This window comes from Mus caroli, unplaced genomic scaffold, assembly GCF_978045245.1.
Source record: "Mus caroli unplaced genomic scaffold, Mus_caroli_1 scaffold_10, whole genome shotgun sequence".
Taxonomy (NCBI): Eukaryota; Metazoa; Chordata; class Mammalia; order Rodentia; family Muridae; genus Mus; species Mus caroli.
In genome coordinates this window covers 51,307,939-51,596,296 of record NW_028227265.1, presented here as the reverse complement: position 1 = coordinate 51,596,296, position 288,358 = coordinate 51,307,939, and the positions used below count along the sequence as shown (strand labels likewise).

General features: G+C 42.0%; 3 protein-coding genes across 6 annotated transcripts; 2 read left to right on the top strand and 1 right to left on the bottom strand.

Annotated features, from left to right (window-relative positions):
• Positions 1–79,285: 79,285 nt before the first annotated feature.
• Positions 79,286–82,411, bottom strand: LOC110300859 (uncharacterized). Its single transcript, XM_085843477.1, has 2 exons — positions 82,135–82,411; positions 79,286–79,656 (listed from the first exon to the last, which is right to left on the bottom strand). The coding sequence occupies exons 1-2, from the start codon at positions 82,409–82,411 to the stop codon at positions 79,286–79,288; spliced, it is 648 nt and encodes a 215-aa protein (XP_085699603.1).
• On the top strand, positions 82,204–83,497 carry LOC110300503 (serine/threonine/tyrosine-interacting protein). Its single transcript, XM_021170702.3, has one exon. It carries the CDS (start codon positions 82,410–82,412, stop codon positions 83,079–83,081), a length of 672 nt encoding a protein of 223 aa, XP_021026361.1. The 5' UTR covers positions 82,204–82,409; the 3' UTR covers positions 83,082–83,497.
• Positions 83,498–97,219: 13,722 nt separating this feature from the next.
• Ttc29 (tetratricopeptide repeat domain 29) lies at positions 97,220–287,753 on the top strand. Of its 4 annotated transcripts, none has more exons than XM_021170292.3 (14): positions 97,220–97,339; positions 97,908–97,971; positions 101,796–102,119; positions 102,669–102,767; positions 104,641–104,724; positions 131,665–131,888; positions 137,459–137,644; positions 168,948–169,160; positions 174,390–174,475; positions 208,723–208,814; positions 218,478–218,601; positions 226,677–226,905; positions 286,100–286,166; positions 286,664–287,753. In XM_021170292.3, exons 3-14 carry the CDS (start codon positions 102,109–102,111, stop codon positions 286,680–286,682), a joined length of 1,434 nt encoding a protein of 477 aa, XP_021025951.1. In that variant the 5' UTR covers positions 97,220–97,339; positions 97,908–97,971; positions 101,796–102,108; the 3' UTR covers positions 286,683–287,753. The 4 variants fall into 4 exon arrangements, with proteins under 4 accessions (XP_021025951.1, XP_021025952.1, XP_021025953.1 ...); XM_021170293.3 differs by having other exon boundaries at positions 97,220–97,442; XM_021170294.3 differs by lacking the exon at positions 101,796–102,119.
• Positions 287,754–288,358: the final 605 nt, after the last annotated feature.

Sequence of the window (288,358 nt, the reverse complement as noted above, 5' to 3'; positions counted from 1 at the left end):
AACATTCTATGCTTACTAGAAGGGGAGATGTGGCTATTTGTATTTTTATGCTCATTTGTGTCTCCAAAAACTGTTTGTACAAGAACATCTATATGCAAGTAGCTTCTGGGAACTTGCCCTCAGTTGGTTCTGATTGGTAAATAAAGATGTCAACAGCCAGTGTCTAGCTAGACAGGGCAGACAGAGGCAGGACTTTTAGGATTCCTGGGCCAAGGAGAGAATGGAAAGGAGAGGAGATCTGCCATGCTGGGAGAGGTAGAGAAGAAGAGATGCCATGCCTGAGGAGGTAGCTGCCATGTAGTAGCCAAGAGAGAACAGCCCAAGCGTGCTGCCCAGCTAGGTCCAGGGCAGCCAAGATAGAATATAGGATTTAGTAAGCAATAACTCGGGATGTGGATCAGCCACATGGAGGTTAGGAAGTGACCCAGATATTGAGCTGATTAAGGCATATAAAATATAAAGACTGTGTGTGGGTCTTTCATTCAGGAATCCAGAACATTGGAGCAGGTAGCTAAGATGACAAGAGGGCTTCTCAGTACTGATGCTCCTGGAAATGACCCATAGCCACACCCATCTCTCTGTCCCACTAGGATTCCATGAGGCAATTTGGAATACTCTAGATGAAGAGGAATAAAAACTCAAACTATCCTAAAAAGCAGTGATATGTTGTCAGAAGTAAATATCCACTGTCTAGTTTAAAACATTGCTACTTCACTCTTTTCAGTGGGACATAAAACAGGCTCTCTAATATAAGTATTATTACAATAATTAAAAAGAGTGCTTGTATTGGTTCCTGCCTTCTCTTTGCCATAGGAAGCATCATAGTCGGAGTTGGGAGTGGTGAACCAGGCTGTGCTCTCTGAGATGTCATGTTTGCAAATTTACAGTGTCATTTGCACTCACTAGAACTGTCCACAGTCTCTGGGTCCATCATCACTTAGGAAAAAGACCAAAAAGTTCAGTGTGGAAAACGTAGTTGCTCTCAGGTTGCCATCGCCTGTGAAAGCCACAGAGGTGCGCTGCTCTACAGACAGCAAGGGTGCTTCAATCTGACAAAGAGCAAGGGCCCTAGGTATTGTAATCAATTTTTTGGTATAGGAAATCAGTGGGTAATTTGTGAGTTTTGTTTCATGAGTAGACATTCTATCTGCCAGTTAAGTTATAAACTTTGCTGGCAGGTAGGGAAAGAGAAGATTCTAATTTAAATGCTTAACATTTTAAGAGTGGGGACCTGGGAAGATGACTCAGCAGTTTAGAACACTGGAGATGACTCAGCAGTTTAGAGTAATGGCTGCTCTTTCAGAGGCCCATAGTTCACTTCCCAGCACTCACATGGTCTCACCAGTATTTATATTTCCTGTTCCAGGGAATTCAGTGCCCTTTTCTGGCCTCCTTGGGCAACACACACACACACACACACACACTTGCAGGCAAAACACTCAAACTCTTAAAATAAAAAAAAAAAAATCTTTTTTTAAAAATGAAAATGTTTGATGAGAAAAATCTCTAATCACAAGTGTCTTGTGAAGATGAGGGTTGGATACAACCAACCTCGCTGCAGACTAAGGTGGAAGCAACACTATAAAGGGTAACAGTACCAAAACTCAAGGAGACAGTCCTTCTAAATACTAGAAGAACAACCATTTTCTGGGAGGTGGTGCCAACTGAACTAGGTCTTGAAAGGCAGGAAAGAAATTGAGAATTAGAGTGGGCGTGTGAAGGTTGGAGCTAGTGTTACAATGCTGGATGATGCTGGAAGGCCAGACTCTCAGAGGCAGAGGATTGAGGAAGAGATATGATTGGGGACTGAGCTCTGAGAAAGGTCATGTCAAGCAAAGAGAGAACTGTTGTGTTTGGGGGAGATGTGGGTGGATATGAGAGAGGTCTGATGGACACGATGACCAGGGAATGAGGCCTTTTCAGGGCTTCAGCTCCAGGTAAGCACAGGAAGGATGACGAGGAGGGCACAGTAGCTGCACAGTGGGTTCTGGGGATTGCTGGACCTCCAACTGATATTTGACAACAGATTGGATAGAAAGCATTTAAAAGTCCAGGAGTCCATGGCAAGGACTCCAGAGAGAAATGGAAGCCTAATTCTGGGGTTGGGCACTGGATCAAGACCTTGGAAGCACATACCTGAGCATGTACTGAGGGTTTGAGTGTGTGGCCAGGACAATGAGGAGAGAGGAGCACGCACAACTCCCTTCCATCCCATCATTCGAGGAACGGTGAAATTCCTAGAAACAGGATACTCACCAAAAGATTAAAAGTAGAATTCTCTAAGACTTTCAAGATTTCTACTTCTTATTTAAAATAAATAAATAAATAAATAAATAAATAAATAAACATAGGTAAGGATTCTGGAGTAATCAAACATAAAACCCAGTTTTAAACCCCAGTCTTAATTCTAAAGCCTATCACTTTAAAACATGCATTATCTTCTTTTAAATTAATTAATTTTTAATGTGTGAGTGCCTCTCTCTGTATGTACACCTGCACACCAGAAGAGGGCATCAAATCCCTTTATAGATGTTTGTGAGCAACCATGTGGTTGCTGGGAATTGAACTCAGGACCTCTGGAAGAGCAACCAGTCTTTTAAATGCAGTCATCTCTCCAGTCCCACCCACATTATCGTTTTTTTTCTATATTATTTTTTAATGAAAGATTCTTACTTAAAATCCAGAAAATGATGCCCTAAACATATATAACATCCTATGGTGGTTTGAGACCATTCTTTTCTTTAATGTAATCATTTTGAATGCTTTATTTTAACTCGATGTTCTTGTTGATTCAGATGGTTCAAATCTAGATCTCTCTGCATCAGGAATATTCTTTTTGATGGTGGGGATAGATTCAGCGTTACGGCTAAATGCCTTGGAACTAAAAATGACTTAAAACAATGTTTCAAATCATGTGTCCCTACCAAGACTTTGACCTGATTCTTAACAAATAGCAAAAAATACCAGACTGATTAACCGTTTGCCCTATATTTTGCCAAAATGATGAGCCAAGCGACCCTAAAGACAGAGAAAGGTCCATTCCACTAGATGGTCGTAAAGTCACCTATAAGAGTAATCAGTGGCTAAACACTAGCTTAAGTAGCCTCCTAGTGACATGTCACACCCAGGTGCTGCAAAGCTCTAAGAAACTGTGTATAAATAGGACGTTTTCCAAATTTTAAAACAAAAGTTTTCACAGCTCAGTGTGAGCACAAGTCAGTAATATTTTACTTGGTTGTTGCTGGCTTACTCTATAGAACTTCTTTTTTGAAAGATGTATTTTTAAGTGTCTTTCAAAGAAGTTTGGATGTGGGCTCCTTGTGGTGCCCAGGAAGTGAAATGAACCATAAATGAGACACATCAAAAGTAACTTACAAAGAACTTTTTTAATATTAAAGTGATGAATCAGAGTTCAAATTAACAAGTCAAGGAGTCCGCCTGTAATGAAAATCTTTTTCCAACATAACACTTCATTATAAAGGGAGTTTTTCTATAATAGAAGCAAGTGTAATTACATTTTTATATATAATTAGGACATTATTATCATTTCACCATATCAAAGTTCATTATAAGACATCTCCAATACATTTTTCATAGAGCAAAAATAAAAAGAGAACAGGAGTCCTTCAATTAGACTTCTATAAGGACATCCACAGAGACCGAGAAAAGCTGATCAAACAACTCAGCTCAGAAGGGAACAGGTAGAGCCCACGTTCCTTTTATGACACAGAAATGGCATTTTCTTTTGGATCCTGCATAATTTCTAATTATAATTTTCACCACTTCTAGTCATCCATGAGAAACTAACACAGAGCATTTCCAAGAGCAGTGCAACTTTTCTGCACCTCACATCTGTCCATTAACTGGCTTGAAGTCACTGGTCCTCACCATACCCGACTGACATCATACCTGAACATCAGGGATTTTACAAACACAGCTAAGCTTCTCTTCTCTCAACCCACTGTGACAAGGGACACTTAATTCCCAAGAATCCTAGCACTTTAGTACTTTTTTCAGAAGAGAACATAGCTTCAAAAATGAAGTTGCATGTCTTAAGTGAGGCTAGAGAACAAAACATCTCTGTGGAACAGGAAGCAGTCACACACCGGGGATTCTGGCTGCAGGGATCCACATTCGAATGTGTTCCGAGTGAATGGAAACAATGTGTATTTTCATGACTGTGTGGCTTTACAGCTGAGTGTGGCTCACAGAGCAGGGGAGAGTGAGTGTTGCTCCCAGAGCCGAGGAGGAGGGAGAGCGAACAGTCCTCACTGTCAGCTCAGAGTACAGTGAGCAGAATTCCTTTCAGTTTATGGACCTTGTCAGGTATGCACAACATGGGCTTCATATGCTCAGCCGTGGCTCCACCTGAAACATATGCCTGTATGTACCCAAGAAAGATTCTTTATGACCAAAATAGAGAGGCACCTGGGGGCCGTGGAAGACCTCTCTCTGCCTTTAGAGCGGGAGAAATAGACTGAGAACTTGTCTGCTGGCCTAGACATTGGGCTCTTTAGCACTGCTGGAAATACTTGTCCATTTCCCCTAAACCAAACTTAGCGATTGCTAGCTATTTACTACCCTCGTGCTCCTGCTGATAACTGATGCTGCTTATGATGATGGTGCTACAGAGAAAGCCTTTTATCATAGCAAAAACAGTAGCCTGGTGGATCTGTCTTCATCTTAAATATTTGCGAGATTTAGTTACAAGTAGCAGAATTTTCCATGAGGAAATAACTTCTTATAACTGGACTTTTTTTTCTCTATATCATACTAAAATACTCAATATTAGAATAATAGTACAATTAAGAGATAGCATTGAATTTTTATTTTCTTAAAGAAAAGTCTATTAAAATGTTTCCTCCTTTCTTGTCTCCTGTTTTCACAATTCTGAAGTTAGCATGATGACGCGCTACGTTATGTGTCCAGTTAACCTGAAAGGAAAAGAATCCTTCAAGTACACTATTTAAACACAAAGTCAAAACTGTTCAACCCATCTCCTTTTCTTTTAGACGAAATAAAACATTCAGCAGAGGGTGATTTGATGTTTTAATTAAATCTTTCTGACATGCCAAAGTCTGCAATTACTATCTTGTCTTTTACTAGAGAAATGGGTGGCAGGAAGAGAGCTGACCTCTGGGGTGGCCAGCACTGTGGTCAGCTGCGTGCGTGCTTGTGCCTGGCAGGTGAAATCCTGAGATGATTTTAAGTGGAGCCACCTTGGCTGTGGGCTCAGCATGGGCTCCTATATCTGGTTGTAACTGGTTTTACATGTTCTGATTTTTCAGGATTCACACGCTATTTTTATACTCAAATACATTTGTGCTAAGTGTTTCTTTTTGCTCCAGGCTCTTTGAGAGAAGTAAGCCTGCTCATTTCCTGCAGGGCTACTAGGTAAGGGGTTCTGCCTATCTATAGTGTCAGCTACCATTCTGTGGGCTGCTTCTAGCCGTTGGTCACTATTACACGGTGAGTTTCTGGCTGTTCATTTATGTTCTGTGGTAGAGTGCGCTCTCTCTCTCTCTCTCTCTCTCTCTCTCTCTCTCTCTCTCTCTCTCTCTCTCTCTCTCTCTCTCTGTCAAACTTCCAGCTGGCTTAGGATCAGGCAGGGTTCTAGTTAATTCCTGGAAGTCATCAAAGGACCTTCTTCATTTGCATAAGAGTTCTCTTCTCCCCGCTGGAGGTAGGCTTTGTAAGTTTCCTCTCCCTACTGTCTGGCATTTCATCTAAGGTCCCTCCCTTTGAGACCTGGGAATCTCTCACCTCCCAGGTGTCTGGTGCATTCTGGAGGGTCCCTCCAACCTCCTATTTCTTGAGGTTGCCTGTTTACATTCTTTCTGCTGGCCCTCAAGGCTTTAGTCCTTTTTGGTCACCCAATACCAGATCAGGTTCCCTTCTCCGCCCCCCTACTGTCCCCCCACCCCATTCACTTTCTCTCCCAGGTCCCTCCCTCCCTCCCTCCCTCCCCACCTGTGATTGCTTTGTTCTCTCTCCCAAGTGGGACTGAGGCATCCTCACTTGGGCACTTCAGCTTGTTGAACTTTTTGAGTTCTGTGGACTGTATCTTGGGTATTCTATATGTTTTGGGTTTTTTTTGTTTGTTTGTTTGTTTTGTTTTTTTTGGTTTTTTTTTTTTTTTTGGCTAATATCCACTTATTAGTGAGTACATACCATGCATCTCCTTTTGGGTCTGAGTTACCTCACTCAGGATGATATTTTCTAGTTCCAACCATTTGCCTGCAAAACTCAGGATGTCCTCATTCTTAGAGCCCACCTCCAGTAGGAAGACAGGACATTAAGTGAGGAATGGGGTTGCCATTCCTCAGTCACATCTCTGACCCATAAAATTGTTCCTGTCTGAAAGAATTACAGGGATGGAAATGGAGAGGAGCCTGAGGAAAAGAAGGTCCAGTGACAGGCTCAAAGTGGGATCCAGCTCAAGGGGAGGTCCCAAGGCCTGACACTATTACTGAGGCTATGGAGTGCTCCCAAAAGAGGGATGTATCATGACTACCCTCCGGAAGACCCAACAAGCAGCTGAAAGAGTCAGGTGCAGATATTTGCACCCAACCAATGGACAGAAGCAGCTGACCCCTCTTGTTGAATTAGGGAAGGCTGAAAGAAGATGAGGAGAAGGTGGATTCTGTAGGAGGACCATCAGTCTCAATTTGGACCCCTGAGACCTCTTAAACACTAGACCACCAAACAGACAGCATACACCAACTGATATGAGTCCCCCAACACACATACAGTTGAGGACTTTCAGGTCTGTGTTCATTCAGACATGATACACCTAATCCTCAAGAGCCTGGAGGCCCCAGGGAGTTTAGAGGTCAGGTAGGGTGTGGGATGAGGACATCCATGTGGAAACAGGGTGGGGTGGGAAGGAGGTGTGGGATGTGGAACAGACAGAGGGTGGATGGTGGGGGGGAATGGAAAATGGAGTGTTAAAAAAGAGTTGTTTCTCCCAGAGGGGAGAAAGCCGATCACCGTTTCCACCGTGCATTAGAATAGAGAGGCTCTTAACTCTGGTGTCCCCAGGGTGTCCCTTAGCCCTGTCCTTCTTGTCTTTCTTCTGTTTATAAGTGAAGTCAATCTGTCAAAAGCACAGTTCAAAGTCAAGTGGGACAAGAGGCCGCGACTTTGGAATTGACCACGTTTGTTCTCACACTGCTGCATTGCAGGTCCGGTACATGGAGCTCCGCTCCTAGTTTTCAGCTCCTAGAGGTTCATGTTAGTCAGTGCTCTTACTTCACCGCGGTGTAGTCATTTGTATCTCATTCCTGGTGTGGCTGTTATTGGAGTAGCTTTAGAGTGAAATTAAAAGGCACACAGTACTGAACGGGTGGCTGATTCTCAATGTAATGTACGATTTTCTTGCTCAAGAAGATAGACCTTTTATGAATGGTACATTTAAGTATCTAAACCTATTCCCTTTACTAATACTTCTAGTCCTGGTGTAAAAAGAATTTAGGAAAGCCTGGGGTGCATTTTTGGTGGAAGATTGCATTTGTGGTTTTGGGCTTCGTTTTGTTGTTGTTGATGATGATGATGATATTTAAATCTATTCCACGTGATCTTCTAGCTTTTCATTTTTCTCCTTTAGAAGTTACACAGACGATGTTCAACTGTCATCCACAGGAGACATTTTTATTTAACTATGTAAGGACAGAAAACCCTTCATATTCTTTTCTTTATGTGGTGCTGTTCTTAGAAAGCTCCTTGGTGCTCTGCACTGGCTGGGTGCACTTTGTGCCCATTCTTGCTGGGACACTTCCACTCAGGCAGATGCTTAGCAAACAATCCCAGCTTCTGGGGACTCCCAGCCTTCATTAAAGCTCATAAGCAAAGGGTTAATGCTGTCATCAATGCTGTCATCATTTCAAAAGGAGTTTGCTCATTCTCTTCAAGGAAGTGGCTTTGCCCAGGGGACTTTCTCTGGGGTTGAGAAGACACTGTAAAGCCACAGGGAGTCTAGTGGTCAGAATTCTATGTGGGATTTCAAAAACTGCCTTCAAAGCTATGAGGTCCCATCTCCAGGGCAGCTCAGACAGCTGTCAGGGCCAGCTCATCCCTGTCTGTCCCCCCTGACCTCTTCTGCCCTCATCTCATCCATTAGGGATGTCTGGAGTTTCAAGCCTGGACAACATCCCTGCTCTGATAATGTAATTATTAGGGTCCAGCAGAGGGCCAGTTGGCCAGATGACTGTGGCAAGCACTCTCTCCTGGACACCCTCAGTGCTTGACAGATGGTCATGTCAACTGTGTTTAAAGACACAGTGTGAGGCATCCTTTGAGCCCCTTTTAAATGAAACCAGCCAAGTGGAGTGTACAAGAAAGAGTAGGTCCAAGCAGCAGAAATGCTTAGTAGTCTCCAGACTAGAGCATACTGGGCAGGCAGTGATAGACTAAGGGTGAGTAGGTTTGTGTCAGTCTCCAGGAAACTGGTCCCTGTCATACTCTTTCAGTCTGGCCCCTTTACCCTAAAGGCCTCCATTCTCCTTCCCAGCACTCATGAGATAAAGAAATGCCTCTGTCAGATCTCCTTCTACAGGACATAGCCTGCTCAAATGACTGGTCCTTGCAGTCAGGAATGGCTTTTCAGCTCTTCCTGCATCAAGAGTTTGCCACCTCCAAAACACACCAGGCCTGTGCAGTCCCTCTTTGAAGCCAGTCTGTCTGATACCACAGAGTCATGCTCTGTGTGTGGTTTCGGAGACACTTGTCACCATTACAGATCACTACCTCAGTAGTATACTTACTCTTATCTCTACACAGTGATGGCCACTGATCTTCAAACACAAGAGGGTAAATTTGCTACTGTTTGCAATAGTCACCTTAGCTCTTTTAAGTCAAGGAAATCTTAACCTGCTAACCACTATATTAAATGACAATTTTTTCCCTCACTGTCTGGTTTTGTCCAGTTATTTAGTCATACATTATGAAGACTCTATTCTCACCAGTGCTTTGTGTAAGGGATGACAGAGGGAAGCAGTGCAGAGGACTTAGGGGTGACTGTCCTCATGAAGGACACCAGGCGCAGGAAGGAAGAATGATAGAACCTCAGGAACTGGGCTACCTGCCCTCAGAAAGAAGCCTCAGGCTCTCAACGGGTTTCCTCAGATCTGACCTCAAGAGTTGAGGTCAAGGAAAGTGGTGGCTGAGGATCCAGCTGAAGTGCTTCCTTTAATAGAAGTCTCTCTGTGTCCCTTATCTTTAGCTGACTGTCACCCGGGTCCAGAGAGTCACAGATGTCCTGAGCAATCTCCCAGTATCTATAGTCAACATTCTTTCCACACAGCTAACATAGAGACCAAAGAGAACATGGAATGGCCGCTCTTCACCTTTCATAGGCTTCTGGTTGGCTTTGGTTGCCTGTAGGAGCATTCCAAAAGCTCAGCTTGGCATCTGAGGCTTTGTAGCAACTGCTCGCAAGCCATTCCTTAACCTCCCACCCCCTCATCATGCTTACATAGTACTTGAGGCCTGCCATTCATCCAGCTGGCGAGCTTCTCCTCAGCCATTCAAGACCAACTCCACAAGTAACGTTACTGCATGCGACCCGGTACCCTTCTTTCTCAGAGAGACACAGAACTTGCCTTCCTCCTCTAGCCGTGATATCGCTGACTCTCTGCTTACAGATGCCCCACCCCACTGGACAGTAGTTCCTAGAGAGCAGGGTTGGACTTCATTCTCCTCCCATCAGGGACTGAGAAAAATCCCCGGCATACTATGGGCTCTTGGATAAACAGACATAAAAGGCAGATTGGCTGCCACAGGGTCCAGTATCAATAGTTCCCACTTTATTCAATGATTAAATGAGTTTAATAATGATGTCATCCTGTGGATGATTCCAGAGTATGCCGACTCCTCTGCCTCATACCACATGCTCTATTCAGAAGAGTCTGTGGGCGACTCGACCATAGCTCCAAAGAACAAAGTGCAGTGTATATGCCCGTCACTTCTTAAGCCGAGCCTTCAATCCACTGCCTCAGAGCCCTTGTTATTAGCAGTGCCTCAGACCTCTGCACAAGGTACCAGGAGCCCTTATGTGTTCCATTGTTGTTTTCCTGGGCTCAGAAGAAGGACAGCCATGCTGGAAGATTGTTTCCTGTGATGCCAAGATGTTTTAGAACAATGTTGAGATGCCGGTCTCACCTACTACCACTGAGATAAGCCCAGAAGTTAAATTATGAAGCAAACGTGCAGCTTTGAAGAAATCCTTATTTAATCTGTATTCCCCTGTTTCATCTGCACACCCATCCCGCACAATCTGCATCGTTATTAGCCGCATCAACTCGCCTAAAAAAAAAAAAAAGGAAAGGGAAAAAGTAAGACATCTGTGTTATAGCATTAATATATTCAAAGGTTTTTACTTTCATCTTGAAGGCATTAGCAGTGTGTAAATGTGGTGTAAGCCCAACTTCCAACAGAAGTGAGTTAGGGGTAGAAAATGTACTAGGGAACATAAAGGAGAGCGTGCCAAAGAAACAGAAAGAAAGGGAGAAGCAAGGACAGAGGGAAGGTATGGTCAGGCGGAAGGGGCAGCCCCGGTCGGGACTTATGCAAAACGCAGAGACTCTCTGTAAGTAGAGTGGTTTGCTTATGGCTCCTCTTTAGCTTGCTTCTAATTGCCAGCACCGTTTCTAAGGCACCAAGGCAGCCGCTAGCAGTGTGCGGAAGGTGTGTTTGTGCTGCTTTGCCCTCTGGCTTGGCTGCCAGCCTATTCCCTCAGATCAGAGCCAGAAGGCAGACTCTTTTCGAATACCGATCACCTCACCCAGACCTGATGCTTTGAGTTCCTTTTGGCATCCATTCCTTCTGCCAGTTTCCTCCTCTGTTCCTCTCTTTTCTTCTGAAGTTGACAACAAAGACATCCTCAGGGCCCTCCTTGATGTAAGACCACTCTTGATGTTATTACAGTGTGTTTTTTTTTTTGTACCCTAAAGTTGTGCTACTTTTATATTCAGCTAGCACAATATTTGCACACCAGAAGATAAAGAAAATGTGAATGTGTTAGACAGAGCAGCGGCTTCTTTTTAATTTGTGCCCGTCCATGTTTTGTGATGTGACCCTTCCCTTCCTGTCACTCATCTCCATACCTGATCAAGAACAGGGAGGTGTCCCTTTATACACAATGTTCCTTCTATACCTTAAATTAGCCTGACCTGCCACTTCTAATTTTAAGAAATATGGTTGTATGGGGTAGAGATGAATATGGAATTTCTATGAGGCACAAAACTTTTGAACAGTTCCTGTCCTCTGTGATAGTGAGTTTTAAAAGGGAAATCTCCAAAGAGCTAATTAGTAGACAAGTGGAGCTCAGCTGAACAAAGCTGAAAAGAGACTGGGTAAGGAAAAGGACCTGGCCATGGCTGACAAAATCAAAGCCCTGACAGAGAGCTGGCAGGAACCTTGGTCTGCTGACTGACAGGGACAATATAGAAGGAAGGAAGGAAGAAGGAGAAAAAGGGAAAGAAAGAAAGAAAGAAAGAAAGAAAGAAAGAAAGAAAGAAAGAAAGAAAGAAAGAAAGAAAGAAAGAAAGAACCCTGTGAACCAGGCAGAGAGGGCCAACTATACTGTAGCTTCTCCAAAGAACACAGAGCTTCACCCCAAGGAAGTGGTAATCTTCCAGCAGACAAAACCCAAAGGCTTTGATTGCCTACCACAACTCCAAAGACACAAGCCAGCTTCAAGCAATATTCATAGAAGAGGCCCAGGAGCTTTAAAAGTAACTCAGAAAGTTCTAGGCTGTGTGGAGAATGTCTTTCTGGGATAGTGGGTAGAGGACTCATTCCCAGAAAGAGCCTGGCTGCTTCTGGGGCCCCAGGTGGATGGGCGGTGAGAGATGGCTGTTTGCTTGCCTACTAGGATGGACAGCAGGAGCCCAGCAGTCAGCAAAGGGTAGTTGGGAGGAAAAGGAGTGGCCTGGAAAGAAACCTGGGTATGCATATTAAAGAGGAAGCTGAGACAAGAGGCAGTGACAGCCAGGGGCAAGCATTTGAGAAGAATCTGCTCTGTCCCTGAGAGGTAGCTGGCCAGTTAAGAGGGACTCCGCACTTGGGGAGACCCAGGTTCAGTTTCAGCTCCGAGCCTCCATGTCAGTTGGTCCACAACTGTTTTTTTACTCCAGTTCCAGGGGATCTGACACTGTCTGATGGTCTCCATGGGAACCTGGACACGCACACACACTTAAAAAGTAAAGGAAATAGAATTTTCAAGATGTCCGTTATCTATGTGAACAAAAAGCTTCATTCTAAAGCTAGAAGGTAGGAGTAGAAACACAAAGATAAAAGAGTTAGGAGAAAGCCTCTTTAATACACTAAGAAAAGAGGAGAAGCCAAAGTAGGTTTGTTTATATTAGAGTTAGACACAAATATGTCTCACTCTAAAACCCCAAGGACACAATATTTAGAAAAAAAAACCTTCTGTTCACTGGCTGATCATAAAACCTTCCTTGTCTTTATGACATCCTGCCACATATATTTTTGACCTGGGACAAACTGCTCTTTAGAAAGAAGCCAGGCCTAAACAATGTGCTACAGTCAGAGTGAGGGACAAACTCGAAATCCAGCTCTTAAAAAATGTCCTGCTTTGAAACTCCAGTCCTTGCAACATCCATTGGGTGGTTTTCATTAACCCCAAGTAAGGTCTTAGCTCCAGCCATGTTCTTCTCCTGGTTCCATGAAAAGCTGAAATCCGAATCGTATGGACACATCACTACTTGCAGATAGAACTGCAGACTCGAGGGATACCACCTCAGAGAGACATGAGCCACCAGAGCTGGTGAAAGCTTCGAGCTACAGACCAAAAGGGTTTTGTTTGTTCGTTTAGATAAGAGTACATCAATATTCTTACATCCAAGGAAGATGGATTTCTATCTTCTCGCTCAGATGCCAGCTCCCATAAACAAGCAGCGCCCAACAGAGGAGCCAGAAAGGGAAGCGGATGTTTTATGTTCACCATAGCAGTGTATTCAAATCCTCCCTGCACAGTAACTTTACTCCCACACAAGAACACGGGCAAGTTCAAAATCTATCCTGTACCAAACCTGGGGCAAGGGGAGGAATAACTTTCTCTATTAATTTATGCTTGCAATTCAATATCTACTTTTGGAAAAATGAATGTGTACCAGGAGACAGTTTTTGAATATATGCATTCATATTTAGAGAAGAATATTGTTCAAAGCTATTTCTAAAGCATGCTGCTTATATGCTATTACAAAGCACAGCCTAGCAGATATTTTATTTTGAATTCTCCTTAATCTACAGCTACAGGAAAAAGAAAATAAGAGCTTTCTGTTGTTCACTTGGAAATGAAGCTGCTAATCTGCCCACAGGAGAGCAAATTTTACATTTATTTTCTTTAGAAATGGAAAAAAAAAGATTTTTTTTTTTGGAAGAGCTCTTTTCAGGTTAAACGGGGTGTGTGTTCTCTGTGACTCATGCATGACTGTGGTCTTGATCATAGCAATAACAGAGACCTGGAGAGCTAGCCTCTAATACCCAGATCGCAGAGACGACAAAGAGCAAGGCTAGCCCAGAGGCTGAGCTGGAAGAGAGCCCAGGCTGCCTCGTCATTAGATGAGAAGAGATGAGGCTGGTGAAGTGCTGCTGCATAGACTGTCTGAGTTCAGGTGAGCCCACTGCCACACTGCCACACTGCCACACTGCTCCATTGTTGCACAGGGTAGGTAGGGTCTTACAGGAAGGCTGCCTGTGTGCTAAATGAGTGCTTTCCATTGAGCTGCGTCCCAGCTCCATCACTGTTTTGACCTCAAGTGAAAACTGGCTCTTCATTGCTACCCAAGTGGCATAAGTAGTGTGTGTGTGTGTGTGTGTGTGTGTGTGTGTGTGTGTGTGAGAGAGAGAGAGAGAGAGAGAGAGAGAGAGAGAGAGAATAATAGAATAATTAAGGACTGAACAATGGCAATACTGTCTGACATGCCAGCATGGATGGGGGAAACCTCACATGGCCTCATCTCTAGATGAAGATCTACAGGCAGTTCATAATTGCTCAGACAACAGATAATCAGCCTTCCTGGGATAAAGCCCCTAACTGGTTATCCAATAGCAAGTGGTCAGTCCTATAACTATATACATTTGAGCAACATTAAACAGACCCAATACATTGTAATTATATATTTATAAATAGTATGCCTGTGAAAAGAAAATTAGAGAAAGAAGAAAAAATTCTCACTGAGAAGAATTCTCTTCTGCATCTTCTGTAGTTCTTGTCTTCAACTGACTTCACGAGACACATGAGTTTTCAAACGTGAATCAAAATTGATTAGTGGATCACCTCTAGCACCAACAGAGCATTCTTTGTTCTTAACAAAAGGTTCAACAGGAATACCAGAGTTCATGAAGAAGACCCAATAAGCTTTCTGTATCCTGTTTTGTTTTTTGTTGGCTGTTGTTCCTATTTGATCAACCATTTATAATGTGTCAATGAAAACCTTTGTAAATTTTGATTGACAAATACAGTTTTAAAGTGTCCCTCTCTAAGTATGTCCGTGTGTTTGCCATAATCATCATTATCATCATCATCATTATTTATTACTATTGGTGTGTGGTGTGTGGATATATGAATGCATGTACATAGGAGCAGACATACATAAGAACGTAGGCATATGTTCTATTGCTACAGTGTGGAGGTCAGAGTTCAATCTTAGGGTAGCAGCCCTCTGCTTCCCTTTTCCTTTAAGACAGTCTCTGCCTATCGGCTATCTAAGCCCTCTAGCTTCAATGGATTCTCTTCTCTCCTTCTGTTTCCCAGTAGGGGGCGCTGTGATTACAGCTGCCTGTTGTGTCAGGATTTTAATTGGGTTCTGAGAATCTGAACTCAGCCCACAGCAGCCTTTTTTGCTCACCGAGCCATCACTCGAACCCTGGCTCTTTCTTAGCATTAATGTAGCCGGGTGCACATAGCTAACAAAACAGAATACAGAGTTTTCTAGACTGCACAAAGCAACTCCACACTGACTTCCTTTAATTTTCACTTTAGACTAGTGAATACGATTTTCTAAAGGACAACGTGGCTTTTAGTTTACAAGGAAAAGAGAAAGAAAGTCAGGACAGGGCATAGTTCAGTAGAAGATCTTGTGTGTGGTGCTGGACTTGATCTTCCACAATCATCATCTTCACTATCATTATCATCATCATCTACCACCACAATAAAACAATGATGATGGTGATGGTGGTGGTGGTGATGGTGATGGTGATGATAAATCACCAGCAGTAAAATCCATTACCTATCCTGTGATAATTTTAATATCCTTGGGGAAATTCACTAGAAGTTCTATGATGCTCTTCTGGTGCCCTGAAGTGCCAGTGTGCCTGGGCTTTGTCTTAGGGTACCTCAGTCCATCCTTTCCACTGGAGAAGCTGGGATAATCACCTCTCCATCCATTCTTCTATTCCATCAATACAATTTGGCAGCAGAGGAAAATGATGTTGCTGCTGTGATTGCTGGCAGCTTGCTTTGGAGGTCTGTAAGGTGACTGTAGCCTCAGTGGAGTTCAGTGAAGACTCTGTTTGCCTGGTTATCAAAACACATTTACAGAACCACGGGAAACTAAAAAAGAAAAAATACAAATCCATGAAGTCAGTGCAAGAAATGACAAGAAATTTTCCCCACATAGTTTTAGATTTAGGGCTCCTACATTTTCACAGTGGAGCAAGTCAGAAAAAGCAAACTGTAAAGAGAATGCTTCTAGCACAGCTAGTGCCGTCATTACAGCCTAAGCTAAGCCAGCCACACGTAAAAGGATTTGTTTTCTTTAGTGGTAAGTGGTATTTGTTTCCCTGTACATATAAAACAGGTGAGTATGATTCTATAGCGTTATTTTTTTAGTTTTACAGAACTAAAGAAAACAAAGGTCTTGATCATAAACCTGTTCAAAGTAACTTGAAGAGCCAGATTGAATGAAATCTAGTAGTTTTCTGAATTCAGCCACATGTATGTAGCTGTTCTCCCTGCAAAAATGGTGGTCAAATTAGTGTTTTTGTTCTAGTTATAGCAACATCACAGAAACAGTGAAGGCCAGGTGTATAAAAATGACAGAAACACTTCTCTAACCAGGTAATAAAAGATTAAAATTTAGTTTATTTAACTTAAAATCTTATCTCTAAAATGCTTGTGGAAACTATTGCTTTGGAATAAGTTTTGTCTAAATACATTAAATAGTCTGTCACTTTTGGATCTATAGTACCCTCTGTGTGTGTGTGTGTGTGTGTGTGTGTGTGTGTGTGTGTGAGAGAGAGAGAGAGAGAGAGAGAGAGAGAGAGAGAGTGCGAGGGTATTTGTGAGTGTGTGTATGTGTGTGTGTGAGTGTGTGTGTTAAATAGGTAGGTAGGTAGGTAGATAGATAGATAGATAGATAGATAGATAGATAGATAGACAGATAGACTCATAGGTAGATAGATAGATACATAGATAGATAGATAGATAGATAGATAGATAGATAGATAGATAGATAGACTCATAGGTAGATAGATAGATACATAGATAGATAGATAGATAGATAGATAGATAGATAGATAGATAGATAGATATCATCCATTTAGCCTGAAAATGATTAAAAATGTTCCTACTGTGGTGATTTGAATAGGAAAGATCCCCATAGACTCATGTGTTTGAACCTGGTCACCAGGGAGCATCACCATTAGGAGGTGTGGTCTTATTGGAGGAAGTATGTCACTGAGGTTGGGCTTTGAGGTTTCAAATATTCAAGCCTAGGGCTGGAGAGATGTCTCAGTGGTTAAGAGCACTGGCTGCTTTTCCAGAGGTCTTGAGTTTGATTCCCAGCAAACACATGATGGCTCACAACCATCTGTGATGGGATCTGATGCTCTCTTCTGCAGTTTCTGAAGAGAGCAACACTGTGTTCAAATGTTCAAGCCTGGCCTACCCTTCCTTCCTTCCTTCCTTCCTTCCTTCCTTCCTTCCTTCCTTCCTTCCTTCCTTCCTTCCTTCCTGATGATTTGGATGTACAACTCTAAGCTTCTTCTCTAGCACCATGTCTGCCTGCATGCCACCATGCTTTCTGTCATGATGACGATGGACTAAACTTCTGAACTGTAAGCCAGCCCCAGTTAAATATTATATATCATATATATATATGATATATATCATGTCATATATATCATATATATATATATGATATATATATATAATGGGATGAATAACTTCTGGTTCATCTTCTTAAGCCAAGATTTGTATGTCCCCAATCACTGTTAAATTATACGACATAACCTCTGTTCTCATCCAGTGCTAAATTATACAGCCATAACCAGTGTTGACTTGCTTCACTATATGTCTCTGACCTAAATACAACATTTTCCCTCTTTTGTCAGTTTTATCTTTCAGTAATATGATATTAAGTTTTCATACAGAATATTGCCATCATTTCTTGGCATTGTTTTCCACTGCTGACTAATAGTGATGGCCAGTGTCCTAGGGCACCAGGGAGAAGCGTAGAGCCGCTGCTGCATCTGTGCAAGGACATTAAAGCAATCACAGAATAGGTGATCACTTCTACTGCTGGTGGTGCTTTATGCATTTATATATGTTCAACATATTTTATAGATATACACATAGTTTGATAATCAAAAATTTTAGCAGCTAATTTGATGTAAACATCAACCAATCAGGGAACATGGCTGTTGGATATATCAATAAGGATACCAACTAAATATTTGGTTTAACTACTCTGCCTAAATACCAATTGAATGAATATTAACTCTATTCATACAGATTTCCCAAAGTGAACTAACTCATTGTGGAAAATATGTGTATCAACAACAACAAAGAAACTTCTGTTGAACTTAGTGTTTGTGTGTTTAGGAAGGCATATCTTTTTTTTTTCTCTCTGTTGCTACGATAAAGTACTCCAACAAAAAAAGCAATTTAGAGTAGAGAGGGTTTATTTTGCCTTATAGTTCCAGAGTCTACTGTGGCACTGAATATATGACAACAGGCAGGAAAGACTTGGTAGAAGGAACAGCAAGCTTGCTAGCTATTAGAGTGCACCCCCAAACAAGGCAGGGGGAGGAGAGAAGGAGGGAGGGCAGGCTCAATGCTCACCCTAACCCCTGTGATGGACTGCAACAGGACTCCGCCTTCTTAAGTTCCCATAACCTTCACAACAGCGCCACCAGCTGGGGACCAAGTGTTCAAGCACCTGATCCTGTGGGGACACCGAACATCTGACTCACAGGGGTACCTGCACATGTGTCTGTGTGCATGCACATGGGGACGTAGGCAATCTCTAACTTTTAAGACATTTCTTCAACATACATCACTCCAAAAGCCATGACTGGGATAGCACAAGGTGTTAGAATAGTCCTTGAAAGGTATTTAAGATATTACTGGCAGCTAAAATTTAAATATAGTCTTAGCCAAAATTTACTTTTATAATTAAAAAGGGATAATGGTGCTCCTCACCTGCTATCATTTTAGGGCTTTGTAGTCTGAAATACGGCATATTAAATTCCTACATGTCTGTGGTCTGGACTGGCTTAGGAGTAAAAGAATCTGCAGCAACAGTTTTGCATCCACCTCTCTATGGCTGAGTATGTCTCTCTTTCCTGACTTGCACTCTGTAACGTGGTAATTTCCAACTCCAGTGTCTCTCCAAAAGAGTAAAGGGAAAACATAGGCTCTTACAGAACAGAGCATGGCATTACAGTGTCTGTAACAATTATGTTAAATCCCCTCGCATTTTCCCAACTTCTCACAACCCCAAACCATCACTAATTCAACCCACTACGTGATCAGCAATCTTGAAACAAATACAAACCATATGCTGTTTAAAATTTAGAAATGAACTCCGAGGATTCTCTTGCATGTTTTGGGTCATGATCTCTGTCTTAAAGAGGTTTACAGTGCATGCTTGCTCGTTGTCTTCCCATTTTCCAGATGGAAAGATAACAGAGTGTGTTAGTAAAGTTTTAATGTCACCATTGAGCCCAAGATTTCCTGACTCCTGGTTGGTCTGTGAGGCTCATCCTAGAATCAAATGTATCTTCAAACCTTTAGCCTCCTCAGTGAGCAACACAGTCTCTTCCATTTTTTAGAACCCATCATAAAATGATTATTACGGTAAAATAAGTAAGTATATCTTTATTTTTTTTAAATGACAATAATGTCCCAGGATAATGCAATAACTTGGTATTCAACTTCCATGGGTGAAGCTGAACCTATCATGCTTTCTCTAAGTAATGCCTTTCAATATTTGATCATCACATTAACTGACGCATTCATCACAGATTTGATTAAGCTTGCTCACAGCAAACAGCGACAATGGATGCCCTCAGCCCTGGGTTGAAAGCATTGTAAAAACCAGCAGCTGTTCTGTGGAAGGGGCTAATTATGCATAATGAGTGTCTAATTTGAGAACAACACAGAGCACATTTCATCTAATCAGCAAAGAAATTGATGTGACATACACAGCTTATCTCCTTTGAATTTGTTGTTTGACCTCACAAGCTTAAGCGTGATGGTGAGGAAGCATGGTCCGGTCTCCACTCTCAGCTCAGGGGCGGTGATTTGGTGGGCAGGGACTCACAACCTGCTAGTTCTTGTGGGGATTCTGTGTGCCTTGCTATTTAAACCAGGAATTCCTGGTTCCTGAAAGCAATTGAGTATTGTCACTGAAGGCTGGTTTTGGCCTTACTTAACAAACCTGGGGGACATGGAAGGATAAACCATATCAGTAACTGCAACTTTCCCCTTGAACAACATGTCCCCACTTACGAAAGTCATGCTTGAAGTAAAGCCTGACTATTCATACTTGTGTTAAAACTTTCCTTAAATTTCAGAAATAATTTCCAAGAAGCAGCACCTGTTTGTACTAGGTAGCCAAAGTCTAAGCCGGCAAGAGTGCTGTACACCTTTTGGGAATCCACGCAGCCTCCGTGAGCGATGCTCCCTTCCATAGACTCAGCCCCAAGAGAATGGACTGCAGTTCCGCCCGGTTTATCACTCCATCTAGGGTTTCTAAGGTGTCTATCTCAGTACCTGGCACTTCTGGTTCAAGTATGCTCTGTGGTGTGTGAGCAGGATATTGGGTAGATATCGTCTGTGTGCTTAGCCTTTTTGCCTTAAGGTAGTGTTTCTTACTGAAACAGAACTCACAGTGTTTTCACATTGCTGCTGCTGCTGCTGCCGCCGCCGCCCAATACTGGGATTGCTGGTACATACAGCCTTGCCTGGTTTGTTGTTGTTTTCTGTTGTTGGTGGTTTTTTGTCGTTGCTTGTTTTTGCTTTTGTTTGTTTTGTTCTTGTGTTTGTGTGTGTTTGTTTTGTTTTTTGTTTTACATGACTAGCAGGGAATTCAACCTCAGGTTGTCATGATCCTAGTCAGAATGTTCTCATCTTCTAGCTTCTCTCTCCAGCCCTGGCTTCTGTGTTTTGCCTTCTGTAGGAGATAAAACACAATCCATCCCTCATGGTGAGTTGAGGCCTTAGAAGTTGAATCATACCCACTGAAGCGATATCACCAGGTAAATGTTCTGACCAATTGGAGAAAAGATCACATACATTTGAATTGTACCATGTAGTCTGTTGTAATCCAAGATACGAGTCCTATGAGCCCTACCTTGGGATGGGTGATGTGGCTCAGCAGTAGAGCTTTGCATAGGATTATGAGAATCTGGGTTCAGTAGCCCAGCCCTGGAAAGTGAAATGAAACTCACCCGAAATATCTGTGCTACAGGACATACACTGCCACGGTACAGCCAGTTACAGAAGAGGTCTAGGGTGCACAGTACACTTCTTTTTATCTTTCTTTTCCTTGAGGGTTCTATGTAGACAACTTCTAGTCACAGATTGAGAATTTGACGGGAAGAATTCTTAGTAATGCATTAAAATATGAACATGTCCTTTGAACATCACTGTGACCTGTGAATTACTCTTCCTTCTGCCGATGTCACTTACAGCTTTAGAAGGCCTACCTTCTTGCACATTTGATAGCCTCTTTACAGAACACACACTGGTGCTTGCCCTCAGATGGGCTCCTCACACAGTAGACTTAGGCACACCGATGTGAATAAATAGCAAAACCATTGTTATTTAAGGAAGTCATCATTAGACTCAACTGGCCATATTAAAGCCACATCAAAGCCGCCTGAGCTGCCCTCGTCTTGACAGGATAATTGTAAGGGCAAGCAGTGGGGCTGAAGGGTACAGGGCCCGCACAGATGGTGGGAGGGGAAGACAGGTGTTTGAATAGATGCAGCTTCCTAGTAGGTCTGTTCAAACTCATGATTCTCTGTGCATTTGTCCTGATCCACGAACACTGTTATTCCTATTGGCTTTGCAGATGGCCACCGAGGAAACATCAAATGATGCTAAAATGTGTTTAAATATTAAACGTGACATGGACATGGACTGATCTAGCCAGTGCAGGCAGAATTGTGTCCATGATGTCCCATTGTGATAAGAGGCCCCAAGAGCTAAACATCATCACTGGATATGAATTCTGAAAGCTCCAGGCAGCTATGGCTGCCAAACGAGAATCACAAAATCCCAAGAACTCTATCTCATCCCTCAGTCTGGACCTGACTGCCCAGCATCTTCCCTTGTCACCATTACCACTGGAAAGGAGAGCGTGTGTGTAATAGCTTAGCTTCTAAAACAATATATAGAAATACGGGAAAGTGACAATAAAACTGGCCCTGCCAGGGACCACACCTTTCTGTCAACATTTCATCAACTGTCCTCAGAGCAGTAACACTGGAATGCCGAGGACAGCCATCATTAAATAAATACATGAATTCAATCCCCAGCAGTGCGCAAGCTGCATGTAGTGGGACATGGCTATGATCCTAGCACTGAGGAGATGAAGGAAGGAGAATCAGAAGTTCAGTGTTATAGCCACAGTGGCATAAAGGCCAGCCTGGGCTACGTGAGTACACACATTGGACACCTTTGTTCAGAACAAAAACAGAGACGGTGACTACCATGAAAATGGCCGCCGTACCCTGAGAGACTTGCTGTAAGGGGGCATTATCAATGAGTAGAGACCTAGCGGTCCTAATCTGCTTTACACCGTGCACAGTTCTGGGTTACTTCTCTTTGCTCCCAGCTGTATGCTTCATTTTACCTAGATTCCTCCCTAATGGAAACTGACTGTAAGTCTGCAGCTTTCAATAGGCAAAGGAGAAGGCTTGAACGCTGAGTCCCACCCGCACGGCAGGGGACACCGGGTGATAGTTACCTGTCAAAGATTCAGACCTACTACCACCACCCGGTCCATTAGCACTTCATCTAGCCAGTGTGGAAAGTGATATTGAAGCAACACTGAGACCAGGGGAGGGGGCTCCAGTCTGACGACAGAACAAAATCACCTGCCTAAAGTGGGAAGGATCTCAGCTTCTCTGAGAGGAAAATGAAGATCAGTTTATTTGAACATAAAGATTATATGCCTAGGAGCAAGATCATAGCTGTCCTTATCAGGACTTAAATCACTCCTTATTTTATAGTGGAAATTAGCTTATGACTGAGTCCTCATATTGCCAAAGGCAGTGCACAGCATAACGAGGCAGCACTGGGGAGATCCCAGCATTGTCTCCTTAGTCCTGTGTTCTAGAAGACAGCAGACTAACCGACCTACTGCATCCACATCCTTACTAAGGTATGTCTCTACTAGACACATATAGAATAGTTGGTTTTGTGTAATAGTACTTTTTCTATAGTATGGTTAATTTTAAAATATCATAAGTAATTTTAACTAGAAGAACATCAATTATATTTTATTTGGATCACCCATTCTTTCTCACAGGAGTAATTTATGGTGCCTCCTTCGCGTCTTCCCAAATCTGTTTTCTCATTAGCTCGGGTTCCCTTTCCTGCTCGGTTATCACAGGTTGGCTGGTAGAGTCTTTGACCCTTCACTGCTTCTGATCAGCCTCTCTGGTTTTCCATTTTCCTCTCTGCTTTGGTAGCTCTCCGGCTTTTCCTTTCCATCTCACTGATATTTCTCTCCCCTCACCCCAATTTCTAGCACTTTCCATCTCTACTTTGCTTGCTTTTCCTTACTGTAGTCACTGGTGTTTTCTTTAAGGAAGGCTGACACTTTTCATAGGTGATAGGAGGGGTAAACCCTCCACTTACCCCACTGTCGATGAAGCTCCTGCTTCTACAGCACCGAGCCGGTTGGATGGGGCAGAGAGCACCAGATTGTTGGGAGAGCATAAAGATTCTCCAAGGCTTTCCCAATACCAACTCTTTTTCTAAGGAGATGGGATTTGGTTCCTATGTTCTACCACAGAAGATACAAAGATTTAGGGTTTTATCAACAGAAGCGTGGATATTTGTACTTTTTAATACTTGAACACCATCATATGCATAGAAAGTTGTAAAATAAATGTAGTCACTTAGATGAGGGGGTCATAGAATTTTAGAGATGGATTTTTGAACATTTTAAATAGCACGTTAGTGTGAATGTGTAATCAGGTATTGCCTACCCAGAGGTAGCCAGTGGCTATGAGATGAAGGACAGGCTCAAGGTGTGAAGAAGACAGGGATTAAAGAACAGCCAAAGGCAATGAATGCAGAATGACTGGGTCACTTGTGATGCCTGTGGGACGATGTCAGAGAAGAAAGCCACCAGCATGAAGGTGGGCATGTGGGAGTGTTGGACCAGGTATACCAGAGATTATGTTCTCACACTCACAACTTCAAGTCCCCAATTCCTGGAAGAGGGGACTGTAAAGGAAGATATGGATCAGCAACCATTGTAAGTTCCCTGTGTGGGGAAGGATGCATGGTCCAATATAACTCAACAGTCATTCTTGTCATTTATATTTATCATTCATTCATCAGTGAATTGTTAAGCCCTTACTCTGTATGGGACATTATTCTTACAAGAGAATAAAAGAGTTATAAAGTGGTCTCTGTCTTTGAGAATCTTTCATTTTAGTGTATGAGGTAGATAATAAACCCTCAAACACATATAATCCTACTATTACTATTTTAACCAGTAGGAATAATGACTAATACCCATATGACAGTCTTAATTGGCTGTACATTATTCTTACTTTTTACACATACTAATCTGTTGATTCTATATAACTGCCATTTTACAGTCCAGCACAATAGGTAATATATCCTATTCAAGGTTCCATGGTCCTAGGTAGCAGGCTATCTGATAAGAAGTAAAGGCCAGCAGATGCTGTGTAAATAATAAAGGCCATTGGATGCTGTGGAAACATTTTGCCAGTGATGATGCTGTATAATTCCAGAGTTGCAATACAGTTTTTGGAAGCTGAACCCTTAGATGTAAGTAATTTACACTATATTGGAACCCAGATATTCTCTCTTTCAAACAGGGATAATAAAGTTAGTTACATAGGTTTGTATAAGCATAAAGTCAGATCACATTCCATAATGTGTGATATCTCACATAGTCCTGGCTTATAGTAAATGTCAAAACCAAACACTAAGATGTGAAGCTCAGTGATAGCAAAAAAGAAAATTTGCTTGTGGCTGGATGTTTCTAGGAGAAGAAAGAACTTTCTTCAAGGATCTAGTGATCCAGATCGAGGAGGAGTATACGGGAGACAGAGCCTTCCAAGGGAAGCTACTGCTAAGAAATCAGCATTTCCAATAGAAGAGGCAGAGGCAGTCCATTCAGTCTCGCCCCAGGGGAGCTCAGGAGGTCAGACCATTCAGTCCCACTAGTTCTGGAGCTCAGGGCTGGAAGGTAGAGAGGAGATCAGACCAGATCCTGCTGGTTGATTCTTGGTTCACCTGGCAGTGGACAGCAGGCTCTTTATACAGAGGTAAAGAGGAGAACTTGGCCTTCCTTTGTGTTTGTAAAACCTCATAATCTTCTCTTGTGCTCTCTGCAGACTCACTCCATCCAGCAGGAATCAAGATGAGATGTCCTATTACTGTAAAATGAAAAAAAAAAAAGTGTTCACAATGTGGGTTTTATTTTCTTTTTCCTACAATCATGTTCTAGGTTTATCAACAGTTCAACTTCATGATGAGCAATCCAAAATGGGCCAAGTTGATGTGAAGGCTAGTTCTAAGGGCATGGTTTTGTTGATTATTTGGTGTAGGAGAAAAACATGGGTTTCATAATGGCAGGATAATAAGAATTACCACCACCATCGTCATCATCGTCATCATCATCATCATCATCATTATTGTCAAAAAAGGGACCTTCAGAACCTTTACTTTCTCAAAGAGAAAGTAAAAATTTGTTAATGCAGAACCAGGGCGTATGTGGGAAGGACAGGTAGTGGTCATGGCTGGAAAGTAAAGACAAATGGAGTTTGTGCTAGATTTAGCAAATACTGTCTTCTATCATTTTTAGAAATTCATTTAGCCTGTTAGGTACCTCCTGAAAATGGTAACTGGGGATAATTGGGGTGATAATACCAGTAGATTAGACTGTGATACCTTCGTCAGTGCTGACCTCTAACTTATACAGGTCATTTAATCAAGAGAAGATGATTTAATGGTGTAACTTTATGGAGGTGGGCGGCAGACCTCAATGTAAAATTTATATTATAATGTATATGCAAATTTAACACATTTGATACTCCTAATAAAAAAATGTTTAGAGAGAACTACTCTTTCAGTGTATTCTTGTTATAGTTTAGTACATGTGAGAAACATACAGGAAAGTCCTGGGGAAATGCAGGGCCCATGTATCGTTATAATTAAGCCATTTATCATGATAAGTATCTGCATGTTTCATGTGAAATCTTCCATTAAATACCAAAAAGATGATTAACCGTGGGAACCATTACTGTGGCAACTTGGATTCTGTCCTTATTCTGCAAGATACCCAGTGACTACTATGGATCTTTCTAAATGACATGAAACTAGAACTCCCAGTTGTCATCTTGGGTTTTGTATTTTCACTAGGCTTAGTTAAAATGCTTGATCTATTTTAGTTAATCAGACTTTCAGAGATAACATTGTATGGTACCTGTCATGGCTGATGCTTACAAGTTGCATTGCATAGCCTTAAATATAACAAGTACTTAATATAACTGAGTAGGTAGATGCTCAGTAAATATGTGTGTCTGTCAATAGACCACCTCAGTGTAGTCAGCACTCTCCTGTTTTATTAGAAGTCCCTGTGCTTTGACCTATAATCAATGGAGAATCAGTGACCTATAATTGATGGAGAATCAACATTTGATAGTGCTCTGAAGCATGGGCCTGTCAGCAGGGTTACAAGAGGCTCTGAATGGAAAACACACAGAGAAGATGGCTACATTTAAAGAAAAAAAGGGGGGCTTCAGAGCCACTTATCAGTGCACTTTGAAATTGGGATATAGAGGAGATTGCTTCCCAGACACACTTCAGAATCTCTCAGCAGATGTCTTAGTCAGGGTTACTATTACTGCGACAAAGTACCAGGACCAAAAAGCAAGTTGGGGAGGAAAGGATTTATTCAGCTCACACTTCCAGATCATAGTCCATCACTGGAGGAAGTCAGGACAGGAACTTAAGCAGGGCAGGATACTGATGCAGGAGCTGACACAGAGGCCATGGAGGGATGCTGCTTACTGGCTTGCTTCCCATGCCTTGCTCAGTCTGCTTCCTTATAGAACCCAGGACCACCAGCCCAGGGATGGCACCACCATGGCCGAGGACCTCCCCCATTGATCACTAATTGAGAAAATACCTTATAGATGGATCTCATGAAGGCATTTCCTCAACTGAGGCTCCTTCCTCTCTAATGACTCTAACTTGTGTCAAGTTGACACAGAAAGCCAGCCAGTACAGTAGGACAGAGGGACATGCATGCAGCATTTGAGAAGAGATTATCACCTCTTCAACATTGAATAGTTTAACAACGGTTTTTCAATGTTTTTGATATGGCTGAAGTAAATCAAAGCATCTTTCCCTATTTTGAAAGTGTCAAAACATTTGAATAACTGTGTCCTTCTAAAACAGCATAATGTGAGTCTGGGTATTCAACAACAACAACAACAAAAATCTCTTATCTGAAAGAGTTCTATCATAAATTGAAAAAACACCATTTTGGCTTGGTAGAGTCACCTCAGCCTATAGTTACTCAGTACCTGGTACAGTTGACTTTGAGCCATTTTATGGTTGTTGTTAAATACATGAAGAAATTTAGTGAGCTATAAAAAGCAGGAGAGTCTTCTTTCCTTTGGGTTTGGGGGAGAATAAAAACACACACAATCTCTTTCATTTCTTTTATGTATTAATACCCGCCTTCTCTGACATCAATATCACTTTAGCTGACTCTGTTGCTGCAAATCATGATCTCTCCACCTTCGTCAAGGTCATACCAGGCACGATGACCCTGTACACAGAGTAGAATGCCTCCCTAGGTTCTTCTTCCTATCCCACTATGATGGAAAGTGTGTCCTGAAAGTTCATATACCGAAGTCTTAGTTCTCATCTCATAGTTCTTTTGTGAGATGACTGGATCCAGAGGGTGCTAACTTTAGTCACAGGTTAGACCCTGGCCAGTCACCTTTAGCTGGATGGCTATTAGAAGGTACCATCCAGTTGCAGGAAGGAGGTCAATGGGTGTCTGCCTTTGAAGGGTGTACTTTGTTCCTCTTGGTCTTCCTGCTTCCTGGCTGCTGTGAGAGAAGCAGCTTTCCTGCCCCCCCCCCCCCCCCCGCAGCACAATGTATCACCTTTCTTCCTTACTATAGACTTCAACTCAAAGGAGCCAGCCAGTGTATAATGAAGGCCATGAGACCATTATCCAAGGTAATCTTTCTTCCTTCAAGGTGTCTTCTCAAGCATTTCGTCATGGCAACAGCATCTTACTCATGCATCCTTGTGCTGAATGATGGCTCTGTGATACACTAGCAGAATTCCTAGCTTCACTTCCATGCCCAGGCCTTGATCAACACCCTACCCACCACTGTTTGACTTTCTGTTCTTAGTGCTGTGATGGAGCAGCTGACAAAATAACTTAAGAAGCATCTTGCTTGCTTGGGTTTATGCTTTAAGAAGTGATACAGGGAGCTGGAGAGATATCTCCGTGCTACTCTTTCAGAGGACCCGAGTTCAGTTTCCAGCATCCACATCATGTGGCTCACAACTCCCTATAGCTTCACCTCCAGGTATCCAACACCTCTGGCCTTTGCAGGCACCAGCACTGAGGAGTGCATGCCCAAACACAGACGCACTGCTAAAAATAACGTAAGTAAAGACTTTTTGAAAAATAAATGGTATAGTCAGTCTATCATAGCAGAGAAGGCATACGGGCAAGAGTATGAGCTGGCTGGTCATATTTTATACATAGTTAGGAATCAGAGAAAAAGCGGAATACCTCCTTTTTTAAAAATTCAGTTTAGAACCATAGTGTATGGTTTACACTCAGGATAGATCTTTTCTCCTCAGTCAAACCTCTCTGCAAACACTCTTGGAGGCATATCCAGAGTCCCACTTCCTGGTGATTTACAAGTCCAGCCATGTAAACCATGAAGATTTGCCATTATACCCACATACTATAGTTGATCTCTTCCTTTCAGTTTCACTGTGAGTTTCAGCTCCTTGCGTTGGTTGTACAAGTTCTCATAGGTTGAGTTGGTCACTCTCGTTCAATGTTTTCAATCTAAGCCTTCAGACCCAGTGTTCTAGGTCTCAAACCAAATGCAAAAGTTGTGTGAACTAAAGTCCCAGACTAGTTCCTGCCACTCAGCTGATGACCCAGTGGCCGAGAGACCCAGCACCCCTTAGGTGCAGGTTTAACGGACTGAGATGTTCCTTCTGGAAGCTTCTCCATGCCTCCTTAGAAAGACACAGGGCTTGAGATTTCAGACTTCTGATCCCTGATTAGTGAGCTGAAAAGACAAGGAAAGCCCCAGCTTCAGCAAAGATTCCCTGGATGTCATAGCATTCATTGCTGCTCCACAGTAAATAGCTGAACACAAACCATAGACCGGGATCTGAGCTTTCAACCAGAGGACCATAAGTCTCCATACTGGCATTCAGAAACACACTGGCAAACAGAGCCACCCTGGCCTTTCCTTATTGATAGGAATGTCAATAGTTTTCAGGTCTGAGGGAGGGTTTAGCCTCCGTTGTTCACACTGGGAGGAAATGGAGCCAGCCCTAGCCAGTGACATGTGTAGAGAGAGGTCTAGACTGGAATCTAGAGCCCAGAAGGCCTGCTGTGGCCTTTTGCAGTCCTTGTTTACAGTGTTTTCCTGATCACTGTTTCAGTGCTCACTGTAGCTCTGAGGCTCTCTGGGGACTGGGGGAAGGATGAATCACAAGGCACTCCATGGACAACAGTGGGGAGCTGGGCCCCAGTGCCGTACTTCCGGGAGTTCCAAGAGTTGGAGAAATTTGCTTAAGCTATCTTCATTTCCTCCTTGTAAATTTGGATAACGGCACTCCAAAACCATTCTCTGGAAAGGGAGTTATTGTGTGGCTGGGAACATGGCCTTAAATAGACTAGACAGAGTTCCCATTCCCATCTAGTAAGTTCTAGGTGGGGAATAGACAACTCATAATAGATTCATGTCACAACCCATGATGAAAAATGAAGTACAGCAAGAGAATAAAGAGCTCCACAGAACAGCTCGATAGAGCAGAACAATCATCGCTTCAGCAGATATCACTAGATCAGACACCAAGAGAAACGCTGAGGAGGCTGCACATGTTAACTGGAAGTGTTGCTAGAGGAGAAACAGAAAGTGCAGAGGTCCTGAGGCTGGAGGATGCCTGGAAAGACCACAGCACCTTCTTAATAAACAGAATTCTCTCAATGTCAGTTAACTTGTGCATTTTAACACTGTAAGTGCAGCCTGATGGAGAATGACTGAGTAACGTCAGTTATTAGTATGATAAAATTGCTTCATCTATGCTGGCCCAACACCAACATCTTCTTAAAGACCTGGAACACTGCCATCTGCTGAATGCAGGTTGGGACGTAGGTAACATGTTAGCGTCTCTTTGTATTGTCTCCCTGTACCTCCTTAGGTTAAACCCACCTTCTGTGAGATTCCCAGCACCAGCATTATTTATGTGGCCTCCCAAGCCCAGCTGACTGTCTACCACAGTGCTAGAGATCTGGAGCAATAGTGTGTCTTAAAGGCACATGTCCTCAAATGAAAGGCAGCTCCAAGGGTGCACTTCACTGGGGACTATGCTTTTGTCTAATGGGTGTCTCCTCTCTGAGCCTGCAGTCTTATAGAAAAATCACAGTGTAACTGGGAGGGAGCGGTCGGTCATCAGACCACCTGTCAGCCCAGTTTTGTGGAACCAACAAAGACAACAAAAGCAAACAGAAGCAGCTGCTGTCTGAGGACATTCACCCCTGGAGACTGGTGCCTCCTCCTGCCTACTGGGGAGCCACAGGAACCACTCCAGCTGAACGCATTTGCTATTTTCCACCTAAAATAATTGTATTTGCATATGTCTATAATCTTAGCCATGTCTACAAAAGTAACAAGCAGAAAATGACCTCCTGGTTATACCGTGGTCTAGCTGGGTACCCAATATTACTGGGTATATGCAGGAACCTTTTTTAGTGAGCATTTCTCATATGACTCTGTGGCTTAATATTTTTACATAATTTGCCAAAACTACCTAGCAACCAATTTTGTATTACTTGCATTTACAGCCAATTTGTTGTAAAAACGAAATGCCCAAGGCTTTATAAAGAGAAAAGATTTGCTCAGTCCCCACTTTTAGAGGCTCAAAGTACAAACCATTGGTTCCGCTTCTGATGAGTGTAGCAGATGGTATAAGTCACAGCAGGGAAACACTAGGACCAAATAGTCATACCTCATAGTCACACCTCAAACCAGAGGAAGACAGAGAAGCTCACGTTCTCCAGTCAGTGCTCTTAGAGGGCCCACCTCCAGTGAACTAAATGTCTCCCCCATATTGGGGTTGGGTCAGTCCTTTAAGACATGGACCTTCAAAGGCTGCTCACACCCAAACCACAGCACATGACATTCCATTGTCAGCAACAAAAACACAACTTCAGTGGATATTTACAGGAAAACAGATATGTGAGGCAACTGCCTTTTGCTTCTCCGTCATTTCAACATTGTAATGGTTCAACGCAGCCTAGCTGCTCCACACACCAGTGGGTGCAAGGTCACACCTACTTGTGACACCCCAGTCACACTATTCTCACTCTCCCTCCTTTAGAGAGCCAGCGTCTTTTCCAGTTCCCTGTCTGTGAAACTCTCCCTGCCCTCACCATCTCCTCCATGTTACTGCAGGTTCAGCCACTGCCAGTTGTCTTGTTTCTGTGGTCCTCCTTTTCCTGTCCTTAAACTGAGTAATCTCAGGCAGTGACTGCTGCTCTCCCAGGACCAACTTTTTCCCAAGTATAAGGTCAAGTGCACCCCATATCCCTCCCCAGCCTTCAGTGACAGGGAGAGTTGAGCTTGATGCTTCAGTGAACCTCAGATGCTGACTTGGGATGAAAATGGAAAAACACCGAGGATTTACAGCTACAAGTATTAGAGTCCCCGATTCAAGCCCCTTATAAGATCCCTGATGCAACACAAGCTCTGACAGCTCCATGATCTCTTAGGTCCTTTCTTCTGGCAAGTTGCAGGACGAGTCAGCTTAAAGCATCAGCAGTGGAAAGTCCTTGTAAATACCTCCGACTGCCTTTTAGCTTTAAAGAGAACTGTTTGTATGTGCAAACCATAAAATTTTGCAGAACAACAACAACAACAAAAAAAACCCTCCAAAAAGTTGACAAACACATAGCACTGTAACTTTCCAGTATTTGTTCATGTGTCCTATTACCCACAGACCACACTGTTCTCACCCCCTCTTATTTCTCCATATGCTATAATCCTCTTCCTCATTAAACTGGAACTTCAAAAGTATGGCTTCCTAAAATTATTTTCTCAAAATGTGCCAAGTGCACACAAAAGATGTACTGGAGATCGACCTTTTGACAACTGATAGAAAAGAATTGAGAGGCTGGTACAAATGATTCAAAGATGTCCTATAAGATAGGCATCTTAAATGGCTTTTCATATGACCAGTTACTGTCCAAGCAGCACATGGTCAGAGCTAACAATTCTATACTGAAACCTACTTCCCTTTCAAAACAACAGATGAGGAGACAAACCTGAAATGCACAGGTGAGTATCAGAGAAAGAGAACAGATCCATAGGCGTTTCAGAGCTTGAAATAGGGGGGAGTGAAAACAGCCCCTGGGGCTTCTGGGTATTAATTCTGTACACATTATCACGTGGTGCCGGCAGTAGGCACTGCCTCTATACATCATCATTTTAGGATTTTTAATCTAAATAAATGGAAAGCATAAGCCTCACAGTTTAAAAAGAACACAGCTTTTGGCTTGATTTTGGAGTATAAATTTTAATAGTAAAAAAAAAATCAAGTTAGTGCCTCTTTTTGAAGGCTTTTAGCTTGATGATGTTCTTTTGGCATATGCTAAATAAATCTCTGAGCGCAAGGCTGGGCGTTTCCCATACACTTGTGAGCAAACCTTCTGGAAAACCCATGCTACTTTCTGATTATAAATAACCTGTGTTCCATCTTGTTCCTTCATGCCTTTTTAAATTAAAAAATATAGTGTGAGGCAAAGTTGAACCTATTTCAGAGACACTACCATTAGAAGGCAAAGATCTTCTTGCCACAAGCTATCCCTCTGCCCTTCAGTGACACAAGCTTGATCAGCATGAGATCTGGAAATGGGTGGGGAACTGGGCTGAAAAGTTGCTTTTCTTTCCTACTTTCCTAAAATCCTCTAGAAACTTGTTTATTTCAGCAAAGGGCCCCCACCCCCTAAAACGCACCAGCCTGTCGAGGAGCTGTATTTAAATGCCTCTGCCAAATGAAAGGTTTCTTTCACGCCATTGCAAGCCCTGAAGTACCAAAAGGGAAAATAACTTGAAGTATCATTTTTGACTGACTTGGCTTTGAACCAGGCACAGCCTGTGTAAACAGCTGCTCACCCCAAGCTGCTTACCTGCCTCTCAACTCCTCCCTTTCCAACCTGCTAATGTTGGTATTCATGATAAACACCTTAATTCGCTGGATTAATGAGTTAGAGTCCACAGAAAAGGACAAAACCCATAACTTTTCCACAAACTTAGTTAAATGTCAAGGTTTTTAAAGGCCTAGTTAGCAAGTATATTAGATGAGATATGTCAGTTTCCCAATTTACCACTCTGACTTGTCTCTTGTGATTCCTCATAGCCTCCAGCCATTCTCCCCTTACCTGAGGCATTCTCCGGCAAAAACCTGATGCTTCCAGTCATTCTGCATTCCCGTGTTTCTTCAAAAATAATTGGACAGGCACCTTTCCATAAACAATCGTCATTAGTTATATACGGTACACAGATAAGCATACCACACAAACATGTTTCAATGGAATGTCTTGAGCCAAATAATACTAATTTGGCTCAGGCGCCACAGATGTGATTGACAGAGCGATAATGCGCTAAGCACTCTTCCAGAATGATGAGAACGGGCTCCTTGATGCTCAGAAAGTCCTGCTCCCAGGAAAGTGACACAGACACTGACCACTGAGCTTGTTGCAATTCAATAGCCGGTTCGGTTTCCAGAATCTATGATTAAAGTCATTATAGGCGCTGTCAGCAGACAGGGAGAGATGCACACTGTCACACGAAGCAGCTATCTGCAGTGCTAAAGATTTCCATAACGTTTAACACTTTGAAAACAGGGATCTTAGCCAATCAACCTCATTTGTGACATTGGAAACTTCAAGTAGTGTGTGTGTGTGTGTGTGTGTGTGTGTGTGTGTGTGATTAGCCCTGTGTTCCTTTGAAGTTTTATTTATTTGCTTCTGTTTTTGTTTGGCTGCTTGTTTGTACTTATGGCCATGAACAAAGTTTATTCTTAAAAAAACAAAGAATATATTTTGAGCATCCTTTTTAAAAAGCAAGAGTGTCAAATAGGCAGACAGATGAGATGAAAAATTAAATGAGATAAAAGGAAAGTATATCATTTTCAAGGTTTCAGCAATGATTTTTATATTAAAATCATTGCTATTATGTTCAAATGAATGTGGTATTTTCAATCCAACAATAAACCGGGGCACGTGGGTAAGCTCCTGTGAGATGTGTGTTTCCTAAAGGTAAGATAAAAATTCTTGCCTCAGAAATGAGAGTTTGCCGCTCTTATGCAATCTACAGTTGGGCAAACATTCCACTGAAACGATTGATGAAGCAGCAGCTTCGGAAACTCACTAAATGAAAACATTTGGCCTCTGAGAACCTTTAGCAAGTGTTCAGGAGCACACTTCTGAGTCCATTTAGCAAGTGTTTATCAGCACAATTAGATTGCCGGTGAGCAAATGGGAAGGTTACGGACGTCCATGCACCAAAGGAGACAGGATGGCTGCTCGAGATACAATATCCTGCATGATCTAGGGACAGAAGAAAGGCATCAGGAGAGACTTGGTGAGATCCTCAGAAAGCACAGCCTTCAGTCAGCCTGCTTGTGCCTACACTGTGGCAAACACCCTCACCACCTAGGGTTATTGTGGGTCCTTTGTATACTGAGAGCTGTTTTGTTGCCCACTGAAATGCAAGTTTAACTGGGTCACTTGCATTTTGTCAGCTAACTTTGCTCATTCTGGCAGTAATGCCGCATATTAGCAATGGAGGGAACTACACTAGTGTGCAGGAAGGCACTCAGAGAGCTGGGCCACTTTCCTGTAAATCTAGAGTTAGTCTAATGTGCATTTACGCTTAAGAATTATGTAGGAAATATGTAGCCCAAGAAATACATCTTTGCTTTAATTTCAGTTGGAACCTTTTATGTACCTAAGAAAGATTACAGTCTGATGCCAGCCTAAGCTTTGTGTTTTCCCATTATGTAAACAAGTGTGTCCTTTAAAAACAAAACAAGAAGTATGCGTTAACCCACTTTCTGATGAGAGGTGAACCTGATACAGTAATACCAACAGTGATATTCTATTTATTTTTCTCTCCTCACCTGCTATGCCTGGGTTCTGACATTAAGAATATTGTGTTTGATATTTTCTGCATTAACAGCCTCTTCAGACTTTGGTTCCGTTTTACTTCCAGTCAGAAAGATCAGAAAAAGCTCAAGTCACACAGTGAGAAACTTTATCCACCAAAAGAGACATTACCCATTCCACTAGACTGCAAATCAAAGAGCGTCTCTTAGGCTGCTTAAAAATTCATTTTAAAATCTGATCCTGATTGTACTTTTATGGTAATTCCTCACCATCAATCATCCTTTTACCTTTCGTCTCTGGGTCCACTGTTCTCCCAACAGATCTCATCGCTCCAGCTCATTAGCATTCTTTAGGTGAGAAAACAGGGTAAGAAACCTTAACGGAAAATGAGAGAAAGATGTAAATTTCTTGAGAAAAGTCAGGTTCACTAGGAAGCAGAGCTAATGATATGTTCTGATCTTTTTTCTTTTTTACTTTTTTTTTTTGATAATTAAAATATGGGAGGAAACACACCTCTGCTCAAAAAAAAAAAAAAAGCAAAATCATCTCTCCTATGTGAATAAAATAGGTGTAATCTCCATTCAGCCTCAAGTTTTTTACCTCATCATTTTTTTAGGGTCATGACTTGATTTTGCTATTGGAGACAAACAGAAGTATTTTTGAAGGTCTCCAGAACTTTCCTTCATGGTGTGCTGTTTGCCTGTCCCTCCACAGAGCTGTTTCTTTCTTTTGCTTTCAGTGAATGGAACTCAGAAGACCGGAAGGGCCAGAGCACAGCTTGCTATAGCTAGCCAGAGCAGGCCCTTCTCAAGGTATGAAAAGCCACAGTTATGGAAAATCAATACTACAACTTTGGTTATTACTCTCCATTTGGCAATGTATATTGGCCTGCTCCTGCTTACAATTAATCACGGGAAGGGACTAGCATGAGCCTGTGTCAGCCAGAAAGTGCTTGTGGCAAGCGATTGGATTTCTATCATCCAGTTTAAGTAAGGCATCCATTCCGCCTTTTCAGCTTGATTCCATTTTACTAACAATAAATGTTATATTTTCGCTCCATTGATTTGAATGCTGACTCTGGTGTAGAACATATTTCTTAACGCAACAAGAAATGCAGTAGATAATGAGCCCAGCCACTCACACGGCTCAGCCTGAGTACATTTAGGAAAGAATGACAAAGCAAGGCCATTAACCACAAGGGAAAGAATAATTTCTCTAAAACCTCAAGTCCAGCTACATTATCACTTCCCATGTCTCTAACAAAATGTTGCCATAAACCACAGCATGCCAATAATAGCAATAATCCTTCCAAAATGGGTTCTTACCAGCAGTTGGTGACCAGTTTCTTAGTGAATGGCCTGAGGGGGAAAGACTTGAAGAAAGCTGTATTCACTATTTCCTCTCAGGCAATTTAACTGGATGCATTAAATTGTATTTTCCTTGGGATTGCAGAATGTTTGTGCTCTGACAAGGCACTCATCTTAAGGCCTTTTGATTAAATCTCCAGCTCCACGCACAGTCTTGGGAAGTCCAACAAAGCAGACCCTTTATCATGGGAGAGAGATAAATGAAAGGTTCTTAATTAACAGTCTCAATAGCAATCTGAAGTGCATGAAAGCATGTATGTCTATACAACCGTCCGGGGCTTCTGTGTCAGTCACTGATATTCTACAAGCCAACCCTCTGTCCATTCACGGCTACATAGGGATGATGACCCCTCTGCTGACCTCCCAGGTCAGTGTGAGGATCAAAGACCATTGTTTATGTATGAGTGTTCTGCTCTGCTTGGCACCAGCGGTTCCTGCCAGGCGTGCCCTCCTTCAACAGTGGTAACCAGGTGTGCTTTGACAGAGCTAACTGGTTAATCCTCTCATTACGCCCAGAGGCTTAAATTTAACCCTGCCTTGAGAAAGGGCTTGAGGGTAGGAACGGGGAGGTGACAGTAAATGAATTTTCTGCACAAGTTAGAACCCATTCAAAATTATGTTGAGAAATTGAAGCTCTAAGGCATTTAACTTTTGAAGCTTATAAAACACAAACCTTGTTTCTTTTGAAAAGGTAAAAAATAATTATCAGATGTTCTGAGACATCTGATTATTACAGTATAGCTCCTACTAGAAATCAATTATACTTAGAAATATATTATTCTTAAGATGCTAATGAACACAGTCCCCAAAGACTAGGGGGTTTTGAAAAGATTATAAGATGTTTGAAAATTCCACCTGTGAATAATAAGGATGTATGCTAAATATAACTGCCCAATCCTGTCCTTTGGAGTCATGTACACACTTACAGAAGTTATTAATAAATGTAAGAATTGCTGACAAAGATATTTCAGGTGATAAGAGGGGTACAGCCTCATTGGAACAGTCATAACTATGTCATAGTAGTCAGAGATTTGACAGTTGCCTCTGAGGAACTTCAAAACAATATTTCTATGTCATTTTTTGGTACATTGTCTTTCTTGATCATGCCTAAAATAATTTCTTCTCCTGATTCATATTTTATATAAATTAACATATTAAAATGAGACATGACTACCAAAATACTTTTCTTATTTCAAGATATTAATTGTAGGTAGCATGCCTAAATTGTAACTGAAATATTCTGATGCTATTTATATATCAATCATAAATCATTCAAACACCCGAACAGTTTATATACCATTATTTAGTCCATCTATTTCCATAGCCTATTGGTATTAAATGAAACATTCCAACTGGTTACTAATTGCAAATAGTAACATAACTATAAATAAAGGTAAAAATTATTGCCAATGCAAAGAACGTGGCATATACCAGTGTGGTCTGTTCCCTCATTAAATCCAGTGCTAGCCCAGATATAGTTGAATGTGTGTACTAAGGGGGAAAAAAGTAAAAAGCAGAGTTCCCCCATCTTACATATATGCGTGGTTTTATATCTATCTATATTTATACTGTATTAAACTAGATTACTTATTATATATTATGCTTTGCTGTGTGAAAAAAAAATAGAGTGTAATTAAAACCCTATTTAGTAAGAGTATCCAATTGAAATTACACTTAAAGGTAAATCAATATATGCCTGAAATTGGGATAGCCCCCAAATACTGATATCCAAAGCTCGGTCCAGGTCTAGCATCGAGCTTTCACAAGGGTGCTGGGAAAGCCATATGTGGCAAGATGCCCATGGTGAGCATATTAGACAGTGGCAGTGTGGTCCGGCTTAGGAGAGCTGTGATGGCAATGCAGCTGGCACCAGATGCTGAAGAAGCATTTTACAGGGTGAAAGGGCAGGGCGAATCGGGCCTTGAGGTGAAGTTCTCACGGCAGGAACAGGAGTAAGCTTTAGTGGAAGAGTAAGGCGCTGGATCAAGCTCCCCCAACCTTCCTAGTCCTACGAGGTGCAACCATACAGCCTTTTCTCCTGTGTGGCAGCTCAGAAGAAGGAACGGGAGGTTTGGCTGGAAGGCAGAACACAACAAGGGCCGTGGTGGGAAGGAGATTATCCGTGAGTGTGGACATGGATGTAGAGATGGGAAGCTTGGGATTCAGGAAAACAACTTTGTAGCTCTTCGCCGGTTTTTGTGGAGGACCAGCCTTTTGGCCTGTCAATTCATGTCTTGGGAAGTGATGCAGACTGGAAATCCATCTTGAATGCTGAATTCCTTGGAAGGCAGATAACAAGTGTTTCATGATGAAACATCTTGAAAGAATACAAAAGTGAAGGAAGGCACCACCGAGTTCACTGCGAATCTAACATAGTACCAATCAGAATTGACTAACTCAGTTGTCTGTATTTGATGTGGCACTAGTGGTACTAATGTCCTTCTTTAGAGAGAAAGTTTAATGATAGGACACAGGTTCTGAGCAGGTGAGGTGGGCCACCTCTAAGGTCTGTGCTACTGTCCTTGAAGGATGACGAGCAGGGAGAAAAACCAGCTTTGATTGGAGCGCTGGGCATGTCTGCGGTTTCTCTTTAGTCTGTGAGTGTGACTTTTATCTCCAGCTATGCTGGCTTCCATTCCACAGTGTGCATGCCACAGAAGACATAGGCAACATGCCTAAGACAGTAACCTATCCAGCTCGTACTATGGCTTGAACATTTGTCCCCCAAAGGCTCCTGTGCTGGGCTCTGGGTTCTCAGTGTAGCAATGTTGAGAGGTTCCTCCTCTAAGAGGTAGGGCCTGGAGAGAGGTTCTTTTGTCATGAGGGAATTCACTTCTGGGAACTTTTCTCAGACTCTCTATGTTAGATGTGATCTCTAAAAATTTAGTATTTCGAAATTTAAGTAATTCGAAATTTAAGTATTTCGTCATACAGTATAGAAATTACTGGTGGACAAGCAAAGGAGCTGTCACCACGGAAACACTGAGGGTCTTAATTTTATGACGTCAGGCATGGGAGACCATCTGCTAAGAAACACATTGGTACTTTACTTGATTTTAATGGACCTGTTCCTACGTTTATATTTTAGGTCAAGGTTAAAGTGTGTATGTCCTCAACGTGAATATTAGGCAAATGCATTGGCTCCCTGACCTAGTTTCCTATCTTCTCAGCTCAAAGACTTTTGAAAAAACGTGTTTCTATCTCCATTTATTGCTTGCTTTGCAACAATGGAAAAAATTTTAAAGGCTGTTTCTGAAATGCTTTCTTAGGAACTGAGAATTTAAAATTCTCCCATTCTTATCTTTCTGTTTCTTGCTTTCCTTTCAGCATTGCTAGAATTCCTGGTGATGCGTTTACCCAAGTGTCTGACGCCAAGTCACTCTGGCTGCTTATCTTTTTAAAAAGTGTGGGCTGGAGAGATGGATCAGTAACTAAGAACACTTGTGGCTCTCGAAGAGGACTGGGCTTCCATTACACACACACACACACACACACACACACACACACACACACACACACACGGCAGCTCACACCTGTCTGAAATGCTAGTCCCAGGGAGATCCGATGCCCACTCCTGGCCCCACAGTCACCGTATGTGTATGGAAACATACAGGCAAAACAATCGTGCATGTGAAATGATAAATAAACCCCAAAAAGAAAGAGAGAAAAAAAAGATGAAGACAGGCACAAGGTACTTGCACCGTGGCCTCATAAGACTGACACAGCTTTTAATACAGAAGGTGCTCGATCAAACACAACCACACATGTGATCTCACAGAATTAGGCTTTATTGGGAAAGCAAACTTGTAAGCAAACTTCTGCTGTGAACTGCTGGTCCCATGCTGCAGATGTGCTTACAGCTCAGTGGGATAGAGATCGGCAGTCTTGGCTTATTTCTTTGCTCAAATGAGGCGCTCCTAGCCGAGGTCATTTTATTACAGGCTGTTGTCAGGACTGTGTCTGCGTAATAGGCCATGACTGTCTTAATTATAGCAGTCTGTCCGAAATGTAGTGACAAAATTTAAAGCTGTCAATGAAATGCTCTCTACTAAAACTTTCCTGCCCCTCTATTTTATATTTCATAAGTTTCCTCTGCATAAGACTTTAATTAAAAACCATCAAATTAAGGACCAGGTTATTTTTAACTTTATATTTTAATCACTTTACTTCCTGGCTTTTAATAACTCTGCCAGTTGAATAGGTTTGAGAGTCACGGTAATACAAGTTTGCTTTCCCAATAAAGCCTAATTCTGCGACAGAACCAGCTCACTGTGGTATTTAATCAACTGTCAATAACACAGAGTTTCATCATGCAGAAGTGTATTTCCTAGTCACACGTCACACAGTGGTAAACCCTAACAATGCTGACATGTTTCCAGTCAGATAGATGAACAAAAGAGGAGCCGACGATTTCCAGAGACACCTCTGCCAGAGAAATATCAAGAAACAATGTTGGACTCACACCCTGGTCTGGCCAGGAGTCAGGTGTCTGCATCAGGCAAGGGAAGGCACCCTGGCCACGTGGCAGTCTGGTTCCTTTCTTCAGTGATGGCTGTAAATAACATGGACATACGTTTCAGAATTTTGTGACCAAATGAACTGTGGTCTTGTGGGTAAAGAATGAGCCATATTATAAATTATGAAAGCAGAAAATAACAGGAAGGGTTTTATTGTAAAAATCCATAGGAAGACAGAAATGTCTACAGGAAAGATTAACTTCCCTGTAAAATGGGAAGAAAATGGCCATTGCCTACTCTGTGAAGAATTTATACAGGAATTTGAAATCAAAATTTCTTCATATCTAGGAAGCTCTTTACATTGTATCTAGCTTTGTATTGTTCTCTCTCTCTCTCTCTCTCTCTCTCTCTCTCTCTCTCTCAGGTGTGTGTGTTTGGTTAGTTTTTAGATTTATGTATTTATTTTATGTAGCTGAGTACTTTGCCTGCATACATGTATATGCACCTTATGTGTGCCTGTTGCCCCTGGAAGTGTTGGATCTCCTAGAATTGGAGTTTCAGAGGGTTGTAATCCATCATGTGGGTCCTGAAACCAAACCCAGATCCTCTGCAAGAAGAACAAGTCTTCTAAACTTCTGAGCATCTTCTCCAGGACCCTGTGTGTTAGGGTTTTTGTTGGTTGGTTGGTTGACTGGTTGGTCTGTTAGTGTTTCTTTGTCTATCTTTGCAGTCCCAGGAGTTGAACCCATGACCTTAAGGTTGCCAGCCAAGCACTCTCCAACTGAGCAACATAGCCCTGGGATTTAGAACAGTTCCCTAAGTCTTGTCTGCTTCACTTTGAGGAACACTATGATTTTTATTTTGAGATCCTAAGTTCAATTTAGGACTGTAAGAATAGGAGCTCAGTTTGTGAAAACACAGGTTGGATGATTAAAGGAGCTAACGAAGGGGCAGAGCTGGTGAGGCGGTGCCACCAGAGGCTAAGAGTAGAGCCCTCAGCAGAAGATACCGATAGATAGAAGATTCTGTCTCCGGAGCATAGATCACTGAATGCACTACCAGTAAACTGGAGCAGGGCTCATCACAGCAGGCACACGGGGAGAAGCTTCTATTTGGTCCTCAATCAGCTAAAGATGGCTGGAAGGCCATTGATAAGAAGTAATTGAAGGGAGGTTGGTGGATGGGGTGTGTTATAAGCAGAACGTTAGAACTCACAAAGAGAGTTTTCTTGGCCTTAACCTTTAAACTTTTGGTTTGGTGCCTCTACTGTGCAATATTTTAGCAGTTCCCCCAGATGTGGTTTCTTGGGGTACAAAGTTTTCATATTGAAGATGCAGTGGATTGCTCGGTTGGGGACTGGGCTGACATTTATTTTTTAGTGTGAGACTTTTAGCTTGCCCTGAATCTGGCACATGGTGTCTAGTAACTCTTACTAGATGACATAAGAAAGGAATGCGTGCAGTGCATGTGGGAATAACTAGGATGAAGGATAGCAAGATAGAATTCCAGCACTGCTCACACACATACACACACATGCACACACACACACACTCATGACATGGGAACACAACAGGACTATCTGGGAAACGAAAGGAGAATAGCAGAGGGGGAGAAGAGAGGAATGGGCAGTGAACAAACCAAGTTCTGTGATATAGTGGGAAATACTGTCACTAGAGAACCCACCACTTTCTACAGTGAATGTGCAATAATAAAACTGTGTCTCAGTCCTTTCCACTTCCTTCTGTGTTCACGGATGCTCCCATAGGCCAGCTCCCAGCTCTGATGTGCGCTGCAGCGTCACTCTCACCCTGCCTGCTTCCACGATTGCCCCTTAAAGTCTGTCCTCCATCGACAAGCCAAAGCAAACAGTTCAAGCTCTCACTCAGGACCTTTGCACCACCTGTCCTCTCCGGTGGTTAAGCCCAGAACACATTCCTTCTTAAGAGATTCTCACACGTCTCTAGCAAGAAGTCTTGTCTCAGTGCTCTCAGGCCGTCCCTCTGCTGCTTCACCCTTCAGCTCTCACAGGATCTGCTTGTGCCTTCTTACCTTTCTACCTGTGCCGAGGATCGAACCCAGGACTTCGTTAGACTAAACGCAAGGATACCCCATGCCCTCTAATTGATTTCACTAAAAGGCAAGTATAACAACAGCTTATTTACATGTCTCCAGGGACTAGTGCAGGCTAGTATTTACTAATGGATCAGCAGAGGATGACTCAGAACCCCAATGAGCAAATGAGATTATCCTGAAGAGAGCACAGCAGGGAATCCTGGCAAAGAAGGAAAAGCTGTTCTGGGGGCTTCCGTTTGTTTGCGCATGCCTCGATGAAAAAAATAAAGTATTGACTCAAGGGGAAAAAAGGTTTAGAAGGATTTTTTAACTGATGACTTCATTAATGTTATTCCTCTGATTGGCGGTGTTTTTCTGAGTATTTGAAATATTTCCAAATACATACAAGAGGCTATTTTCTCCTAACTTCTGACTTGTTGCTTGAAGTCTGTGGGGTTTCAGAATGTTTATTCCCATCTGTTTGGGGTGTCTTTCTGGGTATCAAGTTCAAAAACTGTTGACAGCTAGCTCCCACAGGCTGGGCCTGAAGTTAGCAGATCTTTGAGTACAGTAGGTTGGGAGTTTGCAGCAGGCTGCAGGAAGGAGTCAGGATGCTGAAGTGGGGATTTGTCCACCCTGTTGCTTGAGAAACTTACTCAAAAAACTTCAGCAAACAACAACAGAGCCGAATAGGGTTGTTACAGGGAGTCTGTGCGCTGGTGGCCATGTGCCAGACCTAATTGGGACCTTCTGAAAACGTAGGGAAATAGGAGCGTAGCAGGAAGATGCTAATCTACCACAAACACCATTTTCACAGGAAAAGTTCCTTTTAGCCCCTACACTACCTCCTCCTTAGCTATTCAAGGAAAGCTGTTCGTGCATGCAAAACTTATAAAAATTTAAACTGTCTGGGTACTTTTGGAAATGAGTTATAGAGCTGCACTAAACAAACAAATTCGCTCATGGAAATGAGACACTTACTAGATACTGCCGATGCCCCTCCACACAAGGGCAGGTCCAGCCCTCAAGCATGGCATTTGTCGGTGATTCAAATTCAGAGTAAGTCTACCTAGCTTAGAACGCTAGGGATCCACGGCTTGGCCATCAACCACAGTCTCCGGTCTCAAGTGAGTGTCTCTTAAGCTATTTCTGACACAATTCACGGATGGAAAGTTAGTAAGCTTCGGGAAGTGTCTGGTTCCCTGATGTAGGGAAAAGAGAGTGAGAGGGCAGGTTGTCCTCGTTGACAGCCCCAATCCTGGGGTCATTAAGACCCATTGGGGCCACCCTGCTGGCCACCTCTGTTTCCCACACTTGGGTTTGCCCTTCCCTGGGTTACAAAGTGACTCCAGACTTTGAACTTGCTCTCACTTTATTCACTGTGTATTGTATTTACACAGGGAGGAAAGAAGGAGCAATGTATTTACATAGGAGCAAAGGGTGATTTCCACCCTCATTTTTGATAATGCACTGTGGCCCACCAAAAGAAATAAAACAATTTTTCACCAATAAGCTATCTTCTAGGATCTCTTTGTGTCTATAGACACAAAGCAAGAAGCACGGATGGGGATGCTCCAGTGTGCCACCCCTCTCATGTGGAAAACAGCTAAATAAACACAGACTCTATTGGGCATCTGGACATACTGGGTTTGAGTTCTGTATGATGGTCTGGTTTTCTGAGATATTTGTTAATCATTTGCTAGTTGGACTCAGAGATACAAACGGATCCATTTAAGACCCAAGGATGAGGCCTGAGAGACAGCCCAGTGGGTAAATGTGCTTGCTTTATAAGCATGGAGACCTGAATATGGATCCCCAGCCCCCCCAGGTAAAAAGCTGGGTGTGTCTTGCAGGAGCCTGTAACCCTAACACTGAAGAGAGTAGACAGGACCGATATGTCTACTGGCCAGCCTAGCTGCAGTTCCAGTGAGAGACCCAGTGTCAAAGGAACAAGACAGAGAGTGGTAGAGAAGGACACACAACTCTTTACATGTCCTCTGCAAGCATGTACCTGGCTATACACACACACACACACACATACACACACATGCATACATTGCACACATGCCCATGTTCATGGACTCACCAAAAAAAAAAATTAAAAGTATATTAAGTCATGTGACTTTAACATACAGTAGTCCAATGAATAGTAAAATGCCTTTTATTTACTACTTTCAGAAAAAGACTTAAAGAAAACTCAAGCCAATGTAATATGGTGTGAGACTTAACCATTTCACATGCGATGGTGTTTTAACAAAGTGCACTGAGATGAACAAGGAGGAAGAGAGAAGCAGTCCAGACTCATAGAAGGCTTTAGACAGGAGTGGGAACACTATGCTCGGCCACCTTAGCGACAAAAACAAAATAGGGCTCTGGCAAATAGCATCTTCAGGACCTCCCTACCCCATGCGTATTTGTTGTTCACACGTGCATTTGCTTTGATTTGTGTAAGCATCCAATCTCAGGGGGCAGGAGGAGCTGTGTGGTACAACTCCCTGTTTCTGTCCCTGACAGTTTCTTCATGTGGATGATCCTTAGGACAGGGTAGAGTGATGTGTCCTGCCAGGTTTCCCAGAAGCAATTCTTTGTTATCCAGATCTCTTCCAGATCATCCCCAAAGATCTATCTGCTTGTGCTTTAGCTCATCCATGTTTTATTTACAGCGTCTCACTGAGACCAGGCAGTACAGAAAGGAACTTTGTGGTTTGTGACAAGTTCTTCTTTCAAGCCTTCGTGCTCAAAGAGAATAGACTACAAGGTGTCAGGTGACCTTTGCTGAGGCTTAACAAGCAAGTAGGACAATATGATCAGAAAGTAGCTTTGTTGGACGTCACCTTCCCACAACAGAAAGGTCTTAATTTTTTCCCCCGCATATTCAAAGTTAGAATAATATTTAGGAAGCAATAATTCTTAAAAGAATCACCAGGAAAGTTTGATTTTTTTGCCTCTTGTAATATTTTCCTTCCTGGATAAAACTTATACAGGAGTACAGAAGGGAATCTTTCATTTCTACTATATTCCTCTCTGTAGGAGATAATGTCAGCCAGAGACATTAACTTCCTCCTTGTTGTGCATGTTAAAGTGTCCTCATTATCTGCCATGCCAGCTCTAAACTTATTCGAGGAGGAAAAAAAATAAGATCTCAGCATGAATCTCATTCTGACTATAGGGAGCCACATGAACTGTGTTTAAAAATTCAACAGAAAATGTCCTCATTCCATACATGACGCCTGAGGCCTTAAATTTCAGGAGCCACTTTCATGATTGCTTTTCAGGGAACCCACGGAAGTGAGAGAAGATGCTACCACAGGTGGCATTGTGTGCAAATATGGTCCCCTGATTAAGAGTACCATGGAGCCACTGGAGGTCCTAGCTGGATTTTATGCAATTAACATGTACTTTCAACATTGTCTTGTAATACTTCAAAAACCAGTGAACATGTATGTTTGTCCAATTTCTCTTACCATAACAAAATACTTAAGGTAATCAAACTTCATTTAGGAAAGGCTCTTTAGGGACCAGCATTTCAAAGGCTTCAGCCAATAGTTGAGTGGCTATTTTGTCTGTGAGCATGTGGCAACACACTGTATCATGGCAGACAGTGTATGGTGGGGATCAATGCTAACTTCAAGGAAGCTGGAAATGAGACAGAGACAGGAAAGGGACAAGGTTCTGTTAACCCCTGTGTGGCCGTGGCCCAATGACCTAACTTCCTTCCCCTTTGCTGGCTTACTAAAGGTTCCACCATTGTCTGATGGCTGCGTGGGCTGTGAATTAATCATTTAGCACATGGTTTTGGGAAGACTTTCAAATGATAACAATGGATCCGTAGTATAATAAGAAACATTATAAAATAGTTATAGACACTAAAGGGACAATTTAGTGACAGCAAATGTGTTACTCATCCCATGTGTTAGGTTTCAGACCCTTAACTGTTCTTCCTGCTGTCTCAGGAATCAGTCCATAGCCCAACAGTCTTTCTCCTTAAAGAGTTGGTAGGGAAAACTGCTGTGATCTCATAGGCTTGTGAAGATTTCAATCTTCTCTCTCCTACTTGCAGTTGTGAGCAACCCAAGCCTCTAATCCCTAGGCCAACCACAACTTTGCACTATAATTTCACTTTTATCTAGTGTTGTCCTGCCTTGTGACTCCTGCATGCAGTCAGGTATGTGACATACGGTATGGAGTAGTGTTTCCTCTAATGATTTATGAACCGAAACCTGGAATTATTAGGCTCTTTCCCTTCAGAACACCTACTATGCTACACATAGCTGCTATCTTTCCCAGTGTAGTTCCTTTTCAGGGAAGGAAGGAAGGAAGGCTCCCCCTTCAATACCCTATCATTCTGTCTCTGGTATTATGCTGTTGCACTCCTAATACTTGCCTGCCTCAAGGTTTAAGCATGGCTAACCATGACTGTGATGTTCTATCTCCCAGTGAGCTCATATGAAGAGCAATTTTGTGTCAGCATTTTTCCATGATCCTGCAGTAAGCTGTAACATTTGCCCAGCAGAGGGTTGGGTTGCCACAGCGAAGACTCTGCCACTCTATGTTAGCATCTGGATGCTCAGACAGCAGCATCTGGTTGCTCGGATGCCCCATTGTCAGTAGTAAATGTGGAAACACCTGCCTTCTAGATATGTTCTCCCAGTTCATTGCAGTTTTCTCTGCTCATGTCCATGTGTTTTAAGCATTGTAATATAAATTACTTTGGTCCTGTGGGTTTGTAGAAAGATGACTCTGAGAACAAGAGATGGTCCCTTTGTCTTCTCTTTCCTCCTTAACCCTCCCATATATCTCCTTGATATCTTTCAAATGCATAGTCTCCTTTTTCTTAATTGTTGTTATATAGGATATATATCCTATATAACAACATATATGTTCATTCTTAAATATATAAATACAACCTGCTCAATCTGTATAATGCTACTTGAATGTGTATAATTTCAGGGCTGACCACTTGGTATTGGATAAACAACTGGGGTATTGGTTCTTTCTTGAGAAAGACTATTTTTCTATTCTTAGCATTCCTTATTTACCTATAGTTCTTTGTCTAAGGTTGAGGCTTCAAGAGCATTTTCCATTTCCTTCTTACCATTTCTGTCCGTATTGACATTGTTCAGGCCTGGTTTAGGCAGCCATGTTGATGAGACTTCATGGTTGTGGTTTCTTTGACATTTCTAGGAGACATAATCTCACTACAAACTTACTCCTCTGTCTCCCACAAAGTTTCTGCTCCTTCTTCCTTAATGATCTCTGAGCTGTAGGTGTGCAGGAATTGTGTTATAGGTGTCTCAGTGGATGCTGGGCATCACAAGACCTCTTGTTTTCTGCATTTCGATTGGTTGTGGTTTTCTGCAGTGTTCTCTGTTACAAAAAGAAGTTTCTTTGATGAGAAGTGAGAATGAGTCCTATCTGCGGGTATAAAGATAAGTATTCCGAATGTACTTAGGGAGTGTGTTGATTTAGTAAAGTAGAAGTTTTAGGCTCTCCTCTGAGATCCAGGACTTGTCTAGGCTGAGGTAGTTGGCTAGGTTTCCAGTACCAGTTGTGAACCCCCCATTGCTCAGCAGGCTTTAAGTCTAATTAGAGAGTTGTTTGCTGCAGCCAAAGTGCATGGGCCATTACTGAACCACACCTTATGGTCATTGCACTATGCTGGTCATTGTAACCGTTCACAGACATGCTGGGAAGAGCTGTTGTTTGCATCCCTCTCTTGGAAGTCTGAAGAGTGCTTTTGGACACCATGAAACCTGGTCCTCTGCAGGGAGGCTTTCAGGTAAGATCCAACTTGGATCCTCTGATTTCTGTACCTTTAGCACCTGGGACTTCCTTTCCCTTCAGTCACTTGGACACAAGCAAGGCCAACAGCAACAGCCTATAAGGTTTTAGGAATTTCTTGGACAATCATGGCCAATGACTCAAAACTGGTCTTCTTACACCTGCTGTTGGCTTTTTATTAGATAGTCTATGGTTCTTGGGGATTATTGGCAGTCCAGATAGTGAATTTTAATTTAATATCATTTATCATTATATATTTATTATATATAATATTAGTTTAGTGTATGTATGTGCAGATGTATATTATTAGATATATTTTTGGTTGATAATATTATGATTCCTTATGACTTTATCAGACATACTATCCTTTTACTCTCCTTCTGTATGCATCTCCATCTGACACCTTAATTAAAGTCTGTCCCCCCATTTTTTCCATTTTCTTCTTCAAATCGCTTGTACCCTGCCATTACATAGGGAGTTTTTTAACATCCTCATTTCAACATAATAAGAATCATAAGGAATTGGTTGTTTGAACAAGAATCTTTCAATTCCTTAGGTAATTCAGCAAGGTAAAGACCAACATGCCCTTATCATTGAAAACAAAGTGAGTAGCTTTTTGACTGAAGAACTCATGCAGAATTTCTCAGTTACCAGACTCATTCTAGGATGAATCTCAGATAATGTACATAAACATGAGAATTTAAGAACTAGGACTGGAGAGACAGCTCTATCAGTAAAATGGTTGCTATGTAAGCATCAGGTCAGAGGTTAATGCCAGGCCTCCATTTAAAAGGCAAGATGCAGAGATGCTCATTTGCAACCACAGTGCTGGACACTGGCTGGCCAGAGCAGTGGGATCCTAGCCAGATCCTATCCAGAGTCCCTGGCTCAGAAAACACAGTAAACAAGTGAATGGCACCCAAGGAATGACATCCAAGGCTGTTCTCTTGCCTCCACGTGTGTACCCAGGCATGTGCATGTGAATGCACAAAGATACGCAACACACAGAGGCATATGCGCACATATATACATGAGGGCACGCACACACTCACACACCTCATGCACTTAGATACTATGGGTGCATATATAATAAGCATCCCCATGCTTCTTAGAGACACTCAGATATGAGATCCTCTGACCTAGATCTATTGGTATTGTCCACAAGGACCCGGTAAGTGTCATGATCACCAGCACTAGGCTACTTTCTCTGTACTAATTCAAATGATCCGTTTAACGTTCTAGAAGTTGATTTTCAAGTGCTTTTCACCTTCATGATTTCCTCTCCCTCCAGAGAATCATTCAAATCACTAATGAAGCAACATCGAATGACAGCATCAAACACTGCAGGGGCGCTGAGATAAGCTGGCAGTTCCACAGGAGACTCAATTTATAGGGCACTAACTTGTCTTGGGATTCTTGGTGAGCAATTTGACTCATTGTCTTAGGGTTTCTATTTCTGTGATAAAACTCATGACCAAAAGTACCTTGAAGAGGAAGGGATTAATTTCAGCTTCCATATCCCAATCACAGATGGTCATGAAGGTAAAGTCAGGGCCGTAACTCAAGGCATGAACCCAGAGGTAGGAGCCATGAGCAACATTGCCTACTGGCTTGCTCCTTATGGATCCTTCAGCCTGTTTTCTTATAGTACGAAGGACCACAGGGAGGCCATTGCCCACAGTGAACTGAGTCCTCCCATACCAATCATCAGTCAAGAGAGGGCACCACAGGTTTGTCCATAGGCCAAGCTACTGGGGCATTTTCTTAATTGAGGTTCCCTCTTTTCAAATGACTCTAGCTTGTGTCAACTTGACAGAGAAGTAGCCAGCACACCTGTGTATCATTTACACTACTCTACCTATAAAAAAAACTGACTATTTTTATATCTAGGTGCCTGAACCAAGAGAAGAGGGTTAGAATTTGGCAGCTATATACTATGTATATCCCAGTTCTAATCTTGGTATCATGCCAAGACATGTAGGTGTAGGCATAGTAAGAAATATTTTAGGGATAAAAGAGTGTGCAGATCAAATATGGAATCAGTATTTTAAATTAAAAAAAAAAAACTATGCTGGCCATTTCCACTTATTCGTGGTTATTTGCTCTCATTCACCATCACTACTAAGTCCTGTTATAATTCACACATTTCTGGTTTTCTTTCCATAAGTTTCTTCTATATGACTAAGAAGAACTCTGTTTACCTGATAGGAATGTGTTTATCCTTGCCAAAGATTTGTCTACTTTTAGAATAAAACATTTAAAAGTATTAGAAGCACTGATGTGAGCTCAGTGGAGGAAGCACGAGGCTCTTCTGCTGAGATCTGGTATGCACTGGATGGCTCTTCGTGGCACTCCATAAGCGCTAATAGATTTTTTTTAAAAATAAAGTTTGTTGCTCAAAGGTAGCATGATCCATTAGTGGGCATTTTCCCTTCACAGAGTTTTCACACTCTCCTCTTCAAATGCTACAAGATGCTGAGTGGAAATTTGGTGACTTACTACCATCACCTCCAACACTCTGTGTGTGTGTGTGTATGTGTGTGTGTGTGTGTGTGACAGAGAGAAAGAGAGACAGAGGAAGGCACTAAAGAGATGGCTCAGTCATAGAATTTAGATATCAAACACCCACATAAAAGGCATATGTAATGAAATGTGCCTGGGATTCCAGAACTGGAAGCAGTGAAGATAAAGACAGAGGCTCCTCAAAGCTCATTAGTTAGCCAGGCTAGACAAATCTATGAACCTTGGGTTTAGTAAGAGGCCCCATCTCAAAAAATAAAAGTGGAGAACTGTAGAGAAAAAATACATTGTATGGGTTTCCTGTTTCCACACATGCATCTGTATGTACACATAACTCACATCGTAAAACATACAAATATTTTAATACTGGAAGTAAAATTTAAGTTATTCTACAACATCAGCAGTCATAAGATTGAGGAGTTTTGAGTGTTTCCTCAGAGGAAAACCAGTACTCAAGTATCCATATTAACTCCGTCACACAGAAGGAGAATCTAGTGGTTTATGCCTATAATCCCAGCATTAGTGGGAGGGTGAGCCCAAGACCACTGTGCTCTGTATAATGGACTCCAGGCTTAGCCAAAGCAATAGTGTGAGACCCTGTCATCCAGTTCTGATGAGTAGTCTTAGGTTTTCTCCATCTTTTTCTGCTCTATTAAGTTAGGATCCGTTCATTTTCTCTGTGTGAGAGATATATTGGATGTGCTTTAAGAGGTTTGGTGGTATCATTGACTTCCCCTTATTGGCTGCCAGAAGCATTCTAAATCAAGACAGTCTAAAATGTCTCCATCCACTGCTGGAACCTGGCTTGGGACAGGTCAGTAGAGAAATTACAGGAAAAGACTCCTGGAGAAGGAAGTGAATACCGGTATTTGGGAGACTTTTATGTTGGGATGTGGACTTGAACCTAGCTGGACAGGCATGGAGCATTCTGGGTAAAGGAATTAGAAAGGAAGTATTATGATTTATGGAGAATTAGGACAGGTTTGTAGAATTATTTACATTTTATCAGATAGGAGCATTTATAGTCACATATCAAATATCTAAATTTTTTAACTCTTTAATTGTTTCATTTCACTTAAAACTTTTCTTTGCATCTATGCGTGTGAGCCTGCAATGAGTTTATGTGACCCACATGTGTGCAGTAGCTCACAGAGGCCACAAGAGGGCGTCAGATTTCCTGGAACTAAAGTTATAGGCGGTTGTGAGCTGCCATGTGGGTTCTGAGAACCAATCCCAGGTCCTCTGCAAGAATAGCAAGTGCTCCTAACAGCTGAGCCCTCTCTCTAGGCCTGATTTAACATTCTGTAACTCATTTCTTTTTCTTTCTTTCTTTTTCTCCAAATGTAGAATGGGGACAATCAGCATTGTGTAGAAGAATAAAAGAAGTAATTCATACAAGACACTTGGAAAAATGTGTGGGATGTTTTAACTAAAAAAAAAACACAATCTTTGCTTTTATTGTTAGCTTTGCTTATTTAAAAAAAAAACACTATTTTGGTCTGAGCCACTTTTTCAATTTGAATCAGTATTGAATCCTTTGGTCCAAACTCTGTCATCATAACTGAAAGGACTGTAACTATCTAGCTTCTTAAAACTTTGGGTAAATGCCAATGAGGTCACACTTAGGAGAAATTTTACAGAAGGGAAATAAAGCTGATTTTAAACCATCTTCTTGCATCTGCATTGGATTGCCCAGAAACCCTGTAGAGAGAGGCTGAGGCGAGGCTGCAAGAGAAACGGCTCTGGGGGGCAGCTTTGATGGGGTCTGCTTTCACTGTGTAATTGCTAACAAGCCACAGGTGCCAAGCACCACGAGTGGATAATAGCCTGGTTTTGAGAAGAGAAATGACAATTCTTTACCCATCATTCATCCCAAGGTGTGCCTGTCATCTCTCATCGAACAGAGCGAGTTACCTTTTTATTAGTGGCTTTGGAAATACTTTCACAGAGAAGTAGCTGCAGTGAGCCTATCTTCAGAACTGCCTGTGGGACCACAGCGCTGGAAGGTCGGTGTTGCACCTGCCAGGAGGATGAAAGCTGCCTGTTGATGCTATTCCTGCTGGAGAATTAGGGACCACTTTCCTTCCCACCTGCCGGCTTCCTCCTGACCAGAATGGCCTCTTTCCTTTTCACTTTGTCGTCTGCCTCCATCTTCCGGACCATTCCCACCTCACCACTCTAAAACAAAAGACTCTTGAGGCTTAAGTATGAGATTGACTAATTTTGTTGGTTTGCTTGCTAAGACAATCTTAATTTTAAAGGAAGACTTCCAAATAGTTCATCTTGGCTGAGCCTTCCAGAAACACTTAAGGCAAAAAGCACAAGTACTTCCTACTATGCTTTAGGAAGGGAGACTGAGTCAGGGCGGCTGCGTGACAAGTTCGTGGAAGTGACAGGATTTGACAGCACAAGGCAGACAGTCTGCCTTTCCTTCCTGCACACGCTGAGTGTCAAAACTGTGCTCTCCCAGTCAGATTGCTCCTGCTCTGCTCTTAAAGCCTTGAATCATCACACTGAGCAAATCACCTATACCCAAGACCACACTGGCTCAGAGGCTGTCTCTGTGGTCATCTTTCCCTGGTGTCCTCTACTCCTCTGGCTTTTAGAATCTTTTTGCCTCCTCTTTCACAGGTTTCCTTGAGTTCCGAGGAGAGAGATTCGATGGAGGCATCCCATTTAGGGCTGAGTGTTCTCAGGTCTCTGTATTTGTACCCATCTGGTTCAGGGGGAAGCTTCTCTGATGATGGCTGAGCAAGGCGCAGATCTATGAGTGTAGAAGAATGTCATTAGGAGTCGTTTTATTGCTGTGTTTCTTTTCTAGAGTGGTAGTATTTGGTTTTCTCCAGGTCCCTGGGCTATGTAGCATGAGATTCTTGGTCATCAAGCAGTATCAGGTGTGAATTCCATCTCATGGATTGGGCCTGAAATCAAATCAGATGCTGGTTGATCACTCCCACAAGCCCTCTGCCACTCCTGCACTAACATATCTTACAGGCAGAACCCCATTGTAGTGCAAAGGGTCTGTAGCTGAGTTGGTAAACAGCCACCTTTCTTCTTTGGTAGCTTGCAGGGCACCTTCCATCACTAAGAACACTAGCTATAGGGGTGAAGGCTCTAAGTAGGCACCAGCTTGACTTCTCTGTGTTCAATAAGTTGTGCAGGTATTGTTCTCAGCAATAAGGCCTTGCCATCAGCTTATAGAGACCAAGCTATAACCTTGGAAATAGCCTGTGTTGTTTGGGGTTCCCGTGGTACCTCTGCCTAACATCTCAATTAGATGCAAGCCAGTGCTGGTATAGGAAGCTTCACTTGGTGAGAAGCGATGTCCAATTGGGGCTCTGTCTCGCCCTGTTATTTGGCAATTTCACTTAAATCACACACACACACACACACACACACACACACACACACACACACACACACACAGAGAGAGAGAGAGAGAGAGAGAGAGAGAGAGAGAGAGAGAGAGAGAGAGAATGTGTATATAAATACATGTGTGTATGTAAACTTCTAGTGTATTCATTTTCCATATCATCACTCAAATGACCCTTAATTGTGGCTGTCTCTCTCCATATTCCCTCTTCGTCTGTCTTCTTATTGGGGAATTGAGACCATTGATTGCAAGAGTTATAAATTAACAGTGTTTGTTAATTTCAATTATTTCTCTGTCATGGTGCCCCAAGCCCTTTTTGATGTACTGGTTTGGGATTATTTATTTCTTGTGTTTTCTTGGGTGTGGTCAACCGCTTAAGGTTAAAGTTTTCCTTCTAGCTCCTTCTATAGTATGGATTTATATATAGATACTTCTTAAAGTTGGTTTTATTGTGGAAATGGAATGACTCTCTTCATCTATTGTGATTGAAGGTTTTGCTGCATATAGCAGTCTGGCCTAGCAACTGTGGTCTCTTAGAGTTTTTTGAACATCTGTTTAGGCCCTTCTGGCTTTTAGAATCTCTATTGATAAGTCAGATATTGTTCTAATAGGTCTGCCTTTATGTCTTTTTCCCTTGCAGCTTTAATTTCTTTTTTATCTGTACCTTTAGTGTCTTAATTATTATGTGCTAAGGGGAATTTCTCTTCTGGTCCAGTCTATTTTGTTTTCTGTGTGTTTCTTGCTCCTTGATAGGTACCCTGAAATTAACTTAGGGACATTTTCTTTTAAGATTTCTTTTGAAAATACATTTATTTTTATTTTTATTTTTGGTTTTTTGAGACAGGGTTTCTCTGTATAGCCCTGGCTGTCCTGGAACTCACTTTGTAGATCAGGCTGGCCTCGAACTTAGAAATCTGCCTGCCTCTGCCTTCCAAGTGCTGGGAATAAAGGTGTGCGCCACCACTCCCGGCTGAAAATACATTCTTTTTACCTGGATTTCTTTTCCTTCCTCTATTTATCTATTTATATTATCCATACTCTTGGTCTGTTCATATTATCTGAAATTTTCTAACTAATTTGTACCTTGGGTTGCTTTGGCTTACCATTTTCTTTGACCAAGGTATCCATTTCTTCTATCTTATCTTTAATGCCTGAGAGTCTCTCTTGCAGTCTGTTGGTGAGGGGTGGCTCTGAAGTTCTTGTTCAAGTTTCCAGATTTTTTTAATTCCAGATTTCCTTCAGCTAATAAAGGGACTTCTTTATTGATTCTTCTACTATGGTTCTGAACTGTTTTATTCATCTCTTTTCAGTGTGTGCCTGTGGTGTTTGTGTTTTAATAGATTCCGTTAGTAGATTTCTTACTTTCCTCTTTAAGTCTCTCTATCATATTTGTAAAGCTATTTAAGGTCATTGTCTTGTGCTTAGGCTATGTTGAACTTTGCAGGGCCTACTGTAGAGTTGCTGGGCTCTAGTGGAGACTTGTTGTCCTGCCTGTTACTGATTTTTGTATCTGCCATCTAGTCATCTGGGTTTGGGATGATTGTAATTCTAGATGTCGACATCTGATCTTGACTTTGTGGGGTGGGTGATTTTTTCCCTTGGTTTTTGTTGCCCTCTGTGGTTCTTAGGAGTGTGGTGGTTATGTGTTGTCTGATAGGTCATGCTTCTCGTATCCTGCCAGGTAGAGTTACTGAGGTGTCCTGGTACATTCTGTTTCTGGGTATTGGAAACTCACACTTAGGAATTGGGAGTGGAGTAGAAAGGACGCTAAGGGGGTTCATAGGAGGCAGGAAAGTGGAGTGTCTCACCAGGGTCTGCTTGGTCCCCTTGGGAATGCGGGCAGAGAAGTAGCCATCGCAAGTAGTGTGCTACAGAACGGGGAGGAGAATGGAAGTTTTGAAGGTCAGAGGGAGAGTGTCTGAGATGGGGTTTCCATTGCTGAAAAGACACCATGACCGCAGCAACTCTTATAAAGAAAAACATTGAATTGGGGCTGACTTACAGCTTCAGAGGTTTAGTCTTTTATTGTCATGAAGCTTGGCAGTCTGCAGGCAGACATGGTGCTAGAGAGGAGCTGAGAGTTCTACATCTTGATCCTCAGGCAGCAGAAGGAGAGTGTGTGCCACAATGGACATAGCTTGAGCATAGAAGATGTCAGAGCTCACCGCCAAGGTGACACACTTCCTCTAAGGCCACCCCTACTCCAACAAGGCCACATCTCCTAATAGTGCCACTCCCTATGGGCAAAGCATTCAAACCCATGAGTCTACAGTGGCCATGCCTATCCAACAGTGCAGGAAGGAAAGATCTGAAGTCGGCCTACCTGCTGCTTTGCTGACTTCCTTGCTTCTCTGTCAGGCATGGCAGGCTGATTCCCAGGGAATGAATTTACAGTCCTAACTCATTTAATCATGACAGAAACTCTCTGAGAATAGTGCTCGTATTTCCCAACACTGCACTGATGGAACACATGGAGTACAAACAGGCACCCTTGCTCCAGAAGATTCCAGAAGAGCCTGTCTACTGTACCTTCTACCCACATGGGGTTCCCTCTAGGAAATTCCTCTCAGAAGGAAAGCTGCTGTGCACCTCGTGAGCCTGACTTGGAAGTGCCTGTGTGTTCCTGCATGGTTTCCCAACCACAGCCTGTGCTGAAAGGGGAGGGTGCCTTGTGATTAACATTCCAGAATCATTTCCATTTAAATCCATCATAAAAGTCTCTGAGTTTTTTTTTTCCAGCTGAACCTTATAGAATCACAGTTATAGTTACCATCAAAACTCTTCAGGCAGTTTCAAGTTTCTAACACGGAGGGAATTCCCACATCCTATGAATATGTGTATCTCTCTCTTTTTTTAAAGACTGGTTTGTTTTCAAAGTTTGCTGCACATGGGTACCACCCAGGAAGCCTTTCAAAAATCTAGTGGCCATGTTGTACCTCTTACTAACTTCATTTTCTCTTGAGGGGATGGGGGTGCCCAGATATTATGGTCTTGTAAGTGTCTCCGGGAGTGTAGTGTGCACATGCACAGCAGATGGAGAAGTCACCTTTTGACATAATTACCAGCACCTCTCATGCTATCCTGAACAGCTAAGGGTGAGGCAGAATGGAATTTTCCCTAGAATATTGTTTCTCACTTAAAACAACTCATTTCACCAAGATACAAGTAGGGACAAGTTAGTAAAAAAAATTTAAAACCTTTTGAAAACCCTAAAACCTTATGCTTATTCTAACATTCAAATGATCTCTAACTTGAGACAATTACAGGTTCTAAAGTTTGCCCAACTGAAATGAGGCTCATCTTAAGCAAGCTGTGTTCTGGTCAGTGCTTAGAAACAGCTTGGAGTTACCTTCTAGATTTGTTCCAACTGTCTGGAAACTGTTTTCTTAACAGAGGTACCTACATGGCTACACAAGGAGAAGGTCCCCATGGCAGTAAACTGTTAATTTATGTAAACATGAAGTCATATTGATTGCATGAGCTGCCGGTACTCCATTAAAGCAAAGTGATAATAACTCTAGGTTCTCATGTCCCCCAAAGATCCGTGTGCTAAAGAGTTGGCCCCCAAGCTGGCTCTACTGGAAAATGATGGAACTTTTAAGAGGTGAGGCTGTGAGAAAGGAAGTTAGATCATGGGAGGGGGCAGGGGTGAGGGATGAGGAGTGCCTACAGAGTAGATTATGAGATCTGGGTGTCCCTATTTTTCTTCCCTTTGATTCCTGAGCCTGCTGTGTGCTCCCACCACGATTTGTTGCTTTGTTACAGGCACAAAGTGGTAGGGTCAACAGGCCACGGACTGGAACACTCTAAGCTGTGAGCCAGAACAGAGCCCTCTTTCCTATGTAGCTCATCACCCGCATCTGCTGACTACCACATTGACCAAAGCATTAACCCAGGAGGAAGACCAAGCCCTGCAGCAGTGTAATCTCTGTCTTAGGCATCGGATTGGTGGAAATTGGCCAAGGACCAACAGAGGAGGACAGGAACTCAGGGTCAGGACAAAGATTCAAAACCTTATAACTGGGTTATATGTACTTGTAAGTCTATGATAATCACAAGTAAAAGCTAGTGCATTTGTCTCAAGAAAATTTTAAATATACTAATAGGAATATTTTCCATAATATAAAACCAAATATTAATATAAAGATACATGAAGTTAAACATTTGTATTTGTTAACTGAAATATCAACTTGGCTTTGTGGATGTAAACCTGCAAATAGTAAAATAAACATGTATAAAAATTCTTCGGTAACTTGTGACAATTGCATACACCTGTGCAGTCACACCTTTAATATTAGTTACAAGTTTTCCATTTTGTCAGAAATCCCTCTTGTGTTTATAAGCACTTAATTTCTGTTCCCCCAAAGGAAGCTACTTCATTATTAACCCCACACCACAGATTGGTCTTGCCCGTTTGAAAGCCTCATAGGTGCAGAGTCTCACAGCTAAGCCCTCTTTTACTCTGGCATCTCTCGTTTGGTATGCCTTTGAAATTCATAGATGCTACTGAATGTGTGCAGTAGTTCATTTGTTTTTATTGCCAATTTATATATCATATGAATAGCCTGTTACTTATCTATCCTTAAATTGATGGATATTTGAATTGTTTCCAATTTGAAATGCATATAGACATTACCACAAAGAGTGTGCACATATTCTCATGGACACATCTCCGTTTGTCTGGCATAAATGCTGTCAATTAGAGTTGCTGAGTTGTAAGACGGGTCGTTAGTTTTATCTGAAATAGCAAAAAGGGTTTTTTCCAGCTTGGTTGAATGGTTTTCCTTTCTAGCTCGCAATGGATAAGCATCCCAGTGGCTTGACATCTTCGTGAATATTTGTGTTATTTGCTTTGTAAAACTTCTTACTGATTTTAGTGAGTTGGAAGCCATACTTCTTTACAGCTGAAATTTACATTTTCCTGACCACCAGCAACATTAAACAGTTTTTCATGTTTTTAATTGGGCGTTTCTATGCTTTCATTTGGGAAGTGTGTTGAAAACTTTGGTCCAATTTTTAGATTGAGCTATTTATTTTTAACAAATGATTTATAGGAATTGTTTTCATTTCTAAATATGTCTCTTTTCTTTCTGTTTGTTTGAGACAGAGTCTTACTGTGTAGCTCTGGCTGACCTGAAACTCACAATCTCAACCAGGTTGACCTTGAATACTCAGAGATGTATTTGCCTCTGCCTCTTAGGTGCTAGCATTAAATGCATTCACAAGCAGCCAGACATCCATCATAAGCCTACAATGCACAAGTATGTTCTTAGTTCTCATGGCTTGCTTCTGCATTTCTAGATGTGGTTTTTTTTGTTGGGGGTGGGTGTGTTTCACATGAATCTGTGGGTGCATGTGGAGATCAGAATACAGGCCCTGCGTCATTTCTTAAGAGCTATCTACCCTGAATTTTGAGGCAGGGTTTCTCTGCAGGCTGGCACACATGAACTTGAGGTTAGCTGTGCAGTGACCCCAGGGATCAGCCTGTCACTGGTTCACCAGCTTTGGAATTATGTCTGCAGAATCAAAGTCAGGTCCTCATGCTTGCAGTGCTTTAGGTAGCCTTAAGTCAGTTCAGTTCAGTCTATCCAGCCTTGAATTCTCTCGTATCACTTCAATTTAAACTTCTTACACACACTTCCACTGGCCTAGATCCACCACTAGTAGTATTGTTACTACAAACCTTATTACATATAATTACTTATTTAACAGTTAAATGCTTTTGAAGAAATTAAGATGCAAACAAAAAATCCTAATTTACCTCTGTGCTCCCAATTTCCAGGACTTTCCAGAGCCTCTTTCATGGAGATCCACGTTTCTGTGTGATTTCATGTGTCTGGAACGACTTTACCATATATTCAAGTCTCATGTAGACCAAAGCTCTCAAATTTTGATTATTTGAAGTTGTTATAACTTTGCCTTCATTTTAAAAGATGTTTTTCCTTTTAAAGGTTCCATACTCACGAGTAGTGGTAAGCTGGGGGGAGGGGGGAGGGGGGGTCAAGCCTTTAAAGCATCAGCCTTTGGGAGACACTGGGTCTGCAGTATTAACGGGATGACGCTGAGAGGTTAATCCTATTGTATCAGTATTCTAAAAGATCGTTTAATCAGACACAAAAGTCAAGAACTTAAAGAAGGGCGGCGGGAGGGGGGTATTAGTCTCATCTTTCAATTATTAATATCCCTGAATATGACTACAGAAAGCAAAACAAACTGCATTGTCCATCTAAATTACTCTACTTTGTTCTAATTGCCAATCTCCTCTGATTGTAAGCAAGAGCCTGGAAGAGTGTTTGAATTGCGATAAATTAGTGACCTTTCCCCTCTTCAGACTGTTTTTAACTACTAATGAGCAGCAAATACAAGTCCATAATTGCTTAATAGTTGTCTTTTAAATAATTTCATTTTAAGAAATAGAAAGCAGAGTGAGATTCATTTGCGGAGTTCAGTGTTTAAAATGCAATTTAGGTGTCATTGACTACGGTGGCCTGCGAGGGCAGAGTCCTGCTGGTCCTCAGGAAGTGAACTGAACAGGTCAAATGATATTTATCTTCTGCTGGTGGTAAATGGTGTTTAACTGGACCACTTTGATGGACATGTCATGTTTGAAGTTTAAGTGGGGTACTATAGCCCAGCTGTGGCCCCTACCAGTTAAACCCTAAATAAAGTTAGTTACTTCAGAAGTACATTTAACCAGCAGCTGCCCCTGCCCAGACCAGCTTGTAAATAAGAGCCCAGATGCAGCTCAAAAGCTGACGGGTTGCTTTATTCTCCAAAAAGATGTGAGAAAACACATGGCAACTATAAGCCACACAGTCATTGCTAGCACTCTGTGACTGCTATGCCCATATCCAGCCCCTCTTTGCTTCCAACGTCCACTTCACCCATCTCATACTTGCTACTGAGTTTCATGTATTTCAAAGCATTTCTATATGGTGAGGATAATAGCTGGCTACATTTTCAGAATTCTGTTTTGTTTTCAGGCCACACCCCTGTTCCAGTCACTCTTAGCAGTTCTGGGAAGATAAAGAAACAAGGGAAGCTCTCTCCACTTTGCAAACATGGAAACAGAGCTGGAGAGCTTATGTAACTTTCCCAGGGTCACGTGGGGTTGGGATGAGCACCCCTGTTTCCTGACAGAGATGCTCTCTCGTCAGCTTAGCTCATACAGAGAGGAATCTCATGTATTCTATGTTCTTAGAAATATCTATCAATATTAGTAATTAATCTCAGTGGACATACAGCTGTACAGCACGTGAACTTAAACATAGATTATCATAATTATCTTTCCAAGATGTGGTGAGCTGAATTCAAGTTTTCAGATGGGACACAAAGAGGAAGTAGCCTTTCTTACTGATTTGGTTGTTGGGGCCTATGACATGAGGAGCCAGTGTGTGACTGGCCAAGTGGTGGGAAGAGAGGTTAACAGAATACATGTGACATGAAGGCAGATATCGGAGCTAGCTGGAAAAAAAAAAAAAAAAGAAAAGAAAAGAAAACCAGTGGGGAGAGGTAAGAGCTGGATAATGTTACATATGTATGAAATTCATGACAAATCCAATGGCTTTGCATACTAATGTTTAAATGTAGTAATTTAGGTTTATTCACAGCCAATGTATTGAACGCAATTTGCAGTGGATGATTTTAATTCCTCCAAGTGACGAAAATTAATGTTTCTCACTTCCTTCTACATGGGACAGTAGGGTGAGCTTAACTGATCGGTGCAACTCGCTCAGCTTTAACCCAAATCATGATTCTTTCCCATCCAAACTGAGCTGGAAGTGCTCAGGCTTGCCCCACGCCAGCAGTCTTCTCCTGTGCTCTCAAGCTCTTTCTTCAGTCTTCCTGTCTCTTCACTAAGTCTTCTAGCCTGTTCCAGTTCAAAGAACACTTCCTTCTGGGTATCACGTGATTGTCAGCCAGGCTAAGCAGCAGACAGAGGAGCATGGAAGACAAAGGAGAATAGCCAACCGTTGGGGCAGCTACGTCACGAGCGTCACATTCTCTTTTCAGTTATATTATGGTGTTGCTTGTTTATAAGCAGAAGCTTCATGGGTGTGTAAACGTAACCACGGAGCCAGATTTCATTAGCACTCAATTGATATAAGGTAATTAAATATTGCAAAGTATGCCCACAGTGTATGGGCATCTCATTTGCATAAACTGCTTTATTATACCAAGGCCACTTGTCAATCGGACATCCAAAAGAGTTCTGTTGCTATTGCCGATGATCAGAAATCTCATGTTTTTTCTTATAAAATCATAGTGTTCAGCAATCATTGCCTTTTCATATGCTGCTGTGGACTGTACCTAAAACAAGAAAAAAAATGACAATCTTTTACATGCCATATTTGCTACTGTAGCATACTAAGAATATAAACATAAATAAATGCCTAAGCCCTCAATTAAAGAGCCAACTTTTTCCTCTACTCAGAAGAGATCGGTCAGAAACACTGGCTGACAGGGGAGGTGGCTAGCTAGGGCTCTGGGGAAAGCTGGATCTGCCTTTTGCTCAGCTCATATAATCAGAGACCAGAATGTTCTTAACCTTTTATGGGTGGATGAGCAACAGATTAGGACTTTCTAATTGCCTTCTCTCCAAGGGTACTCTCCCAACCAAGTACCAAAGGTATTAGCAGAAAAGTGTGGCTTATCTAGGGTGATGTTAACTTGTTGTGAAATTAAGAGAGCTTTAGCTTAGAAGCACTTCAATAGCTAGAGGCATAGAATATAAGAGATGTACCTCAGGCTGTAATAATTGCTGGCTGCCCTGGGACACAGCTTCAAGGCCAGAGCAGTCACAGTCCCAGGCAAGCACATCTCTAATTATTGAGAAACCTGTGTAGAGTCTCCATGTTAATCAGTCTCTCAGAGACCTCGGCTTTACGTGGTTAGTACAGATTTATAGCATTTTTCTTTTCCTGTTATTAAAACTGATATTTCACAAGGAAGAAACTATCTCCAGACAACAGTTAAAATGCAAAGATTCCATCATAAAAGAAAACTACAAATGTTTCTGAGACTATTCCACAGAGAGTGACAAACAAGGAGAAGAAACAACACATCAAAGGCCGAGGGAAGATTCAAAAATAAAAAGGCAAGACTCTTAAAATAGTAAGGAAAAGACTCAACAGTTGGCCCATAGAATCAAGAGGTTATAGTGTAATTAATTTAAGTGCTTGTTACAATTATGGGAATAAACATTTCATGCATAAATGCAAACTGAATTATACATAATTATGAAAGTACCAAACTAATTGGAACATTTGAATGAACATAACAAGCCAAATTGCCCCTCAAACCAATGGTGGGGTGGGGTGCTGTGTATGTACTGTGTGCACACATGGCTAATACTAACCAATAATGGAAAGAGGAGAATGCAGACACATATCTCCCTCATGTTAGACTTGGTTTGATGCTGTTGTTTGATACCGCTTGCACAATGCATATGAGCATTATAAATGAAATGTCATGAAGTCAGACAGAAGAAATGGGAGGGTGAGTCCAAATTGGCCAGTTGATGGCAGTTGAGTGGGCAGTCACTCAGGTTCCAGACTCAGCTTGCCCTTCCAGTCCACCGCCTGCAATGTTCTCAGTGATTCAGGCTCTGAGGGATAGTTGTTCCAAAGGCACACTCAGCCAGAGGGGAGAGGATGGAGCACGTGGTCTCTCACAGCTCACAGCGGCTTGGGCTCCTCCAGGCTGCTCTCTGCATTGGAGAACTTTGCTAACTTACATCTCACTTTCTGTCATTTTGTGGCACAAAGGTTGTGCAAATATTTACAATTTCTTGGTACATGTTGGCCAACCTCCCCTTTGAAAGGAAGAAAAGGACATGGCAGCAACCAAAATCTTTTTATTTTCTGTCTTTTGCTCAGAATGGACATTCTATAGAGGGACTGAGCCTGGCCATTGTTTGGCTTCAGAAACACAGTCTGCTGAAAACCGCATAACCTTATTGCTACAGGCTGATAATATCTTGTTAGTTCTCCAAGTTGTAAAGTCTTATTAACCCAGATTAACCCATTATTACACGTAAGCAGTCTGTGAGTCATATCCATGAGATAAGGATTTGTTCACACTAGCAGGCCTTACACACAGGTGTGTTGGACTCTTCACGTGTGTACATCACTTCACCGCTATGTTAGTTGTTGCTGCATCATTTCTAGTCTGTCTTCTACATACTTTGGTGTATAGTGTACTCCCATGGTCCTTCTGTCACGCTGTAATGACTTACATGCACACAGGCGTGCATATGCATGCCTGGGGCTGGATATTGCTAGGGCTTAAGTGCCTTTGAAACATGAACTCTACACCTAAGCCTTCAGCTTCTTCCCGTTCCATGCTGTCTACACCCTCCAATTCTGATTGGGTGTTGTTGTGTCCTTTGTGACAATGTTGGCATGCAACAAACAAATAAATACTGTGTGCTAATATTCCCAGACATTCTTAGGGACACTCTGGGTATGGCCGCTGGGGTGCTTTAAAGGGACTCGAACCCACATATATTTTATTCCATTATGAGAGCATTTCCACTTGCCACTCTGCGTTACACACTGATATTAATATAAATCTATTTACCTGTATCTTGCAGAGTGTTGTTAACATAGTTCTTCTCAGGTTAAAAATATGGCTTCCTAATGGTCTATGCCTAGTGTGAGACCCTGGATTTGATCCCCAGGATGAAGAAGAAGGAGGGCAGAGCTGGGGTTGCCTGGGTAATGGTCTAGACAGCACTTACTTTGGGAAGGAACTCTCTTGGCAGCCAGAGTTACAGTCAAATAGAAAAGAGGTTTAGTTTCTTCTGTCCCTATTGTAAATGCATCTCTTTTATTTTATGGACGATACAGTTTCTATCCTACTTAACAGTAAATTCATGGACTATTAACAATCTATTCTATAAATGTTAGATTTTAAACTCTTCTCTCGTTCTGAAAAATTTCCCTTTCATTCCAAGGTTTCTTTAAAAGACCCAATACTGTCCACCTAAGGGAAATGGGGTCATTCTCTAACGTCAGCATCTGACTTATTTTTGTAATGAGATTTAATTAACTTGAATAAAATATTTCCTTTTATTAATCTATATTATTCTTAGACCTAAGCTCCACCCTTGACTTAACAATGACCATGCAGACAGTACTTAATCCAAATCACTTTATTGAATCCTTCTTCCATTGTTACATACCAACTCCTAACAACCTCAAAATGTAAGAAAACAGACTGAGATTTAGAAAATTTAATCGTGGTGCCCAAGAGCAGATGAATTAGAAGAGGAAGGCTAGAAGGCTAATTGGAGTTGGAAAAGCTTTAGCTAGAAACCTGTGACCATCTTTCTCTCCCCTTTCTTAAAATATCTCTCCATTTTATTGACAGAATTTTGAAGATTGTCAACACCTAGCATTGCAATATAATAGCTATAAATGAGCTGTAGATTATGGTTTTGATGGTTAGTTTTGGCTGCCAACTTGACTGGATTGTAGACTGCCTAGAACTGTGGAAACACACACGGTGGCTACTGTAATGGTATTTCTAGAGAAAACAGGTGAGTGTTAAAGCAAACTGGGTAAGGAAGATGTATTCCAAATATAACCTGTGCTTTCCAATGAACTGAGGACTTGGAGTACCAAGAAAGCAGTGATCAGGAGCTCCTGTGTCTATTGCTTGTTGAGTGGGTATGGTTTTTGGGGGTTTTTTGCTTTTTTTTTTCTGGTGCCTAAGTATATCAGACTCCAGATTCTTTAACCTTTAACGTGGACTGAGTCCAAAAGTCTGCAGGAGTGTTCAGGCCTTCAGTCTTGGATAGATGTTACGTCATTGCATTTTCCCTTCATCTAAGATTTGCAGCTTCTTCTTTTGAGAACCCACTGACTCACCTGGCTCTGCAGCATTCAGGAGGCACTGTGACAGTCTTGTGTGATTTCAGATACCCTAAAAATGTCTTCATGTACTTTGTTGGTTTGCTTCTGATAACTAGGCAAGTCCTGATAACTAATACAGTTGTGTTTGTTTCTCTAATCCAGATCATCCATGTCCATGAACATGGTCTTCCAGATCATTCATGTCCATGAACATGGTCTTCCTATCCATGGCCATCAGCATGGTCTTCCAGATCATCCATGGCCATGAGCGTGGTCTTCTGGACTCAACCATTCTCTTTGTCAGTTGCTTATGCACATTTTCATCCCTGATCACCTTCTCCATTTCGTCCCATCCCCCTCTTCCTTTCCACTACAGGTTGAGTTCTCAATATGGGTGTTTCATTGTGTTATGTTACATGATTTTAGACAAATGCATTTATTAACAAAGAAGCAGCCTGGTGCTTTCTTGGCCTTGGGAATAATATTTAGACACCAGTATATTTATTTTGGGAAATCTCAGTTGGATTAGGGCAATAGGTCTAAGAGCCATCACTATGTGGGATTTCACAGCTGTTGGCAAACAATCTATTACTTTATGACATTGTGTGCTTCCTGGACCTAGGCATCTGCTTACATTCTTAATGTTACATAGGATTTCTGACAGAAGCATGCTCTAATGGTTTCAGTGGAGAACCAATGCATAGTATTTTAATTTAGTAGTTCATTGATTTAAATTTTAAAAAGATTTCCCATAGGATTTTAGAAAATTGAAAGGAGCAAAAATGTAAACATTTACATTAAAAATAGTTCATTTTCCATAAAAATACTATATTACAATAATATTAAGATAAATACATTCACAAATAATCATGTTATACTAACCATATTAAATGTCATAGCTCCAAATGAATACAGTAGGTATTTAAAGATACTTTCGTTTTTGAGCAGATAGTCAAAGTGTTAACAAATATCTGTACTCAAACCTACAAATTCTGGCTCAGCAGTTCTGAAATAGGGCTTGATTTTCCACATGAATAATAAAACAACTCATAGGTAAAACTAAGCTGATTACACAAACACACACATTCACACTGTGTTCTGGGTTCAGAAGTCCTGAAATCCTAGGGACCAATTCCCAAGAGATACATTTTGTCTTTAAAAATGTTTTAAGCAAAAGTGGCCTTTCACTGAAGATAGTGAAGTAAAAGTCCTCACCAGGAGAAAAGAGATGACTTATGTATGTCTCAGGCTCTTTCTACTAAAGTCATTCCCTGTCTGCTTTCCCCTTTCCTCTCTTGTCTTGCCCAAAGTGGGAGCTAGGGATGAATCCACAGCTACTTATACACTGAGCGTAGCTGCTGAAGGTCTGGCCACTCACCACTTGAGCAGTGATGCAGCTTCATACAAGAAAGGACACATCATCATCTCTTGATCAGGAGACCAAGAGAATACCGCAGTCACTAGGTCTAACATAACCTATAAGTGCTATGTTTGGGGCTAGGTAAACTTCCACATTTCCTTGGGTTTTTCTAGTTGCTAGAGCTATGCATAATCTTTTCTTCCAGGTCCGGGGTTTTGGTTTGTCACTGGAAGAGTGGAACAGAAGAGTTTTTATCTTCTTTGAATTGGAGATGTTTTCACTGCGTGTGCCCTGAGAGGTAGGGGAGGATTAAAACTTGCTTTGATTTACTTTGTTACAAGTTCCATGTATATTGCACAAAAGCTCATTCTTTGTTGTTGATTTTGGGTTTTTTTGTTTGTTTGTTTGTTTTTTGGGGGGAGGGTGTTGTTTGTGTTTTGTTTTGCTTTGTTTTGTTTTCTTTTTGAGACAGGGTTTCTCTGGGTAGCTCTAGCTGTCCTGGAACTCAGTCAAACCAGGCTGACCTCGAACTCAGAGATCCACTTGCATCTGCTTCCCCAGTGCTGGGATTAGAGGTGTACCACCATTGCCTGGCTGAACAGCGCATTCTTACTTTCATTTTGGAAAATGAAAAATTAGGATCTAAGATGAATACCCTGCCAGAACACACACTCTCTCTCTCCTCACCTGGATTTGTTGCCATTAAAATCTTTTGCAAATGCAGATGTCAATATGAAGACTTTATTTTTGGGAAGTCAAAACTGTTTTTTCAGGTCTCTTAGCCTGGGAACAGAGTAGGAAAATGTATGAGTCCTCAGAGTAACTTTGAATACCAGTCAGGCAAACTAGAAGGAATATGTTTGCCAGGGAAAGGGGAGTTCAGAGAGATATTTAAGCATCTTGGTTCTAATCTAGGCACTGCTCTCTGTTTGCTTAAGGGTCCTGCAGAGGTAGAGAGGTGACGAGTCATTGCACTGATTCTTCTGTTCTTGTTTCTGATGTAAATTCACAGGCATGGACACTAAACAGGTATGGGCCCTGGGCAGGCATGGTCACGACACAGACATGGGCACTGAGGAACATGGATGCTAGACAGGCGTGGGTACAGAGTGAGCATGGGTACCAGATGGGCACAGACACAGATGGACCTGGGCACTTGGTGTTCATGGACACTAGCAAAATAAACCAAGGGGAAAAAAGAAGACCTTATGAAACTGGTAGAAAGAAATTGTTGAGTGTGAGCATAGTATCTCTTAAGTCATGGTATTCCCATGTTAAAAAGGCTGTCAAGGTTGAAAGTCACCATCTCTTCCTATACAGATGGGAAGGTTGGACACCAGTGAGGTTGAATTGAATATAAAAATTTTTAAAAGATTTATTTGTTTGTTTGTTTGTTTGTTTAATGTATGTGAGTACACTGTCACTGTCTTTAAACAACCAGAAGAGGGCTTCAGATCCTATTAGAGATGGTTGTGAGCCAACATGTGGTTGCTGGGAATTGAACTCAGGACCTCTGGAAGAACAGTCACTGCCCTTAACCACTGAGCCATCTCTCCAGCCCCCTGAATATAAAGTTTATTAATGATACTAGAACCAAGGTAACCTAATTTTCTCAACTTGGTCTCCTTCATTTGATTCCCAGATGAAAAGGATAGTTCTAAACAGTTATAATACAGAAAAATAAATGTTCTCCTGTATAGTAGAAGCACATAGAATATAGCATGTGTATTCTCAAAGTAAATTAAGAAAATTATAATATTTATGCATATGTATGTCCCATGGGCTAAACATGGACTTTATAATATATAGTGTACTGCCATTTTGGCTATAACTTATTCAAAGACAATGATTTGAGGGTTTAATTTAATTTTGCTTGATTCTGTTTAGTTCCTACATAGAGTCATATGCTATACCATTATATCTGAGTGAACAACAGTCCATGAAAATTCCTGTGGACCCATAAGATCATATGACCCAGGGATGCTGCAGCTGTCTTCGTTTGTATGAGCACACCGTCCAGTATTTGCACAATAAGAAATCAGTAGACAACACACTCCAGAGAATGCATCCCTGTTATTAAACAAGGTGTGACTCTGCATGACCAAGCTTCCAGAGGATGATTACAGCGGCATTCTGTTAGAGTAAGAGTTTCATTAACTGGTGACATGTTCCTGGAGCGTTTGATAGTCTAAGCACTTTCTGTCTCTCCAGCCCTCATGTCTCCTCCATGCATTTGTCTTTGTGTTTGCATTGTCTGATAATTTGGATATTTTTATTTGAGATTACTTGGCCTGTGTCAGGCATTCCTCTCCACAGTCCCCAGGGTCTTGTATCTTGTTTTTAACTTCTCCTTTTTCCCTACTCTCTTTTTATCAGATGTCAGCTATTGTGCCTCGGTATTTTACCCTTGGGTGCTTCAATTATGCATGAATGAGATCTGCCTTGCAGTCACACGTTTCCATTTTCAGTCTAAATAAGTGCACTCAGAATAAAAGTCTCTGCATTTAACTTGAGGGAGTCCTGCTGGTCGGAGGCTCATTTGGGCTCCCCTGACACTCCTTCCTGGAAGCTGGTTGGGGTTACCCAGGAAGCAGCTCCACTCTGCATTTACCTTGTTATGGAAATGATCACGTTTTTACTTTTGGGTCTTTTCAGTCTTCACCTCCAAATATTCTAGATGAAGTGTTATTTCACACTTGTGCATTTGTTCCCAACGTGGTAGTTGTGAGCTTCCAGTCCAACAAGAACCATTTAACTCAGCAGCTCAGTGTCCCAAGTCGCAGATCAAAGAGAAATGTCACAGCAAAGCTCTTAAAGGGTCACGCCTCTGTCAAGCCCACAGTTGGAACCAGTGGACACTTCTTGGGATTTCTAACTTATCACATTTCTGAGAAGACAGGAAGAGAACGTTGGAAACGTTATCTCTGCTAGTGTTACAGGTATGCTGGTAGGTGACAAGGTTGGTCTCCTTCTTGGAAATGTCTGTTTGCTCTGGCCAAGACTGTATGTAAGGACTCAGCTCTCAGTTCCCCACAGACTGGAACTTTCTATGTCTGCCCCATAAAAGACATTTGGAGTAAATAAACAGATGTGTAATGACAGAGACAATAAAACGAATTGTGATTGGTGGAAGGTGTGACTCATGCCAAAGGTTGAGGAATGGGATCATGAGTTGAGGATAATCTCTTTATCTAGTCAGCATAAAGAGGAATCATTATTCTGTGCCTTCTAACTATGCTGTGCAGACTGGTGAGGTAAATCTAAGGTACACAATAGAATAACTGACATGAACATTGGGGCATTGAATAAGCACAAATTTAGGGACCTTTATCGCAAGCATTATTCGTACAAAAATCATTTCAGTTGTGTACTCAAAATGTTTTCAATATGTTGATGCCACCTTTATATTAGAAGGCATCAGAGCTATTTATACAATTAAAATAACATGCATAATTAAAGACCTACAATATTAAAGATAGTTGTGCTTTGCTTAAAGATAGGCTCACAGTCTGAAGGTTCAGCTTGGCAATTCTATTATTGTGCAAATATAATAGTGTGCTTCCATAAACTCAGACAGCTATAGCCATCTTAGTTTAAAGTGCTTGCATGACCTAAGACATCACTCACTTTATCATTAAGGGACCAATGTGGCATATGTAGTTTATTGTGGCCCAGCACATGAGTATATGTCATGTGAATTCTGGTTAGATTAAATGAGTTGGAATATGCCAAACTCTGAGCCTTGCTGAGGTTTGGTTTCCAACCCAATTAATGGTTTAATGCTTCTAATTCTGTAGAATGCCAGCACTGGCCCAAGCTGCATGAACAATCCTGATAGCCGACCTATAGGCCATCATCTAGTTTATCCCATCAGTTTGTTTAGAGGAGACATGAGCCTTCCAGCAGAGTACCATATGCAGTGTCCATGCTACCTGGGCTCTGTGGCCAAAGATCATCCTTGTGCCAAGCACTCCAGAAATGCCATCTGGCCACAGAGATGGACAGCCACTTATGAAGATGATAATCCACAAATCTCCATTGCATAGATATACATTTGAGCAGCAGCAGAGGAAGAGTGGCCAGAATTTGGAAAGAGCAGCATCAAATGCAGGAAGGAAACCTACATGTAGGCCAGCACGTCCCAGGCATTAGGAATTTCTAAGACAGAATACTTGAAGAAGGACAAAAAGAGTCAATATACGGCTGTGGAGCTCTAATAAAAAGGATAAGTCTATGAATGTGCCCCATCCCCCTTTGGCATCGTGAAAAGCATAGATTAGGGTAAAAACCAAGAAGTGGTAGAAAGGGTGACATTTCATCAAGGCCAAACGTGAATAGTCGTTGCTTCTCTTCTTTAACCCCGGAGGCTAGTTGTTCTGTCCTGGGCTTTCCCCATGGAAGCCTCCTGACTCATCCTCGTTAGTAACAATATCTTGAGGCATCAGTTGGAGTTCTCGAACCCAGTCAGCTCTGTTTGTGCTTGAGCACAATGGAAGTGTTTGGTTTTTTGCTGCATCTTTGTTATGAGTTGACCATGCACTTGCCTACTCCAGACTCCCGGTTAAGGGTTTGCTTTATGGCTTATGTTATAACTTGGTCAAGTCCCAGGAGCTTTAGAAGTTGTGCCTCACTACAGGAAAGAAGTCTGAGGATTGGTGCTTTGGGATTGTATCTGACCCGAGTCCCTACACTTTGCTGTCTGTCCGTTTTGAAGTGCAGCATCTTGTCATCTGCTCTTGCTGCCGCGCTACTCTGCCTCACCGGAAGCATAAAATCAGTGGTTCTAGTAACTACAGACTGAAACCTCAGAAAATGTGAATTAAAATGAATCATCTCTAAAATACATTTCCCCACAAGTTAGAGCAGTGAAAAGTCTGACACAATCCTTAATAAACCAAATAAAAATCCATGTGCATACTTGGGGTGAGCACTGGAAACCCTTTCAGCAAACATCACAATGCTGTCTCACCTGAAGTAAATCCTCAGCCAGAAGCATCGAACATGACATTAGAAAGCAGAGACGTTTAGCAAATTGTATCTTATATCTTGGGTATCCTAAGTTTCTGGGCTAATATCCACTTATCAGTGAGTACATATTGTGCGAGTTCCTTTGTGATTGGGTTACCTCACTCAGGATGATGCCCTCCAGGTCCATCCATTTGCCTAGGAATTTCATAAATTCATTCCTTTTAATAGCTGAATAGTACTCCATTGTGTAAATGTACCACATTTTCTGTATCCATTCCTCTGTTGAGGGGCATCTGGGTTCTTTCCAGCTTCTGGCTATTATAAAAAAGGCTGCTATGAACATAGTGGAGCATGTGTCCTTCTTACCGGTTGGGACATCTTCTGGATATATGCCCAGGAGAGGTATTGCGGGATCCTCCAGTAGTACTATGTCCAATTTTCTGAGGAACAGCCAGACTGATTCCCAGAGTGGTTGTACAAGCTTGCAATCCCACCAACAATGGAGGAGTGTTCCTCTTTCTCCACATCCTCTCCAGCATCTGCTGTCACCTGAATTTTTGATCTTAGCCATTCTGACTGGAGTGAAGTAGAATCTCAGGGTTGTTTTAATTTGCATTTCCCTGATGATTAAGGATGTTGAACATTTTTTCAGGTGCTTCTCAGCCATTCGGTATTCCTCAGGTGAGAATTCTTTGACCAAAGTGTGGACACTTTGCCCCTTCCTAGAAATGGGAACAAAACACCCATGGAAGGAGTTACAGAGACAAAATTTGGAGCTGTGAGGAAAGGATGGACCGTCTAGTGATTTCCATATCCAGGGATCCATCCCATAATCAGCTTCCAAACGCTGACACCATTGCATACACTAGCAAGATTTTGCTGAAAGGACCCAGATATAGCTGTCTCTTGTGAGACTATGCCGGGGCCTTGCAAACACAGAAGTGGATGATCACAGTCAGCTATTGGATGGATCACACGGCCCCCAATAGAGGAGCTAGAGAAATTACCCAAGGAGCTAAAGGGAACTGCAACCCTATAGGTGGAACAACAATATGAACTAACCAGTACCCCGGAGCTCTTGTCTCTAGCTGCATATGTAACAAAAGATGGCCTAGTCGGCCATCACTGCAAAGAGAGGCCCATTGGACTTGCAAACTTTATATGCCCCAGTACAGGGGAACCCCAGGGCCAAAAAGGGGGAGTGGGTGGATAGGGGATTGGGGGGGTGGGTATGGGGGACTTTTGGGATAGCATTGAAAATGTAAACGAGGAAAATACCTAATAAAAAAATAAATTAGCCGGGCGTGGTGGCGCACGCCTTTAATCCCAGCACTCGGGAGGCAGAGGCAGGCGGATTTCTGAGTTCGAGGCCAGCCTGGTCTACAAAGTGAGTGCCAGGACAGCCAGGGCTACACAGAGAAACCCTGTCTCGAAAAACATTAAAAAAAAAAATAAAATAAATAAATAAATAAATTTAAAAAAAAAAGAAAAAAAAGAAAAAACCAAAACCAATACCAAAAACAAAAAAAAAAAAAAAAGAAAGAAAAAAAAAGAAAACAGAGACGTATGAAAACTAACCCGAGCCTGAGCACGGTTCATCTTCCAGACAAATCTTTTTAGAAGCGTCACTGTTATTCAAACAGGTCAGTCACTACTCCTGAGGATATTCATTTAAAGATAATGAACAAAATCTCTGTCTGGGATGGTGTGATTAGCAGTGGCTCTAATGGGACATGGATGAGTTACAAAGTAACAAGTCAACAAACACTCCGCTTTAGTGGAGGTAAGGATGGTAGAGGTCTAGGGGGCATCCCTCTAGGGAAACATGCTTGAAAAAAAATCAACTTATGCTAACAAAGCCTAGGTATGGGAAATGAGATTATTAGTTAAAGCATTTTAATGAAACGTACAGACCTGTGTGCTCTTAGATAGATAATTCATGTGCAATTTCATTATCTCTCAAGGTTTAATTAAATATTTGCCTTTTGGCTAATCAGCGGTAATTAATAAGAGATTCTTATATTCATACAACGTATTAGGAATGTTAGCATGGCTTCCATTGGTTGTTTATATGAAAAAAAAGGCAAGCAATATCATGGAAGAGGGAAGGCCCAGGCACAACTGAGAAGTGTGCTTGACTTAGGCTTCTCCAGAGGAACAGAATCCATGGGCTGTTGGAGGGTGTACAGGAACGTGGTACGCTCTGTGAAACAAATCTGTATTTTTGTTCTCATCTCTGATTTGGTTTCTACTCATCCTGGTTCCTGGTGCAGAGCTCCTTAGACTCTTGTAATTTGGGGGTGAAAGGGAAGAAGGGAAAATATTTGTTAGTCATATTTCATATGTTTAACTTTCTTTTTTTTTTTTTTTTTCGAGACAGGGTTTCTCTTTATAGCTCTGGCTGTCCTGGAGCTCACTTTGTAGACCAGGCTGGCCTCGAACTCAGAAATCCGCCTGCCTCTGCCTCCTGAGTGCTGGGATTAAAGGCGTGCGCCACCACGCCCAGCTTATGTCTAACTTTCATAGTCATCATTCATGACGCAGAGCTTCTAACTCCTCACAATTATGGGTGGCAGAAGCATCTTTGCTGCAATGAAGGCAGTCTCGGGCCACCAGAAAGAGCCACTGTCGATCGGAAGCTTGGGATTTTCAGGTCCTGTGCCTCAGGAAGAGGAAAGCCTAAGACTGAATAATGCTTGTCTGTGCCTGCTCTGATGATGCCTGCATAGAAACTCCACAGCCATTGGCTTGCAGAGCTTCCTTTCAGGTCTTTAAGAGCATGGTGGTACACAGCCCTTCCTGCTTAACTTAACCTCTGTGTCACTCCCGTTGGCCTGTTCTCCAGCTCCTGTTGTTATTCCCTCTCCCTCTCTTCATTTGTGTGAGTGGTGTGTGTGTGTGTGTGTGTGTGTGTGTGTGAGAGAGAGAGAGAGAGAGAGAGAGAGAGAGCACGTATTGCCTTTTTGCTGTTGCTTGTTTCTTCGCTCTTAGCACTGTTGAATATTTCATCCACTAAGCAAGTACTCTTCCATTGAGTCACATATCCAGTTCATTTCATATATTTAATTTGAGGCATGGTCTTGCTAAGTTTTCCAGGTTGGCTTTGAACTCACTCCATAGCCCAGGTGGGTTCTGAACTTGCAATTCTCTTGTCTCAGACTAACAAACAGAGATTGTACTTGTGCACCACTATGCCTGTCTGTCATTCCTTTGTCATAATCTAGTGAATTTAAAGAACTATTTCTCTGAGCTTTTTTTTAGCCATGGTAGCAAAGGACTGAACCTGAATGAGTGTGGTAGGGGCCTCCAGCTGATACCTGATTGGTCAGATATTTTTGACTTATAATTGGCATTTGACACGGGGAAAGAACTGAGCCCTTAGTCTGGAGGTTTAACTATAGCTATAGGTAGATAGTATGGAAATTGAATTTAATTATAGGGTGCCCAAGTGATTTCTGCCAAGAATTGCTTGTTGGCAAAACCACCCACCATGGAAATTTTGTTGGCCATAAATGTGCTGAGAGTATACATACCCACAGAAAAAATCTTGGGCTGTCTCCTGTAACACATATCAGATACTCTTCCCTCAGAGTATCGGTTTAAATGTTGATCTCAACTACATTTAGCATGCCTTCATGGCAACTTCTAGACTGATATTTGGCCAATTATCTGGGTACTATGACTTACCCAATTTAATACATAAGTCAAAGATAAATAATGTGTACCTTTGAAAAGAAAAGAAATGAGTATTTTAATAAAACAACCAAAACCAAAACAAAACAAGAGTGGGGCTGATTAGATGACTATTCTAGAAGTTAAAATAATAAACATTTAGTAGATAAAGTCTCTCCCATTGGTGTGGCACTTTCTGCATAGAATTCAGGGGACAAATTTGACTGTATACAAAGGTAAACTTAGTAATGACCCTGAATGTAGCCTTCTGCACTGCAGCCTTGGTTTTAGATGTGGACATGTACTTCTGACAGCTAGAACATCCACACTTGTCACTGAGGAAACCTAACACTGAAGCTAAGAGAAAGAGCACTTTTTAAAGACACACAAAATCATGAGTGTCATTTTCCAATAACGTATTAAAAAAATAGCTGGGCAGTGGTGGCACATGCCTTTAATCCCAACACTTGGGAGACAGAGGCAGGTGGATTTCTGAGTTCGAGGCCAGCCTGATCTACAGAGTGAGTTCCAGGACAGCCAGGGCAACACAGAGAAACCCTGTCCATCTCAAAAAAACAAACAAACAAACAAACAAAAACAACCAAACAACCAACCAACCAACCAACAACAACAACAAAAAGATGAGGACTTTGAGTCCTCAGCCTGGCACCCACATTTCATGTCAGACTGATTTGGGGGGCTCTCCTCTCCAGGGAGGAAGAGAAACATGACTTATGCCCTGTGCACTTGGAGAACAGAAAACTATTTGGCAACACAAGAAGAACGTTGGAGTAAACCTCTCAGATTTATAGTTGTATTTTTACTTGGATGAATTAGCAAACTCACTAAGCTCTTTGGGGGTGCAGTTTGCCTCCTCATGACCACACTTTCTACCTCCCTCTAGGAGCCTTCTGAGCTTTAAGTCTGGTTACAGGTCTAGAGGTAGTAACTATTGGTGGACTCTGAGGGTCAGTACTGTCTGCCTGGCCTTTCCTTCAGTGAAAGTCATTGCTGGTTTGGGAGACAATGAAGGATGGATTTCCTAAGTCAACGGTGAAAGGGAGAGTATTTCAGGGGCTGAAATACCCACAATTGGCGAATCAAGATGAGCAAATTCATTTGTCTCCTTAAGTGTGTAAAATAGTTTGCATCATGGGCTTTCAGTACTGAGCTCCAGAAGAGACTTCAGTAACTGTGGGTGTTGATAAATTGGAAAACCGATTCCAGATACTTACAAGATTAATCCTTATACTTCTGTTGCTATAGAACTATTTCTGGTACCAAAATCTGTATTAGTAAGGGTTCTCTAGAGTAACAAAACATAAACAAAACATATAGACTAAATCCCTATACATAGAAAGGGGATTTATTAGAGTGACATACAGTCCAGCTAATCCAACAATGGCTACCTAAGGAAAGGTCCAAGAATCTAGTAGTTGTTCAGTTCATGAGGCTAGGTGCCTCAGTTGGTTTTCAGTATACACAGAAATCCCAAAATGTAGGTTCTAATGTCAGTGAAGGAACGAACTTGCTATCGAGATGGGAGCGAGCAGGCAAAGAACAAAATTCCCCTCCTCCTTCCTCCATGCCCTTGTATACACTTCCGTAAAAGGCATGGCCCATATTAGAGATGTGTCATCCCACCGCAAAATATCTGGATTAAAGATTTGTCTTCACATTTCGAAGGTCTTGATTAAAAGTGATTCACTTCACATTAAGCAGAGCTCCCTCACAGGTGTGTGTGGGAAGCCCAGCCCGGGCTGCACCCTGCTCTTCTATTGTGTGAGTTTGTTTTGTTCCATACACAGTTGAGAAGAAAACCTAGGGCAGCCATCACACTTATGGAGGAAATAAGTAATCTAAAGATTCTTGGATAGGAGGAAATGATTCTTGAGATCTCAGGACTGGGACAGAATAGAGTTAGGAAAGTTGGGATAGGAGCAAAGAGAGCATCCAAGGAAGACGAGCCCAGTGGTGGTCATAGACACGTCTTAGCATGTCAGGATTGACAGTGTGACCACGGGCCTGAAAAGTGCAGGACTGTGGGTTGACAAGCTAAGAATCTTTCTTGTTGTTTATTTCTTTGAGGTAAGGTTAATGTAGCCAAGGCTGCAATCAAGCTTGCTATGTGGCTGACCCTGGCCTTGAAGTCCTTAAGCTTCTGCCCTTTCCTCCCAAGTTCTGAAATCACAGGCATGCTCCAATCACGCCTGACAGAAAATCACCTTTAACTGCCTCTGTCCTTGGAATTTGGCTATATTCAGTGTGAACTGAATAACAGCACTCCAGATTGCTTCTGGAGACAGAAAGGGGAGGGGTTGCAGATGTACAGAGGGCATTAAGAAGCTGGGGTGGGGTGGGGAGGACATCTCACCCTCTGTTCCCTTCTCCTCCATGTATAGACACTTGTCTAGAGGACAAAAGAGAAAGACATGGAATCATGAGAAGAGAAACCTCAGCTGTCGGACCACTTTTATTTATTTTATTTTTCATTCAATAAAGTTTTATGTTCCATGTATCACAGGGCTCCCAATGGAGAAGCTAGAGAAAGTACCCAAGGAGCTAAAGGGATCTGCAACCCTATTGTTGGAACAACATGATGCACTAACCAGAACCCCGGAGCTCTTGTCTCTAGCTGCATATGTATCGAAAGATGGCCTAGTCGGCCATCAATGGAAAGAGAGGCCCATTGGACTTGCAAACTTTATATGCCCCAATATAGGGGAATGCCAGGGCCAAAAGAATGGGAATGGGTGGGTAGGGAAGTGGGGGGCGCTATGGGGGACTTTTGGGATAGCATTGGAAATGTAATTGAGGAAAATATGTAATAAAAATATTAAAAATTAAAAAAAAAGAAAAAAAAAGAATAATTATTTTGAATCCTTGATTCATGATTTAAAATGCTTTTCTTTAAAAAAAAAAAAAAAGTTTTATGTTCCAAAATCTACAGCTGATTGAACCTGTTCATGCCTCTTCAGCAGCAGCTGGGGCATCTCCACCCTTCGCGATTCTGGCGTAAATTACTTGGGTTCTGTGCTTTGAAACCAGCTTCTGAAGGACTGCCCTGGCCAAGGAATGGCGACTCTTCAGGTTCTCAGACACCACAGCTATGTATGTATGTATGTATGTATGTATGTATGTATGTATTTGTATGTATGTATGTATGTATGTAGCTTTGTCAAACAGGACCAGATTGTTCAGCTTGTCACAAACCTTGCCTTTGGACCACTTCTTTTTGGCTTTGCCACCAGATTTATTTACTGGGTCTTTGTCTTTTTTGGTATCTTTCTTCTTCTTATCATCCGGAGGGTCAGGGGGTCGGGGGGGTGGCAAAGCTCAGAGAGTAGTGTCGAGGACCACTGCAGCCTCACTAAGTCATGGCGGTGGGGAGGGAGCCCCACTTTTATTTTCCTTTCCAACTATACCTTTTGTGATGAGGACAACAGTTTCAGATAATAAAATTTCAGCCCACTCTGGAAGAATATTCTAGAATATTGCACATAAATTGTTTACCAGGGCCTTCTCCACTTGTGGTCTTTGAGTTTAGAACATGGAGGAAGCCATTGATCTTCAGATGGATGCCCCAGCGCCGCAGCCCGGTTACATCGGGCTGATTAGTCATTCTGGCTCCTCAGCCTCCTTTGCTTTCTCTCTTTCTGATTTTTTCGCTATTTCATTCCTTATTAGCAACATCACAAGAAATAAAAGAGGAGATACAGGAAGATAAAACTCACATCAATTATGCCAGATTACTTCTCTCTGATTTTGCTAGGGGGAAAGTTGGACATTTTGACTATAAAGGCAGATTGGAGCTTATTTGTGAATTTCAATGATCTAGCTTGTCTGTCAAGGAGAGAGCATGCTGCCCGTCCAGTGTGTTGGAGGAGACTTGCCTTTGTAAGTGTTGACTGTCATGGTTTCTTCTTTCTTTCCTCAGCTGGGTAATCATTTCTCTCTTTGGGTCTCTATTTCTTCAGTTATAATTTGACTAACTGTTCTACAGTTGCCTAGGAGAAAAATGCCTTGTGATTTGGCCACTGCCGGTTCAGCTGTAAGTCCTCACACCTGTCTAGTCTCCTTGTGACCATGAATCTGTATTTTGTAAGGATAATAGCTGGAAGGTAGAGGAAGTTGTGGGGTATAAAACAGAGCCAGAAATCTGCCTTGTTTCTCGTTTGTTCCTTGTTCCTCCCGTTCTCTCTTTCCATACAAACCTCCAGCCAGTCACTGTTCCCACGCCTCACACTGTGTGATCTTACATGGCCTTCTTTCCTGTCCTTGATGCTGATGGATAGATGGCTTTTATTGTGAATATATATCCACATTGTTCAGACATTGGCTAACAAGTCTCTATCTTAGCATCTCTAGACTTCAAAGTATGCCAGTATTAACTGTAATTCTAATATCATTCAAACATGTATTCTCACATAACTTTAGTTCTTATCCTTTTATAAGGTAAGCACACATTTCTACCTTTCTCAATACCTTATTGTTTTGAAAAGATTTATTGCTATAGAAAATCTTTATCCAGAAATGCAACTTTGTTCTGTTGTCATTTTATGGACATGAGCTGAGCAGTTGCCTCTGTATTAGAGGATTTCCTTTTTACTTTGTCCTAAGATCATTCGTGATACGAGATATGTTTCTTCATATATAAGCAGAGTTCATAATCCACCACCAGAATGAATTGGAGGAAAAAAATGATTTAAGAGTAAATCACTATGTACTTAAGTTCATACTCTTAAATATCAAATGATCATTTGGTATTTAATGTGAATTAAAAAATGATCTTGCCTGAAATTAAGTCACATGCAAGGTAGTTTAATTTCTTCCATAAAAGTTATTTGTAATGAATAACTATCTTTATTCAGTCCCAAACTTTACCATCTTACAAGGTCTTCCTGTTTCGCTCTCAAGCATATTTTCACTTATGTTTAAGACAACTATTATGAAGTTAGACATGTCTGTATCTCTCGCTGGTACCTTCAGTGGCGTCATCCGGTTCCTCGTTATGCACTGAGCATGGTCTCTCTCTTTTCCTATTCTCTTTCACTGTTTCTCCCGTAGACTCTTTGTTTTCATTCTCCCTCTGAAGAGATGGATTGAAGTTTCCAAAGCTCTCCAGACACTACCTCATCCATGTGCCTTGAGAGGTAGTTAGATGCTATGAAGAGAGCTTGATATCTTTATAATGATAATTTAATGGCTGCTCCACTTGATGTTAGGAAATTCCTCAAAGTAGTCAGGAAAAGATTACAATGTGTGCAGTCATTAAGAATATCTGATAGACATGGTATGAATCATAGATTAAAATGTGGTCCAACTTAAATTTTAAGCATTAGCTTAAACAATTCTCAACAGAATAAATAGTATCTTGACCTAGATTTTGGTTATTACCTTTCTCTCAATCCCAAGCAGACCTTCAAGCTTACTTGCCTGAGGCAATCCTAAGCTCCAGCGTTTTCACAGTCTTGAAAGAAAGATAAGAATCACGCTTGAGAAGAAATCCTCCAGTAAGGAAAAAGAATATCAGTGTGGGGCTCTCTCTTTGTATCTATTACCACAATCAATCACACTTCTGTAAAATCTTAATTTACCATTACTAATTCATTTGCCTCTTTAACCATAATCCATGTTAAACTGATGGCCAAGAGTGGGTGTCAGTAGAGCTGATGCATGAGACAGTGCTGTGGCTAAATGTTTGGGTACCTCTGGAATCCTTGTTGAAGCCTAAACATCCCCCCCCCTCCACCGAGGGACTATGGTAGGCCTTTGTGGGAGAGCTGACATGAATAGAATTAGTGTCTCTCTACAAGAGGCTGGAGGGGGCTCTCTGAGGGGCGCGGAGAGGCTCTCTGAGGGGCGCGGAGACCTGCGGGAGGGACACGGCCACAGCATGGCGGCCGGCAGCGCACTGCCCTGCCCTCCGCCTTCCTGTCGCAGCCGCTTGGATCCTGTGGTCCGCGAGTGCTTGCTGTGACCCCGCAGCGCGTCACCCCCCTGCCCGCCCGCCCTCCTTCCCTTGTCGCCTCTGCCAGCCCGGAGGGCGGCCGGGCGCACCGCGCCCACCCACCGGGGCCCTGGGACCATGGAGGACGTGAAACTGGAGTTCCCCTCGCTCCCGCAGTGCAAAGACGACGCCGAGGAGTGGACTTACCCTATGAGACGAGAGATGCAGGAAGTTTTGCCTGGATTGTTCTTAGGCCCATACTCTTCTGCTATGAAAAGCAAGCTACCTATACTTCAGAAACATGGCATAACTCATATAATTTGCATACGGCAAAATATTGAAGCAAACTTTATTAAACCAAACTTTCAACAATTATTTAGATATTTAGTTTTGGATATTGCTGATAATCCAGTTGAAAACATAATACGTTTTTTTCCTATGACTAAAGAGTTTATTGATGGAAGCTTACAAAATGGAGGAAAAGTTCTTGTCCATGGGAATGCAGGTATCTCTAGAAGTGCTGCCTTTGTCATTGCATACATCATGGAGACGTTTGGGATGAAATACAGAGATGCGTTTGCTTATGTCCAAGAAAGGAGATTTTGTATTAATCCTAATGCTGGATTTGTCCACCAACTTCAGGAATATGAAGCCATCTACTTAGCAAAATTAACAATACAGATGATGTCACCACTCCAAATAGAAAGGTCCTTAGCTGTTCATTCTGGTACCACAGGTAGTGTGAAGAGAACACATGAGGAAGATGATGACTTTGGAAACATGCAAGTGGCAACCGCACAGAATGGCTGACCTGTGAGAACTGTTAATTGCACAGGTTGGCTGACCTATGAGGACTGTTACATGGGTGTGAGCTTCCATCTGGAAAGGAGAGGATCCTAGTGATGATAATGTGAAATGGTAAACACTCAAATACTTTCTTTTCAATTATACATTGCTTCCAGACATGTTTCTCTGCAACACTTTAAGATGTTGGACTTATGCAGTAGATGGCACTGATAGGTGATGGGTTTACTTAAAAAAAGAAAGAAACAAAAAACCTTTATGGTTTTATTATAAACCAAGAATTTTGGACTTGCAAAGAGGTATTATTGCAATAATGCACTTTTCATACTTGAAATTTATTTGTATGATATAAAGTTATTACTTTAAACAAAATACAAGTTAGGGGGATTTGTTTATAGATTTTGGATAATTTATAACAAAAAAATTCCTAATGTTTCCTAAAAACTCATTTTGTGTTATATATATTACATTTAAAGTAATTTTACAGTTCAATTTTATGATGAAGCCTCTTACAGAAACTAACAAAATGTAGAACTTGTCCACATTTTTTTAGTATAATTCAGTAACTTGATTACCATTTTTTAAAACTTCTTGGTCCCGTATCTTTAAATCATGACTTTAGCCAACTAGCCTACTTTACAATTTAATACAGTTAATACTTCCTTTCTAGTTGCCTCCCTTATTCTAAATGAGAAAAGTTGAAATGATCAAAGAAAGAGGTCTTACTTTCTAAAACCAGATACTCAAAAAAATAAGGATAGTGTTATATTTTCCACATGACTTTTTTCTCTTTGCTGTTTAAGCCAAATGTAGACTTGGTCTTTTCAGAGTTGCCGAGCTCTTCTAACTTTTGTCCAAAATGGTTCAAAGTAGACCAAACCAATGTAGCACTGTTTCTTCAATATGAATCCCCCAAAAGAAAAGTGCCTTGCATCAACAAACAAGCAAATCCTCATGACTTCTAAATTAGTATATAAAGCAGTCAACAGCTATTAACGTTTTTCTGTAATTTCTTGTTTTAAAACCATAAATTAAATCTGATGCTTGAAGAAAGTAAAAAAAAAAAAAAAAAAAGAGGCTGGAGGGCATGTTACATCCCCTCCACTCTGTGACGATCTGGAAAATGTCACCTGTGAACCAGGAAAGAGGGCCCTCAGGAGACACCAAGTCTGTTGCTGCTTTTATCTTGGACTTCTTAGTTAAAGTAGGTTGAGATTCAATAATCCCAAATATAACACGATACAACAAAAACTATCTTATCAAAGCCCTAACTCTCCTTTCAATAAAGAAAAGCAGTTATACATCACAAAGTCTGCATGGTGGGCAAGGAAGTAAGAGTCAGACGCCCTGGAAAGACAGAGTATGAAGTTAGACATGTCCTTGGTGACAAGTGGCCATATGAAGCTAGACTTGCCTTTGGATTTGGCCCTGGCTTCTCTGCAAGCTGCTAGTAGGTACTTGCCAAAGACTGGCTCACCCTCCACCCTCTGCTCCCCCAGTCCCAGCTATGACATCATCTCTTCTAGATAATTTATACTTATTCAATCTGATTATAAACTTACTTCCTCCAGCAAACAACCAGGTCTTTATAATTATAAGCCCCCAGAGGCAATTTACAAGACAATTTACACTTTGTTATTTTCACAGTCTTTCTTATAATATTTGCTCTTCCCATCCCCTTTTTTTTTTCAATTTTTATGCTTTTCAGTTTCACTCAAAAACCTTTTTCTTCTCCTTGTTTTCCTCTGCATAACCTCTTAGACACATATATTCTCTATGCACTCACTGTGTGGGTTGCTTTTTGCTCTATTAAATAATCATCTACTTCCTAGCTTAGGTGGCACTAATAGGGTAAAAAATACTTTCATTATAAAAATTCATCAATATTTAGAAGAATAAGCTATTGGAAAACACCATTCTCACTCATAATTTCAACTTTTCTCTTTGGAGCAGAAGTGATAGAGAGGATGATAGAAAGTCAGAAATAAATACACTGCACGTCTGTCAAGTTTCCTGAAAATATCTTATTCCCCTTGCAGTGTGTTGTTGGAGCAGTGAGGCATGACACAGACGAGCATTCCTGGAATATCTCCTCTTAACGACTTGCAGAATGAACTGCATCTGTTGATAATGCCAACAATGGTCGCTGATTTCGTCCTCAGCAGCGTGGCTCTCCCAGGCCCATCTCTCATTCTGAACTGTTTTCCAAAGGGTGTTATGATTTGATGATCTTTAACATTTATAAGTTTTTCAATTGAAATCATTATTTTTTCTAATAGGAAATCAGAAGGCAGAATCAAAGGAGCAAAACTCTGCTAATGTTAAAATATGCTTCTCTATGAATTCTGTGCAGAATTAAGTACAGAAAGGGGACATCTATTTATAAGCTCTTACTCAGGCTAAACTCTCCCAGTAAGATATCTTATATATTTCAAGAATCTCTTTTTTCCCACAAACATACTTTTACATTGCCTCTAAAACTGTTTCTAAATAAGCTGTAAGACTTGTTAGTTCAGTTGCCAGGATTGGCCAGAGTGGCACTGAGCAAGAAGAGGCACCCCAGGAACTTTGGAAGGAGAAAAAAGAAGAATCCAAGTGGTGGAAGTCATATTGAACAGGTGGCTGAGCGCTTGTTGTTTGTTTGTTTGCTTGCTTGCTTGCTTGTTTTGTTTTCTGGAGAGAGAAAATGTGTTAGTAAAGATACACTGCTATCCCTCAGGGGAGGTGATATGAACATCACATTAACTGTGTGAGAAGTGTGGGCTAGTTTGGGTGGATGCTAAAATTTTCAACCATAAACATAGTTTGCCAATCATATCCGTTGATATTATCACTAGGTGTTGTCCTACTTATTTATGTGGTTTCTCAGCCAGCTCCCAATCAGTTCCCAATTCCCTCTGCTTCAGACTAAGTGGGGCTTTAAGGCCTGCCATCAATTCAGCACCCTGATCAACCCTTCATCCCTAGGGACTAATCTCAGATGAATCAGTCATTCAAATCCCCCACGTTTTCTGCTTCCCACCCCTTGTATAGCCTGTTAGCCCAGAGCTGGGCACAGAACAGATCATTTCTCACATAAATAAATAGGACAGGTAATATCAGAGGAGGCTGCTTCCCTTCTTGGGACATTTCTTCCCATGTGATATGATTAACTGAGTCAGTGGTATAGACCCTACCATCCTATGCATGCTCTCTGGTTGGCAGTGCAGTGTCTATGAACTCCTGTGGGCCCAGGTTAGTGACTATGGTCATAGAATTTGGAGAATGATGCCTAATAAAAATGCCTGAACAAATCCCAGCTCTATGAGTTTCCAACTGGGAGAACTGAAGCAATATCTGAGTTGTGTATACATTACACATAGGTTGCTTCACGCAGCTACTGTGAGGCACTGTCCCTAGGAAAACATGAAGAAAAATGTACTTACCCCAGGCAGTCGATCAATGACAGATCAAGTAATGATACCACCAAAGTCCAACTTAGTGAAGCAAAGAGTTTATGGGGTTATCGACAGAAGAAAGGTAAGGGAACAGAAACCACTCATACAAAGCTGTACCATTGAAGCCTACCCCAGCATTGTTGGTGGCTCACAAAAGCTAGAAACTTGGAGTTTACTACATAATGTGCCGTTCTGTTGCTCTCTGCCTCTTCCAGGCAGAGTGTGTTTCTCAACAGTTCACTTCCCTTCGGAACATCCTCAGTCCTTTCTTCTTGCTTGCTTTTGTTGATTAAGATACTTATTTACATTGCAGCAATGATCTGTTCTGTGCCCAGCTCTGGGCTAACAGGCTATACAAGGGGTGGGAAGCAGAAAACGTGGGGGATTTGAATGACTGATTCATCTGAGATTAGTCCCTAGGGATGAAGGGTTGATCAGGGTGCTGAATTGATGGCAGGCCTTAAAGCCCCACTTAGTCTGAAGCAGAGGGAATTGGGAACTGATTGGGAGCTGGCTGAGAAACAGGTAATGCCTATAATTTAGAGCGTTAGGAAAGAAAGACCCTCCTCCCCGATGCGGATGAAGATGAGTGACAGAACTAAATGAGCAAACTGAACAGAAAAAAAAAAAAAAAAAAGAATCGGTGCTTTTCCATCCTCACTCCTAGACAAGAGTTCCTGAAAGACATAACCTAACCTGGCATTCCCACTTGCCATTTGAACTCGAAGTGTTCCCCAGAGGCTCAGGGTATGAGTGGTGGTCTTTGGGAGGTTGTGGAGTCTTCAGCGGGTGCAGCCGGGCTGGAGGACACACATCACTGGCTGCAGGCTTAGAGAGCTGATAACCTCTCCTGGCTTCAGTTCACTCTCTCTGCTTCCTATGTGCAGCAAGATGAGATGGCTCAGCTTCCTGCTGCCATGCCTGCCACCTGCTGCCCTGCCCCTGCCATGATGAACTCTTATCCCTCTGGAATCAGAAACTCAAAATGAACACTTTCATCTAGAAGTTGCTTTTGGTCAAGTTTTATTTTATTTTTTTTACTGCAACAGAAAAAGTAACCGATACACTATCCTACCCAAAACCTTACCTGTTGAAGCCACCATAAGAGGCTGGAATTCAACGCTGAGCACCACCATTCCATTTTTGCCTTTATATGTCTATTGTAGCTTACACTGGTACCTAAATCCCTAACAAATTGTTTTCTTGTGTGGCATATTGGAAGTTACAGCAGAATTTTACCAAATATGGTTTGTCACTTCTTATAACAGTCCTTGAGAAATACCATTATAGTCTACATCTTCTTTCTGAATTTAGAGTTCCCCTTGCTCATGCACAGTAACATTTTTCCCCCTTGGAAAAATGAGAAGCTGCAGTTCTGCATTGAATAAGGAAAATGCTAACAAGTTTCCTAATATCTCTGAATGACATTCCTGGTATGGAAGTCGTTGGATAGAATTCTACACATGTCATTGTTTATTATTATACCTTGATAGGGTGGCTCTTGAGTGTCCTCCAAAGGCCCAAATGCTGAAAGCTTGTTTTCCCGCCTGTGATACTATTGGGAGATTGTAGAACCTTTAGTCTAAGGGGCCTAATGGAAGGGAGTTTGGTCATTGGGGACCTGCCTTTCCAGAGCATACCTGAGGCTTGCCTTCCTATCTCTCTCTCTTTGCTTCTCCAATACCACGAATTGAGAAGACTTTCTCTACAGCACCCTCTACCGTGATGTTCTTGTCACTACAAGGCCAAAGCAATGGGGCTAAGTGTCCATGAATTAAAACACACAAACCAAAGCAAGTCTTCCCCTTTATACGTTTATTTATCTCGGGTACTGATCATAACAAAAGTTGACTACTCTGCATGTTCACACATAATTAAGGTTTAAAGAGATTTGTATATGTATTCAAACATATCTCCATATGGAAAAAAGTTTCTACCATAATTGCATCCGTTGTAGAAAGGCAGAAAACTATATAAAAGTTCAAGAAAACATACTCGAGTATTTTAGCTCAAATGGTATTATTTTCAAAAAGTGGCTGGTTTCGACTTTAAACCAAGGAATACAGATTAGATACCACACAAGCCAAAGTCCTGAAGACTTTCTAGCGCACCTTAAGTTGTGAGAGTTTTAAGAAAATCATGTCTGAAATGCTCAACATTTGAATGTACCCCTCCTAAGACTGGTGTATCAACACTGTGCACTGTCGCAAGGCTGTTGGCTTGCGAGCAACAGGAAGCTTGCGAGCGCCTGCACTGATTGCATTTAATCAGCTCATAAATTCTCTTTTTTATAAGTTCTTTTAGCTGCACAGCACTCATGACAAGTACTGCACACAGCAGTAAAACCTATAAAGGTCTTTACACTCTAAGTTTAATGCAAAAATTACTTTCAAACATCAATAAGCAAATGCCTTGTTTTACCATCAAATAACTATTTCATTGTACAGTTTATGGTAGATCAATAAGTATCGACTAGACGTCTCCATCTGATTTAGCATACAAATCCAAAATGTTTGAACCTCAAAAATATTTCACGATATCTTCAGTCAGATCAATAACATCCCAAGATTTGGCACAATATAAATAAAATACTTCAGCTTCAACTATTTAAAACTAGCTGCTATTAAATCCCTGCCATTTCTCAATAAAATTGTGTGGTTTCAACTTTTACTTTAGGAGAAATATAATACTCTAACATGTTTATTGTGAGCAAAAATATTACATGTAATTAATGCCTAGAAGTTTGTTCTCTTAAATTAAATTTTCTATTACATTTGTATTATTTAATAGCTACTTAATTATTATTAAGTTATTGTTATTACCTAGTTTTCTTTTGTTCTGATAAAAATACACTGACAAAGGCAATTTAGGGGAGAAAGGGTTTCTTTTTCTGCTCACAGTCCCAGGTTAAAGTCCAACTACAGAGAAGTTGAAGCAGCAGGAATTTGAGCATCTAGTCACCGAGAGGATGAATGTGTGCATGCTTGCCAGTGCTCAGGGACCTCTCTCCTTTATACTTTGTCTAGGGCCAGCTCATGAAATGGAGCCAGCCACATCTAGGTGGGCCATCCTACATCAATGAACACAATTAAGAAAATCCCTCACAGGCACATCACAGGCCAACTTTATCTAGACAGTTCCTCATTGAGACTCTCTTCCTACGTGATTTACCTGAATGAATGATATCGTGGCGTTGCTTGCTAAATCACGGTGCAGCCACAGGCAGCTGGCAAGGCAGAGTCACAACAAGAACCATAATTTTCTCATGACAGAGTACAGCTACAAAAATGGTCGGAGGCCACTGTTCATATCAGGCCACCGAAGGGACAAAAAGGGAAGCAGGGGCGGGCGAGGTAACTCTGCAGGTTAAGGAGCTGGCTGCCAAGCCTGATGACCTAGTCCAGTCCTAGGATCTACATGGTAGTAAAAGAGAACTGAGCCCCATATACACGATACAAAATGTAAACTTTTTAAAAGAATACGCAAAAAACAAATCCAACAACAACCAAAAATACGTAATTAAGCATTTTGGTTGGGAAACAACATTGTGACAAATTGACCGCTACGCTGTAATGTCCAGTCCTTTAAGCATCACCACTTGACAAGCATCAATGAGACAAAAGGTATGACAATATGCATGGAAGACACCTGCTATTTCTTACTCTTCAGCCTTTTAAAATACCTATCAGTGTGGTACTCCACCATGATTATGGAGGAGGGACAGGGAGAGAGACAGACATAGACCAGAGACAGAGACAGAGAATTAAGTCTCTTATTACCATTTGGAACATCTTCTGGGTATATGTTCATAGCAACCTTATTTATAATAGCCAGAAGCTGGAAAGAACCCAGATGTCCCTCAACAGAGGAATGGATACAGAAAATGTGGTACATTTACACAATAAAGTACTACTCAGCTATTAAAAACAATGAATTTATGAAATTCTTGGACAAATGGATGGTCCTGGAGGGTATCATCCTTAGTGAGGTAACCCAATCACAAAAGAAGTCACTAGATATGCACTCACTGATAAGTGGATATTAGCCCAGTAACCTAGAATACCCAAGATACAATTTGCAAAACACAAGAAAATCAAGAAGAAGGAAGACTAAAATGTGGATACTTCATTCCTCCTTAGAATAGAGAACAAAATACCCATGAAAGGAATTACAGAGACAAAGTTTGGAGCTAAGATGAAAGAATGGACTATCCAGAGTCTACCCCACCAGGGGATCCATCCCATAATCAGCCACCAAACCCAGACACTATTGCATATGCCAGCAAGATTTTGCTGAAGGGACCCTGTTATAGCTGTCTCGTATGAGGCTATTCCAGTGCCTGGCAAATACAGAAGTGGATGCTCACAGTCATCTATAGGATGGAACATAGGGCCCCCAATGGAGGAGTTAGAGAAAGTACCCAAGGAGCTAAAGGGGTCTGCAACCCTACAGGAGGAACAACAATATGAACTAACCAGTACCCCTAGAGCTCATGTCTCTAGCTGCATATGTAGCAGAAGATGGCCTAGTCGGCCATCATTTGGGAAGAGAGGCCCCTAGGTCTTGCAAACTTTATATGCCTCAGTACAGGGGAACACCAGGGTCAACAAGTGGGAGTGGGTGAGTAGGGGAGCAGGGCGGGGGGAGGGTATAGGGAACTTTCGGGATAGCATTTGAAATGTAAATAAAGAAAATATCTAATAAAATAAAAAATAAATAAATAAAAATAAAAGTCTCTTATAGTCTAATTTGCAGAGCCAAAAGGCCAGAGCTCACAGGTTACTACTACATTGGAAAATAAAAATACAGTTAACCCTGCCTATGCAAAAACAGTTTTCATCTTACCTATTAACATACAGGTGGAAACAGTGTATGCTACATATGACTTTGCTCCATCAGAAAGGTCCTATCAGAAACAGTAACACAACTAGAGTCACCTCGAAGTTATCACCTGTAGGTTGTAACTGCCAGGCTATTGCCACCCATCAGGCTCACTGTTTGTCCCACTCACCGTCAGTCACTGTCAGTTTAAGTGGTTTCTCTCCATCAAACCTGGAGATTATATGTGAACATTCAAGGAATTGTTAGTCACTACTATGTCTGAATTTCCCCAGCAAAACTTTGTTTTGCATTTAATTTTTTGAGAACTGCCAACATCATTACTATACTCATAGCATTTCCAATTCTTTTCTCCCCTCCAACACATCCCAGGACCCTACTTCCTCTCACAACCATGACCTTTTCCTTCATTGTTACTGTACCTCTCTAACACACACAAACACACACATAACACACACATACACACAGAGAGAGGGAGTGAGGGAGAGAGGGAGAGGAGAGGAGAGGAGAGGAGAGGAGAGGAGAGGAGAGGAGAGGAGAGGAGAGGAGAGGAGAGGAGAGGAGAGGAGAGGAGAGGAGAGGAGAGGAGAGGAGAGGAGAGGAGAGGAGAGGAGAGGAGGGAGGGAGAGAGGAGACCAGTAAATTACACTTACTCTTAAATATACATAGGATCCACAAAGCAATATGTGGACTGAATACGTGGTTCTCTGAACAATTCCAAATGGTTGAGTCTGCCTAAGGGAAAGAGTTAAGAACCTGAAAAGTTGGGCCAGGGAACTGCAGGGACTAAGGTAGACTCTTCAGAATAAGACAGCCAGAGTCACCACAATAACTTTTGGGCAGGAATTACCTCCTAAAGAGACCTCTGCTGATGCAGTTTTGTTTTGCAGTATACATGATAAAAATTACTAGGTTTGTTGTTGTTGTTGTTTTGCTTTGCTATTCAAACTTCAAATTCCATGGTCAATACCTAAAACTCACCAGACCTCTGTCATGATCTTGTTTCTCCACAAGACAGTAAGGTGTGAATGCTGGAGAAGGAGGTAGGTATGTGGCAGATAAATTATATGCAACAGCTTCATCTGACTTGTTTTTAGTAATGTAAATCAGTCGATTTAGTCATTTGTTGTGGAAAAGTTTCCTCTGAGTTCAAAACATTCCATCCTGCAGGAAACTTCCTCCATCCAGAAGGTAAATAACTCAAAAAAGCTTCAGGAAGTCCTTGAAACTGGCCAGATCCATGAAACCCTTTCTTCTGTAGAGTAAACAAGACAAGTTCCGAGCATCCCTCTCAGATGATCCAAGCTGCAAAGACTCTGAGACCAGACCAGCTAGCTGTCTGGAAGAAGCAAAGCCCAGCTGAGCTGCCTGCAGAAGGTTTATATCAACTGAGCCACTTGGAAAGGACACCGTCCAGCCTGCTGAGCTGGCTGCAGGCTGTGCAGTGCTGTCACCCATGCCGGGGTGGGCTTTGGTGATGCATTTGTCTGTGAGTCATTTTCTGCCCTTATAGGTAACCCCTCACCCACATTCCTGTAGGTATCCTCAATAAAATTCATTGACTCACTGTGTTGGACTTTGGTGGTATTCATGCCTCAGTCTGTCATGGGCTCCTTATCTGGGCTGAGTAGACATTCATGTTGCATGTCTTGTCACACGGCACTGTTGTAACATTACGATGGTTTATGACTTAGTGACTATGAATCACTGATCAATTCCTTTCTGTCATTTCCACTACGTTTTTCCATTTTTTGTTCCATATTTTAACTTCCTTTTATCTGCTCCATAATTCTCCTGTTTTATCTTATAATTGCTTTCTTAGGAAGATCCAGAAAAGCTTATGACAAATGAAGATGCCTATTTCCCTTCCATCTCCATATTCAGCGGCAAATTTATGAATATCATAAATAAGTCAATATAATAAAACATACAATGAGCAGAAGATGCCAATGACTCTGAGAGTTTAAAAGCCCCTCTGGGCAGAAGCAGAAGGGAGTGGGTAAAGCAGGCCACAGCATTGCTGCTATGATGGACAGCTTTCCATCACAACCCTGACGTCATTGCTCAGCAGCTGCAGGTGAAGAAGAAGGTGGAAGAGGACTGAACCCAGGGGAAATAAAGATCTGAGCACAATACAGTCCAGCTAGTCTGCATTCTTTTGGCCTGCCTCTCCTTTCGACACATACCTGTTTCATACAACACCAAGTGAACTGTCAGTAAAGCACATGCACTCCCAGATGCACCTGTGGACACATCTGGATAGATCCTTTGTTTACTCTAGTGCTGTGGGTGAAAGGGATCAGGGACCCCCAAAAGACCAAGTTCTCAGCACAAAGGAGACTACCTCTGGATAGAGTGGAAACAGTGGTGACCCATAGCCAACTGACCGTTTCTAAAAGTTAAAGGGGGAACCCTGTGTTACGGTGAGGCACTTACTTTTAATTTGGCATGTTAATTAGATGAACCAAAGGGAGTTTTTGGTGGGTTGACATCAATACTTTGATAGCTGGACCTTGACAGTCTAAGGAGGAGGAAGTGGCCAAATAACAGGAATGGGCCTTGGTGGCTACCTTTAGGAATGCATGTAACCTAATGGCTTTTAGCAAGGCAGAAGGGGTGGGAGAGAAGGACAAGGCCTTCCAGAGCCATTTTGTCAGGCTTGGGCTGACCAGAGTCCCTTCAGTGGGCACATCTTGAGAGGTAATGCTCTAAAAGAAGTGTCCAGTGCAACCAGGGAAAACTTTGGGCAAACTGATTCCATTCAGAAAATGGGTGAGTTGTACAGCACTAGTTTCTAGGATAGCCAGCATCAGGAGCTTGGATAGCCAGAGTCCCCCATCATCTACTCTTTCTCCTTTGCCATAGCTATTGATCCCTAATTTTTAGGCTCGGCATATGGATATTGAAAATATAGCTGACATTTCCCAACCTGTCCTTGAGGCTTGAAGTGGCTGAAGCCCTTGCTGATGGGATAAAGCAGTAATGTATGGTTCATCTTGGCATGACGTTCTTCCCCTGTGTGTGAGTTCCAGATAAAATGCAGATGCTGTGGCTGGGTTGTGGAAGACTTTCTCAACAGACAGTTAAGTTGTAAAGCAGACGCTGGTAACAGCAGACTGATGATCCACTTCTCTTATTGTTGATTTCTGTTACTGGCAGCTGAACCTACTGATAAGCACTATAGCAGTCAAGTATAATTGGCTTTATAAAAATGTCAACATTAAACAAAGAAAAACTTCCCTGTAGGCTAATACAGTTTATAGAAAACAATTATAGCCTTAAAAATATGATATGTTCAGTGATAATTGAGAAGTTCTGTTCATGAAAAAGAATGTATTAACAACAGTGGTAACAGAGCTCAGTGGTAGAGTGTGTACTTAGCATGTACAGAGCCCTGTAGGGCTAGCGCCTCCAACTAGAAGCTGATCCTGGGCCAGCAAGATGGTCAGCAGGGAAAGGCACTTATCTCAAAGCCCAGAGAACTTTGGGGCCCACAGAACAGAAGAAGAAAAATCAAACTCACCCTCAAACTCCTACCTCTACATGCACACACACAGACAGACACACACTACACACACACACACACACACACACACACACACACTGAAAATAAATCTAATGAAGCAACATAAGAGAGGCTTTAGAGATACAAAACATATGATTCTTTCCATATACAAAGCATTAATAAGGAGCTGACAAGTAATATTTTCAAAAACTTTACAAATAATATGTAACAAAGTGGTAAAAGAATGAAAATGAAAAATGTATTTGTTAGGGGTTAAAATTTCAAGTCAGGGGACTCAATACTAGTAGTCAGAATGGTAGAAGAAGAAAACATTTTAAAACGAAACTATTTGTAAAGTAATAGCTTACAGTTATGTAAATGTGAGGAAGGATATACAAGATGTTGACTGAAGGGTTCTTCCACAAAACCCCTGTACTCAGAGGATCAGGTATTTCAGGAAAGCCTCAGCTACATAAGGTGGCACTGGAAAGAGTCACTGTGACTAGTTCCCCTGTCATTTATGGGTGTTTGGTTTCTCTTTCAAACACGGGGTAATGAGACAGTTTCCTTGTTTCTTATAGTTGAGTGGGATCATGTGAGTTGTGGCCAATGAAACGGGAGAGAAAGCTGTTGCTTTTATTCTAGATGAAGCCTTTGAAGCCAATGACCAATTTTCCTGCATCATCATCTCTCTCCACAGGCTAGGCATGCCCCGGCGGCAGCCCCTTCAGCCCAGGTCTGCTCTGACAGTAGCACAGAGCAGAACCCAAGGCTGACTTGTGACAGCACACAGCATAATTCAGAAATGGCTTTGATGTTTTAGGCAACTAAGGCTTGTGACTGTCATTGGCAACATAGATCTTCTTAGGAGATCACCTACACAGGAGGGACAAGGAAATGGGTTCCCAGGGTCTCATCACTAACTGCTGGGAATGGCAAATGTAAAAGGACACTTTCTAAGTACCAAGGGTGTACATTTTATCAATGTTTGTAGGGAAAAGTCAGACAATGTCATCCCCAAAAGAACTCAGGTTGCCTCCAATATTCTTTCTTCAGTGTTGCAAGGGGACACATTCAATAAAACACCGGAGTCAAAACAGGAGGCCTCAGGGAAACTTTCTTATCGGGATTGAGAGTGGGGTGTCAAACTGTATTGAGATCTATTATGGGAAGTGGTTGGGATGTGGTGGCATCCACTGGAGGATTAGAATTTGCATTTGAAGGAAGTTTTAACTTATCCTAAATATCTATCTTCAGAGCACAGATCAGGAGACACTCCATGTCGTAGGTAAGTAACAGCTTTAAGTGGTCATCTGTATCTTCTCCCATTCCACTTTGAATTCTAGACAGGGAAGAGAGAATCAATTGGAGGAATTTCTGTATGCCCTGTCAATCATTCATTTAATTCAAAAACCTGTGTGAATACATACCACACCCCTGTCTCCATGCTATTACAGGGCATTAGACAAGAGAAAGGAAACACAAAAACACACATTTAGCTGACACTTTCAGGGAAGATGGGCTCATAGTAAAGACATCTATAAGTGAAAAGAATAAAGTGAGATTAATTTTATGTGGGTAAAGATCGGCATGTCCTTAAGTCCTCAGTGCTTCTAGAAGGGTCCAAGTTCCTTGAGAAAAAAAAAAAATAGCTGAAGCCGGCAACATTCACTTGGAGGAAACTGTTTCCCCTTTATTTTTGTTTGAGTTTTCTTTCATTTGCAAAGATCTATCTCTAAAGAAACTCATGTTCAGCACAAGATCAGTCATAGACTTTCCAGAGAGTTAGGAACAGCAAGCGGGGAGAATAAATCCAAACAAGTGGGAGAGAGTTTTCTAGACCTCTAACTCAGAGATCTTTACCTGTGAGACGACAGCAAATAGCACTCACAAACACCCGTGCAGAAAATCAGCAGAGAAAAGCATCTGGGAGAGAATTCACAGGGGTCAAGTGGAGTTACTTTAAAGCTACAAAATGAATTCCTGAGAACAGATGAGGCTCTCCTCGTGTAGACCAGAGATGGTGCTGGCTACAGGTAGTCACAATGATCAATTGCATATTCACAAGAAATAATTGAATGCATGGAAATACTGAAAAATACTTGAGAAAAAGCGGCACCCTAAAGGAAACAACTCAGGGGCATTCAGAAGGCCCTTGGATTGTGGGAATTTCTCTGGCCGGTTCACTGGAGGAACCAGATCCTCTTGCAGGCCACGCCCACTCATTAACAGGCCCACTCTCCAAGCACCGCCCCCACACTTGAAGAGTCTTGGAGCTGACCAATCCCAAAGCCCATTTTAGCCTAACTACGCCTCCATCTGGTCCGCCAAGCCCACTCTGTTTCCATGGAGATGCTTTCAGCGTCCCGTCTGCAACAAGCCAGGCCAACAACCTGGGATGAGAGTACCCCGCCCAGCACCCACCGCCTGCAGGAGCTTAGTCAGGGGACACAGAACCACAGTCCCAGAGCTAGTTTTCTAAGGTTTGTAGGGCAAGGCTGGGGACAGGACCTGGTCAGCTCCCAGAAGAGGGGCGGCTCTTCCTTCCCAAGAACCCCTTCTTCCATTACTTGGGCCTCAGCTTGGGTAAGTGGAGAGAAAAGGCCCTCTCCACTCATCCCCCCCAAATCAATCCCCTCGCCAGAGGAGCAGAAGGCGCTCTCCTTGCCCCTTGGACCTTGGTCGGCCAAGAAAAACCAAACCTATCTAGGCACAGCAGACCTGTTCCGAGATGGGTGGAAACAGAAGGATCAGCCGTCATTAAAAACAGCTCGGGCTCACAAATGTCAGATCAAGAACTGACCATTCTGAACCATATTGGAGTTTCAGGTGTTTGGGGTGGGGGTGGGGCATTTTGTTGAATTAGTGATTAGTTTCCTAGTGTCTAACTGGGATGTTTTACTTTTTAGTTCACTTAAATATATGATGTATGCTGGGTGCACAGTACTTATTTATCCACTGTGTGAGTGAGCCTTGTTTCTTGACATGAGGAGCACAGAGGAATTATTTTGCTAAGTATTTTTAACATTTTTTCTCTTTTCTTTGCTGTAGCATTTTGCTTACAGATTTTTCAGACAGGCGTCTAAGAGCCCAGAGCAATCGATTATCTGCAAACGTAAGTTGGATAAAATGTACCTTACCGTCGAAGGCTTTCCCTACCTGATGTTTTGATTGCATTACTACTAAATGTTAGGTGGTGGGAAATGTGTGGTTACTATGTATTTCGCAACCCATCCGGCTGTCTCCCACAACATGCTAGGAGTATCCAAAATTTCAAACTTATTTATGTGAGCTTGTTTTTCAATCATGTAAGAATAGTCTACTAAATGTATCCTGTGGTTCCCTTCATGTTTTGGAGCTAAAGAATTCTTATATAAAAAGTTCTGAATCATAAGAATGAATTTGTATCATAGGTGGGGAGATCATATTTATTTTGAATTTCTCAGTGATGCATAATCATTTCTTTGCTGGGTCTGTTGGCTCCATTTCCCTCATCTCAGCTTTCACCGTCACAGCGGCTGGACCTGGAGATGCAGTCATTAAGACTCGGTCCCTCTCTGAACTGCCACTGCAGAGCACACAGTCATCTGCTCTGCTTTTGTGGCTCTTGTTGGGGACATGCCAAAGGGGACTGGGCAGCAGGGTTACACTTTGAAGAGTTTCACTTGGGGGCCAGAAATGTAAACTCCCACCACGGGACACATACAGCCTGACCCAGAGCTCTCAAACCTTTCTCCCCTGCTTCTCCATTCTCATTTGTCTTTGTACATGGGGGCCAAACTCAGAGGCTGTAACTGCAGCTGATGTGAGTGCCAACCAGCAGATCAAAGGATGTGCCAAATCTTTTCTGAATACCAACTGTAGAATGGCTCCAGGCAGCCTTTTGATCTCTGCCTCAGCCACGTGTAGCACTGCCCGTTCACTGGCATTGGAGGGGAGGGGGAAATAGCCCCTGGGTCCTCCCTAAGTGCACTGCTTCAGCCTGGGTTCCAGGGCCTGAGTACATTGTGGTACCAGCCTGAGAGATACCCTCCCTCTCTCTCACTGAGTGATTGCCTGCCTGCAGCTTTCTTCTGTAGGGATGAGTTGGGGTGGACCCTGATGGCCAAGGGTTGAGGGTGGCTTCCATTTTTGCTGCTGACCTAGGTCAGGTAGTGCACAGCAGGAATGGACTAAGTTCCTTATTGCTGAGCTGAGGTTAGAACAGTGAGGGCTGGGAATCATGGGAAAAGGACTCAAGTCTCGTTAACAGTGAACAGGGGCTTTTGTTACTCTAAAACAGAACAAGCCGGAAATGAGAGCTTCCTACACACACTGGCATTCCCTTCCTCTCCTTCTGTCCTCCTGTGCTGCTGTTACTTGTGGGAATGTAGCTACTTCCTGCCTTAATAAAAAGAAACATAAGATCAAACTTATAAGGCATCAAAGAGAGGAAAATAATTTGGTGCAGGAACACACTGAATATTGAGTGTATTTCAAATGCCACATGAAGCCTGTAATTCAAACTACACACTTTTATTGTATAAATAAAGTGGCAACCACCCACTGATTACAGAAAATAAAATACCTTTGCTTAGCAATCATAGGCAAGGTAGGATGTGGGTTGAGAACAAGGAGAGAGAGCCTGCCAGACATCCACCCCAAGGCTTAGCTTCCATTCTCCAGCACAGATGGGTCGAGTGATGTTTCTCCAGCATGCAGTTAATAACTTTTCCCCCCACGTTATAATTCAGCTCTGACCACCCCTCATTCAGAGTTTGTGCCTTGAGGCTTGCCAGCAGGGCTTGCAATACTTACATTAAACTAAATTTAAGAGTAAAGGTGTTCCCGCTGCTCCTGCTCTCAGATCAGAGGAGAGCAAAATGAAGGAGCTGGCAGCTGAAACTTTAATGCTGGAAACGTTGACTTACAATTTGAAAAAAAAAAATCGCAGTTGATATGTGTGACAACGAAGCCACACATTCGTTCCCGAGTATATCATTTGCATTTGATTTCATTATATGCTTATATTTTCTGGAAGAATTCAGCTAGCCTGCTTGTTTTTGTATAACATACAGGAAGGCCCAGTTTGAGGGGTGGCAAGGTGGAGTATATGGGCCATATCAGAACTCCTGACACTGCCCCATCGCTCGTACATAACTGAGTGAGTCTGTCTGGTATGTGAGAAACTCCTTGGTGAATCTTTTAAAGGCCTCTACACCTACGCGGACTCCTTGGCTCCATAGACCATCCTATAATGCCCTGGAAAGCAGAATGGGGCCTCAGGATGCATTCCCTCTGAAACACGGAGTATGCTGAATGGAGGGTGTGGTAGCTCTTGGTGTCTTTATTCCCCTTAGAAACCCATTACTTGGGGACTCACAACTGAATTTACTCCACTGTACTTTATAATGCTGAATACTCTGCAATAAAGGTTTCGTGGATTCTGGGGTAAGCTTCTGTAAAGGCTAGGGGAGCCTTTGGTGGTCCTTTAAGTACATCCACGAGAATTAACTTTCTCTCACATGTTATGTTTAAGACTTTGATTTAATAAATTCTGGGCATCCAGATAAACCAACTTGATATAACATTTGATCAGAAAAAAAAAGATCTTTTTGAGTTACAAAGTTAGTATATTATGAAGTTATCCCTTGTAATTACCATTCACTTCGTTGCTTATTCTGCAGAAAAAACTACTTTCTGTTCAGACTGTGTGCTTTAACTGTGTAGCTATGCATTTGCATAGCTATATGCACATGCTATAAAAACATAGAATATGTTTCTTTATGATTCATGCAGTTAATCATGTCATAAACAGGGTAATAAGAGTCTAATGTATCAGAAATAAAATACTAATCTGCATTTAAATTATCTCTTTAATTATGCAGAAATACTTTAGTCTGATGTGATAATCGTTCTTAGGAATATGAGATCAAACCTATCGAACCGACTTTCACAAGCCTTCCTGTGTAGTCTTGGTGTCCCCCTACCCTATCCCAGGCCCATGGGTATCTTAGCAGCCCACTGTCTGTAGACGGCTCTGTCTCAGGTCTGACTACATCTCCTCCCACATACCTCTCCTGCCAGATTTCATAGATGCCTCAACAGTAGTCCTTCTGCATCCTGGCATTCCTTAATCTCAGAAGAATCAGAGTAAACCTTTCAAAGTGAAGCTGAAATTGTGTCACCCCAAAGGAACCAGGGTGGATCCTGGTATCTGGAAGACCTACAGTAGAAAGAGTATCGTGTCAATAAGGAAAACACGAGAGTTTCTACAGTAGCTTCAAGACTCCCTAAGTTTAACTGTGTCTTCTAGTCTCATGTGTCCTCCACTGTTGTTAGCACTTGTGTTGTATTTCGTCTATGAAGTTTTTTTTTTTAATCACCATAGGATGCTCTGTCTATTTTGTTCATGTAACTGCTGTCTACTTTTTTGAGTGTCCACTCCCATGATGGAAATGTCATGAGGTCAGAGATTTTTGTCTTTTTTTTTTTTCTGGATGATGTCTTCAGCACCTAGGACAGTGTCTGTCACAAAGTAGTGGTTCCATAAATAATCTGTTGACTATTGGGACCTGAGTTGATGGTTTTGCTTCAGATCACACATATATAAAATGCGGGTGACAAGTGATTTGAAACTTAGAAGCAGCCTTTCAGGTAGCTGATGAAGGGAGGGAGTCAAAGCTGGTACGCATGGCAGTGATGGTGTCAGGAACATTTGGCCTTTTTAATGTCTCCCTACTTAGGTAGAAGGTGGACTCTTGCACCAAGAGCCTAGTCACCATAGATACCCTTTTTCTGTAGGTCCTTCAGGTACCAAGATCCACCTTGCTTTCTTTGGGGACATAGTTTTAATGACTTTCTCAATGTCAACATCTGTGATATTTCCAAAAAAAAAAAAAAAAAAAAAGGTTGCCATCTTCTCTCTTACCCAGAATTCTCTTCTTAAATCTCCCTCAGGTGGATGGCTCTGTATTCAGATACATTGCATAAGGACAGACTTTTTACAACAGGACTGTGTGGCCTGGAGGCCCTGACCTAAGAGGGGCTCAACTTCTGGACATTTCATTAAGATACTTGCCTTTGAAGCCCTGTGTTGGCCCTGAGAAATCCTGAGGTTGCTATACAATGAGAAAGCCCAAGATATATGACCACAATACATGTATGTGTTCTAGAAAATAACTCTGTTTGGATCCCAGATGATAGCCCTTACCACCTGATAGATGAGTGGAGCTAAGCTCTGTCCCTAGTGGGGATACTTGAGCCTCTAAGCATGCAGAAGAGGTAAGTCATTAAGAGTCAAAGAAAAGCTACCACTTTTACATCCTATCTAAATTCTTGACGCATTCAAGGTGTGAGAAGGAGAGCTGTTTCAAACAACTTTTAAAACCAACACATTTTTGGAATAATTTGCTATATTACACATTTTAGCTATATGCCTCCCCAGGGAATCGGCCTCCTTACTAAGAATCATTCTTAGCCATCTATCATTATAAGAGAATCCTTTATTTCTGAGTGTTGTAACAGGAAAGCAAAGCATGAATCTGGAAACCCACAGCTATCCAAAGAGGCTTCATTCTTGCATTGCAACCATGGCCATTAACAGAACCCTTAACAAAGTAAAACCATCATGTATTCGCTCCTAACCCTCTCTGGTGTAGAGATACCGACAGTTGTCCAAAAGACAGACAGTAGCAGAGATAGCAGACACAACCTGAAGAATGTGGAGACACCCTCACCTCACACAATACACAGGACAATGCTAATGCTAATTTCAAGGAGTCTTTGAAGATTTATCCTTTTATAACCATCATTTCTGCTTATATTTTGCAGCCCCCCAATGGCCACCTTTCCCCCACTTCCCATGACTCGTACAAGGCTTGCGGTCTTAGCCAGGCAGAAGCTACCATGCTCTTCAAAAAAAATGCCAAGGTATGGAGCCCTGCTTCCAACAGAGTACAGTTCCTGCAGCCATCAGCATCAATAGCATTCTCAAAAACTGCAGTTGTGTAAAGAAAAGAAATAATAACACTGTTATAGTCAAATATTCAAATTCACTGTTTTAAAAGGCTTCGTGAGACTCGCTCAAGTATAACCAGTATATTTATTTACCAAGACAGTGGTTGTTTAATTTTTTTTATTTCCTAGGAGATTATTTTATGTTTTTTATAGAGTTTCAAGATTTTAAAAAATACGTGCAGAGAGAATAAAGAAGATTTTAAGATGGAAACATGTGTGGCTTTTGGCTCACAAAGTCACAAACACTGACTGACTTGTGTTTTGGAGAGCTATGTTCTTCGTAGGATGCAATGCTTCCTACTGGAATAGATTGGCAGGCAGGATTCTGCTGGTGAAATGACGATGGGGACTGGAAATTCTTCTCCATGCTGCTGCTGCTGCTGCTGCTGAGGCTACCAAGATACTAGAGTTGTCACAAAATCCAGAACAAGAAATTGATGTGCTTATATTTATGAATATTTACAGATTCTGAGATAGTTTGAAGTTTCCATTAGCCAGTGTATTGACTTTCAGGAATACACATATTGCTTATGACTAGAAATAATTTGCATATGTACTTTTGGCTATTTTCGTTGTGTGCATTTATGTCAATTCCTGGAAAGTGTAACAATCAGATGATTACAAGACTTCTTTGTTCTTGTCTTGCGTTTTTAGTCTTTCTTGAAAAGACTGAAGCCCCTGGAACAAAGTAAATGCATAACCAAACCAACGCAAACACAAATCTATTCTTAGATGAGAATAAGTGCTTATTCTCTTTTAATAAGTGCATAATTTGTGTGCATGCACACATGCATATGTATGTTCTTTAATTTTTGGAATATTTACAAAATTCAAAAAGCTTGATTGTTTGTCTTTTTGTCCTGATTAAGTTACATATTCTTTTTAAAATGAGCAGTAAACACAACTGATTGTTACTTCCCTAAGAGCAGATGGATTTTTTTTTAAAAGAGCATTATTAAAGAAGCTATCTTTATTGTTACTATCTAGGATCAAGTTTTTTACAATCACTCTTTCATAAGTATTCTATTAAGTAAAAGTGTGACTATTTAGGGATGTTTAGTGCCATGCACACAGGGCTCTAGGAATTTAATCTACATTTACTTTTACAAATATAGAGGATGTTAACATGAACACATTTTTCAATAAAATCTGTTTTAAAAATTTTGCATCTTATATCTCAATAATTTGAGATTCATGCACGGTTTGAGAAAGAAACACAAACAAGTTTTTAGTAGGACATGGTGGGACACACCTGTGATTGATCAGTGCTCAGGAGGCAGAGGCAGCCAGTAACAAGGCCTGCCTGAACTACAGAGCAAGACTTGTCTGAAAAACAAAAACAAAACAATTGAACAATTGGGGAAAAATAAACCTTTTCAACACCATTCCAGGGAAAACTTTAATAATGTTTGGAATAAAAACGTTTGATACATTTGAATCGAGCAGTTGTTCTTGACTCAAGGTCTTCTACCAAAGGAAAATAGCAAGCGTAATACTATGACACCCATGAGTGAGCTGGAAGACAACAGGACTCCAGCCTGTGACCTGTGGCAATACATACAATCGTACAATACACCCTTTATTCATGACGTCTACTCTTCCCTGTCTTCTGCCTTTCAAGTTATTTAGAAATGATCCAAAAAATGTAAGGTTACAGCTAGGGCACCTAGCTCACCCCGGACGCCTCGTCTACCGGATGTGTCTTCTCTTCTGGTAGCACTCATGTGTTCAGAAGCTTTTCAACTTGGTCAGACAGTACTAAATTATTTCTTTCTACTCCATTTAGGGCCCAGTTGATCAAAGAGAAAGAGGACATAGATTATTACCTGGAACAGAATTTCAAAGGGCTGTCGAAAGAAGAGGTGGCTGCGTAAGTGTGGCCTCTTAAAGGCACTTTAATATAAAGTTTGTTTCTTTTGTCTGGATTCTTTCTTGGAATTTCAATTTTCCTGGGCAGTAAACTTTTTCACTGGAACATGGCATTTAAAAATTAAAACTGATATTAAATAGTGATAAGTCATGTCTATTGATCTTACACACATCAAAGTCTTTAATTTTTTTTGGCTTTCAAAATTCTTATATTTATCAAGATATTACACTAGCACATTTGCAATTATTGAGTTAAGTCTGAGCTATTAGTAGCTTATTAATCTCCATTTTAGGAAATGTTGCCTCTGTGAGGAAGAACAGAGTTTTACAGAAGGATATGTATATTTTTTCTTGATAGTTAAAACAATGAAAAATAACTGTTAGTGGTATATTTTGTTCTCTCTGTCCAAGAACGCTTAAAAGTATCAGTGAATTCCAGTTCATTGTTAAATGTAAAATTACTTCTCTGCTATTTCATCACTAAGTAGAATCTAATCTGTGGGATGAATGACAGTTTGAAAACCTTCCATGTATGTTAGAAGAATAGATAGAAATCATATCTATTATTCATATGATAACTAGTCTCTATATCTAGAATAGCTATTTCTAAAGAACAGCTGTAGAGGCCTAAGGTTTTTTGTGTCCAGGTTTAGTCTTCAGGTACAAGGGCTGAAAATGGACAGCTCTGGAGGGTACGTACATCACACAGAATTCACAAATACCCACTGTCATCTTTGATGTAAATATTTTTTTTAAGAATCCAATAACACAGTTAAAAACCAACAATATACCTGCGTGTAGAGAAAACAAACGCACTGTGAGTTACCCTGAACATGGAAGAGGTGTCTAAACTAACTGGACTCGGCAAATATATAAAGCAAGAGAAAAAATCCAATAGCCTATTGCTTAATGCTAATTTGGTCAAGAAATATACCTAATGATGTTTTTTTTATCACAGGTTGCATAATACTGTATAAAAATTTAAGTCTCAATACACTTCATTGTGTCTGATTTGATCTTTTTCAATGCGTATATTGTATAGGCAAACAAAATAGTTCATCATTTCACTAGCTTCAGAATAGAACGATAACATTTATAACAAGTGGACTGGGGGTATAGTGCCTGTTAACCCCAGCACCCGGAAAGCAAAGGCAGGAGGGTTAAGAATTTAGAGTTCATTCTTTGCTACATAAATAATTGGAGGAATGCCTGGGCTACCTTGAGACCCTAAACCTTAAAAAAAAATATAATTATGTTACTTATTTCCACAAAGCAGTTGGGATGTATGATCAAATGTTATTTGGATTGATAACTCATTAACTTGCCATGGTAACCTGTTGTATATAACTAATGATCATTATTGTATAATAGCATGGTTATTAATTATAAGAAATATATGTAAGTGGTATTTGCTTTATGATTTAAATATGCAAATAGCTTAGTTGCCCGTAAGTGTTAAGAATTAAATGTACACTTTGTAAAGGTCAATAAACTAGAAACTCTGGGCACCAAAGTGCTCGGTGCAGACTATTCAATCCAAGAGTGTACAAGATAGACTATGCTAATTATAGTAGCAATATGATTTTTTTTCTACCAAATTGATTTCAAGTTCATCTCTGTGTTACAGAAAACAGTAACTGCACTGAGTACTTTCTTTCATATTGCATTCTTAAAGCAGATCATGGGTGTGGTTCAAGAGTCTAATACTTCTCTGGACAGGAGCCCTTTCTGTGAGACCCAGATGCAAACCATTAGCATAGAGAGAGCTCACACACAACTTGCTGTTATGCTTTTGATTGATGCTTATTCTAGATTGCACCCTAGACAAACTAATTGAATAACACATAAAGGAGAAAATTGATGAACGACTTCAGCATCTCCCAGAAGTGCCCAGCAGGTGCCAAGAGGAATTGTGCATATTCTATTAGCGGAGGAATTGCTACATAAAGCGTTTTATTAGCCATTCAACTCTAAAAAGATAAATTGGTCAACAAGTAGGTACCAAGTACTTACCTTGTATCTGATATGAGATTTTTCCACACTGAGAGAGACAATGATATTTTACTATAAGGTACTTGATCCTATCCTAAAGCCTTAACATGTATTTGAAATATTAAGACCTATATACAACAGACAGGTATGGAATGGATGAATGCTGAGCTCTGTGAAGTGCAGGCCAGAGACCAGGGCTAAAGCAGAAAAGACAGAGATGGCTGGGTGGAAAACTCAAGGAATATACACGCATGCATGTATGCACGCATGCACGTGTGCATACACACACACACACACACACACACACACACACGGTTAGCATAGTAAAGGGATCTGACCAGTAAGTCACCAATAACAGGCATACAGGGGTTTACTGTGCAGTGGCTCAAAAATCTAATTTTCAAGTGGGTAGATTAAAATATACCTCAAATCCTCCTCTCTGCCGCTGTATTCTTCATTAGGATGCTAAAATATTTGTCCGTACTCACTAAGATGCTTAATATACACTACATTTAGCATCTCTCAGTAGGCTCATGTTCTTTCCTCTTACCACAGGTCTCCAAATAGCCTGTGATATTTGGTCCTGCTTCCAATAGCAGCCAACTTGCACATAAATGAATACACTGGTTTTCCAGATCATGGTGGGTGGGGAGGGAGGTCTCACTTCCAGTCTAAGTACTTTTCTCTTGCTCCCTCCTTCCACCTCCCTCCCTCTCAGCTCCCTCCTTCAGGTGTGCATCATCAAGTTCCCCTCTCCACTGAATCAACATGTGGCACTAGGGTTTAAACCTCCTTAGTATTTCTGGTCTTCTTATGCCCTGCGTGTGCTGGCTCACATTCTCCCAGTGCATTTGTAGTCGCTGTGTTTCCGGACATCTCTCCTCCTCCAGCAAGCTTCCTCTGTGGCATATCTGCCAGTTCTCCTTCTGCTCTCACCTTGAGTACCACTTCCGTTGCATTTGGCAGAGTGGGGCACTCTTGTTTCAGTCTTGTGGCTTCTGGTGGGTCTTGGAGGGTTGCCTTCCAGGCCACGTCACAACAGCGATGATGGTGATGATGATGATGATGATGATGAGGGTGCAGTCCTAGGCGGCCCTCTCCAGCTGTGGTCTCAACTGGATCCACTCTCAGCTGTAAAGTCTAGCAGTGATCTCATGGCTGGCACGATGATAAATCCAGTACCAAGCTCACCAGACTCCAAGTCTTTTACATTGAACTGCTTCCTCGATGTGTCTACTTAAAATACAAAACATATATCACAAGGCTGCAGCAACGTGAAACAGGGTCTTACTTCTGTGATTCTCCTCTCCCACATCCCACTCCAGGAGTCTCCCTATAGTCTTTCCCCGAGGCAGCCTTTCCCTTGACCCTGGCCCACATAACTCCATCAGTATGTCCCATCAGATGCAAGGTGAAAATAGATCCTGAGCCCCAGCACTGCTCTCGGTGGCCTCGCCCAGCCAGCATCGTGTTGCTCCTCCACTATGGGGCACTCCTGGGTATTCTGTCTCTGCCAAATTTAGCTGCAGAGTGAAACTCAAAAATAGTAATGAGAATGATAAAAGGATCAAGACATTCTTCTCTGTACAGCTTTCTGAAGAGGACCCATTGCTTCTGTGGTGCATGTAAATGCATTGCTTCTGTGGTGCATGTAAATGCATTGCTTCTGTGGTGCATGTGAATGCATTGCTTCTTTGATGCATGTGAATGCATTGCTTCTTTGATGCATGTGAATGCATTGCTTCTGTGGTGCATGTGAATGCATTGCTTCTGTGGTGCATGTGAATGCATTGCTTCTGTGGTGCATGTGAATGCATTGCTTCTGTGGTGCATGTGAATGCATTGCTTCTGTGATGCATGTGAATGCATTGCTTCTGTGGTGCATGTGAATGCATTGCTTCTGTGGTGCATGTGAATGCATTGCTTCTGTGATGCATGTAAATGCATTGCTTCTGTGGTGCATGTAAATGCATTGCTTCTGTGGTGCATGTGAATGCATTGCTTCTGTGATGCATGTAAATGCATTGCTTCTGTGGTGCATGTAAATGCATTGCTTCTGTGGTGCATGTGAATGCATTGCTTCTGTGGTGCATGTGAATGCATTGCTTCTGTGGTGCATGTGAATGCATTGCTTCTGTGGTGCATGTAAATGCATTGCTTCTGTGATGCATGTAAATGCATTGCTTCTGTGGTGCATGTGAATGCATTGCTTCTGTGATGCATGTGAATGCATTGCTTCTGTGGTGCATGTGAATGCATTGCTTCTGTGGTGCATGTGAATGCATTGCTTCTGTGGTGCATGTGAATGCATTGCTTCTGTGGTGCATGTGAATGCATTGCTTCTGTGGTGCATGTGAATGCATTGCTTCTGTGGTGCATGTGAATGCATTGCTTCTGTGGTGCATGTGAATGCATTGCTTCTGTGGTGCATGTGAATGCATTGCTTCTGTGGTGCATGTGAATGCATTGCTTCTGTGGTGCATGTGAATGCATTGCTTCTGTGGTGCATGTGAATGCATTGCTTCTGTGGTGCATGTGAATGCATTGCTTCTGTGATGCATGTAAATGCATTGCTTCTGTGGTGCATGTGAATGCATTGCTTCTGTGGTGCATGTGAATGCATTGCTTCTATGGTGCATGTGAATGCATTGCTTCTGTGGTGCATGTGAATGCATTGCTTCTTTGATGCATGTGAATGCATTGCTTCTATGGTGCATGTGAATGCATTGCTTCTGTGATGCATGTGAACGCATTGCTTCTTTGATGCATGTGAATGCATTGCTTCTATGGTGCATGTGAATGCATTGCTTCTATGGTGCATGTGAATGCATTGCTTCTGTGGTGCATGTGAACGCAGCAGGCCTGGAGCTGGCTGTGGCTGTAGCTCTGCTGGCTTCTCCAACCACAGGGCCTGTGTCAGTCCCTCTGTACCTGCAGTGTGCCCTCATTGCTCACACTCCTTCTTGTCTTTCAGTTTGTCACTTTGAGTGTGGCGCTCCTTGGGAGCCCTTTCTCATTTCCCAGCACAACTTAAATAATACTCAAGCAGGAGAAGTGAATGAGTTGCTACTGTGGAAATCCAGTAGTGGTTACATGCTACCTGTTTTGCTTTGGGATGGGTAAGACAGCTCAAAGGCAAAGACCCAGTCTTTATCTAACTCCATATGCAGAAAGAATTGGAGTATCTATCTGTTTAGCCTTTACTGAGTTTGTTCTCTGACAATATCATACATACATGTATGCATGTGCACATGTGCATTCTAATTATCATTATCCCTCACTACTCACACGTTCTTCTCATCCTCTCTATCCTTCTCACATCCACAGCCTTTTTGTTGTCTGTGCTGCTGCTGCCCCTGCCCCTGCCGCTGCCACTGTTTTGTTTTTTTTGTTTAATTTTTAATATTTTTATTACATATTTTCCTCAGTTACATTTCCAATGCTATCCCAAAAGTCCCCCATAGCGCCCCCCACTTCCCTACCCACCCATTCCCATTCTTTTGGCCCTGGCATTCCCCTATATTGGGGCATATAAAGTTTGCAAGTCCAATGGGCCTCTCTTTCCAGTGATGGCCGACTAGGCCATCTTTCGATACATATGCAGCTAGAGACAAGAGCTCCGGGGTTCTGGTTAGTACATCATGTTGTTCCAACTATAGGGTTGCAGATCCCTTTAGCTCCTTGGGTACTTTCTCTAGCTTCTCCATTGGGAGCCCTGTGATACATCCAATAGCTGACTGTGAGCATCCACTCCTGTGTTTGCTAGGCCCCAGCATCGTCTCACAAGAGACAGCTATATTTGGGTCCTTTCAGCAAAATCTTGCTAGTGTATGCAATGGTGTCAGCGTTTAGAAGCTGCTTATGGGATGGATCCCTGGATACGGCAGTCTCTAAATGGTCCATCCTTTCATCACAGCTACGAACTTTGTCTCTGTAACTCCTTCCCTGGGTGTTTTGTTCCCAATTCTAAGAAGGGGCACAGTGTCCACACTTTGGTCTTCATTCTTCTTGAGTTTCATGCGTTTAGCAAATTGTATCTTATATCTTGGGTATCCTAAGTTTTGGGCTAATATCCACTTATCAGTGAATACATATTGTGTGAGTTCTTTTGTGATTGTGTTACTTCACTCAAGATGATGCCCTCCAGGTCCATCCATTTGGCTAGGAATTTCATAAATTCATTCTTTTTAATAGCTGAGTAGTACTCCATTGTGTAAATGTACCATAATTTCTGTATCCATTCCTCTGTTGAGGGACATCTGGGTTCTTTCCAGCTTCTGGCTATTATAAATAGGGCTGCTATGAACATAGTGGTGCATGTGTCCTTTTTACCGGTTGGGACATCTTCTGGATATATGCCCAGGAGAGGTATTGCTGGATCCTCCGGTAGTACTATGTCCAATTTTCTGAGGAACCGCCAGACTGATTTCCAGAGTGGTTGTACAAGCTTGTTGCTGAGTTTAATCAGGATCATCTGTGTGACCGTGGATTTGGAACTATCACTGGAGCCTGGTGGCTTCTCAGTGGGTTACAACTGAAGTCAATGACTGTCCCTCCCCCAGAATTCACCAATAGCTGATAGTTCATTGGGAAAGGGTAGCACTTTAAACTCTCTCATGATTGTTGCTAGGCTTGTGTTGACCTATTGCAAGCAGCCATAGCTGCTGTGAGATGATGGGTGACTGCATCTACAGCTCTCCTCCTCCTCCTCCTCCTCCTCCTCTTCCTCCTCTTTCTTCTCTAACTCTTATATTCTTTCCACCCCATCTTCTGCCATGTTAGCATCGTGCATTAACTAGAGAACTTATAAATGTCTTCTTTAGGGTTAAATATTCAGCTATTACTTATCCACAGCACCTTGAACAGCTATTTGCCTCTGCATCCACTAATACTCCCTGCAATAATCAGAGCTTTTCTGATTAAAGTAGCACTTGTCTATAGGGATAAACATAACTATTTAGAAGGTAGCTTGGGACCGTGACAATTTAGCTCATCAACAGTATTGTGTTTACCCTTAGGCCTAAGACAACCTCAGCCATGGGTTTTTAGCTAAGTTTGCAGTACTAGGAATACATTCCTGCTTGTAGGGCAGACCATACTACCTCCCCATCAGAGACCGGCTGTTACCATCACACTCATTTTGCCTGATAGGTTGATGCTGTAAACCACAGGGTTGCCAGCTGGGTAAGGCCATCGATGGCCTTCTCCCCAGCAGCCTGTGTGGTACCACCTCACAGTTTGAAGGCAGGGAGGAAGCCTCCAGATCAGTTCCTTTTGGGTTTCTTTATACCTTGAAAGTAAGATGTGTGGTGTCTTCAGAGATAGGATCTTAACACCTAGTTCTTGAGACAGAGCCGTTTACAGTCCAGGCTGGCCTTGAACTCACCTCTGAAGATGAGGGTGACTTGGAACTCTTGACTGACTTGCCTCTGTTTCTCAAGGCACACACCACCACACCCAGCTTTTTTATAACGTATGTAGCTCTGTGTATGATTGTGGATGAGCACGCATTTGCAGTTAGCTGTGGAGATCAAAAGAGGGCATTGCAACTTTGAATTCCCTGAACCTGGAGTTACAGGTGGTTGTGAGCCCATTGCGAGTGCTGAGAGAACGTGGGTTCTCTGCATTTGACAGTGATTCAACTTTATTGCATAGGTCTACGTGATAGGCTTACCGATGTTGTTTTAACTAACATTTAACTGCAGAAAATTGTTGAATCACAGCTCTTGGTACACTTTGGGTTTTTAATTCCGCATATTATCGAAAGGTAATATTGTTTTTCTAAAAGCACTTAAAATATCACTCATTATCATATCTTAATTGCTCTAAGAAGCTAAGTAATAAAAATATCATTTATAGAATTAAATAAAATTTTCTGGCTGAAGTTTTTGTAACAATGTACGTGGCGATACAAATGAGCAAAATCATTTGGGGACAGACAATGTTAATCTGCCCCATAATAGTTTCCGTTTCAAATCCCAACCCCAGTATGTGAACCAAGAAGGTGGGTTTGGCCCTATGTACCTCTCTGAGACACTGCTCTCCCTGTGCATGTCTTTCTTTGAGCCTCAGCAAGAAGGGTGAGTTGGGTGGCAAGTGTTGTCACTTTGGGCTGTAACAAAACCAAGAACCAGGGCGGTGAGCATGGCTCACTTGGTAAAGTGCTTTGGTGCATAAGTAGGAGGAGAGGAGTGCCAAACCCAGCACCCAGGTAAAGGCCGGATGTGTCACCAAGCAGCTGCAATCCAGCGGGGGCAGAAACAAGAGAGTGCCCAGAGCTCACTGGCCAAAGAGTCCGGATAGCTGATAAAGTTCCGGTTCGCCGAGGAAACTGCATAAAATAGAAATGATTTTACAGCCCCTTTCTTCTTCATTCTGCGTTGTGTAACTCCTACTGGATTAAAATAAATTACCATTGCACTGAGGAGTAGGTTTTCTTCTGTAATCTCAGAACCTTCTACGAGATGTGCCTTTCACGTTTGCCAGTTGCCCACCAATCAGGTAACCAATCTGGTGCTTGGATTTGCACAGTGGCCATGCACTCTAGACAGGTGTAGAGAGCAGATGCTGACTCTGGATCTAACCGTTCAGAGCATGCTGTGGGAATTCAGGTTCCTCCAGGTGTGTCCATCCTCTGCTCTGCTCCTTGTTGTCTGCCAGTGTGAGATCATCTTGTTTCTCTTTAAAACGCTATTCGCCGCTGTAAAATAATAAACTCTCTAAGGGAGCTGGCAAATTAAAACTTCGGAAGTAGTCAGTTACCCAGTGAATGGTTATATGATGGTGTTATCATGTTAAAGTAAGGTTAGTCTTTGATATTGTATTCTGACGGCATTAGAACAGGGAAGACTTGAAACTATTCAGAACCTTTTAGATTTCCATTATGGTTAAAAACCAGTCCCTAAAATATTGATATTGTAGCACTACCATTCTCCTGGCCCACACATTCACTGCGTTTTATATCGGAAGGTGGGCGTGGTATCATATTAACCGTGGAACTTCTCAGTGCTTCAAGCAACCTAAACTGTAGGCTCACGAGGATGCCCTGTCATACACAAAGTCTCCACAGAAATGTCTAGATCAAGGTCTTTCCTGGTCAGTGCAATGGGGGAATTCTCCACCTGTAGATTAAAAAGTACAACATAATTCTCTCTCTCTCTCTCTTTTTTTTGAAGCAAGAATATTTTATGTCTAACCATGAGAAATGATAAAGAAAGAAAATTTAAGGCAACATTTTTGTGCAGTTTTTAATTGCATTATTTAGAAACACTCCAATTTCTTATGGTCTTGAGGTTAGTTATCAAGATGCACACTCAGGTATTTACATGTTTGTGAATGTGTGTACATGGTATGTTGATACGTGTGTAAATATGTATCCTCAGACTTGTGCTTTAACAAATAATATCAATTTTCTATATACTACTAGGCAAAAGTCATACATTTTGACCATCTTCTTCAGATTAGCAAATATCTTAAACACACTCAGAAAACTCAAAAGTAGCCAATCACATCCTTTTCTTCATCAGGATCCACACACTCAGGCAAAACTCGACAGTCCACTAACTCAGGTGTCAGCGTTGGGCTAAGCAACATCCACATATAGGTTACATGCCTTTCAAAATGCTCGAGAAACAGCATATGCATGTTACTGACAGGAAGATGGAAGAACGCAGATCCATTGCGGAACCAAACAGCCAAGGTAGAAATTATACGAAATTAGAAAGGTTTAAATTGAATAAGCTTGATTAGGTCATTTTCCACAGAAACCTGTTTTTCCTATTTAGATTATCAAAACCAATAAGAAGCTAGATAATGAAGTATCAGTTCTCAGAGCCTACCCCAGAGGGAGAAGCCACCACTGCAAGGTCAAGGCATCTAGGATTCACTGGCAGGGTGAGAAATGACTGGGCACTGAAGCCGCCGTTTCCAATGTGCTTGCATTACATCATCAAGGAGTAAAGACTTAGTGACAGGGCTCTGCTCTGCGCACCTCCTGGTCCTGAGACAGAAGAGTCGCACAGTCCTGGGAAACCTGCAATAATGATTTTCACTTATCAGGATTTGCTTCCCTTTAGCTTTTGGTATAGAAGACTTTTATTGTTCGAAAATTCACCAATGTTGACGCCTTCGGCCCTTAAATTAATTAAACCTAATAAAATGTCCTTGAATTAATTAAAATGAATTAATTATATATGTATTTAGTCATTAATTAATTAACTAATTAATCACTGTAGTATCTTCCAAAATTCTTAGGTGATCAATGAGAAAGAATCTTTCCCAGTTTCTTTTGTGTGGGTTTTTTTTTCTCATTCCATGTGTACAGCTTTTGAGGGAGCAGATATGACCTGGTCAGCATAATTCCTGAGGAGCCTAACCCTTATTCTAAAAATGTTAGAAACATTTTTGGAGTATTTCTGTACAAGGAAATGACAATGAGGTGGCTTCGTTTTAATTTGAGCTCACGGCTGCTCTGCACTGTGTGTCCCCCACTCTGGAGCAGTACCAAGTAAGAGCTGAGAGTGACCTGATAGTGTGGGTAATTATACAGCACATTATAAAAAAAAAGTGCTTGGATTTAGGACATTAAATTCTAAATTTAAATGATTAAATTTAAGGGGATGGGATGATTGAAGATGGTGACAGAATGGATGTGGGGTTGGATAAAGGACGAATTAGATGATGACTCTTCCGACCAACCTAAGCAGCTGGGGCAAAGCCTTGTTCCCAGCTGAGTGAGTCCCCAGTTCCTTCAACAATACGAAGCAGATAGTAGGTGCTCAATAAGTATTCCCTTATCTTAGGGCGGGCGGGTTTACCTAAGCATATGCCTACCCTTTCCAGTAAAATCCCCTCATTTCCACTCTGAATCTTTTCTAAAATAAGGACTATAATGGCCACTTAAAATGTCCCAGATACTTTCACGTGTGTCATCTCTATTAATTCTTTTACTCCTAAAACAAAACAAAAAAACAAACAAAAAAACCTGTCAGTTTCATTTATAACCATGAATGAAAGTACAGATGTATTAAGTTATTTGACCAAGGTTTCCCAGGTAGGGGACACGTACTGACCTTCGATCTTTATATTCCAGCTGTGCCACCCACCTTTGTTCCCAATGTCATCTTGACTCCGGAGTTCCTGGGGTCTTTACTAAGTCTTTCTCATCCCCCATCCCAAGGGCACTGCGGCTCTTGCCTAGACTGTATCCTGGTCTCTCTTGGTTCTTAAGTGGTTCAGTTCTATCAGGTAAACTTTTCACTGTTGTGTAACCCCTCCCATAGTGGACTGCAGCTACCACCACAGCTACTGTCCCGCTCCCTGCATCCGGCTCCCTGCGCCCTGCTCTGGCGGGCTGAAGAATGACGTCTTGTTTATATCTTTGGTATTGATCTTGTTTGCATCTTTGGTATTGATGAGGACCACAGCTCACAGGTGTGGGTGAATCAGTGTGTGACTGCCCATCAACTTCCTAGCCTGGCACCTGGCATACCTTCCATCCCCTCTCATGCCTGGGGTACCAGATAAGCCTTTTTTCCTTCTCTGGCCTTGGTTTACCCATTTCTCAATGTGTGAGACCTTTGACCCACTCTCACCAATACAGTAGAATTGCAAGCCCCCGTTGCTGCTTTCGGAGTAACTGTGGACCATCATAAACATAAGCTTTATTTCCCCAAGCATTAATATTTAATAAACTATAGATTGTGACCCATTAGAGAGTAGTGATTATGACCCATTAGTTTGGGGATCACAGCCAGCATTTTAAAAATAAAAAGAGGGCGATCATAAAATAGAATAGAAACAAGAGCATTGCACTCAGTAAGGCTCAGCAGCGGAGGTTACGAGTCTTAGTGGAAGAGCACAGATTTCAAGCAAGACCCTCTGTGCTTGATTCCCAGCTCTGTATTCACAGACAGCTGGCTGGCTGTGGAGCACTCCCTTTTAACCGTCCATGACTCAGCCTCTTCATCTGGACAAGCAGATGCAGTGGTGGGAAGGCTGGGCCCAGAGTGCTCAAAGGATTATGTTAATAGTTAACAAAAGGCAGTGGGACGTTGTGTAGCAGGGTTGCTAAACTTTTGTCTTACGTATTTATATGCACTGTATGTACATGTACAGGGAGACACTTAGCAATGAGACCAAGAAATTGTGATAAAAAAGAAGTGCTGCAGTAGGAAAAATGGTTCAGAAGAAAGGGGGCTAAGCTGGAGAGAATGTGATGGCTTGCACTAGAGGCCAGGCTCCAGACTCCTCCAGAATTCCCAAGATGGTACTAGATTCTTCACCCACCACCTACCTACCTGTCTACTCCCCTCCCCTCACCTCCCTCCCTCTCTCCCTCCCTAGGCCACTCTTCCCGTAGATATTTATTCTTCTGACATACGAGCATCGCAGCTCTGTGAGTGTCCCTTTAAACACCCCTCAGCTGTGTCACATACACTTTGAAATGCCTGATTTTGCCTCTCTTTTGTTTGTGGCAAGTGTTTTCTGATTTGCCTCTTGATTTTTGTTCTGCTCTGTGACAAACCGATGCTCTGAGTTTCCTTTTTATAAAACTAAAAAAATAACAAAATTAAATTCCAAATTAGCACAGAGAAAGAAATACTACAATTACAAGAAATATTACAATAAGTGAAGAAGAACAAGAATCTGCAAGATGGAACAGTCAAATAGACCATCAACGGAAAGTCATTTACAGCTGAAGCAAAAGCTGACAAACCTACACACACACACACACACACACATACACACACACACACATACACACACACATACACTCACCACTCATATGCACACACACTTACATGCCCACACACTAACACATACGCACTCACATACACATGCCCACATACACACATGTCCCTACACACACAAATACATAAGCATACTTATATACACTCACACATACACATGTACATACACACAATACATGCACACATACTTGCACATACACACATACACATGTGCACACATGCATGCATGCACACCCAAACACATACATATATGCACACATACACATATGAATAAACACCTATGCACACATGTGCACACATGCAGCCTCTCTGGACCCTCCTTATGCTTCCCTCATAAATGACCACACAAGTGGAATAGGAGGATACAGAATTTAAGAAAAAAGTGACTATTCAAGCCAATAAACAATTACTAATGCAGAAGTCCAAAATATGTGTCTACAAAGTCACTATACCAAGAGATAGGCTTAAGCACTGGAAGATTTTAGTGGTGACATTACCATAAACCTACCAAGACAGGAAAGTGATTAGAAACCGATTTAAGTATTTGAAGTACATTTTTAAGTGCAGAGGGGTACTATAGTGTATGCAATGTATCTTTCATGTGTGTGCAAGACACCAATGTTAAGAAATAATCATTAAAATCTGTGAATAAATCCACTGTTCCCACGTCTTTCCCCAAACTGCGGTACCTCTTACATTAAATGTTATATTCTTGGGTGTGCTTTCTGGTGCCCCCCCCCCCACACACACACACAAGCATGGTGTTCTGGGTGACTGACTTTTTTGCCTGTCCTGGAGTTGGTGCCACAGCCCTCTTCTCGAATACAGTTGCATGTGGTGCCCCTCTTTGTTCCAAATACTTTTCTTGCATATTGCTGTTTAGTATGGATTTTAAGCTTATCACTGGGTCTTTAGTGAGGATTGCACCAAATTCCAATGTTATTCTCCAGTGTACTGCAAACATGAAGGGGGTTCCCCATGTGTCTTTAATAGGTGCATATTGCCAACAAAATGTTTCCTCACTTTCTACGTTCCTTAGACATTATGGGTTTTAACATTTTTAAATAATTTTCTAATTTTTTCTGAGGTGATCATAAATTTTGCTGAGATGATAATAAAATTACTAAATTTTCTAATACTGGACTATATCCTTCAATTCTGGGGTAAAACCTACTTACATGGTGTAGCTTTGATTTGTTCTCTCTCTCTCTCTCTCTCTCTCTCTCTCTCTCTCTCTCTCTGTGTGTGTGTGTGTGTGTGTGTGTGTGTTTGTGTGTGTACATTTTCATCTAAATCATAGGGTTAACCTGTAATCTTTCTTTTCCTGCCCTACAATTTTATAGAAAACATTGGGAGGTTTAAATCAGATAATTATATGCCAAGCGTTGCGATCAGCATCTGTACATGAAAGACTATGGCTGTGGCTGTAATTAGGGCTGTGCGGCTGCTGTGCACAGCTGCATCTGCTTTTGTGCTCCTGCCTCATTCTTGATAAGGTTCGAAGCGACTTCTCTGTCTTTTATATAAGTAGCTGTTTGTTTTGTGAGATGCCCCCCACCTCCTTCTATTTTATTATCTTTCAGTTTACCCTTGATGTGTTCTCTTCTGCTCTGTCTTTGGGCTAATTTCATTGTGTCTTTTTCGTTATTTTTTTCTGTCACTCTGAGTTGGAAGCTCCTTCCTCGCTGGGAACGGCTGCTCCCTGTTTTCACAACACTCCTGTGGGAAGCTTCCTTCTGACCTGAGGATGCTTGCTTCTCAGGGATGTGATGTTTGGGCATCTTTAAAACCCCAAATATGTCAAGTGTCCATAAAAGGCTTCACTTTGAAGCAATGAATAAATTAGAGATTTGTTTATGCATTTCCAGAAGAATGGTTTTTGTGTGTGCTTGCTCTCTGCTGCTTTCATTCAGTGGAATTGAGGGTTTGAGGAGGGAACCTTGACTCAGATGATACACCGTGCATGATATAAGCTCATGAAATTTCCGGTGTAGCTAGTACAGTCAACTTTTATAAAAAAACAGTCTTGTACGTTTTAGAAATTAATCCATGTTGTACATTACTTTGCTGAACAGTTGGCAGACACAGCTATTGGGATCCAGTCACCAGCTTGCTTGAGTCTGTTATTCCCTTCAGCCGGGTATGTGTTAGCCATGCAGTTTTTCCTTTCCTGTATCTGTAAGTTTCTGAGAGAAAACTCATTTCAATCACTTTGTCTTCATTGTCCTGGTGATTCTCTACATTTTGAAGGCATTGCATCTGGTGCATTTTTTTTCTGCCTGCTGTATTTCTCAGTGATCCATCCATTTATAGACCTCTGAGCCTTCTGCTCTTCTGATTGTTTTTCTGCTTGAATTCTGTTCTGTGTGCTGTTGATCATGCTGCGAAGGCTGCCTGCTCGCCTCCTGTTAGCATTTTCAGTGTTGTGCAGGAACTAGAAAGAGACAACGCGCTTTCTGCCTGCTCTCTATTTTATGTACATTTTTTTAAACTTTGAATTCAACATTGTTTTGTATTCTCAAAAAATACCTCCTCCTTGTTTTACAACACTCTTGTTAATTACAAAACTTGATTTTAAATATTGTTAGTCCTGACTAGTAATTTTCTAGATATTCATGATAGCTGCCGTAAGGTCAACATGCTATTTATGGCAAGTTATCTCTCTGAGACTCTGTCTTGGCAGAGCCTCAGAATGATCAGTGTCTGTGGTTTTCATTATTGCGCTTCTCACTGCTTTCTGGAAGTTTGATCCCTCATGCACGGGGCCTGCGAGAAGCATTCATATCTCTCTCTCTCTCTCTCTCTCTCTCTCTCTCTCTCTCTCTCTCTCTCTCTCTCTCTCTGATACTCATCTCTTTGTATTGATAGTCAAAGAAGGTTTACTCCAAATGCCTTATAACTCTGTCCTTAAGTCTGACAAGGGAAAGCACACCCTGAACTTACCTTTCATGTGGAAGAAAGTTAAAGGATGCTAATGAAAGCTGTGTCATTGGTGAGGCAGTCACCTTAGAACCACAAAAATCAGTTCTGGAGTTGCCCTTGAGCATTCAGATGTAACTTGTCTTTTTACTCAATTTACCATAGGTTTTGTTTTGTTTTGTTTTGTTTTTTCATCTAAAAATTACAAAACGACAGTGGTAAAATGAGCCTAAGCTTGTAATGAACTTAATTTTTCAAAAGGAAAAGGAAGAAAGAAAGAGGTAGGTTTAGCAGAGCCCCTGGGAAAGGGGACAGAGAGACGCTGAGGGAGCGAGAAGGTTCTGAGCGATGAGGTCTTGTTCAGTTTTCACAGCAAATGTCATCACCTCACTAGAAGAAATGTCACACTATAAAAAAATCAAAATGCAAGTTTTTCTATTTATTTTCATACTAAAGAGCATGAATAATGTTTGGCTGTCATTTTTTAAATTATGTACTTTTTTTCCTTTTGTGTTTTAAGGGTGTCACATTTCTCGTAAGTACTTGTCAACCGAAGAGCCTCGTGTACTTGTTTCCTGTCATCATCTTAATGCTTTTAAGTAATCCTAAGAAGTGTATGTTTGAGTGTGTGCACGGCTGTGAGTGCATGTGCTAGTGTATGTGCGTGTGTTTAGAGGCAAAAACACAAGAACAGAAAGCTGGAAACCATAGGTGCAAAGAATCAACTGCTTTTCCTCTTACAGAGAAACCTCTTCGTGTAGTTGTTTTATGTGAGAGATTTAAAAAAAAAATGTAGAAAAAGTTCTAATCAACTTCTGTACATTATGTAGAACTTCATTTTCTAAACTCTGCAAAAGAAAGTTTCATATTTAATGGGAAGTCATGAATTATTCCATTTATCATCCACTTCCTCCTTTCAAAGGCGCGATCTGGATAAAAGGCGGGGTGAATAATTTCAAAAAATACAATACATTTTTAATGGGAAGGTGCAAACCACAGACTCTCACGACTCCCAGCAAGAGTGCAAGAAACGGAATTTTACTTGCAAAACTCAGGAACTCTGGCACAGGCAAAGTGTGAGGTGCTCCCTGAAAACAGCCAGGCCGGACCCAGAAAACACGGTGGGTCGGGTTGCCACTCGGCCGTGCCTTTGTTGTAAGGCACAGGTTGTTCCCTAAGATTAGCTCTCCGGCTTTCTCTTTTCCTATTTTCCCATTTCACTCACCTTACATGGAGAACCAATTGTTTTATTTATAGAGATGAAAGCCGAAAAGATGATAAAGATGATAAAGATGATAAAGAAAGTGGGTTTTTGTTTTGGGAGGGGCTCTTTTGAGAAAAACAACCTCAAGTCTTATGATTTCAAAAATTGTGCAGGACACAACAAAGTACATATAAAAATAGTAGATACAATATTCTGTGGGTGGAGTTTTATGCTAACATAAATTATCATATTAATTTACACGAAAGTATTCAGTTGCTGTAGCAGCATTAATACTTTGGTGTGTTTGTAGTTATGATATGTGAAATTAATTTTTACTTCATATTCAGTGTTTATCAGGACACAATATAATAAAATTATAATACTTACTCAGAGTTCCTTTTTGTCACTAAAAGTCACTTTAGAAACTGTACAATTACAGTGTCATTTGAACCACAACAAAGAAAACTAATAAACCAACAAACAAACAAACAAACAAACAAACCAAACAAAACACCATAAATCTCTGTGTCTGTTCCTTTTACCCAAAGGTGTTCATTCTGGCTTAATACTCATTCCCTGGAAAAACTCCTAAAAGGGCAGGCACTTGGTGCACAGCTCACGCACTCTGCCTGGTTCCGCAGTTGCTGCTCTACTCTAAGGAAGTCTGACCCTGACCCTCTCACGAAGATTTGCAAGTAGTTAGATGGTATACAAACCTGGAGACTTATATAAGGGCTCTCTTCCAGTGTTTTATATGAAACTCCCAAAGAAACTTTGTAAAAATGTGGATACATTTTGAGATTTTATTTCTCAACAAAAAGATGTCTACTGCTAAAATACTGGGTGACAGCTTTTGTGGATAACTAGTTCTCTGTGTGACAGTTTTTGTGGATAGCTAGTTCTCTGCGTGACAGTTTTTGTGGATAACTAGTTCTCTGCATGACAGCTTTTGTGGATAACTAGTTCTCTGCATGACAGCTTTTGTGGATAACTAGTTCTCTGCATGACAGCTTTTGTGGATAACTAGTTCTCTGCATGACAGCTTTTGTGGATAACTAGTTCTGTGCCATTGCTGGGTGCATTGTTGATTCGTGCTCAACTAAGGGTGGCCACTGTGATTCAAAGATGTGAATGAATGGAAATCATTTGGGTAAATCATTTTTAGTGTGATCAATACATTTTTAAATGCCTTTATATTATTAAGAGAACTATTTAAAGCCATTCAAAGGGCTGCAGTCCTGTGCTGCCTGCTGAATCAAATCCATCCTCTTGTGATGTCCAGTAATCATGGCCAGCAAGACATTGCTGGGTTGATAAACAACCCCTGGTCTCACCAGAGTCACTGCACTGAATGCCAAATGTCAGTTCTAATAATGGAATGTGTGACCTAACATTCGCTTATTGCTACAGAAATATTTCATGCATTCTAAAATGAAGTTACCCGTCTAGAAAGAAATTCTTGTTGGGAGGATTTTTTTGTTAACTATGTCTTTAAATGTTGTATTACCCAAAAGAACTATATTAGTAATAATTCTACCTTATTACTAGGTTTCCTTAAAAAAAAATTAAAAGGAAAAAAAAAGATGTGCTTGAATTAAGTAGAACTTTTCAAATAATATTTTCTATTCTGTACCTGTGCTGTAAAAATGTTGAAATTTTATGCTTTTTACTTTATTAATAGATATGAATTTGTATTTTCCAAAAATGTAGATCAAAACTTGCATGAGTAACAGTTTTTCCAAAGATTCAAATATGTCAACTTACAACTGGTATTGGTATTACATACCAATTCTATTCACTGTCAATGTGGTAGATTTTATTTATTTTTAAATTAGCAGGTTAACCTAGATACCTAATTGGATCTAAATCTAAACTGAAACAAAATATTCTATTGTATTAATATCTACATTGTAATTGCAATATTTTTATTTTCATTTTTAAGAGCTTACATAATGGATTATACCACACTTATTTAAGTGGTTATTCTGAAGAGATTTTTCAGAAAACATAAATTAATGCATGCTAGATGTTAATTATTTTAATCATTGTAAAGAGAATTTTACCCAAAATTATGATAACATGTAAAATATGTAATGATAGAAGATATAGCACAATACTTAAACATTTAAAATTATTTTTAACACTTTATTTTAAATATATACCCATAACCTTCATAAAGAATAAAGGTTGTGATTATAATTATGCCATTAAAATTCTTACCACATAATTAGTCATAAATAAAATAGCATGAGAAGTTCTTTATTGAAATGTATATTTAAAAATATGTGCATTATTCTTCACGTTTTGAAATATCTAGAAGAATCAGTCATGTTAATCCTAATGAATAATTCAAATTATAGTGACGAGTCATAATTAAAGAGAGTTTTAAATTTAAATATACCAAAATTCTGCTTTTCCAGATACCAACATGGAAGAGCTAAACTTAACCATATAGAAAATCAACTGCACTGTTAATTTGTAGTTAGTGGCTGTACAGATAAGCAATGTGGGTTTCTGAGAAACCGTCACAGTTGCAAAGTGTTTGCATTTTCCTTACTAGGTATGGGTGCTTACTACTGATAGCACGCCTCAATTCTTCCATAAATGAGAACTAAATGATTTGAAAACGTTGGCCTAACATGCTACTTAAAGCAACGGGGTATGGCTCACTGGACTCAGACAGCTTCCTCCTTTGCCCTTGTCATGTGGATCAGCTAGGATGCCATGCATAACTTTACATGTATATTATTTGGGTGCCACCTTGTTTGCATATCAGTTAAAATAATATCCGTATTAAGATGAAAAATCAAAGTTATCAGATTTACATGATGTGACTGCAGTTTGCTAAATTTCCAGTAGATGCCCCCAGAGACCAGTCAACTCACTGGAAACCTTGGTGCTTTTTAAAGGAAGGGATGTTTGGGTTGTTTGCTTGTTGGCTTGTTTGTTTGTTTTTGTTTAATGTTAAAACTTTGTACCTGACTATATTTGGAAGTACATGGAAAATAAAATAAAAGCCCTTAAAAGTGCACTCACTGTTCATTTATTACTTTCCAGTATGTAGTGTAGATATAGGACGATTCTCAATCAGTATTCGACATCACTGTAACTAAATTTTAATTAGTTTAAAGCAGACATTTAGATAATGAATGCTATCGTTGTTCACTGAAATTCCATTTATTTTTGAAGTAAAGTCATTCTAAGTGCTATGATAGTTTTTATTTTATCTCTTTCCTCTAGCTTTATGTATTTATAGAGAAATGCTTCCCAATGTTTGTTGTTGTTGTTGTTGTTGTTCAGCTTTTGGAGAAAAAAAAATTGCAAGAGTGAAAAGTATTGAACCAGTCCTAGGCACTTATGCAATCCGTGTGAGTGTCTGTGTGCATGGAAATAACTTTTTGTTTCATTTTGATGGTGTGTAATATCTACCTACACTGGAAAGCCGAGGTAAGAATAGCAGTTCACTTTATTTCGTGGAAATTATATTAACTGAAGCTGTTTCGGTATTCATTAAGTCAGTGTAATTATCCCGCAGGTGATTCCAATAACAGTTATCCCTCCAATATGAGTGTAAGACTGTTAAAACCGACAGATATCCCACTAGTGGCTTATAAATATTAACTTAATGGAATAAAAGTATTAGCCTGACTTTTGATGAGCTCTTACAGATCTTTCAAGTTTATCTTTGTCGAATTAAATAAAATTTTTATGATCTTGTTTTAAAGTATGTTTTTTTCCCTTATTGGACTGTGCTTGAGCTCTGAACGTGAAGGTTCACTCTGATAATCTGATTCCAGGTTAGCCCGTAAAGAAATGCGATAAATTTATTCCCCACATATTTGGAGAGATAATAGTACTTAGGTTTTGGAAGTCCATCTCAAGCTAACTCACGTTCACATGCAAAGAGAATAAGGGGACCATGCCCGTCTGCTTCCTCCCTTTACCAGCTCTGTTTGTAGAAGGGTTTGGTTTTCATTCTTATTAAATGTTTGCCAGTGTGCTTCCTTCATACCCTCCAATAAGACTCCGCTATCGAATCCATTTGTCGTGGATGCTATCACCTGCCAGCCCCTCGTTTTAAGAAGAAGGCTTCTTTGGGACGGTCTCAGAATGTGACTCTGGTCACCTTCCCTGGCCCAGTTTGAACACAGATTAGCTCAGATAAAGACTACGTGATTCAAACAGGGTATTGCATCCTAGTTGTCAGAATATATCAAAGTTTTAAACAAACAATGCAAATAAGCAGAACACTGTAGAGAAGATGAAGAAGGGCAAGGTTGTCTATGTAACTATGGGAGAGTGGAAAAATTATGAATCAGGGGCAGAAAGAGTTCTACCCCCACCCCCACCCCCTGCAAGCTTCTATGGCTTTGGGCAACACAAATATTTTAGAGGAGTTTTGATGCAAATTAAAATAGTTAACCAGATCGCCATTGAGTGGTGCCTTTAAATAGCAGTAGACACCATGTAGATAGAACTACATCTAGTTTGAAAATCCCTTCCCCAGCTGCAGATCCAATCCTGGTGTCTTAGTTAGGACTTCTACTGCGATGAGAAAACATCATAACCAAAAGCAACTTAAGTAGAAAGGGTCCACTTGGCTTCCCCTTCCACATCACAGTTCATCACTGAAGGCAGTGGAACCAGGGGCTCAAAAGGGAGTTGGGGGGATCTGAAGGCAGGAGCTGATGCAGAGGCCACGGAGGGGTGCTGCTTACTGGCCTGCTCTTCATGGCTTGCTTAGCTTGCTTTCCAAGGCCACCCAGGGGTGAGATCACCCACAATGTGCTGGGCTCTCCCACATCAATCACTAATTAAGAAAATACCTTCCTCTCGAGTGACCCTCTAGCTTATGTTGGGTTGATGAAGCTGACATGGCACCGAAGCCTGATGTGCCTCTGCTGATCACTTCCTGGAACACATTTATAGGTGGTTGATGTGGTCAGGAATGCCCTCACATTTATTTGCATACCCCTTGTTCTCTGTGAGCACTGTCCTCAAATTCCGTAATATGAAATCCTCTCAGGGGGTTCCCAGAGTTCTCATTTCCCCCTTGTATAAATTTTTATTCTGATGCCTAAAAGCAACATATTTTAGTTTAGACCAATATTCATAAATGTTTTGGTGTGTCACTAAAACTGAGGAGTAAAACAATCAGGTCCCAAGGAAAAATGATTAAAATGGTGACAAAATTCTATTGCCTTTATATTTAAAATAAGCCAACATTTGCACAAAGCAAGAGAACTTTGACTACAGTTGTCTATTAAGAAACAGAAATTTGAAGAGTTCAAATATACTAGCAAGAACTGACGCACACTGTTACTTCCAAATAATCAAGGAATCTTAGTAAATAAAGATTTACATTAACTATGAAGGTCTGAATGGGAATTTATTGAATAGGTTGACATCACTGATTTTTCTTCATCCTGGGTTTGAATAACAGGGCTTATTTGATGATACATAAGTTTACACATGTGTAAACCTATGTGCCAAATCAAAATGTCAGCATAGTTATAGATACATATTGAAATATTGACTGTTAGAGCATCTTCGTGAAGAATGGCCATTTGAACATTCACTAGATATTTTTGAAATGGATGCCAATTGCATCTCGTGGATGTTTGGAAGCTGAAAGCTATCTCAGAAATAATCTCAGTCCAGCTTTTGGTGATGCTTTGGGAATTTAGGGCCATAGGGAGCAGCAACTGATCATGACTAAATTAAGCGGAAGTGGCCTTATTGGAAGGGTATTATTTAGTAATTAATTAGGTGGAAATTCGGAGAGAACTTGGTCCAGAAGGAAAGGCCAAGTCATAGCACCCTTAACAGACGGTGGATAGCAAGAACAGCCCCAACAGTGTTCCTAAGAAGCCATTGCCTCGTCGAATGAGCCGTAGTCCTGCTTTCATCCTGTTTCCCAGACAGTGTCTGTGGATCAACACTTTACCTCAGTACTCATCCTTTTGGTAAAAAGGCCCTGATTAAATTACTAAAATTCTTGACCCACAAATAACTTATCCCCAGTGGGACTGGTTATTTCCATCTATTCTAGAATGCTGCTAGCTGTGGAGAGGGAGCTCAATGCTGGGCAGGTCACCTCCAGTAAATGACCCTCTTCCATCTCTCTAGGATAACAAAGGAGGCCCGGGGTGCTTGTCTGCTTTTGTCTCTCACCTGATCTTGCAGGAGTGGCTCTTCTGATGCCCCAAATTAGTGTTTAAAGCCAGAATTTCACTTTTCTTTATGTTTGACCCAGGAGGTCTTCTCACTTACCTGGTGAGAGCCTCCAACACACAGAGATGGCATCTCTTATTTTAAGAAAGGTTGGCGTTCCAGCCTCCATCCTCTGAGGCCTTCTGGACTGCCAATCACATATATCCTCAGATTCCACAAACTCCAGTTAATCATTTTCAAAGTCCAATCAACCATTTGTTTCCCCTCTTTAGAATATGACCCATTGTCAATCTGCTTCTTCACTTTGGTAACACCAGTCACCAAGTCATGCCACCACCACATGCCATCACCTAAATACATTTTGGAGCCAACAGATTCTCCACCTCCTGTGCCCTGGATCCAGACCCACAGCCTTTCTCATGAGTGGCCAGCAGAGCCCACTATCTCTCCTCGAAGCTTCCGGGCTTGTCCTCTTCCACTCCTTCTGTAGGATCAGGTGTGAAGTTCAGAGTCACGGACTCTAAGTCTACTTTTTTGATATAACTTCATTTTAATTCCTGGCCCTCAGCCTTAATCCTCCCTAGTGTCAAAATCTTATCTTGTCACTTAGATAAAGCCAGACCAGTGTGGTGATCTTTCTCGGATTACTCAACATTCAAAAGCCACTTACCATCACCTCTCCTCCTGTAACAGAAAAACAAAACAAAACTAAACAACATTGCACTCAGTGTGGGAGCCAAAAGGCAGTAGAATTACTGGTTCCCACAAACAAAAATGTATACGAAAGTTCAGCTTTAGTCCTAAAATGTCAGAAACTTATCTTTTAGTGTCCATATATCTGATGCAGTATCTTCCTTTCCTGAACAAGATGGCAACCAAAGTCAGTGTTGGTTTGCAGTATAGCAGGGTGGCGTTTGACCCAGTTCTGACCAGTAAAGCATGAATGAGGAGCTTCTCCTTACAGAAATGGTTTCGTTTTCCCCCACAGATAAGGAAAGCCATGCCACCGAGTCTCCTTTCTTCTCATTTTAAAAGTGATTTGTAGCAGCTTGATAGTGATCAGCAAAGCACAGAGAACAAGATAATCCCAGAGATATCAGCCTTGAATCCACCAGGCCACTCAGCCAGACCTTCCACTATGCGCCATTAGCAAGTATCTAGAAGCTTTGGTTTTCTAAGCTTCTGGAAGGCAAGCTCTCTTACTGAGTGTATTCCTGAACTATGCAGTCCCACAGAGGTGGCCAGGTGCATCCCTGGCTGAGCTTCGCCAGCAGCTCTGCAGATGAGCTAGCTTGAGCTGCCAGATCTCTCCAGCACAGCTTGTGTATCGGGTCTGTCCCCATGTGCAGCCTATACGCAGCCTTTTAGCATACAAACCTTGCTGCTGTTTGAAACTATGGTGGCAGGAATTGTGGCCCTCTCTGTCCAAAACCTTCCGTGTGGCACACAGAGCACCTGGGATGTTATGGTGTCCCTCTCGTGTTGTCCTAGGTCCTTGAGAAATTAAAGGGCCAGCTGTCTTCTGCTTAGAACCTGAGAGTTGGTTGTTTCCATATGTCCTGCGCTCAGGGAGATGGACAAGGAGATAGATGGTTGTTGTCTTCATACCTTCATGCATCCCACAAGAGATGGGTACAGTTGCCCCCTCCCTCCCAATTCTTCTGGATATTACAAGAAACCGAGTTCCATTTCCACCTCACCTAGTATTTGAGAGAGGGGGGTGGGAGAAAGGGGATGTGTCCCGTTCACAGGTTCACCCCTGACCCTTCTATTCTGGGCCCTTCTCACTGGCTCAGAGGACATGGCAGGAAACAGAAATCATGCATTAGTCTTCTCTTTTAATCTTAGAAACACATGATGGCTCTTGATTTTTTTGGTATAGGAAGATAGTTTCTTTACAGTCTATCAGTTATTTCTGTAAATAATCTGGTTATCAGGTGGGAGAAGGCTAAAGTTCAAGTTCATGTAAGACTCTTCCTAGAAGAGTTCTGCAATGTGGTTAGGACTGATGATAATACAGGCTTTTACACAGGGAAAGGAATGGGATTCAGGGTTGTTCGGGTAGGGATGTCAGGGCATGTCGGGCTCCACATCAGAACTCCTGATTCTGAGTGATCAGGTAGATTCCACTGACCTTCAAGCCTGCATTGCCAGTAGTCAGTCCCCCATCAGGTCAATTGTCCTAAACATCGAACTGTCTTCTTTTAAAGAAAGAACATACCGTAATTTACTTGAAACTATCTTTTAATATCTACTTGTTCTTTTGGTTAAACAGTGACTACCCCATGGTTGTTCTCCATAAGCATGCGTATTCTTTTTCCTTTTGTTTCTTTCCTTTTGTTTTTTGTTTGTTTGTTTTCAGACAGGATCCTTCTACAAAACTCTGGCTGGCTTGGAACTCAGCATGTAGATCTGGCTGGCCTCAAAATCACAGAGATCTGCTTGCCTCTGCCTCCTGAGTGCTGGGATTAAAGACCAGTGCCACCACACCTGGCAGCACATGTAACTCTTAAATAAACATTTCAATCATTGTTTATTATGTGTCTGTTTAGTTGTTGTCTGTGTCTTCCCTTGAATGGGCATACACATTTTACAAGGGCACTGACTCTTTTTGGCCTAGAACAGTACATCTTGGAGAGGGATGGGAGTGGGGGAGAAGAGGAGCTGCAGAGATGGCTGAGTCTGGGGGCTCAAAAGTTAAATCACTTGCCATTCGAGCATAAGAACTGGAGTTCAGATCCCCAGACCTCACACATATGCCAGAGAGTGTATCCACCTGCCTTTAACTGCCGTTAACTCAGGGAATGGAGACAGAGTGTCTCCAGAGCAAACTGGCTAGTAAAACTAGCTGCATCTGTAAGATCTGAGTCAGACTTAGAGATCCTGCTCCCAAGAATAAGACTCAAAAGTGACCATGGATGTCCCTCACATCAACCGCAGGCCCCCACCTGCAGGCACACACACATGCATTTGTACTTTCACACATATGCAAACAATGCACAACACACATATGCACACAACACACATAAGAAAATGGAAAAAGTAGGTATTTCATCATGAGAAAGCCAGTAGGGATTTGTGGGATAAATACATCAGAGAGTCATCTGTTTCTTTATCCATGCTTATGAACAATAAAGTATGTGTTAGGAGGTTTTGATTTGGTTTTATCTTTTGAGACAGGCTCATACTATGTAGCCCAGGCTGAATTCAAATGCACAATCCTCCTGTCTCAGCTTTCCAAATTTCCAAATTTAATAGGAAGTGAATTTCTATTTGTTTATCTACTTACTTGATAATTGAATTATCAAACCATTCATTTGATCCTACCTGTACACACACACACATATATATGTATATATATATATATACATACACACACACACTATGGTATTTCAGTAATTGTTTAAAACATTAAATACAGAAGCATGATTGACTGGAAATGGCCAAATTCCAATAACAGGTTATAGAACTACATAATACAGAAATTAATGGATTTTTAATATTCAACAAGGTTTTTTTCTTGTTGGTCTTCTTACTTGGCTGGCAGGTCTGTTTGGTCTGCTGAGAGGTTGGTTGGTTTGAGCAGGGGTGTGTGTAGGGGGTAGGGTAGGGAGTGGACATGTTTGTATTTGTCTGTGTGTATGAAAAAAAGAACCTTTGAATAGTTAAAGTGACACATCTGTCCTTTTCAGAGGTGCGGTTACATGAACGTAACTATGTTAGGTAAGCTCTCTGCATCCTTCTTAAACAGAAGTTGTTTGATTTGCCACAAAGATCTCTTGATAGTTTTCATGCTTTCGCTGAGGAAGATGAGTAAGAAAGCCTGCCTTGACTTCTGGTGTTTAGAGATTGGGAACTCCTCTCTGGTCTAAAATGGCTGGTGTTCTGCTCGTGTTCCCAGCCACAGGAACTCATACAAGAAGAGCATCTGCGTGGACATGTTGCGAGATGGGTTCCACAAGTCCTTCACCGAGCTCTTTGCACTGATGGAACAGTGGGATACGCTCCGGGAAGCTGCGAAGGCACGGTCCCTCTTCTGGCAGCAGAGGCCTCTGGAGGACCAGCCAGACAAGCTAGACAATTTCTACCACTACCTGACCAGGGCCGAGGCTGCAGAGAGGAAAGGTAGGTGCTGGGATGTGGGGTTGCACCCCAGGGAAGATTCCAAAATGTCGCCCTATGAATTTGATACATTAAGACAAATCACACAGTTCAACATATTCCACTGAGTGGCTTTAGGGCTAAATGACCAGCTACAAAGACATTCTGCAGATGGCATTGCAAGCCTGGGAAGACAGTGCTCTACCAAACATTTCCATAAGTTTCCAACAAGAACACATCCTGACTTGTCTCTGTGTTGTATGAATATTGGCCAGTTTTCAAGGCACTGTCACATAAAAACCACACAGATATAGTTTGTTTTAGCGTCTATGTAACGAGCATTCAAAGTTTTGTCATGAGATCCTGTCAGCTTGAATTAGAAAATGGTAGTATTTAAAAAGATATGAAACGCCTGTAATTTCTAGGGTGTTGTTAAGGCTGTAATCCCAGCACTTGGGACAATGAGACAGCTTATTCTGAGTTTGGGGTTAGCCTCAGCTACATTGTGAGACACTTTTTCAGAAGAAGGGGAAAAATAATATGCAACCCACGATTATGGCTTCAAAAGTTAATTTCCTATGTTTCACAAAATCATTTTAAGGCATTCTTTTGCCATATTTTAACACTTTTTTAAATAAAGTTGGTGTTTTATATTTAAAGTATTATGTACTTAATACTCTAAAGTATTTAAGAAAATTAAGTATTAAGAAAATACGATAAAATTATATGGGCTTTGCCATTTAACATTTTTAGGTCTGTATTAGGTATTTGTTGTTTTCATTTGAAAAAAGGAAAAAAAATCTAGAATTTGGCATTTCAAATTTTTCCTGCATCTCTGACTGAAAAGACAAGAGGACACAAAAGAAAGACAAGAAAGGCTTGTGCTATACGTGGCAATATGACCTTTCATTTGGGGCCTTCACAGGGTCAGTAGGCAATTCTTCCTGCCCAACTGCTCACTGCTGCAGTTGTGAAGACAGGTACACAGAGCAGAGGGGCAGCCCAAATTCTAGCCCTCAGAGTGAGCTCAGCGACTTCAGACTATAAGGTAGGACATAATGTGGACACAAACCCAAGGGTACAGTACTGGGGGGGGGGGCGGGGGGGGTTCGATAGTGTGGGAAGCATTTTAAACTGCAGAATTGACATAAAATGAAGTCCTTTGATGAATTTTCAAAAAACAATTTAAACATGAGAAATTGACTATTATTTTTAAAAATATGCTATGTTATTACAAAACAAACAAAAGCTAAGTCCCAAATTCTACTGTCAGAGCGAAATCCTAAATTGATACTTACACAGGAAATAGAGCTGTCCAGGATAAACTTTGCCTACTATTTATTTTATAAGGTTCAATTTTATCATCAGCTTAGTTTGGGGACTTTCATTTGAGTAGCATAAACTCGAGCCAAGTGCCTGACGTGCTGTGATGTGTCATTGCTGTGTCTGTCTGTTGTAAAGAAGATAAACCACATTTGACAAACCACAGGATGCTCAAGTTAAAGGAAAGTAGCACTTGGAAGACCAGGTCCCAGTGAGGACCCATTCAAGTGGCATTGTGTGGTTTATTGAGCATGTCTGAGAAATAAGGTTATACTTCTTAAATGGGCAAAATTACCTTTACTCAAAATAGTTTACCCATTGGCTTATCTTCTATGAGGTGCCATGGCTTTTGCCTTCCTGAACTATAGAAAATTAGAATTATTACAGAAAGTATAATCAGTTTTTAGAACTTTGTGCATTATTTTTCACCCTCTACATCTAAAATTTATCAGAGTAAAATTGAGATCTGAATAAAAATTACTCCAGAAAATAGCATCTACATGTTTGCTTTTGTTGGGTTGAATGACTCCTAGATCTGAAAACACCTGTGTATGTTTTAAGGTGTATGCAGCTAGAGGGCAAAGTTCTGTTAGGAATGTCTCAGGGTCCACAGTGTGTGGTGTCGGGTTTTGAGAAGGTAATGCTGAATAATGCTGAGAGTCCTCACTGCTTCCTCATCTATCCATCCATCCACCCACCTATCCATCCATCCATCCATCCACCCACTCATCCATCCATCCATCCACCTACCCACCTATCCATCCATCCATCCATCCACCCATCTATCCATCCATCCACCTGTCCACCCACCCATCCATCCATCCACCTACCCAACTATCCATCCATCTATCCATCCACCTACCCACCTATCCATCCATCCATCCATCCATCCATCCATCCATCCATCCATCCACCCACCTATCCATCCATCCATCCATCCATCCATCCATCCATCCACCTACCCAACCATTTACCCATCCACCCGTCCACCCACCCATCCATCCATCCATCTATCCACCTACCCACCTATCCATCCATCCACCCATCCACCCATCCTCAAACCCATCCTCAAACCCATCCACTCATCGAGGGCCATGGTGAAGCTCATTTCATACTAGCTGTGGCAGTATCAGTGGTCATCTGCATCAGTACTGCCTCATCTGTGGCAGGAACAGTGGTGGGCTGCACCAGTTCAGCCTCAGCAGATGTGCACAGCAGCAGCATTCGTGTTATTTAAATCACCAAAACCACTTGTTGCTTTATATCAAACTATTTAAAGCAACCTAGTCCTTCCTTTTGGTGTTATCTTCCAAAGGTTAACATACCTATCTCAGACACATCTCACAGTCCCTGCTGTGAGACTCTTCCATGACACCTGGAATGTTATTCTTAAGTGTCTTGAGGAAAAAAATGGCACTAATAGTGAGAGCAAACTGAAGGCAGAGATAACTCTAAAGTCTCTTACACTTGACTTGCAAATTGTGGTTGAAGGTTGAAGCTACGTTGTCTTCTGACAACATTCGTTTAATACACACAAAGTCTGTTGGACTCAAGTGCACTCTCACACAATGTAAGTTTTATGCAAAGTAGAAAAATGGGGAAAACATCACGGAGTAAAGTAAGTTTGGAAGACTCCGGGTTAATTAGCTCTGGGCTTAAGCATCCTGATTCTGCACCATTTACCCAACCATGGTTTACACCTTTGTGTACTGTGTTATTTCACTGAGTGGAGAAAATTAGCAAGAGTATTTCTCAAACTTACTATAGCAGAGAATCCCGTTTTTAGAGTACAGGTCAGAGAGTCTGAATAGCAAGCCCATAGTGAAGTTCCATCTTCAGATGATGCCTGCTGCAGCTCTCGAGGAGAACAGGCTACTTAGACTGTGAAGAGTACGGATGTGGTTACAGAAAAATAGCTCACCTTATTGGCATGTTTTAACTACAGAATCCTGGGAACTTACATACTTACAACTCAGTACTTTAAAAAATACTCTGTATATATGTTGAGAATATTTTAAATTACAGTTCAATTTACTAAAAAACAGAAAATGTTTACATACACATTTGTAAAAATAGAAAGTTGACATACCTTATCAACTTGAGTCTGTAAACAGAAAACTCCAACCAGGAAAAAATGAAACATTTGATAAACTGTACTAGTCTATTCACACTAGGTGAGAAGTTTCTGTAGGATAAGCTATACTTTACTAGTCTATTCAGAGTAGGTGAGAAGTTTCTGTGGGGAGTTTCTGTTAAGAAAAGGGGTGTGTTATTTAGAAGTGTCTTGAGGAGCTGAGAAAACGTCGCTATGGAGAGTTCTTGCCTGTGCAAGTGTACAGAACGAAGTTAGATTCCCAGCACCGGAGGAAAAGCTGGATGTCCCGGCTCGTCTAATGTCAACGTGACAGAAGCAAGTTATCTGAAGAGAGGAAACCTTAATTGAGAAAACACCTCCATAAGATCTGGATATAAGGCATTTTCATAATTAGTGATTGATGGTGGAGGGTTCAGCTATAGTGGTGGGACCACCTCTAGGCTGGTGGCCCTGGTTCTATTAGAAAGCAGGCTGAGCAAGCCATGGGGAACAAGCCAGTAAGCAGCACCCCTCCATGGCCTCTGCATCAGCTTCTGCCTCCAGGTTCCTGCCCTGCTTGAGTTCTTGCCTCGACTTCCTTCAACGATGAACTGTGATCTGGAAGTGTGAGCCAAATAACACTTTCCACTCCAACTAGGTTTTGGTTATGATCTTTGGTTGCAACAATAGAAACCCTGACAAATACTGCATATGGCTGAATGTTTCTATAACACCAGTGGAGGTGGGGGCAGAGACAAGGGGGTCACTGTGAATGGTTAGCCACCCCAGCCTTAACAAAGCAGGCAAACCTAGCTCCAGGTTTCTGAACCTGGAGAGAGAGACCCAACCTCAAGGAAATAAGGCAGCAAGCAACTGAGGAAGACACCTCTACAAACGTGTGCATGGACACACACACACACACACACACACACACACACACACACACACGTACTCCACTCTATTCACACATATACACACAAAGAAGTGATTTTGAAAAAATTGAAGTGACTTATTTACAGCTCTTGGTTGCTACCTTTTTAATGTTCAGGGTAATTCTTCTAGGATTTTTCATTTAATTTCATACAGCATACTAATAGACAATATTGTCCACAATAATGGTCATTTTAGGAGCTGACCCTCCTAGTAATAGCGAGAAGTTGATATCGGTGACCTCTGTTCATAATGTCTTGTTTAAAAGCAATTTAGTCATGACTATAGTGACTCACTGCTGTAATGTCAGGTCTTGGTGGGCAGAGGCAGGAAGAATGTCCTGTTTGAGGCTTGTGTAGGCCATTTGATCTACAGGATCAAGGCACAGTTCTTACCACAGAGATACCTTTGCTCAAGTACACTATTGCAGCATCTTTCACAATAGGGGCTCACAGATTAGTGGCATACTCTTGGTGTGACATATATATGTTCAAAGTACAAAGATGCATGTAACAAATTACCAGAAGTTTGAGTGAAAAGAATGGCTAGTATGTACACATTCTCAACTTAAGAATCTCAAAACAGAAGCATGGCAGTCTATCTTTTTAGCATCACTTCATACTTGTATCTCTAGAAATAGTGGTAGAAAACGAATGAAGCACGGAGACCATCCTGACCTGAGTCTCCTGTACATATCAGCTGCGTTATTCTCTGTTGGTAAAGAAGTCCTGGAGCTCCCATCCCCCATCCCCCATCCCCATCCCCGATCCCCTCCTTTCTCTTTCCATTTATTTTGTCATGGTTTAGAAACACTGAGTTTACCAGGCTTTGGTGTTACATGCCCTTAGACCCACCACTGGGACATTGAATAGTCCCTCTCCTGTCCTCTCCTTTCCTCCCCTCCCCTCCCCCACCCCCTCCCCTCCCCTCGTCTCCCTCAGTGAAACCACTATCCTCCTGTTCCAAGGAAAAGGGAACCTGGCTACCAGATTCTCTGCTTCTGTTGTATAAAGACGTCCTATTTCAACCAACTATGTCTCAGTTTCTAGTGTGTCTGCATCTTTTGGAAAGATGTTTGTTGCCTGTCTTATGCACATATCCTTTGATTAATTATTTTAATAGTTAAAATAAATGACGTTGAGCATTAGATTTCATTTTCAAGACATTGGCCATGTATTTAAGAAAAATATAGAAGCAATTTGCAGTATCAAGTTCATATAAACCAAGCCGTGTCTCTGATGCACTATGATTTTTCTCCTTTGTAAAGGATACTATGAGGAGGTATATAACAACCTGTATGCTCTGGCCTGTTATTTCGATAATTCTGAAGACAAGTGGGTGAGGAATCACTTCTACGAACGGTGTTTTAATATTGCTCAGCTGATCAAAGCTGACGGCGGGAAGAAGGAGGCAGAGGCCGAGTCACACATGGGACTTCTTTTCGAGGAAGAGGGTGAGTCAGCCTTCTCTGGGGATGTTTGGGGGGCTCCCAAGACCAAACCGAGGTGAAAGTTAAGAAAAGGCCCTGAATGTAAGGAGGCTTTACTGCAGTCAGAAACCCAGAGGGAGTATCCAGAGTCTGCTTCAGTGTTCCGTGATGATGAATCCTCCACACACAAGTCTTTGCTGGCCCCTGAAGAAGCCAGCTATCTTCCTTAATCATGCCCACATCTGATCCACACCGTCTATCTCCTTTCTCAGGTCACGTGCTGCATCATGTTTATATTTGTGGTGCGTTGTTATTGTTGTTGTTGTCATCGTCGTCGTTCTTATTTTCATACCAGCCATCTTTGTCTATTTTGTAATAGAATTTTCACTCACAGAACTGTTTAGAAAAATGAAAGCTCCCTTCGTGAGATTCTTAGTGCTGCTGCTGCTCCTCCTCCTCCTCCTCCTTCTCCTCCTCCTCCCTCCCTCCCTCCCTCCCTCCCTCAAATGAAAGGATAAAAACTGCACATATCAGATTCTGCCTTGCTATGGTTTTACAATAATTACTGAAGGCAATGCTTCTTTAAACAAAACTCTGTATTTACTGTTATAATAAGACAACCCCAAATCAAACCCAAGAAGCAGAATGGTCAGGAACATTTAGTATGATGACTGATCAAGGGCTTCACATGGAGAGCAAGGAGGTGGATGAAACAGTGTTTGCAGATAAAATCAAAAAGTGTGTAGGGGAAGATGAAAATATTTTATGAACCTGCTATTTCAGAACTCAGGCTCAGGTTCTGTGGGAAGGTGGTCAAACTGGGAAAAAAAATGTGTGTGTGTGTGTGTGTGTGTGTGTGTGTGTATACATGTATATACCCACTGTCTAATGGCCACTCTCTGGTGACTACTGTGTGATGGCCAGTGAGTGATTGTGATTGTTGTTACATATATATCCATATATTTGATATAGATCAATATATAATGATGATATATACATATATAATTGATACATATAAACTTTGTGACTAGGACCACAAAATACGACTTTGAAACACAATTAAATTAAGAATTAGTTTCTGTGTTCCGGAAAGCTACAGCAAAGTTCGGTTGTATCCTAAGATATGGAAGACACTACAGTGTGATCAGGGGCCATGAAATGTGAACAGCACAGGGATGCTGGACAATGTCGGCTTGTGCTAAGAGATCCTGAGGACTGTATTCAAGGAACGCACAATGACGTTGAGAGGTATTGCTAGGATTTAGATATTGCTGGCATTTAGACGTGTAAAAATGCTCTGAAAGAGGAGCCACAGCCACATGAGAAGCAGGAGGGACGACTTGCTCTGAGTGGAAATCGCAGTGGAAAGGAGAGGCAGAAATGGCAGCCCTCATAGTCAGAAGGCGAGCCTCTGTGCACCCAGACAAGGAAAGGCATTCAAGTCCACCTGAGATGCCAACTGTGGGAGGGAGGGGTGTGGCTAAAAAGCTGCCATGGTGATATAGCCCAGAAGAAGCAGATAAAGGTACTTAAGAGAATGTAAAATCCATTACAATTACAGTTTATAGTATCTCAAAACTAAAGGGCTAGTTAAATAAGCAACTCTCTGCCACAGACTACCATGCGGTCACGAACTCGCAACTGAGCAAAATCCATTCAGAAATCAATGTATCAGTACATTTATCAAATACTGGTCTAGAGCCCTGTGCCCAGGGCAACACAGTGAATGAGAGTGAGTCCTGGTAATCGTGAAGCCCAACTGTTCTAGGTGTACAGTTCAGTGTGTAGAGTAATTCACATCATTGAGTGACCAATCCCCAGCCCTTTGTCTTGCTGAATAGAAGCTCTGTGCTCACCCATACTCCCTCCTCCCGGGTTGCAGGATCTCTGATCACCATGTGTATGCATTACGAACTTTACTGTTTTATTCATTCCTCCCTTCATTCATTCATTCACACCACAACTCTAGGGAGTGTTCCAAACCCTATGTAAAGCAGCCATAGCACTGTGGTTGGTCGTCTCATTGACGACAGACATAGGGCTGGACCAAAGTGAGTGTGGGGCCTGTGATCCCAGCAGAGCTGCTACAAGGTAACATTTTCAGGTTTCTGGGTCGCTTGCACTTAGATATCTCAGCCTAGATCACCGTAAAACATACTATGTCTGCAGTAAAGTTAATGTCTGTCTTTGAAATATTTTAAGCTCTTTGCTGCCTTTGAAGCCATGTTGAAGCTGGAGTGTGTTGGTTTGTTTCAGAACTGCCTGTTCCCAGATCTAAAAGCATGGGATCTGTTTCCTTCATACCCTTGAACACTGCTTGAGCACCAGAATCACATTTCAGTTGTAGCAGGAGTAAACGAGCCAGCCTTGGTGTTAATTCTAGTGACTGTGCGCTTGGTGACAGAGAACTATCTGCAGCTTCTGCAGCCTGGGATAGAATTTTCACCAGAAAAGCAAACTCACATAGTGAGTTTAGTTTTCTAGCTGTTTTACACACAGCTAGAATGGAGGGGCTCACCCAGCTGTAGGGTCCCTTCCACTCATCTGATCTGATTGGTCCCGACAGGCAAATGGAGGCCCCACAGCAACATCTAGGCAGCAGCTGGGCTCCGGGGCAGGTGGCAGCTTCCTGATTCCATGGGTGCCCCATTCAGGTTTAAAGGGGATGTTAGCCGGCAGATGGCAATGGGCAGCTTGTCAGGGCCCAACCAAGCAGGCTGTGGCTCAGGGCAGGGCTCCAGCTCCCTCAGGGAACCATAGAGCAAATGAGGAACAAAAGCAGATGCCATTGTCAGAGACTGGGCACATGGTTGCGGTGAAGGGTAATATGCAGCCCACAGGCACAAATGTGACCAGTTCTCACCTAGAGACTCTTGGCCAAGTCAAGCAGAGAGTCTCAAGTCCCCACTCTGCTAAGGGTGGCTAAAGTCTATAGTGTGCCCTGGGTTCCATTGGCTCAAGGGCAGGCAGGCTCATTCTTCAGTGTAAGTATCTGCAGAGTTATGACAGTATCAGTTGGCATGGAGGAATCAGGCACTAATTCCTATAGCCAGTCACTGGCCACAGCTTCTTTTAGAATTATGATCTTATTTATAAGGATCTTATGCAGCCAATGTGCAGGGGCAAGGAGCATTCACATTGCATCTGGGCATTGCAGAAACCACCCAGATCCCAGAGCAACAGGAGATGTGCTCGTTGATTCTGGAGTGGATCTTGGAGGGCTAGGTGAACCCTGAGTCAGACGTGGGAGAACACATGACCAGAGGGAAGTGACAGCTGAGCTGAGGCCAAGACACTGCCATCTTTAGCCCTAAATTCTTCCAGTGACTGGGAGACTTTGGAAGAAAGAGAGACACACCATCATGGCTCACTTCAGTTCAAGTCCTAGAATTGATTGCTAACTGTCATTCTTATGGATAAGATAGCGTCTCAGTGCCAATTATGTGGAAACCAGACATTTCCAGGACCATCATGACAACACACTAGGATGACCACCAGCTTGTTCCTGTCTCATCCAGGAACAGAAGGAAGATCTGTCGGTAGTGGCAGGGAAGGGCTTGCTGCTAAGGGATTGTATTTTTTCCATTTTATTTTCATGGAGAAGAAGTAGAATTTCATTCTCACTTATCTTTGTCTGCTGATGCTGAGGGATCTGTCATCTTCCCCTACTTCATCCTCTATCTATTTTTCTTAAATGTGTGTGTGTGTGTGTTTGGGGGATATACATATGTGTGTACACATGCACATGCATGTGGAGGCCAGAGGTCAACCCTCAGTGGTGTTCCTCAGGTTCCTTCCACTGGGTTTTGAAGACAGTGTCTCTCATTGGCTTGGAACTTTAGGCACCAATAACCAGCCAGAAAAACTGGGATCTGCCTGTCTTTGGTTCCACCATGCTAAGATTACAAGATTGTACCACTCTGTGTGTGTGTGTGTGTGTGTGTGTGTGTGTGTGTGTTGGGGAGGGAGGCTCGTGTATGTGCCCATGCATTTGTGTCTGAGCTGGATGTCAAGTATTCACATGGACTATTCTTGAACCCAGAACTTATCAATCCAGTGAGTCTAGTCAGCTGTCTAACCCCAAGGATACCCTGCCTCCGACTCCCAAACACTGGGTTTAGAGAGGGGCCCGCATGGCTGCCAGACATTTACATGAGTGCTGGGAATCTAAATTTTGATTTTTTTGACTTGGGTGGCAGTGAGTTTAGTCACTGAGCTATCTCCACAGAACCCAGGGCCGACATTTTTTACATGGGATCAAAGTCAGATCCTCAAGCTGGTGTGACAAACACTGTACTGACTGAGCCATCTCTCAGCTTCCCATTCCTTAATGAGCAAGGGGAATATCCCCAACTGTGACTTTTTTATCATGAATTTTATTAGGGGCAGTGTGGCTCCACTTCCTGTCATTAAAGTATCCATCACACCCTAGGTAACTTCTGTCAGTCAGGCAGTCTGCCAATCAGCCCTAGGTAACTTCCGTCTTCTTCTTTCCTCCCTCCCTCCCTCCCTCCCTTCCTTTCTTTCTTCCTTCCTTCCTTCCTTTCCTCCCTCCCTCCCTCTTTCCCTCCCTCCCTCCCTCCCATCCTTCCTTTCTTCCTTCCTTCCTTCCTTCCTTCCTTCCTTCCTTCCTCCCTCCCTCCCTCCCTCCCTTCTTTTCTTCCTTCCTTCCTTCCTTTCCACCCTCCCTCCCTCTTTCCCTCCCTTCCTTCCTTCTTTCCTTCCTTCCTTCCTTCCTTCCTTCCTTTCTTTATATTCTTCCCTCTCTCCCTGCTTCTTTCTCACCTTCCATCCCTCCTCTCCTCTCTTCTCTCCCTCCCCATTCTCTCTCTCTCCTCCTCTTCCACTCTTTCTCCTCTCCCTCTCTTCCCTTCTCTCTCACACACATAAAAATCCATTGTGAGCCTAACCTCCTGCTCATTAGTGCTGAGAGTCATAGACATCTAAAGGCTAGTCACAACATTATACATGGCCACTTGTCACTCCAGGTTGGATAATTTAGCTAATGCTAGTTTGGACTTCCTGCAAAGGAGTGTTGTGTGTTCCTGGGTAGATGATTAAATTGCTAGGACAGTTGTCATGCTAGCAGGAGACAGCGGGTAAAGTATTTTGGCAACAGCTTAATACTGCTACATCCCTCAGAAAGGGGCTTCATTGAGTCAGGAAGAGCAGCGCATGCTCAGGCCCCTCTATTTTATAGGTTAGGAGGTGTCCATTTTAGATTCAGGAAGTGTCATTACCTTCCTGATATGATCAGGACCCAACACAACAGCCACTGGACATAGCAGATCCTTGATGCCAGCCAGCCTAGAATTCAGGATTTATGCAACCCTACCCTTACTTCCTGCATGACTGGAGGGGGCAGGAGGACTGGGGACAGGGGCTGGGGCTGGGGCAGAGACTGTGCTTTCAGTCCTGGGGAATACATCTAGATAGCAAGACTTCATTATGGAGGCTTTCGGAGGTTGGAAAGCATCAGCCTCTCCTTGCCGTGAGAGAATGACAGGGTATTTTTTGAAGAGCAATTACCCCCAGACCCACCTGATGGCTTTTCAAGGAGTTTCCAAAGGACCCTGCCTTTCTGAGAAGCCAGTCTACAGGGGTAAATCTTCGTACCCTAGATCTGGGGATTCTGCATAAGGACTGTTCTCCTGAAAGAGAGTGTCACTATGCATCTGTGAGGTCTACAGCAAACTCACGGAAATGCTTCAAACTACAAGAAGACAGAGATGAAGGCATCGAGAACTATGATAAAAATAGTCTCTAGGGAAGAACACTCCACAACTGGAACTAAAGCAATAACCAGAATTGTCTCAAGAAAGCTTTATTGACCATAAAGCTATCTTAAAACTGAAATTAAAATAGCCTTCCTGCTCCAGTCAAAATTAATAAAAAGATTCATATTTTGGTAACTCCTTGGAAGTTTTTTGAATACGAGAGAGAGAGAGAGAGAGAGAGAGAGAGAGAGACCTACCTATATGAAAAGAGAGAACAGACTGACTTTAGACAGAAAGTAAACCAGGCTCAGTTTTCCACTTCAGCAACAAATACCAGAAGACCAAAGAACAGACTGGGTAGCTTAGTGGGAAGGAAAGGAGATCCAGATGCTGTAGGCCTGAGAAGTGTGTTCAAGGGCAGAGCATGCAGACTGTTTCCTGTCTTTCTCACACACCCAAGGGAAAACACGTCTAGAGAGCCCCGGTTTAAAGGCACTAGGAACATAGCTTCCATGTGCGCTGTGGTCTAGAACCAAACAGGTCAAAATGAAAAATTCAAGACAAGGGCAAGCTTCATGCATACAAACTAGCTCTAAACATTCAAACCAAGCAACTGTAAAACTACATTTACCAAAAAGAAGTTAAATGGTTCTAGTGGATGATGCATAAAAATTAAGTATAATAAAATAAAATAATTTTAATTTTTTCTTTATGATTTTCCATATTTGCCAAATGTTTGGAAGCAGAATTGATTGCTCCATGAGCTTATTTAATTTTTAACACTTAGAAAGCATACCAAAGTGCCAAATGATTTTTAAATCTTTTTGAACAAGTATTTATGAAAAAGAGAATATAAATAAAGTACAAATGGGAAGTGTACACATTCTAACCCTGTATTAAGTCTAGAAAATAAAACAGAAGACCTTGAATGCTACTAAAATGAACGGAATCATTTGAATATGGTTGTAACTGTTCTTTGAGAATTTCAAACACGTCCAGTTTAGATCACACCCCTCCCCTTACTCGCCCAAATTATCACCAGTGTGTCTTCCTCCCAACTTCATAGCCTTCTCTTCCTCTTTAAAGACCCCTCGGAGTCCACCTAGTGTTCCCTGTGTGTGTTTGCGTGTGAGCCAGTTGACCAGCACCCACACCCTCAAAGAAAAGTAACCCTCCTCCTCCAGAAGCTGTCAGCTGACTAGAGTTCCTCAGATAGGGGTGGAGCCTCATAAGTCCCTCCCTTAAGCAGAATCACGTGGCCAGCAACAGCGTGAGGATCATGGCTCAAACTGGGGCTGAGAGGGTGGCTCAGTGACTAAAGTGCCTGCAGTACAAGCGTGAGGGCCTGAGGTCAGAGCACCAGCACCCGCGCAAAAGCTGGCTTACACAGGTGTTGTAAGGCCAGCACTGGGGGAGGTAGAGACTGGGAGATATCTGGAATGCACTGGCTAGTTGGCACAGCTGAATTGATGAGCTTCAGTTTTGTAACCTGTTTGTATGTGTAGGTCTGTGTTTGAGTTTGTTTTTTGCACCATGAAGGTGCATCCCTAAGTATGTTGTGACAAGCACCCTGAAGCTAGAGTCACAGCATTCACATTGATATGGGCACTGGAAACCACAGTTGGGTCCTTTGTAAGAGTCGTCCACACTTAACCACTGAGCCATCTGTCCAGCCCCAACTTTATATATTTTAAAAAGTAAACCACTCAAAAACTTTAATGCCATGTTATTTTTTAAAAGGAATTTGTGGGACTGTGGAAAGAAATGAGTGGTTAAGGATGTGCCCTCTACTGACGCCTGCACACATATGGTACATGTTCACAGAAACACATAAAAAAATATAAATTCTAAAATGTCAAAAATAAGAGAAGCATAAAGGAGTTAATATAAAACTCCATCTCCACTTCTCACAAAAACACTCTTTTTTATCCAAATGAGTAAATGAGGTGGCACATGGACTTTGTAATAGCAGGTCTTTCCGTATCCATAGAAATCAGAAAGCGAGTTGAGCAGATACTGTGCTCTGACCCCTTACTCTAGAGACAAGGATGTCAGCACATGCAGTGATGATGTATAGCTTGCCTACTTTCCAACGTTAGTAAGTAAGTGGAGTGTCAGGAGAGAATCTCAAGGTGCTGCTCAACTTAAGACTTGGATCAACTGCTTCACTGTTGGGTTTGATGCTATGTAAGAGTGCAGCCAGGAGAAAAGCACCTGGGCAGCTGGGGCGCAGGGTCTGCTGACACTCGCCAGCTACCCACAACACCCGCCACAGGATCTTAAGACTTCTGGTGAGTGGAGCACAGCTTCTGCTCCAATCCAATTGCGCGGGACCTGAGACTGCATTAGTTAGGGAAGCAGAAACCGGCCTGAGTAGGACCACAGGCCTCATCCGGCTGGATCAGCGCCAGGGTAGCGGGAGCGCAGGGTTGCCTGACACCCGCCAGCTACCCACGACCCCCGCCGCAGGATTTTGGGACTGCTGGTGAGTGGAACACAGCTTCTGCTCCAATCCAATTGCGCGGGACCTGAGACTGCATTAGTTAGGGAAGCAGAAACCGGCCTGAGTAGGGCCACAGGCCTCACCCGGCCGGATCAGCGCCAGGGTAGCGGGAGCGCAGGGTTGCCTGACACCCGCCAGCTACCCACGACCCCCGCCGCGGGATTTTGGGACTGCTGTTGAGTGGAACACAGCTTCTGCTCCAGTCCAATCACGCGGGACCTGAGACTGCTCTGGTTGGGGAGAGAGAAATCCGGCCTACATAGGGCCACAACCCTCTTCCATCAGAAAAGCACCTGTGCAGCTGGGGCGCAGGGTCAGCTGACACTCACCAGCTACCCACAACACCCACCACAGGATCTTAAGACTTCTGGAGAGTGGAACACAGCTTCTGCTCCAATCCAATTGCACGCGGGACCAGAGACTGCATTAGTTAGGGAAGCAGAAAAACGGCCTGAGTAGGACCACAGGCCTCTTCCGGCTGGACCAGCACCGGGGTACCTTCAGCTACCCACGACCCCCGCCGCAGGATTTAGAGACTGCTGGTGAGTGGAACACAGCTTCTGCTCCAATCTTTAAATAGTGACAACGATAACAACTAACCCCAGAGATTACCAGATGGCGAAAGGTAAACGTAATAATCTTACTAACAGGAACCAAGACCACTCACCATCATCAGAACCCAGCACCCCCACTTCGCCCAGTCCAGGGCACCCCAACACACCGGAAAAGCTAGACACGGATTTAAAAGCATATCTCCTGATGATGATAGAGGACTTCAAGAAGGACTTTAATAACACACTTAAAGAAATGCAGGAGAACACTGATAAAAAGGCAGAAGACAATAAAGAGGAAGCACAAAAATCCCTTAAAGAATTGCAGGAGAACACTGCTAAAGAGTTACAAATCCTTAAAGAAAAACATGATAACATAATCAAACAGGTAGAAGTCCTTACAGAAAAACAGGAAAACACATCCAAACAGATGATGGAAATGAACAAAACCATACTAGACCTAAAAAGGGAAGTAGACACAATAAAGAAAACCCAAAATGAGGCAACACTGGAGATAGAAACCCTAGGAAAGAAATCCGGAACCATAGATACGAGCATCAGCAACAGAATACAAGAGATGGAAGAGAGAATCTCAGGTGCAGAAGATTCCATAGAGAACATCGGCACAACAATCAAGGAAAATGTAAAATGCAAAAAGATCCTAACTCAAAACATCCAAGAAATACAGGACATAATGAGAAGACCAAACCTACGGATAATAGGAGTGGATGAGAATGAAGATTTTCAACTCAAAGGACCAGCAAACATCTTCAACAAAATTATAGAAGAAAACTTCCCAAATCTAAAGAAAGAGATGCCCATGAACATACAAGAAGCCTACAGAACTCCAAATAGACTGGACCAGAAAAGAAATACCTCCCGACACATAATAATCAGAGCAACAAATGCTCTAAATAAAGATAGAATACTAAAAGCAGTGAGAGAAAAAGGCCAAGTAACATATAAAGGCAAGCCTATCAGAATTACACCAGACTTTTCACCAGAGACTATGAAAGCCAGAAGATCCTGGACGGATGTTATACAGACACTAAAAGAACACAAATTCCAGCCCAGGCTACTATACCCAGCCAAACTCTCAATTAACATAGATGGAGAAACCAAAGTATTCCACGACAAAACCAAATTCACACATTATCTCTCCACGAATCCAGCCCTTCAAAGGATAATAACAGAAAAAAACCAATACAAGGACAGGAACCACGCCCTAGAAACAACAAGAAGGTAATCCCTCAACAAACCTAAAAGAAGACAGCCACAAGAACAAAATGCCAACTTTAACAACAAAAATAACAGGAAACAACAATTACTTTTCCTTAATATCTCTTAATATCAATGGACTCAACTCCCCGATAAAAAGACATAGACTAACAAACTGGCTACACAAACAAGACCCAACATTTTGCTGCTTACAGGAAACTCATCTCAGAGAAAAAGATAGACACTACCTCAGAATGAAAGGCTGGAAAACAATTTTCCAAGCAAATGGCATGAAGAAACAAGCTGGAGTAGCCATTCTAATATCTGATAAGATTGACTTCCAATCCAAAGTCATTAAAAAAGACAGGGAGGGACACTTCATACTCATCAAAGGTAAAATCCTCCAAGAGGAACTATCAATCCTGAATATCTATGCTCCAAATACAAAGGCAGCCACATTCATTAAAGAAACTTTAGTAAAGCTCAAAGCACACATTGCACCTCATACAATAATAGTGGGAGACTTCAACACACCACTTTCACCAATGGACAGATCATGGAAACAGAAACTAAACAGGGACACAGTGAAACTAACAGAAATTATGAATCAAATGGATCTGGCAGATATCTACAGAACATTCTATCCTAAAACAAAAGGATATACCTTCTTCTCAGCACCTCATGGTACCTTCTCCAAAATTGACCACATAATTGGTCACAAAACAGGCCTCAACAGATATAAAAATATTGAAATTGTCCCATGCATCCTATCAGATCACCATGGACTAAGGCTGATCTTCAATAACAAAATAAATAATAGAAAGCCAACCTTCACGTGGAAACTGAACAACACTCTTCTCAATGATACCTTGGTCAAGGAAGGAATAAAGAAAGAAATTAAGGACTTTTTAGAGTTCAATGAAAATGAAGCCACAACATACCCAAACTTATGGGACGCAATGAAAGCATTTTTAAGAGGAAAACTCATAGCTCTGAGTGCCTCCAAAAGGAAACTAGAGAGAGCACACATTAGCAGCTTGACAACACACCTAAAAGCACTAGAACAAAAGGAAGCAAATTCACCCAAGAGGAGTAGACGGCAGGAAATAATCAAACTCAGGGGTGAAATCAACCAAGTGGAAACAAGAAAAACTATTCAAAGAATCAACCAATCAAGGAGCTGGTTCTTTGAGAAAATCAACAAGATAGATAAACCCTTAGCCAGACTCACTAGAGGGCACAGGGAAAGCATCCTAATTAACAAAATCAGAAATGAAAAAGGAGACATAACAACAGATCCTGAAGACATCCAAAACACCATCAGATCCTTCTACCAAAGGCTATACTCAACAAAACTGGAGAACCTGGATGAAATGGACAAGTTCCTAGACAGATACCAGGTACCAAAGCTGAATCAAGATCAGGTTAATGATCTAAACAGCCCTATATCCCCCAAAGAAATAGAAGCAGTCATTAATAGTCTCCCAACTAAAAAAAGCCCAGGACCAGATGGGTTTAGTGCAGAGTTCTATCAGACCTTCAAAGAAGATCTAATCCCAGTTCTTCACAAACTATTCCACAAAATAGAAACAGAAGGTACTCTACCCAACTCATTCTATGAAGCCACAATTACTCTGATACCTAAACCACAAAAAGACCCAACAAAGATAGAAAACTTCAGACCAATATCCCTTATGAATATTGATGCAAAAATCCTCAATAAAGTTCTTGCTAACCGAATCCAAGAACACATCAAAACAATCATCCATCCTGACCAAGTAGGTTTCATCCCAGGGATGCAGGGATGGTTCAATATACGGAAATCCATCAACGTTATCCAGTATATAAACAAACTCAAAGACAAAAACCACATGGTCATCTCCTTAGATGCGGAAAAAGCATTTGACAAGATCCAACACCCATTCATGATAAAAGTCTTGGAAAGATCAGGAATTCAAGGCCCATACCTAAACATGATAAAAGCAATCTACAGCAAACCAGTAGCCAACATCAAAGTAAATGGTCAGAAGCTTGAAGCAATCCCTCTAAAATCAGGGACTAGACAAGGCTGTCCACTTTCTCCATACCTATTCAACATTGTACTTGAAGTCCTAGCCAGAGCAATTCGACAACAAAAGGAGATCAAAGGGATACAAATTGGAAAAGATGAAGTCAAAATATCACTTTTTGCAGATGATATGATAGTATATATAAGTGACCCTAAAAATTCCACCAGAGAACTCCTAAGCCTGATAAACAGCTTCGGTGAAGTAGCTGGATATAAAATTAACTCAAACAAATCAATGGCCTTTCTCTACACAAAGAATAAACAGGCTGAGAAAGAAATTAGGGAAACAACACCCTTCTCAATAGTCACAAATAATATAAAATATCTTGGCGTGACTCTAACTAAGGAAGTGAAAGAGCTGTATAATAAAAACTTCAAGTCTCTGAAGAAAGAAATTATAGAAGATCTCAGAAGATGGAAAGATCTCCCATGCTCATGGATTGGCAGGATCAACATTGTAAAAATGGCTATCTTGCCAAAAGCAATCTAAAGATTCAATGCAATCCCCATCAAAATTCCAAATCAATTCTTCAACGAATTAGAAAGTGCAATCTGCAAATTCATCTGGAATAACAAAAAACCTAGGATAGCAAAAACTCTCCTCAAGGATAAAAGAACCTCTGGTGGAATCACCATGCCGGACCTAAAGCTCTACTACAGAGCAATTGTGATAAAAACTGCATGGTACTGGTATAGTGACAGACAAATAGACCAATGGAATAGAATTGAAGACCCAGAAATGAATCCACACACCTATGGTCACTTGATCTTCGATAAGGGAGCTAAAAACATCCAGTGGAAGAAAGACAGCATTTTCAACAAATGGTGCTGGCACAACTGGTTGTTAACATGTAGAAGAATGCGAATCGATCCATTCCTATCTCCTTGTACTAAGGTCAAGTCTAAGTGGATCAAGGAACTTCACATAAAACCAGAGACACTGAAACTTATAGAGGAGAAAGTGGGGAAAAGCCTTGAAGATATGGGCACAGGGGAAAAATTCCTGAATAGAACATTAATGGCTTGTGCTGTAAGATCGAGAATTGACAAGTGGGACCTCATGAAACTACAAAGCTTCTGCAAGGCTAAAGACACCATCAATAAGACAAAAAAACCACCAACAGATTGGGAAAGGATCTTCACCTATCCTAAATCAGATAAGGAACTAATATCCAATATATATAAAGAACTCAAGAAGGTGGACTCCAGAAAGTCAAATAACCCCATTAAAAAATGGGGCTCAGAACTGAACAAAGAATTCTCACCTGAGGAATACCGAATGGCAGAGAAGCACCTGAATAAATGTTCAACATCCTTAATCATCAGGGAAATGCAAATCAAAACAACCCTGAGATTCCACCTCACACCAGTCAGAATGGCTAAGATCAAAAATTCAGGTGACAGCAGATGCTGGCGAGGATGTGGAGAAAGTGGAACACTCCTCCATTGTTGGTGGGATTGCAAGCTTGTACAACCACTCTGGAAATCAGTCTGGTGGTTCCTCAGAAAATTGGACATAGTACTACCGGAGGATCCAGCAATACCTCTCCTGGGCATATATCCAGAAGATGTCCCAACCGGTAAAAAGGACACATGCTCCACTATGTTCATAGCAGCCCTATTTATAATAGCCAGAAGCTGGAAAGAACCCAGATGTCCCTCAACAGAGGAATGGATACAGAAATTATGGTACATTTACACAATGGAGTACTACTCAGCTATGAAAAAGAATGAATTTATGAAATTCCTAGCCAAATGGATGGACCTGGAGGGCATCATCTTGAGTGAAGTAACACAATCACAAAAGATCTCACACAATATGTATTCATTGATAAGTGGATATTAGCCCAAAACTTAGGATACCCAAGATATAAGATACAATTTGATAAACGCATGAAACTCAAGAAGAATGAAGACCAAAGTGTGGACATTGTGCACCTTCTTAGAATTGGGAACAAAACACCCAGGGAAGGAGTTACAGAGACAAAGTTCGTAGCTGTGATGAAAGGATGGACCATTTAGAGACTGCTGTATCCAGGGATCCGTCCCATAAGCAGCTTCTAAACGCTGACACCATTGCATACACTAGTAAGATCTTGCTGAAAGGACCCAAATATAGCTGTCTCTTGTGAGACGATGCCGGGGCCTAGCAAACACAGGAGTGGATGTTCACAGTCAGCTATTGGATGTATCACAGGGCTCCCAATGGAGAAGCTAGAGAAAGTACCCAAGGAGCTAAAGGGATCTGCAACCCTATTGTTGGAACAACATGATGTACTAACCAGAACCCTGGAGCTCTTGTCTCTAGTTGCATATGTATGGAAAGATGGCCTAGTCGGCCATCAATGGAAAGAGAGGCCCATTGGACTTGCAAACTTTATATGCCCCAATATAGGGGAATGCCAGGGCCAAAAGAATGGGAATGGGTGGGTAGGGAAGTGGGGGGCGCTATGGGGGACTTTTGGGATAGTATTGGAAATGTAATTGAGGAAAATATGTAATAAAAATATTAAAAAAAAAATAAACACAAAATTATATATTTTTCAAAAAAAAAAAAAAAAAAAAAAGGAAAGTAAAAGCTACTTCAAGTTACCTGCTTGTGGTCACTCCTTATTGTCAATGTTAGAAATGTTACCTTAGATCACATGTGTGTTAGTTTTAGCCCAACAGAACTTCTTTTGTAACTGCCCTTTTCAAACCCCCTTGTTTGTTTGGGGATTTTTTGTAATGACTATTAATAAAACACATTTAATTTAAAAAAAAAAAAAAAGAGTGCAGCCAGGTTATTCACTCACTATCTGTCACCTATCGCCAGTTTAAACCTCCTTGTATGGATTTTCAGGGTTTCATTGACAAAAAAAAATCTATTTTGTGTGTTTTTGTGAATATACACATGCCATGGCACATGTGTGGAAGTCGAGGGCAGCTTAGAAGAGTTGGTTCTTCGCTCCCCACATGTGGGGCCTGGGGGTGGATTTCTAGTCATCAGAGTGGCAACTGCCGTTACTTGGTGAACCATCTTTCCAGCCCTTCTAATTGTTTGAATTTCAAATTCACATCTGCTCTTCCAATCTTCTCAAAGCCAGTCTTTCTCTGCTATGTGATGATCATTCAATTTACACGTGGAATTCATGTTTCTGATACTTCAGCCTCACACTTTCCCACTTCAGGATTTGGGAGTGGACTTTACACACACACACACACACACACACACACACACACACACACAGCACCAGTTCTAATACTAGGAAAGGGCAGACCCCGCTAAGTGAGTTCCCCATCATTCTGCTTCAGTGCCCTTCTCTAGAGGCCGCCCCAGTTGAGATCTTGTATATCTGAAGGGTTTTAAATCCTCTCAACAGCGCTTACATCTCTATTAATTTTTAATAAAATGAAAGAGAAAATAAAATACCACACTAAAAACTGATATATCCTTTGCATGTCTTTTAGTTATTAAGGCTGTTTTTCTAATAAACTGGCAAATGTTATCCCATGACAAGTAAGGAATTACAATGGAATTTCTATCAATTTTGATGTGACGTCTTTGGTTATATTAAATGCTTATATTTTTACCATTTTTAAAGAGCTGAATACCATGATAATCAACTTCACTTCAAATGCTAAAGAATAAAAATAAAATTACATTTATAACAGAATATGTACTAAAATAAAAAGCCAAAGTGTTAGGAAGAGATTATTTATATGAGACACTAAGGAGTTTCTAGACGTCATTTTGTGTTCTAGCTAATATTCAATTGATCACTCTCCACATAGTCGTATCGTTCGGCATTTCTAAAATGAGCCCCACATCCTTCATACACACTGAGTAGATCCCTGACATATCGCTTTTCCCTGAAGTAATATCTTCTGTTACATACAGAAGTCCTTGTAACTGTGTTATATTGGTTTTCTGGGGCTTCCATAGCAAAGTACTGCTAACTAGGTGGCCCAAATGACAGAACCGAGTGAACTCATGGTTTTAGAGATATATAGTCCAAAATGAAGATAAACACAGCATTTTGTATTTTCAGGATCTTAAGAAAAGGCCTGTGTCAGGCCCTCTGGAGCCTCCCGAAGCTCTGGGCATTCCTTGGTTTGTGTCCTTGCTCTGTCTTCAATCACCCACCCTGCCCCCTGCCCCCCATGTGGCTGTCTTTGTGTCCAAATCCCCACCTTCTAAATACAATTCAGGCTATTGTGGTATGTCCCATCAGAACTGGCCAAAGGCCATAGCCATCACTGTAATCATAGACACAGGTTAAGCACTCAGCACAATGGAAGTGTTCTTGAAAAGCACGTGGTGGGGGCTTGGTTACCAGCCTGTGGAGTGCTAGTGGGTCCTGCTGGAACCTTTAGGAAGTGAGCCTAGCAGAGGAGGTTGTCTGGGAATGTTGCAACTCTGGCCTCTTCCTCTGTGTCTCTGCTTCCCCTACATGAGATAAATAGTTTGCCTAAAGAAGTCCCCTCCCCTTGATGTTCTGTCAAGTCACCGAACCCAAAGCAAAGAACCAAATGAAACAGAAAGCTAGAAGAACTTAGAAGAACTTCCTCAGATATTTCATCACAGTGACAAAAATCTAACACAGACCCAAAACAAATATGACTTTTCAAGTCTTGTAAAATGATGAAAATATCGTCAGTACATAGAGAAGTTATTCTGTAGCAACATAACTGTGAGAGTGGCCAGCATCGCCAGTGACGTTTGCTGTAAGTGAGCTTTTAGAGATTTATTATTTCTTGTTACATGTATGTGTGAGCTTACGTGTACCCATGGAGGGTGAAGTGGGCACTGGATCTGTGGAGCTGGAGTTAAAGGCTTGTCGACCATTTGACAATGGTTCTGGGAACTGAACTTGGCTCTCCTAGAAGAGCAGTAAGGGCTCTTAATTATACAGCCATCTCTCCAGCCCTCCTTATGCCTCTCTTGATTGTCAACATCACTTGAGAGTAAGCAGCATCAGTGCTTCTCTGGCCCTGCTCATCATGTCACCCTTTCTAAGGTCGGTTCTGTGCCTGTCCTCTGGTGAGCCTGACACTTAAAATCTGCCTTTGCAGGATGCAGGGTATCAGAGTAAGCCCGCATCAGACCTACCACCCCAGCCCCAGCCCCAGCCCCAGCCCCAGCCCCAGCCCCAGCCCCAGCCCCAGCCCCAGCCCCAGCCCCAGCCCCAGCCCCAGCCCCAGCCCCAGCCCCAGCCCCAGCCCCAGCCCCAGCATCAGCATCAGCATCAGCATCAGCATCAGCATGAGCATTTGAATTTTGAGAAAGTCTTCGGAGAAACAGTAGAGGCTGATGGCAACAGCTGGTGAAGGCGCCTTCAGGACCTTGCTCTCCTGCTTGGGCACCTGCTGTTCTTGACCTGAGCGTCTACCATGACATCTCCTGATACTCCATTTCTGTCCTCAAATCTTTTGCTCTGCTTTCAAGTGTTCCAAGGTGCTCCATGGGTCTACATAGCTGTGTTGAAGAGATGTTGAAATGTCTCTGTGAGCTACATCTTGGGGTTACATCTTCCACGAAGATGCTCTACTTTATATTCAAGAAGATCTTCTTTTCCTGGTAACATCACATGCATGTAGAACAGGGTAATCTTGCAGTGTGAATGACCTATGTTTGGAGCAGTTGTCCCTGCCTCAGGAGCTTGCTGGCTTTCCTGTATGTTCTTCTTGTCCCATGTTGTATTAGACAGTTGCTTACAAATGAGCCGACAGGTAGAAGCTGGGGTGAGAGAAGCAGGAATTGTTTATGGTAGCTAATTGTCATGAGTTGGGATTCTCAAGAAGAGGTGTGATGTTAATGGCAGGGTTAGGAGACCTGCTTTCTAGAGAAGAACGAGATGAATATAGTGTGTATAAATGGTGCTTAAAACCGAGCTGGAGAATAATGGCCTTAACTGTGTTAGAGGAATGAATTTTAGTGCCATATCAAATCTTGAGAGCAATTTAGCTCTAAGGCCACTCTGACACATAGGACTCACTGAACAGTTCATATGCCCTATGTGGTGTGGAAGCAGCTGGCCACCAACTTGAATCCAGAATTCCTTCTATTCCTTTCTCTGTCACACTCAACATAAATAAACACACACTGCCTATTCCAAGTGGTTTAAGGATAGAATTTGGGTTAACAAAATAAGCCAGCTGTATCTGCAGCACGCAGAAGGAAGCACAGATGCTGGTATGTAGACATGCCTGCTTTCCTTCGCTTACAAGGTAGGCAATACCATTCCCAATATAAACAAGGCATAAGTGGAAAATGAGAAGTTGACACTTTCTTTTCAAAGGTTTGTTGTTGTTGTTATGGTGTGGTAATCTTATGGCAGTTAATATGAGATCTAGTTTCTTAACTGATAAGTTCATACAACAGCATTGTAAACTATAGGCATAATGTTCTATAGAGTAGCTAGGACTCTTGGTCGCACATGGGTGAAGCTTTGTCCCTGTTGGTTGTTCATCCACGGAGTCCCCACTTCCCCCAGCCCTGTTCTGCTTTTTGCTTCTGGAAGTTTGTCTGGTTTGATTCCTTATGTACACAGAAGTGCAGCTTCTGGTCCTCCATGACTGGTATCCTCTCGTGGTATGAGGTCCTCAGGGTTCACCACGTTACAGACTCTGGGTTGCCTTCTCTTTAAGCTTGAATAACATTAACAGGCAACTAGAGCTGTGAGAACCAGGGTGGGGACCTGTGTCTTCAGCTAAAAGGCTCAGTTCCTCCCTTGCTCCACTCCTTCCCTGTGCACATGTTCAACAGAGCCCTTGCAAGGCTCCCTCGTGTTTACTTTGTCTTTGGTTTATGATTATAAAAATTATAGGAAGAAAAGGTGTCTGAAAGAGGAGAGGCCCAGGTAAAGCTAAGAATGTAAATGGTTTATCCCACTTTCCAAATCCTCTTTCATTTGCTGGCTGGCAAAACAGTCTTCTTGCCTCTGTGCTTAGCTCTAACCCAGCCCAGGAATCCTGTGTATATTGGTAAATCTGCCAGGCCACAGGAGGCACTAGGGCAAACCCTCTCATTCCTCAAGCCACACTGCCCCCCACCCCCCGGGCTATCCTGACGGCACTCTACAAAAGTGGTTTGTTTGCTTGCTTGTTTGTTTGTTTTGTTTGATCTTGTTTTGTTTTTAAAGAAACGGAGCAAGAGCTCAGTGTAGGAACACTTGTTGCTCTTGCAGAGGACCTGGGTTTGGGTCCCAGCACCCACAAGATGGTTCACAACCATTTATTAACTCCACTTCCAAGGTGGTGGTGCCCTCTTTTGACCCCTGCAGGCACTTCATTTAGGTGGTGCAGATGCATACACGCAGGCAAAACACTTGCACACATAAAATAAGATAAATAAATCTATAAAAAAAATTAAAAGTCGTTCTTCATGAAAGAAAGCTAGCTCTCTGAAAATTAGTAGAACACAGAGCCCTTCCAGAGACAGAGAGCAAAGTGGGAGAGAAAAAGACTGGGAAAGCAAGTTAGTGGGAGCACGCAGTCTTGGATGGCATCCTACTCTGGAAGACAAGGTTTCCTGTCCTGCCCCAAAACTTGAGTGAAAACTGGGCCATTTACTCATTGTGGATGGAGTAATTCAGAACAGGGAAACTAGTCTGTGTGCGTGGATTTATAAGGCACTAAAGTGTAGGTGTGTTGACTGAATAAATGTGAAGGGAGGACACAACGTGTGCACCACAAAGGAGGAGCAAATTAGTCTCAGATGCCGGGGCGGGGTCGGGGAAGTCCAAGAAAGTCATATGTTCCATATTTGTGTGTGAGAGAGAAACGGTACATGGATTCCACGTAGAAAGGTATATCACTCACCAAAGTGTTCTGATGGTTTGACTTAGGAAAAGCTCAAACAATTAGCCCAAGACCTAATAGACTAACTTCACAGGAGAATCAGTGGCTTAAACAGTAATTTGAGTAATTGTGAAGAGCCATTCAGCACTTATTTATGTTAAAAAGGAAAAAAGAAAAAGCAATCGTGATTCTTTGAAACACTGCTTGTGTGTATTGATGGTGATGCTGTGTAAAAGTAATTGCTAAATCCACTTAAAAGTTATGTTTACAAATGACGCCCAAGAAGAATTGGACCCTAGCTTCAATAGGACTGAAATGATTGGAATGTAATATAACAAGATACAGGCTTTTACAAGGCTTGGAGGTAGCCGGTATGAAATGAAGTGGATCAGATGAAACTTACATCCATTCTTACAGCTGTGTAAAAACACCAACAGGTAGAGAAAAGAACAAAGCAAAGGAAACAGATTTCAAGTGATGGATGATGTCACTGTCAGTAAAATTCTGAGATTTCCCCCAAGAGTTTCAGTTCTGCTGATATGTTTTTGAACTCATCTGTTTTTCTATACTGGTCACCCTACGTCCAGTGCTACATTTTCCTGTCCTGGGATTTTACTCACGCGTTAACACTGGTGAGAACAGCTGTGTCTGTTATTTGCTGTTAATAGGTTGTTGACAAGCACTGTAGGAGGACTGGGGGCTTTGAAAGATGTCTCCATCTACATTGCCTTGAGTCAGCTTTGGTTACAGTGACGCCTCCCCTACACACAGCTGCTGCAAGAGAAAGAGCACTTTTACCAAAGTGCAAAGGCCTTTTACCAAAGCAGTAGTGAGGAAAGCATGAAGTGCCCGAGGGCGCTGCAGGCTTCTGGAGGAGGAGCAAAAGCAAATGGGAAAACAAACAAACAAACAAACCCCAACTCTCTCAGAACCCCTTGCAAAGCTCCATTTAGGTTTTTCCATTGCTGTAGCTGAGTCCTAGCCAAACCTGTTGCACAACTAAGCCAGTTCCTGGAGAATTTCTCTCCCTTCATTATAGTTTTGGTTTTTTGTTTGTTTAAAAAAAAAAAACAACGAAAGGACATGAGATATCGTTCGGTTGTCAGAGTTCGTGCCCAGCACATACGCCGCCCTGGGTTCAATCCCAGCCTGGGTAAATCCACATGTCTGCTTCTAAACCACTTTTAAAGGTGTGTCTTAAATATCTTCTTGAGGAAAGTTGTCCAGGAAGAGCCTTACAAGGCATAGAGCTCTGCAGACAAGCATTTGAAATGAGCCCTGGGGGCTGGGGGTGGGGCTCCAAAACTACAAGAGACCGTGCAGGGGCGGGCCGGATGGGATGGCCGCAGGATGGCCGCAGGATGGTCTGAGGCCCCTCTCTGGTATGGCTCTGACCCTGCCTGACTCAAGCTCTTTCATCCCACACTTCATTTCTGCCATCAGCCCCAGGAACTAATTGGAGATGTACCTCCTGACCAAATACTGTGGAAACTCGGGCACTCTCAGGTCTGTAAGCGTGGACTCAGTCACTCAAACTTTTCTAAAGACACCAAGTGGGTTCTACTGCTGCTTCTGGACAGATTGTGACTGTCCCCTTTCTGGGTCGTCTCAGTGTATTATCCACCTACTCTGTGTACACACTCGTAAGACCTTACCGTATTTAATGAAGAGCTTCTTTTTAAGTATTGATAACCAGGAGAAAATTATACCATGTTTGATCTGTGTTAAAGAATCAAAGTCCAGGATCTTTGAATGGAACTTAGAATAAAAATGTAATTGGGTTACATCCCTGAAGTCTGATATATCTTTAAACAAGTCTGCAAATGGAACTTTATTAAAGCTTCAAATGAATTATTTCACTGCTCTCTCTCTCTTTTTTAAATTCATTTTCTTCCCCTTTCTCTTTCATGTCTGTGTTACTGACATTGTGGCTTGTATTTTACCTGCCTTTTTCAGGGGGTTTTAATTATTTACTGTTTAACGCAGAGAGGAAGCCCCGCCTGGTTCAGAGGTGCTGGCTCTGCAGCAGGGTTTTCTGTTTGAAAGCTTTGCAAGGAAGCCTTGGCTGGCTGCACCAAGCCTGCAGCCACCTGTGCAGTGGATAACTGCTCTGGGCCGGTATTACCTCTGCTGCTGAGAAACACTGCCCCCAAACTGTGTCTGCAGAGGAGCGCAAATGCTTTCCAATTACTGTGTCAACAGCCTTCAATGGGACAAGGGACTCCGTTCCATATCAAAGGAAGGAAAAGAGGGAAGGGGGAGGGAGGGGAGTAGAGCAGAGGGGAGGGGAGGAAAAGGAGGGGGAAACTAACAATAGGCAAATAAATTAAAAGGCAGACACCAAGCCCCAAAGTTACTGAGCTTCTGGAAGTGCAGCTGTCAGCGCGGGGCTGAGACCCTCTCCTCAGCAAGAGTGGCAGCTAAACTGAGTCAGGCTGGTGTTGCTTACAGAGCTCAGCCGGCACCTGTGAAAGGGGTGATTGTAACCTGATGTCAAGAAATCAATGGCTCCAGCTGCATATGTAGCAGAGGATGGCCTAGTCGGCCATCAATGGGAGGAGAGGCCCTTGGTCCTGTGAAGGTTCTATTCCCCAGTATAGAGGAAAGCCAGGGCCAGGAAGCAGGAGTGGGTGGATTGGTGAGCAGGGGGAGGGGCGAAGGGATAAGGGGTTTTCGGAAGGGAAGCTAGGAAAAGGGATAACATTTGAAATGTAAATAAAGAAAATACCCAGTAAAAACAATAAAACTATTGGTTAAATTAAAAAAAGAAAGAAAGAAAGAAAGAAAGAAAGAAAGAAAGAAAGAAAGAAAGGAAAAGAAAAAAGAAAAGAAAAGAAAAAAGAAATGAAGCCTGTGGCACCTTCCACAAGGGCCTTGCCCAGGAGCTGCAAGCAGGACAGTCCCAAAGGCTGGTACTGTAGCCCTAAGGTGTGGGCACACAGCTGCTAATGCTTCCGGTTAGATGAGGACATGGGGAGAGCTGGGGGTGGGGTGAGGGGGGGAGAGGGAGAGACAGAGACAGACAGAGAGAAGGGGGAGGGAAGGAGAGAAGGAGGGAGAGAAGGGCAGGAAGCAGGTAAGAAGAGAACATGTCATGAGAATCCTGACTGGCAACCACTAAGTGTTCAACTAATGTGGTTCATCTCCCTCCTGCTCCCCTAAGCAGAACACTTTCAGCCTGTTAGGGGCTCTCCCTGTGTAAGATCCCAAATCCCATGTTCACTGTCCACCTAAGTGAAGATGTGGAGGAGAGAAGGCCCCCCCTCTACTCACCCACGTGTTGATAGTGAGTCTTGCAGACAGTCGTCCGCATCTTTCTGAGCATATGAGCATACTCAAATGAGGCAGAATGCACTTCATTTAAAATCATGAGTGACGTGGATGGCTGTGGATTGCGTAAGGGTGATGCTGTGTTAACTGTGAAATGCTTCTCATTCGTGCCAAGGTCAGGACTGGGCCTTGATCTGCACGCACGTGCACCTAGCAGGATTTTTACTTGGGATGTAGGGCAGCGATTGATACAGTGCTAGCCCAGTATTCACAAATTATTGGGTTAAATTCCTAGGTTTTTTTTAAACTTAAATATTACAGTAGGAACTTTTAAATAAAGTAAAAGCATGAAAGTAAAATAATTATATGAAGAAAATTTGAAATCCTACAAGTTTTACTAATGAGGAACATTAATTTTATGTGTATAAATTCAACAGAGGCTTACCTTTGTTTTTGAGATGGAGTCTCATGTAACCCAGGCTGGCCTCAAACTCACTATATAGCTAAGGATGACCTTGAACTCCATCCTCCCACTTCTACCTCTCAAGGGCTAGGGCTCCAGCTTGCTCCACCACATCAGGGTTTTGAACCTAGTGTTTTACATATTTTTTATTTTTTTTTTAATTTTTGAGACAATCTGATACCTGCAGCTTTATATATGATTAAGAGCAAAGAAAATTTGTCACTCAGACTTCTTACAACAGTGACAAGCAGTTCAAACAGGTATGGATTTGTCTCCCGTTGTGGCTGAAGAAGTTTCTCTATTTTGGGCCTGAGATGAGATTGGACCTCATGCTAGAGAAGGAGGAGAGGAGCAGAGATGCTCACTTCAAGGAAGACAGGAAGCAGAGAAAAGACAGCAGGAACCAAGGGCAAGATGTAATTTTACCGTGAGCCCTGGGGACCTAGCTCCAAATAATATTATCCTATCCTGGCTGCACCAAGGGGCCCATCCTTTGATTAGGGCAGATTCCAAAGACTCTCTTCCCCAAAGCCAAAAGCTAATAAGCAAGCCTTAGGGGAGAAGAAAAAAACTTCACATTTAACCGGTCACCTAAAATCCCCAAACCTAGACACCAACCGTTGGCATTTAGCAGTTATGCTTGCACACAGACTGCAGCTGGGCTACACAAATATCCAAACAGCAACTGTTAACAGCACTTCCTCCAGGGGCTCTGAAGATCAAGGCAGGCTTTACCCTGATCCAGGCCTCATAGTAGAGGCCTTTGTGCATCTCCTGATCTCACTCTCCAATATGCTCCCACACAGACACATACAGACAACACACACCTACCACACACACACACACACACAGACTCACAGACACACACTTACAGTGCACACATACAACATTCATAGGACCCACAGACATACATATACACACACATGCACAGAGACATACAGACACACACACAGACTCACAGACGCACACATACAGTGCACACATACAACATCCAGATGACCCACAGACACACACAGACATGCATATACACACACATGCACAGAGACATACAGACACACACACACATATAATACACAGGCAAACACATATACACGCAAGCACAAACAGGCATACACACACAGATACTTCCACACACACCTGCCTTCCGAGAACACTCTACACTGTCTCCTTTAGTGAGAATCATTCTTTACCTAGTGGATTGTGGCGTTCCCAGAGCCCCCATGAAATCTGTGTTCGAAAGAACCAGTTGTCAAAGTCCCCCCTGTGTATCTCACAGTAGCTCCCTGAAACTTAGAGGCACGTTTTCTGCCCTGTTTCCTAGGGATGTTACTGAGTATGGACGTAAAGCTGTGTCTTCTAGCACTCCATTTTGCCATGGTTTACAGTGGATTGGAATACACAGCAAATCTCCCCCCAACAAGAGACAAACGATGGAAATCTATCCTTCGTGTTGGCAGGGTGGTGAGGCTCAGCTATGTCAGCATGTGTAGTGCTGTTGTAATGATTGTAATTGAATGTAAATATGGAAAGATGGTGTAAATTGCTTCTGCAGTTAAGCCAAAATGGAAACCAAAGTCTTTTGTTTTTACACCAGAGCAGTAACATTTTTCTCTTTTTGCTACTACTCAGTATTGCTTCTAGCACATTCTGTGTCTACATCGCACAGGATAGTAATTTATGCCAAAGATGGCCAGTAGTTCCAGATTAAAACACAACATAATATACATAAAGCTTTATTGTTCCTTGGGTTTGTTGTTTTAAACTAAAGTGGAATATTTCCCTAAAGTCTTCAACAAGCGTGCACAGTTTAGAATTAAATATGCTTCCCATGCATGCCCGAGCTGCAGAGGAAGTGGGCCTCGTGGACCTGTCAAATTATTTCCAAGCAATTGTTCTGCAGTGTTGTTTTTACTGGCAAATGTACAAGTTGAGAGAAAAAGAAATAATTAGTTACTCTCAGACTTGCTGATGTATGGAGCTAAAGCAGGCCAGGTTTCTGCATCTTAGGGACTGTGACATTTTAAATTACCTGAACAATCCCAGCAGCCATCTTTGGACATAATTAACACCTTGCCTAATTAATGTCAAGGCTGGCATGAGTCACATTTTATGAAACGTTGCTGTATTCGGACGTGCCTTCACCCCAGTCTCTCAGCAGGTGCCGGTTTCCTGAAGTGGAACAACTTCTTTTTCTCTCCCTCTTTTTCCTTCTCTCTTTTTCCTGTTCCCCTCCCCCTTCAAGTAATCAATGCAGTGCTGAATGAGTTCATTTTAATGCATTCAATCATGCCTCTAATGTTCGTAGCTTACGGGCGCAGGCATCAGTAATGCAGGAATGTTATATGGCTTTAGTTTGGGCCATTTCATAAAATATTCATGGAATCAAAAATGTGCATCAAAATAGCGGCTGGGAGAATTACATTTATGTTCCTGCCTTTATGGCAGCTTCACATTTAAACCCATTTGTGTTAATATCTAGTCAATCTTCCTACTTTAAAAAAAAACTAAAACGGGAGAGATCATATACATTTCCCTTTGCTTAATATTTGTTCTAGACATCTGCTGTGAGACAACAAATATCTATAAACTTTCAGAGATGGCATGCAGAAAAGGAGAAGCCACAATTTGGGTAATGTCCAAATATATAAAATTGTATTTTTCCCACAATGTGTTCATCTTAACATCCTACCAAGCATTGTGCAGTTTGGAGCAGCGTTGTCTGGCTTTTGTTGGTGTTTTTAAAGTGGTTTTAAACCACTTGCATGGGTTTCTTGTTCATATGGGCCTTGGATACAAGGAGGCACCCTTAGAGTATGCTTATTTTAGGAGCACACTTTGCTTGGGGTGAAAAACTATAAAAGCACACGGAAGTCTTCATTGCTTATGTAGATGTCATATAATTATTAAAAGCAAACAAAATAAAACCGAGGCTGGACCACCTCTGTCTATAAGCCTGTCCTGGCCAGGTGTTCACAGGTCCACCTAAGATGTGTTTTACAATGTTATTTCATACTTTTGAAGGAAGCTGAGCACTAGTTGTGTCTATGGAGGGCCCCCTTTCACCCCCTCCCGGGGCATTTGGGTCCTGTTTTCTTCCCTGGCTCACAGGAAGTAGCACTGTGCATTTCCACCATGCACCCCCAGCTCTCAGCTCAGCAGTACTTGGCATGTCTCTCACTGGTACCCTGATATTACAGTGCTGAGGGTTTGCTAATGATCCTGCTGCCATGTGATAGAAATCCCCTCCCCTCAGAGACGTTTAATGGATATGAGGCTTTTACTAAGTTTTATTTTTGTGGTACCTGGTTCAATCATTTCACCACCCTCTCTTACTGTTCCTCAGTGGAAAATAATGTCCACACTTGAGAATTCAGACATGGGTCAAAACAAAACAGAACACCTACTCACTCTAGTTCTTCTAAAAGACTGCCAGTGGGATCTAGGAAGATCCCTGTAGGTCCTGATATGTTAAATTTTATTTAGAAATGAAGGGTAGATTATATATGAACAGTTCAAGGACGTTATAAAGAATGCTATGAGCCAGATTTGAAAATCTAGCTGTAATAGTTTCAATGAGCTATCCCCATAGTGTTTGGTATTTGAGCACTTGATTCCCAGGTAATGGTGCTGTTTGGGAAGTTTTCATGGTGAAGGGTTGTTGAAGAAAGTATGTTGCTGGAGGATGAGCTATTTCTGGTTTGTTCTCCCTGCCTCATGCTAGAGTGTAAAGATGTGAACTCGGAGCTGCTGCTCCCACCGCCATGCCCACCACTGGCTTCCTTTATTCCATCATCATGGACTCTTGCCTTCTGGAACCATAATCCCGAATAAACTCCCCGTTCTCAGAGTTCGTCATGGTGTTCTAGCACAGCAACAAAAGTAACCGATACCCTGGTATTTGTGCTTAGCTTTGTCAAAGTGATTGTTATTCATGACCTCTCCCAATACTTTAGTAATGTTGTGAAAGTTTCCAGATAAAAGCAATCGGCATTGTATTTCAATCAATGCCTATTTAACTAGCAACAGACGCCCATAAAGTAAAATGATTACTATGGATCTTGCTGTTGTTGGACAGAGATTGGACAGAAATCATAACATTGTTGATCCTGCTTCAAGGGAGTGATTGCATTTAAATTACTATACCCTTCTCACAGCAGAGGTATCTCTTTTAATATTTTCAGTCAAGTGTTATTCTGTATTGTAATGTGTGATTTCCAGTTCATACCAGCCTTTAGACAATCAATCATTTGAATCAAATCATTACTGTCTTATTTAATTGTATGACATAATTTAAGAAATGAAACCTTACAATGGAGAAGGGCTAGGAGACTCTGTTTCTGTAAAAGCCCTTCTGAACAGAAACTAGGGTTGAAGCCAGGACTGGATGGCAGAAGCCACTACATCTGAGACATGCAAAGAACTCCAGGAAACCTTGAGGTGTTCCCACGAGGCTGAGGAGAAAATCGGACTTTGGGAGAACTGATTCTATTTCAGGGTATTCAGGAAGAGCCAGAAGTCCATAGTGGGTTGGTGCATCCTTTTTTGTTAATGGTTGCAGGAGCAGCCTGAGTTGAGTGGCACTATTTTAGGCCTGGAAGAGACTAGTACGCATTAACTCCAGCATTGCTTTTAACATAAGAGATGTATGCCTGCAATTGTAAGTGAAGCAACGTAAGTTCCTGACCTAGTCTGTGGTGCCGAATTTGATGTGGTAGAACCAGTTATATGGAGCTTTAAGGATCAGGAGTTCAACCACCAGTCATAACAAATTTAAATGTGGTTTACAGATCTCAGTCAACTTTGCGAACCTCCATTTCCCGTTTGTGAGAAAATGGGAATTATCTGTACTTCAACAGTCTGGGGAGACATTTAAAAGATAATGTGTGGGGAAGAACACCTTTGTTTGGACCAATGTCTTACTCACCCAGGAAAAGAGGTTCCTGTTTTCCACCCAGCATTTTAGGCCCCTTCCTTATGGAGACATGAATCTCAGACAGTCTTGAACTTGGCAGTATCAGTATACTAACCCCAAAGGTTCAGAAAACCCCAAATTCATACAAAAAGACCATTTCTGGTTACCCTAAGGTGGCCCTTCAGAGTGACCAGAGTCCCCAAAACCTTGCAAGTTTTATTCTTCCTCCCAAATGGGGTTTGTCCAGAAAACCTAACAGCCCCTGAGACTCACAGAGAGCACAGAGAGTCTATCCTTGCTCTTTCCCACCTTCCTATCTTCGGGTTCACCTCCACCTCTCCCCGCCTTCAACTTCCACTCTCAAATTTGGTTAAGGATATCACCTCTCTTATTTAAACCACCACTCCTCGTTTGCATCTCATTTAAATGAACTGTGTAATCTAGAGAGCCCTCTCTTTTATTGTTCTCCCCCCCATACATACCTCTGATGGAACTCCCGATTTTTTTTTCAGTTTCTTGTATCTACTACTCTCTAATCACATGGCCCAAAAGAAAAATGTGTCTCTACTTCATGAATAGATGGGTACTGGAGAACTGGAGATGGGTACCTTTTGTACACAGGTCTCCAGAGCTATGGAGCTACACTTTGTGAGCAGAAATATAGTCGGCAAAGGAAACATAACACACACATATTCCACCCCCACCCCGCTCTCCCCCGCCCCCAAAAAATGAGGGCCATGGGTATTTCAGGAAGGTGTTTCCGGTGAGAGGTGCTCCAAGGCAAAGATGGGAAACTCTGTTGGCCTCTCGGGAGGTACAGAATCCACTGCAAGGAAAGACAGCTGGAACAGCGAGCATCTGCCATCTGCACCTGTAGCAGAGAGGAGATTGGGCATTATTTTTAAATGACTTCTGTTGTTTATTTCGTATTACAAAATAAACATTATAGTAATCGCAATTCTACAAAATGCCAATAAGTAGAAAGGGGAAAAAATAGAAGAAAAAAAAGGAAATCAAAACCCAAACCACCCACCACCCATACCTTTTCCTCCCATACTTTTCCCTCCCAGACTGACTGATTTTACCTATAGTTGTTTTCTGATATTTTCATTTATTGTAAACACCTATGAAGTGAAACATTCTTTGGTAATATCAATTTATGGCTGTGCTCTCTCCTCTCTTCCAAGGCTGTCTGATAAGTTTCTTAGCAGCTCTGCAGGACCCTTTGCCTTGGGTTCTGTACCTTTTGTTTCCTTCCCACCCCAGCACAGACAGTAAAGATGCACACTGGCCATGATGACTTCCCACACCAGCACAGATGGGAAGCACCCATGCTGCGCAGGATTTTACTGCATTTTTCTACCACCTAGCTGCTATTGATTCTCCACGTCCTTTACCTTTCTTTGGACATGTTATTCTTATTTTGATGTTTTTTTTTAAACACTATCTTACCTAAGAGAGTCTCCTATAACCCTGGTCCTCTCATGGCAGCTCCCAAGTGCTGGTGTCATGCAAGGGTGTGCCAACACTCTCAGTTGCTCTGGGAAGTCAATAATAGTCATCTGAAGAGCAGAATCAGAGTAACAATTGGGGACAGATTATACAGTCAGGCCAGTACCGTTCCTGCTCACGCTCGCCAATGAAACAACTGGTGAAAATGTATTGACCCGTATTAACATCCTGCAAAGGTGAATTCCAACAGTCATGGTAACATTGTTAGAAGGACCAATTCTTATATTTTGCAGGATACACTGGAATAAAGTATAAATGTAGCAACTATGTTGTGATTAGCTGTTAGATATTGTAGAAATGCTATTACTATACCAACTGATAACACCCACTATGTTTATTTTATACTAATTCCATAATACACCTAACATGCAGTAATTAATTTCTGAATCTTTACAATATATACTTAGTTTATATACCTAGTTCACAGACTAGCAAAGGAGGGCATAGAAGGGCAGTAATTAGCCTAAGCCTAAACAAACAAGAAACAGGCCATCTGCTTGAAACCCTCACTCCCTTTTAATTGCTACAGTTGAAACGCTTAAGTGTTTCACTCTAAAGCTGTCAAAGACTGCTTATGGTACAGGATAGCAGGAAGTTTTCTGATGGTGATTTACATAGAAGATACAGTTCACAGCATGGAACTGCAGACTTCTCCCAGAAGTACACTGCCCAATGAGGTTCTTGTCAGCAGGGACTATGTGGGTGGCGCCTTCAGACTCTGAGAAGCAGTTTTAAACTCTCTATGCCAGGGCATTTTTCCCCCATGATATCTAAATGCTCTCTAAGAGTGAGGCAGTTGCCATCTTGGGAAAACAATGAGGATAATGGAGGCTGGCACGGGCTCTGGAAAGCCTTCGCTTGCACTGCCCCCTAAGCACGCAAGGAGGAGCTGAGCCTCCACCCTGACTTCTGTAAAATGGAACCATGTGAGTTTCGCTCCACCAGATTGTTCGGTGGTTTAGTGGGGGAATACACGGTGTTCTGGAGACACTAGTCAATGTAATGAAGCCAGCAACTGTTCACGGGCCTTCACGCTGTCTCTAAGCATGCACAATAGCAGGCATCTCCATTGCTGAGGTCATCACTCTTGATGGTGTCTAATGAGAATCTGAGGTCCCATTCGAGGCCAATGCTCTTCACTTCCAAGGGCTTAGCACTGTGCGGTTCTGCTTCGGTCCCTGCCCTTTAAGAGCAGCGCTGAGAGCATTGCCAACACACGTATCCCACCGCCTAGAGCTCTCCCCATTGGGAGGAGCACTGGCACTACACAAATTCTTAAAAACAAGTTCTGGCCGGCACTTTGGTATTTACAAATGGCTTTTACTCTTCAGGTGAGCTCCTGAAGGCTGCAGAGCACTATGAAGCATTCCATGAACTGACACACGGACGGCTCTGGAAGGATGATACGGGCCAGCTTCTCAACTTGGTGGCCTGTGAAAGTCTCGTGAGGACCTACAGACTGCTCTCAGACAGGATGCTGGAAAACAAAGACTACAAACAGGCCATCAAAATCCTAATAAAAGCTTCTGAAATAGCCAGAGAAGGTGAGTGGTGAAGCCGCTCTCACGGGCTCTCCTCAGTGGACAGACACTAGCTCTCCCAAGGGAGGAGTAAAACTTGGCACGTCTTAGGTAATTATTTCATGTGAAATGCAAAGACAAAAGCCATCAACAAGCTTTCAGAGTCCGCTGTGAGGCAGAGGGAGGCTTCGGTGCTGACAACGAGAAATCCATTAGTTTCTTGAAAGCTTTATTTCCAAAATTACAATCCACTGGGGGTACTCATGTAAACAGGGAACCCACAAAGAGGAGATAAGGTCATTTCTCTCTCTCTCACTCTCTCATGTGTATGTGTGTGTGTGTGATTTTCTGCAATCTGAGAAACCCTTTATTAATTATAAATTTCTTATTGTCAGATACTTGGGAAATTGCTATAAATGTTTAGTTAGGAGTAACCAGGAAATTAGCCCTGCAATATACTTTAGGCCTTTGCCTCTCAAAGCTCAGCTATTGGTCCTGCACTATCAGCATCACTAGGAGAGGCGGCATGCTATGGAATTCATAGACTGCCCCACCCCAGACTGGCAGCATCAGAGTCTGCAGGCTGGCAAGATGCCCATATGACTCTCATTCACACTCTCAGCAGTAAAAAATGCTTTGGGGAAAGCGGCTCATATCCTTAATATCTTACAGCATCTTTTGCTGTATAAAACATAATGAAAATGGAGCATAAGCTTATAAACTTTTAATTTATAACATACAAAGAAAAATACCCCTTGCATTACCACATCACCACAGTAATTTTCTAATAGAGAAGTTTTCCCATGGAAGGGGTAAGAAAGTTGTAGGGTTGACTCATGGATATATTTAGTGAATTCATTTGATAAGTAGCTGATGGCTTATTTGGGGTGAAAAGGACTGACCTTGGGCTATGATTTTAATTTAGTTTAGAGAAAAGTAAGCATTTGAGCTTTTTTTTTTTAATTCTGTTATTCAAAAAAACTTGAGATGTTTAAAGGAAATGTCCATCACCAAAAGATGAATTTCATCAAATGAGCTGTTTTTGCATAACAGCGGCCCACGTCTTCTCTAGGGCAGTGAATGTGAGCACAGATCCACAGCCAGGGAGCCAGCATCAGCACAAGATTCGACCACACAGAAGGTTTAGACAGAAATCTCAGTAAACAGCACGCACAGTAGGAGAAGATAGCTTACTTTAGTTCCACACTTTCTGTGTGGAAGCGTAGTTGAGAAAGGAATGGAAGAAGTACGTGCCTCCCATGTTGGCTTTAGATAGCATTCGAGAGGCACGAGCATCCACTGAGGCCCAGATCCTTCTCCAGGGTGTAAGGTGCCAGTTGGGCACCTACAGAACAGCATCTGTGGACTATGGCACTTGAAGATATTTAAGATCTGTTGCTGTGCTATTTCCTTGTTATTTCTAACTAAACATTTATCACAATTTCCCAAGTATCTGACTATAGGGAATTTATAATAAATAATAAATAAAATAATAAAGGGCTTCTCAGATTGCAAAAAAAAAATACCCCCCTACACACACACACACACACACACACACACACACACACAACTTGAAGCATAAATCATGGCTTCTGTCTTTCATATGCCCACCAAATACCACTTCACTGTATGGTTTTCACATGCCTTCATCATATGCTCATCATCTGGTGGACATCGGAGCTGCTCCATTGCCCTAGTGGAGCTATTTGCACATTTTGAATTCTCTTGGGTGCACACCCAAGAGAATTGCTGAGTCATGTGATCACTCCATGTTTCCTTTCTGAAAATCACTAGCTTGCAGAAGGCTGGTCTCACTTCCGCCAGCTTTGCACATTTCAGTTGTGTTCTTTGTCTATCGTTGGGTTGTTAAAATCCCTTATATATTTGTAACATGAACCTTTCATCAGCTATCTTATTTGAAAATATTTTATCCCTTGTCCTGTGGTTACTTCTACCTCCTGGTGGTAGTCAACTAAGCACAAGTTTTTAATTTTGATGAATCCGACATGTATTTTGTGTGTGTGTGTGTGTGTGATTTCAGTATTATAACTAAAATGGCTTTGACTAATCCAAGACCCCAGTAATTTACTGTAGTTGATCTAAGAGCTTTAGTAGTTTGAACATATTTAGTTCCATGGTCTGTTTCTGGGTCATGAAGAGGATCTAGCTTTATATTTTGAAACTTTCAGCATACATGCCTGCACACACATGCCTGCACACACAAGTAGACCATAGACCTAAACACACCTTTTTGTCTCCCTTTCTGATCTAGTGGCTTCACTGTACTAGTTTCTCTGACTAAAATATGGAGGTGATGATGGGATCTTCTTGTTCTTTTTCTGCTCTTAGGACCAACATTTTCAGTCTCTCACATTAAACATGATATTGGCCATGAGGGCTTTTTAGATGTCCACTCACACATTGGGAGTTTCCTGTTATTCCAAGTGTGCTGAGAGTTTTAGGATGAAAAGAGACTGGATCTTGCTATGGGATAATTTTTGGCATCATTTGAGATGATCGTGCATTTTTGTCCTTTGTTTTATTAATGTGATAGGACTGATTTGTTTATGCTAAACAAACCTTGGGCTCCTAGAATAAATCCCTCTTGATCATGATTTACAATCCTTTTTATGTCACTAGATTGTCATTGCTAGATGTGTGTGTGTGTGTGTGTGTGTGTGTGTAATTTCCCCTATATCAATAGGGAATGCTGTTGTTAGGGCTTCTTGATTTGGTCTCTAGTGGTGTCTTTGTCTCAGAATAAGATTGACCTCACCGAATGCTTTGGGAAATGTTTTCTGTGGACTGCTTTTAAGAAGTTGTGCATGATTGGTGCTAAATCTTCCTTACATGTTTGGTATCCATTTTTCAATGAAGTCAGGTAGAACTGAACTTTTCTTTGTAAGATGTTTTCAGTCATAATCGTATTCAGATGCTTTGCTTATCATATCAGAGATTCCTTCTCCTCCTCTTCTTCCTCCTCCTCCACTGTCCTCTGTTCTCTTCCACCTCCTCCTCCTCTTCCTCCTCCTCTCTCCTCTTTCTCCTCCTTCTTCAGTTAAGGTCAGTGCTTGCATCTTCCTGGGATATTTTAATTTTAGTTTATGTAATTTGATAGTATAAACATATTCACAATCTTACAATCAAGGTCTGTATTCATTTCCACTTTCATTCCTGATTCCGGTATAAGCATTTGAGTGTTTCTTCTTTTCATCCATTGGTCAGTGTGGCTAAAGTTTTGTTAACTTTATAATTGGTGGTTTAATTGATTAATTTCCTCTGTTGCCTTTCTTTCCTCTGTCAAATTTCCATTCTGTCCTCTCTTTTCGTTGTTTCTGTCAATCTTCTTTAGCTAGTCAGGAAAACATCTTCCTTATGTTTCGATATAAATGCATACGGCCATTAGGCTGGCTAGGTTCTGATGCTCTTGTTAACATGGGATGTTTTGGAAGAGAGACCATCACCTGAAAAAAATCCTCCCATCATATTTGCCTGGAGACAATTCTGTGGGGCAGTCCATCATATTTGCCTGGAGACAATTCTGTGGGGCAGTCCATCATATTTGCCTGGGGACAATTCTGTGGGGCAGTCCATCATATTTGCCTGGAGACAATTCTGTGGGGCAGTTTCTTGATTGATGATTGGGGTGGGAGGGCCCAGCTCACTATGGACGGGTTGTCCTGGATGGTGTAGGAAGGAAAACCGATGAGGTCACTGGAATAAGCCAGGAAGCAGCACTCTTCCATGGTCTCTGCATCAGTCCTGCCTCTGGTTCCTGCCTTGACTTGCTGCCTTGAGTTCTCTGACTTCCCTTCATGATGAACTTTAAAGTACAAACTGAAACAAACCCCTCCCACGTTGTTTTTGATCACAGTGTTTTATCACAGCATTTGACACCTATAGCATCCATAAGTAACCTGTGTGTGTTTGTGTTACTTTATCCCCTTCTGTTAGTTGCGTTTTTCAGGTTTGTTCCTCTCACCACATTCTGTACTTTGTTTTTACCTCGTGGTTTCTTTCCTTTTGTCCGTGGTGGTTACTCAGCAGTGTGCTTAATTTTCACATAGCAGTGAGGTCCTCTGTTGTTTCTGCTCCACACTGCTAATTCCACTTGATCGTGGCTGCTTCTTCTCAGTGGCATCTTCCTAACAAACCCATTAGCAACCAAAACCTGCCTTGCCCTCTTACCCTCGCTGCCCCATGCTCCCTTTACCTTGCTGTGTCCTCCAGAACACTTCTCACCATGTCTCACCAAGCTAGCCCACTTTCTGACTCCATCCCATTGACCCATTCACTACTCCATTCTAACCATACCAGCAGTTCGGTATAACGTCCATTTTTGTTGTTACTGATGCTTTCTTGTTGCTCCATTGTTTTCACTTTGTCACAACTCAGTCCCAGTGAACAAGCAGAAGTTGCCATGTCTAAAGGCCAGCTGATACTGACTGACTCATTCACTTATTTATGGGATGATTCCCACGGGAGCACCCCACTGCTGAGGGATGACTCCCACGGGAGCACCCCACTGCTGAGAACATCAGCCTACAAGTTCTTAGGACTGATACTTGTGCTCCCTGCCTGTTCAAGCTGCTTCACAGTGTGACATCATCTTACCTCCTCTTTGGTGAGTGGCCACTCCTGTATAATGAGGTGCGACTGACCACACTGTTGTACGCTGGGTCTTTGATAGCATCATTGTATGAGGATATATATATATATATATATATATATATATATATATATGCACTTATAGTAAGACTTAAGCAGTCTTAATTTGTTAATCATGTGTCCTCTCAGAAACTCGGGTGATGCCAAGTGTGTCTATGTAGTTAAGCTGTTACCTGTTGCTCATTGTTTCGTGTAAACTGTTACAGATATGCTAGATCTACATGTGCCAGACTAATGTAAACATTCTATGACTTGTGGAACATATACACTGTGCTCTGTGTATAGAGGAAACTCCCTATAATTATATTGCTAAAGTATCTTAACCTATCATTTGAGATTAGGATAAATTTTAGTTAAGTCTCATGCACTCATGTGTGCATGCACACAAAAAATACACACACACACAGAGAGGGAGAAGAGAGAGAGAGAGAGAGAGAGAGAGAGAGAGAGAGAGCGGGCTTGTCTTTTAATGGTTAAAGGATCATTTTTATTTGTGTATGTTTTTAAAAGAGTGACTGCCTATTGTCTTAATTGATGAGCCCGTCCCCAAAATGCCATGGTGACCTCTCTACATCCTCACTCCAGGCAATGACAGAAGCATGGAAGGTGAGGCTTCTTACTACCTGGGCTTGGCCCACTTGGCTTCTGGAGAATATGAAACTGCACTAACAGTAAGTCGAAGTGAACTTTTAATCCTTGCTACTTCGTCATTGTAAATAGTTAATGCTATCGTAAGATCAGGAGAGATGGCTTGTGCCTGCCCTTCTATTAGTGGAGATCAAAACTGAACAGCAGCCGGGCGTGGTGGCGCACGCCTTTAATCCCAGCACTGGGGATGCAGAGGCAGGCGGATTTCTGAGTTCGAGGCCAGCCTGGTCTACAAAGTGAGTGCCAGGACAGCCAGGGCTACACAGAGAAACCCTGTCTCGAAAAACCAAAAAAAAAACAAACAAACAAACAAAAAAAAAAAAAAAAAACTGAACAGCAATATTCTAGAAGCATGAAAAAGCAAGTTCCATTGGCTCTTGAAGCTGAGATATAGTCAATTACTATGAAAGGTTTTAAGATATATGGATGTTACACACATGGAGTGATATGACCCTCTACTCCCATTCGCCCAGAACAAGGCAAAATAGTTTTAAATGAAAGAAGGATATGCAGTGAGACGGTGGTGATTTTATAATGTGATTTGGGACCATTCCCTTCGAGAGGAGGCATCTGTTAAATGACAGTACGAGTTGCATTGATGTGGAGAGGGCGTGTGCAGCAGGAGTAGTGAGCGACTGATAGTCCCCATCTTTGACACGCAGTACTCCATGACAAAATTTGTGCTTATACAGTGTGTGATTGGGGCCACTCTACTTGTCTACACAAGTAAAGACAGTAAGAGCTGTGCTTTCATTATAAATGAAATCAGTTTCCTCCCCTTATGCCATCTGTATTGGTTATAAAATGTAGCTCCCTAACCTTTTACATCCCATGTACTCGCCTTACGTGGTACATAGTACAGGTTTAACGCTTAGTTTTGAGATCTCGTTGGCTTCTTTAGATGTTTATGCTAAGTAAGATTCAAATATTTGAATCACATGTCATTTTCTAGCTTCTTTGAAACTGGTCATCATAGAAAACTTAGATTTTCCTAGATGGCTTTTCTGTTTAAATTTCTTGGTCAGTGATATGTGTCCAGCAAAGCTCTGTTCTGCTGCTTGAAGAGCATTCAAACTCCCAAGATGTACACTTTCCTGCAAGAGAAAAATGCCCATTTTCTAATACATGTGAGCAACTGAGAAACATGACCATAATTCAGAGTAGTGTAGACAAGGAGCTGGTGAAGGAAGGGAAGAGGGGGTGGGCTCCAACATCGAAAATATGGGAATATGGTAGAGCAGTTGGTTTCTGTATGTAGAAACCATACAAAGATGATGATTGAATGGTACACATGAACACATACACACACATGTACATACATGAACATGTGTGTGCACACACATGTGAACATACTTTTGGAAGTAATGAATTGTCTAAGGAAAGACAAAATGTATTAAGAGAAGATGATTTAAAAAAAATTGTAAAGCAGGGTGGTGTTTGCTAGCCTCTGGAAACTGAAGTGGGAGAATTGTTTGAGTCAGAGGCCAGCCTGAGTTACATAGCAGGACTGTCTCAAAAGAAGGAGGAGGAGGAGGAGAAGGAGGAGGAGGAGAAGGAGAAGGAAAAGGAGAAGGAGGAGGAGGAGGAGGAGGAGGAGGAGGAGGAGGAGGAGGAGGAGGAGGAGAAGGAGAAAAGAAGAAGAAGAAGAAGAAGGAGGAGGAGGAGGAGGAGGAGGAGGAAGAAGAAGAAGAAGAAGAAGAAGAAGAAGAAGAAGAAGAAGAAGAAGAAGAAGAAGAAGAAGAAGAAGAAGAAGAAGAAGAAGAAGAAGAAGAAGAAGAAAGAAGAAGAAGAAACCCACCTTTCTGTTCCCATCCCCCTTCTACATATCTATAGCAAGGTAACTTCAAACAACACAGTAGCATTTACAACAGGGAATCTCCCTTCCATCTTCATAGTTGGCTCCACAATTCTTTTTCTCAAAGACAAATACAGTTACAAATGTATGCCTTTTCTTTTTTAAAACCCTGTATATGCACCACATATAAGTGCATGTGAATCTGTGTTCTTTTGTCATATATGAAACACTCACAGTGTACACAGCTCTGGACCCTGAGTGAACTTCTTCACACCAATTCAGGCATGCTTCACTTTTAGTCTTCATCTTTACAGGTTCATTGAGATAATGTGCAAAACATACTATGTGCTGTTTTGAAATGCATGTAGCCTGGAAAGTGATTGTCACAACCAAACTATCACTAGACTATCTATCCCATAACTCACCGTATTTTTCTGAGGATATTCAAGATCTACTTTCTCAGAAAATATCAATTGTAATTATAGATGTTTCATTTGAAAAGGGTATGTATGATTGGACCATGGAGGATTTAGCCTCCTATAGAAGGACATTAAGGTTATTTTCAATAAAGTTTATTGTAAAATATATTTGTTATTGCTTGGCTATGAAATGACCCCTTTAAAGCCTCCTATGTTTTGGTCCCCAGGACAGTGTTCAGAGATGCAATAGGATACTGGATGTGCTCTCATCACTAATAGACTACACCTAGCTAAGGTTTGCTGATCCAATGCTACATTTGGGAAGTAGTGGAAACTTTATAGGCAAGAACTTTGAAGAAATAGACTGAACCAGTCATGGTGCCTTATTGTGCTGCACAGTTTTATATCAACTTGACCCAAACAAATGTCATTTCAGAAGAAGAAACTTCAATTGAGAAAATGCCTCCATGAAATCAAGCTATAGACAAGTCTGTGGGATATTTCCTTAATGAATGATCAGTGTAGGAAGGCCCAGCCCATCATGGGTGATGCTATCCCTTGATTGGTGGTCCTGGGTTCTATAAAGAAAGTAGGCTGAGTGAGCCAGAGGTAGCAAGCCAGTAAGCAGCACTCCTCCATGGTCTCTGCATCAGCTCCTGCCTCTTGCTTGACTTCCTGTCCTGACTCCCTTCAGTGATGGATTGTGACATGGAAGTGTGAGCCAAATAAAACTTTTTTCCCTAACTTGCTTAGTCATGGTCTTTCATCACAGCCATAGTAATCCTAACAAAGACACTCACCTTTGTAATGCTAATACTTGAAATTCAAAGGCTGGAAGGTTACCAGGTGTTCCAGGCCAGCCCCAGCCTGGGCTACAGAGTAAAACCTTGCTTCAAAACAACACAGGAAAAACAAAGAAGAAACCTTAACAAAAGTAAATTTTATATATATATAAAATTTATATATATATAATTAATAATAGGGACCAATGAGATAGCCCAGCTGACAAAGGCACTTGCTGCTAAGCCTGAAGACCCAAGTCAGATCCCAGAACCCATTAACTACCTAATAACAAGATTGTCCTTTGAATTTCACATGTGTGTTGTGGCACATATATCCACACATACAGACACACATTAAATAAATATGTAAAGAAAAAAAAAAGTAAAACCAAGAAATAGGTGTCTCTGGACTTGGGAGTATTCTTGGCGTCCATTTCCTGCTCTGCCTTGTTCTGGGCTCCATCTTTGTTTCTCTCTGCCTCCTGTCCATCATGAGGTGAGGGGAGTCTCTTTGCTCACCACTGCCCTCTACTGTGATGCTCCACCTCTCTGTGCACAACCTTAGAAACAGTGGAGGCAAGCGCCCTGGATCAAGATCTCAGAAACCATCAGCCACAATCTTTCTTCCCCCTTTGTCAGGCATTTTGTCACAGCCCTGAATAAAGATAATTAATGCAGCGTGCAATAAGCAGCCTTATAAGCTGTGACTAATTTAACTGTAGAATTACTGCTTTCAGTGGGGAATTCTGGTGCATCCTATGTTCTCAGTGATGTAAGATAGGCCAGTAAAGAATGGATCACAAAAATTATATTTGACATCCAAGTGGAGAACTCTTGAAACTATTTTTAGGAAAGTGGGGTTTTTTTTCTAGAAGTAAATATGAATCTCATGTTCACAGCCTATTATCTGAGTGACCTTGGGCAAGTCCCTGGAGCTCTCTCTATCTCAATTACTTCATGTACCCTGTGGGAGTAAAAAGTAGGCTCACTCTATTGAGCATAATAGGTTAAATGGTGCCAGCTCCCAGCCATCCCCTAATCCCTGGAACCAGTGAATTCAAACATAATTAGCTTAAGGTCCTTGAGATAAGATGATTGTCCTGGATTGACTGGGCTGGGTCTCTAATTCCAAAGTCCTGTGTCTTATAAGAAAAGGGTAGAAGAGGATGTGAAACAGAGGAACAGAGGACAGCACAGAGAGAAAAGGGCCATGTGAAGGGCAGGAGTTGGAAAGGGCAGCATCAGGACCCCATTGATGGCGCTGGGAGGAGATGCTGACCTGTCTCTTCCACCCTCTGATGGCATTTCTTGACTCAGGTGTACATTGTTAGCACATCAGCCCTCATCCTCACAGACATAATCACAAGTCAGTCTGATCTGGACACTTCCTCATTAAGAATCTCTTCCCAGCTGAGTCTACGTTGAGTCAAGTTGACACAGAACCGACCAGCAAAATCAGCATACAGAATAATAGGTTAAATGATGGCCTTGTTGTAATGTGCATCATTGAACTTTGCTGCTCTCCTCACTCTTACTTGTCCCCTCCTTCTGAAGTTGTCTCCTGATTCTTTCATGCCATTCACAGACAGACTCATAGATGGTTGATAATAGATGATTTTGGTAGGCAGGTAGGTAGGTAGGTGATAGGTGATTGACAGCTATATAGAGAACGAGCAGCATTTGTCTCTGTCCTCTCTTTGGTCCTTTGTAAATTGTACTCTGACAATCTCATCAATAACCTCTCAATATTATCTTCATGCTTTAAAGCAATGACTGTGTCTCATCCTCTGTTACTGGGGACAGGAGTAAGGGTGCCCCCATTATCACCTGTGTCGTCTTGGAACCCCTAAGAGGCATCCTAATGTGAACACAGTTGGTATTATTAAAACCATAGGTATTTGTTCATATACTTGTGCTTTATCTTCTAAGCTAAAATATCTTCAGATTTTTAGTATTTTTTCCTCTGGACTCAGCCTCTCACACATTTCTCCCTTACACTAATCTGTTTAATGATTCTGTGTGTTTCTTTCAAGGAAATATTCCTACTCAATAATTCTGCTGACCAGAAGGAGGCATCTTACGTCTTTGCTAATGTGCCTTTATTTAGAGACTTTTATTTATAAATTATTAGTATATCTAACTAAACAATGGATTGGCAAGAATGCGAATAACAGTTTAGAGAATGACTCCTGGCTGGTTGTTGTGGTTTAGGGGGGGGGGTCCCTGCAACGCATTCTTTAGTGATTTAACCCCCAAAACCATCTGCTATTAGTGTTTGCTAGTGAAATCATCAGGAGGAGGTTAGACTCACATGAAGTCATGGACTCCATGATGGTAAGAATGGTAGTTTAAGGGAGATGCCCTGGGTAGCATGTTTGTTCTGCCTTGCTGTCTGAGGCCCTCCACCATGTTTTAATTAAGAATGGAGTCCTGACCAGAGATAGCACCAGAGCCTTTAGACAAACAAATCTTCATTCTCTTTAAAAACAGACAAAACCCTTCCATGGTGTTCAGATATAACAACAGAGGAAAAACTAAATCCTGGGTACTTCTCATTCCTTCCAGAATGGCAGAATAGAGCTGAGCTGACCTCTTATTAAGGCTGAAGTATATATTAATGCCAGAAGGGTATTTGGTGAAGAGAAGCTGAGATTGCTTTACTAACACTGAGCAAAAGGCCACGGAGACCCTGACTGTCAAGAGAATATGACCTCGGTGCCTGGCGCTAAGAAAAGGAATTGAGATTCCCTTTGGCCCACATCTTTTGACTTCTCAAGGATTTTAAGAAATGCAATTCTGAGTTTTAGATGGTATTTCTTTGAAAGATAAATGGGTTTTACTAAAAGTCACAATTAAGACTTTCTGCAAAATTGAACCAATCATATTGCAACCCTGGGAAAAAGAAGTGGCCCCCTCAGCCTTTTGTCTGGTGAGTTCCTTCCCTCCTAAAACCCCAGTCACCTTAACAGTGCCTGGAAACCAACTTTATTCAGTTTTTCATTCTGTGAATAATCTGGTTTCCACTATTCCGTAGTAATGCAACCTATTACAAATGTATACTGGGTCTTATAGAAAGCTTATAAAGGAGATAGCTCAGTGGTTGAGAATGTACCCTCTAGGGGATCTGAATTTGGTTCCCAGCACCCATGCTTGGTGGCTCACATCCATGTGTAACCAGCTCCAGGGATTTAGACACCATCTTCTGGCCTTTGCAGAAAGGAGAGAGAGAGAGAGAGAGAGAGAGAGAGAGAGAGAGAGAGAGAGAGAGAGAGAGAGAGAGAGAGAGAAGAGAGAGAGAGAGGGATAAATATAATAAAGTCATTTTAAAATGTGTACAAGGAAATAAAAATTCATTACATTGGAATTTCATTTGCTTTTATAGAGCGAAATTCATCGCATGTATTCTTATTTAATTATTCCACATTGCCAATGCGGCCATCTCCATGGTTAGCATGTTAGCGACTTTATGATGACATAGAAAGCTATTACCTTGTATGCTTGGCTGACCTATAATTCCACCATCACCCAGTAGCATTACATAAAAAGAATGCAAGTACATACTATATGTCCGAAAAAATAGTGACATTAATATTCTGGCAACCTACAACTTGCTTGATATATATCCATTAACACTAGAGGGTATTAATCATATTTATAAAGCATTCTTAAGATTTCATTAAGTAACTGTAGTGAAATTTTATTTATCCTTCAAACCTAACAGATGCAAGATATATATAAAAGTCATTCCACACAAAGAATGACTTATTCTTTCTGTAACACTTCACGGATAGAAAATTTGGGAGGAGGAAATAAGTCTTAATAATTGTTCCTGTTTAGTTTCTTTCTGTACACAGCTCCGTAGAGTAGAGCGCTTTTGCCAGTCTAGTTGGCATGCATGTTCTGGACCAACATACACAGAACACAGCTCCTTTTGAGACTCTTTAACAAGTGCCATTCTGTGCCACGGAAACGCCTTTTTAAAACATACTGTGTGTGTTTGTGTTTGTGTGTGTGTGTGTGAGCACGCGCGCATGAGCTCACGTGTGCACATGCCATTGCATGACTGTGGAGGTCAAAGAAGAACTTGAAGGAGTGAGCTCTGTCCTTCCACTCTGTGGGGTCCGGGGATGTCATTTGGTGTCAAGTGTCCTTACACACTGAGCCAGTGTGCCAACTCTGGCCTTATTTTTCTCTTAACTATCATTTACTAATCTCCTCAATTATGAATTTGCATAACACATAAATTTATCTTTTAATTGACATCCATTTTTATAATGAAAATAAGGCAACATTTTGTGTAAAACTGTTTATATAACTTTTCTTTGAGGAAAAAAAAAACATCCCCCCAAAAAGGATTTGAGCCATGTCTTTAACTAAATGTGACATCCTTCACTTTCCATGAAACAGGATGTGTCTTTACTTATGGTTAGGAATCCTTGCTTAAAGCCTGAGAAACGAGAACTCTGGCTCACCTTGCAGCCTGCTCTGTGCCTGTGTGAGTGAGGTCCTAGCAGCCTTTCTCCTACCTGACCCAGGAGCACTCATTACTGTATGAAGAATTGTCCTCCCTCCGCTCTGCCCTCTGACAGCATCAAGATCTCTACAGGAAGCAGCTCTCACAGACCCTAGCTCCACAAGCCTTTTCTGTTTAGTCCGTTTTGACTGGCAGTGTACTGCACACACCCCACACACATGTGCGCACGCACACACCTGCCACCAGGCAAACAGCACTTTCACTCCAAATGTGATGCTGAATAGAGAAATGTCTAGAATACCCAGTATCCGACAAACTTAGAGAGGACTTGCAGAAAGCAGTGTAAAAAGAAAGTAGTGAAACTTCCCCATTTAAGAAGTGGGCTCATTTCTGAACTACATGGAAATAATATGGTTCAGAGTTGCTTAGTAGTGATCTCAGACATAAGTTCAGAGTATGAGCACATACCTTCCGGATCATTAGCCGTATGTGCAAAATGGCTTTTTAAAAATTATAAGAAAATATGTCTTAATAATTTAGAGAATGGGAAGGCAACTGATTTATGGTTAATTTTGGCCTTGTCTTTGTATTTAAAGATATAACCTTCCTGAAACATTAAACCGGGTAACTATATAATAATTACTGAAGTTTCTATAGCAGAGAAGAATAGCGCATATCAAATCATAAGATTTTTAGTTTCCTCACTAATGAGGTGTGTAACCCTCAGAAAATTTCTTACTTGAATGAAACTCTACAGTGGTTTTCAATACTGTCAATACACTTAGAAAATAATGTTTGCATTTTTCGTTTTCTTTTTCTTGACTTTATGTCTTTGGAAGTGAAGGAAAAAATGAAAAAGGGGAGAACTTGAACTATTCTAAAGTATGGGGAGATTTTTATTGTAGCTGTAGGGGAGAAAACAGAGTCCAGGCTAAACATAGCCGGCACACTAAACTGGACCATGAAAGAGGGGGAGAGGGGAGGCCCATCAAGAAAGGAACTGCCTCCCAAGAGGTGGCCTGGACCAAGTCCAAGAGACTGGTGTAGCCAAAATGACTGAGTTACAGGGATCAGGCTGTGGGAGGGAGGTGAAGCCCCGCCCCTGGGAGATAGGGTTAGTGTAGGGGGCGGGGTAAGAGGTGCTGGGAGGAGCCACGGGTACTGAGTGAGCCGTGTTCTGGGATTGAGACCTAATATTCCAGCATTTTGTCGATGATAAAGGGGCAGCATAATCTCTTGTGCAGCTACTTTCTACTGAAACAGGGCATCATTGCCAGGGGAGGGGGCTGGGAAGGTGGAAATGACAGGACAGGACAGGCTAGAAGCCATCTGTTTCACCCACTGCTCAGGTTCCATGAGACCTAGGACTAGCAAAGTGCAAGCAAACTTGAAGCAGTCTAGGATGCAGGGGCCCAGGCTGGTCAGAAATCCCACCAGAAGCATCTAGGGCTGGTGTGTTGGGAACAAATTCCTGTCTTCAGTAGATTGGTAGTCTCCTGGGATAGATATAGACTGCTGTGGCCGACACACACACACACACACACCCTGCAGCATAGTCATAGCCGTTTTGTTTCATGTGTGCCAACTATTTTATATTAATGCTGTAACATACCTGCCAGTCACTGACACAGAGAAATAATTTGACTTAGAGCAGGGTCATGCTGACCACATCCGCTGTTAAGTTCTGTATGTCCTGAGGTTTGTTAATCTTTTGGAATTCCACAAAGCTTTACATAGGACTCATCAAGTTAAAGGGCAATATGAACTATTATGTCTAAAATGACTGGAGTCAGAGCTGACCATTGGGCAGCACTTCCTTCATCTGTATATGAGCTCATTGTTGGTTTTTTTTTTTTTTGTATTTTTTTTTTCCTTTATAAGATGTCAGAAAAAGATTTTTGTTGCCATAGCCCCAGACCTAATTCTGAGCCACGTCCCTGATCTGATCAGTATTAGGGTGTGCATTCAATAATCCATCCCTGTCTGACTGAGATCGATGCTCGTGTGGCTTGTGGAGCGACTCTCAGATCCCAACACAGACTAGGAACAGAAGGCAAAGCTAGGGAGTTTAGGGAAAAATTTTTATCTCGGATGTGCATTTGAAACTTCTAGGCCCACTGTCCTGGTAGTTGGGGGAAGGGAATCCCAAGACCAAGGAAAGAGGAGCAACCCCACCTGGGATTGGCAGGTGAGGAGGTTTAGGAGTTTTTGTAGAGTCCTTTTGACATGCAAGAAACTTTTGTGACTTTTTAAAGTTTACACAAAATAATAAAAGTTTTAGATGTTAGCATTACCACTGTTTGTAATCTGTACTGAAATCCACACTGTAGGAAAAACAGTAGACTCACATCTTTGAGTCATACTACAAGCTTAAGGCCCCCCAAATGATTTAGAGTAAAAAGCATGAACACTTTTTTCTGTCCCAAGGATTGGACATTTAGATTGGACAGAGGTTGTTTTGTTTTGTTTTGTTTTGTTTTGTTTTGTTTTGTTTTGTTTTGTTTTGTTTTGTTTTGTTTCAGGACAATGAGAACCACTATTTGTCTAGACTTAGAAAACAACCAAAGGAAAATCAAAAGGTTGATTAAAGGGCTTATCTGAACTCCACTGATTAATGTTAAAACTTTGAACTTTTGAAGTCTCAATATATCAAAAGCATAGAGAGAAGAGAAATTGGAACCGTTTTCTAAACTTCTTTTGTGAGTTTATCTGTTTTGTGAAGCCTGTTAGCAAGGTAAACAGTGTCTGCCTTTCTCCACAGGAGACTTGGCAACTCTAGAAATTGAAGACTGGGTTATATAAAATGAACTGAACAGGTATCTGTGGCCTTCAGGGGAGGAACTAATTTGCTGGCTTTTGTTAACATAAAGCTACATTTAGCCATCAAAATCATGAGAGATCTAAGAAAGATAAATTATAGCACCAACTACAATCCAAATGGCCTCTGCATCCAGTGAAATGACAGGCAAGAGTCAGCAAGGCTCCTAGATGGCAATCTCAATGGTTTTGTTGGTGGGTAGAAGTAATCTGCCTCAGCTGCTACGTGGGACAATATCCACCTTTGGCTGACAGACCCAGAAGGTCTCAGAAATTCCTCTGTAGAGTAGGAACTTGGGAAAATTGACCATGTTGGCCAGGCTAAGTAGGGCAACCAACACAAAAGTGTCCACAGTTTGGGCAGGACCCTGGTGGCAAGGCACGGGGCTGTTTATCCCAGTGGTCAGCGTTACTGTGCTCTGCGTGGAGTGCCCATCCTCTTGCTTGGAGACCTTAGCATCGCCTCTAGGAGGTGGCATTGCTGTCCGTCACAGAAGCTATTTCATTAAATACTTTAAGTGTCATATTACTCAGCAGATATCTGAAGAATTTGAGGGCCATTATCTATTAAGTATACATGATTTAAACAAACTTTACCTGTTTTTAGTTAGTCTCATCAGGCTTAACCTTGAAAACACATACAGGAGGCTAACTAAATAAAGCTTGTTACTAAATGAATCACATAACAGTTTACAAGTTAGTAGTTTTTATAAAATTAGGATTTTACAACTTTATCACTGTAAACTTTAAGCTATAAATGCAGTCCTTAGAGAAACAGGGAACTTTACGGATTTTTTTTATAGTGTACCATTATGGAATATTACAGTTTCTTGTATGACTCAGGCTACCCAAGAGCTAAAGCTTAACAAAGTGAGCCAAGACAAGTGCTTTGTGAACCTAAGTAGACCATAGGGATTTAAAAACCAGTTTTTTAAAAAGCATATATATATGTGTGTGTGTATATATGTATATATATATATATGTATATACTAAACATACATTGTTCTTTATTTAAATTTTTCTAGAAGTCTGGTATTGAGCAGTTAGCAAAGACATCATGGTTAGATATAAATCTCATGCCAGCTTTTGTTAATCTGAGTAGGCCTTTATAACCTTAAGAATTTATCATCATACAGAAACCCATCCTAATATAAAATATTTTAGAGCCATCCCTTAGTCTAAAAAGAAATAACAATGATAAACAAGGGCTCACTAGTACTGAGAAGTTTTATAATTGCTGCGTTAGTTGCTTCATACTATATGTGATCATCTTAACCAAGATGGTGATGAAGTTACATAACATATACCCCTTAACCTCAGTAAAAATAGCCACCAGTCACATGTTTGCTTCCACCTTGATGAGATCATCACGCAATGTAAAAGCGAGTCACACTGTTGCTATTCAAAACATCTATTTTCTTAATATATTTAGTTTTAAAACAAGAGTTGGATCCAAGTTACACATATAGTATATTTTAAGCAAAAGATGAATCACACATGTAGTATGTTGTAGCATATATGTATATAAAATTAAAATTACCTAAGTATAGTTTTTGTTCTAAGTTTTAAGCCAAATTTTGATACAGATTTTTTTACCACACCCAATGAACTTAAAAATCCTGAGATTAAAAACTGTTCAGAGGCTTAAAAGATTTCTTGAAAATAGAGCATAGAGAAATCATAGATATAAAAGATTTTTTAAGGTGGAATTTTGTAAAACCTTAGCAGTAAGAGACACTGGGATCATTTTCTCATATGGTGGCAGAAGTCGTTATAATCTGTGAGAATTTGAAACTTGCGTGTTCCATCATTGGCCTTTGAGCTGTACTGAAGCCAAGCTGTTTAAAGGAAAACAACAAGGCTTTAATAACATTTCTGAATTCATGGAAGAATTGAGTCCGAGAAGAAAAGGAAGGAGAATCACAAAACGAACTCTGCCACAGGGAGGGTTCCAATAAGCTCCAAGAGGGAGCTGATGCAGGGAACAGTGTGGCCTTGAGGGACATGGAGGCCACGGGGGTATAGAAAAGCTTTTAGAGTTAGAGGGAAGTTCCTGGGCCGATGAGGAGGACAGAGTGGGTGTCTTATACAGAGTGGCGGATGCTCCGGGGTGGGGCGCATGCAACCGAGTCCAGGAGCCAGAGAGACAGGTTCCTCGGTGGAGAGAATCCTGGAAAGCATAGCAGGCTCCAAGAGCACAAGAGCGGTCACTTACCAAGTAGGTGAGGAAAGAGATGGTTAGAGCAGAGCAGATGGGGGGTGGGGGGGAAGCAGCTAAAGAGGCGGACCAAATAGCTCATCTGAGCTCAACACAAATGGAGGACTCCCTTTACCAGTAGGTCTTCCTCTTCTCTGACTTTGCCTGGGGATTCTTACTCCCTACACCCTCTACCTGGGGTAGGTTCAGTAGCCCTTAGCAGACCTACAAACTTCCTCTTTTCCCGCCCAGCAAGTACCTGGGGTTCCTGGAATGCCTCTCCACAAAAATGAGGCATTTGCAGAACTTTAAATTTACCCTGAAAACTCCTTCCCACCCTTCAAAGTCCATATATAGCCCTAGTTCACCCCAATAAAGGTATGGACACAAGCTAAGACCATCTAAGAGAAAACTGTTTCATTGAAGATCCTCAGAGAAAGTCTTCACCTAAAAGAGCTGTAACACTACGATCCTCAGAGAAGGCCTTCTCTCTCTTTCCCAGCACTCATTGCCAGACAGACTTAGATCCTGCAGAACCCCACCCATTCTGGACTCTGCTTCATCCTTCTAGCCTGGTGTGCAGTGGCGTCTGGATACTCCGAGAGGAGGAAACAGAAGACATGGAGCCACAGCTGCCCTCCCCATCACGAATACCACAGCTGGCACCCAGTGTGGGGCACAGCTAGCTGGTGTATACTATGCATGTACCTGTGAGTGTGCACGTGGAGGCAGAAGCTAGTGTTCAGCGTCTTTCTCTATAGCTCACGCCCTTCCTGGAGCTCTCTACCTGATTGTTTTCTCCTGTTCTACCCCTTAATGACACAGCTTCCAATTTTTTTTTTTAGGTATTTTCCTCATTTACATTTCCAATGCTATCCCAAAAGTCCCCAATACACTCTCCCCCCCTCCACTCCCCTACCCACCCACTCCCACTTTTTAGCCCTGGCGTTCCCCTGTACTGGGGCATATAAAGTTTGCAAGTCCAATGGGCCTCTCTTTCCAGTGATGGCCGACTAGGCCATCTTTTGATACATATGCAGCTAGAGTCAAGAGCTCCAGGGTACTGGTTAGTTCATCATGTTGTTCCACCTATAGGGTTGCAGATCTCTTTAGCTCCTTGGGTACTTTCTCTAGCTCCTCCATTGGGAGCCCTGTGATCCATCCAATAGCTGACTGTGAGCATCCACTTCTGTGTTTGCTAGGCCCCGGCCTTGTCTCACAAGAGACAGCTATATCTGGGTCCTTTCAGCAAAATCTTGCTAGTGTATGTCTGCCTCTTTCTTTTTACTGAGTAATGTGTTTATAAAAAGATAAAGAGATAGGAGATACGTTCTATGGAGGTGTGGTGAGGTATGGGGGAAGGGGGTGTCTCAGCGGGCCCACGTGGAGGCATCCCTTCCCCCTGAGGAACCAGCCACAGGACAGTATAGTATAGAATAGAGTTTATTCAGGGCATGGTGGGGGGGGGGCAGAGATAAGAGGATAGTAGAGGCAGAGAAAGGCAGAGAGAGGGAGAGAGTAGAGAAGTAGAGGAGTAGAGGCTGGCCATGAGCACGCGTGATGGAGGAAGGGAAGGGGAAGGGGGAAGCAACAGCAAGAGAGAAGCAAGAGGCAAGAGAGCACAAGAGGGAGGAGGGGCGAGCAGCCCCTTTTACTGTGAGTCAGACTGTTGCCAGGCAACTGTGGGGTGGAGTTTAGACAGAATGCTAACACTGGGGATCCCAAGTCAGGTCTCTCAGCACACTTGTACAGTGAGCATTTTCCCCAGTGGGCCATTTCTGACAATTCTGAGAAACTGAACTTTTGAATATGAACCTCTAAGCTAAAAACTCAAAATTTCATCAAAACTCTGAAATGGTTTATGTCAGAAAAAAGTTCATGGCCTAAGTTACAGTAAAAATTAATTTCCTGCTAATAACATAAAATTTGAATTAAAAAAAAACGTTTTATTGATCCTTTGTGAATTTTACATCATGCATCCCAATCCCACCCATCTCCCTGTCCCTGTGTGTCCACTACCCACCTTTGCAACCTCCCCACACCCCAAAACAAAACCAAAGCAGCCTATCTCTCCTTGCAAGCTATGGTGTGTTACACAGTATACACTTTGGCCCAAACAGCTGCACTTGCAAATGAGTCATTGGTCTGGTTCGAGACCTCTGGCTTCCATCACATTATCAATACTGGATTCTCACCTGCACTCCTCTCAGATACCTGGTTGTTTCCCTGTGTCATGGAGATTCTGCAACTTTGGATCTGCAGGATCGACTCCTTCACAAGCTCTGGAAGTTCATAGAGGAGGTAAATGTTGGGAGAGGCCAACTCAAAACCCTGGCTTAGAGCTGAGTTGGTCAGCCTGCCAGCTCTCATGAACCCATATCACCATTACTTTGTGTTTTAAATATGAATAGTTTTAGATTCCCTTGAGATTAAAATATCAATTAACCAATTCTTTGATTGTCTTACATATCCGTTTTTAAAAAATTACTGCTATAGGATCTTTATGAAGATGCTGAATTTTTAGCTTCCAGTCATTCCCATTTTATAAAATAGTAGAGAAAGATCCTGATACTAATTTTGAGAGGAGATAAATAGAAATAGAAGGATAAGAGTTTTTATTTGTTTCTTTAAGAAAGAAAGAGAGAGAGAGAGAGAAAGAAGGAAGGAAGGAAGGAAGGAAGGAAGGAAGGAAAGAAAGAAAGAAAGAAAGAAAGAAAGAAAGAAAGAGAAAAAGGAAAGAAAGAAGGGAGGGAGGGAGGAAAGAAAGGAAGAAAAGAAAGAAAGAAAGAAAGAAAGAAAGAAAGAAAGAAAGAAAGAAAAAAGAAAGAAAGAAAAGAAAGAAAGAGAAAAAGGAAAAAAGAAGGGAGGGAGGAAAGAAAGAAAGAGAAAAAGAAAGAGAGAGAAAGAAAGAAAGAAAGAAAGAAAGAAAGAAAGAAAGAAAGGAGGGAAGAAAGAAAGAAAGAAAGAAAGAAAGAAAGAAAGAAAGAAAGAAAAGAAAGAAAGAACATCAAGTCTCTAACAGCCTGTTCTGAAGGACGGCACAAGGCACATACACTAAAGTTCAAGGGCTTGCATATGAAGATGTTCTAAGCAGCAAGAAAGAGACCAGACAAATTGTATGACAGACCTGGAGGCAAAGGCACAAAAGCACAGCTGTCAGTGCACATTGCTTTAAAGGCTGCAAAACAAGAGGCACCAAACCTGGAGTAAACTTATGAGACTGGGTGGGGGAGGAGAAATAGTATATGGCTCAGGTGTTGCCTTTATAAAGCTGGATAGATCAAGTTCCTCAAGGATTTATAACAGGGGAAAGTAACAGAATATTCATTTTAATAAGGGTCTTTCTGTGTAGCAGGGGCTACCTTGGAACTGGCCATGTAGCTAGACTGGCCTTGAGAGCTCAGTCCTCCAATGTCAACCATCATCCAGAGTTAGAGGACAGCTCAAAGATAAAGCCTAGCCCTCCTCATGGAACCTAAGTTTGATTCACAACACTAAGAAAATATGTCAAATATTCTCAAATGCATCTGAACATAGGAAGTGGGCTGCTTTTCACTCAATAGCAATATGGAGTTTAGATGTTCAGAATAATTAGTACTCAATAAAAATAATTTATATTAATATTTGAATGGAGCATCCATTCTATACTCCTAATACTTAATTCATAGGTTTGTAAAATTTTATTTTATCCAATAACTTAAACTTTCTACATTCATAAGCCCATAATTTTAATTAATAACTAGTAAAATGTTCTTGTTTAAGACAGCTTTCATTTTTCTCCCAAACATCTTTTTGGTTTTCTCTCTCTCTCTCTCTCTCTCTCTCTCTCTCTCTCTCTCTCTGTGTGTGTGTGTGTGTGTGTGTGTGTGTGTGTGTGTGTGTACACGCACGCACATGCATGTGCTTTGATGATAGCAGTCAAGGATAATCAGAAAAGGAGAAGAAAGGAATGAATACTCTCAATCACAAAGCAGTGTCCTGTTCCTGAATGACAGCGAGTTGCTTGTGCAAACATGTGTACTGTAGCTTTCCACTGTGAGCATTCCAAGGAGGACTGTAATACTCTTTTGCATAAAATCGTGACTTAGAGGCACAAAATTGGCAACTCAAGTAGAAACGAAGGTTGTGAGGATCTGAAAGAATGGAAAGTCCACTTAGTGCCATTCTGAAAATGACAAAAGGGACATGCTATGTGCTGCTCCTACTCTGCTGCTGCCACCCATCCTTGGCTTTATCTATCCAGAAAGATGCCTGGGACATGAGTGCCTATGGGCCAGGGAGAGGAATTTACAGGGAGGAAAGATGAGATAAAATTAAGGGAAGGCAGAGATTGGTGATGTGAACGGTGGCTCGCTCTAGGAACCGTGGTGAACTCAACTCGATTCTTCACAATAAAGAACACAAGACAATGCAATCAGGACTACTTTGAAATGCATCCTGAGTGTCTTTGATTAGTCTTGCTCAAATATGTATTTTGAGATATTTTGTGAAATGTTCCAGGGCATGCTGAGTAAGTGTGAGCCAAGGAAGGCAGGCAATTTCACACTATAAAACTAAAGACTATAGAACTAAGTGAGTTTATCTGGGAGCCAACCTTAAGACACAGGCAGAAGAAAGAAGCCTACACAAAGACTTTGCCACACACTGCCACCATGCACAAATGAACCCCAGAGAAATGAGGAAGCAAGCTTTCTTCCCAGTGCTCACTGGGTAGGAGCTGCTCCTAAGGAGGCCGGCTCTGCTATTCTAGGTTGCTTTGATCCCAGGTGAGAGGACAGGATTGGCCAGGACAGCCCACAGCTACTGAGATTCTGAGAGGGCCACAGGCAGACAGCTAAGCTTATATAACTCCTTTGAGTTTTAAGCTACATTCTCGATACCTGTAAAACAGACAGATAAAGTTACCATGAGACTAACCAAGCTAAAGACATAGTGCTTCTATTATCTAGTAAATAATCAATAAATATTACCTTTTTTTTTAAAGGATGTGTACAAATTTGTACATTTTTGATCCAGGAGTAATCATTTCAGAATTTGTCTGAAGAGAATACATGCTAAAGCACACAAATATTTAGCCATGATGTCATCTGCATAACTTATATATACAGATATCTAGCTGTGACCTTTATATACAGTTTTATAAGCACTGTTTATCAGGGTGAAAAATCCATAAGCAAAGTAAATAAAACAACAACAAATTGTTTAAAGCAATGCTCAGCACCCTGCACAGACAACAGAAATTAAACAATAAACATTTATAACAATAGAAACATTATTGATATATTGAGGTAAAGAATTGGGTTACAAAACACTGTATATTATGACTCTATTTGCATATGTATATATGCAAACATATATACACATACTACATAAATATATAGAAAATACTAGAAACATCAAGTTGTTTTCTGCGATAATCGGTGGAAATAGAAATAACAAATGACTTTAATTTTCTATTGGGGTAAAGACAATGGGATGCATATTCGCCACATTTCACACAATTAACATATTGATTTTATATTTTAAAAGAGAAAAGGCTATGCAAAAAGTAGGCTATTATTTCTTTGCTTTCCACTGAAATGTAATGGTCTTAATTGATGCTTTCAATAGGGTTATGTAGACTGCCTATAGTAAAATTCTTCAGGGTACCACTGGTCACAGCATTTAGTCATTGTAACAGCTCAACTCAGTCCAAAACATTCAAGAGAATTATTAAGTACTTAGCCAGTAATAAAGGAATCTGAAGATGATTTCAGGTGGGAGCTGGCATGTCAGGGAAGTGGGCCGGCTTGGGGAAAGGGGCTGCTGGAGAGGGGCCAAGGAGAGGACAGCTAAGTCCCTGTCCATGCTAACCAGGCCCACCAGTATCCAGCCCCGCCTGCAGCTTCTGCCTCTGACTGATGTAAACTGCTCTGTCCCAAATGACAGAGGTAGTACTACCGTGGTTTCTAAACTCATTGTCTCCTCATAAATTGAAATATGGTTGTTCAGATTTACTTCATTATTTTATTTTATTTTACTTTATTTGTGGTGTTAGTTTTGAGCCTGCATTATGAATGTTTGTGTACCACGGGCATGCCTGCTGACTGAAGAGGGCATCAGATCTCCTGGAATTGGAGTTACAGACGGATGTGAGCCGCCATGTGGGTGCTAGCAATCAAACCCCAGTCCTCGGAACAGCAGCCAATGCTCTTAACCACTGCGTCTTCTCTCTGGATCCCCATATAAATTTTTAATAGAATCTCCAACTGCTCTCCTTACTGAACAATTTACTGGTGTGAATAACATCTTGTTATTATCACCCAGAAAGAAATATTACCCAATAGCACTTGAAACTTAGAGCAGAAAGCAGTGTGTTGCTGGGTGGACCAGCTGAGAAGCAAGCAGAGCGGGTGTCACACCAGGCTCCCGATGGATCACTACTTTGTAGCCTCTCTGGAGAGGGACATCAGGCACACCCACTTCCTGTGTCTCAGGTCTGCCTCTCTCTTCGTCTCTACCATGGAATAAACTGCGTTCCAGTGGTGGCTTCTTTCAGCCCATCTGCCTCGTTTTCTCTTCAATATTCTGCCAATACCTCTGTGTACATTAGAGTTAGTACAAATCCAAAACAGACTAGTACTGTCTTCAGCATATGGCTTTGACCCCCGCTGGCTCTCCTTGCTTCAGATACAGATCTGGTAACCCACGAGCTACTCATTATGTACAAGGGATGGGGTTCCTAAAAAGTGCCAGGTATTCTATTTTTCAGTTGAAAACCTTTCTCAGAGGAGACAATGTTTAAAATTTTCAAATGAAAAAAAGTGGGATGAGAGGGACAGGCGCTTCGTGTAGATCTAGCTTGCTTCCTTGCCACCTCAGTGGTCATCACAGAGTGAGCTGTCAGTCTGGAGGTCAGACTGACATGTTGGTCCCACCATTTGTAAATTCTGTGACCTTGGAGCCCACTAACCTCCCCCCTCTTGCCTCAGTTTCCTCTCCAGCAGCATGGATGTTACATGAGTTCCCGATTCCCCTCGAAGTGGTGGTGAAGAGGAAGTGACATAGCAAATGAAAGCACTGGGGTCCAGTGCGGTGCTAGGTGCCCCCAGTGCTATGCAACAGTTCAAGAATGATCTTGCTGGTTCAGCGGGCAGATGGTAGGATTCCTGCTCCTGCTGACTCCTGAGATCCTGGACGACGCTCCCAGACAACTCTCCCTGCTTTGTAAAATGGAGATGATATTTATTAATATAGCGTGTTGATGAAATTCCATCAGAACAGTAAGGAGATAATGGTTTATTGGTCCTTATTATTGGTACCACAACTGATTTAGCTATATGTTTTTCCCAAATTTAATTAAACATATTCATTTTCCCTATGAGCTTATATTAGCTTACAGCAGAGCAAGTGTTTATTATGTACATTTTATATGTTTATAATATCATAGATATTAAAAATCAATGTTTTCCTTTAAAACACTATGTAAATAAACATTAATATTTGTCACAAGATTTCAAAGCTAAAATTACTTTTTAATTGTTTACAGTAATAGATACATGGGAATAGGATTCTACTATCTCCGCAGCTAGCGCAGGCTTCAAAATTGGCTTTTAAAGGATCAGAAATACTTTCAAATTGTGGCTCAGGCATCCGGGATTGTGGTTCTGGTTTGTCATGACGCTCTTTGGCCTGGATTCTGTTCAGTCCTTAAATGGCGCTGTGGCGTGACACCATTGTTATAATCTTGATTGATTGACAGCAAGATGGATTGTCTCAGAAAGATTCAGAAGCCTGAGCCTAGCCTCCTCGGGAGCAGCATCAGGCACCATCTTGGCAGGAAGGTGGGAGAGAGCATTAGACAGGAGAGCTGTTGAATGTGGTCACCTCCTCCATGATGAGTGACCACGGTGGGAACAAGAGGTGACTGGACTTTAACCCACAGCCTGCTACCCGTTAAAGGGACGGGCAAGTGCCCCTTCCCTATCTTCCCTTTCAAAGGGTACGCACTGAATCTTTCTTTACCCACTTCTCTGTCATTAGACCCAAGTGCACCTTAACGTATAGGGTGACGTCATAATGTCTCCAAGAACGAACAGCTTACTGCTTCGTGTCTTGTACTAGGAAGCAATGTCTTGGAAAATGTCACATAAGTGACCACTGGGAAATTTCTAGAGGCAAGCCTACCAACGTGACTGGTTAAAAGGTCACTTCAATTGCTGTTTGTGGAAAGGTCTAATATCTCCTCCCTCTCTCCTTGGTGTGTCACGCATGGGGTCAGGGGGTAGGGTGTGCTTTTGCCTCTGGTAGAGTTCCAGAAGTCAGCTTCAGGTGACTTCCTCAATGGCTTTCCATCATACTTTTTGAGACATAGGCCAGCACACTCTGGGTGTCCACCTGCACCGCCACCCTAGCAGGACTGCAGGTACTTGCTGTGTGCTGGGCTTCTCTGTAGCAGCGGACGATCCAAACTCAGTTCTTAGCTTGTGCAGCTGGCATCTCACCAGACGAGCTGCCTCCCAGTCCTGTGCTCTCTCTTAACCCATGCCGGTTCTCTGCAGCCATGGCTGAAATCTAAACCTTGCCTGTAGAGTTTCTCCCCTACCTCAGCTTATTTCCACTGTGAGAGAGAAGCCCCCTCCTTCCACATGACCACTTCCCAATTGTGTAACTGTGGCCCAGTAGCATCGTCTCTATGTGCCTCAGGGTCCCCGCTTTAAAAGATTGGGTAATACTGTGCCTGGTGATTTCAGGAAACTGAGCAGGTTAAAGTGCTAATGGGTGCTAATGGGCCCGGCGAGCCAAGGGAGGGTCAGTAGGAGGTGGTTAAAAAGGTTAAGGATGGACAGACAGGACCTGGTAGGCCATGATAAAAAAACAAGGCCTTTTCCTGATTAAAAAGAGATTGCTTAGGGCTGGCAATCCAGTTCAGTTGGTAGAGAGCTTATGTCTGAGTTATGAAGCTCTAGGATCAACCCATCAGCACCACACAAAACCAGTGTGGTGATGTACATAGTGGTAAACACACTTGGGAGGTGGGAGCAGGGTAAGCAGAAATTCAAGGTTATCCTCAGCTACACAAAGTCCAATTCTAGCCCGGGATACATATTCAGTCTCAAAAAAAAAGACAATATAATAATAGTAATTAATAAAAATAAATGATATTGGCTACAGGCAAAGGAATGACATAAAAGTTCTCATGGTTGGCTATTCTTAGTGATTATAATTGAACAATCTTGATCAAATGGCTGCAGGTGGTAGGCAAAACAATGACCAAAAAGCAGGAAGCTAACATTTAGAACACCAGAAGATCAGAGGCTGCTGCGGCTGTCGCTGACAGCAGAGAGGGAATAGCTTATGGCAACTGAAGTGCAGTATGGCAGTTGTAAGTGAAGCAGGGGTCAGCACAGAGCTGTCCAGGATAGCACAACAGCAAATATGATGGCCAAGCTTAAAAGGCTGACAACCAGTAAACCAAGTTCAAACCCTCTGCCTCCCTCCTGCCCACTGTGCTTCTTAGAATAAGACACTCGGCCTCTCTGTGCTTTGTTTCTCTTGATTACACACTGGGAATATTAATATTTATCTCAAAGGTTTCATGAAGAGCAAACATACAATGAGCAGAGACTCACTGTACATGTAGGATTTAGTCAGTGGTAGTAACTGCCATGGGCTAGGGGCAGCATTGAGCCACCCTGTCCGGAGCCCAAACGTGAGACTCCTTGACACACAGGCATGTAGATCTCAGGAAGGCAGGATTTAGCCAAGGGCCCAAAGCAGATTTAAGCAAAAAGCAATGACAGAAAAGAAGGAAACCCCAGGGGCTGGGAATGAGCAAAGGTCCAGTCATGTGAACAAAGGCCAAAGTTCAGAATGTAATCTGTGGTGAGGTATGGAGATGCTGAGCCTCTGTAACGTTTATAGTCAAGAGACGGGGGCTCAGCTGGGGAAAATGGAGGAGGGGCTATTGTCAAGCACTGCAGTAAAGATCACAGGAGCCCTCTGACCTTTCAGACTCTCGGTGCCTATGTATTGATAAGCAGTTTGGAAATGCTAACGGCAGTGAGATTCTTAGCGTAGGCAGTAGAACGTAAAGTATAAAGATGCTTGGAAGCTATTTGTTTCCAGCTCAGATGGTATTCCAAACTGATCAAAGGCATCGATGGCAAAGAATAAAATAAATTGCACGTCTAAACAAACCGCTAAAGAGTGTTAAATTGATTTAAGTTATTTGAGGGAGTATTAATATTTAAAACATCTGTGTCCGATGCATCTTTATGACCAACTATAGCAATAATAAACATAGTTTCATCCCACCATCCTTCATTGTATAATATTATGCAATAAACTGGGTACAAACTTATGCCTTCACTTTAGAATGGAAGTCTAGGAGTACAGCTGCTTGTTTATGCTTAGACTTCTTGAATTTTATTCAGTCAATAAAAGTACCCTCGATTAAGGCTTTATTGTTCTCTTTGCATAAGTCGAGGTGAATAAAGTACAGTGTCAGGCTTGTATCATTTTTTAAGAAATCCTTCCCTCGCACTCATTCCTTTGTAGTTAATTCAATTTTAAGCAGCACGCATTGAAACTGGTTCCTTCCAGTTCGAGCCAATTTTCTAACTTCTTGATTTGGTACCTTGAGTTTATCTGGAAATATCCTAAAATAGAAAAAGTGCTTTTTATAGGACATAGTGGAGGGGCACAGCATAAATGGAACATCTATCCATGAATGCCTGAGCATCAGGGGGTGTTGGGTCCCCCAAATGTCCCATGTATCATCTGCTCTGACCCTAGTCTAAACAGAGGGGCAGCCAGGCCGATGAGAGGAGATGCTGTGCAATCAAGGGAACTGAGACATCTGGATCACAGCGCATGCTGGAGCATTCCAAGGCATTTCCCAGCCCTTCATGCATCTGCACTTGCCCAGCCCCCACCTTGTCCCCTCTCCCTCCTCCTCTTTCTCTATCTCTGCTCACCTTCATCTTCTGTTGTACTCCCGGCATCCTCCATTCCCCTCGACAAGCCGCCCCATCTGCTTGTGTGCCAGTGCAGTCCTTCCACCATGGGCTTGCTGAGGAATTCCAATTCCACCGCCTCTTTGCCTGTGGTCCCCCTGCCTCTGCCTCCATGCCCTCTCCTCCTGTCACCGCCCAGCGCTCTGTGCCACACTGGCTTGTTTTGTCAATAACCATTTATTTGTTGCTGGGATAGCAGCAGCCATTACATCTGACCTCCCTGTTTCATCAATTATGGATAGATTATTGGATGTGAACATCTGCAAAAGCTTGCTGGCGCACTTCCCTCCTGGCTGAGATTAGATAAAGTACTAAACTGGTGTTTATTGTCAGGCCAAACTCTACTGGGGAGCCAGGGAATTCCAAGACAACTAGCACCCCATCAGCAGTACCCCAAATGGCTTCCTATCACCACCATATCCTCTAGGAGTCCAACCATTTATTATTTACATTTATCACAAGTTGTCATAACGTACTTGATAAAAACTCTCGGTGCCACCTCCTGTCCCATCAGAATGGAAATGGCTCATAAATTGTTTCCTTGTCTCTCCTGTCACTGCGGAAGGGTCATGGACAAAGCCTCCCTGGTGTGGAAGCGATCAGAGGAAACCTTTCCTACCATGTTTTATTTGAAAGGATACAGTTCTCACATACTGACAGGAAAACATGACATTGCAAACATAAATTAGGGTTGCCTGGCTTTTCCAGAATAACGGCTTGAGACAGAAAGGACATGGCGCTGTCCACAGAGCATATGCTCAAAACGCTTCTCAAAACTCCAGTGGATTTCTTAGAAGGGGAAATGAGAATGAATTTTTATTGAATCTTGCCTTCCATGAGAGGGAAATCTCTTTCCGCCAAGGGAAAGAGAGAAATCTCCTCTTTTCATTCAAGAATGTGGAAACCTTCGTAGTATTAGTGCTTGTTTAAAATCTCTGACAAGTGTAGAACATTCCAGAATCCTTCCTGTGAGCTAGCCGTGGTTTCCTTCAAGGCATGTTGTGAGGGACAGTGAGCACCTCACTTGTCACGTGTTCTCTGCAGCCCACCCCCTCAGCCGTGCTCTGTTACCTAAGAGAGGGGCTGCGCTTGTCTCTCATTATTCTTAAGTAAAATGAAGAAGGAAACACCTTACACTCATTTCACAGATAGGGCAAAATTGGTGCAGTTGTTCTCAGACATTTCGATAAGGAGGCCTTGGGTCATCTCAAAATTCATTTATATCCTTTTAAATTTACTCGCTGATGATCCAGCTTTCCAGACTGACTGCCAATTGAAAATGTCCACCCACTTTCCACTGGCCACAGGCATGGAGTGTCATGCTTACTCTTTATTGCAGGGGAGCTAAAGTAAATGTCAGTCCATAGCGTGTCTCAACAGACACTCTTGATGTCTCACTCAGATTCAACCATACCCACCCATGTGACAACACCCAGTGCTAACAGGACTAGGGGTTAAGGGTACAATGGAGAACAAGACAGGTGGGGTTTCTGTCCACCTCACACCAACTCACAAAGACTAATAATTAGATACACAGGACAGTGTGAGTGGAGCTAGGCTAGGGCAAAGACTTGTAGTTCCCTGTGAGAACGCTCTGGGAAAACAAGAGAAAAGCAGGAAAGAACAGTGCAGGCTTGAAGGCTGAACAGTGCAGGCTTGAGGGCTGGACTTGGGGCCTTGAAGGTCCCCAGGCCCAGAGGCTGAGGGAAGCAGGATCCTGATTGACCTGGTGTCTGCTCAGCTGGAGTAAAGGACCTGCAGTCCAGCAAACCCCAGCAGTTTGTAAATGCTGCCATTCCTGCATAAGCAAAGTGCGTAGCAGCCAGCATCTAATCTGATTAGATCTGACGGGCACTAAACATGATGCCGAGTGCCACAGCCATCTCCAACGTTCGTAAGTAACCGAGAACTGGCATTGTGTCTGACGTCATCGCACGAGCAGCTTGATCGTCTGTCACACTCGCTCTTCTTCCTAATAGAGTTTGCAGCTTTTTCCTTAAAGCAACACATGGAACAAACCCTCCAACACTTTACATCTTCAGCTCACTCTGATCATGAAATTCCCGGTGCCTTCCACTCTGTGTTTCTTGCTAGGGCAAGAATGTTCTCACAGAGTTTGTCACTGACACACAAAAAGGGGGGGAAGCTAAAATGACTAACCTGTCACTTCAGCTCTAGATGCTTATTTTGTCTCAAAGAATTTCTCCGTTCTGTTTCTAGAATGAGACTGATTCATTCTACCAAGAAGGAGAGGTAAATGTATAATGCTGGAGGTGCTGCACAGACCGCAGCCCTAGGAATCCCAGGAGTGGCCAACAGTGGGCCCCGTGGAGATGGAGAAACTGAGTTTTCCTAACCCCTGCAGAGCTGGCAGCCACAGAGCACTCCACTGAAAGACTCACTGGCCTCCTCTCTTGGTGGATTCCGCTTTGAACTGCCCCTCCCCCTTCCACCAGTCCTCACTGCTCCACAGTCTGAATGTCCTATGAGGCTGTGATTGAACTAAGTTATCACTCTTATCTTCCACCAAGCAGAAAGTTTTATATCAGGCCACCTCACCGAGAGCCAGAATGCCCATAAATTGACTACCCTTTGGTCATGGGCCTCTGAACAAAAATATAAAACCAAGCCTCCGATGGTTTTCTTTGTGAGAGGTCAAGGGCAGGAAGAGATTTTTCTTCCGAGGAACTGCAAATATAACATAACTCACGCTATGATTGGGCTGCCCATGGTAGAAATCCCTGTGCCTTCTGACTTCCGATATAAAATCACAACAGAGAAGCACAGTGGAACTGTTCCGGTGTAGTATTAGTATTGTCATAGTACAAACTGTAACGAGCAATGTTGGAAATTGTCGGGAGCAATGCGCTTCAATTCATGACTGGGGAAAACTTTGCTTTCCACTTGCATATGGAAATTTATCTCATTGTCTTGAGGCTGAGCATCTTCTCAACAGGCGCTCTTAACCAGTGAGCCATCTTTCCATCCCCTGATGAAGATTTTTTTTAATCATTCATTTTTTTTCAAATGTATGCCTGTGTGTATGCGAGTGCAAGCATGCATGCATATCTATGTGCACATTTGTTGCATGCATATGTGTGTGCACATGTGTGCACAGGGACCTGCAGAAGCCAGATGGTGTTGCATTTCTCCAAGCTGAACTCTCAGGCCACCTGTAGTGGATGCTGAGAACTAAACTTGGCTCCTCTGAAGAGTTGTACCCACTTCCAACCTCTGAGCCATCTCACTTGCCCTTGGATCTGGAATTTTTTTTAAGATAGTTTCTTTATTTACATTCCAAATGTTATCCACTTTCCTGGTTTCTCCTCCAAAAACCCTCATCCCCTCTCCTCTCTCCCTGCTCCCCAACCCACCCACTCCATATTCCTGGCCCTGGCATTCCCCTATACTGGGGCATAGAACCTTCACAGGACCCAGGGCCTCTCCTCCCATTGATGACCAACAAGCCCATTCTCTGCTACATATGCGACTGGAGCCATGGGTCCCTCCATGTGTACTCTTTGGTTGGTGGTTTAGTCCCAGGGAGCTCTGGGGGTATTGGTTGGCTCATATTGTTGTTCCTCCTATGGGGCTGCAAACCCCTTCAGCTCCTTGGGTCCTTTCTCTAGTTCCTCCATTGGGGACCCTGTGCTCAGTCCAATGGTTGTCTGAGAGCATCCACCTCTGTATTTGTCAGGCACTGATAAAGCCCCTCAGGAGACAGCTATATCAGGCTCCTCTCAGCAAGAACTTGTTGGCATCCACAATAGTGACTGGGTTTGGTGACTGTATGTGGGATGGATCCCCAGGTGGGGCAGTCTCTGGATGGCCTTTCATTCAGTCTCTGTTCCACACTTTGTCTCTATAACTCCTCCCATGGGGATTTTGTTCCCCCTTTTAAGAAGGATAGAAGTATCTTCCTTCCTCTTGAGCTTCATGTGGTCTGTGAATTGTATCTTGGGTATTCTGAGCTTCTGGGCTAATATCCACTTCTCAGTGAGTGAATGCCATCTGTGTTCTTTTGTGATTGGGTTACCTCACTCAGGATGAAGGAAAGGCCATCCAGAGACTGCCCCACCGGGGAATCCATCCTCTGAGCAGCAGTAGTGGTCCTACCTGCACTCACAGGCCTGTTCACACTCCTCTGATCTGGAATTCTTAACCTAAAGCTAAGTTGTTGAAAACAAGTAGAGCATATCTTAAATGACTAAACACATCATTCTAGTATCCTAAACTCCAAACCATATTTTTGGAAGGGAGAGTTCTAGGCCATTTGTTTTAACTCCTTCATATACCAGAATCCCAGAGGAACAAAGTTTCTTGTCTAAGGTTCCACAGTGAGCTGCTCTTACAGGGACCAGCACATACTTAGTCTTTCCTGCACCACACCACAGCCTCTGGAGTATGGGCTAGACAGTACAAGCAGTCAATGTGCGGCAATGGACCTGATGATGAATAATGGGTTTTGAAGACTAAAAAGGCACCCTCTCAATGGCCAATATTAGAAGCAGTAAAGTTGTTAGCTACCTCTAATTGAAGAAGGAAATTTCAGAATGTTCAATGCACAATGAAATACAGAAAAGTGAAGTTACACTTACTAAGTTTACAAAGTTACACACTCAGATGGCCTAATGGGTCACTCAGGATAGCATGGCTGTATGAAGGTGTCACTGTTCATAAACATGTCAGAAGCTATGCCTTTGTGGAAAGTGTATATGAACCTTAAGTGGTGTGAGGCCCCCATTCCTAGCATTGCCTACAGTGATTCTCCGTCTCCAGGAAGCTCCCCCTGGATGCTGGTGATGCCCTGGCTGGTCTCAGCCTGTTACTACAGTGCCTGTCAGAAGTCATTAGCCACGGGTTTCTTTGACTAATGTTGCAGCTGATTGTCTGCATCGGGTTCAGACACTGTAAATGACGCAGAAGCGCCTTCTCTGCTTGCCAACTGTGAGGTGGCTGAAGTGGGCTGGCATGCCAGAAATCAGAGTAAATGAATTTCCAATGAGATTTGACAAATGATTTCAAGCTCACGTTGGCAAACCTGACTTTTTAAATTATCTACATTTATTATTATGCAAGTAAAAATCGGTATTGTTTTCTCCTTCCCAAAGAAAAGCTGTGAACTGAGACTAGTGCCTAACTCTTGTTATGAAATAGACGATCTGGGCCTTCTCTGGGGTGTATATAACAAAATGCCAGGCACGCTGCCTTTTTATGGTGGTCAGTGGAGAAAGAAGTAAAAACCATACCCCGGGCAGTGGAATCCTAACTTCTTGTTTACAGGCATATCTGCTGGGTATCCATTATGGCTTCACAAGTGGTGGTTGATCTGAATGGGTTCATTTTGTCTCTTCCAGTCCACTTAGATTTGTGGACAAAAGTAGAGGGAAAGCATTTAAATGTGCTGAACAGTAGAGGTTTTGCTTTTTCCTATCTCTAAACATCCTTGATGACTATGTGCCTGCTGAGGACTGGATGGAGAAAACAGCCGTGTCTCAGGATTGGAAGTCATTATATAGAGGTGGACAGAGTCTCTTGCAGCCTCGAGAGACAGAGTTTTGTCTAAGCACATGGGAGTTGCAGATCTTACCTCAACTCGACCTATAGTTTGTTTATGGAGTTTTCTGGTGATTGTGTGTCCAGTCAGGAAGATTGCTTAAGCAAAGGCCAGGTTGGGGGTTTCTCAACAGTGGCTTTACTTGCATTTTAAGCCACATGATAATTCTTTGTTATGAAGGCTATGATGGGTACCATAGGGCTAGCAGCCCTCCCCCTGATTATAACAACTAAAGTGTTTTCAGATGTTGGCAGATGCCCCTTCGTTTGAGAACAGCTATGTTAGGTGAGCATGAAGGAAAAGCCAGGGTGTCACTTCACTCAGTTCTTAGTGAGCATGCTCAGTCCTATGTTACATAGGAACCTGTAACAGTCCTCCACCAGAGGCTTTGTTAATTTCCATTCACTCATGAGGAAATAGGCTCAGAGAGATGGAGTCACTTGACACACAACTCTCAGTTTCCTAGTAGACCTGCCATTGCCTGTGGAATTTGGGGGCAGTCTGAACACTTGGTATTGAGTTGATACAGCTGCATACCAGATTAGTATTTCTTCCTTCCAGCCTCATGAGCTTCACTGAGTATAAATGTGAAAGGTAAGACTTCTTAATCCATTAGAACACTGCACACTGAGAGTTCTTTGTTCCCATTTCTCTGAGTTATGCTGGCAGATTTTAACCATCCAGGCTACAGTTATGTGTCTAACAAATTCACAACACAAGTCTGTTCAACCAAGTGTCCTTCAGATGTCCACAGATGCTGGTAGACTCTTGTGCATCTCCCTCCATGGTGTGTCTTGTAAAAACAGTCCCAGTCTTTGTCTGGCTTCCGTCACTGATTTCAGTTGACCAGGACTTGCTCACTCCCTGTCAATTTGTTGATCACAGTTCATCTGCTTTCAAAAGCAGATAGGGGGTCACATAAAACTTTTGTACAGAAGCCGAGCAGTCCACATCATGGAGGCCAGAAAAGAGCAGAGGAATGTCTGCACTCTTTCTCCTCTTTTATTCCTCCACAAGCCTACTTGGTCGGTGGACTGGTGCTAAACATGGCCAAGGTAGGTCAACCCCTGCTAGTTCATTCTCTCTAGAGATGGCCCTTTGTACATACCTAGAGATATACTTACTAATCTCCTAGACATCCCCTCCATAAAAGTTTCCTTTATTCACCTGACATAATTGTTATCTCCAAGGCTTACTGCCTCCATTTGCTAATGTAGACCTAGTCCTGGAAGCTTCTAGCCTCTGTACAATCTTACTTAGTCCTAGAATGTTTTGAACTCTGAGACTTACTGATAAATAAGGTCACTATTTCTTTCTCTTACTGAGCTGTTTCTGGCTGGTTCAACTCAGCTGTTCTGGCTCAAACTCTTCCACAAGCTACCTGATTCAATGTGGTTTCTCTCAGCCTCTGACTGAATTGTTCTGCCTCATTTCATACTAACTCTAGCAGTTTGTTCTAATCTTCTGGCTCATTCTCATTCTCTTGCTCATTCTGTGTCTAGCTTGTTCACCCCTGTCTAGCTTGTTCTCTCTTCAGTCTGTCTCTGTAAAACTCTCCTGGTGAAACTGCCTTCTTCAATTTTCTCCCTCTCCATGCTGTTCCACTTTCCCTCTCCACTCTACTGTACACTCTCTAAACTCTACTATATTCCTGGACTGTACTCCCTTCTCCTGTGCTGTCTGTCTCTCCCCCTTAAGTAGCTTTCCTTTCCTCTCTCTTCTCATGATAATTGAGGATATCCTATTCTGTCAAATCTTTCTCTGATTCATCACTTTGTCTGCCACTCAATTAGGTGTCACTTTCAAATATGGGTACTTTCTTCTACAAACTAACTTTACCTTCATTGTTTGGGATTAAAGGATTGTACTAAGGGTATGTCTCTATTCCAGCCAGAGGGATTAAAGGTGAGTGCTAAGGCTGAGTCACACTCTAACTAGAAACAGGTTTTTGTTTTTGTTTTGTTTTGTTTTGTTTTCAGTAAAAAAATACAATCTCTGGGTTCATGGTGTGTGATCAAATATACTGCAACACCCCTTAATAGTATTAAGGTGATGAGATTAATCATCTCATTAGCTTTCCACAAATTAGTATAAAACACTTCTATGTTCCACAAAATTCATAATTTCATCCTATTTTTCTACTTAAAGTCATATTTTTTCTTTTTACTTTTATAAAACTTATTTCCTCTGTCCTTAGATTTCTCCAACTTGCATGTCTCTTCTCTTGAGCTCATGTTCCTGGTAGGTAGGTAGGTAGGTAGGTAGACCACCTTAGACCAAATCTTCAACAAGATACCCAGTGTGACTCTCATGTACACGAATGCTTCTCTGTTTGGAAAAAAAAAAAAAAGAATCATGCCTTTTCAATTGCCTATGTACCTCTTGGTTCTCAGGCAACTGTTTAAAGAAATACCAGATTCATCGCAAGCCACAAAATAAATTTGTTGTCTTTACTTTGGGGAGGGAAACTCTTGCACGGGGCTGCTCCTGGAGGCTGAGGAAGAAATTAAGAGTTCTGGTTGTTTAGTGTGTAGACTATGTACTATGATGTATGTAATCACAGTACCCATATGACAGCTTTTAGAGAGAGGCTTTCTCCTTTAAGGAGGAAATTAAATACAAAGAATTCTCCTGGCCTGCATGTTGGAATATGGGACAGGTATGGAAGAGCAGTTGCTGGGTATTATATCCGTAGCTCCAGCTACTCAAGAGGCTAAGGCAGGGTTGATTGAGCCCAGGGTATGGGGCCAGCTTGGAAATGGAGTAAGATTCCATCTTACAAAAAGAGAGAAAGGGAGCAAGAGATAGGAGGACACTCAGGTTAGTGTTCACCCTGGGAGACCTGAGCAAGAGATAGGAGGACACTCAGGTTAGTGTTCACCCTGGGAGACCTGAGCAAGAGATAGGAGGACACTCAGGTTAGTGTTCACCCTGGGAGACCTGAGCAAGAGATAGGAGGACACTCAGGTTAGTGTTCACCCTGGAGACCATATCCATCACCATGAAGAAGCTACAGGATAACTGGGAACATGAGAGAGTTTCACTGTGTAAGCCCAGTTCATGCCCTGGAGAAACCTGCCTCAGGTCACTGCTGATTCATGTAGTTATATTGGGCCAAAGTTTGCACTAATGCATAGATGCTCTCAGTGTTGAAAACAAATCACCATTATAAGATTTTGTAAGCTTTAAAATAATGTCAGGGCCAGGATGACAGTTTTTATGGAAAGAAAGCAAATGAACTATTTTGGGTATAAAATATTTTAATAATTAGCTTTCAATTTAAGATTTTAAAATGTCACCTAAAAATATGTGGACCAAAATAAAGTCCTATAAAGTCTCTTCCTAGGTATTTTTATATACCAACTCAACAAGGTTTCTTACAAATTTAAAACATTCAGTGGTTCCATCTCATACCTCAGAGCAGCTTCAGTGTAGGCACCTCAGGTTAAGCCCAAGAACTGTCGTCGGCTGTGGGGCGGAATGAAAAGGATACCCTCAGGTTCCTACGGAGCTTCATTAACAGGCCTAAAAATAAGGATGAAGGGTAATGATCAGGCCTTGTATATTTTTAAATTGCTAAGGGAGGGCTATCAACGTAGCTCCATAGGTGAAGTGCTTACTGTGCAAGTGTGAGAACCTGAGTTTAGACCTCTAGCACCCATACACACCAGATATGGCAGTGTGCATCTTTACGTGCAACATCCCTGCAGCAAGACGAGAGGCAGCAAGTCCAAGGAAGCTCATGGTGCAAACTCTCTCTGTTACACAGCGAGAACAACGTGGACAGAGAGCTCTGAGACCTGCAGCTGGCCTCTGGCCTTCATACACGTGCCATGGTGCATGTATGTCCACATGAACACACATACATACACACACAAAGGCAAAAATGATAAAAACATAATATATGCATTCTTTTTTTCTTGTTTTTTTGAACATTATTACCATAAAACAATAACAAGTTGGGAAGTTGTTAGTGGAGACCCAGTTATACCATATCTTATAAATGAATGCAATTGCTACATGTGAATTAAAATTGTTGAAAGTGTTTTCAAAATTTAGAACACTGGGGGCTCAAAAAGAATCAAAACCAGGGTTGGTGTGAACCCATGGGTAGGTCTTAGCTCGAGCTTCTAAACCACAGATCTGCTTCTGGAGAGGGATCACGGTGATGTCATTGTCATTTCCCACATGTTAACTCTGAAGAAATAAAGATAAATGTGACATAAAAGCAGATGGGGGTAAGGGAAGGAAGAAGACAAGCAAATGGGGAGAAGAGTGTGTGCATGAATCAAAGAAACTGGAGGGAAAAGGTCAGCGAGGAACATGAGCCCTGCCTTAGAGCTCACCCCTCCTGCTGTCTAACTCAGACAGAGCACACCAGGCAGATGCACGCCCCACCCCCACCCCTCACCCTCTCACATGCCTGAAAGTGACTTTCACTAATTCTTTCTTAGAAAATGTGCAAAAAGGATTTCCATGGAGGTCCTTGGAGATTTCCTGTGTCCTCATGTGTGTAATAGGTTGGGTCATGTAACAATAAGAAAGAAGAGAGGGCGGGGGAGATGTTGGTTTCTATATTTTCCTCCCCTGACCAGGGAATGGAGGGGCAGGGGGTAGAAATTAAAAAGAAGAAAATGACAGCGCATAGTGATGTCAGTGTTGAATTAAATTAAGATCATATGTTTGGCTGTGGCAGCTGCAATCTTTTGATTATCAGGGAAATTGCTGGTAATGAAGTACATTTGTAAGAAATATTTTTAGTGTGAGCTATATACACATAACACTGCAAGACAAGGCTCTCCTAAAATGACAGATTAAGAAAAGGCCTATTGCCTAAATCCATTCTTTTCAAAGAGCTATTTATAGGAAGAACCATGATATTTGAACTTCCATAGTAGGACATTCTGATAGGACTTACATTACCTTAGGTAATAGTCTCCGTATTGTAAAATAATGCTGTAAAGCAGTCAATTATTTATTCACAGCTACATTATATAAACAGGATGGTTTGGAGAATTGGGATGGGGAGGGGGTTATTTTTACAAAAGGAAGACTTCACTGTCATGGCTCAAAGACATGTCCATGAAACAAGCCACAGCACAGCCCCAAATCAACCAAGTCAACAGAAAGAGACATTTTGGAAATGACTAATGTTAGTCTTCTCTGTTATGATGTGTCTGTCACCCTCAGATGTGGACAGGTGATCCACTCAGCATGTTCCTCTCCCCACAGGTGCTCAATAGGTACAGTGAGATCTCCACAAGTCTGGATGACGATCATAGCCTGGGGAGAGCCTATGAGGCAATCGCCAAGGCCCTGCAGAGGTAAGCTAGCACAGCGGTCCTGCTGTCTCTGTGGAGTCACCCAGCTGTGAAAGACTTAAATTGTTTGAGGTCTGTCGCTTTCCATCACTGCCTGCTTAAATTTTAAGCAGTGCCCTTCTTAAGTGACCCTTTGGTCGTAAGTTACTTTAATCCAGTGTGGTATTGTAGAAAGATGCATTCAAAGTCTTCTCTGTCTGTCCCTTCTATGTGTAAGCTCCCTTTTGGTTTTCTGTAAGCTTAGTGATGACCTTGAATGAACCAGAGAAAGAAAGAAAAAAAATCAGGTCACATCTCACAGGCAAGGAACTCAGAGAGCCTGGTGTCAGGCAGTGCCTTTCAGTGCTGTGACTTGCCTAACCTTTCCTGAGCATTTTGGGAAGAGTTCCATTTAAACTTCCACCAGGCTCCATCCATTAAGCAAACCTGGATTAACAGCTGGGAGCAAACATGCCCAACTTTTCATACGAAACAGAAAAGTTACCAACAGTCTCTGGGATCAGCTTCTGATATATATCCTTTGGTGGAAAACTTCGTGATTATCCCTCACTTCCTGCAAGGCAGCCATCATTCATCATAAAACGTAACTGCATGCAAGCCACTCACAATACCAAAAGTCACCAAATGTAGAGTCTTGGTTTTCAATAGTTACCTTAGATCCAAAATGTAGCCTGTTCAAAATAATAGGACTAGTAGCAGGTGTAAATATGCTACATTGTAACTACGCATTAATCTTTCATTGTTAATATATACAGGACAGTCTGAAAAGGTGAGGTGTTAATGAAAGGCATTGTGCCTAGATGCTTGATGAACTAAAAGTAGAATCATAATATTAAATACTGTATATACAATACTAAATACATAAATACTACAAAGATAAGAATCACTACTTAAAATGCCAGTACCAATGAAATGGAGGGAGTACTATATAATATCAGTTAAACATGGTCATTGCTAGACAAATGTCTCAGGAGAAGGCATACTAATGAGAGTATGGATTTTTACTGGAGAGAGACAGGGCCAGCCACATGTGAGGGAAGCAAGCAGTCTGTAAGTGGGCCCTCATAATACACATAGTGACCAGTCCCCAAAAACCAACCCAGTTGTCTTGAAAGGTCCACTTTCCAAATAACAGCTGAGGTGAGATCGGTTCGTCTCCAGCTTAATACCTGTTTGGACTGACTTAGTGATTCTGTGCGCTTCTTTATTCAGTTCATTTCAGCTGCTAAATTACTTGCTTTTGGTCTCATCACTGTCCCAAACCAGTAGATCTTATATGTATATATAGTGTGCATGCGTGTGTGTGTGTGTGTGTGTGCACGCACGCGCGTGCGTGTGCACTGCATGTGTGCCTGATGCTCACAGAAACCAGAATAGAAGAGTCCTCTAGGACTAGAGTTATATGTAATTGTTAGCAACCATGTGGGTACTGAAAATCGAACCCTGAAACAGCAGTCACATGCTCTACCTGTTGTGCTATCTCTCTCTTCCCCAGAGTCGTTAGATTCCTCATCTTTGTAATGACAAGTTTGACCTAGGTTTGCACAGTGATATTAATGTCTTCCTTCACATGCTTATAAAATAATTCTTACAAATCAAAATAGCCATTGCACCCCACACAGCTAAAGAGATGAAACCCTCGAGGGAATGTTTTCCTTCAAAAACCTTCTCTCCGCATTTGCTATGTCACGGGATAAATGCTGTGATGGCCTTTGGTTACTGGTGGCTCTTGTATTTATTTTTGAAATGTCTAGATGCTAAAGGTTGGCTTCCAGTTATCTGCAAAGGTTCGTTGTATGTCTCATCTGGGATATTTCAGTCTGTACTTCAGAATTTGAATTCCTCATCTGTCCAGTCAAAGCTGAAGGGACAGATTATCAGGGTAAAAATCCTGCTAACCTGGAAACTTTGAAAACAAAGATAATCAAATGTGTTAGAGATGGGCAAGGCTGTAACTGTCCATGACAGGCCATGAAGTGGGAAGCTTTTCCTAGGAGTGAGGACGATCCTTTTTTATATTTTCAGCAGCATGGAAAACAGCTCTGGGGATGAGCCAGTTAAGAAAGTACTTGTTGTACATAAAGACCTGTGTTCAGGCCTCCAGCATCCACGTAAAGGCCAGGCATGGTGCTGCATGCTATAATCCCAGCACTGTCAAGACAGGCAGATCCTTGGGGCTGGCTGGAGAGCTAGTCTAATAGATGAGCCCCAGGTTCCATAAGAGACCCTGTCTCAAAAAAAATGTGGTAAGCAATCGGGGAAGACTCCTAACATTGTCCTTTGGCATACACACACACACACACACACACACACACACACACACACACAGACTTACACACACACATACAGAGAGGGGGAAAGGAGAGAGAGGGGATGGGGGAGGAGAGAGAAAGGGGGGGAGAGAAACAGAAAGAGACAGAAACTTAAAGAGGCAAAACCAGATTCACATCTTATTTTATGCCAAATAAAACTAATTCCACTTATAGAAATTGCCCTCTACTAAAGTATAGGAAAACTTTCGATGATTTGTGCACAGACAGACAAGCATCTCTGTAGAATGCAGGAGGGCACAGGCACGTTTTTTCTGGAGTCACAGGAGAAAATGTCCCAGGCCATGATCTTCCCAAGCCAGAGCTGCCATTTTGCAGCCTTGACTCATGGGAGCCTTCAGAGGAGCGTGGCCCTGGTCAAGGACAGCATGTCCTGTTAACATCTCTTCAATGTTCATTCAAACAAACGATCTGGTCAACAGCAGCAGCCTGGCTATTTGGAAATCTTTGGTTTAAATCAATCTGTTAAAGCCAAAACTGTGATGTGTTTTGTGGTCATTTTTAGGAAGATGGCTGCTTTGAAGGGTTGATATTAACTTTGATAAACATGTCTACACACGTATGCTGGTACATGCTGATTCCATTCACAGTACTGAACTGTCCTTCTGTGCTTAGCAGCATCACCCAGGAAGTAACACAGGCAAAATAGAAGAAATTATGGCTGAGATGGCTGAGAAATAAATCAGGTTGTGTGTGCAGCTTAGCATTCCCCTAAATCTAGCCTTCTTTCCTAACCTGCAAGTGATTGGAACAGTTTCGCTAATGGCAGTCCTAGCTCTATAAACATATTTTATCTCTTTAAAGGAAATGGAGGGGGAGAGCCATGTCTAGGATAAGTGGGTGTCCAAGTCCATCAGCTGAGTGTGCGTGAAGGGTGTATAAGCTGGAAGCTTCTAAAATGGTTACAAGAATTTATACTAAGTCTTTAGTTGGGAAACCTACTACATTCTCTCAAGATAGGATTTGGTGATATGAAGTCACCCTTCCTTCTAAGGTCAGACCTGGTGTGACTTGCAAAGAAAAGCTTCAATAGTGAGCATCTTTTTTTTTTTTTGCTATTAATGTAAATAATATACACTGAACAAGGGCTTAAGCAGAGTAAAAATAAATAAATAAATAAATAAATAAATAAATAAATAAATAAATAAACATTTACAATGGCATTTCTTCCTTACTTGCCAGAGTAGTGAAGAAAATAGTCCATTTTCAAAGAGCCTTGTGACACTACTCTAAAAGTCAGTTGTGACTCATAAAGGAAAGGTGACATGAGAAATTACCAAGTAAACATTACTATTTGTCATCATTATTATTTTAGCAAGAGGTGGTACAAGTTCACAAAAGCAGGAAATCCCTTAATTTTCCTTACAGAATGTGTATGCTTGTATATTCTCACTTAACTAATCCATCTGTTGAAATGCCACAGCTCTTCAACAGAATCAGGATAGCTCCCTAAGAGAACGTAGAAAAGAAAGAATCCCACATCCACCTTAGGCACCGCTCCCCTGTTTCTGGGTTTATTCCATGCCCATTGTAAATTTTCTCACACACTTGACTTAAATGATTTCCTGGAAAACTTTCCACAGTAGAGATCTTCAAATCAATTTCAACAAAGTTTCCAGTGTGAAAATTACTCTCTCTGTTATAGCCAAAGATTAATTTCTCTTTGCTTGAGAGAAACGACACGCCCTAGTAATTTTCATATATTCTCGAAAATGGAACATCCAGGCTTCGAAGTGAAATTTGCTAAAAATGACACGGGGAAAAAAAAAAGACCGCCAGAAACATTTCTATTAATTCTCAGAATTAAGAATGGCATTTTACATTTTCTCTTGCCGCAGATCCCATTTGCCTTATTACTTTCGTCTGTGGCCCACAAACTTGGTGGCACAATCAACAAACCCCTCCGTGGCCGTTCATCTCTGCTCGCCTTGATTTCTTCTCTCTGAGTAAATGATTAAGTTTTCATGCATTGGTTCAACCAAAATCTATGCTCAGTCAACCACATCCTTTATTGATTACTTCTTCAGCAAACACTAGGCCAAGTGTGATATACATAATTGGACAGTTGTCAGGGGACGTGGGTGTTAACGGTCCTATTTTCCCAGTTGGAAACTGGAATCACCTTGATACACAAATATTCTGCCCTGTTTCATTCTCATTCTTTGGATCGAGGAGTCCAGGTCCTCGGAATATATGTTTTTAACTCTCTGAGGTCTGCTTGAATGAATTTAATGATTATATCATATAATCTGCTGTTGAAGTCGCACCTGTGCACTGCATATAGGAAAACTGGAATTAATATTTGTCTAACATTTTAACCTTGTCTTTGAACTTATATAAATAATCTGTAGCCTTTCTCTAGAGAAAAAATTGAATCCTACCTCCCACCAAGGACTGACTAGCTTCTGAATACACTGCTAACGCCCATGCTTGCAGGCTTCCTTTCCGCCCATGCTGTTTATGTCCCAGTAGCTGGATGGGTGGCCTTGATGTGGGGCTCCACAGCCCCTGAGTGGAGAACATAACTTAGAACAAGAGGACCTTCTGCCATGGCCTTAGGACAAAGTCCAGGATGATTCTGCACATTTGAGAAATCCTTGCTTCCGAGGGTCTGGAGAGAAGTTCTAAATACCCAGTAATCATTATGTTTATACTGGTTTGCATTTTCCCACTAAACTTCTTTTTGAAGTGCTGTTTAAGAACAATATGATTTAACTAATCCTCAAGAGGCCAAGCCTAATCAAAACTGTACTTCCATCCAAAATCATACCCAGCTTTCAAGGAAGATTAAACACACATAAGTTTTGCCAAGTGTGTTTTAGATAAACACCAACAGTGAATTTTTCCTATGGTTTTAAAGTGGTATGTAAAAAATTTTGCCTTCTTTATGTCAATGTTATATACCGAAAAAGAGCTTGAAAAGTTAACATCAGTTTGCTAAAATAGTCTTAGCCCTAGAAATATCATTATGCTCTATATTTTCCTATCATTTTGGCTTATATGCTTTACTTATGGTCATTGAATTTATCAATAGTTTATATTCTTCTTTTCCCAATTCATCTTAGTTTTGTAGACAGTTAATTTCTAAAATGCATTTAAAAAAATTTTTGAAATCATAATTACATCATTTTCTCTTTCTCCTTCCTCTTTCTAAACCCTCCCATATACTACCCACCCCCTGCTTTCTTTCATATCATAGCCTCTTTTTCTTTAATTGTTGCTACATACATGTGCGTGTGCACATGTGTGTGTAGATACATACTCCTAAATACATAAATACAACATGCTCAGTTTGTGTAGGGTTAGCAATCCCAAACAAAGAACTACAAGCAACTAAGAAATGCCGAGATCCGAAGAAATACTCTCCCCCAGGGAAAAGCACACTGACTGGTTGGTTATCTAATACCAAATGGCCTTCCCTGAAAACATACAGACAGATACTCGAGTTACAATAAGCAGTGAGCCTAGCCTCTCTTTATAGTTTGACGTATGTGCCACAAACAGCACAGGTTTTCTAGACAATCAACCATCCCCCAGTCTGGAAGATGATTCGTGATTCTGGTGTGAAAAAATGATGCATACAGAATCAAGAAAGGCAGTAGTCACAACTCTGGGGAACATGAAATTCCATTTCTGCTCTGTAGAGCATTGGTTTACCAACAAGCAAGGAAGGATGTATTTGATAGGATCTAATAGCCAGGACTCCGCGTGCCTGTTGGGCTGAGCATTCACTAGCGTATCGCATAGCGGAGGTTTCCACTGTGGATGCTGAGCTACACAGGGTTTGTGTCTCGTGGTAGACAGTCTCCAGCAGAGCCATAGACAATCACTTGTTACTTCACTGACGGTCACTGTTGGAACCCTGCCATGTACCGAACTGCTCATTTACACAACTTTTAGAACTGAGCTATTCATAATCATGTGAAAAATGAAGAAACTGGAGTTTTCTCTAGGTCTAGAACTTTAATATTATCAAAAGAGGACAACAAGAGGAGGTACCAAGTGTGTGTGTGGCCTGGCTCCTAATGTCCATCCGCTGACTTTAACGTCATCTGGCTGCTCTAGGAACAAACTGACTGGCAAAAAGAAAATGTTTCCCTCCGCACCTGTTGCAAGCAGGTGCCCAGACACGACTTCTACGTCATCTCATTTCATAGTCTTATGAATCACCCCAATAGCAGTGCATTGTTACAGAGTTGGAAGTATATGTAGTCATTTTATAGAGAGAAAAAAATGGAGCCATACTTAGAAAACAGCTTTTCTAAAAAAAGAGACAGAAACAGAGACAGACAGACAGAGACACACAGAGAGAGAATTTTAAAAGTAAAGAAAAACAGAAAAAAATGAAGAAAAAAAGGAAGGAAAATGTCTACATATAATGTTACTGTGGGGCAAAATTGACTAATTTGTTTAATGAACACTTTTCCCACTATGTTGTGACAGAATTCCCTAAAGAACTACCACACGCATCATCTGTCTTCTCAGCAGGTGCTTCCTGGGACTGAGCACGAGAAGGGAGCCACCTCCTGTGTGTGAGAGCAGCTGGCAACAGGAAAGGCAGATCTGAAGTCCAGGCAAACCAGAGCACCCCAAGATAGAGATTTGCCAAACACTGGTGCAGAACAGGTCGCACCATGTGGTGTTTGAGATGCACCCAAGAGAGCCATGCATTGTAGGGAGAGCAAGATGCTGCGTGCACCTCTGGGGGGTTGGGGGGAGAACCCTGCCTGGGCTCAGGGTCAGGGTGAGATCAGAAGCAATGCAGAGAGAGAGCAGAGATGGTCAGGATGTGCAGGTCAGTGAGTGAGGAGGACAAACATCTGGAGAAAGAATCTGGGATGGTTCACTATAGCGCCCCCTGGCCTGTGTGTGCCAGCCCTAGGTGAGGGTGGAGGAGGAGGCAATGGCCTGTGGGTTTAACAGTGTACTGAGTGTCTGTTATCTACAGTTCAACATGCATTCCACAGTGCGCATTCCACTTTAAGATTTATATGAATACTTGATCGGTATTGTGCTCATGAGATTTGACTTTAAATTCCTTCTAATTGCCCTTTAAGAGCAAATTTACCCTTCCCATACCAGTCTTGCTCTTACCAGGACTGTCAAATCAAGCACTGCAGGATTTTAGCTACTTTGTGTCATTCATAGGGGCAGTCACAGTTCAAGTCCCATATAGTTTTACATTCACCCCACCAAGCTGACAGAGAAACCCTTTGGTTATAAGACATCCACTAGACTTTTGAAGTTTAGAGTTTGCTTGCCTGCTTGTGAGACACTGTTTCCTGTATCTCAAGCTAGCCTGTAACTCACAAGGATGGCCTTGAACTTCTGATGCCCCCACCCTGACCCCTGTCTCTACCTCCCCACGACTAGGATGGCACATGGTTGATGTGGGGCTGGAGATAGAACTCAGGGCTTTGATATCACAGACAGCCTCCCTACCAGTTGAGCTGCACTCCCACCTCATTAAGTCCCCTGACTGCAATTCGTCTGGGAACTCCAAGTGTCCCCATGACTGAGGCTGCCTCACTTTTCCTTGATGCTTAGCTCTCATGTGGACTCTGTCTTTCCTCTATCCAACTTTCAGCCATGGTTGCCTCCAAAACTATTTGAGTGACTAGCATATGCCGTGGACTCAGCTGGAAGGTGCAGGTCTCCTTGAGTATTTTGCTAGAAATACTTACTGAGTGTGACTTCAGTGATGCCTGAAATGTTACTGCTGAGAAACTCTTGCAAAACAGTATGCACCGTGTGTGTGTGTGTGTGTGTGTGTGTGTGTGTGTGTGAGAGAGAGAGAGAGAGAGAGAGAGAGAGAGAGAGAGAGAGAGAGAGAGGCTGACTCATATCACTATCATATCACTGCCTTACTTATAACTTACTGTGTAGACAAAGTTAGCCTCAAATCATGGAGATCTTCCCAAGTTCTGGGATTAAAGGAGAGTACATCTAACATTTTCACTTTTTATACACTTTTTAGATGTTTTTAAAAGAGATTTATTGAGACAATTCATAAAACTATACTAATTCTCCCTTTAAATCCCACAACTCGGAGATTGTATTACATGCACAGAATTGGGTGGTCACGACTCCCTTCTGTTTCAGGAACTCTTCCGTTATGCTTTAAGGAAATCCTGTATGGGCCATTAGTTACCCTTCATCTCCCTCCTGCATACTCTGGCTGCCACTAGCCTACTGCCTCTGTCTTGGTTGATTTGTCCATTCTTCACACTGTATAAAACGAATACACAATGTAGAATCTTTGGTGTCTGACTCTTTTCACCTAGTATTTTCAAATTTTAGCTGGTTTATCATGTATCAGCACTTCATTTTCATGACAAAGTAATATTCCACTATAGGGACACACCACATTCTAAGTCATCATCTAACTGATGAACTTTTCAGTATTGTGCACTCGCTGATTATTATTCATAATGCTGCTCTGACATCAATGTGTAGATTTTTTTGTGTGTGGACATATCACTGTTTCTTTTAGTTGCATCCCTTGCAGTCAAATTTCTATACCATGCATATAACCATCTGTGGTATAGCATTTGAGGAACTTTCTGTTTTCTAAAGCAGTGGTGCCAATTCACAGTCACACCAACCATCCTCGAGGCTTTACAAGTCTGAATTTTCAACACATCTGTACCTAAGTCTCAGAGAGCATCAGGGAAGAGAGGATGGAAAGGCTGTGAGAGCCAGAAGACCGGGATGTCTACTGTAAGGTCGTGTCTTCAACAAATGACAAGGAAGCCTTACCCATGTAATCGTGACAATATGGCCACTTAAATAGGATCTGAAGAGTGGCAGGACCAGCTGACATGCTGACGTGGATGGGAGAGGAATCTCCCAAGGCCCACTCTAGACGAAGAGCTACAGGCTGCTGAGAGAGGGAGAATCAGCCTTCTCCAGGGACAAGCCCCTATATAGGTTATTCAATCTCAAGTGGTCAGCCTAAAAAAAAATAATACACATGAGCAACATTAAATGGCACAGCAGGCTATGTATGCATGTGTATGCATGTGTGTGTGCAATGATAATTAAGGAGGAAGAGGATGTTACTTTTCAGAGGGAGTGGAGGGGACATGGGAGAAGTTGGAGTGAGGAGAGGATGAGGGGAACTGGTGTACTTGTATAGAATTCAAAGAATTAACTTAAAAGGTTTTGAGCTTTAGCTCATTGCATACCCCACCAGCTTATGCCAGGTCTAACGAAATGTGTGTATTTTAAGTCTAACCATCCTGATCATCACCCCACATTCTCTACAGGGAAAACACAAAATCCCTTCTTTCACAATGATGAGATGGTACACTAACAGTTCCTCATTTTATTCTAGCCAAGGGGAGACAGCAGAAGCAATTAAATACCTGGAGAAGTTCGTGACAATTGCAAGAAACAACTTGCAAAGCCTCGATATGATTCGAGCGTGCACGATGCTCGGCGACATCTACAATGAAAAGGTGAGCGCCGTGCCCTCTGTGTGGAAAAGCTTGCTGAGGCTGAAGTCTGTCCTCTGCTTATACCCGCCATCCCACAAGTCAGTGTGGAAAATGGCTGAGACTGTAGGGTGTAGCACAGACCCAGGGCGAGGAGTGGAACTGAAAAGACCTCTTTTCTCCTCGTCTGGCCTACAGAGCTGTCTGGGGTACAGGCACCACCAATGGCGATCACTGCCATTCAGTAACTGACTGGGAGGAACAATGAAAAGAGTCAAATCCAAAGGCACTTAGTGAAAACTGTTGGCTCTTATAACCTTGCTCTGACACTCCTCTCTTGGTTCAGATTCTTAGTCTGTTTTAACCCAGTTGGGATGCTCCTTAGTAAGCCTCAACAGGAGAAGGAAAATCCTGAGAATGATTACAAAGGGAATTTAGACTGGGGGTTTTACAGCATCCCAGGAACCATGATTAGTAAACACACCAGATGTAATATCAGTTTTATTATCTTCCGTTGCCCAGGGTCTCCTTTCGAAACGGTATGGAAGAAGCCAGTTTCTCTGGTTATAATTGCTATTTTGATCATGAGTCAGATCCATCATTTTTTAGGGTAATTGTATTCTCCAACTGTGTTCATGCACTCTGTGTTAATCTGAGTGCCTGGTGATTAAAAGCACACTGTGGTATCCCACCGCTTGGGTGACAAGCCCAGCTCCCTCACTCATGAGATCTGGGACCTGGGACAAGTTATTTACACTTCTGGGGGCTTTGATTTTTTTTTTCATCTTGCAAAGTTTTTTTCATCTCACAGGATGGGAGGAATAGTGGAGGGCAGTAAACATGACAAGGTGCAATGGTGTGTGTGTGTGTGTGTGTGTGTGTGAATGTGTCATGATGAAAGCCATTATTTTATATAGCAACTAAAATGTTAATTTAAAAAAATCAGCACTAGGGGGCTTGAAAGATAGCTCAAAGGTTGAATCCTTGCTGTTCTTGCAGAAGAGGCTTGCTTTCCAGCACACATACCAGGTAGCTCACAAGTATTTATAATTCCAGCTCCATGGGATCTGACACCATCTTCCGGCACCTGAATACAGGTGATACACATAAACTCACATAGTCACACACACACACACACACACACACACACACACACACATACACGCAAACACACACATACACACATAGGATAAACAAACAAACAAATAAATGACTGGCTAAGTCATTAAAGTGTGTGTTTTGCAAGCATAGAGACCTGATTTCAGATCCCCAGCGCCATGTTCAAAACAAGTAGATAGCACGGGACCATAACCCCCAGTAATGGGAGGACAGGACAGGTAGGTCACTGGAACTCCTTGGCCAGCCATCCTAGTGAAATCAGTGAGAGAGACCCTGCCACAAAACAATAATGTGGGAAGTGGTCAAGGGAGAAACTAGATGTTGACCTCTGGCCTACATACATATGTTCATACACATACATGAACATGTGCACTGTTCATGTGAACACAAGTATACACTACACACAATATAAATACTGAGGGGAAGAGGAATTGAGTTAGTAGGGGCAGCAAGTTGGAACATAGGAGTCTAGCAGGAGGAGTGGGTGTGCTGCTGTGGCTGTGTCATAAGGTTCTCTGTTCCAGACACCTCAAGAGTTCAACTCACTTCAAGTCCCCCAGAATAAAAGCACTCATAACATTCCAACCCACACTTGTAACCACTGCAATGTATTTTAAGAAAATGAGTTTGAAATTCATACACATGAATGACAGTCAGTTTTGTTTTCTCTGTTTTGGGAATAATTCTTGCTAGCGGTCATGTCCTCTCGTTTCTCTCAGCTCCCTGTTGCTCCTCTAGTTCCTCTGCCTTCCCCAGGTGAAGAAGCCACCATCCCAGCAGCAATCCTACACTTGATCTTAGCCAAAAAGCCAAGAAGCGATCCCAGCAGCAGTTCTAAAGGATTTAGAATGGGTTGTTCACAGCACAAAGACACCAGAAGTAGCCAATGTGCAGACCATCACACCATTTCTTTCAATGCCCAGAGACTGCTGTGGAAATCCTGTGGAAGGAGCTTTTAAGGCCTCCCGTCCTCTTGGTTCCCACCCCCCTCATCTCTCCCCTGCTGTCCTGCTTCCTCCTTGAGGGACAGCCATCTGTGCCTGGCTCTGCTCCCTCTGTCTCCCACTTTGCTTTCCTTCTGTCTGCCCTCCATGCCCATACCCCAGAATGTTCTGTCTCATGCCTCGGCTGCTGCCCCCACCACATGGACCACTTCTCTGTTGGTCCCCATACTGGGCTTTAGTCTATTTTTCAGGACAAGGTGGTGAGCAAGGATGCCAAGACTCACCAAGGGAACTGCTCCCCCCACATAGCTGAATTGACACAGTGAATCAAAAGACACCAACAGACTCTGTAAAAGTATTGCAATGCTATCTATGGCTTTACCATCCACCAAACACCTTGGACACTGAGACGCAGTATGGCATGAATACCACGTGTCAGAAAGACAAGGACAATGAGACAAACAGGAATAATAGCTTCATGTTTTCATTTCCTCAAGTTTTGCCAGGTGGTTTTAATGACACAACTGTAATTTTATTATCTGGTGTTGATGCTTGAAGAAGAGTTTTTTACCCAAAGACAGTATCAACTACTAAAAGCTAACTTTTATTGATTTGTCCTCATTATAATACTTGAAGGATTCTGGACATTCCTGACATATCATGAGAGGTGAGACCCTGTCTGTAGTTATTGTTTTATTGCCCGACCTAAGATCAGACCACTTGGGAAAGCGTTCCCTCGCTTCTGAAACCCCACACTTCTCTCTCATTTCCCACAATATCAAATCACTCAGAAAACTTGCCCTGAATCCTTAAAAACAAATCAAACGCCACTTCCAAGATCCACCTTCCTGTAAGATCATCCATCAGTGTGCCCAGTGTGAGAGGGCCCAGCTCTCTGTGGATGGGGCCACCTGAGACAGGGTCCTGGCTTCTATAAGAAGGCTGAGACTTGAGGAGGAAGCCAGTAGGCAGCATTGTCCCACGGCTCCTGCTTCAGGTCCTGCGGACAGGAAGCTGCAAGGGGAAAGAAATACTTTCCTCCCCAGCTTGATTGTTGTCCTGATGTTTAATCTCAGCAATAAACAGTGAAGTAGGACATCAACCAGCTCCTGTGCCTTGTCTTTTCTGATGCCCTGCTGCTCCTGCCACTGGTCTTAACGGTGGTGTTAGCAACAAGTTCCAGAGTATAATGTTCTAAGACAGAAGCTGAGGAGCAAAACTGTTATTTGAAAAGCACTGTAATTGGCATATTCTGTGATAATGGTTGTGCTTTTATAATTTAAATTTGCACATCTTAAAAATAGTCTTTATGGGATCTGCAACATGATGGAAGAACATGATGAACTGACCAGTACCCCGGCGGAGCTCTTGTCTCTAGCTGCATATGTATCAGCCATCACTGGAAAGAGAGGCCCATTGGACTTGCAAACTTTATATGCCCCAATACAGGGGAATGCCAGGGCCAAAAGAATGGGAATGGGTGGGGTATGGGGGACTTTTGGGATAGCATTGGAAATGTAATTGAGGAAAATACGTAATAAAAAAAATAGTCTTTATAGAGGAATGAATATAGAAAATGTACAACATTTACACAGTGGAGTACTACTCAGCTATTAAAAACTATGAATTTATAAAATTCTTAGACAAATGGATGGATCTGGAGAATATCATCCTAAGTGAGGTAACCAAATCACAAAAGAACACACATGATATGCACTCACAGATAAGAGGATATTAGCCCAGAAGCTCAGAATACCCAAGATACAATTTGTAAAACACATGAAACACAAGAAGATGGAAGAACAAAGTGTGGATACTTCTATCCTTCTTAGAAGGGGGAATAAAATAACTATGGAAGGAGGTACAGAGACAAAGTTTGGAGCAGAGACTGAAGGAATGACCATCCAGAGACTGCCCCTCCTGGGGGTCCATTCATAAACAACCACCAAACCCAGACACTATTGTGGATGCCAACAAGAACTTGCCCACAGGAGCCTTATATAGCTGTCTCCTAAGAGGCTCCACCAGTGCCTGGCAAATTGGACAGAGCACAGGGTCCCCAATGAAGGAGCTAGAGAAAGTACCCAAGGAGCTGAAGGAGTAACAACCCCATAGGAGTAACAACAATATGAACTAACCAGTCCCTCCCCCACAGCTCCCTGGGACTAAACCACCAAAGAAAATACATGGTGGGACCCATGGCTCTAGCTGTATATGCAGCAGAGGATGGCCTAGTTGGTCATCAATGGGAGGAGAGGCCCTTGGTCCTGTCAAGGTTCTATGCCCCAGTATAGGGGAATGCCAGGACCAAGAAGCGGAAGTAGGTAGGTTGGGGAGCAGGGGAGGATGGAGGGGATAGGGGGTTTTCAGAAGGAAAACTAAAAGGGATAATGTTTGAAATGTAAATTAAAAATATATAATTAAAAAGAAAAAATAGTCTTTATCATAGTGGTGCATGCTTTTAATCCCAGCATTCAGGAGGCAGAGGGGAGTGGGTCTCTGTGAGTTTGAGGGCAGCCTGGTCTACAGAGTAAGCTTCAGGACAGTCAGTCAGATCTACACAGGCAATCCCTGTATATTTTATATATTTATATAAAATATATATGTAATATAATAATAATAAATAATAATATTAATCTTTATCTTAGTAAACATTTTATTATAAAATCAGGGAGAATGGGCTTCCCATGTCACTCCAGGATGCCAACATGTGATCTTTTGGTGGAATGTTAGTTGAAAATCTATAATTAATATAAAGTGGCCAAATGAGAGTGTTTTAGGGGACATAATCAAGTATCTGCCCTTATGAAATTTCCCACTCATTCATAAGATCTAAAAATCACAGTTAAAAGAATGGTAGTTCCTGTGTTAAACTAGCAACAATAAAGAGCCAGTGAAATGGATCAATGGGCCACAGCACTTCTGCACAAGCTGAGAGCCTGAGTTCAAGCCTCCAAACCCCGGTGGGAGAAAACCACCGATCCTCGAAACCTGTTCAATTCCACATGTATTCCATGGCACATGCAAGCCCACAGTCACAGAGAAACACACACACACACACACACACAGAGAGAGAGAGAGAGAGAGAGAGAGAGAGAGAGATTTGCACTGAGTGCTGAGAAAACACCCATTTATTTTGAGTTTGTTTATTGCATAAGTGACTTTTTAAATGAGGAGGAAGACCTGATAGAAAACAGAATAATGCATGAAAATTCTATTATAACCATTGTTTCCAGGCCTGTGATGTCACTGAGGTCTTACTCTGGAATTGTCAGGGATTTTTCAGAACATTGGTTAAAGTTGTCTTCTCGTGAATGCATTGCTACATCTATAATTTGCAGCACAGTCCTAAGCTTATTCTTAAGACTGTCATAACTGATTTCTAGAATCATTAGAAATTTATAATAGAGATGACTTGAAAACAAAGATGAACTTTCAAAGAATTAAGAATCTGGAAATACAGTAGACATTAAGGAAAACTCATTCCCAAAGGTATGTTTTTTTAAAATGATAACATTTGAAAAGAATGAATATTGCATGTACTTGACAGCGTTTTAGAGGATTCTTCATTGGTTTATAACAGCTGGTTGTGTATCCAGAGTTGGATACAGGCACAGTTTGAAGGGAGATCAATTACCTAACAGTAATTCTGGTTTAGGGAGGAAAGGCACTTGGGTTAAATATGTCCCAGTCAGCATTTGAAGCTTTACTGCTTCCTCAAAATGCAAGCTCCCTGTCCCTCCTCCTCTTGTTGCTGAGTATCACTGGCTGCCACACAACCTCACATACAGTGACTGTTCCATGACTGAGCAAATGAACCCATGAGTTCGTTTTAACATGTCTTGAAAAATCCTGGAAGTTTGGCCACTTATTTATAGCCCTTGGTTTCCAAATTCAAACTCTCATCTGAAATCAATAAACAGCTCAGAAATATCGCAGGAGCAATTAGACACTGCAATTTTATTTTGTTTTTTAAGGCTATCTTTTGCCAAATTGGGATTTTTTTTTTCCTGTAGTTTGTCCTTATCTATCAAGATAATCTGTCTTCATCATCCTTAATATTTGTCATGGTTCTCAATCATATATAATTGGCATACAGATGCAACCTTTGACATGGTTTTAATCAAATCTTTGCTCATTATAAATCCTGTTTTATGATAATAATAGGAGACTGAATCGCTTACAGCAACAAACAGTTATTACTTACACACTATAACGGGACTCCACATCAATCAGCAACCTCTGCAGAAGGGACAGTTTAAGTAGGGAGTCCACCTAGTCTGCCCTGTGGACACAGGACATACAGTGTTACATGTGCTGCACGTTAAGAGTAGCCACTCCTGGCTTTGGCAAGGACTTTCTTATGACTGCTCATCAAAATTGCAGAGAGGGCTATGGAGTTGAAGCTGCTTCTGTCTGTGCTGGTGTGTGGCATGAAAACACCTTCATGGTGGTTCTAATTCCCATTTCTTTTACAAGGTATGGGAATATGACTTAAAATCCTTACTGCAAAACATTTTTTTCTATAAACGATTCTTTTGAAACGAGTGTTCAATTATGTTTCAAACATCTCCTGTGTATGTGTGTGTGTGTGTGTGCGCGCACACACGTGTAGCTGTCTGGGTACATATGTGTGCATCTTCACATACATGTGGAAGCCAGGACTTGAAGTCATGTATCTTTCTCAATCTCTCACATGGTTTACTGAGGTGTAGTCTCTGCCAGAACCTGGAGCTTGACAATCTGATTAGTCTAGCTAACCAACCTTTTTTGGGGATGCCTGCTTCCACCTCTAGAATCCTGGGATTTCAAGCAGGCTGTAGCTTTCCTTTAACTGCTAGGAACTCAGACTCCAGGACTCCTGTTTGCAACACAGGTAGTTTATCCACTGAGCCTTCCCCAGCTCCCCTGTTTATTTGGTTTTATACTTATTTACAGTGTGGGTTTTTTAGTACATAGGAACTGTTGAATGAACAAATCAGGGAGATTAACATTCTTTTTTATCATTTCTTTGGATTTGTGTGTGGAGCTTTTGAGGGTTTCCTACTGATTCCCGGGGTACAGACAGGCTGGTGTGAGAAGCAGGCTGCTGCTGTGATGTGGAACCACAGTCTAGATAACTAGACCTGGGGTTCACACAGCTGTGGAAGTCATGATGAAGAAGAAGAGATAGGAACCCACAAAGCGCCTCTGTCCTCAATAATCTCTGTGTATAGGTCACACTGGAAACAATTTCCTCCTTTAAGGGGAATCAATCCTGTGTGTGGATTTTTAGGAGGCTTGGAGGAGATAGGAGATGCTGTTTCGTCGTCCTCAGAGGTGACATGTGACAATTAATGACATATATGAAGCACTTGATACTAGCCTTGATGCTTCTGTGCACAAGGCAAATGCTATTGTTTGAACAGTAACTTTTAGGCTAGATAAGGAGAACCACAAAAGAAAAGAATCTTAAATTTCTAAAATTCGAAACCCTAGAGTGAAGTTAGCAAAGGCATAGATGTTTCAACAATCTTTTCCTTTGTTTCAGCCATATATCATGATCACATGTTTTAAATGTAGATTCTCCCACGTCCTCAGCTAAACAATGGCAGGTGCGTTTAGCAAAGCTAAGCAGTGACCCTTAGCACCAAAGATATGCATGCGGGCATCAGTTCCTGCTACTGGCTTTGCATCAAACGCCCTCTTGCTTCAAATGAAAACAGAAGTCAGACAAATATATTCCACTGGATAAGTACAGCGATGGAATCAGCAATATTCCGTTGAAATCAGTGGCATTCAGTTCACTTTCCTGCTACCTCTACCTGCCTCCGCCCTTCCTGTGTTTCAGCTGTCGATCAGCGTAATGACTAAATTAATTTCAAGATTCAGCCCAACAAGTGGCCCCTTCTCACAGAAAGCAGCCTTTTCTGACAAAAAGCCAGCTTGCCAGCTCATCCTCCTCAGAAATGCGTGTGCTGAGGTGAGGGAGCAAATCTGTGACGTGGGTAAGGTAAGAAATTAGAAAAGTGACTTTTATTCTCTCTTTCCCACTAGGGGCAATATAGCAAGGCTTCCGAGTACTTCCAACAAGCTTTCAGCACCGCGATGGAGCTCATGAAAACAGCGCTCATGGATGAAACCAAAGTCCACTACGGGATAGCCAGAGCACACCAGATGATGCTGACGATGAAGGGTTACATCGAATCTGCCGACTCGAATGGCCTCAACTGCCTGCTGGCCTGGAAGGAGACTAGAACTCAAATCGAGTACGACCCGATTCTAGGTAAGGCTTCGGCTTCCAGAAACGCTTTAGATTTTGTGTCATTCTTGGTGGCTAGGGCATTTGTCGGAAAGATTTATTCACACGTTGGTGACCTGAACCTTGCTTGGTAATTTTGTCTTTGTTCACTCATTACTACTTGGAGGCTGGGCATACTCTCCTCTCCTATCGTACTGACGAGGTTAAGAGAAGCATAAAATGTCGGGAGCGGTCTGCCCTACAGACCCATCAGTCCTCACTGTTCTCCCAGTAATCTTAGAGGTCACGCTATGCACCAAACAGTTGTTAGGAATAATTTACAACAAGAAGTAAGGCGTGTACAATCAGCTTATGGTTTTTAATAATATCCAGCCATACAGCATATAGATGAGAGCATCTATAAAGAGACACTAGTACGTACGATGTACTCTACTGATAATACTATTTTTATTATCTTGAATTTGCATATCTGGGGAATATTTTAGAGCAGTGTCTCTTCATACTGCTTTGTCTTGGGAATAATTATTTTATTATAAACAACCAGGGTGTGCGTAGGGATCAGTTTGGAAAGTTAGCATCATTAGACCTGAGGGGTAAAACTCAGGCCCTCAGGCAGAGTGGCCAGCGCCTCTACCCACTGAGCTATCTTGTCTACCCTGAATACCAAACTTAGATTGAGAGGGGGCAAGGGTTTTTTCTGTTTGTTTCCACCATAGAATAAAACAGTAAATTCAGCAGGAAAGACCTTACAAATGTGTGTTAGTAATCCCCGGTTAATGCTGGGGCCTCGTGAAATGGGGACAAACTTCCTTCCAAGTCACACAATAAGATGATGCCGAAACTTGTAAGCACTTGGCGTGTGAAGTTCCGTGTCCTCAACTGCCCCAAAATATCCGAAAGTAATCATGAGTTGGCCACTTGTAGAAGTCAGCTCATTGTCAGATACTTGAGAGTTCATTCCACACAGCCTTGAGTTACCTAAATCCTAGACTTTGGCATCTTATGACTGGAACATCAGGAACTAGTCCTGGGGAATGATCCCTGTTAGCTGGCAAAGGCTCAGTCTGCAGAGGATATGTTGAGCAGATCAGGGTCTCAGGTTTGTCTTAAATAAACTCTCACCATCCTGATGACACTGAAAAAAAATATTCTCCCAGGTAGAGGATGGGCAGGCGAGGGGAGCAGTCCTCTGATAAGATCCAGGCCTGTCAGTGCCTTGTTTTCTGCTTTTGAAAACCCTTCTGCTTTTGTTCATCCATAACTCTTACATTTGTAGCTCTTTAGTATTTTGTTTGTTTGTTTGAGAGGATCTATTTTCTTCTGAAGGGCTTGGGTGCAGAAGCAAATTGTGCATTCCCCAGTGTGGTTCAGATACTAAATCTCCCTGAGGTCTGTGTGGTGGAGGATGTGGCCTTCCTCAGAGTACTGTAGAAATCCTGTCCGTCTGTGCTTCATCTCACACAGCTCAGAGCTCTGTGCAGAGATGAGCTATGCCCCTGCGGAAGGGAGACATAATCATCGTTCAAACATACATACACAAGCACTGGGTTCTCATCCCACGGACACATTTCACATTGTCAAGGGGAGCTTCTCTGCTTCGAGATAAAACTGATGGGAAATTATTAAACATGCCTTTTGCATATGTGTATTTTAGTTCAGAGTACACTAAAATCTGCCTTAAAATTCTTTGAGAATATTCTTCATTTTTATTTTGCTTAAAACTCCTCACTGGCTCTTCACTGGGTTCTGATTTAAGATCTCTTGATCTTTCTGAGCGTAGTTCATTCCTGACCAGTTCCCTACGCACACTCCACCTTGCACACTCCACCCTGCACACCCCACCCTGCACACTTCACCCTACACACTCCACCCTACACACTCCACCCTGCACACTCCACCCTACACACTCCACCCTACACACTCCACCCTGCACACTCCACCCTACACACTCCACCCTACACACACTCCACCCTGCACACTCCACGCTGCGCACACTCCTACTGATCATCTTCCTTTTAGCTCAGTTCAGCCAGGAGAATGTCACTCCAGGTGCAGCCATGTCCTTAAATGAAGACGCCCAAAGCCCCTCCCACTTGAACATGTTCTCTTCTCTAGTCTCAATGAATGGCATTTATTTCTTTCCAAGCCATTTCATTTCACTTTGTACCATGGCCCTTTTTTTTTCCCTCTCTCTCTCTCTCTCTCTCTCTCTCTCTCTCTCTCTCTCTCTCTCTCTCTCTCTCTCCCTCTAACTAACTGCCCTAGTAAGAGCATGGGTTTTTCAAACACACATTCCAAATTCTTGATACTTTCTCAGAAGGAGATATGATATTTGACACCTACAAGGTCCCAAGTAACTATTTAAATAAGATAGTATTCAGGGTGCATCCATAAGCCTGACCACATGCTGGTCTACACAGCACCATTTAAACACATGCGCAGTGCTTCCTGGGGAAGCCTTGGACGCCACAGTATTTGGACTCCCATCCAATTACCACATGAATGAAGGAAGGTGCTCCTTAAACATGATGTTGACAAAATGAAAAAGTACAAAAAATATTATTTGGAAATCTGAGCAGCTTTTAAGTTTTTGACTTTCGCCTTCCTTGTAGGAAGAGGCATCTTTACCTTTAATCTTTCTATTGAAAGTCCCGTATATTCAGAAAGGAAATCCAGATCAAAGATCTGAAAGATGCATTCTGAAAGCTGCGCAGCTATTGGCGCCTTGGAGACTTCCATCCTCCAAACAAATCATTAGCTCAAAGAACTGCCAATACTCTCTTAAGAGAGAACACGACCCACTAAGGGAATTGAGCGTGAGAGCCCCAGGTCTGCAGATGAAATATGATGGTGACTCACCAGAAACCACTGTCATCTCGTGCCTCTCCAACAGAACACGGCCGGAAAGAACAGTCTCTTCAAATACCGGGAGCTGGTCAAAATGATTTCACACAGCCTGCCCTCCCCTTCCGACATTAAGGATCTCACAAATTTAACAATTGAGGGGGTAAAAAAAAAAGTCAACTTTATTACAACTCAGTAAAATCACTCAATCCTGAGGCAACTCTAACTATTTGGTTCTGCAAGGCTCAAAGGCCTACAAAATTCTACTGAATTCTCCAGAGTGTCCCTCACTTCCCATACCTAAGATGTCTTCTAAGATAGCAATCAAGCTCTTGCTCTCTTACTCTCTTGCCTCTCTTGTCTCTCTCTTGCCTCTTGCTCCCTTGCTCCCCCTCTCTCCCCATTCCGTTCCCCCCCTCTCTCCAGGTGGTTATGACCAGGGCCTCTACTCTCTCCTTTTCTCTGCCTTTCTCTGCCTCTACACTCTCTTAACTCCCCTCCCCATGCCCTGAATAAACTGTATTCCATGGGGAAAAAAAAGGTATCAATCAAATAAATGTTTGTTTTAGTGGGAAAAGTGATTCATGTTGCAGTCACAGACACTGCAATGTAGCAACGAAAGCTTTCCTCATTCAGCTTATCAGCAGCGTCAACCCCTGTGTGCAGCTGGAGCTGTTTAAATGCCAGTGTTGTGAGCTACATCGTTGATGAGAATTATGTCAGTAACTGGATTTCCGTGCACCTTCTCATTGAGGCCAAACATAAATTACATCAGAGAAATAAGATTCGAACCTTGAGCAATGAAACACATGAGCGCACGAGCTAGTTGGAATGCAAGCACATGGTATTCCGTTTGATGTCAGGTCAAGGTTGACATGGATGGAAACATTATCATCTCGGTTTTATGACTCATGCAATATTCTTCAAGAAAAACAAGCATTGCTGTGCCCGGCCTCTCGGCTCTCACTTCACATTGGTATCACCTTGCACCCAGATTTGGTATCAAGTCGTTTTCTTGTAAGTTTTGTTTGCATTTCTCATTCATGAGCTTACCTCACCCTTTTAAGGAATATGAAAAGGTCACATTCATAACCAAGCCTTCATATGCTACTGTGATTGGATACTTTTTATATAGCTTAATAACCATAAATATGAAGCGACAATCATGGAATTATCCAACAGGGTAGCAAACATGGTTATAGCCTGACAATATTACTGAGGCTATGGAGTACTCACAAAAAGGGACCTATCATGACTGCCCTCCGGAAGACCCAACAAGCAGCTGAAAGAGTCATATTTGCACCCAACCAATGGACAGAAGCAGCTGACCCCTGTTGTTGAATTAGGAAGGCTGAAAGAAGCTGAGGAGAAGGGTGATCCTGTAGGAGGACCAGCAGTCTCAATGAATTTGAACTCTCGAGATCTCTTAAACACTGGACCACCAAACAGACAGCATACACCAGCTGATATGAGGCCCCCAGCACACATACAGTAGAGAACTTCTGGGTCTGTGTTCATTCAGAGATGATGCACCTAACCCTCAAGAGACTGGAGGCCCCAGGGAGTTTAGAGGCCAGGTAGGGTGGTGGGGTGGGGCATCCACGTGGAGACAAGATGGGGTGGAGAGGAGGTGTGGGATGTGGAGCAGCCAGAGGGTGGATGGGGGGGATGGGGAATGGAATATGGAGTGTAAAAATAAATTAAAAATAAAATTAAACTAAAATTTAAAAAAAAGAAAAAGAAAAACCTTTAATTTGTTCTTTGACAGTTTATATATGTGTGTATATATATATGCGCTCTGGCTGTTGTTCCCCCTGACTTTTCTGAATTTCCTCCCAGCCCCTACATCTCCTGTACCCAACAAGTCCCTTCTCCCCTTCCGTGTTCTTTTATTTTGTGATCACTGAGTTTAACCAGGGCAGCCTCTATGATGATGGGTTTTGAACTAACCACGGCAAAGGATCTTCCCCTCCTCCAGAGTCCATCAGTGAACAACAGTTTGGGAAGAAGAGGTAGGACCTTCCCAAGCCTGACTGAACCCACCTCACTGCTGACAAGGCTGGTCACATACAGCCAACGCTCCTATGAAATTGTGGTTGTGTTGGTGGTATCATTCGAGTGGCTAGCGTGTCACAGCCCTTTTTTCCTTATTTCATTTTCTGACAACCTTTCTGCACCCTCTTCTGCCTTGTTCCCTAATCCTTTGAGGGAGTGGCATGTCTTGTTTCGGGCTAAGCACTCAACTGTCATCTATTCTAAGCACCCTGAGCAGGCGGGCAGCTACACCGTTCATTACAAAGAGAAGCATCTCTGATTAAGGCTGAGATTAGCACTTGTATACGCTATAAATGTAAATACTCAGAAGGCTCTTTGGTGCTATGACAAATAAATGTCACGATCGCCCCACTAAACTCATCAACCATGAGTTTTTACCACATTTTCATTACCGAGCAAGGATTCCCCACAAGTGGTGGCCAGCCTCATATTGTTATATCCAGTTCGCAGGACTCCAAGAGACCACTAGGGACCCCAACTCTGATGCAAGTACACATGAGTCTTTATTCAAGCTTGAGTCTGGGCTACAAACCTTCCTGATGGAACAGGAAGGAGAGTGACCCCCCCCCCCAGCTCTTAGTGAAGGGGGCTTATAAAGGAAAAAAAAAAAAAACCTTCAAGCAGGTTTCTAACCTTTGGCATTACATGAAAGGGTAAAGGAATGTTGGTCTCTTTCCCAGAACCCAAGAGTGGAGGCTATATCACTTCAAGGACAGCAGACAGTAGCTTAATAGACAGTAGCTTTTTCCAAGGACAGCAGCTCAAAATAGAGTTTGGAGGACAAGATGGAATCTGTCCTGCTTTTTTTTTTTTTTTTTTTTTTTTCCTCTTCATTGGCCACATCCCTCTAAGGGAAAGTTAACTTAGAATGAAGTCTTAAAAACAAAATAGGAGCCGGGCGTGGCGGCACATGCCTTTAATCCCAGCACTCAGGAGGCAGAGGCAGGCGGATTTCTGAGTTCGAGGCCAGCCTGGTCTACAAAGTGAGTTCCAGGACAGCCAGGGCTACACAGAGAAACCCTGTCTTGAAAAAACAAAACAAAACAAGGTTCATTCTGCTACCTCAGCCCCTTCAATATCTAGTCAATGACCATTTAGTTACTCCTGTAACAGTCATACTTATTATTATTGTTCAGCCCGTACACCTTGTTTGACAAGATGATATTGTGGTTTATAGGATTCACAGCTGGCTGAAACTGCTGGTGCCTTTTCTCCCAAAGCAGCCTCCATAGTTAGTACCTTTCAGCACCGTGAAAGCTGGTCAGCAGCAGGGAGGCTTCCACTCAGCTCTAGCTTGACCTGTCTTGTAGTCAAGGGGTATGGGACCTTCAGCAAAGGGGCCTTGTCATCTAGTTCTGGTGAGTAAGAAGGAGTGGCAGGCTTTGCTGATGTGATCTCTTGGATTTTCCTTACCAGTGCTCATGAGGAGGACCCATGTACCTGGCCCTGGGATTTTAATAACCCATGGCTTTTAGGAGAAGATGGATAGGATCCTGATGTCCACTCCCTATATAGGTTTCCATATTGTTTAGCCTTCTCTGACTACAGAAGTCTTGGGATCCTTTTCAGTAGCTTCCAAGACTTGGGGCAGACATCTCTGTGTAGGACAATTTATAAAGTGTGCATTTATAGTCTGTGGGTCTACCTGTCATTTTTTTTTAAGGTAAGGAGCCTTAAAATACTGTTTTCCTATCATTTGTAATGACAGCGAACAAGCTGGATGAGGCAAACCGAGTAGAGCGTTAAAATCCATCCATGTGTGTCCAATGCCCATCAAAGAGGACAACCAGGACATGCCCCTTTCTGTTGACCTTACCTAATCACATGAATCTGGTTCCCACAAGTTTCAGGAAAAACATTGTGAGTTCAGTGTCTTCTGCCACTTAAACGAAACAAGCATAATGCCAAAATGAGGAATGTCTGGAAAAAAGAGAAGCCAAGACTTAGTTGTAACCAAATTCCAAAGGGAAAAGGAAGCATTTGAGTGTGGATTTTCAACTTCCTCATTCAAAGACACATCACCAGCCTTCGTCCATTCCCTCTAACACGAGTAACAAGTTCCTTACTAACGAATAAAGTATTTCTTCAGAAGCAAAAACTCACTTCATTGGGAAATACTAATGTGACTGCTGCTCTCTAAGGTTGAGAGGTGGGAGTTTTGTTGGGTTTTTTTTTTTCCCCACTCTGAGAATCTACTTCTCTATTGCTGCCATGGTTCAATAAAAGAGAATTCTTGATGGCTCAGACAAAAACTATCCCTCTTTTAGATTCCACTCACGGACTCGGTAGCTGTTGGTGTGACCAGGCTTAACTTCCAGAGCACACCGAGTGCACCTCTCCTAGGCTCGGGTTTTGTCTTGTTTTGGGGCTTTGTTGTTGTTTTGGGTAATTTGAGAAACTTATGGACTGTCTTCAGGTGATTTCAACCATACAAAACCAAGGCTAACACTGGAACAAAAAGTCTGCATTTGACTGTCGCCTGGTCATATTCGTTCAATTGCTGGAGAAATGCTTGTCTCTTCTGTCTAGCCATGTCCTTTGGCCTGTGGCCATGTCTGGCATACTGTGAATGTAGCTGAATCCTTCTTCCACGGGCAGGATTTGGGAGCATGGGTCCTCTCTCCTAGGGACACATCACCCATCTTTGGTAAAGCTCTGTTAATGTTACTATCTCATTTCAGAATTTCTTCTGGAAAGCAGAAATAATCCACCATTGCTGCTTGGCTTCTAATTCTTTCCAAACCTTTTGTAGCTGGGAATTCACCTTTAGAATTATAACCTAATTCCTGAATTTACTTTTCTTTAAATTTTCTTTATCTAATGTCCTTATATTTTTTAACTTAGCTTTTAATTTTTTACAATTTTTTTATTTTTAAATCATAATATAATTACATCATACATCCCCCTTGGGCATGATTTTTTTAATTTTTGGCATTAGAGTCTGATGACATCATCTCCCCTTCCCTTTCCTCCTCCAAAGCGTTCCACATCCCCTCCTTGCTCTCTTTCAAATTTGTGATCTTTTCTCATTAACTGTCATTGTGTGTGTGTGTGTGTGTGTGTGTGTGTGTGTGTGTGTGTGTGTGTGTTTCTAAATTCATAAGAACAACCTGTCCAGTCTATATGATGTTATTTGTGTATATGTTTCTAGGACTGACGGTTTGGCATGCTCTTTCCTAGGCAGGACTATTTTATCTCTCAGACAGGAGTGAATGTTCTATAACTTGGACCCTTTGGTGTAAACAAGATGTTTTTAATGGCAGTTTCTCTTTTAGCAATTTCTTACAGTTCTTCGGATGTGACTCTGACTTGAATATCAATCCATAGACTGCCACCCACTTCCTCATGGAGGAAGGCTCTCCTGGGCTGAGCACAGTGTGAACATAAAGGAAACCCTGAGCCAGAACATAATAGAAGGAAATGCATGTGGATACCTTCCTTTTAGCCCCAGTCCATCCTGGTCAGTGTCAGTACTTCTGAAATGCATCTTGAAGTTGCTATGAACATACTTGAACTTGAATGTACCTGCTTCCTGAACCCTCAGAAGTGCTGTGGTACTGTGTACCATTGTCAGGTCTTCCAGTGATGCTAGGGTTGGCTAAACATGAACACTCCCTGAAAACACAGATGTCCAAGTGGCTGTATTAGCTACCCTTCGTCTGAGAGAATTAACAGACCCGTCACTCACTCACATCACCCAAAGCTTCAGAGTTCATTTTACTTGAAAATTTATGTGATGAAACATGAACGTAGTATGTTCCTTGGTAATTTGATTGGCAAGAGGCAGAGAAAAACATTACAAGCACTACTTTTTAATAATTGATAATTACTTACATGGATCCACTAAGTTTAGGCACACAATTATATGACTAATTATGTTGAAAATCCAAGTGGATGCTTAAATAGATGACCATGCCCTGAGGCCTTTCCTATTGTTTCTGCTGTCTCATTTAACCATGCAAATGTTATTAAGCATTCCTGGCTAAAAATCTTCAAGCTCAAGCAAGTATAATTTCATAGATAATTATACAAAATCTTGTCACTTTCTATATCCAACACAGAATCTTTTTTAAACTTTCACTTTCTACTGAGTAGCCTTCTCAGTAAAATGTAATTCATGGAAGATAAGATAAGGTTAGCCTCCAGATTTCCTGTTGACTCTTTTGCAAACCTATTTGAAAAAAAGAAAAATAAAATAAAATAATGCTATCTACAGAAATTAAATATACTTGTGAGTGGAAACCTGAATTCATGAATAAATCAAACTGAAGAGATAACTCAACAATTAGATAGAATTATCATCACACTTAGGGGAACCTAGGACTGCATAAATATGTATACAGACTTAGCAGCAGAGATATAAGAGAGTGACTTCTAAATAACATTGCAGGAGGTAGCAAATCTTTCGGGTTTGCATATATCAAATCCAAGATTATGTAACAGTAAGAAATCCATAGGAAAAAGTTTTTAACAATGTATATATTTTGGTGGGTTATTTATTGTCATGAGAAATGCTAAGGAAGTTTTACAGTATGGATGGAGCCCGCCTGGCTCCATGTCTCTCAGGACTGGGTTCTGTAGAGCCCCACATCACTAGGTCCCTGGCTCCCAGCACAAAATGTAGCATGTGCAAAGTGGATAGGTTTATCCGGGCTCACAAGAATTCTGCTGTCTGTCGGGTAACATAGGTAAGTGAGTCTTTTCTTAAGATAGGCTGTGAGCATATCTCTCAATCTCCCACCAAGTATATAAAGTTAGAGAGAGAGAGAGAGAGAGAGAGAGAGAGAGAGAGAGAGAGAGAGAGAGAGAGGGAGAGAGAGAGAGAGAGGGAGAGAGAGAGAAAGGGAGGGAGAGGGAGGGAAGGAGAGGGAGAGAGGGAGAGGGAGAAGGAGAGGGAGAGGGAGAGGGAGAGGAAGGAGGGGAGGGGGGAGGGGAGAGGGAGGGGAGGGGAGAGGGAGGGGAGGGGAGAAGGAGGGGAGGGGAGAGGAAACAGTGGTGCAGGGGACTGCTCTAGATAGAAACTTCCAAGATATCCCCCAAGCAGATGGGGAAGAGGAAAAAGCAAGCTCTTCGGGAAGGCTGTACCCAGGGAAGACTAGGCTCCTGGAACAGCAGGATGAGCAATGTGACTGAAGTGTGTCCAGAGAGGGAGAGGAGAGAGGGGGAGGGGCAGGGGAGAAAAAGTAGGAAAGGGGAAAGGAACAGGAAAGAGTGGGGAGAGGGAGAGAGGAGCAAAGAGGAAGAGGAGAGAAGGGAGAGAAGAAAGGAGGAAGGTGGGTGGGGAAGGACAGGGGCAAGGGAGGAGAGGATTCGAAGGAAGAGAAGGGGGAGAGGGCAGGAGAGGGAGGGAGAGGGAGGGGGAATGGGGCATCTAGTTAATAGCTCTTGTAAACCACAGTGAGTGCTTTGAATTTTGTTACAAATATGAGAGGAACTACCCAGAGGTCGGAGGTCACCACACTGGTTCACTTTTCAAACAGATTGGTTCCACTGCTCTGCAGAAGAGCAGCTGTGACTGGAACACGGAACTGAACCAAACCTTAGACAAACACAGTGTGTGCCACCTGGGAAGCAGTGTGCCATTCTTCTGTTGTGTAGGTCCCTGTCCAGTCTTCTCATTTCAAGTAGGAGATTCCTAACAATGAAAACAAGCAAACAGCATTGAAGTCAGAAGTGTCCCTGGGTGAACCAGGACAATCTGTTGATTTTCTATTGTACACGGGTATTTTAAGATGACCTATGGAAATTTAAACATCAAGTTAGCTCTGGACACTGTCTCAAGGTAGAATGCAAGGGTTGCTTGTACCAAGGCACTAAGGCTGGCATAGTGACTGTAAATGAGTGTTGGAGGGCCCTGGGAATGAACAGATACAGGCTTCTAATGGCGAGATGTATCTGCCTGCTTTTCTGTTCCTTTCTGTTCAAGCTTGATTCTTACATATGAGAACTGTTCTTAAGTTTCTTTACTATGTTAGCTGATCATACAGTTAATTTTTTCCTCATGACTATAAGCCACTTCACTAAAATATAGAAACCCATGTACTAGTTATTAGAACAAGGCTTTCTCATCTCCAAACTCATTCCCTCAGTTAAATGTATCCAGCTCTTTGCACGGTGGTGATGTCTTTATACTGTGTTTCCCTTAAAAGGATAGCATTCCTTAGCAGATGGGTTCTGTGGGAAGTGATTGTAGTTCACGTGTGAGATGTGGCAAGGCCTTCTGGTCGGTGCCTTTGTTCTCACATGCCTGCCTCAGATGCTCAAGCACCTCCTCTGCTTTGCACTCTGAGTGTGGAGTAGGCTTCCCTGAACACTCGCCACCTCTACGTCCAGCCCTGAGCCACTGCCTGCCTGCCATGTAGTGGGAAGTAACTAGCATGAGCTGCTTGCTCCTACACACTTTTATCCCACTAAGAAGCTGCTCTGCCCATCTCACTGTGGCTGAATAGGATCTGTTTGTCACTCCACACTTCTGAGTGGTAAGAAGACATGCCAGTTCCAGTAGCCTGGCCAACCGCCGGGTTCCACTGTGCTCTATAAGCAGGGTTTCCTTGTCATGGCATTTATCCTTTAGATGCATTCTGGACACAACAGGTTCCATGGCTCCTTTAGGAAATGGTTTTCCAAATACCAGTGATTCATGCAGGAAAATTGTCTCCTGTTGATTGTAAAATGAAACACAGAGAGTCCCACAGAGAAGCCACATTAGAGCCAGTGAGGTGGCTTGTGTTAACAGTAAGGTGCTTGCTGCCAAGCCTGACTTCCTGGGTTCAATCCCTGGAACCCATAGATTGAAAGAGACTATTCCTGGGAGTTGTCCTCTGATCGCCACATGTATGCTGTGGCATGCACATGCAAACAAACTACACACACACACACACACTGCACACACTGCACACACTGAACACACTGTACACACTGCACACACTATACACTAAATAAATATTTTAAAAGCCAACATCATACATCATACATCATGCATCATATGCAAAATAAGGCTCCAATCTCACTCATTGGATGTTTGTAAAGAATGGGGTTTAATTCCTTCATGGTATAAAGTCATTCTGTAGAATGTCGTCCAATTTTATATTTGCTTTACCTGTGGCTGGAATACTGCTGTATACTGCCATATGTGTTCTCCCCATATGGAGATCACTATAGCACAGCATGTGACAGAGGCCCAGTGTCCCTTGGCCAAAGCAAAATATATGTACGTGAGAAGAAGCATTCCCTTTCCGTTCAGCTTTGAACCACAAAGGGGCCTGGCTTTCTCGAGTTTTCCAGGGACAACATGGGGTTAAGGTGGACTGCATTTTAGGAAGTGTGTTGTTGACTCACTCCACTGCGGCAAAAGGCTGCCTCATCCCAGCTAATGACTTGTAGGTACCGAATCCTCAGGTCTCTCAGGTGGGTTCAGTCGATCAGTTTCAGCAGGATGATGAAAAGGTTGAGATAAAATAAACTGACAGTTGCTACTCGTGGTAGGCGGCAAGCTGCACCCAGGCAGCTGAGACCCTGGGAGCCCTCTCTTAAACAAAGGCTTCCACGGCAATGAGCAGTGAACTCAAAAAATAAATAAATAAATAAATAATCCAGAACTGAGGGCCGATTGGCAGCTGGTGACCGGCAGGAGGAGGGGAACTAGAAAACACAGCAATTGTTGGCTAATTAGAAGCCATTCCCACCTACTTAATACCAACCCATTAAGCAGGAAACACTCTCCTCTCTCTCCCCTGCTACACATGACATTATACTCCGAGCAGTGCCCACAGATGAACACACTGCCAGTTTAAGAATGCAGTAATTGATTTGGGACACTGGAACTGCAGCTTTCACGGCCCATTTTCAGAAGATACTAATGTGGCCTTGGCAAGGCCCAGATAAAGCAGTCAGACCTGCAAACTGACAGCTGTCAAAAACCAGCAGGCACAGGAGAAAACCTCTGTATTTTGAGCCTAAGCAAACAATTGTGTAAACCAATTTCTCCGGTTTGGTGAATAGGACTCAAATATTTGGCTTAAATATCTTATCCATACGCTACTTCTAAATACACACACACACACAATTTTTTAAGACAATGTGAAAATTATAATAGGTGAATGATCAACTATTTCACAATATTTTGAGCAGTATAGTATTTTGAGTAAAATTATTTTAGTCCCATTTTTAAGTTGTGGGGGAATAAATTTCAAACAACTCAATTGAACTGCTAAGCTGTGTCTGGATGCGGTATGACACCATCCACAGGCACGGGTCTCCACATAGTTTTAAAGCTCCTCACCCTGGATAGATAAGCTCAGAGATGCTTACTCGTGCTGTGTGTGTCCCAGGTCTTTATTGGCAAACGCAGTACCTGTCTCCCGTTACTGTGAAATTCTCAGTTCTTGTTTTCCTGAGTTTACATATCAGCTTCTACATTTTATGCAGATTTCTCAGATGACTGATTGATTCTTTTGCACTTGTTTTCACTATTTCCAGAAAATGGCTCATATCATAGTACTGGTCAAATGTCTCCAAGTATTAGAATAAGCAACAGAAGCAAAAGGTTGTTTTCCTCTGAAGATAAATCAATGAACAGAAGAGTTGGGGAACCTATAGAATCTCAGATGCTGAAGACCGGGGTCATTGTGGGATAGTTGCTAGGGGAGGTTCCTGGAGGACTCACGGGACCACTGACAATGAGAACATTTTTGGAAATGAAGCTGGTTAGAGGAGCAGAACGTTTTGCTATGGTTCCATCCATGTCTGCAAAACAAGGGAAGTTGACATAAGCTGCCATATTTTTCAGATTTGTGTGTAAATGTACATACATAGATGTCAGTCTTGAGTGTTACAGTGGGGTTTTTGGTTTTCTCTTATGTTTGTTTGTTTGGTTTGGTTTGATTTGATTTGGTTTAGTTTTGAGACAGTTTGTCACTGGGACTTGGGACTTGGGGCTTGTCATTGGACAACAGATACCATCGCATATCTACCTACCCAGCACAGTAATTACAAGTACATGCCACCATGCCCAACCTTTCCCATTATGCAGAGGTCCTCATGCTCGTATGGCAAAACTATCCTGCTTGGGCCATCTCCCTGGTCCCTCTATCTTGTGGTTCTCAGCCTTCCTAACACTGTGACTCTGTAATACACTTCCTCATATGGTGACTCCCAGCCATAAAACTGTTTCCTTTGCTACTTCATAGCTAATTTTGCTACTGTTACAAATCACAATGCAGTGTCTGCATTTTCCATGGTCTTAGACAACCACATTGGAAGGGTCGCTTGTCTTCTAAAGGAGCCGCGACCCACGGATTGAGAAACATCGCTCTAAGTGCTCTTTTTTAACCAGTGTGAGTGGAATGGATTTGGATCTACAAATTGACTTGGTATTCATTTAAACCACATATTTCAAACATAGGCTTATTACATAGAGCATCGCCTGGCAGTTCCATGCTTTTCTAGGGAAACAGATACCAAGCCCTTCTGCATTCATTACACCTCACACATACGTGCAGCTCATAGACACAGCGCAGCAGAGGGGCAGAGGGGAGCCATCTCGCTCTAACAGCATGGCCTGGTGTCGTCTCAGCTAATCAAGCCTTTTAAGCAGCATTAAGGCTTGAAAGCAACTCACGAAAAAGCTTTCCTGTATCCCAAATAGTTTGTTAGCCTCAAAAGTGTGTGAGAGGTATATATGTGCACACATGCATCTGTGGAGGTACATATGTGCACACACACAGATCTGTTCTTTAATAATGATGTTGGAAAGAATGTGATTTTTCTCAGTTATACCCATTTATTGACCTTCAGCGAAGTGCTTCAACTCTGACTTTAGATTTTTCATTTAAAAAAAAAAATTACTGCTATTACTTTACGTGAAATTAAATGGTAATGATTTTATTATTTGACCACAATTTTCGTTTTGCAAACAGACAGCTCAAAAGATAAACAAAAATCACTGGAAATGATTTTGAGAATATAATAAAGAAGTTTGATCATTTAGAAAATGCGACACATTAGCAAAGGTCAGACTGGGAAAGGAAGGTTCTCTAATGACCCAATAACGTGTCCAGAGAGGCCTCATTGAGCAAAGGAGACTTCAACAGCTGCTCTCCATCTCCTCTAGGATGCGGCAGAGGCTAGCAGACTGGCAATTACCACACAACAGGCTCTTGCTTTTTTTGTTTTTAGATCTCTTGTTTATTAGAGTGTAAAAATCCCTCCATGTCCATCCGTCAGATGCTGGTGGCTTCAACCAGCTTCAGCCAGTTTCAACCAGCTTCAGCCAGTTTCAACCAGCCCCACCTGTTCTTTCTGTTGTTGCCATCTTTCATAGATGTATGCATTTGCCCCACAATGAGTTGTAAACTCACTGACAAAGTCAGTAAGTGGCTGAAAATAATAGTGTCTCTCCTTGTTCTCTTTGTTCTCCCATCTGCCCATCCAAGCATATAGAATTCTTGACCCATCTCATGATTGAATCCTTACAAACTCAATGGCCTCATGTTACATCACACAAGTTTTCTATTGGTGTCTCTTACTCAACCACATGGAAAAATTTTAATTTAGTTCATCCATCTAAGGGAAAATATAAGGAAACACTCATGTAGAACTCTAGTAATACAAAAGGCCCTGATTTCCAATCTACCTTTCATTGGAAAGACAGAAGTACCAACTTGTCAAGGAAGAGGTGTTCTAGTGCCCTTGTCTGCTGAGGCAGTGACCTATCTCCCTCCTGAGCACCCACTCTCTTTTCTTGTTTTGTTTTGTTTTGTTTTGTTGTTTTTTGTTTGTTTTGGTTTTGGTTTTGGTTTTGGTTTTGGTTTTGGTTTTGGTTTTGGTTTTGGTTTTGGTTTTGGTTTTGGTTTTGGTTTTGGTTTTTGGTTTTTCAAGACAGGGTTTCTCTGTATAGCCCTGGCTGTCCTGGAACTCACTCTGTAGACCAGTCTGGCCTCGAACTCAGAAATCTCCCTGCCTCTGCCTCCCAAGTGCTGGGATTAAAGGCATGCGCCACCACTGCCCAGTGAGAGCCCACTCTTAACACCAGCTTGAGAGTTGGGATTTCAACTTTGTGTATGAAGACAGGAACTGTGTGTTATCTTTGTATATATGATGTAATTTAATACAGTGTTCCTCTATTATATAGCAAATAGTAGAGTAAATATGGGACTTACATAGTGTGTGGTATCATGTGTATTATATTGAATATCTGTTTACATACTGTGTCATGTTATGCTATACTATAGCCGAGGTTTCCGTCCTTTCTCCGTGTAGAAAACTGATGTAAGCGCCTGTGTTAGTGGCTGGATCTCTTTTCTTCAAGGCTTGAGGAAGGATAAGGGTTATACATCGTAAGTTGCCAGTTATATGCATTGTATAAAGGTAAAGACCGAAGTTAATCGCTCTCTGAATTTTTCACTGATCTGTGTCCCAGCTTTCTCTTTTTCTCTTAAAAAAAAAAAGAAAAGAAAAGATGGAGGAATTTGTTAAACTTGCCAGGTCATAGCCTAAGACTTGATACTATTTTTGCGAGTGTAGAGGACAAATATCACAGGCTCGTATGTTAATAAAACTACGAGGGCGCTTCTCTCCCTGCCTGGAGTCCCTGGGTGAGCTTCAACTGAACTTCAGAGTCTGGCACATTTCAGAAATCCAACCAGGAAGAAAGATTCGAACATCAAATCCTTATACTCGGGGATGTTCCATGGAGCTGCCCAACTTGGGAACACATGCTAGGGTGGTTATGTCAAAATCAGTGTACAGATTGTACTCTCTGCATAAAGATACCATAGAAAGGAGAAACGTAAGAAAGAGAAATAGTATTGGGGAAAAGGAGGAAAGCAAGGGACAGTGAAGCAGCATCTTCCTGGTACGTTGAGTAACTCTCAGCCATCGGCTCATAGAATAAATGTAAAGTTAGCCGTGTAGCACACTACCATCCCACGAGGCTCATGGGTAGAGGTGCCGTGCCCAAGATGCTGTCACTGCGTGGCCCGTGTCTCCACAGTGTGTGCAGCTTCCTGAGTGAGTGGCCCTGTCCTGGATACACTCGCTCGCCTGCTGGCCTTGAGTTTTGCCTTGAGTTTGGCTTTTGTTTTGTATTTTTGTCCTCTGAAAATTAAAACTCAAGGTTTTCCCTTCACTGCTGGAATCTTTATCGAGTTCACTTTTACCGCCAAATCTACTTTCTGTGAGTCTTGGAGAGTTCCTTAAGCAGTCTCCGCATGCATAAAATGACTTTTGCAGCATTTCCTGGCACACAGCTGCGTAGATTTCATTTCCTCGAGATACCAAAGGTAAAACATTTCCAAGTGCTGCTGTGACAAAATTTCATTTTCTGGTAGTCCTACACTACAGGTGAATAAGTTGAGCTAATGCAGTATTGGAATAGCATGCTTCTGACTTCACATGTAATGAAGTTCTACCAAACCCCAAATATAGAGAATTTGTCTTATATAGTGCTCACTTGAATTGAATAAATCTTTCATGTCACAGTCCACACATTAATTTTATTCTACCATATTGGCACATGCAATTCAGGATTTTAATCTTAAACTCCAAATCTATTTTTCCAACCATCGTGTGTTTTCGGAGTAAGAGGCTAGGCCATATATTTTATTGTGGTTTCCAAATCTTGGCTTTGGAAGTCTTTTTAAAAAGGGACCTTCAGTGACTAACTTAATTTTCTTATGTGTATGCTTGATTCTCAAGTTAGCTCACTTCCAGATGAGGTTAGCAAACTATTCCTATTGTCTGCATGCCTTGCCTGGGGTGGGGCCAAGCCCTGTACTGCTGTGGTATCTGAGCTAGCAGTTCCGGTCACACATGGCTTTCCGTTTTTATTCTGTCACACTTTCTTCTGAAGTTATAATGGCAGGTGTATTTCTGAACAAAGTCACTAGGGCATTTTGATGCTTGTGACACACCCACAAATTCACAAACTCCAGTCAATTGGGAAGGAAACAAGAAGTTATCTATAAGGAGATGCAGAGCCATGGATTCTAATCGCAATCCCACCTTGACCATCTGATTTTTATTTCCTGATTCGTCACCTGAGCAAATCCTAGGAACTGGGTGGACATGGAGGGAGTCTGACAAAGATTCAGCTCCTGAGTGTGCTGCAGTTCAGGGTGGTGGGACAGTTAGGAAGAGAGGTGGGGAGGCCCTAGTTAGATTGAGGAGAGTGACCTCCAAGAAAGTTAACATGGTTCTCTTAGGCCACAATTAGTTCCATGAAGAGTGAGCTCCCATTTAAAAAAAAAAAAAAAAAGCAAACTTGGCTGCTGTGTCTCTGGCTTCCTGTCTCACTAGGACATCTTTCCCTCTCACGTGTGTTCCCACCGAGACACCATTTGCCATGATCTGATGCAGCCCAGATGGGTCCTTATCAGAAGCTGAACAATCCCAAAATATTATTTCTTATAAAGAACCCACCCTTTGGTAACTTTTAATTATTTCTTTTATTTTTGAAGATTCTACTATAACTAATTATATCATTTCTCCCTTCCCTTTCCTCCCTCCAACCCTTCCCACATACCCCTCCTTCCTCTCTTTCAAAGTCAAAGTCTCTTTTTTCACTAATTGTTGTGAAACATACATACATACATATACATACATACATACATACATACATACATTCCTAAATATGCAAATACAATTAGTTCAGTCTTAGAATGTTACTTCCATATGTATTTTCAGAGCTGACCAGTTGGTGTGCTCTTCCCTGAGGAGGACGGTTTCTCCTGCTCTGGGGAGGACAGTTTCTCCTGCTCTCAGTGTTCCTTAGCTGCCTCTGGTTCATTGCATATGGTTGATCGACCATTATAGCAGCAGAAAACACACTAATAGAGAAACACACAAACAAGTAAGTATGAGAGCCTAGGAAGTATGATGATTGATATACATGTTAAGTAAGTATTTTTTCACACGTTTAAGAGATAGTTCCTCGAAAACGCAAACAAAAAGTGCTACTTTGCAGTTTGTGTTTGTGAAGTGTTTTAGCCATTCAAGATGTAACAAAAAACCTGAAGGTCCTTGTAACACACATACACACAAGCACTACATGAAACTCAGAAAGTGCCATACACACACATGCACACATGCACACAAGCACTACAAGCACTACATGAAACTCAGAAAGTGCCGTTCACTTGCTCACACTCTGTCCTGGAGATAAACAGCCTGGTGCCTTGCCCTAATCCTCCAGGACTCCTCTACAGCACTGTGGCCTTACCTTACACGTGCTCCCCAGATGCCCTGGGAAAAGGATTCCACTACACTCAGCTTGGGGAGAAGCATAGGTTTTAGCAGATGTGAAAAACATATGGGAATTTTATAATTCTAAAACTACCCTTTTACAACTGTTAAAATTTAATTGAAATATTTGCAAAGATGTACCACAAACTGTAATGCCACACTTGTTTCAAGTAGGGGGGTTTAGAGGACAGTAGATAACTATGCTTTTAAACAGTATTTTCCTTTTATCTTCCTTACTGAAAATTGATACTATTTTTATCTCACTTAAATGGTCTTTGCTTTCTTTTAGGACTAAAAATTTTTGTTAGGATTGTGAGTACTATCTCTGACACTTCACAAGGACATAAAAATATGCATAATAGTTTCAAATTGTAAAACATTCCAATTTTTGAGAATCTGCACAAGTCTAGAATCCCAAGTAGCTATAAATGTCATTACTAAGTCCAGGTGAGGGTGAAATATAACATTTTATCAGCCAAAAAGATTGTTTGAATTTAAGATTCACTTTCTAGCTCTAGCCATCTAGTTTAAAGGCAGTAGAAATAGCAGGTGGTTCCAGTCTACACGCAAACCTATAAATTCAGTCTGATTTTTGACTAGCTTCCAGGTTAGTCTTCCATTAAGTAGAGATTCAGAACCAATGTAACGGAAGTAAAATGAGCCCTTGGCAGCCTCCCCATAGCTGGGAGCCAGCGACCATGGAATGAACGAAGTGATGGCCAGACTCAGCCACGCAGGGCCTAATCTCCCTAATTAGAACCTGGTCTGAAAATCCAGACTACATCGGCCCATTGTGACAGAGATGAAGCAGATAATCTAGTCGTCTACTTTTATTTAAAAAATCATCTAGGCAATTGGCTAAATATTAAAACCAGTGCTACAGCTCTGAGATTTTCAGCAGTGGAGCCAATTTAAGAAGATACCTTGCTTGAATTCAGCTAATAATATACTTCGAAAGCTGTCTGTAAGCTTATGCAAATGTCTTTTAAAATTTATCAGTCTGAATTATGTTCTTGAGCTATACCTAAACATTAGGAAAAGTAAAAATGATTCAGAAAAAAATTGGAAATTAGTTGGAAGGAAGCACGGTGCAGAGGAAAGAACACAAACTGTAACTAGACAGTAATACCCATTGACAGTACCAAATGAATTATTACCAAGTCCTTTTCTAAGCTGTTCACACAATAATTGTGAAACTGTATGTTCACAACATTTTTCATTTTTGTAAACTACCTTTAAACTGACTCTCAGCAAGTTGTAGTGGGACCAAGCTCCTCCCTCACCGTTCAGAGCAGTTGCCCATGCGAAAGTCTGAAGCAGCGTCTCTAGATGCTTCTGTGTGGCCACTCGGTTTCTCGTCACGTCTGAAAATGAACTCAGTACATATAACTCATTGTCTCCCAGATGTAGAAATGTATATCCGTATATATGCAGGGTACAAACGCCAGACATGATTAAGTTGGAAAATGGCAGCATGGAAGTAGCTGCTTGGGTTTCTTTATTTTGTTTTTATGGTTCTGGGGATGAACCCAGGACCTTGCACATGCTAAGCAGGTGTTCTGCCACGGAGTGCCGCCTCCACCCTGGGAGCTGCTGTTTGGCCTACTTGCACATGCGGATGAATGCTTCTTCACTGCAGTCTGTCAGAACAGAAGCGCGCCGAACCCCAAGTATAAAGTGAAAAGGAGACAGGTCAGCGTAATTCCTACCCAAAGGAAAATGAATAGAAAAAAAAAGTTAAATAGCATACTGAAATTGTCCCTCTGAAAATTTTGCTAGCAACAGGGTAGTGACACCAACGTAGTGTGGGGTAGAGAGGAACAGAGAGATTTGAGACATGTTTGTGTTCAGGACCAAGACTTTTTGATAGACTACGTTCAAGATGGGGTGGGGTATAATTTATTTATGCATAGTACTGGAAGCCATGATATTTTATGAAATAAGCCTGAGAGAGTACAACTAGAAAACAAAGATAAACGGTGTTCTGCGTTGTGTTTCTGAGGAGGCCACAATGGAGGTGGGCAGGAGAGCATGGTGGCTCACCATGGAAACCATGGCCACCGGAGAGCATTTTATTCCCACTGAAATATGGTGAGTGTTTTCCAAAACTTCTAAAATGCAGAGCTTCACTGGAAAATACCCAGGGTGTGTCTGCATGCTTACAAAACAGCAAAGAAGTCAGAGAAAAGGTCCCAGAGTTGATGGCTGGTGGTCTGCAAAAGAGCCAAGGGAGCCAACAGAGAAGAGACTCACAGGTGAAATGTCCCTGTTGAGGTGTGACAGATGGAACGCACCTAAGAGAAGCCGTGTTGGCTTTAGGTTTGACGATGGACACAAACCCCTTCACACAGAAATGCAGGCACAAGGTAAGCTGGGTGAGCTGACATACTGCAAGTTTCTCAAAGTCATCTTTTAAATGCTTGAGCTGCTGCAGTGCAGTAGGAAAAACATCACCTTAGAGACCAGAGAGACAAAAAAGTGTGTTAGTCTGCTTTCTGCTACTACGTCAAGCGCTTGAGACAATCATCGTATGAAGAGAAAAGCCTTGTTTGTGCTCACAGTTTTGAAGGCTCCATCCACAATCAGGTGGATGTGCTGCTGTTAGGGCCCAGCCAGGTATGAAGGGTGGGGGAGGGGAGCACTATGTGGCAGGAGCTCAAGGTAGGATAATGCATTCATCTCATGGCCAGGAAGCAGATGGGCAGAGAGGAAGGGTCCAGAATCCTACGATCTCTTTATAGAAGAGACAGACAGCGTAAATCACCCAAGGACTTCCCCTTTAGATGACACGCAAGGTCCAAACTGTGGCAGACACTTAATCTTCTAGAATGAAAGGGGATGTGTGCTGGGTCATTAAATGGCTGTTCCAAAGTCAAGCTAAGGGACCCCTTGAGATAGTGTCCATTGATTGAAGAAAGATCGGTCACCATACTGTGGCTCCTCTCTACCAAGTGAAGATATCCAGACCAAAGTAGGCTTGGGTTTACTAAGTTAATATTCAAAAACCAAAAGAATGAATTAAGAGCTCATACCAAAGAGAAAATAATATGATAAACAGTGAAATGTAGAAGGAATTTTAATAAAACCCTCACAGATATGCTGAACGTCTGATGGGATCCAGTTAAATGGAAAGCTGATAAAGCAAAAAAGCAAGCCTTTAAAAATGTGAATGGGCAAAGGGAGAGATGCCATTGACAAAGTTACCGTCAAAGGGAGTGAACACACACTGCAGGGTGGAGAGAGGGCTCCGTGACTAAGAGTACTTGCTGCTTCTGCACAGGACCCGGGTTTAGTTTTCAGCACCCACATGGCAGCTCACAACCATCCTTAAGTCCAGTAATAAGGAATCTAACAGATTCTTCTAGCTCTGTGGGCACCAGGCACACACATGTTGCACATACTTACATACATACATACATACATACATACACATACACACACACATACATGCATATACATGCATATGTACATACATATACACAAATACATACATGCATGTATATATACATACATACATACATACATCTATACATACATACATGCATACATACATAGGGACAAAATGCAGATACAAATAAAAATAAATCTTTTTAAAGAAACAATTAGAAATACCTGTGATACAAAACTTGGAGAGCTACATCACGAGAAAATAGGAGAAAAGCACCACCCAGTAGCCCAGTGGTTAAGAATGAGAAGGGCCAAGAAATGAGGTTCACAACACAGTCAAATAAAAGAGGAAAAAAAAGATCCACAGTTTGGAAACCTCAGAGTAAAACTGCAGAACTTCAAAGAGAGCAAAGATCTGAATAGCAGCCAGAAGGCGAAGACTTTACTAGACAGGACAAGATGACACACTATCTGATGACAGTAATGGAAGTCAAGACATGAACCTTGCTCTAACAAGAGAAGTCACCATCCACCCAGAATGGTAAACACGGAAAACCTTACGACCATGGGCGGGATAAAGACATTTGCAGAAAAAACAAGCTGCCTCACTGTGTGAGCCTCACTGAAGCAGATTCTAACATGCTTACTGGGGGGACAAAGGAATCATGGATGAAATTAGGGGTGGGGAGAAAAAGGAAAAGCCAAATCTAAAAATCTGGACGGTCAATGAGTGCTCCCATACAAAGAAGCTGTGAAATCTAATCTGATGGGCTTTTAAAAATGGTGGAAACCGATTTGTTTATGCAGTAACAGAGGTCAGCCCTGAGGTCATATACATTCAGGGAACATTATACAGGCTGAGCAGTTTGTGTTTACACAGAGTGTGGAAATCCCACTAGCATATTATTATAAATTTTGGTAAAATTTTAGATACTTCAAGGTCACCTAGAAATTTCAAAGGCACCGCATGTAGGGAGAGAGAGTGCCAAGATCAGGTACAACAAAAGAAATCCATCCTTTCGTGCATATGTGCGTGTGTGTGTGTGTGTGTGTGTGTGTGTGTGCGCGCGCGCGCGCATGTGAACAATATTTTTAAAGGCCATGGATTTGAGAGAGCAAGGGGAGTGCATCAGAGGGGCTGGGAGGGAAATGATGCAGTTATAGTATATATAAAACAGTAGGGACCGTCTAGGCAGTGGTTCTCAACTTGTCTCAAACAAACCCTTTGGGGGTCAAACTTTCATGGGGGTTGCCTAAGACAGTTGGAAAACACAGTTATTTACATTACAATCATAACAGTAACAAAATTACAGATATGAAGGAGCAACAAAAATAGTCTCAGGGTTGGGGTTACCACATCATGAAGAACTGTATTTGTTACACTGTGTCTGCTGTGGGCCACAAGGAAAGGGGTGAGAAAACACTAGCTGGCTCCCGAAACAACAAAATCTTTTATTATTCCCACCACATACACAGAGTGGCTGATGGATCCCGACCACCAGACAAGAACTCCAGTGCCTTGTTTCTTCTGGCAGCCCTGAGTAGGGGCTGAAGCAGGGTTTGTAACCACAAAACCCCCCAAGCCTCTGGGCCAAGTTACAGTTATAATTTTTCACCAATCAGAACTTGGGGATTAGGGACTTTCCCCAGGGTTCCATCATTGTCAACTGACATTGAATGTGGTTTTTGCCCAACCAATCAAATTCATTTGCTCTTTCTGTTCTTAGGTACAGTCATTATGTTTTGCATACCTATCGGTGCTTAGAGAGGAGGTTGGTCAGCATAGGTAAAGTGGAGTCTGAAGTCAAAATGGCAGTGCTTAAGACAAGTTCCCTCTATCTGCTCCCAGTGGCAGTAAAGGGTTGCAGCATTAGGAAGGTTGAGAGCCACAGGTCTCTGTGATAATAACATAAAACTGACAACCAAAGTCCGTGCGTTTCTTAATCAAGAAAGCTTTGCTCTCTGCTGTTAGGCATATTCACATAATGTGCCTGTAAGGCCTGTTCCCTCATCCAAGATTATGATTAGTCTATTTAATCAATGGTTCCTGTCCTTATTAGGGTATCAACAAATCAGGGCTCCATGTACTAATTGGACATAATAACAGATAAGACCTTAGCACTAATACAAAGTAATGACTAAGATTTGTGGAGCCCTTGCAACGCCAGGCTCAGCCGGATGCTTGGCAATTTGCAGGCGTCATTGTCTCTTCCTACAAAGACATGGTGCTGGCTATAGGTGGGGTGCCTGCTCTTCTCCAGTGTACAGGGTTTGGATGCACAGCTTCTGCACACTGCGCCCACCTTACAATCTAAAGGTCTAAGGCTCAGCCACATGAGGCCATGCACTGGAGTCTGACTGAGCAGGTATCTGGCCCTAAGCTAATTTGTAAATCTATTCTTAGAACTACCATTGAGGCCCTACTTGATCCTTATTCCCAAATGCTCTAACTAGAGAGTATGCTTTTACAAGACTACTTAACTTGGAACAAACTGAATGTGTTTCGGGGAAGCCATACAGGATCCAATGAAATCAAAGAAATTACAGGGCCGCTCAAAGAAGTAAATCCTTCCATCTGAAAGAGCCCCTGGAGATATGTCATTTGCCCATCAAGGTCTCCATGGAGTCCTGGTGTTAAGGGAGAATGATCTGATCCTCAGCTTGAGCTCTGCCTGCCTGAGTCCAGGAGCCTTTTAGAAACATAGACTCTCAGGTTCCTCCAGATCTGCTGACCACAGTCTGCTTTTCAACAAGATCCCTGGGTCCTCTGCCCTGGCTGCACTTTTAAACCCTCTACAACTCCTGGATGCAAGAGCGTGACTACTGAGGACAATAATATAGTGGATACATTTTTTAAAACTAGAAGAAAGAAATCTGAATGCTTTCATTACAAACAAAAGGCACACGTTGGAGGAAACAGGTGTTTACCCTAACTCGAGTATTATAAAATCTGTGCATGTGTCAAAAATATCAGGGGTGCCCTGTAACTTTATGTTAAAAAAAAAAAAAAGATGGAGAGACTTCACACCAAGGAATTTGGGCTTCAAACTGAGTGGCATTTCAACAATATATCAGCTTCCCCTAGTGAGTCAGGGAGGTAACCAGAAGTGAGCCCTCTCCCTAGTGCCCACACTGACTTAACCAATCAGTTAATTGCTCTAGAGCTACCTTGTAACTCCTCAATAGAAACACTGTGCTGTTCTGCCTGCTCCAAAGGACCTGTAGAAACAGAAACCAAAAGCTCTGCAAACTATGAAACACAGCCACAAAATATTATTTTTGATACACACAGCCACCCATGTAATCTCTAACCTCACCATTTAAACATCAACATCACCTGACTTTAAATGGCATAAAATGTGTAGTGTCACGTTGCCCAGAAAATCAGAAATCATGAAGACAACCAAAGACATGCAAACTCTTTTAACTATGTAAGTACCAGCAGAGTGCTGTCAGAACTAAACCCAGTTCCCATACACTGCCATACAGCATTGATCTTTAGCCAAATGCTACTGAGTGTCACTAAGAGGATAATTGGATCTGGGCAGCCCATGAAGCTGCCCAATACACTCACCCGGGACTGCTTAAAACACAGTAGGAATGAGGCTTTCTTTTGGCTTTGATTATATATAATGTATCCTTGAATATACAGCTTTCTTCTGAGGCTATGAAAAATAAATGCTTCGTCTCTGTTTTAATATCTGAATGCCGTATTTGACCAATGGCTGGTCCTCAGCCACCTTTCCTATATCTTTTATAGAGATACTGTAGTCACATTCTATAATTACTAGAGAAACCTTCATTTTAAGTAATGGAAATCTGGAAAAATCTGAAAGCATGATTTAGAAGCATGTTTCATTATTTTATCTGGTAGAATCTAATTTTTTTGTGTATAAGTAGGTGCCTACCTTAAAGGAAGGTTAAAACTACTCACAGCCACCGTAGCTGCAAAAGCACCCATGATTTCACATCTTGTTCAGGGTCTGCATCACCAGCGTTAACACTGAAATTTTACCCAAAACTCGGAGACTTTAGGACAATACGTGGTTTTAAGAAAATAAAGACTAGGGATGGCGATCAGGGGCTGGAAGCAGCGTTTTGTGGCTGAAAGTTGTAGTTAATAGGTTAATTTCTGTTTATTGAATAAGAGGGCCCAATGCTGATTGATATAGTAATTTCAGGGTTTGCTATGGCAAATATTTAGCTCATTATCAGTTTAATAGCATTTTGCAGAACAAGCCTTTTCTTGACATCTAGAAAACACTATTAAATTCCCTGCATAGATACATTGTTATGACATGCAATAACTACTTGGATATAAAGGGGATTAATAATGTAAAAGGTGTTAACAAATTAGGGCCATCATTAAAAATAGACTTTGAACCATTTTGTAGCAAAATCAGATTGAGGTAATGCTCTGCCCTTATGATAAAGAATTACTGCATTAATCCTGCAAAGTGAACTTATTACTCCTATTCGTCTCCAAAACCCTGGAGCATTAAAAGCCAGGAAGAGTGAAATGATCAGTATATTTTTTTTTTCAGACACACCAGCTCAAATATTTCCATCACAATTTCATAGCTTGGCCAGCCTCATTGTGTTAAGGAAGGGGGCAGTTAGTTTGAAACATCTTTTCCTTTAACTCTGCCCTTAGCCTGTTGTCTACTACTGAGCTGCATCTTATCCAACTGCTTATAATAATAAATAGAGGGTAGTACTTAAACTTGGGCAAGGTCAATATGGGCTGCATGGCTTGATCTTGCTTCACATCTGACTTTTTAATCCAGTTTAATCCATGAGTATGTTTGTGTTTCCATACTGGTGACCCTATGAAAACCCAAGCTAACTCAGCTGCTGGGATGGTTGACTGTTGATATCACTTCCCCTTTGTATATCTATCCTAAAACTGAGCACCGTGAGACAGGACGCAATTCCTCAGGAGGTGCTGCTGGGTCAACATGACACTGCCTTGTTTAAAGGCTCACAGTCAAATCTTCAATTTTCTGTATCTTTGCTTCTTTCTTGAAATGTCACAAAACACTTTTGAAACTCTATCAGGTTTCTCTGGTAACTACAAACTCCATGTACACCTGATACAAAATGATAAGAAAATGGAAATTGGCACTAAAACCCACAAGGATGGTGTTTGTGTGTTCACTGAGTCACAGCATCTTAGAACTGTGATGTGTCCAGGGTGTTATCTTGTCCAACACTTCCATTTTAAAGACAAAGAAACTGAGACCCGGGCAAGTTAAATAGCTTGCCTTCAGCACACTTATCTGTGAATGGCAGGAGGCATCTCTCCATTGCTGTGTTAGTGGTATCAATCGCCCAGTAGGAAATTCTTGTACTTCTCAGTGTTCCCTCTCCTTCATACTGACTACAACAGTCAATGAATACTGGACTTAGCAGTAGCTCATCTTGAACTTGAGTCCCAAGTTATGCATGTATCCCTGAAAAAAACATCATTTGACTGTTTATTCCCACCCCTCACCCATAAAGTGTAGGCAGTGGGGTCCTACTTGGCATGGGCTGTGTGGATTGACCAAGATTTCACTGTGTAAACTACAGTTCTTTATATAAATGTGGGTTGTGATGAAGAAGGGGTGTCTCCTTCCACTAAATTAAGGCATATTATTGTCTGAGAGGTGAATTATTAGTGAGCGGTCATATTTACCAGGCCTGAAGCAATGGGACAAAATGTTCAGTTTTCATTTGGGTAAGAGGAAAGTCAGAGAAAGATGAGGAATTGACCATCAGAACAGAACTACTAAGGATCCAGGGCAGTTGTCAAAACAGAACAAAGAACATGAAGGGTGGGGAAGCTCGCTTTCTCAGTAAGCGAGTGAAGGTTTGGAGGTGTTAAGTAATCTCCCCCCAGTGTCCCAGCCAGAGGGTGATAGGGCACAAGACACAGCCCTTCATGAAGCCAGAGAGAGGCTCTGAGGGCAAAGTGCTTCTCCGCATGTGTAAAACTTGAGTTCAGATCCCCAGGACCCAAATAAAATGCTAAGTTTGGCTCCGCACTCCTGTAATCCTGGGATGGAGATGGAGGCAAAGGGGTCCCAAGCAGAGGCTCACTGACCATCCACTCTAGCCAGCCAGGGAGCCTTGATGTCAGCAAGAGACTGCCTAAAAAGGTGAGGTGGGAGCATGATGAGGTCACGTGACGTAAGCCTCTAGCCTCTACACATGCACACATGAACACACACACACATACACACACACAGAAAACTAAAACCAAGACTCACCAATTCTAGACTAGCAGGAGTTGGAGCTGGAGCTGGACTCCCCCCGGAGTCTGCAGAGTTGGTCTGTCGGTCACCTTGCTAACAATGGCTGGCCGGCCATCACAGTCTCTGGGGCTTCCTGGGCAGTGTGATTAGTGAACAATTCTAAAGGAGCTCCCACTGGCTTTCGTCACTGACCTTCGCCCTAGTTGCTGCTGAATGTCTAGCTGTAAAGGCACACTTCTGCCCGCTGCCTGACTTCTTCCCAGTTCACCACCCTTGCAAGATCTCTTCTAATCTAACCAGAGGTTTTCTTTAGAGAAAGCGAGGGAAAAAAAAGATTTGCCATTTGTATCTGGCAAGAGTATGATTTCATACACTTAACAAAGATCCCACAAAATGTAATGCTGAGGTCTACCTATCCACAAAGTAAGTCATTAACACCAGCTCTGAAAATCACTGCAGTGGGGTTTAACAATTACAACAAATATTAGCAAATATTAAAAATTAATGGTTTCATCACAACCGATTCAGTTTTCCTCATTCGTTCTTTTTATCAGACAGGAAATCTATACAATATATAGTCATTTATGAATACTTGGCCCTTCCCATCCCCTACAAAATGAAGCTATCCTTATATACCCGTTAATACCAGGGAGATGATGGAGGGATTAGAAATCTTCTGCTTAGCAGTATGTATTGGTGCAGAAATCAAGAGAAGTGACCACAAAAAAAAAAAAAATAGCTTTAAGGAGCTGGAGAGATGGCTGAGCAGTTAAGAGTTCCTCCTGCTCTTGCAGAGTCTAAGGGTTGGGTTTCCAACACCTGTATCAGGCGGCTCACAAATGCCAGTAAGTCCAGCTCCAAGAGCTCCGTCGCCCCCTTCTGGCCTCCAAAGACACCTACATGTATGTGCACGTACATACATGCAGACTCACAAGAGAGATGAGTAAAAATTAAGTCTACAAAATAAATAAAAATAAATAAATAAATAAAAAATAAAAAAATAAGGAAACCCAGGTTGTACATGGTGATCCTGACCAAATTCATTTCTACCTGTGTCAAAACTATTCACTTACGCAACCATGGTCTTCTGTTTGAGATTTGGCAATTGGTCGTTTCTCTAAGTTTACTGGCATCGGTTTCTAAATACAAACATTTGTATGACCATCTGCTTGCTTGCTTGCTTTATAGCTTTCCTTTTCTCTTCTTCCTTCCCTCTCTCCTCTTCTGTCCCCTTCCCTCCCTCTCCCCTCTCCTTCCTCCTCCTTCCTCTTCCTGCCCAGAGATATGCAAAGAGACTGAGTTTGAGTAGTAATACTACAACTCAGACCTCTTTGGTCCTCAGATTCACTCCCTAGGATTCCTACCTTGCCCCGAGTGTTCTGTGCACCCCAAGAATGCAGTATGTGGCATCTCTGAGCAGCAGAGCCCTCTAGAGGGGTGGAGAATTAGTGTCAGAATTATTGACAGTTGCTTTGTCTCCTTTAAATTTGCCCTCCTAGACCAAGCATCTCTTTCCCAATACTGCCACAAAGCATTACCACCATCTGAAATGGTGAGTCTGGGCTGAAGCCCAGGTCTGCCCATCTTCTGGACATTGTCTGTCTCGGGTGCTCTTGATTTAGGGCCACATGACACACAGAATTGACTGGAAGTGCAAGCTAGCAAGTATGTTGGCATGAGAATCCTTTGTCATCACTGAACAATCATGTATTTATTTCCCATAAGATAAAAACTAGAGCTTTGTTTCCAAACTCACCCCATTAATTGATTTGTATAGTGGTAAGTGAAAAGCCTACTGCATTCTGTACACACACTTCCTTGTGATTTCTTCTTTCTTTTAAAGAAATAATTGGGCACTTAAATTATAGTTTGATTGTTTTAATAATTTATCTCTGTGTAAATTGTATTGCCAACTTTCTTTCGTTGTTGTGGCTGTTTTGAGACAGGGTCTCACTATGTGGCCTTGACTGGCCTGGAGCTTGTTATGTAGATCAGGCTGCCTCTACCTTCCAAATATTAAAGGCATGTGCCACACCTGGCTCTTCTTCTTCTTTAAGGCAGGTGCTCCCTATGTAGCCCTGGCTTTCCTGGAACTACTATGTATGTTGTGCAGGCTGGTCTTGAACTTGCAAGATCCACTTGCTCCTGACTACTGAGTCCTGGGATTAAAGATGTGCACCACCACACCTCATTTCCTTTTTACCTTGAGAGTATAATGTTCTAAATTTATAAAACAGTAGACCATTGTATTTAATATATATATATATATATATAAAACAACATGCATATGCCTTTAAAATATACAGGAAGTTAAGGCAGGAGGAAGCTAAAGTTCAAGGCTAGCCTGAGTTTCATAGCAAGACTATCCTGAGAAAATAAAGAGCTACTGACATAGCTCAGTGGTAGGTCACTTGTCTTGTGACCCAGATTTAATCTTCAGAATTACATTATACCAGAACCTACCAGTGCTCTCTCTCTCTCTCTCTCTCTCTCTCTCTCTCTCTCTCTCTCTCTCTCTGTTATGGGATGGGTCTCTCTCTCTCTCTCTCTCTCTCTCTCTCTCTCTCATCACCAATGCAAGATGAAAACAATTTTTATGTTTTTTATTGATTTATTAATTTTCCTTATATGTGTGTTGGTGTTTTGCCTGTATGCATGTCTGTGTGAGGTTGTCAGGTCCCCTAGAACTGGAGTCACAGAAGCTATGATCTGCCATGTAGGTACTGGAATTGAACCTGGGTCCTCTGGAACCAGTGCTCTTAACCAGGAGTCATCTCTCCAGCTCCCAAAATATTTTAAATAAGCCCAAAATTCTTCCAAATTTGAACTACATTTGTGTCTTTATTTGGTTGTTTGTTTTTAAATGTTTTAGATAGCATGTCAAAAGGCTCAGTTGATGCTGGCCTCAACCTGACAGTGCAGCCAATGACCTTCAACTCCTAGTCCTCCTGCCTCCACATCCAGAACCCTGGAGTCCCTACAGCCAGCTTCACTGTATTTTCTAGGCCTATTATGTGATGAGATGGTGCACAAAATAGGTGTATAACATTAGTCAAGGCTTTGAGAAGGAAGCTCTGTCACATAGGAACACGTACAGAATGCTGATGTTAGAGTTACCGTCTCGTCCATGAAAGGTGAAGGCAGTAAACTAGAAATCGACGATCTTCGTGGGAAAGCAAAGAACAAAACCCTGTCTTCACACTCGCTGTCACTTTCTTCAGACAATAAAAAAAAAAAAAAAAAAAAACAGGCGCATTAGTGGTACCTCAGGACAGGAGTGTCTTGTTTGAACTGAATTTATTCAGCGCCTTTCTGCTCCTCTACAGTGTCTCCAAGCCTTACCTCACTCAAGGTTGTTAAGAGCCTCGTCTGGCAGCAATCCTTTTATTGTATTTTGATCATCTTTAGATAGAATGTCAAGCCCAAGTGATGAAATAGAAGTAAACGACACCTATGTTTGAACATGATAAAAAACAAAACAGGAAAAAACGCTAGCTAACGCGTGGCGAGGGTGTACATTGTACCTCCCACACTGATTCAAAGGTGTTTCCCTTTCAGATCAATTATTCTTAGTTGTGCACTTAGAAACCAATTAATCATAGAACTAGAAGTTAGCAGAGCCTTAAGAAATATTATTTATCAGGGTGACGGAGGCTTGGCAACACAATAAGATTCCCATGTTCTCTGCCCCTCCCAGGCCTCCTTAGAGGGGCAGGCTGCATCTCTGACTCTCTCAGTAGCCCCTCGAGGTTAGCTTCCAGCAGCACTCCTGCTTAGGAAGAACCTGTCAGCCCTCTGGGCTACAGGAATGTGCTGGTTTTAATAAGAATCTGGCACAAGACAGCAGCTACAAATCGCAGTCTATTTTCTCCCTCAATCACTCATGAGATGGAACCAATCATAATGTGGTTGAATACTTACTGCAGAACCTCATTCTGAGTGTTAGAAATCATGAGGAAGTTCACATCCGTATGTGTCAACATAGGTACCTATTTGGGAGTCTTCTCCGATCTGTGTTCTTGAAATGTCAGTGGGTGGCTTCATCGTAGCAGACGGGCCACAAGCAGAGAACGAAGTTCTCTGGACATCGCTATAGTCTTCCCTGTGGCTTTAGCAATAACCAGCTCTTTTAATGAGTGGTATCTTTTCTCAAGAACAAAGTTTAGCAGTTGTATGGACTCAACCTATTAAAAAATGAAGACCCTATATGTGAGAATGAAACATGTGCAGATGACACTCAGACACATCCTGGTGGTCTGTGAGTGCATGCTGGGTAGTCACAGTGCCCGCTGTTCGAGTTCCAATTCCTCTCTTGGGGCTCACTTTAGATGGTAACCAAGACAATCTGATTGATGCTGCCTCGTTGTTGTCTTGCCATGTGCTCTCTGTCCTCTTTCACCTAGTCTCTAAAAAGACATTTTAGGGGCCGAAAGGTTGCTCAGTGGTAAGAGTACTTGCTGCTCTTGTAGAGGACCCAGGTTTGGGTCCCAGCACCCACATAGCAGCTCACAACCATCTATAACTCCAATGTGATGGACCTCCAGCGCCCCCTACTGGTCTTTCATGGTATCAGGCACACATGTGATGCACATACAGACATGCAGGCAAATGTACACATAAAATTAGTATATATAAATATATATATTTAAAAGAGACTATATATTTTTAAAACACGTCATTCAACTAAATCTATCTGAAAAGCATTAAACAATTACTATCCCCTGTTACACATTTTGAAGGAATAACAGAAGCTGGGGTCTACAACCTCCATGAGATAATGAGTTGGACTCAAAGTATCAGCAATGAGAATGCCTTGTATTTATTAAGATCTGAAACAGGAGAAAACAAATGGAGGAATGGGTGTGCTCGGGAAAATCTTCATCCAAGAGGAGATCAAGAACAGATACATGGCTTTACTAATTTCAACATAAAGAGATTTAGAAGGTCTCATGGCTTAACGTAACTCATGCATTGTTGGAAGGGGTAGACATCAAAAGCAGAACAACAGAGCTAAGGGGCCTCTCTGTCATATGAAGCTGAAAGTCACACAGATAAGACAAAAGCGGTGAGCTAAACCAGTGGGCCGGATGTCCTAATTTTGAATAACCAAGGACGTGAGCTGAACTATTGAGAATACAAAGATGAGTCGTCACTATGAAAACATCATGCCAGCCTCAGTTACAAGAGACCAAAGTAACTCTATCTAAACAGGCACAGCTCAGCTCAGTGACAATAGCAAAACTTGGCTGTGGTTGTCAACTCTGATAGCCGGTGTGGATTCTGTGCTTGTATTACACTTGTGCCTATACGCATACAAATATTTATATATGTATATAAATATATAACACATGTAGTGCTGATTACAGAGCCTCATGACTTCCAAGCAAGCTCACTGCTTTTGAGTCATGTCTGTGACCATAAAGTGTGTGTGTGTGTGTGTTTTCTCTATTTTGAAAGCATATCAGAAAAACATGGCAAATTATTCTTTAGTTGTATGCCTCAATATTAGACAAGCCAGTCAACCTTTAAGTCTGTGGTCACTGGGAAACACACACACACACACATACACATATGAATTGTACCTTGTTCCCAAAAAGGTATATGTGAGTTATTAGCAGAAATTGAAAATATACGTTTTGCTATCACTTGAACAATCTTTGCTGGGAGGGGTGTGGGCTCAGGAAAATACTCCTGAATCCAAGTCTTGGCAGGCACACAAGTTAATTACTTCAAGATTTCTTGAAATCTACGTAAACCATGCCACAAATTATGAAGCTACTGTTCTTGCAGACCCAAATTGTGTATCTAACAATTGTACACACACACACACACACACACACACACACACACACTTTGCCTGAAGAGAGGCTTCTCTCTGTGCTGTAACAGCAGCAGAAACTAAATCACAGTGAAAAAGATAGTCAGTTTTCACAGTACATAGATTTTTCTATGTTACAGACACCGAGACCAGCAGAGAACCAGAGATAGAGACAGAAACAGACAGACAACGAGAGACAGAGACCAAGTGCTAGGGAGATGACTAAGGGGTTAAGAGCACTGGCTGCTTATCCAGAAAAGACCTGGGTCCAGTTCCCAGCACCTACTTAGCAGATCAGGACCATCTGTAACTCCAGGCCCAGGGGATCCAACACACACAGAGTGTACAGACAAACACATGGGCAAAGTATCCATTCACATAAATAAATAAAAGTAAAGGTTTAAAAACATTGTTTAAAACCACAAAGAAAGAAATCCCACAAGATAGAGTAGACACGGCCTAGCTGCCGAGCTGCTCCTGCTACATACGTTGTGCCACCATTAAATTCACACAGTCAGACAATGGGACAGAAATGAGTTTAAAACAATCTGCTGTATTAGCCCTTGAGAAAATGACAGTGGTCTGTAGATTCACGATCAGTACTGTTTGTCAAACAGTCAACATTCTATAAAAGGAGGCTTAAAATATTCTAATGCAAGGCCCCAGGTGAGAGAAAAGGAGAAAAAATGTAAATAGTCAAAAGAAAAGGAAAAGAAAAAAAATTGATCTGAGCTTCCCCCCCCCCCCAAAAAAAAAAAAAAAAAACTCTTTTAAGGAAACTGCCCTAAAAACAATCAGCTCCACTCAAATTAGTAACTCAAATAAATCACCATTAATTAGCTAATATAAGCCAGCAGGTGGTTTTGAGTGCAGAGACAGTCCCTGGTTATTGAAATTATGTATATTACACCACACTCAAGAAAGACTAAGTAAAGGGAGCAGTGGAGACAAACCTATAAAAATAAAATCTGTTTAGAGACAGTGCACAGCTACTAGCTGCAAAACTCACCCCTTACCCAGAGGAGTACAAGGCAGCACTGACCTCCCAGCTCAGTACCCCACGCTGACATCCAAGTCTTAGCTCACACTGAATATACATGCAGCATACAAAACGGATGGAAGGTGTGAGTGCATTTGCTCAAGAGTGCTTGCCAGTTGCTGAAGAATGTGATGTGACACGGAGAATAACCATCCGAAACCTTATGCCCTTTGGTTAATTGACCTACTCTAATTTTTTTTAATTGAGCGTTATTTCCAATACCATAAAATGTGATAAAGACATTCTGCAGATGCCTACCACCTAAAAGTATGTTTGCAGTTGGCTGTTGTAGGAGACAGCTCGGCTTTTACAGGAGCTTACTCAGAAACAATGTTACTCTCTTCTTTTTTTTTTTTCATGTATATCCGTGTTTTGACTGCATATGCATCTGCTGTCATGTGCATGCAAGGCCATCAGAGGCCAGAAAAAGGTATCAGATCCCCTGGGTCTTGAATTACAAGTGGTCGTGAGCTGTCATGTGGGTGCTGGGAATAGTACCTATGTCCTCTGGAAGAGCAACTAGTGTTCTAAACCACTGAGCCATCTCTCCACCTGAGCCTACCTCTCTTAATCCTAATGGAAATGGAGTTGTCCCTTCAGCCTTTATTCCACAAGCAATGAATCTTTGGTTGGTCTTACCCCAGTCACTCTGCACAAAACCATGGCAAACTCCAGATACACAATTTTTATTCTAGTTTTGGCACATAATATCTTTTGAACTTCATGGGTAATAGGGTTTCTCACACATGAAAATAGTAGAATAGACATAAAAACCAGACTAAAGTCTTTGCTAAAGAAAACCACAGGTTCTGACTCTATTTAAACACATGTTGAAATTCAGTCAACTCCAATGAGGTGAGTCCAGAGATCGCTGCTCATTTTCAGATCAAAGGCCCTTTGGATGACAGCTCCCAGAAGAAAACTCACTTCTGGGATAGTGGACACGTGGTTCTGGTCAGTCTTTGAACTGGATTTCAACCTGTGATACAAGACTAAATTAAATTTCAGGTCATTCCTGGGAGATGCTGTGTTTATACTGAGCTGTGAAATTGGAGGTGTGATTGCGTCTTCCCCGTTAGCATCACCACCCTTTACTCCAGGATTGGGAGAGAGGATAACTGCACACACCCTACCCCGCCCCACCCTTCCTCACCCCGCACACATTCACTACAGGAAAAGTTACTTCAAATGAATATTGTCACCTCAACTACAGTCACCCAGAACTAATGGATCAGCCAGTATTTTAATATCTGGGTATTGAAAACAGGATCACAAATCAGTTTTCAGAACCTAGTGCTCACCTAAAGTGTGTAATGGCTTCCCAAATACAAATCCCTAACAGCATAATGTTGAGCCCAGTGGAAAATTAGTCCTCAGTCTATTTAGACTCTGACACCTCCCACGCCCCTCATTCTTGATACAGAACTCCCTCTTTGAGAATATTTAGTCTTGCATTCTGTTCCAGCCCTGACTGATTCAGAGACGCCAGTACTGACTTGTTGCTGGCTCATGTAGCCAAACCCTTTGATATCTTTTTTTTTTTCCTTTAGGTTTGTAATAATATTGTGACTACTGCTGTTCACCGATATTTTATTTATAAAACCTGTCCTCCCCTAAGGCTGGCGCGGAGGATCTGCAAGCCGAAGGCTAGTCTGTAAACTCCTCTCACTCTAGGAGACTGAACTTTCTCCAACATCAATCGCTGAGCTGGGAGTTTGACAGAGGGAATTAGCTGTGCTTCCCAGCTGCAGTACAGAAAGCAAAGAATCTCTTTGCAAATGGCTTTTCCTGTTGTGCCATTCCTTACATAAAAGGAGGAATCCAGGGTGAGATGACATTGTCCTATCTGAGGTACTGTCAATAGAGCCTAGTACTGAAGGTACAGAGCAGCAAGTTCTGTCTTGTGACCATAACAGACCATGAATTAACATTTTAGCAGTAAATCTTGTACACTGTTCTTTAAAACACCATGCAGTTTACACCCACTCCACGCTGTGGATACTTGACTGTGCTGTCGTATAAATTATGGAAACCATTAGTACAACAAGAGAGGCAGTGTAGGACAGGTAGAAAAGCCATCTTTGTGTATCAGAAGACCTCAAGTTTCCAAAGACACAAGATTGCTCCTATCAGCAACAACACAGGCAAGCTTCTTCTTATGGAATATAAAACATGGTTACCATGGATAGGCTGACGCACACTAGGTGCACTCACCCGTTGGTGAACTTGGAGAAGAGATTCTCCTACACAAACCTAGGAGTAGAGCCGAGCTAAATACCTCTTTGGGCGCAATAAACCTGAAGGGGATTTTGTATCCTGTGCTTTGTTTCCTTTAAAGCATGAAAAGGGAGGAAATCGCCAGAAAAAGCAGCCTGGCTGGGCCCACAGTTTGCTTTTGAGCTCTCCCAACCATCCACCTCTAATTCAACCTGACACTGCTAATTCTGGCATTAGAGTTTGAAATGAAAATCAATACCTGTTTGGAGCTTGAAAACGGCATGGCTGAACCCTGGGTGGCGCCAGGCTTGCCTCTTATTTTCAGTGATCTGTAAAGGAGGTGAAAGAAATCTTCCCTTGCAGCGGGTTTGAAACATTTGAAACATTCTAATAAAACATCAGTCTTTGTGAAATTAACTGTGCACTTCCAGCCTTCACTTCACAAAGCCCAGTTAGGTCATGTCTTCAGAAGTTGCTTGTGTTGTTTTAACTAAAATATAATTGTCTATGTTTCCTCCTTTCCTCTCTCCAGCTCCCCCACCACCACGATGCTCCCTCTCAAATTCACGGCTTCTTTTTCTTTACTTGTCATATATTTGTGTATAAATGCTTAAATATATAAATGCAAACTGCTCAGTCCATTTACTTGTGCTTGCACATACATGACTTCAGGGCTGACCACTTGGTATCAGATAACAGTTTAGGGGCTCGTCCCTGGGGTGGACTATCTATCCTCACCCATCATTCCTGACTTGCCTCTAGTTCTGTGTCTAGGGGTGGGGCCCGGTGAGATCTTCTCTTTCCGTGCTAGCATGTCTGTTGGTGTTGTGCTTGTTTAAAGAGATCTTGTTTAAGCAGCCATGTAACTGCTGAGGTTTCATGGGTGGAGCTTCCTATTATTTCTAGAAGACACAAATCTCATGTTGTTTATATATTTTTAACTGTGTCTCTGGGCATGCTTTTCACATGATATTTAGAGATGCTGCCTGGTCCTTCCTGCCGGGGACAGTCTGTGACTAATGTCGGTGAAGAGTGAAGGGTGGCGGGAGCTGAGGCGGGAGCTATCTGTGAGGTCAGGGTAGAAGCTAGCTCAGGTTTTAAGCAAACTAGTTGTGATCCCAGTCATCTTAGCTGGTTTTATGCTTCCATTAAAATTCCTCCAAAAAGGAAAATAATATCATTAAGAGACACTGTGCGGGTACAGCCTCATCTAATAATTCTGACACTTCACTCTATTGCTGTCAACTTGTTTATGTTAAAGGGAGAAAAAGAAGAGGAAGGGGAAGAGGAAAAGGAAAAGGAAAGAAATAAGGAAAGAACGAAACAGGGAGGGAGGGAGGGAGGGAGGGAGGGAGGGAGGGAGGGAGGGAGGGAGGGAGGGAGGGAGGGAGGGAGGGAGGGTTGAGGATGAGGTCATGCTGCTAAAAATTTGTTTCAATGTTTTGAAGTATGCCTTTCACTTTTGTAGATGTATATACTACACACACACACAAAACACACACAGCTCTAACATGTTCAGGAAGTCAGCTGCCCTCAAAGAAAGAGAAGAATGCTAAGGACCCTCTTCCCCAGAGTTTGCATGTGCCTCCATGTGTGCATGTATGTTCTGAGTTCTGGACTCTCCCCTACCCCACTGTTGCTTTTCTGGTGCCACAAAGAAATGCAGGAAGTTGAGTCGAAGCAGCCAGTGTCCCAAGGTCGGACTCTGATGAGCTGAGTGCATTGTGTCTGTCCACTAACATCCAAAGGCTATCCTGGAACCCTCACTGGCTCCTCGGCCTGAGAAAGGACAGGCAGAGTGACTAACTGGCCTTCAGTTCTTAGCAGTTTCTAAAACAAATGTGAAACACAATGTTGTTTCACTAAGAGAAGAAAAAATATTCCATTCGGCTGGATGCTCAGAGTCTCCCGAGGAGAGTTTGAGCAAGACAGACAAATGGAAGTGTGGGGAGAGAACTCTGTGGAGGGAGAGCTCATTCGGCAAATGAAATGATTCAAAGTGCTAACTGCTGCTTTGGGTGAGATTGTGACCCCTGCACTTAGCAGCTATGTCATGGGTAGTGATTGGAAATTCTGCATATTGATTGACCTCCTATGGCTCTTCATCTAAGAGTATGGCCATGTGACATTGTCTCTGTCAGAATTGGCATGTTAGCTGGTGTTGTCATTGTGGTGGCCTTGGCCAGGCAATTACATTGTTGAGAGTTAGTGGGTGCATTTTCCAAGTGATGCCGAATGGACATGATTTATCACCAGGTATCCTGAGCTTCTGCTTCCTTGAATCTTCCCACTCTTTCCTCTTCTATTTGCCCTGAGCCTTAGTTAAGGGCTTGTATCATAGATGTATCATTCATGGCTGAGAGCCCCAACGTCACATCACTTCTCCATTTTGACCAGTTGTGGATCTCTATAATAGTCTCTTCATGTCACAAAAATAAATAAATAAATAAATAAATAAATAAACAAACAAACAAACTTTAAAATGTTTAAAGTAAGCAGAACTATATTTAAGTAATAGACCTAATAATATTTAGAATACACCTACTGAAGTCCCATGTAACTGTTAGCCTACTATATTTTCAAGGAAAACAGGTAGAAATGAACAAGTCCATGGATGCCATTATTTTACACAAGCTCCTATATGTCAGCTTTACAGAAGTATTCAAAACACATATTTTATCAAAATGGTCAAGTATTAATCAAAATGATGATGGTAAATTCCCTTGCATGTCAAATCTATACTGAAGTAGACTGTTCAGAATATAGGTCCGCTGCTACCCGTGCCACCCGTGCCCTCACTGATCCATGGTCCCTATAAGCATTGCCTGCGGTGACACGGACAACAAACTCTGATCTTCCTGGAGTCTTCTGACCATAACCTCATCTGCATGTCCTTTCTACTCATCTCTTCTCCCAACTCTCCACCTCTGGAGACGCTTCCTGTGAGTTGTCAGCTGCTCACAGCCAGACAAAGTGATAGCCTCCCCCTACTCCCAACACCCCTGTGCCATGGGAATCTGGCTGGCTCCTGGAATCTTTGTTCCTCGGTATTTCCCACAAAAGCATCTTCTGTCTGTGCTCTCAAGTCCTTTGGGACATAACTTTAACCTTACTTCCCACTTGTGGCTGGCTAGGACATGATCTGTAACTCTCAATAAGTCTGTATAATCCTGTTGCTTCTGATTGTACCCTGCAACCTCACTGAGCCTCCTCTTCATCCCGTGAAGCTCTTAGCTGTTTGCTCGATGCCACTCCATCAGTAAGCCTGGTGTGTTTGGATACCTTCAATATCTACACGGTTATTCTTCACTTTCTCTTGTCTCGCCTCCATGATCTGGTCTTCTGTCATATCATTTAATTATTCCCATAGTTAACCCTAAGTCTTTCTAGTATCTACAACTGCACGGTGCCCCAAAGGGTCTCCAGCATCCTTCAACACTGTCCCCCTCAGGCTCCTACCTAACCCTAGTCAGCTGACTCTGTCTCCTTTCCATTTCCCTTCTGTTCTCTGATACCAACATTTCTACTTTGTCCAAGTTCCCAGGAAACTATTTTAGGTTCCTGAGAATGAAAAGTAGAATTTGTAGATACAAGAATTCTGAAAACCATGTTATTCTTAAAGTATTAAGTGTTCATATTCTCCACATATTGTTTTTAAGGCCAATAAGTTAAAAAATGGATAACTGAAGAAATATTGCACTTAGTAAAATTTGCAAGGAACTATGGTCAATAGCAAATATGCACACCACATCGAGCTCCAGCAACACAACTGGGTAGTATTCACATTAAAGAACTTACCACGTAGATAACCTACTTCTTTCTTTAGATAAAATTCCTATGATCTGCTAGACATGGAGATGCATACCTGTAGGTTGAAAACATATGCCCACACCACATTCAGGCACACCACCATGTCTACACACTGATGTTTATAACATATTTATCCTTGAAGGCTAGATCGTGAGAACGCACAAAAGTGTACTCTAAAATTGTACTCTAAACTGGGACGATGATGTATCAGTGAGGGTCCATGGGTCGGAACAATGGAGCACTCTCGGTAGTGGTAACAGCTGTATATGATAGGACACATCTGTGTGATATGGCATAAGGAATTCTTTCTGCTCAGTTTTGCTGTGAGCCTAAATGGCTCTAAAGAAAATTGGTGTATTTAAGAAGAGAGAGCACAATGCCCAGTGTATATTGCATCTGTACAGAAATATGAATATAGTGTGCTGACATTTGTGCAAATAGAAAGCATAAATATGCACTCTTTTGTATATGAATATAGATTCTTTATCCTTTTAAAATGCACAGACTGTTTCTGAAAAGAATGTGCTCAAGCAGCAGCAGTGTATGCCTCTAGGGGAGAAACAACAGGAAGCTGAGGGTAGAAACGTTCCAATTCTTCAATCGCCATCCTTTAAGAACAGTGTCCCATACGCATACCTCATCCACACAAGCAATAACTAGCCTTGAAAGTAAGGCATATGATGTACGAGGGATAATTACTGATTTCTAGGGACCCACTGTTTACTGTTTCATAAAAGGTCTTATAAAATTTTCCCATAATTTCAATACATAGGGACTATTCTATTCATTTTCTCCCCATAGTTCAAAGCCCTTTACTGTTTATATGACATATAGTTTAGCAAAAGTGGTCTCACAGAGTCCCCAGTGGTATGGATAAAGCAGTAGGCACTTAACATTATTCCAAATAAATTTGTAAGCTATCGTAGTGAAAAATACCACCCAAGCCTGAGCAAGATAACAAATGCCAAAGAGGAAGGAAAAATCTTTTGGTGGTATTTAAATGTGAAAAATATTCACAGAAATATACTTAAATATAATAAATATTTTTGAAAGAACAGGCCAATCTGAGTAAGAAATATAACTGATCAGAGACTGTGTAGGGGAAAGACTTTTAAGGATAATTTGGATATTAAAATAAAAGGGTTTTCATTGAAGTTAACACTCAGTTTACTTTCTGCCCTAATATATGTGTTATGAACCAAATTTGGGGGCATATGAACCAAAATTTAAGCTACATATAGTACATGGATTTTTAAATCAGGGATTAAAGTTTGTTGTTTAAGTTATTTGTGTGTGTGTGTGTGTGTATGTGTGTGTGTGTATGTGTGTGTGTGTGTGTGTGTGTGTGTGTGTGTGTGTGTGTATGTGTATGAATGTGGTTGTGTGCACCACATATGTGCAGGAGCCAGTGGTGGCCAGAAGAGGATATTGGATCCTCTGACTGGAATTACATGTGGTTATGTGCTGCCAGGTGTGTGCTGGGAACCCAAGTCCCCCTGACAGAGCAGCCAGTGCTCTTGGCTACTAAGCCACCTCTCCTGCCCCTGGTGTTCAGGTCTTCAATCGCAGTGTTTCAGATTAGAAAATGCTAAAAATGACACAGGTCATCATCTTAATGAAAGATGGTGAAAGGATAGAAATATAAATACAGTGGCATTCTTGGGGTTAAAATATTATCAATTTTTTTCTCAACTTAGTTAATTGACATGAGATTATCCATAAAGTCATCTTCCCTTAGCTGTCATCGTTGAATGCAGTGTGTTATAATTGGTAATTCCATCCCACTCTTGACACTGTCATTTGTATAATGTCTTCCTACACAAATTATTTTTGGTTTTAAGAGATGATGCTTTTCTTTCTTAACCATGATGTAACAAAACCTTAGAAGGTTGGGCAAAGAAGGCCAGTTATGTTCATAGAAGGAAGGGTCAGCAAACTTCCAGCTCCTCTGTCCCTTCCTCCCCCTGTGTGTGGTCACCAACACTGCAGTCCCCTAGTTATTGTGAAGGGCGTCTCAATACCTCCTAACACTTTAAAGAAACTGAGCCGTGAAAACAGATGTGTTTGTGTAGTTGGAACCTTCTTTCGGTATGACAGAAGACAAAGGCTTGTTTTAAGTTATTTGGAGAAGTTGAACACTAAATCATACCATTTCTTCTTTGAAACACTTCAGAAATTCGGACTAGATATTTTCGTACCTACTTGTAAGATGACTAAATAAAGTATTCAACAGAAAAACAAATTCTCCAAACCTCCATCTGCCAAGCTTGGAGGCTGTGTTTGTAATCCTGACAGACAGAGGCTGCAGCAGAAGGATCCCAATGCTGAGGTCAACCTGAGCCACACACTGAGAATCTGCAACCAAAACAAGAAGAGAAATGCACACACTGCTAAGTCTACTTCTTACACACTTACTAGATTGTATAGAGAGTAGAGAGAGAGCATTGTTTTTCTCATACAACTTTGTATTCTCGTCTAAAATTTTAATAGACATATTTATTCTGTCTTTCAACAGACATTTATTTACATTTTATGTGTGCTGTTCAATATTTTAATACATTTTAAAGCAAGTCCTAAACTACAAAGCACATTAATTTTTTAATTAAATATATACTGTGAGTTTGAGGCCCGTCTGGTGTACATGCGTTCCAGACCAGTCAGAGTTATATAGGCAGACTCTGTCTCAAAAAAACAAGAAACAAACAAACAGAAAACATGTATATACAGTGTTTAAAACATTGTACAGGGTATATAGGTAGAAAAGTCAATATATAGGTTAGAAACATCTATAGTCTGGAAGTTTTTCTTTGAAATGGTGATTATAAGCCCATGTTCAAGCCCCAAAACATCTTTTAAGTGACCTCTAGTGGAGCTAGAAAGATGGCTTAGTAATTTAAAGCCTGTACTGCTTTTTCCAAGTTCAGTTTATAGCATCCATTTTGGGTGACTTAGAAACACCTGTAACTGAAGCTCAGGGTGTGGGAGTGAACCCAATACTCATGGTCTCTGCACACATCTGAACTCACAGGCACATGCCCACGCATAGATATGCGCTCACAGGCACAGGCACACACACACACCTCTGCACTCACAGGCACAGGCACTAGCATAGATAGGTACTCTGATGCGCATGCCTACATCTGAACTCACAGGCACATACCAACACATTGATACACACATATATACAGCATTAAAGATTATGTAAAATATTTTATTAAATAACCACTACTTATCTCTCCATAAATAAAGTCATAAACATACATAAAATGGGTGTTGGATGTTCTAATCAATAAATACTTCTGTGATTTTTTTTTTTTTTTTTTTTAGCTTTTTACTCATCCATGCTATCAAAGCATTTGAATACCAGTGGAAAAACCCCAGAGTGCTCCTGAGATGAGATTGACTCAGGGAAAGTCAACCATTGCTTTAGAAATCTGGGCCTCCTCCTGAATGTTTCATTTCTTCTCTGAAGTTCGTGCCCTGATCTAAGCTGGCAGACTTGAGTCTGTCTCCTCACACATCAGCCATGCCTCTGCATCCACCCATCTGAGCTGTGCTCTGAGTGGTCCTCTGTGCCACAAGTGTGTTTCCTCCCTAAGGGAACAGCTGTTGGATGGATGAGGAGTGAGTGGGGAACTACCACTTGAGACCACCGAGTGACTGACCACGACAACCTGGTCAACACAACCCACGTCACAGCTGAAAAGGTGACCTCCGTCTCTCAATAGGGCTGATGTGAGAAAGCTCTTGTCTTACTTATCCTGATACAAGTGAAATTAAAATTTAAAAAAAAAAAAAAAAAGGTCAGGCAAAAAAAAAAAATGTTGGTTTTGGCTACTTGGGCCTCAAGTTCGAAATGACAATAATGGCATTTTGGAAGATTTTGTATATGGTTTTTATTTCTCCTAACTTTACTTTCTCTGAAACAGAATTAGAAGACCTCCCTCCCTCACGGTATCCTGGCTTTAAGAGTGTTGTTTCATCTATATTTAAAGACTAACCCTACACTTGTTGTGTGTAATTGCTGCTCTCTGCAACATAAGAAAACTCAGCGATACAATGCGCCATGAATTAAGAAGAAGGTCAAGATGAAAAACAAGAGGTGTTTGCACGGACACCTGTTCACATTAATGCCTTGTGTAGGTGGGCCTTTGAGGGATTTTTTTTCTTAATGCAACAAGAGTGTGCCGTTTCTGCCTTCAGAAATTGTTTCCTCCTTCCTTAAACCGATCATGTCAGAAAGTCATATTACATAAGGGCTTAGTGCTTTACATCTGAGTCCTCCCAAATCCCTTTTTGATCATTCTTATATTGAGCAGATCTAGATTGATTTCTTCAACACTTGTTTATGGTATTTATTTTGATATATCTAGGATTCAGAGTCAAATTAACAAGTGTAATTCATTCTCTGAGTGTTAGAGAAAAGCCCCCCACTACCCCTAGACACATTCATCTAGGGCTAGGGCTTAAAAATAAAAATTTAGGTGAAGATGGTGTAATAAGTGGGTCGATTTATTCAATCACAGAGCATAAAAACATTAGCCCTGGGACGGGCCTTTCCTCTGTGTGCTTCAGCTGGCAAGTCACACTTGTGTGGCACCAAGTGATTTGCATTTTTAGAGAAATTTCCTGTCTGCAGTGGAACTCCAGTGGAAAGCATGAATAAATTGCCGTATTCCCTCCTCCTCTGACTTCATGACGCTGAATCCATCCAGAGCTGAGTTAAAATGCGATGAAATAAAGGTGAGTTACAGGATGCAACTCCGGATTAGCTGTCCCCCAGCTTGGCTGTCACCTCAAACTGATTGGTGGTTTTAGAAGAGCTGCCTTGAGTATCTGGCTTTTGTTGTTGTTATTGTTGTAAGTGCTGTAGTAGCCTCTAAAACACAAGGAATTCAACAATTAAGGAACGGTTAGGACCCGAATAAGCTTGCTGGCAGCTCTTCTTGCCACAAAGTCAGATAAATCAACCTGGCTAAACCCAACTCACCTAAGCTATGACTTCTGGAGGATTCATCGGTGTGACATGAAGAATAGCTGTGAGCATAGGTGTGAATCTCCAACAAGTCTTTCATCAGCCATGTGAGACTTGAAGAAGTTAGTGTTACCACTGGCCTTCCGTGTTCCTATAAACAAATGACCCCTGTAAGGGCTGAGAAGTTTAAAGAAAATGCTAGCTGCATTCCTAGAACAACATATGTTCTTGGCGCAGGGAAACACTTCATTATCGCCTACGTTCTCAAAGCATCCTGGGACTTCTACATGTACTGCCATGCCTTCTCCTGAACACACTACTCTCCCCAGTGTTAAGAGCAAGGTTGTGCAAAATAATGATTCCCAAGCATGAAGTTGCCCACTGACTGTCTTAGGATCCTGTCCTGATTGCTGCATCAAAATTGGGCTCTGAGAATTTGCTGTTTGTTTGTTTGTTTGTTTGTTTGTTTTCAATGAGGTCTAGTAGATCCCCTGCTAACCTTGAATGTCAACAAGACGACTTCAAACTCCCGTGCCTTTTAGGCCCACCTCCCAAGTGCTGGGACTGCAGGTGTGCCCCCCCCCCCCGGTGCCTGATTACTGTGGGGCTTCGTGTACCCTAGGCAGGCATTCTGTCAACTGAGCTACATCCCCTGGCCTGAACTTCTGCAGCTTAAAAAGCTCCCTACAAAGCTCCAGGTAAAATGAGGCTGCCTGTCTGGAGGCCGCACTTTCGATCAGCCGTTCTCAACCTGCTGTGACCCTTTTGGCGGTCGGACAACCATCTCCTAGGAGTCGCCTAAGGCCATCAGAAAACAGATATTTACATTAGGATTCATAACAAAATTACAGTTATGAGGAGCAACAAGAATAGTTTTGTGGTTGGGGGTCACCACAAGATGAGAACTGTATTAAAGAGTCACAGCATTAGGAAGGTTGAGAATCACTGCTTTAGACTGAAGATAATATGCACTGCCTGGACAATGTTTTTTTATAATTTAAATTATAATGTCTTATCACAGGCATTGATTTACACAGACTCATTCATTCTTATAAAAAAAAAAAAAAAAAAAAAACAAAGAGATGGGGCTGGAGCGGTGGCTTATTGGTTAGGAACACTGACTGCTCTTCCAGAGGTCCTGAGTTCAATTCCCAGCAAACATATAGCTGAAGGACAGCTACAGTGAACTCAGATACATAAAATAAATAAGTAAATCTAATAAATAAATGAATGAATAAATAAATAGGAGCCCATAAGGTTTTTTACTCTTAGTTTTGGTAGAAAAATCATTTTGGTTTTCAAAGAAAAAGCTATTTCCAAGAAGAACTTTGCTGCTCCCGAGAGCCACATTTGCTTGACTTCTTCTACTGAGACTGAAGACTGTGTATGTACCGTAGCTTCTCTTTGAAGATCTTGCTGCCCACTGGCATATTCAGTTTTTACAAAAAACTTCATTTTACATTTCTGGATTATTCATTTAAGACATCTGTTTGATGGATATGTTTATGAATAAACTGTGTTAATGGTTTCAGCTACCCAGTTGTTTCCAAACTCATCAAGCTGTGTAAATTTAACGCATTATAGTCATTTGTAACTCTAATAAGTGACTATTGAAAAAAATCTTCTAAATAACATTTTATCCTAAAATAGCCTATTTGTGAAAGCACAACCATGGGATTTATGTGTTTTCCAACTTGTGTTGTTTCATAATGAAAGTGTAAATGTAGCTCGTGATGCTTAACCTCACGTCCCACAACTTGTCCAGGGAAAATTATGAATAAAAATGAAACAGCCCATGCTTTGAATTCGTTCACTCATTCTTGAACTTTGGGGAAATATAGAAAACACATAAATGTTCAAATCAATGTTTCAATTAGAGACAGATCTTCTCATTTTCAGATCTGAAGAATGTTAATTTACAAATCTTTTTAACCAACAGAAATACATAAGCTAAAGTGTAAAAACAAAAGTCATGACAACCACACGTGTGATATTTTCTGTTGATCTGGGCTTGTGCCATCAAACTTGTGTTTCTTCTCCCCCACCCCACCCCCAACTCCACCCCACCACACCCCACCACACCCCAGCCCCCACCTTGGCAGTCCTGTTCTTGGGTTTTCAATGTTTATGTCTGTTACAAATCTCACATCATATTGTGTGCAATATATGTGTATACTTATTTGTATGTGTACATGTGTGTCTGTGTGCATGTGTACATACATTGTGTGTGTGCATGCATGTGTTTGTGTGCATGTGTGTGTGTGAGTATGCGCACACATGCGTGCATATGCATGCCATACATAAACTGACCCTAGAGCTAGCATGCTCACTATGGCTATCTGGCCAGACAGCTCCAGGGATCTCTGTCTTTCCATCTCTGGGATTACTGGGGCACAACACTAAAAACAGCTTTTTATATGGATGCTGGGCATCCAAATTCATTCCCTTAATTTACCAACTGAGCCATTTCCCCAGCCCCTGCTCTTACTGTTTAAAACATTTTTTAAAACTCCTGTTATAATTTCTCTTGTGCTTGGCCTTTCTGGCACTCATCAGTCCTCTGTCCAGAATGAGATTCCCACTGGTTAACCATGCTTCGTCTGCCTGGGGACCTTATTGTTTCTGTATTGTTTCAGTTGTCAGTGATGAACTACAGTTTAAAAATATTAAAAGAAAAGACTTTGGACATGAAGAACTCTTCTGTTTTACGTTACAGTCTTCTGGGTGATGGGGTGAAGTTTGGTGCTGCTCCATGCCATCTTGTTTAAGGCCATGTCAAGCAGATGTCAATTCCCAGGGAGGTCTTGGGAACTTAAATTTTACTCAACCACTATTCAAAATGGAAGTCTTATTCCAAATAGCTTCTTATATCGGTGCAGCTGTCTCTCTTAGGTTGGGGTCCATCCCAGGAGCAGCTTATAAAAGCAAAAACCATAAAAGCATGGTCATGCATAGGTGCAGGAAGTGCTGCCTGGCAGTTGGCCTGAGTACAAACTTACTGTGGCTAACTATACAAAGCAGCTCTAACTGACCTCTATTGTGATTGGTTTTCAAGAACACCAAAGCACAGAACATAACAGAATCTGCAATCAACTGTGTACATGAAAAAATTTCCAAGTAACAGCACAAAATGGCAGGCTAGACAGGTAACAGTTACCTAGGCCTTTTACCCAGGCTCTAACACTGAAGATCACAGAATAAATTCATCTGGACAGGCAGAGACAACTCTATTAGACTTATCCTACAGCTTATAAAATAAGTTACTATTTTAACTCTCTGAGTAGTTTCTCAAATTCTGTCTTCCCATTCATTAATGTTTTCTTTTATGCATTCTGTATTTCTAAGCACTCTAAGTGCTTAAAATATAATTACAGTAACCATCTTAAATGCCTCTCCCCCTAAGACTGAGTCAATGTGGGTAATTTTATCTGTTCATCTTATTTTTCCTGGATCCCAGGCATTGCAAACATTTAGCCCCTTTTTGGTACAGTGTAGTTTTCCATTCCCATAAATATTTCTGAGCTTTTGTCTGATGCAATAAAGTTACCTGGAAGCAGTTTGGTCTTAAGGATCTTACTTTTATGATCTGTTCCATAGGGTCAGAGTGAGGTCTAGTGTTGGGTAACTACTATCCACAATGAAGCAAGACCTATCCAACATCCTGTGAAACTTGAAGTTTCCTATATGACTGCTGACAGCAGAGAATAGTCCCAGCTCTCTGTGAACACCCTGTACTTTATTCTGTATCCACACGATGTTTACTTTCTCTGGCCTCAGATTAAAGGCTGTGATTTGTACTTGGGTAAATACTTGGGATTTCATTTACCTGTACAGATCTCCAGACTTCTCATCCCTGGCTCTTTCCTCCCTGGTACCCTACAATACAATACAATACAATACAATACAATACAATACAATACAATACAATACAATACAATACAATACAATATAGTTTTTTCTTACAATTTGAAAGTTAGGAAGTCTGAGCTCAGAGTGCTAGCATACTCAGTTTCTGTTGAGCATCCTTCACTGGTTTGCAAATGGCTTGGCTGTAACTTCACATCTGTCTCCTGTCTTTAGTTACAAATGCATTAATCTATCCTTGTGGGTTCTACCCTCATGGTATAATTACCTCCCAAAGATCCAACCCGTTAAGTCCTTCATCTAGAATAGGCTCCTTCTCAGATATCTGAGGACACACCAACTTTCAGTACACTGTAGCAGTGGTTACAAGCTCCAGTTGACTTGGTATCCTCTGAATCTCAGAGCCATATATCTCTTTAACTTAGGATCTATGCTGGGCTCCTGGATTTTCCTTCTCTCAACTTGAAGTCTGAAAACTTACTCAAAGAAAGAATCTGAGACAACTAAAGGCTCATGTTACTTGTGTTCTGCCAATCAGTGATCACTGGTTTTGTTCTTGATATCCAATGTCTTCAGAAATCAGTTATTTTGCACCTTATTTTGATGTGGTTTTTTTCAGGGGAGGGGACTTGGGAGAGAGGGTGGCTGGCTGCTGTTGCCCAGGAGTGAGGGTGACTGGCTACTGTTGCCCCGGAGAGAGGGTGACTGGCTGCTGTTGCCCCGGAGAGAGGGTGACTGGCTACTGTTGCCCAGGAGAGAGGGTGACTGGCTGCTGTTGCCCAGGAGTGAGGGTGACTGGCTACTGTTGCCCCGGAGAGAGGGTGACTGGCTGCTGTTGCCCAGGAGTGAGGGTGACTGGCTACTGTTGCCCAGGAGAGAGGGTGGCTGGCTGCTGTTGCCCAGGAGTGAGGGTGACTGGCTACTGTTGCCCCGGAGAGAGGGTGGCTGGCTGCTGTTGCCCCGGAGAGAGGGTGGCTGGCTGCTGTTGCCCAGATGCTCCACCTCTGCTCATTCCTAACCGTTCCTTCTGCATTCTCAGGTGATCCTTTGTCTCGCAACCGCTCCTGTCAGACCTAGGGGTGATAATAAGGTCGTGTCTTTCTTTGCATTATACATAGGGCACCTTGATCTCCCTTGGTAGATTCTGCATCCTGCCTTTAGCTCTTAATAACAGTTTAGTAAATGGTCATCAGAATACCAATTGGACATGCCACCTCTTCCTTTCTGACTGACTGCCACTTCTCTACCATGAAAGTCAAGTTAGAAGCAAAAAAACAAAACAAAACAAAACCACAAGAGTATGAAGTGTTTGGAACTTCTATGTGCTGAGAAGTTCTTTTGGTTAGAGAACAATGTTAACGGGCCAAAATTAGCACGCAGCTGTGTTCCAGAATCACAGCATGTATCCCTGACCAGTCATTTCACATACTGTCAGTTACAAGGGAGACCTGCAAGAGGGTGCCAAGCCAGCACCAGCTCTGAGATCATAGTTCAAGGCGTAGTTGTTCATGTGGTGTCTTCCAGCTGTCTCTGTTCCTAGGAGTCACCTTTTGTAATATGATCACAATTGAAAATTGTACTTACACTATTCTAAATACTGAAACTGTACTTCTCAGTATTTTTCTAAAAATATACTCGTACTTTATTACTTACTAGTGGATAATTCATAATAAAATATGCTGAAAGTCAAGTTTATCAAAATGTGCCTTATACTGATAATGGTATTCTCATTTAATAAAATATATATTTATTTCATTAAAGTCATTTAACTAGGATGATTAAATAACTGAAGATATTCATCCATTAAAGAAGGAATAAACAGGGGCTGGAGAGATGGCTCCGCGGTTAAGAGCACTGACTGCTCCTCCGAAGGTCCTGAGTTCAAATCCCAACAACCACATGATGGCTCACAACCATCTGTAATGAGATCTGATGCCCTGTTCTGCTGTGTCTGAAGACAGCTACAGTGTACTCACATATAATAATAAATAAATCTAAGAAGAAGAAGAAGGAGAAGAGAAGGAGAAGGAGAAAGAAGGAGAAGGAGAAGGAGAAAGGAGAAGGAATAAAATAGATATATAGAAATATACATACATGTATATATATATATATATATATATATATATATATATATAGAGAGAGAGAGAGAGAGAGAGAGAGAGAGAGAGAGAGAGAGACAGGGTTTCTCTGTGTAGCCCTGGCTGTCCTGGAACTCACTCTGTAGACCAGGGTGGCCTCGAACTCAGAAATCTGCCTGCCTCTGCCTCCCAAGTGCTGGGATTAAAGGCGTGGGCCACCATGCCCAGCAGAAATCTATATATTTATTCAAAGTTATTTTCTGGTTACCAAATATGAGTGGCAAATTTTAAGTTTCTACATTTATTTCTCAAAATACAAGGCAAGTCTGTTCTCCAGGGAAACTGTGTTGCAAAATCATGTTGACCTCACAGCATCGTGAATTCACTGTTGCCACTGATGAACGAGTTTACTTTTCCTGTGTTAATTTTGTGTAAGACAAGTGCATGCTGGGAAAGAAAAGGACTCTTTTCTGAGAAATCCATTTCTGAGACTTTACTATCAGTGAAAATGCAGTGTCATGTCTCCTGAGTTAAGTCTGTGCTTTCAAATAAAATGTGCTGAAAGACAAAAACAAAAATCTTATCTTCAGCAATGACAGAAGTGCATGCTCCTCCCAGAGACGGGAGCATGTTTATACACAGTATATGTTCTTAATCTGCTACGTATCACACAATCTGTGTTTCTTTTAACAAAACCTTTTTGATGAAGCATTTTGATAAGGTCAACAGAAAGCATGGTCTTTTAACATTAGGTGATCAACTTTTTGACAATGGCAGGGCCAGCCCAGCTAATGGGATAATAGCCTGCAGGGTCCGGCTAAATATGATAGACGAACGTAATCAACCCCTGCAATGACTATTCAAAAGTAATCCCTTTAGCTCTGAACTGCAGCATATATTTCAACTGGGCAAAACCCACACAAAGAAATTCTCTGCAGAGCACACTGATACAATACAGCCTTCACATCCTGCTCTCTGGGTTTGCCGCCTACAGTGAGTTTTAAATTTCAGGTAATGACTACTGTATATTCATGTGAGCATACAACAATACCTTTGATTTGTTGTGGAAAGGTTGAATCCATTATCAGGGGTCTACTCTATAAACCCTGACACAACCTTTACGTATGAGTTATGATTTACCCTTTTCTAGAATATGGCCACTAAAAATGTTTTGCATGACAAAATTTTAAAAATTCATCTGCCTATCTAGTCACCAAACTGCCAGGGAGTATCTGTTCCATTTCAGTCCAAACTTATCCACAGAGCAGGTCCTCAAGGTCTCATCTATACCCAACCCTGCACAGCATGAAGGTTACACACCTCTGCTTTCAAACAAAGGGATTAGACAATACAATGCCTGCAGTTAACACCGTCTGCCTTGGTGTATCACAGAATGCACCAGAAGATGCTGTAAGTCACCCCTGCCCATTGCCCACATGAGAGAATCCACCACGTAAGGATGTCTTCACTGCTAGCAGAAGAGAAGTGCTCATTTCTCCAGAAATGGAACAAGACAAGCACAAATGCCACCACTGTGCTTTCTGTTGCTTCCTGTGATACTCTTGTCAGCGGCTTGTTCAGTCTTCCATCTCCAAAACCCTGCAGGTCACTCCCTGAGTCAGACCCACAGCCCACAACCTAGCCTAGGACTGAAGCAGAGTGCTTCAGCATCGATGGACTCCCCAGTCTTATAGCATTCACCATGGTCCAGGCACACAGACGATCAGAAAACTTGAAGGATAAGTATGTTCATATGTGAACTAACCATTGCCAAGACTGCCTAACACAGACAGCATGGAACATCTTTGTGCTCGCTCCAGTAGTAGTTGTAGCCAAGTGGAGTAGAATATTAGCAGCAGCGTGTGTAACTATTCTTCTCAGATAACTTTCAAGGACAGTATCCCAGAGTAAACATCACCTTCCTTCAGCCTCTGGGAAGTCCATACCACATGACTGAAACCAAACTGGACCACTCCAAGGACGACTTCTGCAGCCCACTCACACACCATTGTATTCGCCACACTGAAAGGAATGCCGAATCTAAGACCTAAGCTGGAGATGTAACTCAGTTGGTGAGGTGCTTCCCTAGAATGCACAAAGCCCTGGGTTCAAACTCCAGCACCATCAGAACCCATCCATTGTGGAGGTACACACCTGAGATCCCAGCACTTGGGAAGTCAGAGCAAGAAGATCAGAAATTAAAGGGCATCCTTGGCTACATAACAAGGTTGAGAGTAGTCCTAGATTAAGACTAAAAATAAGAGCTTTGGTAGTGATGGAGTCCTGAGATGCCGGTCCTGTGCAGCTCACCTTGCTTGAACCCCTATCTTAGAAAATTAGACTTAGCATGAGATAGGCCTAAGGATATTTGGATGTTTCCATATATTGTGGAGCAAGGAAAACATTCCATTGTAAAGCTGAAGGAGGCTCTTATCTAAAACAAGGCAGCCAGGAAGAGTGGTACATACCTTTAACCCCAGGCCTCAGGAGACAGAGACAGGTAGATCTCTGAGTTCAAGCCCAGCCTAGTCTACATAGGAAAGTTCAAGACCAGCCAGGGGTACACAGTGAGACACAGCCTCAAAGAGAATAGCAGGGCATAGTATCTATGAGAATGACTATGCTATTATAGGGAGCCTAAAAGTACAGTAGCTTAACATTCTAAGCATTCAGTTTTCCTCCAGGCAGGCCTGCAGAGAACATTCCGCATGAGTATTCTTTACATATAATAAAACCACATGGGCACATGAAAGTGGTGGTTTTCAATATCGCTTGCTCTGTGCACCCCACAAGCTAACGGGACAGGGTTTCTCAAACCTTATATCATTGTGAGAAGGCTAGGCTGATTCCATGACAGGCTTCAGATAGGCAGTTAAGGAGACTAGGCCTAAATCTCTGTCTCCAAGAACTGGGCAATTCCAGGCAAATCCAGGCCTCAGAAGCTGCCTGGCCACCTGGCCTGAGGCAAGGACGATGGGTCAGCAGCAGTTTGCAGACTTCCTCAGCTACTTCCTCAGTAACAGTCTCCAGACCTCCCCAGCAAGTTTCCAGCCCCCGACACCCCAGTAATGGAATGTCCATAGAGTTGGACCCAACATGGAGGTCACATACTGTGGAATTCCCTAATGTGCTTTAAATCAGGCCTGCAAGCTCACTTGGGTATCTCTCTATCTTGGTAATGGGAGAGCGTAGCATGCTAGACCTGTGCAGAATAAAACACTCTGTGGTTACATATTGTTTGAGTCTGGGGTATTCTCAAAGGGTTGTCTTAGTGGAAGATGTAGGGCTTGCCTGTCCCATGCATCACTGGATCCTGTGGAGGAAAAGACTTCAATTCCTCTACTTGCTAAATTCCAGTCATACTTCCTTCTATCAGTTATAACAAGAGAAGCATCTCCGGACATTTCCAAATGTCCTATGTGAGGACAAAGTCACCCTTCCTCCGTGAAGAACTATGGCATCAAAGTCTTACGAATCTTTGCATAACTGAATCTGAATGATAGAGTAACTATTTCAGGTTCCAGACTGAGGAAGAGGTGGCACACCTTTAATCCCAATACTTGGGAGGCAGAGGCGGGTGGATCTCTATGAGCTCAAGGGCAAGTTCTAGGACAGCCAAGGCTCTATCACTTAAAAATAAATAGAAAGACCAAGGAAGCGGAGAAATGCAGGAAATAGATCCTCACGGTCTAACACCAGGCCCAGGTGCGTCCATACAACTCTGTCTATGTCTGTGCCTGCAAGCCTAGAGGCCTAAACTCTATTGCATATTTATCCGCAGATAGAAAAGACCTATGAGAAAGCTGGGCATCGTGATCTGAGTGTGATGTGTCCCTGTTAGGCTCCGGTTGGCACACTTGCTCCTATGGGTGGCTTGTGCTGTTTGGGAAGGTAATTGAACCTTTAGGAGTGGGAGCCTTGCTGGGGGAAGTGAGTCACTAAGGGCGGGCCTTCAGGTGTAATAACCCAGCCCCACTTCCTGTGGGCGGGCCTTCAGGAATAATAACCCAGCCCCACTTCCGGTCTGCTTTGCTTCCTGACTACAATTCACCTCCCCTCCCTGCCTTCAACCCCATGGCAAGCTGTATTCTTTTGTAAGATTGTCAGGTATCAGACCGTATACAAAAAGTAGCCTGCAGGGTAGGAAGCAGAAGGGATTGTGGGAGCCATGTTTTGTGTGGACAAGGAATGAAGAGCTGTAGGGAAAGAAGCAAGTAATAGAACTTACGAAGGAGTGCAAGCAGCTCCTCCATAGTAGCAGGAAGGCAACGAGGGCACAGAACACAGGCAGGTAGAACATCCTTCCTAGTGCGACTCATTTCCAATATGAAACTGGAAAATAAGTCACTGGATGAAAACGAATCTTCAGCTTGAGGGCTGAGAAAATTCGAGAGTTAAAGAGCTGTCTAACAGAGACAAAGAGTTGCCGAGCCAGGAGTGCTTAGTCTGAGGATCTGACAGCAATAGCGGTCCTTCTGTTTGTGCCCACAAACTCATCGTGAGCTTTCTCTGCCTGGCTGTATATTCTCTCAAGCTGCATGGAACGATTGAGTCATGGAGTGGAACAGGCAGGAAGCTGCTTTGACCAGGGGTGACAGTGTCAGGTATGACATGACACCGCAGGAAAGGGGTACAGAGTTCAAGAGTGACCTTGGAGCTTACATTGGAGGAAGAAAGAAGAGAAGATGGTAAATGCCAAGGAACAACAAGAAGGTGGTGGGGCTACAAAGCCTTGTGGAGCAGAAGGATTGCTGGAGTTAGAGAAAGAAAGCCTGGAAAGATGAAGATGGCAGCTAAGTCACTGATGCAAGAAATTGAGACCCGGAAGAGCTTGTTCTACATATAAACAAGGGAGACAATGGCTGCGGTGAGGAAAGGGTGGGAGCCAAGCAATCAGGAAACTGAAGAGCTCCCACCCAGAGTGCAGTAACCCACAAGTGCAAACCATCCCACTCACAGACCAAGAGCGCCGAGCATGAGTGATCATGGTGCTGTGCAATATAACAACAAGGAGGTGAAGAAGGAAAAGAAAGAGGACAAGTGTGTAAAGGAAAGGTGACCCATGGAGACATGCATTCATCTCCAGGGTCAGCAGCAAGAACAGGGGGACAAAAAAAAAACAGTCTCTGGACTTTCCAGACAAAAACCCAAAGGGGACTTTAGGCAGCAGGGGGAAGACAGAAAGTGGGGTACCAAGCTTCACATTCCCCATATGCAAAAATAGATTATAGGAAACGGGGGCCTCCTGAAAACACTCACAGGCAAGGATGAGGCATCTTTCTGAGTTTATCCCAATGGATTCAAGTCAAAAGAAAAGGAAAAAATATGGAAGTAAGGTAGGCAACTGACACAGATAGGCAGCTGAAACACAGGCAGACATGCTGCATTTGACCTCATTATTTGAGTAATTTACATTGCTCTCTAAATTAATCGGTTTTTAGTATCATTTTGACAAGTCATCTTACCAACAACAGTGGCCCAGCCAGTGTTATTGTATCCCAGAGTGAGAAACGGGCAGATTTGAAGGGTCAAACAAGGATTGGTTGCTCATATACCTGAACTGTGTGGTCAGCAAGGAGGCTGGGCCTATCTGGGACTCTTTGCTAGAGAACTCACCCACCGTGCCCACCAAAGCAGTCTCTTGGTGAAAGGACATCTCATATGTTGAATTTGCCTTCTCTAAAAGCAGCATTCTAAGACAGGCAGATTAAAGCTACAAGGCCTCTCCTGAGCTAGCCTTGGAAGCCGTGCACACAGCCACTTCTAAAAACGATTGGTTTTTTAAAAGCGCAAAGGGGTGCTGGGGAGGTGGCTCAGCATTTAGAACACTAACTGCTCTTCTAGAGGTCCTGAGTTCAATTCCCAGCAACCACATGGTGGCTCACAACCATCTATAATGAGATCTGATGCCCTCTTCTGGTGCATCTGAAGTCTCCCAACAGTACACTCACATACATAAAATTATTCATATACATAAATGTATAATTTTATATCATATATATGAATAAAGATAGTTTGATTTCAGAAGAAGAGAAAAGAAATTGTGTTTCTTGGAGGGGTATTGTCAAGGTCACGCTGTAGGATTGTTGAATGGGGGCTATGGCTATCATTGGCCCATCTAGCCAGTGATACCTACACCCTTATTATTTAAGTGCTAAGGATTACATTCACTGAAAAGATGTTTCCAGTGATGGACCACCCTGCCTGCATCTTAAGTTTAGAAGCCTTCTTGTTACAAGGTCAAAATAAGTTCATTCATGTTTTCTGTAAAGCTTGTTTAACCATGTCTTGACCCATTTTCTGAAGTTTGACATGCCCCACATTTTGTAACCTGCCCTCCACCTTCAGATGCTCTGCCAAATAATTTTGAGATGTTCTGACATCTCAAAAAAGTTCCTACATAACAAAAACCTTTAGAAAGCCCCTAGCTTTGTGTTTTTGTGGCTATTAGAAATACCACTTCTCCTGCATTCAGGACTGTTCTCTCAAAGCCCACTCTAGGAAAATAGCCCTGTCTGAAGGAAAACAAAGCTGAATTTGACCGAAATACTTGAGTCAGTGGCCTTCACTCTCCTTCGGTGGGATTAACACCAGCTTGAAATAAATAGAAACTATTCAGGATAGAGCTTTGAATCTATTTTCTTTTTCCTTTAGGAGAGTCTAGACGAGCCACAGAAGATAACATATATCAACTCCCAGATGTTGAGGAAGAAACAAGAAGGTAATTTCTATGAAGTTCCAACTTTTGTGGGATACTGAACATTATCTTTTTTATATATTTGTTTTGTTTTGTTTCTGTGTGTGTCAGTGTTTTGTCTGGATGTATGTTTGTACACCACGAGTATGTCTGATGCCCTAGCAGGCCTAAGGAAGGCATCATATCCTCTAGAACTGGAGTAATATGCAATTGTAAGCCAGCATGTGGGTGCTCAGAACCAAGCCTAGGTCTTCTATAATGTTCTCAATGGCTGAGCCACCTGCCCCATCCGCAGACACAGTCTATTCCTAACAACAATTACACGTTACTTAGTGCTCGATAAGCTAAAGCTGAAGCACTGCTCCTAAGCCACCAGACTTGCTCTGAAATATATACTTTAAGAAATTTTCATCTTTAAGGAATGTTTATAAACACAGGATGTAAACATCTCTTTCAAAGCGAGTTGTTTTATACTTTCTATCACAATGCAAAAGTCAATGTTATCGCTTATTTTATTTCAGGTCTCCAGATAATCAATAACATGGAACTGAAGTGGCTCAACGTCCAAGCAGGAAGAAACTTAGCATATAGCCTTAGACCTCATTAGACAGGAGCACGTAACAAGTGATAGGGAGTTGTAAAAAGAAGATTACAGTTGTCTTTATTGAATTTTGTGCTGCCGTGACTATGGCAAGCTTATGAAGATGAAGTACAGCTTAGATGGTTAGAACGATCAACACTTACTCATAAGATAAACTCTAGAATGTCTCCTCCTACATGCTACTCCACAAGACCTCCAGGAGTTTTAATCTGAATTGTTTCTGATTGCAAAATGTTTACGAGTTAAAGAAATCTTTCACACTGAATAAATGCATGATAATCTGCTAAAATCTCAGGGAAACCTCAGCAGACACAAAGGGCCATGAGCAGTCTGTGCTTGTATTGCTAAGCACTGCTAAATTTGCTTTCTGTGTAGAAACTTAAATTCATGGCATGCTTAGCTGACAGGACACAGCCTAACATACCCACGTGCCTTGGGGCAGGTGGGAAATCCTTCAGTCTCAGATACCTTTGCTGGTGTGCTTGCAACTGAAAGACTGCAGCTTATCTCTGAAACCTCTGGAGCTCCTCCAGTGAATCCATAAGGGTAGTAATTTACCAAGAATAAAGACTTTCTTCCTTTTCAATGCAGTCAGGTTATTTTCATTTCATTTCTGCAAGTGCAGAGCAGAGACTAACCCTGGGACAATGTAGTGTTCAGAGAGTGTTTGGGTGTGCAAAGTGCTACCATCAGCCCAGAGGGGTGGATTCAGCAACCGTGGGGTGCAGACCAGTCGGTGTCTGCACTAAAATGCTTAGTTAAGGTGAATTAGCGGAGAGGGTTCTCCTGGGCTTTGAGTCAGTTTCCACAACACCCCAGTCCCTGAGTTGTGTCTTCTGGTTCTCACCCTAAAAATAGAATTTTAATGCAATTCCCTCTTTAAGTCTGCCCCAGATGTCTGCCATCAGGAGGATGGGAATTACAGGACACTACAATTGAACCTGAAGAGAAAGAAGTGTTGAGAACTTAGAAGTCACAGACATTAGAGATCCCTGAGAGACCGGGTCACCTTTTTCCAAAAATGTCCTATTTGTTCTATTAAAATGAGTTGCTGTCCAGAAATTGACAAACTGGTGAACCAGGGAAAAAAACTAATTTATATTAAAGTTTAAGATATAATAAAGCAGGCACTTTGAAATGGTGGTAAGCTGAATGTGGTGGGCTGCGCCTTTAATTCTATCACCCAGGAAGGGGAAGCAGGAGAGTCTCTGTGAGTTCCAGATCTAAGAAAATTCTGCATCACAGAGAGTTCCATCAAGGACCACATAGCAAGACTCTGTTTGAAAAAGAAAGGTGGCTGACTTGTCAATGGATGTGCTGAAACTCCTGGTTATCTGCACAAGAACTCTAGACAGGGCTGGAGAGATGGCTAAGCAGTTAGAGCATTGACTGCTCTTCCAGAGGTCCTGAGTTCACTTCCCAGCAACCACATGTGACTCACAACCATCTGGAATGGGATCCAATGCCCTCTTAGTGTGTCTGAAGTCAGCTACAGTGTACTCATATACATAAAGTAAATAAATAAATCTTTAAAAGAAAATATTCAAGAAAGAAGGAAAGAAAGAGAGAGAAAGAAAGAAAGAGAGAGAGAGAGAGAAGAGGAGAGGAGGGGAGG

Excerpts from the sequence above, each read along its gene's own strand:
- LOC110300503 (XM_021170702.3), top strand. The coding sequence starts at position 82,410 with ATGGAGGACGTGAAACTGGAGTTCCCCTCGCTCCCGCAGTGCAAAGAC.
- LOC110300859 (XM_085843477.1), bottom strand. The coding sequence starts at position 82,411 with ATGGTCCCAGGGCCCCGGTGGGTGGGCGCGGTGCGCCCGGCCGCCCTC. Across the intron at positions 79,657-82,134 it reads AGAGCCCCCTCCAGCCTCTT|CTTTGCCACCCCCCCGACCC; the intron begins GTAGAGAGACAC and ends CTACTCTCTGAG.
- Ttc29 (XM_021170292.3), top strand. Across the intron at positions 131,889-137,458 it reads CGAGGCTGCAGAGAGGAAAG|GATACTATGAGGAGGTATAT; the intron begins GTAGGTGCTGGG and ends TCCTTTGTAAAG. Across the intron at positions 169,161-174,389 it reads TTCTGAAATAGCCAGAGAAG|GCAATGACAGAAGCATGGAA; the intron begins GTGAGTGGTGAA and ends TCCTCACTCCAG.